Source organism: Oryx dammah, unplaced genomic scaffold (genome assembly GCF_014754425.2).
Source record: "Oryx dammah isolate SB20612 unplaced genomic scaffold, SCBI_Odam_1.1 HiC_scaffold_11210, whole genome shotgun sequence".
Taxonomy (NCBI): Eukaryota; Metazoa; Chordata; class Mammalia; order Artiodactyla; family Bovidae; genus Oryx; species Oryx dammah.
In genome coordinates this window covers 4057451-4345808 of record NW_024080603.1, presented here as the reverse complement: position 1 = coordinate 4345808, position 288358 = coordinate 4057451, and the positions used below count along the sequence as shown (strand labels likewise).

Here is a 288358-nt window from a genome sequence, read left to right as displayed (position 1 = left end):
TATACTACTCTGTTTCAGATAGCATAATTCCTTGGGGCATCCTATACATTCCTTAACGGAAGGTATCAGTTTTTAAACATATTTGTGTTACCCTCAGCAATCAACATTAAGCCTTAAATATAAAGAACTCTGTATTTCTTTGCTAAACACATTCATCAGAGTTTCCTAGCTTGAGATGGAGTGTGTTTAGAAATGATTTCCCAAGGTTCCTTCCAACTCTTAAAATTTAGTCTTTTTATTAACTGAAAGTTTTAAGAATCCATGTCTTTAGGACAGAAGTAATGAGGAAACAGCTGTTACTGCAACTGTTTTGGTTTTTAGTTGAAAGCAGGCTTTAAGAAGTATATATTCAATAACATTGACAGTTTTAAATTTAATTTATTGAGGGATATCTAGGGGTGCAGTTTGGGTACCATTCCTGTACTCTGATAAGAGGCTGAGGTTTGAGTCCAGCAATAATGATTGGACACTGAAGAGTATGAAAACTGTTTAACCATGCCAACCAGTTTCCCTTGCTGCGTTGGATTTCCATTTCTCATTTATTCTCCCTTATGATACAACAGTTTGTATTTACCCTTTAATAGTACAGATTTCCAGTTCTTGCTGTAATAAATGTTTAGATTTGATTGTGCCTCCAACCTGCTGTTCAATGTATGGGGCATATGAAGTCACCCTCAGTTTTCTAAACTGATGTTTTTGGTTCATTCTGCTAGAATCAGACATGTAAGATTTCAAGAGTGGACTCAGAATTCATTCACTTTTGTTTTTCCCTCCTGTATTCTTGAACTGGGCTTCCCAAATGTCACTAGTGATAAAGAACCTACCTGCCAATGAAGGAGATGTAAGAGATGCGGGTTCTATCCCTGGGTCAGGAAGATCCCCTGGAGGAGGGCATGGCAACCCACTCCAGTATTCTTGCCTAGCTAATTCCATGGACAGAGGAACCTGGCAGGCTACAGTCCATAGGGTTGCAAAGAGTCAGACAGGACTGAAGTGACTTAGCATGCAAGCACATCCTTGAACTTGACTGCAGAAATTCAAATGTTTTTCTTGTTTTACTTCTTTAATTGACATTTAGCCACAGCGACTTGGCAACAGTAAACTTCAGTGTTTTAATTTTGCCTGGCAATATTTGTATATTACTATAAATCACTAAAGAGATTTATATTTCATAAGCCGCCAGATATATATTTTATATAGCCATCAACAAGGAAAAAAACCCTTGGGTTATGATTCTCACGTTATTAATGCACCATGGCATATCCTTTGGTGAATATCTATAATAAAATAAAAGTGTTTTCCTTTTATATGAATTATTGTAGTTGTGTCTACAGATTTAAGTAATTGTGTATGTATAAGGGTGTACACAAAGTACAAACAGGAACGTTTTCAGACTATTACGTACATGAATTGTCTCAACATTCTTATAAACGATATCTGATTATTAAGTTGTTTTTCAACCAAATGCAAGCCCTAGATAGAATGCTCGTATTGTTCTTTCCTTTTTTTGAATTTGTTTACATAAAAAATATAAAGTTGATGTACTCCTTTTCCTATTTGGAACCAGTCTGTTGTTCCATGTCCAGTTCTAACTGTTGCTTCCTGACCTGCATACAAGTTTCTCAAGAGGCAGGTCAGGTGGTCTGGTATTTCCATCTCTTTCAGAATTTTACACAGTTTATTGTGATCCACACAGTCAAAGGCTTTGGCATAGTCAATAAAGCAGAAATAGATGTTTTTCTGGAACTCTCTTGCTTTTTCCATGATCCAGCGGATGTTGGCAATTTGATCTCTGGTTCCTCTACCTTTTCTAAAACCAGCTTGAACATCAGGGAGTTCATGGTTCAGGTATTGCTGAAGTCTGGCTTGGAGAATTTTGAGCATTACTTTACTAGCATGTGAGATGAGTGCAATTGTGTGGTAGTTTGAGCATTCTTTGGCATTGCCTTTCTTTGGAATTGGAATGAAAACCGACCTAGGCTGTATATTGTCACCCGGCTTATTTAACTTCTATGCAGAGTACATCATGAGAAACGCTGGACTGGAAGAAACACAAGCTGGAATCAAGATTGCCGGGAGAAATATCAATAACCTCAGATAGGCAGATGACACCACCCTTATGGCAGAAAGTGAAGAGGAACTAAAGAGCCTCTTGATGAAAGTGAAAGAGGAGAGTGAAAAAGTTGGCTTAAAGCTCAACATTCAGAAAACGAAGATCATGGCATCCGGTCCCATCACTTCATGGGAAATAGACGGGGAAACAGTAGAAACAGTGTCAGACTTTATTTTGGGGGGCTCCAAAATCACTGCAGATGGTGACTGCAGCCATGAAATTAAAAGATGCTTACTCCTTGGAAGAAAAGTTATGACCAGCCTAGATAGTATATTCAAGAGCAGAGACATTACTTTGCTGACTAAGGTCCGTCTAGTCAAGGCTATGGTTTTTCCTGTGGTCATGTATGGATGTGAGAGTTGGACTGTGAAGAAGGCTGAGTGCCGAAGAATTGATGCGTTTGAACTGTGGTGTTGGAGAAGACTCTTGAGAGTCCCTTGGAGTGCAGGGAGATCCAACCAGTCCATTCTGACGGAGATCAGCCCTGGGATTTCTTTGGAAGGAATGATGCTAAAGCTGAAACTCCAGTACTTTGGCCACCTCATGCGAAGAGTTGAGTCATTGGAAAAGACTCTGATGCTGGGAGGGATTGGGGGCAGGAGGAGAAGGGGACGACAGAGGATGATATGGCTGGATGGCATCACGGACTCGATGGACGTGAGTCTGAGTGAACTCCGGGAGACGGTGATGGACAGGGAGGCCTGGCGTGCTGAGATTCATCGGGTCGCAGGGAGTCAGACACGACTGAGCGACTGAACTGAACTGAACTGAACTGAACTATTTTTCTTTCAAAAATTTCTTTGAGAAAGATACATTGGTGTTGACTGATGTCTTTTTTTGCAGCTATTAAGACATTGTGGCAAGTGGGATAGTTAAACTTATTTTTATGATTGAGATGTCAACAATTCTAAGTTTAAATTTAGGTATTAACACATATTAACACATAGTGTTTGACTGTTTTGTTAACAAGATAATTCAAAATTGTTTTATTTCCTTCCACTTGAGTTAGGACACTTTTGGCTATACAAATTGAGTTTTATGTAACCCGACTCCAATTTGCTTTAAAAGGAACTTTGTTAGGATACAGAATAGGAAATGCAGACTAATAGACAAACTCCAAAATTATTTGATTCAGCAAATCAATTACTTCACTATAAATCCAGTTTCTTTCTCTTTCTCTGCCCTGCACTTCACGAAGTTGATATCTAAAGGTTGATTTCCTCCTTGAAATCAGTTTTAATTAATAAAATCAACAAGGAGAGAGTGATCTGTTCCTATAATCCTAGACTATGTCTTTCCCTTCAGTCTGGGTTGTTCTACCCATTCTGGTTAGAATAATTGGGATCCACCCTTACAGCTCGGGCTTCCCTTGTGGCTCAGCTGGTAAAGAATCCGCCCGCAATGCGGGAGACCTGGGTTCGATCCCTGGGTTGGGAAGATCCCCGGAGAAGGGAAAGACTACCCACTCCAGTATTCTGGCCTGGAGAATTCTATGGAGTGTATAGTCCATGTGGTTGCAAAGAGTCAGACACGACTGAGTGACTTTCACACTTTCACTTGCAGCTGAGGATAAGGGTGGAAATATGAAGAACACTGGTGTTCTGTTGGAAAGGTAGAAGAGAGGAGTGGATGTGGGTAGGCAAAAAAGTATCCACTATTCCCTCTTCGTTAGCTCATGTTATTTCTTTTGAATAGATATTTTCTTCTTCTCTGTAATTTTATTTTATTTTTTTTTAAGATTTATTTTATTTTTTGGTTGCAGGGTCTTCATTGCCATAGCAGGCTTTCTCTAGTTGTGGCGAGCGGGAGCTTCCCTTTGCTGTAGTGTGCTGGCTGCCCACTGCAGTGGCGTCGCCTGTTGAGGAGCACAGGTGCAGGGCCTTTAGTAGTTGCTGCGAGTGGGCCCAGCAGCTGCGGCTCACGGGCTCTAGAGTGCGGCTCAGTCGCCGTGGCGCGTGGGCTTAGTTGCTGTGCAGCATCTGGGAGCTTCCTGGACTAGGGGGCAAACCCGTGTTCCTTGCATCGCAAAGCAGATTGGGAACCACTGGACCACCAGGGAAGCCCCATTCTCGGTAATTTTAGATTGAGGATGTTACTATCAAGACTGGTTCTTGATACTATGTGGTTCTGAACACACGACACAAAAAATCTTACTTATTACTCAGTTCAAGGTATTCCTTATACCAGTGGAATATTGAAAAATTCAAATTCTAATATAATCACAATTTTTGTAGGAAGTATGCTTAAAGACTTGCTCTTTTAAAAATTAAGATTAATGAACCTATTGCCAATTGTGTTGCAAGGAAGAAATGTTCACCGTCACAGTGATTTTGGGTTTGGGGGAAAAGGTTATAAATAGGAAAATGTTATAGTCCACTCTTCTGCCTTTCAGAACAGAAAAAGGCCTTGTATTGGGTGGCGGTATTATATATCTTTAGTTAAGCTGATTGCTAAATTATTTATTATTTTTTAAATAAATTTATTGTGATTACATGAAAGATATGTAAGTATTAAGATCACTAAGGTCATCCTTGATTTCACCACCCATAGATAACTGTTGCTATTTAATGTACTTCTTCTCTATGTCTTCTTAAATTTTTTCTCTAGAATATCCCAATGAAGAGTATATCCCTTTTAAACACTAATAGCACAAAGAACGCATTGAAGCTGTCATTGGATTTATAGAACACTGTGGCTTTAAGATATCCAAATATTTTAATGTCATGTCACCAAGTTATGTCCACCTCTTTGCAACCCCATGGACTGCAGCGTACCAGGCTTCCTTGTCCTTCACTCTCTCCCAATGTTTGCTCAAATTCATGTTCATTGAGTTGGTGATGCTATCCAATCATCTCATGTCTAGCTGTTTGGTTATTAAATATTTAAAAATGCATAATGTATATTAATTGCATTTTAATAACTTGCATGTATTTTTTTTCTCCATATATATTTTCCTCCCTCCCCCCATGGAATTGAACTTATGTAAGTAACCTGAGTGTTATCAGGGTCCTTCCCTTTTTTTTGATTCTGAAGGGAAATCTTTGATAATTTTTGTGATAAAGTCAAAGGATTCCTTCTTTAGCACTTGAAATTGTCTTTGTACTTTTGGGTTACTGATTTCTTCACTGCTGCTGCTGCTAAGCCAAGGCAGTTCTGGCCCTGTCAGCCTTCCTCTCACCAACTCATCTGAACTGCAGTACAGATATACAGCTTTCTTTGCTAAAGGGTCAGGAAACTCTCAAGATGTGTAGGAGGAGTAAAGGCCAACATTCTACCTATCAGGTGTTAAATTCTTAAGACTCCAAGGGGAGACACTTCCAGGCTCAGTCCTTTGAAAGTAAGAGTGTCCTTTTTGGATACTATCTGACCTGTCCATTGCACTCTCCTTTCTCTCCTCCTCTGCCCATATTCCTTCAACACATATTTGTTTGTTGTTTTGTATGCCCCTGTTCTAAGTTCTGGTAATATTGTAATGAGTAAGACTGATAGCTTCCTGCCCTGTGGGTTTATTAATACTTTGCAGTGACAAGAAATAAACAATAAATGAATTATGTCAAACTGTGATTAGTCTATGAAAAAAAAAATAAACCATATAGGCAGATAAAGAATGATGGGGAGAAGCTATCTTAAATAAAATCATCAAGGAAAGACTCTTTTCAAACCTGACATTGGAGAAGATGAACCGAATGAAGTGAGGGAGTGTTTGAGAAAAACTGAGGAAAGAACGTTTCAGGCAGAAAGAGGTGTAGGATCCCTCAGATGGGTCCACAGTTGGTGTGGAGAAATAGCGAGAAGGCAAGCGGAGTGATCGCAGGGAAGAGTGAGCGGAGATGAAGTCAGAGAGAAAGAGAGGGACTCATGCCTGTGTCAGACCGGGCCTTCTCTTCTTCAAGTCTTTCAGTCAGATGACATCATCCCTGTCGTGCTCTCCACAGGAAGCGGCGTTTCTCCTTGAACCCACTTGTATTTTGCATGGTTGAACACTGCCTCTCACCTCTGCAGGAGAGGCAATGATGTTCTCCTCTGCTCAATTATTTTCTTGGAGAGGTTGGAGAGCTCGCCCAGCAAATGAAGGTAAAAGTGAGCGCTCAATTCTGTGCAGCCTCTATATTAATGAGACCAGTGATCAAGCTGGTTTCGTTTCCTAAGTAACCTGTGAAGTAACACAGCTGAAGAAGAAAAGCCTTTATCTATCTCAGACATCTCACAGCCTTAATTATAGATGAACAAAGTTCATGTGATGCCTACTAGACCAGCTCTGTTATCATGCCAGGAAGCATTTACATCTTTTCTGCTTTGCTTGGAGCCTCCTGATGCAGGAATCCATAGCTGTCAGTCGCTGTTCTCTTTGTTAGCCAGGAGGAAAGGGCTCTTGATCAGTGTGTCAGACCCACTATATTGTTTTGATGACTGTGTGCTAGCCAATTAAGTGGGAAAAATTGCCAGTTCATCCCACCACACATGTATTCTGCCATTACCTGTCACTGATCATTCTTAGTGTGATTGTTATAAAATGATTTTTATGGTGATAAAACATTTGTACCAGACTTACCATTTTAAGTATATAGCTCTGTGGCATTAAGTAAAGTGTTGTGTAACCATCACTACCATCCATCTGGAGAATGTCTTCATCTTCCCCACTTGAAACTTTGTACACTGTTAAACACTTAACCCCCATTGTCCCCTTCCCCCTGGAAAGCCACTGGCAACCCCCGTTCTACTCCCTGTCTCAGTGAATTTGGTTAGGAATCTCATGAAAGGGAAATCACGCACTGTTGGTACTTTCATGACTGGCGTCTTTCACTCAGCAGGCACGTGCTACGCATGCATGCCAAGTCGCTCAGTCGTGCCTGACTCTGTGACCCCGTGGACGGCAGCCACCAGGCTCCTCTGTCCATGGGATTCTCCAGGCAAGAGTACTGGAGTGGGGTGCCATGCTCTCCCCAATGGGATCTTCCTGACCCAGGGACTGAACCTGTGTCTCTTATTTTCCTGCACTGGCAGATGGGCTCTTTATCACTAGTGCCCCCTGGGAAGCCCTTCACGTGGCATGGTGTCTTCAGAGATTTACCAGTACTGTTGCATGTGTCAACTTTTCCCTCTTTTTCAAGGCTGAATAACATGTATATATGCACGTGCCATGCATTATTTGTCCGTTTGTCTGTTAATGGATGCTTGAGTTCCACTTTTTGACTGTTGTGAGTAACGCTGCTGTGAACCTGGGTGTTAGGTTACACTTCCCTGTTAACCAGTGATGTTGAGCATCATTTCGCATGTTTACTGATCGTTTGTTTATCTTCTTTGGAGAAATATCTAAGTACTTTGCCCATTTTATAATCAGGCTATTTGGTTTCTTTGTTGTTGAGTTGCTTCTTATCAGATACACGATTTGCAGATATTTTCTCCCAATCATTGGGTTGCTTATTCACCCAAGGAGTGGTATCCCTTTTCAAAGGATAGTGTCTTTTGATGCACAAAATTTTGATTTTGGTGAGGTCCATCTTTTTTTTTCTCCTGTGCTTTTGGTATCATATCCAGAAAATGATTTTTTAATGACTATATAATAGTTTATTGTATAATACATCATAATTTATTTAACCAGTCTTCTGCTGTGGACTTTTATTTTGAATATGGTTTTTTAAAGTGAATATTGGGTAAGAAAATACTTTCAAAACCTGATGCATAATAAAAACGCAGTACTTGTTACCTAAATTAATAATAACTTTCATTGCTGCTTTTAGTATTACTACTTCTTGTTACTTCCTATCCTTGGTTGGAAAGTTATATAGTTAAGGGACTATACAACAGTCCAGAGATTGTTCTTGGATGTTCTTTCTATTTCCTCAAAATGAATCGTCTCTTTGTAGACCTTGTTTTGGAGTGAACTTCCTTCTTATTACAAAATGCAAAGTTCGACAAGATTCTTCCAGAAAAGAGAGTTTCATTGGGAAATATTTTAAACAAAAAACTAAAAAACTTGCCCTGGCTTTTTTTTTTTTTTTTTAAGAATTACCTAACCTTTAAAAAAATCTTTAAGGTATAATTTATAATTCACATACTATAAAATTTACCCACTTAAAGTATATAATTCAGTGATTAAAAAAATTTTTTATTCATGGCCGTATTAATGCAACTATCAGCATAATGTATATTTAGAACATTTTTATCAAACCAAATGAAACCTCATACCCATTAACAGTCAATCCCTAATCTCTACTCCCCCCAGCCTTTGGCAACTACTAATCTATTTTCTGTGTATCTAGATTTGCCTATTCTAGACATCTCATATAAATGAAATCATGAAATATGTAGTCTTTTGTGGCTGACGTCTTTTCACTTAGCATATTTTCAGGATTCACCCATGTAGTAGCACATATCAGTACTGCATTTTTATGGCCAAATAATATTCCATTGTATAGACATACCACATTTGTTTGTCCCTTTATCAGTTGATGGATGTTTGAACTGTTTCTACTTTTTGACTACTGTGAATAGTGTTGCTCTGAACATTCATGTACAAATTTTTTATGTGGCCATATATTTTCATATCTTTTGGTTATGTATCTAGGAGTGGAATGACTAGGTCATATGGTAACTATGTTTATTAATTGTTTAAAGAACTGCCAGATCATTCTCCAGATTGTCTATTCCTGTTTAAATACCCATCAGCAATGTCTGAAGGCTCCAATTTCTTCATATCTTCATTAACTCTTATTTTATGACATGTCTTTTTTGATTCTAGTTAATGTGGTGGATGTCAGATGGTATCTCATTGTGATTTTCATTTATATTTTCCTAATGACAGTGACAGTGAGCATCTTTTCATGTGCTTATTGGCCATTTGTATACCTTTGGAGAAAAAGTCTATTCAAATCCTTAATCCCTTCTTAAGTTGGGTCATATGTCTTTTGGTTACTGAGTTTGTAAGAGTCCTTGATGTACTCTGGATGCAGACACCTTGCAGACACATGAGTTGTACATCTTTGTTGTTGCTTCCACTTTCCTGCAAGTGTCATTTGCGGCACAGAGGTTTGTGATTTTTAAAGTCTGTATTTATTTGGCCACGTCAGCTCTTTGTTGCGGTGCACAGCCTTTGTTACCCTGTGACATGTGGGAACTTAATTCCCTGACCAGGGATCAAACCCGCATCCCCTGCCCTGGAAGGCGGACTCTTAACCAATGGACCACAGGGGAAGTCCCTAAAGGTTTCTTATTTTGATTTTGTCCAGTTTACCCTTTCCCCCCGCCCCTCTGCCTGTGTTTTTTTTTTTTTTTTTTGGCATATCTAAGAAAACTTTGTCTAATCCAAGATCATAGAGGTTATATTTCCTTTCAGGAGTTTTGTAGTTTTCTTACATTTAGGTCTGTGATGTTTTTTTGAGTTAGCTCTGTTTATGGTTGTGGGCTAAAGGTTAATGTCATTTTTTGCAGGTGGCTATCCAGTTTTCCTCTCACCATTTGTGGAAAAGACTATTCTTTTCCCATTGAATTGTCTAGGTACCTTACTCCAACTTTCCTCCCCAAATTTTACTTTGTTTTTTAGTTCCCAGACCTATCAGCTTCCACCACGGTTCAGGCTCTCTCTTTAAATATTTCAGACTCAGTCTATCACCTTCTCAGCTGTTTGTTATTTAAATTAAATAATAGGGGTTTTGCCACTGAAAGTGGCAAACTTCTTAGTGTGATAGATGTTAATTTTAGAGTGTTGATAATAGCTTTCACATATTGAGTGCTTTCTTGTGCTAAGCATTATTAATACACTTTTATATGTTGTAAGGGGAAACACCATTGAATTCAAAGAAATTTAATAAACTGTCTGGGCAAGTGCTAGTATAATTTCTGTTGCAGGTGCTGTCTTCTCTCTTTGTTGGCTGGGATTTAGGGGTAGCCCAATGGTGATTGCTTGTTCTTTATACACTCAGGCTAAAAGTGAAGCCTACTCACATATACCAAGTTTCCAGGCAGACTTCCAACTTGGGCGAGATCTGGCAAAAAAACCGACGCGCTAACTTAATTTTTTCTGTTGAGGGCTTCTCTTTTTCATGTTTTCTAAATGTTGGAGTGCTCTGTGGCTTAGTTTGCAAACTTCTGTTCCCTTTAGGAAAAAGACAGTCTTTCTCTCCCTTCTGCATCTTAATGCAAAATAAACTAATTATTATTCCTCATATATGCTGCTCACTTTGGTCATGCTTTGGTCCGTACTTTGGCCCAAACTTTTCCTTCTGCCTCCAATATCATGTAGCATCACATTCCTCCTTCTCTGCATTCCTGAATTCTGTCTGTTCTGTAAGTCCATCCCTAGATATATGTCACTTTTCTTTGAAGATAATCTTGCTGCTGAAAATCATGTGTTTCCCTTGGCTTCTTACAGTATTGAATATATTTTTTGTGTTGTTCTTATGTCAGAGGTTACCCCCTTTTATCATAAAGATGTCTATTTCTTTTTTGAACAATAAAATAGGCAAAATATAGAATATGAAATAAAAATACTAAGTAGATATATTCATTTTATTTCTTGTTTTAAGCTCTTTTGGAAAAGAAACTTTCTTTTTGTGTTGGTAATTGTTGATATTCTGACGTTCAGTGGAGTAAATGAATGCACCTTAAGAAAAAATTTTTTTGTGGGAGGCAGGGAAGCAGATAATGATATATTTACTGTCTGATTAGAGGAGAGTTTGGGTTTTAAAGTTGCCTTTTGTTTAGGATATATGTTTAGAATCAAGGAAGGAACATAGAAAAAGGTAAGGTTATATTAGTGGGCTACTGGAAGATTTTTTAAATTTAGTTTTCAGTGTGGATTAAGAAGTATTAAAAATAATAAGCATTGTTGCCTTTATATAATTCTAGTTGTCTTTAGACTGATGTAATCCAGGAGATGTGACTGACTGAAATGTATGTGTATCTTTTGACTTCTGTTATGAGACTGTAGCGTTAGGAAATCTGATCAGCCTGAAGCAACCTCCAGGCTTCTTTATGAAAGCTGTTAAATTAAATTGATTTTTAAAGAATGGGAAATTTTCTTTTGTCAGTAGAGACTTGATTTGTTTAATCTTAACTTAGACTTCGGTTGCTTGAATAAAATTTCAGGGCTTCTTTCTAGTATTGATTTTCTTAGTTGAGTATTGCTTGGTATTTTAAGAAAGATGATTCCAAGTAGCAGTCTTGGAGTTTGTATAAGAAATTCTTTTCACTGTTAAAACAGTGAAATGTAATTAAAGTTTAACATATAATAGCCTGTTATTTGTTTATAAACAATAATGTAATACAAAAAGATAACTTTTCTTGAAACTCCTATAAGACCTTTATCATTAGAATTCTAGAGCTATTTAATGGATGATGACAATGCCTCGAAATGAATATTCTAAAGTCAGTCAATGTTAATCCATGCTTATTATGTGCCAGCTGCTGTTTTTTAGAGCATTATGTGTATTAATTCAATCCTCACAATAACTCTGTGAGGTAAATATTATTATTCTTGCTACCAGAGGAAAACTCAGGCAGATAAAGCAATTTGCTCAAAGTTGCACAGTTAATAAAGACCATATTCAGGAATAAACCCGGTAGTCTGGTTGCAGAATCCATACTCTCTTCCCTCCCTTCTTTATTTTTAGCATGCTTATCAAAGTTGTGTACATAAACATAGGTTATAGAATGTAACTGGATTCCCCACTGGCTCAGCAGTAAAGAATCTGCCTGCAGTGCAGGAGATGGGAATTCCATCCCTGGGTCAGGAAGATTCTTTGGAGGAGGAAATGGCAACCTATTCCATTATTCTTGCTGGGAAAATCCCATGGACAGAGGACCCTAACAGGGTCGTAAAGAGTCATAAAGAGTCAGATATGACTAACCGACTGAACACACACACGCAAAGAACTATTATATAGTTCTATAGAATTTATTATGAAAAATAACATGCTCTTATTCCCCTCTCCTGTAGGTACATACATTTATCTGATAACTTGGTATTTATTACATGTTTATTAAATAACATGCTTGTTTTGTTGCCTGTAGGCAATGGGCATTTTTCACTTGTAGGCATGATCTGTTGACTTCTGCTATTGAAAATGATTGTTTAGCTCTTTTTCCACCCCTCCCACTCAACATCTGTATCCTTCCAATCCTTTTATAGTTATTTCATAATTTTGGTTAGATCAGTATTTGATGTTTACATTAGTTTCTTTTGTGAACACCATCCTCATCTGAACCATATTATAAATCTCTTAGTTTTTCCTGACATTCTCTTTTCCTTGAAGATAGTCATCTTTTCCTTTGATCTAATCTTTTGTTTACTTACCCCTAATTCATGGCTTTGTCAGTTGTCTCAGTTATATATATTTTCCATCAGTTTCTTACTCCTGAAGAAATCTCTCCTGGAGAGATGGATTCAAGATGGCAGAGTAGAAGGACGTGTGCTCATCTCTTCGGGTAAGAGTACTAGAATACAACTAGCTGTTGAACAGCTATCCACAGGGGGACTCTGGAACTCAACAACAACAAAAAAAAAAAGGAAATCTTTCCTGAAATCCTTTGGACCTGCTTTATGGCAGTCATGTTAGAATCTTTGTTATTGTAGGTATTCCTTTATCCTGTTCTGTGCTGGATCTCCTCTTGCTTGGTTTTTTTGGTTTATTACCTTACCATGGTGGAACATATCTTCCAGTAACTTCTTGAAAAAGATCACGGGAGATATTAATAAATTTTTTTTGAGACTTTGCAAGTCTGAAGAGACTGTAACTTTACATTGACCGCCTATAGAATTTTTGCTGGAAATAACTTTTCCTCAGAATTTTGGTGGCATTACTCTATTACCTTTTAGTTTCCAGTATTGTCATCTAAAAGCCTGATGAAATTCTAATTATCTATTCTTTGCGTATTGACCGCCTTTTACTCTCCAGAAAATATGTAGACTCCTGCTTGTCTGCAGTTTCATAAGTTTCACAGACCCTTGCGATGAATCTGTTTTCATTAGTTGTGCTGGGTTCTTGATGGGCCCTTTAATTCTGGAAATTCTTGTTTTCTCTCCTTGAAAAATTTCTCAGTTCTTTTTTTTGAATCTCCTTTTATTCATCATTCCTCTGGATTGTTGTTCTACTTCTGCTATTCTTTCTCACCTATTTTTCTGCCCTTTGGTCCAATTTTTTGAATGGTTTTCTCACTTTATTTTCCAGTCTTTCCCCTGAATTTTAAAATTTCTCCTCGTATTTTTTGTTTACCTGAACTCTTTCTAAAAAATTTTACTGTTACTGTTTTATGTTATGCTGTTCCTTTTCATAGTTGGATTATCTTTTCTTACCTCACTAGTATTAATGACATATACTTTCTTCTCTCTTCTTGGCTTACTTCCTTTTGGTTGCTCTTCACCCCTAGTTTTGTCCTTAGCTTTTATTTAGGGCTTTCATCAGATGTCCACTAATCTTTGGTTGACTTCTTTGTAAAAGTAGGATACGAAAAGCTAACTGGAGATTCTGACTCCATGTTGCTGTTGTTCAGTCACTCAGTCATGTCCGACTCTTTGTGACCCCCAGGACTGCAGCACACCAGGCTTCCCTGTCCTTCACCATCTCCCAGAGTTTGCTCAAACTCATGTCCACTGAGTCGGTGATGACAGCCAGCCATCTCATCCTCTGTCATCCCCTTCTCCTCCTGCCTTCAGTCTTTCCCAGCTTCAGGGTCTTTTCCAATGACTTAGCTCTTTGCATCAGGTAGACAAAGTATTGGAGCTTCAGCTTCAGCATCAGTCCTTCCAATGAATATTCAGGACTGATTTCCTTTAGGATTAACTGGTTGGATCTCCTTGTAGTCCAAGAGACTCTCAAGAGTTTTCTCTAGTACCATAGTTTGAAGGCATTGGTTCTTTGGCACCACTTTTTTATTGTTAAGCTCTCACATCCATAAATGACTACTGAATCCATGAATAGAGGTTGTCTATATGAGCTTTACTTGAGATGGTCAAGCTAAGCAGTTTCACTAGTGTAACAATAGAAACAGCTATAACATCAGTCTCCCCAAGTCTTTGTGCTTAATACAATAAAGATTTATTTTTAACTCACATTAAGTCTAGTATTAGTGTTCCTGATCAGCTAGAACCTTCTTTGTGGGCATTTATTTGTCATTCTTGAGATGGTGTCAAAGGAACTTCTACATCTAGTTACCATGGAAGATAGTATAGGAATTTTTGTGAATGAGGCTTGGATGGTATATTTTTTAAAATTAAAAAAAATTTTATTGACATATAGTTGATTTACAGTGTTATGCCAATTTCTGCTATACAGCAAAGTGACTCAGTAATACACATACATTCTTTTTTAAAAATATTCTTTTCCATTATTGTTTATCACGAGATATTGAGAATAGTTCCCGGTGCTATACAGTAGGAGTTTGTTGTTTATCCATCCTACATGTAATACTTTACCTCTACTAATCCCAAACTCCCAGTAGTTCTCCCCACTGTCCTTTCCCCTTGGCAAGCACAAGTCTGCTCTCTATGTCTATGAGTATGTTTTTGATTTGTAGACAGGTTTATTTGCGCCATATTTTAAATTCCACATATCAGTGGTATCATGCTATTTGTCATTCTCTTTCTGACTTCACTTACTGTAATAATCTTTGTGAAGTGAAAGTTGCTCAGTGGTGTCTGACTCTTTTGTGACCCCATGGACTATACGGTCCTTGAAATTCTCCAGGCCAGAATACCAGAATGGGTAGCCTTATCCTTCTCCAGGGGATCTTCCCAACCCAGGGATCAAACCCAGGTCTCCTGCATTGGAAGCGGATTCTTTACCAACTGAGCTATCAGCCCCATGATAATTTTTAGTCACATCTATGTTTCATTCCTTTTTATGGCTGACTAGTATTCTGTTGTATATATGTACCACATTTTTACCCATTCATCTGTTTGTGTCATAGCTATTGTAAATAGTGCTGCAAAAAGGAAAAGGAGTCCGTCAAGGCTGTATATCGTCACCCTGCTTATTTAACTTCTATGCAGAGTACATCATGAGAAACGCTGGGCTGGAAGAAGCACAAGCTGGAATCAAGACTGCCGGGAGAAATATCAATAACCTCAGATATGCAGATGACACCACCCGTATGGCAGAAAGTGAAGAGGAACTAAAAAGCCGCTTGATGAAAGTGAAAGAGGAGAGTGAAAAAGTTGGCTTAAAGCTTAACGTTCAGAAAACTAAGATCGTGGCATCTGGTCCCATCACTTCATGAAAAATAGATGGGGAAACAGTGGAAACAGTGTCAGTGTCTGGGCTCCAGAATCACTGCAGATGGTGACTGCAGCCATGAAATTAAAAGACACTTACTCCTTGGAAGGAAAGATATGACCAACCTAGATAGTACATTGAAAAGCAGAGATATTTGCCAACAAAGGTCCATCTTGTCAAGGCTATAGTTTTTCCAGTGGTCATGTATGGATGTGAGAGTTGGACTGTGAAGAAAGCTGAGCACCAAAGAATTGATGTTTTTGAACTGTGGTGTTGGAGAAGACTCTTGAGAGTCCCTTGGACTGCAAGGAGATCCCACCAGTCCATCCTAAGGAAATCAGTCCTGAATATTCATTGGAGGGAATGATGCTGAAGCTGCAACTCCAATACTTTGGTCACCTCATGCGAAGAGTTGACTCATTGGAAAAGACCCTGATGCTGGGAGGGATTGGGGGCAGGAGGAGAAGGGGACAACAGAGGATGAGATGGCTGGATGGCATCACGGACTTGGTGGACGTGAGTCTGAGTGAACTCTGGGAGTTGGTGATGGACAGGGAGGCCTGGCGTGCTGCGATTCATGGGGTTGCAAACAGTTGGACACAACTGAGCAACTGAACTGAACTGATGAACATAAGGATGCATGTATCTTTCCAAATTATAGTTTTGTCTGGGTATATACCAGGAGTGAGATTGCTGGATCATATGGTAATTCTGTTTTTAGTTTTCTGAGGAACCTCCCATAAATTGACTGCACCAACTTACATTCCCACCAACAGTGTAGGAAGATTCCCTTTTCTCCATACCCTCTCCAGCATTTATTATTTGTAGACTTTTTAATGGTAGCCGTTCTCACCAGTGTGAAATGATACCTCTTTGAAGTTTTGATTTGCATTTAAGGAAGACATACAGATGGCCAGTGTTTTTTTGTAACCACTGGCTTAGCTGGGAGGACAGAGCCCTATTTTGTGGTATCTGCTGCATGGTATAAGTGCTCCGTTATGTCGGCTTCATGCTCTCAGCGTGGTGTAGTGACATCGTGTGACGGCATGCAGAATTTGAAAGAGATATGCACAGCTGACTTTCAGTTGTGCCACCTCTGGCATGGAATTCTGGGAGCTGACTGAAGTAAAGAACTAGGAATTTCAGCATCTGGCTTGTTGACATTTTCTTTATCCTCCTGTTTTCAGTATGGCCAGGTATTTACTTTTATTGCTGCCCTAAGAAATGACCACAAACTTAGTGACTTAAAAATAACACAGATTTACAGGCACACCTCATTTTATTGCCCTTTGTTTTATCACACTTTAACCCAGATTTTGCATTTTTTACAGATTGAAGGTTTGTGGCAACCCTACCTCGAGCAAGACTGTTGGCGCCAGTTTTTCTAACAGCATTTGCTCACTTGTGTCTCTGTGTCACATTTTGGTAATTCTTGCAATATTTCAAATATTTTCATTATTATTTTCTTTGTTATAATGGTCTGTGAGGGATCATTGATGTCACTGTTGTAAATTTTTGGGGGTGCCGCAAACCACACGCACATACAAGAGTGAACCAAATGTGTGTGTTCTGACTGCCCCACTGACCAGCCAGTCCCCTTCTCTCCCCCACTTCCTGGGCCTCCCTGTTTCCTGAGATACAACAGCTTTGAAATTAGAGCAGTTAATGACCTGATAGTAGTCTGTAAGTTGTTCAAATGAAAGGAGTCCCACATCTCTCACTTTAAATCAAAAGCAAGATGTGGTTAGGCTTAGTGAGGAAGGCATGTTGAAAGCTAAGGTGGGCTAAAAGCTTGGTCTCTTGCACCAAACAGATAGTCAAGCTGTGAGCACAAAGGAAACGTTCTTGAAGGAAATTAACAGTACTATTGCAGTGAGCACACGAATGATAAGAAAGTGAAGTAGCCCAACTGCTGATGTGGAGAAAGTTTCTGTGGTCTGGATAGAAGGTCAAAGCAGCCACAACATTCCCTTAAGCCAAAGCCTAATCCAGAGCATGACTAATTCTTCAGCTCTGTGAAGGCTGACAGAGGTGAGGATGCTGCAGAAGATAAGTTTGAAACTGGCAGAGGTTCATTCATGATGTTTAAGGAAAGAAACCTTAGTAACATGAAAGTGCAAGGTGAAACAGCAAGTGAGTGATTCGGAAAAATCAAGATGATGAACGAAGGTGACTGTACTAAACAGATTTTCCATGTAGACAGAACATCTTTCTATTGGAAGAAGAAGCCATCCAGGATGGGCCTGGCATCAGTGATTCAAAGACTAGGCTGACTCTTGTCAAGGGCTAGTGCAGCTGGTGACTTTCATTTGAAGCTGTTGCTCATTTTCCGTTCCCCAAATCCCAGGGCCCTTAAGAATTATGCTAATATTATGCTAAAATTGTGCTACTCTGCTTGTGCTCTGTAAATGGAACGACAAAGCCAGATGACAGCACATCTATTTACAACATGGTTTACTGAATTTAAGCCCACTGTTAAGACCTCCTGCTCATAAAAAAAAAAAAAAGATTCCTTTCAAAATATTATTGCTCATTGACAATGCAGGTGGTCACCCAAAGCTGTGGTGAAGATGTACGATTCATGTCATTTTCATGCTTGCTTATACAGTATACAGGCCACAGATCAAGAACTCATTTTGACTTTCAAGTCTTCTACTTTAAAAAAGATATTTTGTAAGGCTATAGTGGCCACAGACGGTGATTCCTCTGATGGATGTGGGCAGTCAATTGGAAACCTTTAGGGAAGGGTTCACCATTCTAAATGCTATTAAGAGCATTTATGATTCATGAGAAGAGGTGATAATATCAACATTCACAGGAGTTAGAAGTTGATTCCAACCTTTATGAATGACTTGCAGGGGAGGGATTCAAGACTCCAGTGGAGGAAGTAATTGCAGATGCGGTAGATATAGCAAGAGAGCTAGAATTAGGAGCAGAGCCTGAGGATGTAAATGCAGAGCTCCAAAGAACAGCAAGAGAGATAAGAAAGTCTTCCTAAGTGAACAGTGCAAAGAAATAGGGGAGAACAACAGAATGGGAAAGACTAGAGATCTCTTCAAGAAAATTAGAGATACCAAGGGAACATTTCATACAAAGAGGGAAACAATAAAGGACAGAAATAGTATGGACTTAACAGAAGCAGAACTCTTGCCTAGAGAATCCCATGGACAGAGGAGCCTGGTAGGCTACAGTCCATGGGGTCGCTAAGAGTCAGACACGACTGAGCGACTTCACTTTCACTTTTCACTTTCATGCATTGGAGAAGGAAATGGCAACCCACTCCAGTGTTCTTGCCTGGAGAATCCCAGGGACAGAGGAGCCTGGTGGGCTGTGTCTATGGGATCTCACAGAGTTGGACACAGCTGATGTGACTTAGCAGTAGCAGCAGCAACAGAAGCAGAGCTATTAAGAAGTGGCAAGATTACACAGAACTATACAAAAAAGATCTTGATGACCTGGATTACCATGATGGTGTGATCACTTACCTAGAGCCTGACATCCTGGAATGTGAAGTCGAGAGGGCCTTAGGCAGCTTCACTGTGAACAAAGCTAGTGGAGGCGATAGAATTCCAGCTAAGCTGTTCCAAATCCTGAAAGATGATGCTGTTAAAGTGCTGCACTCAGTATCCTAGCAAATTGGGAAAACTCAACAGTGGACACAAGACTGGAAAAGGTCAGTTTTCATTCCAGTGCCAAAGAATGTTCAAACTACCACACAATTGCAGTCATTTCACATGCTAGCAAAGTAGTGCTCAAAATCCTCCAAGCTAGGCTTCAACAGTACTGGAACCAAGAACTTCCAGATGTACCAACTGGATTTAGAAAAGTCAGAGGAACCAGAGATCAAATTGCCAACATTCGCTGGATCATAGAAAAAGCAAGAGAATTCCAGAAAAACATCTACTTCCACTTCATTGATTGCACTAAAGCCTTTGACTATGTGGATCACAACAAACTGTAGAAAATTCTTAAAGAGATGGGTATACCAGACCACCTTACCTGCCTCTTAAGAAATCTGTATGCAGGTCAAGAAGCAACAGTTAGAACTGGACATGGAACAATAGACTGTTTCCAAATTGGGAAAGGAGTATGTCAAGGCTGCATATTGTCACCCTGCTTATATAACTTATATAACTCAGAGTACATATGCAAAATGCTGGGCTGGGTAAAGCACAAACTGGAATCAAGATTGCCAGGAGAAATATCAACAACCCCAGATAGGCAGATGACACCACCCTTATGGCAGAAAGCAAAGAAGAAATATTTTTACTTCTCGATGAAGGTGAAAGAGGAGAGTGAAAATGCTGGCTTAAAACTCAACATTCAAAAAATGAAGATCATGACATCTGGTCCCATCACTTCATGGCTATTAGATGGGGAAACAATGACAGACTTTATTTTCTTGGGCTCCAAAATCACTGGGGACAGTGACTGCAGCCATGAAATTTAAAAGATGCTTGCCCCTTTGAAGAAAAGCTGTGACAAACCTAGAGAGTATTAAAAGCAGAGACATTGCTTTACCGACAAAGGTCTGTGTAGTCAAAGCTATGGTTTTTACAGTAGTCATGTATGGATGTGAGAGTTGGACGTAAAGAAGGCTGACTACCAAAGAATTGATGCTTTCGAATTGTGGTGTTGGAGAAGACTCTTGAGAGTCCCTTGGACTGCAGGGAGATCAATCGTAAATTAAATCAATCCTGAATATTCATTGGAAGGACTGATGCTGAAGCTGAAACTCCAGTACTTTGGCCACCTGATGTGAAGCGCCGACTCATTGGAAAAGACCCTGATGCTGGGAAAGATTGAAGACAGGAGGAGAAGGGCATAACAGAGGCCTAGATGGTTGGATGGCATCACTGACTCAATGGACATGAGTTTGAGCAAGCTCTGGGTGATGGTAAAGGACAGAAAAGTCTGGAATGCTGCAGTCCATGGGGTTGCAAAGAGTTGGATATGACTGAGCGACTGAACAACAACAATATGATAAAACTTGAACAGATGAGGAGTTGCTTCATAATGATGAGCAAAGAAATGGTATTTTGAGACAGAATCTACTCCTGATGGGGATGCTGTAAAGAGTGTTGTAAGGACAACAAAGGACTTAGAGTAATTCATAAATTTAGTTGATAAAGCAGTTGTAGGCTTTGAGAGGGCTGGCTCCAGTTTTGAAAGAAATTTTCCTGTGGGTAAAATACTGTCAAGCAGCACTACATGATTCCTCCTTTATGAAAGGGAGAGTCCATCGATGTGGCAAACTGCATTGTTGTTTTATATTAAGAAGTTGCTGTAGTCACCCAAACCTTCAGCAACCACCACCCTGATCAGTCAGCAGCCACTGAGGCAAGACCTTCCACCAGTGAAAAGATTATGATTCAGGGAAAGCTCAAATGATGGTTAACATTTTTTTAGCAATAAAGTTTTCTTTAATTAAGGTATGTACTTTTTTTATACATAATCCTGTTGAATCTTAGTAGCCCACATTATAGAATAAACATAACTTTTTAATGAACTGGGCAACCAAAAATTTTGTGTTACTCCTTTTATTGCTGTACTGTGGTCTGGACGCAAACCTTCAGTATTTCCAGGGAATGCCTTTATATGCACCACGTTTATTTTCTTTATCCATGGACACTCAGGTGCCTTCCATATATCGGTTATTGTATATAATGTTCAGATGAACATGAGAATGCTTTTATCTTTTCACATGAGTATTTTCATTTTCTTGAGATAAAAGCTTGGAAGTGAAATTGCTGGATCATGTGGTAGTTCTGTTTTTACCTTTTACTTTTTTGAGGAACCTCCATACTGGTTTTCGTAGCAGCTGCAGCAACTTATGTTCTCATCAGCAGTGCGCCGTGGTTCCCTTCTCTCTACCTGCCCACCAACACTCGAGCATCCTTGTTACAGTCATTCTGACAAGTGTGAAGTGGTACCTCATTGTGGTTTTCCTTTGTATTTCCCTGATGAGTACTGATATTGAGCATCTTTTCATGGACCTTGTGGCCATCTGTATGTCTTCTTTGGAAAAGTCTATTTAGATCTTTGGTCCTAAGGTTTAAAATTAGGATTGTTTGGATTTTTTTATTTTTTATTTTTATTTTTTGCTATTCAGTTGTATGGAGTCTTTATATCTTTGAATATTAACCCTCTGATCAGATATATGGCTTGCAGACATTTTCTTCCATTCAGTGGGTTACCTATTTTGTTGATGGTTTTCGTTGCTATAGAGAAACTTTTTAGTTTGTTGTATTCCAAGTCTTATTTTTACCAAGTTATTTTTCTGTTGGAATTTTTATCTTTTTCTTGCTGGCATTTAAGTATTTTTTGTGTGCTAGATACTACTCCTTTTGTCAGTTTTATGTATTGTAGAAATGCTTGTCATGTTTGTAGCTCTCTTAATTCTTTTTGTGATGTCACTTCAGCATTAAAAATGCCTACTTTTGATGTGATCAAATTTGCGAACCTTTTCCTTTATAGTTATCATTTGTGTCTTGTTTAAAAGTCCAACACTATTACAACGTTATAAAGATAGTCTTCTGTATTATATTTTTAGATTTTTGTAGCTTCATCATTGACATTTTTTTTTTAAACTTTAAACTTTTTATTTTGTATTGGGGTATAGCCAATTAACAATGTTGTGGTAGTTTCAGGTGAACAGCGAAGGGACTCAGCCATACATATACATGTATCTATTCCTTTGAAACCCCCCTTCCATCTATACTGGCATATAACATTGAGCAGAGTTCTATGTGCTATACAGTAGGTCCTTGTTGGTATCCATTTTAAATATAGCAGTGTGTACATGACCTTCCCAAACTCCCTAATTATCCCTTTCCCCCTTCCTTCCTTCCCTTCAACCTTAATTTCATTTTATAAGTTTGTAAGTCTCTTTCTGTTTTGTAAGTAAGTTCATTGGTATCATTTCTTATAGATTCCACATATCAGGGATGTCATACAATATTTTTGCCCTCTGTCTGACTTCACTCAGTATCACACTCTAGGTCCATCCATGCTGCTGCAACGGGCATTTCATTCTTTTTAATGGCTGAGTAATATTCCATTGTGTATATGTACCACATTTTCTTCATCCATTCCTCTGTTGATGAACTTTTAGGTTGCACTGACATTTATTTTTAATCAATCTGGGACTGATTTTTGAGTATAACATGAGAGCTAGAAGTTCATTGTATTAGAACAAAACCAAAAATTTTCATCCTGGGACCATTTATGAAAATGCCCTTCCATCCCTGCTAATCTGCATGTGTATTATGTTTAAGATTAAATTATTATACTTATGTGTGGGTGTGCTTCTGGCTCCATCAGTCATTTTCCCTATTTCTGCACCAATATATTATCTTAATTACTGTGGCTTTATAATAATTCTCGCCTGGTCAGCAGGTCCTCTTGTATTCTACTTGAGTGTCTGGTTATTCTAGCCCTCTGTTCTCATATATAAATCATATTTTGAGTCATAATCAGGTTTTCAAGTTTATCTCCCACACCCATGTTGAAATTTTGATTAGAATTACCTTAAGTCAAACTCCAGTACTTTGGCTGCCTCATGCAAAGAGTTGACTCATTGGAAAAGACTCTGATGCTGGGAAGGATTGGGAGCAGGAGGAGAAGGGGACGACAGCAGATGAGATGGCTGGATGGCATCACTGACTCGATGGACGTGAGTTTGAGTGAACTCCGGGAGTTGGTGATGGACAGGGAGGCCTGACGTGCTGCGATTCATGGGGTCACAAAGAGTCGGACATGATTGAGCAACTGAACTGAACTGAACTGAAGTCTTTGGAGCATTTTGGGGAGTTTGAGCATCTGTGTAATATTGGATCATTCAGTCTATAAACATTATACATATTTTCATTTACTTAGATATTCTTTAACTTTTTCCAGTAAAGTTTTACATTTTTTCTTGCAATTTTTTTGTTTCCTTTAATGCATGATTTTTGATGGTATCTTTTTAAAATTACATTTTGCAACTCATTCTTGCAGAAGTTTAGAATGGCAGTAGGATTTTTATGTAATGTCTTTGTGTTCTTATTTTAACTGTTTATTAATTGTATCACTTCTGTGTAAATGATATTAGATTTTCTGTGTGGAAAATCTTTTTATCTATGAATGACAGTTGTGTTTCTTCCTATGAAAATAGGCCTTTGAAATCTGTTAATCATGTCCATGATTTTCTTTATAGTTTTATTTTTATCACCTCCAAATTTTTGTCAGACACAATGTTTAGTTTTCCATGTGTTTGAATTTTATACTAATGGAGTGATTACATATTATTCTGGTACTTGCTTTTCTCCCGTACTGTAGACTGAATTATGTACCCCCTACATTTACTTGTTGAAGCCCAAACCCTCAATTTGATTTGAGGTTAGGACTTTGGAACTTAATTAGGTTTAGATGAGATGATGACCATGGGGCCCTCATGATGTGATTAGTGCCCTTTCCAGAAGAGATACCAGAGAGCCTATTCTTGCTGTTTCTCCCCATAAGGACGTGTAAGAATGCAGTGAGCAGGTGGTTATCTTCAAGCCAAAAAGATGCCACTCACCAGAAACCAGCTATTCTGGCACCTCAGTCTTGAACCTCTAGCCTCCAGAATTGTGAGAAAATACATTTCTGTTAGTTAAGTCATCCGTTTGTGGTATTTTTTTTTTAATGGCAACTTGAGCTCTGGTAACTCCTTTTTTCCACATTAATTTTTTGAGAATCATTCATATTGGTGGGTATAATTTACTTAATTTTTACTTCTTATAGGATTCCACTATATAAGCATACTGTAACTTACGTGACTGGTGAACATTTGGGTTGTTTTCAGCTTTTTTTGTTGTTATTGTTGGTATGGTGCCTTTATGAACAGTCTTCTGTGTGTTTCTTGGTATACAGGTTAAGAATTTGTTATGTATATGTAGTTGTCAATATTCTACTGTTTTTGACCTTCAGAAACAATGGTTTCATATGGGTTAGCATTGTGCCTAACAGTAGAGTGCTGAATTGTAAAACTTCTTGCCTGAGTGATTTTACCATTTACCTTTCCACTGGTACCACGAGAATTTCTTTGGCTCCATATCTTTGTCAACATTTGATATTGTCATACTTTTATATTTTTGCTCATACGGTAAGTGTTGAGTTATTTCATTGTTACTTTAATTTGTATTTCACTTCATAACTAATGAGGTTTAGCATCTTTTCATTTGTTTATGGACCATCATATATTCTTTCCTGGGAAATTTCTTGTTCATGATTTTGCCCAATTTTATATTGCAGTGTTTGAGAAGCTGATTCTTTTTTTTACTGGGATATGAATTGCTTGGTGAATTTAGTAAATATTTGTTGAGTCAATTCTTGGTTTTAAGCTGTGCTTACATAAAGATAAGTAAGCTGGATAAACTCTTACCTCAGTGTGCACTTAAACTTACTTAATTGAGAGCACCAAACTTCTGTTCTTTCTTTTAAAATATGGATTAGCTCCATGAATTGTTTATAACACTATCTCTTTGTTTCAGTTTACACATTTGTACAATGTACTTTGACTAGTTGATATCTAGTTTCCCTTTTACCAGTGTCTATAATTCATGTTATATTTTTCTTGTTGGTTTTTAAAGCTGAGAAATAAATTTTATTACACTGGAAAATATTAAGTGCTGCTTTTATGTTATGCTTTTGCTTTTTTTTTTAATTTTGAAATGTTGGGGTTTGTTTCTATTAAGATATAATAGGTTAGTTCTCCAAGGACTATTCTCTTAGATGAATTTCCCAGACAGATTACTGTTTTTTATTTTCAAATTTTTATAAAACTGTTAAACCTAAAAATTGGACTCTAACATATATGAATTATTCTTTCTCAGAGTGAAGATACACAACAGCAAATCATCAGGGAGACATTCCATTTGGTATCTAAGAGAGATGAAAATGTTTGTAATTTCCTAGAAGGAGGATTGTAAGTAAAACATTTCATGGGCATTTCTAATCTTTGACTGTATGAGTAGAGTATCACTGTTTAATTGTTTTATTATAAAATTTCCTAATTTGATCAATTGGATTGGGGAATTAATTGCCTCTTATATTAGCTATAAATCTAACTTAAATAATTTTTAAGATACTTAATCTTTTTCTTTTAAAATTTTTATAAAGGCATTTTATATAAAGGTAACATGTTCATATGCAAAAATTCAAACAAATATAAAATGTAAACCAAGTCTTCCTCCTGCAACTTTAGTCCTTCTTCCCAGTTTCTTGTGTATCCTTCTAGAAAATTAGTTTTGCACTAACATATAAAAATGTAAGGCTTCCCCAGTAGTTCAGCTGGTAAAGAATCCACCTGCAGGAGACCCCAGTTGAATTCCTGGGTCGGGAAGATCTCCTAGAGAAGGGATGGGCTACCCACTCCAGTATTCTTTGGCTTCCCTGGTGGCTCAGATGGTAAAGAATCCACCTGCAATGTGAGTGACCTAAGTTCAATCTCTGGGCTGGGAAGATCCCCTGGAGGAGGGAATGGCAACCCACTCCAGTATTCTTGCTTGGAAAATCCCATGGACAGAGGAGCCTGACAGGCTACAATCCATGGGGTCACAAAGAGTTGGACACTACTGAGCGACTAAACACAGCACATAAAAATAGAACATTAAAAATTTTTACTTATGGGATCACACATGTATTTTGCTTATCATGTTGCTTGTTTGTACTTATATTTTGAAAAGCTTTGCATATAAACCCATCTAGAGCAGTCTCATTCATTTTAATGACTACAGAGTACTCCTTAGGGTGAATGAACCTGCTTTCATAAAAATTTAGATAGCCATCTTTTATTTTATATTATGAACAATTCTGAAGTCTACTTTTCAGATATTATATATGTATGTGTCTAGATAAAATAAGTTTAAATTCAGATAACAGACTTTCCTGTTTTTAAAATGAATAAATAAAAATTGCATATAATTAGTTTGCCAGCTGTTATAAATTTAAATTAATGGGTTTCATGAAAACAGTTTGTTCTCAAATGGTTTCATAGATGGTCCCTTCCATGCTTATATCTTTAATTTCTTACCAGGATATTTCCTCACTGACAATTCAAAAAACTCAACTTTAACTGAACTTCATTCACTGTGAATAATTAGAAATTAGTCAGAGAAACCTACACTTTTCTGTATTTTTAAGGTAGATGATGTATATTATAAAGAATAGTTTTCATAATAGAGAATTCATTCATACCTGACCAAAAATTACTTTTTATCATGTAGAAAGTTTACTTGCATTTCTTAAAAGGTTATATCCTGTTGCACTTAAATTTGCAAATACACATATGATTTGTAAATTTTGCTGTTAACTCAAGGCCTCCAATTTCATAGTTGATAGATGTACCTGCTTTCTGTGTTTGTATTTTAATTGTACTTCACTTATGTTGCTTAAACTTCTGTAGTTGACTTGTGTTTGCCAGTACCATCATTTCCCTTTATTCCAGTCTCCTGATCTTCTAATCTCGTAGGAAGTTTATCACCGAGCACAGTGTACTGCCTGGGGTACATGTGCAAGAAATTGATTGATCTAACCAGGGCACTGTTTGAACCAGAAAGTATGGCTTGAATTTGTGATTATTCTTTTCAGCCTTATAAAAAGTAGAAAGCAAGTATTGCATCAGAAATGGGGCTGCACATCTGATTTAATCCTAGTGTTGTTACTAACAAGCTGGTTTTCTTGGTTAGGTCACTAAAATTCTTTGTACCTCAGTTTTCTCCTCTTATGTTAAATGAGATATTTGGACTAAGGATTTCTAGAATTCTGTGCTTTTTATATTGTGTGTTACATTCTATACAAGAATTTGAATCAGTATTGTACTATATATAGCTTAAAGATGAAATTATAATAAAGTGTGTTTATATTAATATTTTTATTTTCTTTCAAAAATTTTAATTGCCATTTTAAAACTTATAGTTTTAAAATATTCGGTCTTCTTTTACAGCAGAGCCAGACAGAAATGTAAGATAAATGACTACACTGCAGATTCAGGAGGAGGGCTGCTCTTTGTGCTCTCTTTGTCCCTTTCAAGGGTCAGGTGCAAGGACAGTGCATAGTAAATACACGCAGGGAACCTTTGAAGTGCTTGTACATATTTTTACATTGCATATCTTGTCTAGATAGTAGGAGTTTTCATTCTTGTCCAAGATAATTTTCATTTTTGGTATTAAAGGATGTAAAATAATAAATGAGTATATACTTAAGGAAGTTGTTTCTACAAACTTGTGAATTTAGTATTACTTTTACTGAGTAAGAAATAGGGACTTCCCTGGAGGTCCATGTGCAGGGGGCATGAGTTTGATCCCTAGTTGGGGAACTGAGACCCCACAAGCCTCAAAGCGAGCCCAAAGAAAAGAAATAGTTGTTATTTTCCTGGGTCATCTTTGAATGTTCAGTTAGCTCTCATTGTGTTTAGCTTTGATTTTTGTAAACTTAACTATGGAATAGCTAAACTATATTTAGAAAAATAAAAGGTGTTTATAATGAATGATTCCATATTTTTAAAATGCTGAAACTCCAATCCGTAAAAAAAAAGTATTTGGCAAAAGAATTGAGTATCTCTTAGCTCAGTTTTCTTGTGCTTCTACTCCAAAACAAAATGTGCTTTTGGAGAAGAACTTGATAGGACGTCTGTCCAAAACTGAAGAAGAAATGTCCTTCTTTTTTTTTCTCCTAGTTGATAATCAGTCTCAAGCTATGTAACTTACTGTGACCTATGGGATTAAATCTAGTAAGCACTTAAAAATGCCCTATGGACTCATTTCTGCCTGCTTCTCTGGCCTAATCATGTACTTATCTTTCCTTGATTGAAACTTTCTTTTTCTTTCTTGAACATAGATATTTCATTCTTGATAAATCTGCTTTTTTATTAGTTTTCCTGTGTCTGAAATGCTCATCTCGAAATTTTTCTTGGCATTAAATGTCAGCTAAACATCAACTCTCTTAACTCCCAATCGAAAGTAGCAAATGTGTCGGTGTGGCATTGTCCTGTTTTGATTCTCTAAGTAGTTCCTTCCACCTAGGCAGTTCACTTTTTCTTGTTTGTTCATTGCTTCTCACCCATGCTCAGCGCCTGACACATAGCAAGTACTCAGTAAATAATTGAGTGAATGAACTAAGATTAAGCACTGGCATCTTTTACTTGACTTCTCTGAAGATAACAGCCATCTAGTTCACTTGAATGCTGTGTCATTGTTAACCTTTCATTTTATAGAAAGTTTTTTAAAAAAATTATCAGTTTGCTTGAGTTAACGAAAATGTTTTCCAGTTTGTTTCTATAACATTCCAATTGTTTTGTTTTGTCATTTAGATTAATCGGAGGATCTGACAACAAACTGATTTATAGACATTATGCAACATTATATTTTGTCTTCTGTGTGGATTCTTCAGAAAGTGAACTTGGCATTTTAGATCTAATTCAAGTAAGTTAACACTTGCCTCTTTTTGTCTTAAACAACAACTTTGGCATTTTTGTTTTATAAAACGTCTATGTTCTTAAATTCTCTATAGTGATGTTCTGTCTGGTAAGAAATAAAGTATCCCATAGTAGATGTTGAGTGGGTTAGAGAGGGGTGAGGGACGTAGAAACACACAGCCTGGTTTAATCTGGTGGGAACTGACAACAGCCAACATCTCTGTGCCTGTTTTCCTGTTCACGTAAGTCACCAGAGGAAGCCCTTTACCACATGTATCCAGATCTAACCCAAACCTGCCCCTTCCTGTCTCCTGCAAGTCTGCCTTAATGTCACTGAAAACTCAAGGTCAGTTATCAGCAAGTTCCTTCAGCCTCGTCTATTAATATTGCCTTCATCTTTTTGCTGTGAGTTAAATCTGGCTTCCCTGATGATAATAGCTGCCCCCTTCTTCTTAAACAGCAGTTTTCTCTCCTCCTTTCTTCACTTCATTGACCCTGAAGGGTGTTCTCTTTGCCTTTCATTACTTTTTCTAGACCTTTTTCTCTTCTGAAACATCTCCAGACTTCATCTCATGTTCTCAGACTTCATCTCATGTTCTCAAACTGTACCACTTTCTACCCGTGCTTTCTACCCATTGAAGTAACCTCTCACTCCCACTCCCTATTCATGGGACATTTTGTCAAAAACTTTCAGTGGTCTGAGACTTTACTCTACCTGCAAGCAAAAACTACCACGGTTTCATGGATGCTAACAAAAGATGGAGGGCGGGGAGTGGTGTTTCTGGTGTAGAAACAAAGGACTTCATTACTAACAGCTAAAGCAGTAGCCAGAGTGACAGCATTTGCTTTCACTAGTTACTCAAGTCCCAGATCCTAAAGTGTGACTCAATAAGGTATCTTTTCATAACAGACACTAGGCATGTCTGCCCATGTTCTAGAGGAAGAGAACGTCTTCCAAGCAAAGGAAACGTACCCTTTGCTTTGGAGGGAAACACTGTCTATTTTCCAAGGCTGTTGGCTATACAAGTTTGCTTGGAAAGTTAATCCACAATAAAGGTAGTTAGTACCTCTGTTCACATGATGTAGAGGAATGGAAGACCCGTGGAGAATTGTCTCCAGCAGATACTAGTTCTTAGTTCCATGACATTCACTCCGTACTACTTGTATTATAATTCTTGGGTATTTCCACATTCATGTGGGTAATTCATTCAGTACACTGGTGTCTTCAAGCTGAAATTCCTCTTCTCCAGTGAATTTTGCCCGTTATCCTGTTGGGACCCTCAGTTCTTTTCTTCGTTTTTTTTTTTTTTTTTTTTTTAGGATAAAAATATTTATTGACAGTTTTCTAGCTATAGTTATATATTCTAAACTATTCAATGTTTGTTAATAAATAAACGGCAATTCTAGAAAAATAGATATTTCTAGGATCCTGTATTCTCTTCCTGTGTTTTTTATCCTTTCAGTTGATCTTTGGGATCTTCTGTCTTTTAAATCTATGTTTTTCTCACTGTCCCTGATCCTCCTGATATCTTACTTTCCTTGGCCAGCTTAAATTCCATGGTCAGTCATGATACTCATAGGCTTACATATACTCAGCTTTTTGCCTATACCCACACATCTGAGAAAAAAAAAGATAACCATACATGCTGGCCTCACTTTAAATTCATGGTCCCAGACCTTAGGGAGTCCTTAATGCTACCCAGTAATCAAATTATATTTCCCCGGTCATTTCACTCTCCCACACTCCTAGACAATGGCTGATACACTCTCCTCCTTTCTCAAACCTCTAGCACTTCTCCAGCATATAGCTTCCCTAGTTTGTTAGGCAACCAGAAGGAAACTTCCACAGACTCTGTATCTACTTTGTTGCACTCTGTCCTTTCTGTAAGAGAAGAGTAAACTTTGTTCCTAGCTAAGGCCAGCTCCCCCACTTACATACTAGCCTCCTCATTGCTCTAGCATTTTTCTCTCTTCTACCTCATTTTTTCTTCTCTTCTAGATTATTCCCACTAGTCTATAATGTGTTAATACGTTCTTCCATCTTAAAAATCCTGTCCCTCCTTCCTTCTCTAGCCACTGCCTTATTTCTTTCCCTCTCCTTATAGCAAAACACTTTAAAAATATTTTCTATATGCAGTGTCTTAAATTTTCCTTCTCTCATTCTTTCTTGAATATGTTCCAATCAGGTTTTTCAGCTCCGCTGTTGCTAAATCTAAAGGTGCTTCTCAGCCTTCCTTTACTTGATCAAGATTATTTATCACTCTTCTTCATGAAATATCTTCTTCACTTGGCTTCTAGGACACCTTGCTTGTCTGGTTTGCATCCTCCTACTTTTAGTTGCTTCATTTTAGTTTCTTGATCTCTCTCATATATTCTTTGGCAAAAACTCTGTTGAGTATACAGAATCCAGTTAGTACCCTCTGCACTGCCTCCAACATGGTCCATGCCACCATCGGCTCTTGCTTGGGTTATTTCAGTAGCTTTCTGACTGGTCTTCCTGCTTCCACTGTCTTTTCCCTTTTGTCTTTTCTTAGTAGAACAGCCAGGGTGATACTGTTCAAATATGTTGTGTTTTACACTCTTCCATATTGAATTCTCCAGTGGCTTCCCCTCTCACTCACAGTAAAAGCCAAATTCCTTATAAATGACCCGTGGGTCACATAATCTGACTCTCCTCCCCGTGCCTTATTACTTACCTCCATTTTCTAGTGTTTTCCCCTTTGCTTCACCCACCCTGGCCTCAGTGTTCCTCAGATACACCAGGTATGCTTTTACCTCACAACCTTTGTACTTGCCGATCTTCCTATCTGTATTGTTCGTCCATCATTGATTACTATTTTGATATTATTGCTGATCTTAATGGATATGACAGCATGGTTGTTACTGCTCAGATGGGAATTTAAAACCAAATATCCTTTGTCATATCTGAAGTCTATCATGTATTTATGAAAAGTGGAAACTATGTCTTGCATTTTGCAAAACTTTTTAGCTATGACTATTTGAAATGTTGGTAATATGTCTTGATCCTAAATAAAATACAGAGAAAAGAATTTCAGGAGAATTGTGTTATCTTTCAATTTCTAATGTAGATGAGCTATTTTTATAAGAAGATCCTATTGAGTTATTACATGTTGATCTATTATGTCACAAAAAAGAAACTTTCTGTAATTTGCCTTACAGAGATGGGTTCTATCAACTCCCTTGAACATGTTGGAAGTTCTGTAGTTACTGTCTTGCCCCTGTGGTTATTACAGATCTTTAAAGAAGAGGGAGTGCTGAGCATGCACAAGTTAGTCATTTTTTAAAAAGTTGGTTGAGTGAACGAAGTGGAAGAGAGTAGCTTATTGTTTCTGCTTCTGTCTCATGAAACAAACAGCTTTTCAGAGCTTATTTAGAACTGATTTACTGGCCTTGTTCATCCTCTAGTTTCGAGAAAGGCAAGTGTAATACAAGTAAAAGTGGAAAATTATATAAATCAAGAAAATAACAACAACAACAAATAAAATCATATACATAAAATATATATATATATATAAATCAAGAGAGTTTAGATCAAAACCTCTTGGTTTTATATTTTTGTTAGAGAATGGGTCAAGAAAACTTAATCACCATCAGTATGTGATGACTAAATACATGTTTCATTGTGGTTTTTTGAATATTAAAAACAATACAATTCAAATGATCATTGGGCACTCATATTAGTACTTTTATGCCAAGATTTTGTGTTTCTAAGGTACCAGTGTGTTGTGTCAGATTTGAGTTTTTATCTTATGTAAAATCTGAAAGGACTTGTTAGTACCTTCCATGTGAGATTTATACCAGCATGCCACCAAGCTGAATAATCAGCTTCTATTTTCTTTTAATTCTTTGTTAGTCAGGGGGAAAAGGTGGCCTTTTTTTCTTTCTTGTGTGTGCTATTTTAGTGTGATAGTGACTGCAGTATAATCCAGTTTCAGAGTTGTAAGCTAGCCTTTTTGAAGTCCTTTCTCTTGTAGCGTATCTTCATTGGAAGTGTTGAAATATTTACACAGAGTGAGACTAGGACTTCATTAAATATTCATGTCGGTTGTTTGAGTTATTTATGAGCAGAGTGTCCTCAATTAATTTAGTATGCCACGCTGGTAATGGAGGCATAAAAGTTTACTCAATAATTTCAAATTTTGTAACAGCTTTCTGCTACATGATGTCACATGTAGTAGTTATTCAGTGTCAATCTTGTTCAGTTATAGTTAGGAAGAAATGGAGAATAAACTGCTAAACTTTTCTCTAAATTTAGAAAGATATGTTTTGACCTTAGTGTTATAATATGAATATAAACTAGAGTTCTCATATATATAGCATCTGTCAGTTCTGTAGTACTGACTGTTACACTGACTTTTGTGAAGTTATTTTACTTATTGCTATTAATGTTAATGTAATATGATAGTGAGCAAGTCATTTAATGCTTACAGACCTTGAGTTTTTTTCAGTTGTAAAGTATGCCTATTTTAGTATACTACCTATAGACCTCATGAGTTGTTAAAAATATCAGTCAATTAAAGCACGCTGCTGCTGCTGCTGGTAAGTCGCTTCAGTCGTGTCCGACTCTGTGCGACCCCGTGGACTGCAGCCTACCGGGCTCCTCAGTCCCTGGGATTCTCCAGGCAAGAGTACTAGTGATTAAAACCATTCAGGCCCTGCGTGTACTTTGGGCAAGTTGTTTAACCTCTGGGGCTTCCCTGGTGGCTTAGAGGTTAAAGCATCTGCCTGCAATGCGGGAGACCTGGGTGCAGTCCCTGGTTGGGAAGATCCCCTGGAGAAGGAAATGGCACCCCACTCCAGTACTCTTGCCTGGAGAATCCCATGGACAGAGGAGCCTGGTGGGCTACAGTCCACGGGGTCGCAAAGAGTAGGACACGACTTCACTTTCACTTTCAACCCTGATTTTGTTTGTCTGCAAAATAGGGGGAATAATAATAATAACAATAGCTCATAGAGTAGGTGAAAGCATTAAAAAATGTATAGTGTACGTGAAGCCTGTTACTAAATGACTCGCTTATAGCAGTCAATTTTTTTAGCTGACATTATCATTAAAGCATGTATTTATGAGGATAGTGTATAAAGTATTATTCATTAATACACAAACTGAATTGGGTAAAGAAGTCTTATTTTTCTTTTTCATTTTTATAAGAATTTGGGCTTCTTTTTATCCTATGTGGTCTTAGCTGAAATCTTAGGAGGAATTCTGCTTTGAGATAGAGTTACATGGTAGGGATAGGCATAACTGAAGAAACTTATAAGCCAAGAACACTCAGCTGAAGATTCTCTGGTCTTTGCACTATCATGTAGGAAGCTGTGCTGATGTAGATACCACTACACATGGAATAGTGTGCCAACGGAGGGCTCACACCTTCCACCACATCATTTTTCTCTTATTACAAAGGTCAGCTTCATTGAAAGCATCCTAGTCCATAGGGTGGCATATACATTACTTAAGCTTTGAGCTGTACATGGTGAGGTGCCACCTGTTTTTAAGAATTGTCTGGGAAACCTAACTGACCAGCTCTTGAGGACTGTGGGAAGTTGCAGCTTCCCTGTGGGGGACTGAGAAGGATAAACCCCTGGTTCCAGAGATGAATTCTTGTGCAGTTCCTCCTGCTGGAGAAAGAGGGAACTGTGGCGCGATTTGTTTCTTTTCTGGGCATTCCAACAGTGATCCAGGCACACCCAGGATCATTTTAGGAAAATTCTATTTTAGGCATTCCAACAGTGATCCAGGCACACCCAGGATCATTTTAGGAAAATTCTATTTTAGGCATTCCACAGTGATCCAGGCACACCCAGGATCATTTTAGGAAAATTCTACTTGTTCCACCAGACTGTGTTACTAGAGTATTAGAAATTTCTGTTTTTAATAAGACTTGTTTTTTATGTATGTAGGAAACCAAAAAATAGTTCTGTAAACAATTTGAATCGACACTGTTAGGGTGATTCAGCATTCCTAAAATCCTTTTCCTATCTTATTTTCATTGTTTAAATATTGAAATTACTTCAGTATAATAATTGAAGTAATACACTTTTCAGTTATTTCCATTGCTGCTTCTTCATGATAAATCCAGGTGTCAAATTTGATGATGCTCCCTAGTCTATGGAGAAGGAAATGGCACCCACTCCAGTACCCTTGCCTGGAAAAGCCCTTGGACAGAGGAGCATGATAGGCTACAGTCCATGGGGTCGCAAAGAGTTGGACACGACTGAGCAACTTCACTTTCCCTTTTCCTATTCTAATTTACATGTTTTATTGACCTCTCAGCAGTCCCCTTGGGAGGCATTATAGTGTCAAGTTGGTGTTTGGAGTTTGATGGTATGGACTTAAGTATTGGTTATGTCATCTAACAGTTTTGTAACTTTGAGTAAATTACTTAGTCTTATCCATCTCAAATTTTCTTGTCTGTAAATGCTAATATCTATACCTGCCTTGCCAGCATTGTGATAAGAATTGGAGATAGTGTATATAAAGTAGTCAGCCCAGGGCCCGGAATGTAGCAGACACATTGTTATTACTTTATAGTGGTGAAGAACTTAAGTATGTAAAGTCAGAATTTTAGAGCTAGAAGTTAAAATTTATTTTTTTTTCCCCTTCACAGTAGGATTGAGAGAGAAAAACTCAGCTTATGTTACTATTTTTCCTTGAAATAATGTGATTTCTTTATTTGTCAGCACAGAATAGTAGATTTCAGGGGGGACTGGATATACAGGAGAAGAGTAGCTTTCCAACTTGGTTTTTCAAAAATTTTTTTCTTTAAAATTGAAAAAAAAAAACTTTTCATGTTGAAATTATTTTAGACTTGAAAGAGTGGTAAATATTAATACAATACAAAGAATTTTCAATACCATATCTTCATCCAGATTCTTCAAATTTAACATGTTCCATAACTTCAAGTAGGTAATTAAAATCAGGAAATTTACATTTATAGAATACTGTTATCTGCAGAGTGTATTCAGAATTTGCCAGTTGTGCCATTAATGTAACTTTTCTCGTTAGGTGCACAGTTAAGGTCATGTATTGTGTTCGTCTCCTGTCTCCTAAGCCTCCTTCGCTCTGTTCGCTCTGTAATAGTTCTTCACCTTTGTCTGCCATTCATCCCATCTCCTTTGTACCTTGATCCTTTGAAGAGTACTAGCCAGTTATTTCGCAGAGGATTCCTCAGTTTGGATTTGATGTTTCTTAATGGTTAAATTTGGGTTATATATTTTTGAATATCACAAGTAATGTTATGTCCTTCTCAAATGCATCATATCAGGATATGCATAATGTCATTCTGTCCCATTACTTGTGATAAAGTGCTTGCCAGGTTCACCTGCGTAAACTTCTCTTGCCCCTTTGTGCTTAGAATTATCTTATGGAGAATAATTTTGATAGTATATACATAATATTTTTTTGAATCATAATTTGGTCATTAGTTTTTAGCATCTTTTGATGATTCCTGCCTGAATTATTGTGGTGTTTGCCAAATGGTGATTTTTTTCATGATTTTTCTATTTATTAGTTGGTATTCTGTAAGGAAAAGCTAAGATTTTTATTCATTTTATTTTAAGTCAGTGCTCAAAATACCAATTGTAGGGACTTCCCTGGTGGTCCAGTGGTTAAGAATTTGCCTTCCAAAGCAGGGGTTACCGATTTGATACCGTACTATTGCCTGGAAAATCCCATGAACAGGGGAGCCTGGTAGGCTACAGTCCATGGGGTCGCAAAGAGTCGGACACGACTGAGCAATTTCACTTCACTTCACTTCAGGGAACTGAAAAGATCCCACATACTGCAAGACAGCTAGGCCCGTGGGCCACAACTAAGTCCTGACGCAGCCAAATAAGTAAATACATATTTTGAAAAATACCAGTTGTGTCCGACTCTTTGCAACCCCATGGGCTGTAGCTGCCAGGTTCCTCTGTCCACGGGACTCTCCAGGGCAGGAATACTGTAGTGGGTTGCCATTTCCTCCTCCAGCAGATCTTCCCAACCCAGGATCAAACCTGCGTTTTGTATCCTCCATTTCCTGCATTGCAGGTGGATTCTTTACCACTGTGTGCTATTATCATCATTAGCCCTTAAATTTTTTTCATTTTTATTTTAAAAAATAGAAATTAATCACACAGTAAGAATCACTGAGTTCTTTAAGAATTCTTAAAGAATCATTATGACATGAATACAGAAAACAGCCCTTTCATCAACTCAGTTTTTTCATATTGAAGTCAAGAATTTAATTTGTTTCAATTAACTGCTACATGGTAAATGCACAATAAATGTCTCATTTTTACTGATAGAAAAAATATCTGTAATCATTGGCACGTTAGTATCTAGCTCAGGTTTACTGGAAGTCCACTCCAGAATCCAGTCATATGCTGACTCAAGTGCTATTTACGTACTTTAAACGTCGTACTTTCTATAGTCTGGATCTTATGTGCAACTGTATTCATAGTTGTTCTTCAAGGGTAATTGGTCAGATTTTAAGTTCAGTCTGTCTTCCCTAGCTTTGTTAGTACATTTTTATTGATGTCTTTTGATTCTTTATTTGTGCTAAGCCAATGTTTCTGTAGAACATCTCGCTGCTGACTAAACAAAATTATTATTTTTTTGATCTCAGCATATTTTTAAACTTATGCCCTCTATTCTTGGGTTTAAGGCATTTCTTGTCTTATGTCAGTTTAACATTTATGTACTTTATTTAATATTATAGATTAGAAACAGTAGGATTGGTTGCTCCTGAAATTTAGCAGAAGTCTGTAAGCCCAGAAATTCTTTATATTTTTATCTAGTCTAAAGAAATACCAGTCTATGTCTGATGCAGGATATGACACGCTTGGGGCTGACGCGCGGGGATGACCCAGAGAGATGTTGTGGGGAGGGGGGTGGGAGGGGGTTCATGTTTGGGAACGCATGTACACCTGTGGTGGATTCATGTCAATCTGTGCCAAAACCAATACAGAATTGTAAAGTAAAAATTAAAAATAAATAAATAAATTTAAAAAATAAAAAAAATAAAGAAGGGCCTGCCAAATCAGTGATATTGCTTAGGGAAATTTTCATGACATTTATTTTATCTAGTGCACATTTTTATTTCTGCATCTAAATATCATATTTTAATCCTTGCTAACATATATTGAATACTTTTTTTGGTGAGGTACTGTTCTAAGCCCTTTATACTTATTCTTTTAATCATTAAAACAACTCTGTGGCATAGGCACCATTATTATGCCCAAATGAGGCTTGGAGTTAAATAACTTGCCCTAGTTTTCATTGTTAGAGGCTAAGCTGTAATTTTAGTAGCCTACTAAGTACTCTTAGGTACTAAGCTTGTGATAGATTCCTGTGACCCAGGCATTATTGTTATTGTTCAGTTACCTAGTCGTGTCCCACTCTTTGCGACCCCATGGACTGCAGCACGCCAGGCCTCTCTCTCCCTCACCATGTTCCTAAATTTGCCCAAGTTCGTGTCCACAGCATCAGTGATGCCATCCAGCCATCTCATCCTCTGACACTCTCTTCGCCTTCTGCCCTCAATCTTTCCTAGCATCAGAGACTTTTCCAATGAGTCAACAGTTTGCATCAGATGACCAAATTACTGGAGCTTCAGCTTTAGCATCAGTCCTTTCAATGAATATTCAGTGTTGATTTCCCTTAAGATTGACTGGTTTGATCTCCTTGCTGTCCATGAGACTCTCAGGAGTCTTCTCCGGAACCATAGTTTGAAAGCATCATTTCTTTGGCTCTCCGTCTTCTTTACTGTCCAGCTGTTACAATTGTTTGTGATTACTGGGAAAACCATAGCCTTGACTATACAGACCTTTGTCTGCAGAGTAACGTCTCTGCTTTCAGGACACTGTCTAGGTTTGTCATAGCTTTCCTACCAAGAAGTAGATGTGTTCTGATTTCATGGCTACAGTCAACATCTGCTGTGATTTTAGAGCCCAAGAAATACAGACCCAGGCATATAACTTTGTAATTAAAGAGAGAGGAGACCCAAGGAAGTTTTGTTGTTAGAAGGGCACTGATAAGGGAGACTCAGTTTACTATTACGTGAATGTGGCATTTTTCTGAATATCTTTATGTTTATATTTATTTTTAGAAAGCTATAAGTATTAAAATGCAGGAAAACCTAAAAAATTATTCTTAGTAAATTAAAAGTAATTTTTCTTCCACCAGCCTTTGAATTTCTAAGGCCAGAGATTAATGAGTAGCTACTTAGAAGATAACAGTTACCTTGAAATTGACTTTAAACTTTTATCATTAAAAATGAAATACAAGAGGGTGCCATTTACCATGCCACTTCTGGTTTTTTACTTTTTATCTTTCTCTTTGTGAAATACAATGCAGCAACAACTGTATTATTTTTTGACTATTCCCAAAGCCTATTAATTTGTTTTTTTTTTAATTTCTTAATTTCTGTTTGTAGATTATTAGTTCTGTATTGACCTTATCCATGTAACAGATTGGTAGTATGTACCTGCCTTGGGGCTTTCGATTCTAATTATAAGTAATTCTTGCTAACCTGAAAGTTAAGAGTTTTCTGAAGCAGGTTTTTAAGTTTTCAACTAAACTTAGCATTTGAACACCTCAAATCTTAAAAATTCTTTTCCTAAGTTAAGAGCATGTACTTATAATGATATTTTGCAAGGCACTTTAAAAAAAATTATTTACATTTTTCATAGGTGGTATTACTCTGGTTTAAATACTGACAACTTTTTTTCTAACTTCCAAAGTTTTGGCAATCACATAATTTCCTTTCTTTTATATCAGTGTTTATTAGCAGAATTGGAATTTTCTATTTTTGTTTTAACTTGTAATCATCATATATGTTAAACAACCAGATAAATAGTAGTGGCTTTGGCTAGTAGATGTGTTTTGGGCAGTGGTAGGTGCTCTATTAGGGGTCAGTCACATAGGCAGATGATACCTCTGTGACTGAACTACTTAAGCTTCAGAACCTGAGAGAAAAAAATGTGTTCATCGTAAATCACATTGTCAGCATAACCTGTCTGGTCACGCTGGTACAGTGTGGCCCAGGTTCTCAGGCATGCAGAAACACTCTTATCAGACAGAACCTTCCAAGGGCTCAGAGTTGGGTTCCCAGGAACTAGTCAGAGAGTAGTCTGTAAGCAGTCCATTTTGGGGAATGGGTAGGGTTGAACAAGCCAGGCTTACTGGGTTACCCTTTTCCCATACAAGGTCATACAAGGAATTCTGGCCAGAGTTTGAGTCCAGGTCAGTCTGATTCTAAAAGCCTGTGCTCTGTCCGTGAGTTTGAATTTTAATGATCTTTTATCCTGCTTTGCTAATTAAGAACTGCTGTCTCTGTTAGATGTGGTTGAGACTTGGACCGTGCCTGTCCAGCTTGACAGACGCTTATGACAGGCTTTCTTTTTTCCTCATGTGAAGAAAGGGAGCCTGATTTGAGTATTTGTCAGTAGTTTTGTAAGTAATGGTGCTAACAATTTCTGGTTCTTAATAATTTTCAGTGAAGTTTATTTTGGTTATTACCATATTGAAAATTAGTTTAGAAGAGTAGTCTATAATTATTCTGTTTGTACTTAATACAGTTTTCAATTTAAAAAAGAGAAATGTGATAGTGGAGTTAGACATCTTAGTTCTCAGTTACAGATTGTCTGCCTTGTAGGTAATAGATTTGAATGAACTTGTATAGTTCTCAAAAGCTTTTAACCTTGTTTCTTTTCTTTAGGTATTTGTGGAAACATTAGACAAGTGTTTTGAAAACGTCTGTGAACTGGATTTAATTTTCCATGTAGACAAGGTACAGCTTCTATGTTATCAAATTTTCTAAGCTTTTTATCTTAGAAAAATGTTAATTTGTATTTGTCAAAGTAAAAATAAATTTAGTGAATAATCCTATTTTTAATCCTTTATTCAGTTAATTAGTTGTGTTTACTATTAGCCAGGCACTGTTTAGTGAAGAAGCTTAAGACCCTGACCTAGAGGAATTCACATCTAGAGGATGAGATGGGAATGGAGGAAATTACATTTAAACTGGATTTTTTTTTTTTTTTAAAGAAAAAAAGGTTAAAGGGTTCATAGATATTTCACAGACAGAAAAGGAGAGGATGACTCTACAGGCAGAGATATAAAATACATGCTTTTTGTGAGGGGAAGATTTGATATTGATCATGAAACCTAATTCTAAAGTACCTTTACTTCCATGGATTTGGGATTTCATTCTGAACCAATTTAATTTCTTAAAACAAGTGTTTTTTGGCATTGTTGTTGCTTTGTTTGTTCATTTTTGGGGGGGGACAAAACAAAATAATTTTCTGCTTTAAGGATGGTGGATTGGTAGGTGAGAGAGTAAAGACAAGGAAATAAATTAGAAGTGTACTGCGGTAGTCCAGGAAGAAATGAACTAAGGCAGTAGAGTTGAGATGAAAGAAGGTAAAACTGATAGGACTTGATGGTCTATTGAAAGGAGGTGAGAGCAAGAAAGAATGACTGAATTCTTTAGCCTGAATGACTGAATTCTTCAGTGTTACTGGCTGTTCGAGATAGGGAATTTAAGAGAGATTCCACTTCTACTATACATGGATTTTTTTCTCTGTTAAGTTGATAAAATGTAACATTGTTCTGAATGGCTAAATCATTGAATAAAATTGTTGGGAAATAATATGAAAATTTTAACAAAAAATTGTGATTTTTAAAAGTCAGCTTCATTGAAATGTAATTCACATACATAAAATTCAGCAGCTTTAAGCATACATTTTACTAAGTTTTGGCAAATGCATACCACAATCAAGACATAACAAAAAGAATGCATTTTATTATTTGTGAACATAGAAGAATACATTTACCATTAGCCAGTCCTTTCGGTCACATTTCTCATCTACTCAGTGATTTAATTTCATATATTGACTCATTTTGCACAAAGAACTTAAGCTTGATATTTTTAAGAGAATCCTTTTTAGTTTTCTGTTGCTTTTTTCTATTATCTATCTTATACTATTTGCACTTACAAAGACAGCTGTTATTTTTAGGCCTTAGGGTTCACAGTATTCTAAAGTATGTTTTGGTACATGGTTAAAATGTTTAAAATTCTATTTTTAAAGTGACTGCTCAAAGATCATTAGCTTATGTAGCAATTTTTTGAGAAAATCAAGGATTCTATTATAAAATGTTGCAGTAAGAGTAAAGTTGTTGCATTTGTAACAGAAAAATTTTCCTTAATGGAAAAATTAAACTCTACCTATATATATACCTTCCATACATGACACACAGTGTTTTTAAAACTTCTATTTTACATTAATATACATTCATTTTAGAAAAATCAGAAAAAAAAATAAGAAAATAAATAGAAGCCATCTCAATTTCAGAGATTGTCTAGTATTGAAAGATAAATTGAGGCACATTAAACATTTTAAGTTTATTTGCATAAAAATGGATTCAGATTGGTCAACACCAAGCCAGAAGTGGTTATGAGCACTCCACTGATGCAAGCTAAATGAAAGACGTTTATAGAGAAGCAGCAGAAGCAAAGCAAGGGAATTATCTGATGAAAGTGAAAAAGTGAAAGTTGCTTGAAAGTAAAAGTGGCTGTTGCGTGAAAGTGAAAGTTGCTCAGTTGTATCCAACTCTTTGTGACCCCGTGGACTATATAGTCCATGGAATTCTCCAGGCCAGAATACTGGAGTGGGTAGCCTTTGCCTTCTCCAGTGGGTCTTTCCAACCCAGGGATCGAATCCAGGTCTCCCGCACTGCAGGCCGGTTCTTTACCAACTGAGCTCTCAGGGAAGCCCTGGCTGTTGCTTAAGCAGTTACATTATTTGGGAAAGCCAGGTTGGCTGTGTATGTTGGTTGTTCTCAGGTTTTCATTTCTTAACCTTGAGGCATTTCAGGCTTAGGTTTTACTTTGCTCATGCAGACTGTTAATATATTAGAACTACCCTGGTCTAATCACCTCCTTGTTTAATTGACACTAGTGTTAGCATTTTAGAGTATGTGTATTTCTAGATTTTGGGGTACAATTAAATACACAAGCAAATATGTCTGTATAGGATCATATATATAGTGTGCATAGCCTGTTCATATCACACAACCATATATCACTGTTTTGGAACCCTGCCAAAATTAGCTGTGCCTCTTCTTTATGGCCTCAAATCTTGTTTTAATTTTTCTTCAATGCAATGAGAACAAAGCTTCAGTTTAACAGAGGTTACAGACCAGTCAGATAGACATTTCTTGTCCCTGTTAGTTGTTGTTGATGTTCAGCTGCTAAGTCATGTCCAACTCTTTGTCGCCCCATGAACTACAGCACTCCAGGCTCCTCTGTCCTCCACTGTCTCCCGAAATTTGCCCAAACTCATGTCCATTGAATCAGTGATGCCATCCAACCATCTCATCCTCTGCCGCCCCCTTCTCCTTTTGTTTACAGTCTTTCCCAGCATCAGGGTCTTTTTTTGTCCCTATACTCTCTATCTAAAACAGTGCTAGTCTTTTTTTACCCCTTCTGTGAAAATAGCCTTGTTTTCAGCTTCCAAGCAACCCTGGACCTTCTAGCAGTCAGCGATCTCCTAAATATCTTAGCTCATTTCTTCTTAGGGGTAAATACGGTTTTCTGCACAACCTTCTGAGTGCTGTTAGACCACACTTTGGTAAAGGAAAGAAGGAAGTTGTAAAGAATACCCCTTCCGTTATCAGTCAAGATGGATTAGTTTATGCTACAGTAACAAATAGCATTCAGTTCGGTTCATTTCAGTCGCTCAGTCGTGTCCGACTCTTTGCAACCCCATGAATCGCAGCACGCCAGGCCTCCCTGTCCATCACCGTCTCCCGGAGTTCACTCAGACTCATGTCCATCGAGTCCGTGATGCCATCCAGCCATCTCATCCTCGGTCGTCCCCTTCTTCTCCTGCCCCCAATCCCTCCCAGCATCAGAGTCTTTTCCAATGAGTCAACTCTTCGCATGAGGTGTTCAAAGTACTGGAGCTTCAGCTTTAGCATCATTCCTTCCAAAGAAATCCCAGGGCTGATCTCCTTCAGAATGGACTGGTTGGATCTCCTTGCAGTCCAAGGGACCCTCAAGAGTCTTCTCCAATACCACAGTTCAAACACATCAATTCTTCGGCACTCAGCCTTCTTCACAGTCCAACTCTCACATCCATACATGACCACTGGAAAAACCATAGCCTTGACTAGACAGACCTTAGTTGGCAAAGTAATGTCTCTGCTTTTGAATATACTATCTAGGTTGGTCATAACTTTTCTTACAAGGAGTAAGTGTCTTTTAATTTCATGGCTGCAGTCACCATCTGCAGTGATTTTGGAGCCCAAAAAAATAAAGTCTGACACTGTCTCTACTGTTTCCCCATCTATTTCCCATGAAGTAATGGGACCAGATGCCATGATCTTCATTTTCTGAATGTTGAGCTTTAAGCCAACTTTTTCACTCTCCTCTTTCACTTTCATCAAGAGGCTCTTTAGTTCCTCTTCACTTTCTGCCATAAGGGTGGTGTCATCTGCATATCTGAGGTTATTGATATTTCTCCCAGCAATCTTGATTCCAGCTTGTGTTTCTTCCAGTCCAGCATTTCTCATGATGTCCTCTGCATATAAGTTAAATAAGCAGGGTGACAATATACAGCCTTGACGTACTCCTTTTCCTATTTGGAACTGATCTGTTGTTCCATGTCCTGTTCTAACTGTTGCTTCCTGACCTGCATACAGGTTTCTCAAGAGGCAGGTCAGGTGGTCTGGTATTCCCATCTCTTTCAGAATTTTCCATAGTTTATTGTGATCCGCACAGTAAAGGCTTTGGCATAGTCAATAAAACAGAAATAGATGTTTTTCTGGAACTCTCTTGCTTTTTTGATGATCCAGCAGATATTGGCAATTTGATCTCTGGTTCCTCTGCCTTTTCTAAAACCAGCTTGAACATCCGGGAGTTCACGGTTCACGTATTGCTGATTTGTTAACAAATAGTAACAAACGGATTATTTCTAATTCATGCAGTATGTTTATCTTGTCCTACATGCTATCTCTTTGGGATCCATGGTAACAAAGCTGATAATATCTGGAAAATCATCAGTTTTTATGTTAAAGAGAAATGAGTTTTCACGGGTAAATTTTTCTGCTTTTTTGCCAATGTTATACCGGTACAAATTTGGATCACTAACTTTCTAATCTCCAATACAATAATGTCCATGTGGCCTACTAACCAACCCCTAAGCCATTGTCTTTTCCTTTATTGTGATTGTTGTTGAGCTTCTCATTACCAGCCTTTAAGTAACAGTTTCTTTATCAGTCACATAAGCTAATATTTGTAGTCACCCTGAAGAATGGAATAGTACCCCCAACCCAAAATTTATTTGGATGTAGAGACTGAAAATACCACACGTACACCAAGAAGGTCTGATATGAGACGTTTTATCAGTCACATAATCAGCATTTGGGGGAGAACAAGAAGAGTGACTATCTTGGGGTTTTATGTGGTTGGGGCTGGAATGAGGGTTTCCACATGTAGCTCAGGTCTTGCATAGTTTGAATTTCCTGGCAGTGTAAAGGAAGGAGCACATGGACTTTCTTATCAGTTCTGCCAGATGTGGGCAGGAGAGGAAGGAAGAACAGTGGGGCTTGCAAGCTGTCAGCAGGCAGACATCAAAAATAGAGTCAAACTCTTTATTACAATTCAGTTATGTTACAGTTGTAAGATCTGAAATATGAGTAACTTGGTTTATTTCTTACTTACATGGCCATTGTGGGTTTACTGGGAAGGTCTGCTTATTTGCTCAGTTGTGTTACCTGCCCATTTCCTGCACACCCTGGCTCTAATTGGGCAGCCCCAGGTTGTTGCTAATACTGCAACACACCATCAAATCCCAGGGCAAAGATGATAGAGCTAAAGATTTATAAAGAGCTTGGTTTGGAGCATATATGACTTTGACATTGACAGCTATAATGTGCTTTATTTTTCCCTGCTTCTTCCCCCACCCCCCCCAAAAACATGATCAGAGTAAGGGATATCTAATTGGAGGCCTCAGTATCTTTCCTACCGTTCAGGCCAGGAGAATGAAGAATTAAGAGCTGAGGTGGTTTCCTCTAGCCCACTCTTGCTTAAAGAGTTTGATAGCCAGTCCTTAAACCACAGGACATAGGGTAAGAGTCTCCTTTACCTTCCACCAACGGAAGAAATGAAACTTTAAGAGATCTCAGCAACCACACCTAAGTACCAGTGAGTAAGCAGAGAAAAAATATATATATATATAGAAATAGTATGTTATAAAAAAATAGGAAACTAACATATGATGCAATTTTATTAACTAAAATACAGATTTTGCTCAAATTTCACAAAATCTTATACTGATGTCCATTGCTTGTTTTCTTTCTTTTTAAAAAAAGCCATCTCAACAAGAGAAATGAAAAATAGGCTGAACAATCAGTACATATGCTCCATGAGAAAGTATATGTAACTACTAGAGGAGTTAGTGGAATTTCTGGAAAAGGAAAAAAATGTCAAAATTAACATTTTCAGGGGATAAATTTAAACAGACATATCTGAGTAAATAGAAAGGTAGAACACATTATCCATATTGTAGCATAAAAAGTCAAGAAAGACTGAAAATGTTATTTGTGGTTAATGTTATATGTTCGTGGTTAAAAGTTATATGTGGTTAATATTAACTGCATACTTATAGAACCAGTTGATTCCTCAGCAAAGACTTTCTTCAGGTTCATGACATTATCAGGTGAAAGTTTTTATTTATATAGGACTTTGGTATGTCAGCTATCCTCCTGAAGAATAATTACACAAAAATTTAATGTATTTTTAGGTTTAATGAAGTTCTAATAAATATATTTTGAGAGATAAAAAGATTAAAATGGAAACATAGTTTACAGGTCAAGGAAAATGGAACAAGAAATGTCTAATATAGAAGAGAGAAAGACTGAGGCATATTCAGCAATTTTAAAAATGTATTAATTATTATTAGTATATTATAGTATATTAAAGTATGTTGTCAAATCAAATCCCTTATGATTATACAATGGAAGTGAGAAATAGATTTAAGGGACTAGATCTGATAGACAGAGTGCCTGATGAACTATGGACCAAGCTTCGTGATATTGTACAGGAGACAGGGATCAAGACCATCTCCAAGAAAAAGAAATGCAAAAAAGCAAAATGGCTGTCTGAGGAGGCCTTACAAATAGCTGTGAAAAGAAGAGAAGCAAAAAGCAAAGGAGAAAAGGAAGATATACCCATTTAAATGCAGAGTTCCAAAGAATAACAAGGAGAGATTAGAAAGCCTTCCTCAGTGATCAATGCAAAGAAAGAGAGGAAAACAATAGAATAGGAAAGACTAGAGATCTCTTCAAGAAAATTAGAGATACCAAGAGAACATTTCATGCAAAGATGGGATCAATAAAGGACAGAAATGGACCTAACAGAAGCAGAAGATATTAAGAGGTGGCAAGAATACACAGAAGAACTGTATGAAAAAAGATCTTCATGACTGAGATAATCACGATGGTATGATCACTCACCTAGAGCCAGACATCCTGGAATGTGAAGTCAAGTGGGCCTTAGGAAGCATCACTACAAACAAAGCTAGTGGAGATGATGGAATTCCAGTTGAGCTATTTCAAATCCTAAAAGATGATGCTGTGAAAGTGCTATACTCAATATGTCAGCAAATTTGAAAACTCAGCAGTGGTCACAGGACTGGAAAAGGTCAATTTTAATTCCATACAAAAGAATGCTCAAACTACCACACAATTGCACTCCATCTCACAGGCTAGAAAAGTAATGCTCAAAATTCTCCAAGCCAGGCTTCAGCAATATGTGAACTGTGAAATTCCAGATGTTCAAGCTGGTTTTAGAAAAGGCAGAGGAACCAGAGATCAAATTGCCAACATCCACTGGATCATCAAAAAAGCAAGAGAGTTCCAGAAAAACATCTATTTCTGCTTTATTGACTACACCAGAGCCTTTGACTGTGTGGATCACAATAAACTGTGGAAAATTCTGAAAGAGATGGGAATACCAGACCACCTGACCTGCCTCTTGAGAAACCTGTATGCAGGTCAGGAAGCAACAGTTAGAACTGGACATGGAACAACAGACTGGTTCCAAATAGGAAAAGGAGTACATCAAGGCTGTATATTGTCACCCTGCTTATTTAACTTCTATGCAGAGTACATCATGAGAAACGCTGGGCTGGATGAAGCAAAAGCTGGAATCAAGATTGCTGGGAGAAATATCAGTAACCTCATATATGCAGATGACACCACCCTTATGGCAGAAAGTGGAGAAGAACTAAAGAGCCTCTTGATGAAAGTGAAAGAGGAGAGTGAAAAAGTTGGCTTAAAGCTCAACACTCAGAAGACAAAGATCATGGCATCCGGTCCCATCACTTCATGGGAAATAGATGGGGAAACAGTGTCAGACTTTATGTTTTTGGGCTCCAAAATCACTGCAGATGGTGACTGCAGCCATGAAATTAAAAGACGCTTACTCCTTGGAAGAAAAGTTATGACCAACCTAGACAGCATATTAAAAAGCAGAGACATTACTTTGTCAACAAAGGTCCATCTAGTCAAGGCTATGGTTTTTCCAGTGGTCATGTATGGATGTGAGAGTTGGACTGTAAAGAAAGCTGAGCACAGAAGAACTGATGCTTTTGAACTGTGTTGTTGAAAAAGACTCTTGAGAGTCCCTTGGACTGCAAGGAGATCCAACCAGTCCATCCTAAAAGAAATCAGTCCTGGGTGTTCATTGGAAGGACTGATGTTGAAGCTGAAGTGAAGTTGCTCAGTCCTGTCTGACTCTTTGTGACCCCATGGACTGTAGCCTACCAGGCTCCTCCATCCCTGGGATTCTCCAGGCAGGAATACTGGAGTGGGTTGCCATTTCCTTCTACTCCAATATTTTGGCCACCTGATGCAAAGAGCTGACTCATTTGAAAAGACCCTGATGTTGGGAAAGATTGAAGTCAGGAGGAGAAGGGGATGACAGAGGATGAGATGGTGAGATGGTATCACCAACTCAATGGATATGTGTTTGGGTAAACTCCGGGAGTTGGTGATGGACAGGGAGGCCTGGCATGCTACGATTCATGGGGTCACAAAGAATGGGATATGACTGAGCGACTGAACTGAAAGTATGTTGTATGCTTTCCCTTTCCATTTTGTCTTGAAAATTTTATCAAAATTTTGATGGACTAGCAAAATATACTCTTAATTCCTTTCAAAATCATTTTCAAAGTTGTCATAGTTTAGACTTTTCTTTCATGATGTAATATTAAAGAACAGAGAAGTTTATGTGGAGATTGTGCTCTGGAGCAGCAGAACCTGCTCAGTTGCATCAATCTCAATGTTAAACACATACCTATAGAACCAGGTACTTCCTTAGCAAATAAGCAAGTACTTTCTTATGTCAGGTTAATGACATTACCAAGTGAAAGCTTTGATTTGTATAACACTTTGACATGTCAGCTAACCCGTTGGAAAATAATTATACAAAAATTTAACATATTTTTAGATTTAATGAAGTTCTGATAAGTACATTTTGAGAAGATATATTTCTGAAGGTAAGCTCTTTTTTTAATGTTGGTGTGACTCCAGTAAAACTCAAAGACATCCATTTTTTTACTTAAAATTTTTCATTATAGCTTTGCTTTTATTTATAAATACCTGTGGAGCTAAAGCATGATAAGAAAATATCATATTTCATTGATTCTAAAATGCTGATTTTCTGTCACATATTTAACATTTTTGAGATCAGTTCAGTTCAGTCACTCAGTTGTGTCCGATTCTTTGCCACCCCATGGACTGCAGCACACCAGGCTTCCCTGTCCATCACCAACTCTCAAAGCTTGCTCAAACTCATGTCCATTGAGTCCATGATGCCATCCATCTCATCTCTGCCATCCCCTTCTCTTCCTGCCTTCAGTCTTTCCCAGCATCAGAGTCTTTTCTAATGAGTCAGTTCTTTCCATCAGGTTGCCAAAGTATTGGAGCTTCAGTTTCAGCATCAGTCCTTCCAATGAATATTCAGGACTGATTTCCTTTAAGATTGATTAGTTTGATATCCTTGCTGTCCAAGGGATGCTCAGGAGTCTTCTCCAGCACCACAGTTCAAAAGCATCAATTCTTCGGCACTCAGCTTTCTTTGTGGTCCAACTCTCACATCCATACATGACTACTGGAAAAACCGTAGCTTTGACTAGACGGACTTTTGTCGGTTAAGTAATGTCTCTGCTTTTTAGTATGCTGTCTAGGTTGGTCATAGCTTTTCTTCCAAGGAGCAAGTGTCTTTTAATTTAGATCAATATACATTTACAATTCTATAGCTCGTCATAATTTAATTGTCAGCATTTTTCCTTTTCAGTGGTTCATAATGATGTTTTTAGTGATCAAATGTAAAGCTAGTGGAGGTGATGGGATTCCAGTTGAGCTATTCCAAATCCTAAAAGAAGATGTCATGAAAGTGCTGCATTCAATATGCCAGCAAACCTGGAAAACTCAACAGTGGCCACAGGACTAGAAAAGGTCAGTTTTCATTCCAATCCCAAAGAAAGACAATGCCAAAGAATGCTCAAATGACTGCACAATTGTACTCATCTTACACACTAACAAAGTAATGCTCAAAATTCTCCAAGCCAAGTTCAGCAGTACATGAGCCATGAACTTCCAGATGTTCAACCTGGATTTTAAAAAGGCAGAGGAACCAGAGATCAAATTGCCAATACCCGCTGGATCATCCGAAAAAACAAGAGTTCCAGAAAAACATCTCCTTTTGGTTTGTTGACTACACCAAAGTTTTGACTGTGTGGATCACAACAAACTGGAAAATTCTGAAAGAGATGGGAATACCAGACCACCTGACCTGTCTCCTGAGAAATATGTATGCAGCTCAAGAAGCAACAGTTAGAACAGGACGTGGAACAACAGACTGATTCCAAATCAGGAAAGGAGTATGTCAAGGCTGTATATTGTCACCCTGCTTATTTAATTTAAATGCAGAGTACATCATATGAAATGCCGGGCTGGGTGAAGCACAAGCTGGAATCAAGATTGCTGGGAGAAGTATCAATAAGCTCAGATATGCAGATGACACCACCCTTATGGCAGAAAGCGAAGAAGAGCTAAAGAGCCTCTTGATGAAAGTGAAAGAGGAGAGTGAAAGCATTAGCTTAAAACTCAACATTCAGAAAACTAAGATCATGGCATCTGGCCCCATCACTTCATGGCAAATAGATGAGGAATCAGTGGCAACAGTGACAGACTTTATTTTGAGGGGCTCCAAATCACTGCAGATGGTGATTGCAGCCATGAAATTAAAAGACATTTGCTCCTAGAAAGAAAAGCTATGGCCAACCTACACAGCGTACTAAAAAGCAGACATTACGAACAAAGGTCCATCTAGCCAAAGCTATGATTTTTCCAGTAGTCACCTATGGATGTGAGAGTTGGACTCTAAAGGAAGCTGAGCACCGCAGAATTGATGCTTTGAACTGTGGTGTTGCAGAAGACTTTTGAGAGTCCCTTGGACTGCAAGGAGATCAAACCAGTCAATCCTAAAGGAAATCAGTCCTAGGTGTTCATTGGAAGGACTGATGCTGAAGCTGATACTCCAACACTTTGGCCACCTGATGCGAAGAACTGACTCATTGAAAAAGACCCTGATGCTGGGAAAGATTGAAGGAGGGAGTAGAAAGGGACGACAGAGGATGAGATGGTTGGATGGAATCACTGACGTGATGGGCGTGAGTTTGGGTGGACTCCAGGAGTTGGTGATGGACAGGGAAGCCTGGCATGCTGCAGACCATGGGGTTGGAAAGAGTTGGACATGACTGAGTGATTGAACTGAGCTGAGCTGTACTTAAATAATATGTCATTTCATCATAATTGGCTTTTCTGTCCTAATAAAAAAATCATATCTTAACAGTACTATAGTTTTTACAGTAGACTTGTAACTCTGCTTTGCCTCCTCTTCACCCCTTTTCAAAACTCCTGCTCTTTTTGCAAGAAGGGAAGAGAAAGGTGTTCTTTGTAAAACGGATTTTACAGAATATTTATGGAGTCCTTCACACTCTGCAGGATTATGTGGGAACTGTCTCCTACCCCAGTCCTCAAGTAGCTCACACTTGTTTTAGGAGGACGTGTGATATCTATGTGCCTCTGTCTTTTTCTCACAGGCACACAGACAGCTATTAACATTGCAATGTTACTCATATGTTTTATTGTTTTAAAATTAAAATAATAATACTTACCTCCTTTAGAAACAAGTCAGATAACACTGAAGGCTATATGATTAAACATGAAAGCTCTTCTTCCCTCATCCCCCTCGGTGCACCAACTCACCCCTACCGCACGGTGCTCCTAGAAGTCATTCCTCTTAATAGTGTGGCTTGGGAGGCTTCTGGACTTTGTGTGTATTTTCAAGGATATGCGTAGTTCTCTTGGTTCAGTGAATTATTATGTTTTTATTTCACATAATGTTCTATGCCTTGCTTTTGTCTTCATCTCCTTTAGATCCTTCCATATCAATATATATGTATCAGCTTCATTCTTAAGTGAAATATTGTATATGCCATGTTTTACTTGACTACCCCTGTAGTAAGATATTAGTGTAGGCAAATTAAAAGTCGTTTGGTGCCAAGGACCTCATTTCTAGCATAAATTACAGCAAAGTAGCTTTTATGTTTTGAAAACAAGTGACAATCCATAGAAAGGACTCTATGTAATTTGACCTCCTTCCATTTGTTTGGTTTTAGATGCTTGTTTCTACCTGGTTGACTTGTAACTGTTAAAAAGTGAAATGTGTTTGATTTAATCTTTGTTTACTCTCCAATGATTATATAGGCTTTACTCAACCAAGATGCTGCTGTCTGTAGCACTATATATAAATATCTAATAAATGTGGTTTATTGATGGGGTAAACTGTTATGTATAAAAAGAATGCCATTTTTTTTAACTTTTTAATTTTAAGATAATTGAGATAAATGATTTTGAAGGAAAAGTGTTGTCATATTGTCATCTAATTCTTATTAGATGCTCTTATTAGAGGCCAACAGTGGACATTATAATGCTGTATAAATAATAATAAAATAATACAGAGACCACATAAACTTTTATGTTACAGTAGTTTTAAGCAGAAGTCTCATGTTCTTCATTGACCCATAAAAAGAGTTATTGTTCAGCAATGTAGAAGATGGCATGCTTGTCTTCTCTTATCACTCACAAACATTCAGCACCTTTGAGTTACCTCTTAAATTACTTAAATACATACGTGGCTGTTGCCTTTAAAATTGTTCCTCTGAACTCTTTTTGGAAGCTTTTTTTTTTCTTTAGCACTATATACTTGTGTTAAAAGTTTTCAAAACGAATGAACAAAAACTATAGAAGAAAGTAATTCTCCTTTCTTCCTCAGTCCCCCAGTCCCATTCCTTAGGTAACTACTATCTATTAGAAAATATTTGTAACCCATTGTACACCTATTGGGATGGCTAAAGTCCAGAGCATCGATAACATCAAATTCTGGTAATGATGTGGAGCAACAGGAATTCTCATTTCCAGTGGGAATGCAAAATGGTAGTCACTGTGGACAACAGTTTGGCAATTTCTCTTTTAAAAAGTAAGCATACTGTTATCATGCAATCCAGCAACTGTGCTCCTTGGTGTTTGCCCAAAAGAGCTGAAAACTTGCATCCATACAATAGCATGCCCATGGATGATTATAGCAGCTCTTTTCACAGTTGCCAAAACTTGAAAGTAACCGAGGTGTCCTTCAGTGGTAAATAGAAAAACAAGCTGTGTTATATCCAATCGGTGGAATTTTATTCAGTGCTAAAAACAAATGATCAAACTATGAAAAGATGCTGATGAACCTTAACATACATATTGCTAAGTATAGGAAACCAATCAGAGAAGACTGAACTGCATGATTCCAAAGGGCTTTAGCCATTCCAATAGGTGTACGATGTGTTACAAATATTTTTTAATAGATAGTAGTTACCTAAGGAATGGGACTGGAGGACTGAGGAAGAAAGAATGCCATTCCAAAGGCATGGCATTATGGAAAAGGCAAAGCTATGCAAATACTGAAAAGGTTAGTAGTTGTCAGCGTTGGGGAAGGAGGGGAAGGGATGAATACATGGACCAAAGCGGGCATTTGGGGTACTCTCTGGGACACAGCAGTGATGGCTGTGCGTCATAGAATGTAGACAGCAGAAGAGAGCTCTGAGAGCGACTATGACTTCGGGTGATCTTGTCTCCGTGCAGGTTCATTGGCTTTAACAAATTTGCCACTCTCAGTAGGCAGTGTGTGTCAGAGGCCAGGGCTGCTTGTGTGGGATAGTCTCTGCACCTTCATCTTAATTTTGTTGTGAACCTAAAACAGCTCTTAAAAGATAAAGTCATATTTTAAAAATTATTTATGTGCCTTTCCAGAATTTTTCTGGGTATATCCAAGTGTGTGAATGTGTGTAATTTGTTTTAGTATACCTCAATGGGACTATATTGTAGATATTGTTCTGCCCCACTCATTTGTTCGTTTAATAACTTACCTATATTCCTAAAGAATCTGTATATTTCTCTCATTTTTAGATGTGTGATAATTAATGTGGTATAGTCACCATTTTAATTTTATATTTTTGTTTGCTCTTACCAACAGTTCCACTGATCGTTTTTGTACATGTATCTGGCTCCAGTAACTTTTATTACTTTATTAACTGACAGGCTCGTTTTCTCTTGCCTGTAACTTTCAATTCAATTTTTATTTTCTTGTAGAACTATGAGAATAGTGTGTACAATGTAATCTCATTTGTGTACATTAGATATGCACACACATATAACAAGCATGTGGGTCAGTTTTCTAGAAGGATATATAAGATACAAGTAACTGTGATTATCTTTGGATAGAGGGACCTAATAACAGAAGCAGAGGGTGGTAGAGACTATTTTTATATATGTTTCTGTTTTTCTTATATGGTGAAGTTTTTAAAAAGTAAAAATGAAATTTAAAAGTTATGGTCTATGTCCAGAAGAAGCTGTGTGGTTGGGTAGATAGGGCATTTTTTTTTTTAAAGCAAAAGTATATCATTAATGTGGTATTTGCCACTTTTTAAACACTTAAAAAAATTCATAAAAGAGAGTGAAAACTTATTGAACTTTTAGGTGAACATCAAAGCAGTTTAGTAGATGAGTTGTATTATAAGCATATTATTACCCTTTTATTTCCATAAAAATCTGTTTTTAGTAAGATTTATAAAACAAAGTACTGAAATATGTCATCCATATGAGTTAGGACTAGGCTAAAAGCAGAGCTTATCCTCTTTCTCTTACTAAGTCTGCCAAAATTCTTCTCAATTCTTGGAACATGAATTTTTCTGTCACTGGACATGTTCACCTTCTAAATTTCCTCCCCTCGTGTGCCATACCTTACTTTGGACATCTGGCGTGCTCAGTCCCCGGGGGGTTGCAAAGAGTCGGACACGACTTAGCAACTGAAGAACAGCAACCTGGGTAGTATTGGAGTAGCCTCCCAGTTGATAGTTCTCTTTCCCACTGTTAATCTCCTTGGATTTCTACATAACTTACGGTGCCTCCTCACTGAGAATACCGTCTTTAGGCATTTATTATCTTTATAATAGTCGACTGAGATTATGTTTAGGAATTTAGCTCATATTTTCTGTCTCTTCAGGATCTAAATTTGCTTTCATAAGGATTTTTTTAACTTTGAGAACAAATTTGCATACATTCTTAGAATTTGTTGCTTACAACTCACACTGGTAGGCTGCTAATATTTTGATACCTCTAAACTTGGCAGACATTTCAGTATTACTGAAATCTACAGTTCTATCAGTCTAGTGCTTGTGTTCTGAGATGTTTCAAAAGGCAGTAGAACAGTGTGTAGGGATGTGTGTGTAGGGATGAAGCCACAAGAAAGCCTGAGCCAAATGGGGCTGGTGGAATTGCTCACATCTATCAGTGTTACAAGTCATGCTATCTCATAAGAATTTGTTTTACAAAGAAGAGAGGAATTTCTACTGCTAAAAGAGAAGTTTTAATGAATCTCTTTCCCCTCAGTTCAGTTCAGTCGCTAAGTCCTGTCCAATTCTTTGCAACCCCATGGACTGCAGCACGCCAGGCTTCTCTGTCCATCACCAACTCCCAGAGCCTACTCAAACTCATATCCGTCACATCAGTGATGCCACCCAACCATCGCTGTCGTCCCCGTCTCCTCCTGCCTTCAATCTTTCCCATCATCAGGGTCTTTTCCAGTGAGTCAGTTCTTAGCATCAGGTGGCCAAAGTGTTGGAGTTTCAGTTTCAGCATCAGTCCTTCCAAAGAATATTCAGGAACTGATTTTCTTTAGGATTGACTGGTTTGATCTCCTTTCAGTCCAAGGGACCCCCAAGAGTCTTCTCCAACACCACAGTTCAAAAGCATCAATTCCTTGGTGCTCAGCTTTCTTTAGAGTCCAACTCTCACATTCATCCATGACCACTGGAAAAACCATAGCTTTGACTAGACGGACTTTTGTTGGTAGAGTAATGTCTCTGCTTTTTAATATGCTATCTGGGTCATAGCTTTTCTTCCAAGGAGCAAGTGTCTTTTAATTTCATGGCTGCACTCACCATCTGCAGTGATTTTGGAGCCAAGAAAATAAAAGTCTGCCACTGTTTGTTTTTTCCCCATCTATTTTCCGTGAAGTGATAGGACCAGATGCCATGATCATTTTTTGAATGTTGAGTTTTAAGCCAGCTTTTTCATTCTTCTCTTTCACTTTCATTAAGAAGCTTTTTAGTTCCTCTTCACTTTCTGCTATAAGGGTGGTGTCATCTGCATATCTGAGGTTATTGATATTTCTCCCTGCCATGACTTTTCTTTCTGAACACTTTTTACACATACAGTTCTTAATAGCTATTATAAGGTAATTTTATCACCTGATTACCTTCTTGACCTTTAACTGGATTTTCATAGATTAAGACTAAAAAATAACTTGCTGTACTTATTATGAATAAATTATTTCATTTACTATTGTTAACAGAAGAAAACAAAGTATTGGACTTGGATCAATCAGATTTAGGTTTGAGTCATTAATTTGCTATGTGTTAGCTTATGTATCTTGAGTAAGCTGGTTTATTCTCTCAGTGTAACAGGTTAATGTGAGAATTAAATCAGATACTATAAGTCCAGCAGCATCAAAACAGAGTTTTAATAAATTTTATCTAGTAACAGAAAGGATATTAGTCAAAGTGATGATATTTAGTACTATTTTTTAAAGCTTCTGTAGCTTCTGATTTTATTTTGTTTGTTAAGGAAGAATAATTTATAGAATTTTTCAGAATTGGAGTGTGAAGTGTCCAAGTTTCCAAAATGAAACATTAGTAAATAATGATAAGATATTTTAAAAATCATGAATATATTTGCATGAAATCCTAAAAGAATAAAAATTGAATAGTTTAATTCTATATTTAACTTTTTAAAAGCTTTTGTTTAAAAAAAAAAACAAACCTGTAAGGTACTGTGCTACAGTACCTTTCATGAATTTGTTTAATTCTTATGATAACTGTATGAGGTACCTATACTGTTCTACCTCTGTTTTACAGATAAGAAACAGAGAGGTCAAGTAACTACTGAAGGGTGTACAACTAATAAGTGATAGAGTCAGCATTTACACCTGTCTAATTTCACAGTCTCCATTCTTAATGCTGCCACATTATTTTAAAAATGCATATTATAGCATAGTATACTGCTCTTTGACACCCACTTCAGCTTTGAATTGGTGATTTTTGATTCAGTAAATTCCTTATGATAAAACACCTGGGTTATAGTTTTTCTCCCCAATGGAAAATGATATTTTTGTCATTGTAATGTTTTTGATCATGAAAAATCTGAGTAATTAGTTATGTAAAGAGAGCTTTGGGGTAAAAGTATTATTAAAAGTGAAAGTCGCTCAGTCTTTCCAACTCTTTGTGACCCCATGGACTGTATATTCTCCTAGGCAGAATACTGAAGTGGGTAGCCTGTTGCTTCTCCAAGGGATCTTCCCAACCCAGAGATCAAACCCAGGTCTCCTGCATTGCAGGAGAATTCTTTACCAGTTAAACTACAAGGGAAGCCCAAGAATACTGGAGTGGGTAGCTTATCCCTTCTCCAGCAGATTTTCCCGACCCAGGAATCGAACCAGGGTCTCCTGCATTGCAGGTGGATTCTTTATCAACTGAGCCCCAAAGTATTATTAAAGTACCTATAATATAAAGAAAGCACCACTTCCTATAATATAACAAAAGCGCCACTTCCCAGGTGGCGCTCTGCTATGCTGGAAAGGAAAGTAAGTGAAGTCGCCCAGTCATGTCAGACTCTTTGTGACCCCATGGACCTACCAGGCTCCTCCATCCGTGGGATTTTCCAGGCAGGAGTACAGGAGTGGGTTGCCATTTCCTTCTCCAGGGGATCTTCCTGACCCAGGGATTGAACCCAGGTCTTTTGCATTGCACAAAGGCGGGAATACTCAGCACTATACTAACAAGGATGCTAAGTCATTTCAGTCTTGTCGGACTCTGTGCACCCCTTTGGACTGTAGCGCGCCAGGCTTCTCTGTCCATGGGATTCTCCAGGCAAGGATACTGGAGTGGGTTACCATGCCCTTCTCCAGAGGAATCTTCCCAATATAGGGATCAAACCTGTGTCACTTGTATCTCCTGCACTGGCAGGCAGGTTCTTTATCACTAACGCCAAAGAATCTGCCCGCCAGTGCAGGAGACAGGAGAGACAGCGGTTTGATACCTGGATCTGGAAGATCCCCTGGAGAAAGAAATGGCACTCCACTTCAGTATTCTTGCCTGGAAAATTCCATGGACGGAGGAGCTGGTGGGCTACAGTCCATGAGATTGCAAAGAGTCAGACATGATGAGCAAATGAGCACAATATGAAAAAAAAATTACTTCATTTTAAATCCAGAGCTAGTAGTAAAGCCACATAGCCTTATTAAGTACCTTGAGCATAAAACAACTTAATAATTATTGATGAAGAATCTGGTATAAAGGGCCCTAATAGGTCATTTTTTTAGCTTTAATTTTGATACTATAATCATGGTAGCTAATGTTTATAGATTATTTATTTTGGGGGTGCTTCCATGGTGGTTGACCTCACTTAATCTTCTCAACACTCTAGGAAGGACATATTATTATTATCATCCCTGTTTTACAGCTCATTAAACTAGGATTTAAAGAGGTTTGTATAATTACCTAAGGCTTCACAGCAGTGACATAAGTGTGTTATGAACTCTCACTCCAAATTATTTTTATTTTACAGCTCATAAAACAAGGCACAGCAGTATTTGAAAGAAAAATTACTGGAATCATGAAACATAGTTTTCTTTATGGATGTGTATTATATTTTCCTTTAGGTTCACAATATTCTTGCAGAAATGGTGATGGGGGGAATGGTATTGGAGACCAACATGAATGAGATTGTTACACAAATTGATGCACAGAATAAACTGGAGAAATCTGAGGTAAGAATGGAAAGTGCTCTAGTTAATGAAGGGAGGAAGCATGGTCATAAATTATGCATGATTTGTAGCTTTCACTGTTTGTCCTTCAGTATCACCCTTTAGTACAGCTGGTAGGCTTATTCAGTTTTGAAAATAAATGGAATATACACATTTTAGTATGTTAAATGTTCTGTGACCACTATCCACCAAATAGTTTTGTGCATTCTTTTAGCCACAGTCATAATTGCTTTGAGTAATAAATAAAATCCCCAATTCTTATTGCTTAAAAAAGAAGTTATTTACTTGAATAGTGGAATCAGTATTTGTTACATTCTTAGTCATTAATTATCCGAGAAATCTTAGAACTGGTTTTCAAAGATACATGAATTTAATGTTTTATAAAACTATTTCTGAAAAAGGAAGGGAGAGAAAATGGAATTCTCATAAGGAAGTAATATTAATAATAGGTGCTTAGTAGGCCTGAATGCACATTGAAGAAAAAGAAATTCAACACTCTAATCTTTTATTTCTGGATCCTTGTCAAAGGTCACTGACACGTTAGCTAAATCATATATACTTCATACAATGACCTATGTATTCATGGCTTTTGTTGCATTCTAGAAGAGCAAAATTTGGTGACATACAGCTGACTTTGTGCTGTTAGGTTGAGTGAATGAGGACCAACCAGCACTTTAGCCTTGTGTAAAACTCTACTTTATAATTGCATGCTTCTTCCCTCAATAACAAGGCTGAATATCAATAACAAAGCTGAATATAACAGGTGCTGAAGCTGAACCACTCATGTGGGCATTATTTTAGTGGTTTCTTATTGCTGTAGAAGAAATTTAGAAAGATAAATAGTCTTGATACCTCATTTAACACTATACATGTTTGAGGATACCCTTACCTTTGATATTTATAGTCATAACTCAGAGTAGGAAACTAATTTTATTTATAATTATTAGTACAGGTATTTGGATAATCTAAAGTAAATATTACTATAAAAGCAGAGAGATATTAAAAATATGCTAGTATTGATTTACAGCAGGTGAGTTGTGAAGAACTTTTATCTTGTTGGCTCTTTAAAGGATCAGCATAACAAAATGCTGTGCTTATTGTAATTAACTGAAATATAGGATGGTGGATAAATCTGAGGGTTAGAAACAGTTGAAGTTTTGTATAAAAGCCTTTTCCAATGTTCTATTTTAAATTAAAATAAGTCCTACATTCCTCCTTACCTCAATCTATTATCCTTCTTGGTTTCCCAAAGGAAGAGCTTGAAATGGGGAAGAACTTAAAATTATGACTCTCTTAAGTAATTGTATAAGTTTAAGTTTTTTAAATACTGGTTTTTGAAAAGGGAAAACAGATTAATAGAGAAAATTTCATTTTAGGACAAGGAAAAGGCTCAGAATATTTAGAATATTTAGAGTTGGCTTGCAATGAATTTTTCAATATGGCAAAAGATTTACTATAAGCTCTAAGCTATAGTTTTTAAGGTCTTAAAATGATAATTTATGTAATCTGTTAAACTTTGCTTTGCAAAACTGTATGGATATAGATTTTAAATGCTAAGACACAGACAGTGATACAGTCCCTTAATAATTAATCCAAAATGAGTGGATATGTGGTAATTTATAAATTCTGTGTAATCATCTGTAAAAACATATCAACCTCTTGTCTGGAATTTTCACCTTTCCAGGTATTTAATTCCTTTCCATTGGTGGTGCCCTTCACCCCTTTTCCTCCTTAGTTTGCTATCTGTAATATTGATAGAAGTCATGAGAGACCTATAATTATTCCATAATGGATATTTGCTTTTTGATTGTCCAGTAAAACTTTGTTAATAAGCCAATTTTTCTTATCTATAAAGAGCAGTAAAATACAGAATTGATGTTTTCAGTGGAAATAGTTATAAGAATATTACAACTTTTAAAATGTCCTTTCTCCGAAACAGTGCTATTTAAATTGGTGTTGAATCCTAGGGAATGAATACTTCCGTTTTTCATCCACTGATCATTTTTTAACATGTATAATCAATTGTTGTCTGTTGCCAAATTAGTTTTCTTTTTCTTCTTTACAGAGAAATATGTTTTAAATCTTATGGGATAAACTAACATTATGTGTTTATCAAGCATTTCCCTATATGTGATGTCTGCTAATATTTTACTCACAAGATAGAATTCTGAGTCATAGTAAAGCCATAATTTAGTTCTGATCACATTTTAAGAAATTGTGTTGAAGCAACATTGACTTTGTGTAATTTTCCAGTAATTATCATATATGTTAAATGTGTTTGGAAGGCTGCCAGCTTTATTCCAGACACAGGGAAATGTTAAGATTTTCATATGGGTTTCATTTCCATATTATTTAAGTTGGTTATATCTACCAAATATATGACTGCAGAATAATCCAAAATTATTTGTGAGCAAACTGTAAGCTTTTATTAATCTTACTCTTACAAAATTTTAGTTAAAATGTATTATGTAAGCAAAAATTTCCAAAGAAAATCTTAAAGTTCAGAAAACCATGATTGATGAAAAGACTTATTTATCGTATTCTTAAAATTAAGTATTGTTTAGAATATCATGTCTTTTAAAAAGCCTGGATGTAGTTACGGTACAGCTTTTAAAATATAAGATGTTTCAAGGTCCCTTTAACTTTGCCAGAAATAAAAAGATTTCATTATTTTAAAAGTAGTGTATTTCCAGTAACAGTCAAAAGTGAGCCAGTTTAATTCCCATTACCTAGACAGGTAGAAGCAAAGATGACTCAGATCTTTTAAAAGATGAGAATCAAAGATAATGCTCTGAATAGATTTTCCTCTATCCTGCTTTAATAGATAAGTGGTTTACTATAAGGTTGGGATCTTGGGAAAGGAGGGTTTAAGCTGGGAGGTTGTTGGGACTTGGGAAGAAGCACTCAGGATCTGCCCAGGTGTGGAGGTGGAGGGGTGGGGCTGGGGAGATATGTTATTTCATGTGATTTTCAAGATGAATAAAATGGGTCTGAATTTAGTCACTACTTTTTAAAAGTCAGTCCTCTTTTTTCCGAACATCCTGATCTTTCTAGCTCTTTCCATTCTTCTCTCTTACAGACCTTTATCTTTCAATCTCCCAGACAGGACAGGTAGACAAGGTATTGCTGACTTTGAGAAAAATGTACTTTAACAAAGGGAAAGCAAAATGATGTCAAAGGCAATTAATTATTTAGGCCAGACTCAAAAATTCTTTGTGTTAATGAGCCCATATAGTCCCTGTAGCTATTTTCCATTCTCGTTTCTCCCTGTAGTTACTCATCTTTTATTGGACTTAGTGTATTTTATTAGTATATCATTGATGTCATCTTTGTTCTGTTTTGTCTGCCTGCATTGTGAAGGAAAGTTTAAATTTTTTGTTCTTTTTTCAAAGACATTGTCATTTAACTGACTAATTACATTTCTAGAAATGACAATTTACTTTGTGCATATAAATTAGTTTATTTTGAGCACCATATGGCAGAACCAATCTTAATTTAACTCTCACAGATACTTTTCCCTCATCTTTCTAAATTAGGATTCTATTAATAACATAAAATTGCCTGCTGGGTTTTAGAAGCTCTGAATTTAAAAACCAAAAGCTGAACCTTTAGAGATCTGGATACAAAGTGGGAACCCACAAAGGCTTAGAATAGTGACTGTTAAATAGTCCCTTTCCTCCCACTTAATGGTTTTCAGTTCCAAAGTCTTAACAGAATTGCTTTTACAGTTTTGACTGACAGATGAATATTGAAAGTGGCCGGCAAGATAAGATCAGAAATTTTCTAAATTGAACTAAATGCTCCTAAAACATGGAATTAAATATACTGACCAAACTAAAATGGATTTCTACTATAGCAAGCTTCTGATATCTAAATATACCATAATATGACTCAATAAGATATTGTAAACCTTGAAAATTTTTGCAAAGCATATTGGCAAAAATTGAAAATGTTTTAAATAGACTCATAGCCCTACAAAACTAAATTTTCTCTGCTATTTCCTGTGAATTTTTCACACCACAAGTTACCTGTGTGAATTACTATTAATAATTTCCATGTAGAGATGATAATGAACAACTTTTTGTATAGAGCCATTTCAGGAAAAATGAAAATGTTTACATACCTCCATTTAAATTTTCAAATGAAAATACTTTCTTGAGTCTCATGCAGGGAAAAATATATAAACTTAGGTTAGGTTAGCCACTTTAGTAATTAGAAAAATGCCACTGAGAATTTGGCACCATTTTTTAGACACTAGATTATTACTTTCTGGATATGTTTAGAAAGCAGCACCATACAGGTGATTTTATAATTTCTTATCCTGAGTTTGTGGGCCTTGTATCATGAAGCTGGGGACACACTTTTGAACCCCAGATCTGTATTACTGTATCCCAGGAACAGAAAATATATAATCGGTTTCATTTATTCCATTAATCTCAAATAACTGCCAGTTTCTACATTCCAGTCTTTAATTTATGTTAAATTGTTTTTTCTAGCGTCAGTAACTTGGGTCTTATAACATCTATCACTAAAACTACTGATTTGCTTTTTTTTTTTTAATCAAGTATCTATTTTCAAAGAATAGAGAACAAGAAAAGTGGCCCTCAGTTATAGATGTTGGAAAGTCAGCTTGTGAGTTGGTTCTGCCCCTCTACCTTGACATGTCCAGTTACTCTCCCCTTCAGAATTATGGTGAAGACCCTGGAGGTCACATGTAATGATCAAAACTATTTATATTAAATCCATAAATGATATCAGCCTGCTATATTTATTTCACACAGGTAAATCCTAATCTTAAATCCATAAATGACACAGTCTGCTATATTTATTTCACACAGGTAAATCCTATGCTAGAAATTAAAACTATAAGATTACATAAAATTACTAAACCTGAAAGGTTTACAATTTTTAAATATTCTCATTTTGATAAAAATTTTCATAAAGTGCCATTGTTCTCGCTCCCTAGAGGACTGTCAGCAGCATTTCTAATCTGTTTATAATTGCAGTTTTAAAACACTGCCTTTAAAGCAAAGAGCAAGCCTGTCCCCAGTTTAAAAATTATTCTGCCTTAAAATCAGAAATTAAAATATTGACATTTTCCATTCTGCTCAAAACATGCTTTCAAAACCTGCCATTATTTTGTTAATGATTTTGAGTCTGAAACCATTTAATACTGTGTTTATTAATGTTGATGTTCTTTCACTTTGCTGTTAGGTCAAAATTATGAATTGTGCATATAGCAACTTCCAGCAGGATGGGCGGGTAAAGGTTTTAGTATGTAAAAATTATTCCACTACCATCTTATTATGGTCTGTTTCAAGCTTGAAAAAATATTTTAAGATGGTAGAATATTTAATGTGTTAGATGAAGTAAATATCTAGGTTATTTCCTTTTCCCTTGGAGAAAGCTAATTGCTTATTGCATGAGGAAAAGGGAGCCTTCAGAGTCTTTGAATGAAATATATTTTATAATGCTGCTTTTTTCAGTTTTGCTTGCACACATTTTGTTTATTTTTGGGTCTGGCAATTAAAAAAAATCAAAAATGAATCATATCCATCCATTACTATCTTTGTGATTCAAGTGCTTGAAATTTCTGAGAGTATGTCTGTATAAGTCTTCTATCTGTTTGGCCTCATTTTGGTATACTTGCAGACTTCATTTTGTTTTCTTTCTCTTAATTCTGTTAATTTATTTAATCTCATGGGAGAGAAAACATGATCATTCTTTTATATACTGTACTTCATTCTTCCATCCGATTCATACTCTTAACTGCTTTGGATTCATGTATTTGTTTTTGTTAGTGAAGTTGCTGCAGTTTACCTGCCATGGTGGTGCTCGAGTATAACAGCTTAGATGGAAACAAGTTATTTCTCCAGTAGGGTTTCATTCTTTTTATTTCTGCTTTATGTCAGCTGTGTAATCTTAAATCTATAAGAACTATGTTGTACTGTCAGAAGTATCTTATTTTGACATTTTAAACTGTACATACTACTAACAAGACAGGTAAACTTAATTTCTGTAAATTTCAGTGTTAAAAAATTGTGTTAGTAAATGTTATCTTGTTTTGAGTATATCTAAAAAAGCTCAACTCAGATAAAAATTCCTTTATACCTTTTTGTTGGCAAACAATGGCAAATTACCTCTTTTACATTTTATTCTTTAATAAAAATGTTTCAGACTTCAGGTTCATGGAAGTCTGCAACTGAAATGTGTTTATAGCAGTTCTGTTGTTAACTATATGAGTGACATGAAGTCTATTATTTTTTAAAGTCTGAATTTTTGTACATTAACATTAACAGCTCATTTAAGCGTCTACTTACTGGTCAACAGTCCTTCTCATGTTTTTCTTTCCATTTTATATTCTACAGAATCTGATTTCTTAAAATGTTAGTTTAATTAAAACTTAAATGAAGTACACATTACAATTTTTAAGTTTTCTATCATTTAAATTTATGACATACTACACAGAAGTATTGAACATGCTTGAGAAATAATTTGCTTCTCTAGATTCATTTGCGTGTTCTGAGTAGTTACCACCCTTTGCATGTCTATGGCTCGCTGCTTATGTTTAGAGGAATTGTAGTTTGTTGACTTAGAAACTTTTTGGTTTTACCTAATATGAATTTGGCACATATATGCTATTTAAATCAATTGCTATATTGACTTTATGTATTCTTATTAGCAGCCAACAGTCAACACCGTCTGTGGTCACAAAGAAACGACTTAATCTAACGAAATTTAACAGGATGCAATTATATTCTCTAGTTTAGCTGCTTGTGGTACAGGGTATTATGGGGAAAGAAAGCTTCTTGACAATGACATTTAATACTACAGAAATGTATTCTTACTGCTTATAAATGTTAAGCATAGCATCCAGTAAGACAGATGGACATGTGCACACACATGCACCCCTACCTTTTCTCTCTCTTTTTCTCAATAATAAAAATCCTCTAATAATCCATGCCTTTTGAAATATTTATAGTTAAATACTTTGTCAGTGCTTTACTATAGCCTACTCATAACTAGCACCTGCTATATAAATTCCAGAGTAGAAATAGGAGCAAGTTGCTTATTTAATTAGAAAAATTATAAAATCTTTTTACCTGGAAAAATGATAACTATTTCCAGGTTGTCTGTAATTTTGTTAAATAATTTTTGTTCCCTCAGAAAACAACATACTTTCTAGTAAAAGGAAGAAAGCCTACAACATGGTAAAGCTCTTTGAATTGGAGTCTCCTCTGATTCTAAACCATTCTAAATTTTGGTAGCTAAACACTGAACTTGAAAATATCCAGTTGGTGTGTGTGCTAAGTCGCTTCAGTCGTGTCCGACTCTGCGACTCTGTGGACGGCAGCCCGCCAGGCTCCTGTGTCCATGGGATTCTCCAGGCAAGAGTACCGGAGTGGGTTGCCATGCCCTCCTCCAGGGGATCTTCCCGACCCAGGGATCAAACCCATGTCTCTTGTATTGGCAGACGGGTTCTTTTCCACTAACGCCACCTGGGAAGCCCAAATAATATTCATCTGTATCTCCAACATCTTTTGGGGGGCAGTTGGAGAGAAGTGGGGTATAACAAAAACTGCATTATTTCAGGTAGGTATAAATGTAGAGGTCAATCAAATTTTTAGTTATACATCAAAAACAACTAACCTCCATTAAATTATAAAAATTGAATTCTCCGGCCCTATTTAGTTTTTAATTGGGTATGGAGTTTTTCATCCATATCACCCTTATCATTGCCTGTGTGGACCATATATATTATTAATACTATTTTGCTGATTTTTCTATTATTTCCAATTCTGATTTGATAATCCATGGCTTTTATTTCATTGCTTAACAATGTTTGTATCCTTTATTCAGCTAATAGTTTACACTGGCCTATTTTGTATCAGTCAAGATTTTTCTCAGGTAACAGCTTTATTATTATTTTTTTTTAATTAACAAAAGAGGTAGGATTACATAAGAGAAAACACAAACTAAATTACAAAAAGGGACATTAAAACTCGTCTTTCTAATAACGTGGACACTGTCTCATATGTGAAATCTAAGCAAAGTGGAAGATTTGTTTGCTTTTGTGCAAGATAATGTATGGTACTGAATTCCCATATGTTTGTTGACTTTTTTTATATAACCTGAAAAAAAATTGATGAAATCTAATTAATATATAAATTAAACCTTAAAAACATAATGATGATTGATGTAGTTTTTGGAGAAAAGTGATGTAAATGCATTTTTCTTATAATTTTAAGCATGTTTTCTCTCAAAATTTCTCTCAAAATTTTTCACAAATTATAAATTGTCCTTCTAAGATGAAAGCCAGAGATTGTACACTAATGGCATAAGAAATTGTTAAATTCATGTATTCATATATATCCTACCTTTTGCATTTATGCTATTTCTTTCTCTGAATTTGTATATTATAAACTGAACGTATGTTGAATCTACTTTATATGACAAAATATTTTTAATCATTATATTTTTACTAATGCATTGAAGGGTTGGATTGATCCTCTTCTTACAGTTTCATTTTTTGACAGAACCATTCTCTTTGGATTGAGGCTTCACTTTAAAAGCCTGATTTTGTTTTTTAACGTTCTGGAGCTTTCCTAGAAAAGTTTAGAAGAACCTCTACAGTTGTAAAAAATTATTTTAAAAAGCTTTATTGTATTGAAATGTTTTAAGGGTTTAGCCCTAAGAAACTAAACATGATTTATTACTTTCAATTTTTATTTCACAGCATATACTAATAATAAATGACAGTTTAAAAACAAAAACCCAAAATCATCTATCACAGCTGTTGCAAGAGGTGTCTAATATGGAAAGTAATATAAAATATGCTTCATGTTTATATCATAAGTCAGTTAAATCAAGATAAAGGTGAAGATCTAGCTATGCAATTTAAATATTTTGTGTGATGTTTCCATAGTACAAGTTAATTTGTATTTAAATCTTTACATTGTTATCATTGCATGTATTCACTGTATTTTTTAATGTGTGGACTGTTTTCTCTTTATAGATTAGTATTTCAAAGTAACCATTCCATACCAATTCAAACTACCATCTGGTCTCTAAGCTTGTTATATGAAAATCTTTTACCATTGTCCTCCAGTTTTAGTGTTTTTTGATGAGCTACACCTGAGTTGTTCATTTTCTTTTTCTTTTATTTGCTTCTGTATACAGGCTGGCTTAGCAGGAGCTCCAGCCCGTGCTGTATCAGCTGTAAAGAATATGAATCTTCCTGAGATCCCAAGAAATATTAACATTGGTGACATCAGTATAAAAGTGCCAAACCTGCCCTCTTTTAAATAAAAAATTAAAAAGGCCACTCCCAGGTAAAATCCAGGGGAAAAAGTCAACTAAGTTTACCATGCAGTTGTTTACCAAAAATAAAGGAGGAGAGTCTTAACTTTTACTCTTGGATTTAAGTCAAGGTACTGTATAGACGTTATATAAAATCAGTATGGAAGTTCAATGTTGCTTTTCTTGCTCAGTGGTTTCGAAGAAATTAAGTAGTTCCAGTGTGACTTTTTTTTTCTTTATTTTCTAAACTGCATTCCTGTGGCCACGTAAGGCATGCCTGTATGTATTGGCTATTACAGTATTTTGAAAAGTGTTCAGGACATTTCTTTAAATTGTGTACAACCCAAAATGTTGGTGTTTTGTATGGATCACAAGTGCAGCATTCCTTAATAATTTCTGTTATTTGTCACAATTGTTATTTAAAGAACGAAGTATGTATTGCATGAAAACATTATGACCTATCTCTCTTAGTTTAAATAAACTTCAAGGTAACCGGACTTACAAAGCACTGTTCTGTTTGCCTGATATCTACTTTAGCAATAAGTTTTTTTACGACCCTCTGACTCAACAAAATAAATAAAAGTATATTTTATCACTGTTAAGCAGCTGTTAATGTTGATTTATTTAATTTATATTTTTAACATTCAGAAGCTCATTATTGTAAAATTAAATTATTTCACAAGTCAAGACCAGTATATCACATAATTTGCCCACATTTTCATATTTAGTCTTACCTTGTGACCCTTAAGTGAGGTCCTCTTCCTGGTAGACTGAGGTTCTCCTGTAGTTCTAGCCCTCTCTCCCCAAAGGCTCTTTTTTGAAACATTTCCTTAGATCTGTGGCATGTGTGAATTTTACTCCAAGGTCTGGGGTATAAGAAAAGTCACTATGTTTTTTTTTTTTTTTAATAAAATTAATCTGACTCGATAAGCCCCATCCAGGAAATTCAGTCTGTGATTATTGGGATTTCCATCAGTTCAGAGGTGTATCAAAGTCCTTGAAGAAAGTTACGCAAAGCAGAACATGCAGGGAAGTGCCTGCTCTTCAGTCATTTGACAGATGTTTTAGTCATTTGACAAATGTGCCAGGTTAGTCCCTGTCCTAATGGGGTACAGTACCACACAAGAGTGCCTGGCAATATGGATGTTTTCTCTTTTTCATTTTTCTTGGGGAGAGGTGTGAATTATGGAAAAATTTAAGTTTTTGTTTGGTTAGAATGTACCAAAATTAGGGAAACTTCCAGGCCAGATTATGCTTTAACCTAAATAGTGGAAAGGGTTTTATCTCTCACTGTATTCTAGTATGAGAAAGAAACCCAGTCATGTGCAAATGACAAAAATAAGCAAGTCATAGAAAACGAAATCTCAGTGATCACTTAATATGTAAAGATGCTTAATCTCATTAGTAACCTAGGAATGCAAGTTTAAAGAACAATTAGATTTTACTTTCACCTGTCATGAGTTTCCCTGGTGGCTCAAACAGTAAAGAATCTGCCTATGATTTAGGAGGCCTGAGTTTGATCCCTAGATCGGGAAGATCCCCTGGAGAAGGGAATGGCAACCCACTCCAGTATTCTTGCCTGGAGAATTCCATGAACAGAGGAGCCTGGCGGCTACAGTCCATGGGGTTGCAAAGAGTTGGACGTGACTGATTGCTGGGAGAAATATCAATAACCTCAGATATGCAGATGACACCATCCTTATGGCAGAAAGTGAAGAGGAACTCAAAAGCCTCTTGATGAAAGTGAAAGAGGAGAGTGAAAAAGTTGGCTTAAAGCTCAACATTCAGAAAACGAAGATCATGGCATCTGGTCCCATCACTTCATGGGAAATAGATGGGGAAACAGTGGAAACAGTGTCAGACTTTATTTTGGGGGGCTCCAAAATCACTGCAGATGGTGACTGCAGCCATGAAATGAAAAGACGCTTACTCCTTGGAAGAAAAGTTACAACCAACCTAGATAGCATGTTGAAAAGCAGAGACATTACTTTGCCAACAAAAGTCTGTCCAGTGGTCATATATGGATGTGAGAGTTGGACTGTGAAGAAGGCTGAGCGCTGAAGATTTGATGCTTTTGAACTGTGGTGTTGGAGAAGACTCTTGAGAGTCCCTTGGACTGCAAGGAGATCCAACCAGTCCATTCTGAAGGAGATCAGCCCGGGATTTTTTTGGAAGGAATGATGCTAAAGCTGAAGCTCCAGTACTTTGGCCACGTCATGCGAAGAGTTGACTCATTGGGAAAGACTCTGATGCTGGGAGGGATTGGGGGCAGGAGGAGAAGGGGACGACCGAGGATGAGATGGCTGGATAGCATCACGGACTTGATGGACGTTGAGTCTGAGTGAACTCTGGGAGTTGGTGATGGACAAGGAGGCCTGGTGTGCTGCGATTCATGGGTCGCAAACAGTCGGAGACGACTGAGCGACTGAACTGAACTGAACTGAGTGAGTAACGCTTTCACTTTCACTTCTTCGGTCATACTAGCAAAAATTAGGAGAAGTGACAATGTCCAGTGCTGGAGAGAATGTGAGGAATGAAAACTGTCATATATTGCTGGCGGGAATGTAATTTACGGTAACTTAAAAAAAATACATGCCAAGGTCTGTGAAAATTTTTAAAACTTAAAAATACACATATCCTGCATACCCTGTGGCTCACTTTGGACATTTTCAAAGTGGAGCAGTTGGAGCAGTCCTGAATGTCTTTATATAGAAAGGGAATAATTTCATCGCCTTTTAAAAATGATTATATAATAGACTGGAAATATCTTCAGTGCCCACCAGTAAGGAAATGGTTGAATAAATAATGGTAACTATCATACCGGTTTTAATAGCAAAAGGCTGGAGTGTCCCAAATGTCCTTTATAAGGAGACTGGTTGAGAAGTTGGACCGCATCCACATTATGGTGTCTTGTGGAGTTATCACAATGAGATATCCCTCTGTAGTGCTAAACACTGATAACATTGATTCCTAGAATGTAATGTTAGGTGAGAAAAATCTAGATAAAAAGAAGGGTATCTGTATTGACGGCATGTCTGTTAGTTAGGGTTCTCTGGAACCGGTAGGATGTGAGTGTGGGTGATAGGACCACACTGTATCAGTAGACTGAGTGAAGCATGTTGCTCTCCGTAATGTGAACAGGCCTTCCCCAGTCAGTTGAAAGCGTGAGTAGAATGAAAATGCTGCCTCTTAATTCCTCCTGCTTACTGCCTTCAGACTGGGACATTGGCTTTTTTCTGCCTTCAGAGTTGAAATAAAACAAGGGTTCATCCTGGATCTCAATCTTGCCAGCTTTTAGACTGGAGTTCCACCTTAGGCTCTCTGGGTCTCCAGCTTATCAACTCACCCTGCAGACCTTGGGACTTACAATGAATGGGACTCATGTAGGCCCGCTCCTTATGATAAATACTTTTAAATGAAATCATCATGTTGGTGATCATTTCTAAATGAGAAAGCAAGGAAAAGAAGGCTGATGTCGTAGCTTGAAGGCAGTCCGACAGGAGCAATGAAAAGGATCAGCCTTTTAAGTTCTGTTGATGCTTTCAGCTGTTTGGGTGAGGCTCATTCACACAAGGGAGGGCAATATACTTCACTCAGTTTACTGATTTAAATGTTAATCTCAACCCAAAACACTCTCACAGAAATACCCAGAATGTTTGACCAAATGTCTGGGAAACCCCATGGCCCAATTAAGTTGACACATAAAATTAACCATCACAGTATGTTATCAGTTACCCAAGAAAAAGGGAGAATGAGTGATGTGTGTGCACTTTTAAATGAAAGGATGCACACACACACACACACACACACAGTGAGAAGGAGAAACGGCAGAGGCCTGGACTTCTTGAAGTGTATCTTGTTTTGAAACCATGTAAATGTTTTATGTAGTTAGTAATCAAACTTAAAATTTTAAACCCCTAAAAATTAAAAGCAAAGCAAATAAATTGAACTGTGTGATGAGTTGGTGGCATACATGCATTGCTCAGTCACTAAGTCGTGTCCAACTCTGCAACTCCACGGACTGTAGCCCATCAGGCTCCTCTGTCCATGGAATTTCCCAGGCAAGAATACCAGAGTGAGTTGCCATTTCCTCCTCCAGGGGATCTTGCTAAGCCAGAGGTCAAAATGCCGTCTCCTGCATCTCTTGTGTCTCCTACTTTGGCAGAAAGATTCTTCACCACTAAACCACCTGTGAAGCCTGACACCAAAGGGCAGCTTTTAAACTCTTAATACCACTAAAGACAAAAAGACCTGCCCTGCCCGCCTCCGAAATTAAATTGTTTTCTTTAACCCTGGTCTGAAGGAGATCAGCCCTGGGATTTCTTTGGAAGGAATGATGCTAAAGCTGAAGCTCCAGTACTTTGAACACCTCATGCGAAGAGTTGACTCATTGGAAAAGACTCTGATGCTGGGAGGGATTGGGGGCAGGAGGAGAAGGGGACGACAGAGGATGAGATGGCTGGATGGCATCACCGACTCGATGGATGTGAGTTTCAGTGAACTCCAGAAGTTGGTGATGGAGAGAGAGGCCTGGCGTGCTGCAATTCATGGGGTCGCAAAGAGTCGGACACTTCTGAGTGACTGAACTGAACTGAACTGATTCACTGGAAGGACTAATGTTGAAGCTGAAGCTCCAATACTTGGCTACCCAATGCGAAGAGCTGACTCATTAGAAAAGACCCTGATGCTGGGAAAGAATGAGGGCAGGAGGAGAAGAGGGACTGAGTAACTGAACAATAACAATGAAGAGCAGAAGGCCTTCTTAACAGCCTATGAAAGTAGTTTCATCTCTTGTTCAGCTGGATGACAGAAAAAGCTAAGCATCAGGCCCAGACTTAGCTGTAAGATAGGCAAAGTCCAAGGGATTCCAGGCTCATCATGTCTGCTAAGCCAAGATCAGGGACAAAAATCTTGGATATAGACCTACAGAGGTAGCCCACTTCTTCCCATTAAGCTGCCACTCACTCGTGTCCTCCTTGTTGAAGAAGATGCAGAAGCATCTACCTCGCAGGGTAAGATGAATCCTCCTTAGGGTTCGCCTCCCTTGCTCTGATCACCAAGCCAATAACTAGGGTCAAGACACAGCATAATCAGGCCAGGGAAGTGCTAGGTCTGCCAAAGTTCTTGCAGAACCTTGCCAAAGTAAACGTGGAGGAGCCAAGAGAGTGTATTAATATATGGACATGGATCACGACGCTTCTGGCTTAAGGCGGAAGGAATGTAAAGTTGGATGAGGGAGAGAGTTTTATATGTCAGCTCTCCAGTGACAGAAGATTTAACTATTTGGTCAGGACCTTGGGAGACAGTGCTGTTACACTGCTAGGGTATTTCTTGAAAGCTTGGAGGAAGGCTGAGCCACGTGTTTGGCCCAGCCAAGTGAAGTATAGCAGAATGTACAGGCAGACAGGTAGAGTCCAGTCGCTCAGGCGTGTCCGACTCTGCGACCCCTCGGACCACAGTGCGCCAGGCCTCCCTGTCCATCATCAGCTGCCGGAGCCTGCTCAAACTCGTGTCCATGGAGTCAGTGATGCCATCCGACCATCTCATCCTCTGTCATCCCCTTCTCCTGCCTTCAATCTTTCCCAGCATCAGGGTCTTTTCCAATGAGTCAGCTCTTCGCATCAGGTGGCCAAAGTATTGGAGTTTCAGCTTCAGCATCAGTCCTTCCAATGAATATTCAGGACTGATCTCCTTTACAAAGGACTGGTTGGATCTCCTTGCAGTCCAAGGGACTCTCAAGAGTCTTCTCCAACTCCACAGTTCAAAAGCATCAATTCTTAGGCACTCAGCTTCCTTTATTGTCCAACTCTCACACCCATACGTGACTACTAGGAAAACCATAGCCTTGACTAGATAAACCTTTGTTGGCAAAGTAATGTCTCTGCTTTTTAATATGCTGTCTAGGTTGGTCATAGCTTTTCTTTGACAGGAGGAGGAAGAAGACATTTAAAACCTTAGAGAAGCATGTGAGCTAAAGTGAATATACTGTGTAAAGCAAGACAGCTCAGAAGTTCCTCCATTAAAGCAATAAGGAATATGCCATCTACAGGGACACTGGCATCATCTAGGAGCTCATTAGTGGCTGTCTTCTGAAGGCCAGGGCTGATGGTAGGAAATGCTGTTAAAGAGCTGGGTACCCTGAAAACAATAGGGATGCTGAGATCCTGAAATAAGGGATTGTGGCGAATGGATTAATTTTGGGGGGGGGGGGGCGGTGCTGTGCTGGGTCTCCGTTGCTGTGCAGGCTTTTCTCTAGTTGTGATAAGTGGGGGCTACTGTAACTGCAGTGGCTGGCTCTGCAGTGGTTCCTCTTGTTGGGGAGCACAGGCTCTGTGGTGCGGGGGCTTCAGCAGTGGTGGCGCGTGGGCTCAGTAGTTGCAGCTCCCGCGCTCCAGAGCACAGACTCAGTAGTTGTGACCCATGGCTTAGTTGCTCCGTGGCATGTGGGATCTTCCTGGATCAGGAATCAAAACCATGTCTCCTGCATTGGCAGCCGGGATTCTTTACCACTGAGCCACTGGGGAAGGCCTGGATTAATCATCTTAATGAAATGGCAGCCAAAGGTCTTGATTCGCAGAGGGCTATAGAGATGGTTAATGGAACAGGGCTTCAGTAGGTACAAGATAGATGGTCAGCCAGTGAGGGCGTTGCCCAATCTGCATAATCAAAAGAAATAAAAAACGGATGATCAGGTTGAGAGTAACCACCACAATGAAAAGGCATGACTCGTGGTCCGGTTTCTGATCCTGAGCCGGTTCTCAGACCCAGAACTCACTGATCCACAGAAAGATCATGTCTCCAGGAGGACAAGCCAGCACACCATGGCAAGGGCATAGAGGAATTCTTTTCCCACGACTTCCTTTAAAGGGACTTACTTGACTAACCAGACACTGGGAAATGGAAAGTACCCAACCTTTTGAGGATTACTGGGCACGGTTCCCAAGCTGACATTGACAGCTAGCAATCTAACCTCACCATGTGCCTCCGTCCCCATTATGGTAGGAGCATACAGGGGCTAGCCAAGGTCCCGGAAGGACACAGATTGGAAGATCAGAGTAAGGAAGCTTGGGGAGGAGGCATGTGGATAGATTTATATCGGAATGAGCATGAAAATGTGAAGATTTTTGAATCGTATGTTACCCATAGAAATCATCTGAAGAGATGCTATCCTGCCAAATACAAACAGAATGACTCAGCAAAGTGTTCCTGTGCTTCTGCCATTGGCCTCAGGGCTGGTACAGTGGAGCTTGAATGGGGTATCCAGGGATTGAGGCCACACGTGGGCGCAGCAGCAGGAACTCCTGCTCATCAAGGCTAACTTAGCCACCGACTGTGTCCGGTGTCCACCAGTGACAGAGACCAATGCTGAGCCCCCGATGCAGCACCTTCCCTTGAGGAAACCCAGCAGCCGCTTGTGGCAAGTAATTTTTGCCCCTGCCGTTTTAGAAAGCAGAGTGAATTAATCCTGACAGAATGGACACGCCTTCTGGATATGGGCTTTTGTTTCCATGTCTTCAACCAGCATCACTATTGAAGGACTTGCAGTTTGATCAGCTCACACGGGAGGGCCCACAGAGCATCACAAAGGACCCAAGCATCTACCTTATCACAAAGGAGGTGCTGCGGTGAATGCAGAACAGTGGATCAAGCTGCTGGATTGCTAGGGCCACGGCGCGGCCTTTTTAAAGCACAGCTGGGGCTCTGGGTGCCTCAGGCGACAGTCATCACTTGCTGCTCCGCTCCCAGCAGGTGAGCCACGGGGCAGAAGTAGGAGCGGCCAAACTCACTCCACTCCCAGTAACCTGCCGGGGGGTGTGTGCTTCCTGCCGCCACAACTCTAGGGTTTATTATGGTCTAGAGGTCTTGGATCCCAGAAACGCTTCCTCCAGGGGTGCAACAATGGTTGTGTTCCTCTTTAATCTACAGCAGCCCTGCATTCATTTCAGGATCCTCATACCAAAACATCTTGTTGGCAAAGAAAAGAGTCCCCATCCTCCATTTCTCCTCAGCTCATTGAAGTCTGACCCCAAAAAAAGCATATTTCAGGGCACCAAAAATAATAGCAATCATGTTTTGTCTAGGGATTCAAAATCACAGCTATTTTGAGGACAAGTTTCATTAGGACTGTGTTGCTAGCGTTGCAGTTGCTGAGTTAACACAGCTCATTCGGTGTGACTCCGAAACCAGATGTTAAACATAGATGAGAGAGAAAACTGAAGAGTAACCAATAAATTCAGAGAAAGCTCTTGACAAAATATAACATCTTTTCATGATAAAAACTTGCAATAGATTGGTATAGAAGGAACATTCTTCAGCAAAATCAAAATGAGAAGTCCACAGGCAACATTATAATAATATACTCAATGGAGAGAAATTGAAAGCTTTTTTCCTAAGATCAGGAGCAAGACATGTAAGTTAACACTTATGTGCAGGTAACACTCTCACCTCTCTTGTTCAGTGTAGTACTGAAAGTCCTAGCTGGAGCAGTTAAGCAAGATAAAGACATAAAATCATCCAAATTTGAGAGGAAGAAATAAAATTGACATTGTTTGCAGAATATATGCTATGATTTTAAATATAGAAAATCCCAGAGACTCAATAAAAAAACTGTTTGAACTAATCAACAAATTCAGCTAAGTTGCAGGACACAAGATTAACATAACAGAAGTCAGGTGCTTTTATACAGAAACAATCAAAAGATCTGAAAAAACTGTCCCTTTCACAATAGCTTCAAAAACAGAAAAATACCTAGAAATAAATTTAATCAAAGAAGTGAAAGATCTCTACAAGACTGTTGAAAGAAACTGAAGAAGGCACAGACAAATGGAAATTTGTGGATTGGAGTAATTAATTCTTTAATTCATTTAAAGAATTCTTTTTTAAATTAAATTTTAAAAATTAATCTTTAAAGAATTGTTTAATTATTTAATAAATTGAATTCATAAATTTTAATTAAAGAATTATAACTTTAAAATGTCATCTATATTCTGTTTATTTTTCACCATTGCTAGAGTATAGCACACTTTGATTTACTTTTATGTCACTAATTAGCATCTTTTCATTTCAACTTGAAGAGCTCCTTTCAGCCTCTCTTGCCAGGCAGGTCTCGTGGAGATGAACTCCCCCAGTTTTTGTTTGTCTGAGAAAGCCTTTATCTTCATATGTGAAGGATAACTGCTGGATAACATGTTCTTGGCTGGCAGTTTTCATCTTTCAGCACTCTGAATATGTATGTCCCTTTCTCCTGTCCTGTAGCGTTTCTGATGAGAAATCTGCTGATAGCCTACTGGATTTCTTTTGTAGGTTACTTCCTTTTTTCCCCTGGCTGCCTTTAAGAGTCTTTCTTTCTTACCAATTCTCAACAATTCCATTATAATGTGTCTTGGGAAGCTCTTTTTTTCATGGAGATAATAGGATGTTCTACTAGTTTCTTGGACTTGTTTGTCTAGTTCCTTCCCCAGGGTTTGCAAATTCTCAGCTATTATTTCTCTAAATACACTCTCTGCTCCCTCTTTCACTCTTCTCCTCCTGGTAGACCAACTATTCTTTTATTTATTTTTCCCTTCATATCTCACAGTTCTCATAGGGTTTCTTTACTTTTTAAACATCTTAGTTTGTCTTTACTCTTCAGAGTCATTTCCGTGTTCTTATCCTCTGGGTCAAATGGGCCTTAGAAAGCATCACTACGAACAAAGCTAGTGGAGGTGATGGAATTCCAGTTGAGCTATTTCAAATTCTGAAAGATGATGCTGTGAAAGTGCTGCACTCAATATGCCAGCAAGTTTGGAAAACTCAGCAGTGGCCATAGGACTGGAAAAGGTCAGTTTTCATTCCAATCCCAAAGAAAGGCAATGCCAAAGAATGCTCAAACTACCACACAATTGCACTCATCTCACATGCTAGTAAAGTAATGCTCAAAATTCTCCAAGCCAGGCTTCAGCAATACGTGAACCATGAGCTCACTGATGTTCAAGCTGGTTTTAGAAAAGGCGGAGGAACCAGAGATCAAATTGCCAACATCCGCTGGATCATGGAAAAAGCAAGAGAGTTCCAGAAAAACATCTATTTCTGCTTTATTGACTATGCCAAAACCTTTGACTGTGTGGATCACAATAAACTGTGGAAAATTCTGAAAGAGATAGGAATACCAGACCACCTAACCTGCCTCTTGAGAAATCTGTATGCAAGCCAGGAAGCAACAGTTAGAACTGGACATGGAACAACAGACTGGTTCCAAATAGGAAAAGAGGTTCATCAAGGCTGTATATTGTCACCCTGCTTATTTAACATATGCAGAGTACATCATGAGAAACGCTGGACTGGAAGAAACACAAGCTGGAATCAAGATTGCTGGGAGAAATATCAATAACCTCAGATAGGCAGATGACACCACCCTTATGGCAGAAAGTGAAAAGGAGCTAAAAAGCCTCTTGATGAAAGAGGAGAGTGAAAAAGTTGGCTTAAAGCTCAACATTCAGAAAACGAAGATCATGGCATCCGGTCCCATCACTTCATGGGAAATAGATGGGGAAACAGTAGAAACAGTATCAGACTTTATTTTGGGGGGCTCCAAAATCACTGCAGATGGTGACTGCAGCCATGAAATTAAAAGACGCTTACTCCTTGGAAGGAAAGTTATGACCAACCTAGATAGCATATTCAAAAGCAGAGACATTACTTTGCCGACTAAGGTCTGTCTAGTCAAGGCTATGGTTTTTCCTGTGGTGATGTATGGATGTGAGAGTTGGACTGTGAAGAAGGCTGAGCACTGAAGAATTGATGTGTTTGAACTGTGGTGTTGGAGAAGACTCTTGAGAGTCCCTTGGACTGCAAGGAGATCCAACCAGTCCATTCTGAAGGAGATCAGCCCTGGGATTTCTTTGGAAGGAATGATGCTAATGCTGAAACTCCACTACTTTGGCCACCTCATGCAAAGAGTTGACTCATTGGAAAAGACTGATGCTGGGAGGGATTGGGGGCAGGAGGAGAAGGGGATGACAGAGGATGAGATGGCTGGATGGCATCACCAATTCGACGGATGTCTGAGTGAACTCCGGGAGTTGGTGATGGACTGGGAGGCCTGGCGTGCTGCGATTCATGGCGTCGCAAAGAGTCGGACAAGACTGAGCGACTGAACTGAACTGATTCTCTGGGTCACTAATTCCTTTTTTATCTTTCTGCCTCTTTTCCTAAGTTCTCTAATGTATTCTCTATCAGAGTCATTGACTTTTTCAGCTCCAGAATTTTTGTCTGTTTCTTTGTTAAAAAAATTTTTTTTAGTCTCTTTGGTAGATAACTTCTTGTATTCATTAAGTTTACTCCTGAGTTCTTTTAATTGTTGTTCTGAGTTTTCTTGTAACTCATTGAATCTCTTCATAACAACTGTTTTGAATTCTTTATCAGATTGCAATATTCTGTACCTGTGGGTTCCGTTGCTACAGAATTATTGTTTTCTTTTTGTTATACCATATTACCATGATTCTTTTTATAGTGTTTAATGAAATGTGCCTGTACTGTTGCTTTTGAAATACCACACACCTTTCTTGTTTCCTTTGTTCTGTTTAGCAGATGGGCAATTAGAAACTCTTGTTTTCCACACGGTGGCGCTATAGGTCAAACTTTCGGCTCCGCGCTGGGGCTGCACTTCGGAGCTCCTGGTAGAATAGAATCTGACATAGAAAAAGCTAGCAGCACACTGTGGACAAGTGTGGGCTCAGCACCTGGGGCTTAGTGGATGCGCATTACACAGTAGGGAGTTCCTTGACTGCGGGTTAGACCTCCTGCTGAAATCCTGAAGCAGATCGCAGGGCACTGGTTCCTGTAAGGCCTTTCCTTATACTTGTCTGCCTCTTTCCTTTTCCTCCCTCACCCACTTTCCCCTCAGTCACAGAGCCTTCCTCAGAAATCCATGCTGCTAGAGAAACAGGTCCATCCTCCTGTGACTGGGGCAGCCCACTGGTTAGCCAGTCACCCTTTTGTTTCCGACTGAGCGACTGAACTGAACTGTGAGGGAATCACCATTGTCAATGCAGGGAAAGCCCAGAGCAGGCGGTGTTACCCCAGGAAGGACGGCTGCCTTTCTGAGATTCTCCTCTGTTTCCAAACTTGACTCTTTCCCGTTCCAGTAGCATGCCTGATTCTCCTGACGGCCTCTCTGTTTTCCTCTGCTTGTCTGCCTCATTTTGCTTTCACCAGTTTCACCTCCCGTCTCCCACCGCACTCTCTGTTTTCTGGTGTAATGTGAAGAGGCCCTTTTGTTTGCTTGTGAATGACCAACCTGCTGCACATAAAAGGGGAGAGGCAAAGGAACAGCTCATGCCGCCCTGATGCTGACAGCAACCCCTCCATTCCCAAAGCCCCCCATGGGTTCAGCATGACCCCTATGAAAGTTCCAGTGACATCTTCCACAGAAAGAGAGTTACCATCTGATCCAGCAATCCCACTCCTGGGATTCCAGAAAGGGTGGAAACTCTCATTCAAAGAGATACTCACACCCCAATGTTCATAGCAGCACTGTTTACAATAGCCAAGACACAGAAGCACCGTACGTGTCCATCAAGAGACGACTGGATGAAGATGTGGCAAACACAGACACACACACTCAGCCGTAAGAGCAATGAAATAGTGCCATCTGCAGCAACAGGGGTGGGCCTAGAGATTATCACACTAAGCGAAGTAAGTCAGAGGCAAGTATCAGATCACTTACTTGTGGAATCTTAAAAAGTGATACAAAGAAATTTATTTACCAAACGAACTCAGACATAGAAAACAATCTTATATTACCAAAGGGAAAGGGATAGGATAAACGAGTTTTGGATTAAAAGGTACACACTACTGTACATAAAATCGATAAGCAACAAGGATCTACTGTGTAGCACAGGGAACTATTAATATATTCAATAGCTCATAATAACCTGTAATGGAAAAGAATGTGAGAAAAATATGTTGGTATATATATGTATATAACAATCACTTGCTGTACATCTAAAACTAATACAACATTGTAAGTTAACTACAATTTTAAAAACGTTAAAAAAAATCACAGTGAGATATCAACTTATATCTGTTAGAATGGCTGTTACGAAGACAAGAGGTATGTGTCAGTGAGGACATGGAAAAAAAAGAAACGCATACACACAAAGTGGAGTGTTACTCATCCATGACAAAGAAGAAAACCCTGCTAGTTACAGCCACGTGGATCTTGAGGCGTTATGCTAAGGATCAAACCCAGATCTCCCGCATTGCAGAAGGATTTTTTACTAGCTGATCCACAAGGGAAGCCCAATACATCAGATAGAGAAAGATAAATAGTAGGTATGATAACACCTGAGTATGGGATCTAAAAAAGCAGAATTCATAAAAACACAGAGTAAAATGGTGGTTACCAGATGCTGGGGGTTGAGAGAATGGGAGATGTTGTTTAAGGGTAAAAAGTCAGGTCCAACTCTTTGTGACCCCATGGACTGTAGCCCACCAAGCTCCTCTGTCCATGGGATTCTCCAGGCAAGAATACTGGAGCAGGTTGCCATGACCTCCTCCAGGGGATTGTCCCAATCCAGGGATTGAACCCCTGCCTCTGGCAGCTCCTGCTTTGCAGGAGAGCCACCGGGGAAAGATTGCAGGTACCACAATGATTAATTTCATGATCTCTAGATTCAAATCACCTGATTTTTATCTATTTATTAATTTAATTTATTTATTTTAATTGGAGGCTAATTGCTTTACAGTATTATAGTGGTTTCTGCCGTACATTGACAAGAATCAGCCATGGGTGTACATGTGTCCCGCATCCTGAGCCCCCCTCCCACTTCCCTCCCCATCCCATCCCCCAGGGTCATCCCAGTGCACCAGCCCTGAGCGCCCTGCCTCATGCATCGAACCTGGACTGGCGATCTGTTTCACAGATGGTAATATACATCAGTTCAGTTCAGTTCAGTCGCTCAGTCGTGTCCAGCTCTTTGCGACCCCATGAATTGCAGCACGCCAGGCCTCCCTGTCCATCACCAATTCCCGGAGTTCACCCAGACTCATGTGCGTCATATTTCAATGCTAGTCTCTCAAATCATCCCGCCCTCGCCTTCTCCCACGGAGTCCAAAAGTTTGTTCTTTACATCTGTGTCTCTTTTGCTGTCTTACATACAGGGTCAACATTACCATCTTTCTAAATTCCATATATATGTGTTAGTATACTGTATTGGTGTTTTTCTTTCTGACTTACTTCACTCTGTATAATAGGCTCCAGTTTCATCCACCTCATTAGAACTGATTCAAATGTATTCTTTTTAATGGCTGAGTAATACTCCATTGTGTATATGTACCACAGCTTTCTTATCCATTCATCTGCTGATGGACATCTAGGTTGTTTCCATGTCCCGGCTATTACAAACAGTTCTTTGATGAACGTTGGGGTACATGTGTCTCTTTCAATTCTGGTTTCCTCGCAAATCACCAGATTTTTAATTCTAGCTTGTCTGTGTTAAACCAAATATACAAGGCAGGTAAGCCTCAGTTTTCTCACACGAAAGTAGAATATGCCAGTGGTACTTATCTCATAGGATTACTGGGATGACTATATAAACTGGACTTACGTGGTAGCTCAGTGGTGTGCCTGACAATGCCGGAGCTACAGAAGACGTGGTTTCAATCTGATCCTGGGTCAGGAAGATCCCCTGGAGAAGGCAATGGCAACCCACTCCAGTATTCTTGCCCAAGATGTCCCATGGAGAGAGGAGCCTGGTGGGCTACCGTCCATGGGGTTGCAAAAGAGTCGGACATGACTTGACTCCACAGCAGAAAACTCCATGAATAATCTACGTAATGGGCCTAGCACAGTGCCAAACAGAAGACTGGCATTTAATGAAATGGTTGCTTTAAAAAAATATATGTTTTTGCTCCGGGGGGGGGAAATACATTCAAGTGCAGAAGGATCCTGGCTGGCTAGTAAAGAATATTTTTCACTTTCAAAGGATTGTTCTGCTTGGAACAGTGCCCTTCTGGAACTTTCCCTTTCAGACACCTTCCTTAACCATTTAAGCTCCTGACGTTTGGTTTGCCAAGACTTCTATTCCAGATTCCCCTGGGGTTGGGGGAGGGCTGCATACCGCAACACAGAAATTAAGGCCGGAGTATTTTCCGCAGTAAAGCTATCTTAGTTTCAGAAGGCAGGAATTCTAATTATTATGTTTAAGCCCTCTTTGTAATGTATCTTCCACTTCCTGGAGTTTATTTTTATAGGTGCTTTCATGTTTGTCTGAAACTAGACGAGACAGTCATACTTAAACCACAGAACCATTCATTCTAGAATTAACAATGCATGTGGTATTTTTTCCCTAACGACCACCCCAAATATGAAGGCTGAAATAGATTATTTTCACAATCCACCCTTTACACTAGGCACCACCACGCCCTCCTCTATGCATGTCACTCCTGACGTCTCCCAAGGATCTGGCCCTGCGATTGTGGCCTGCACCTCCCTTAGAAACTTGTCCCCCGTCAGCTCTAATGAGATGTCACTTCCTAAACATATGGTCTATTTTATACCAGTTATTTGCAGCAACAACAGAAGGTGGTTATTGACTGTTCCCTTCTACTCTTAAACTGCTTTCTAGCGCCCTGCCCATGGAACATACAGAGTTAGGGACACTGTAAAGTTATTTTTAGAGTGAGAAGCCTCTTAAACAGCTTTATAAGATGGAAGTCATTATCTTTTCAGTGTTCAGTGGGCCAGTGCTGCTTGTCTGCCGTTCAGATGGCTTTCAACTCTAAAGTCTGACTGTGTGTGCTCATCGCTCAGTTGTGTCTGACTCTTTGTGACCCCATGGACTGTAGCCTACCAGGCTTCTCTGTGCGTGGGATTTTCCAGGCAAGAATACTGGAGTGGGTTGCCATTGCCTTCTCCTGGGGATCTTCCCAACCCAGGGACTGAACCTGGGTCCCCTGCATTGTAGGCAGATTCTTTACCATCTGAGCCACCAGGGAAACCCCTAAATCTGACTGTAGTAAAATCTGGTAAAGCAAAATGATGGCCAGATGAGCTATTTTGTCGTTTGGCAAGTCTGAAACAGTTTGTAGGTGTGGTGGTGTAATTCACGGAGAGCTGCAGTCTGGAGTAAGCGGCTGTGTGCCAAGAAGAGCTCGTGCACTTTTCACCAGTCCCTGCTTTCCATTTGTAAGCCCTTCTGAAGGCAGCTGCCGTTTATCACAAGCTGTTGTGGTCTGAATGTGTTCCCCCAAAGTTAATATGTTGAAATCTAACCCCCCCAAGGTGATATTATCAGGAGATGGGGCCTTTGAGAGGCACTTAGTCGTGAGGGCGGAGCCTTCCCAAATGGGACCCATGCCTTTATAAAGGTGGCGCCCTGGGGCTTGCTCTCCTCTTCCGCCACCCAGGATTGCTGGAAAGTCTCAAGCCGGAAGAGGACCACCTCCCTCCATAACCCTGGCCCCTCGATTTGGACTCCCAGCCTCCTGAACTGTGAGAAGCACATTTGTGTATAAGCGACCCAGTTTGTGGTGTTCGTTACAGCAGCCCTCATGGACTAAAACACAAACATAATTCCTAAGAGCTTGTGACTGTCTCTGCCAGCTAGAAAAGGCAACATTTTAGACCATAGGGCATAGTAAGGGAGGATGAGCCTGGAAAGGGCTTCTAAAAGGAGACAGACGCAGCTGATTTGGACACCGTAGACTCAGAGAAGGCGCAGGTGGAGCGCGGCTTCTTAACCTCAACATAGACACGAGGCCGGGATAATTCATTGTCGTGGGGGCTGTCATGCGGGTTGTGGAATGATTGGCAGTGTCCGCCCTGGCCTCTACCCACTTTATGCCAATAGCAGTCTTTCTCCTAATTGTCACAACAAAAATGTCTCCAGACATATTTGCCCAGTGTCCCCCGGGCTACAGAATCACCCTCGGTTGAGAACCACTGGAGAAGAGAATTCATTTGGAATTCCAGAGAAAAGCTAAACAAAGTCTGTACTTTGTTTAGGCCCCAGATGTCAGTGGCACCAACTATAAGCATTTGTCCTATGCTGTCAAGAGGTTGACATTTCTTTCTAATTCGACTGTGCCGTGCAGCTTCTGAGATCTTAGTTCTCCAACCTGGGCCCCCTCTAGTGGAAGCGTGGTGTCCTATTCCTTCGACGCCCGAGGAATTCCCAAGAGGTTGACATTTAAAGCCCATCTCAATTAGGTTCTAGTCTATGTTTCCTAAGTGGTAGCCTCTTCCCTAAACAGAAGTGTTTTTCAAGATACTCAGGAGATTATGAAATCTATTTAGTGGCTTCTGGTAAAGAATCCACCTGCAATGCAGGAGACCCTGGTTCAAGTCCAGGGTCAGGAAGATCCTCTGGAGAAGGGACAGGCCACCCACTCCAGTATTCTTGGGCCATTCTGGTGGCTCCAACAGTAAATAGACCACCTGCAATGCAGGAGACCTGGGTTTGATCCCTGGGTTGGGAAGATGCCTAGAGAAGGGAACAGCTACCCTCTCCAGTATTCTGGCCTGGAGAATTCCATGGACTGTAAAGACTTAGACACGACTGAATGACTTTCACTTTCACTTTCACCCAGCATTAAAAAAAAATGAAATAGAATAAAATAGTTCTGAAAATGTCATGGTAATGCTTTGTGGAATAAATGTTGATTTGTAAAACTTTGCATTACGTATTTGTGTCTCACTGGGTATGTTTGCTCATGTTGGGTATAATATAAACTGTATTTCTTGCCACGAGTTGGCCGTCAGAAGAGCTTGAGAACCCCTGTTCTGGTAACGCATCCTCTGGCCATACCCTTCTCTCCTGCTGTGCAGCTTTAGTCTCTCAGTGATGCTGCAACAAAAGACCACAGTTTAGTAGCTTGAAACACACATGTTTATTCTCTTACAATTTGGGCGGTCAGAAATCCAAAATCAGTTTCACAGCACTGAAGTCAAAGTGTTGACAGGGCAAGGACCTCAGTCCTGTAGCTGCAATGCACTGAAGTTCCGCCGGAGGTAAACTTAGAAGAGGGTTGTGAGCCTCAGGTGAGATGGCAACCCAGACTGACATACTGGCTGCAGCCTTGTGGACCCTGAGCGGAGGAATCCACTGTGCCTGGACTCCAGACCCATGGAAACTGTGAGTTAATAAACTGGTGGGGGTTTTTTGTAATATAATTTTATCGGGCTTTTTTTTTTTTTTTTTTAATTTATGATTGCGCTGAGTCTCCGTTGCCTGGCGCAGTCTTTCCCTCACTGCGGTGAGCGGGGACTGCTCTTCGTGGCCGTGCGCAGACTTCTCACTGCTGTGGCTTCCCTCCTTGCTGCGCTTGGGCTCTAGGTAGGCCGCCTTCAGTCTTTGCAGCTGGCGGGCTCTAGAGCTTGGGCTCGCTGCCCCAAGGCATGTGGGATCTTCCTGGACCAGGATCGAGCCTATGTCCCCTGCACTGGCAGGCAGACTCTTATCCACCACACCACCAGGGAAGTCCAAACTGATGTTTAAACTTCCTAAGACTGCACTGATTTGTTATGTAGCAAAAGGAAACTAGAAGAGGTATTCTAGGGTTTCACTAGAGCAAAAATCTAAGCTATGCTGATATAGTACATAGATATTAAAATTATGAGATTTTATGTAATAATGTCAAGGAATCTCAAATGCATTTTTTTGCAAAGTGAAATACCAGATCCAAAAGACTGCATGCTATATGACATTTTGAAGAAGACAAAACTATAGGGCTGTGGTTATTAAATGCTGGAAAGAAGGAAGGAGGTTGACCATGAAGGGAAATAGGGCATTTTAGGGGGTGAATGAGCTGCTCTGTATCATGACTGTTGTGATAGATACACATCTCTGTACATTTGCGAAAAGACATGGAATTGCACATCAAAAACAGTGACTTTTACTCTGCACAAATGTAAGCATATATTTTAAAACTAAGCGAACTACAATTCCTTACTTTAAGTTACTTGCCCTAGAAGAGTTTTTACCCTAGTTGAACAATACAAGAGGCCAAAGAAAAGTCTTCGTGCCAGGAATGGAGCAACCACCGTAGAGCTTAGCCTGGAAGTCGTGGAGAAGGTGCTCTCCTTGTCTTGTCCTCTGAGCACTTCTGTCCCACTCATGGAGCCTGGGTTCAGTTAAAATGGTCAACTCTAATGCAGGGCCTGGTAAAGTTACTGAATGCCAAAGATAAAATTGCTATGAAAAGTGAATTAAATAAAAGCAGAGAAAAAAATCACATTGGCTTTATATTTCTCTACTGTCACAGTATTTTTTTAATGTATGGTAATGGATTAGACTTGCAGACATTAGTATGGACTCATGTTTATCATAATATATAGACGGATGCATAAGGAATATTTATAGATAGGTATATTTTTGTTGATGTTCAGTTGCTAAGTCATGTTCAAATCTTTGTGACCCCATGGACTGCAGCATGCCAGGCTCCTCTGTCCTCCACTGTCTCCTGGAGTTTGCTCAGACTCACGTCCATTGAGTTGGTGATGCTATCTAACCATCTCATCCTTTGCTGTCCCCGTTTCCTTTTGCCTTCAGTCTTTCCCAGCATCAGGGTCTTTTCCAGTGAGTCAGCTCTTCGCATCAGGTGGCCAAATACTGAAGTTTCAGCTTCAGCATCAGTCCTTCCAATGAATATTCAGAGTTGATTTCCTTTAGGGTTGACTAATTTGCTCTCCTTGCCGTCCAAGAGATATGCGTATATATACTGGTTAGTATATACAGAAAAAATTCTCTACTCTGTCAGCTGAGAGGGTCTAGAAGAAACAAAAAGGAAAGACGTGCTAGATTCCAATGACAAAGAGAACACCCAGCACCAGATCTTGGATTCTAAATACCATCTTTCAATAAAGGGGAACAGGACTCACTGGAGAAATGTCTGATCCTAGGGCTGGGACAGGAATATACAAGATGAACCTGGAGCATCTTATGGTGCCAGAAAGTAAAGAAATGCTCAAAAACACAAGACAGCCCATAAGTCTGTTCTCTATGTCTGTTTCTCCATTGTTGCCGTGTAAATAAATTCTTTAGTACCATTTTTCTAGATTCCGTATATATGCATTAGAATACGACATTTATCTTTCTCTTTCTGACTTAGGAGGAAAGATGTATGGAAAGAGTAACATGGAAACTTACATTACCATATGTAAAATAGATAGCCAAAGGGAATTTGCTGTAAGTCTCAGGAAACTCAAACCAGGGCTCTGTATCAACCTAGAGAGGTGGGCTGGGTAGGGAGATGGGAGGGAGGTTCAAAAGGGAGGGGATATATGTGTACTTACGGCTGATTCATGGTGATGTTTGACAGAAAACAACAAAATTCTGTAAAGCAATTATCCTTAAAAAAAAAAAAAAAAAGACAGTGGGTGTATGTCAAAGGGACTCAAGGAGGATCTGAAAGCGCTATCCACGACCAAAGCAGAAACAATTGCAACAGCAAAATAGATAATGTAGTATTGGATTATAACCCAAAGTACAAAATACATACCTTTGAATCCATACTGACACAAATAAATGAGCAGGTAAATAAATAAGAATAGACAAATTTTCTGTACAAAAGAATTTCAAGGAATTCCTTAGCATTCTAGTGCTTAGGGTGCCTCACTTCCACTGCAAAGGGCCTGGGTTCAATTCCTGGCTGAGGAACAAAGATCCCACAAGCTAAGCATTGTGGCAAAAAACAAAAACCAATTTCAAATAATTTATGTAGGGGCTATATTCTGAAATTAATAGAGCATAACTCTCTATCCCTTAAATATGGGCTGCCTAGAGTGACTTCCCTCCAAAGGGTACAGTTTGGAAAGGAGGACAAGGGTGGAAAAAAATCTGGCAAACACCACAAACACTGCCGCAGATGTACAGTCAAGTTTAACATCCTCAGCGATGTTGATAGCATATACCCTGGGGACATGGTGCATGAGAATGGCACTTTATCTTTGCAGTCTTCCTCCCAAGCATGCTAACTCCAATCATGAGAAAAACACCAGACAGACCCAAACGGAGGGCCAAGCTACCCAGGTTCTTCAGAATTCTCAAGTTCGTAAAAAAAAAAAAAAAAGGAAAAAAAGAAAAATCTGAGGGACTGTTACAGACCGGACAAGCCTAGAGAAGTGATGACTTAACGTAACGTGGTGTCCGATCAACAGAGGAGTCCCAGGGGCAGGAAAAGGACATCGAGTGAAAATGAAGGAAGTTTGAATAAAGTATGGAATTTTGTCAGTAATAATGTTCATTAGCCTTGACAAATTAGTTCATTAGTTTTGACAAACGTATAGTTGAGGTCCAGGGCTGTCCCCTGGTAGGTCAGACGGTAAAGAATCCTGCAGTGTAGGAGAAAGTAAAGTCGCTCAGTCGTGTCCAACTCTTGGCGACCCCATGGACACAAGGCTCCTCCATCCATGGGATTTTCTAGGCAAGAGTACTGGAGTGGGGTGCCGTTTCCTTCTCCAGGGAACTTCCCGACCCAGGGATCGAACCCGGGTCTCCCACATTGTAGACAGATGCTTTACCGTCTGAGCCACCACTTGATCTTAGCCAAAAGGCCAAGAAGCGGTGTGCAGGAGACCTGAGTTCAATCCTGGGTCGGGGAGATCCCCTGGAGAAAGGCATGGCAACCCACTCCGGGATTCCTGCCTGGAGAATTCCACGGACAGAGGAGCCTGGCGGGCTACAGTCCAGGGTGTGGCGAAGAGTGGGACACAACTGAGCGCAGTTACCACACAGGGCTGTCCAAAAAATGCCTCGATGGCATATTGACTGCTTTGGACTAAAGTTACTTGAGAAGCTGCTGGTGAAAAAAAAATTTTTTTTTTAAACTGACTCTGACCCTGGTCTTTCCCCCTGAAAACAGGAAATAAATCTCCCAAGTGAAAGTATCCTCCCACCAGGAAGACAGAAAGCATCCTGGTCACCAGTTAGGGAATTCGGGGCTGGGAAAGCTGTGTAAACAAACTGTTGCTTCTTCATTCAGCCTGCTACTCCAAGCACAAGCCGCTTTGTTTTGTCAAGCTTTCACAAATAACTGTTTCTCTGTCTAAATATGATTCATAAACAGTTTGCTTTGGTCACTTGGGGGATTCTAGTTCTATGAGACCTCCATGCATACAAATTAAATTGTTTTTTCCTCCTGTTTTTTTTTTTTTTTCCTGTCTTGTATCAATTTAATTACCAGACCAGCTGAAAGAACTTAAGAAGGATAGGGGGGAAATTCCCCCTCATCCACAGTATCCTACTAATGAGGGATCCTAACGGAGTATGGAGACTAATGGGGACGATTAACAATGGGGATGACTGGAGACAGGATAGCTGGGCATAAGGGAACCCCCTATACAACCCTTGCTTGTTATTTTTGTTTAGTTGCTAAGTTGTGTGCAACTCTGTGCGACCCCATGGACTGCAGCCCACCAGGCTCCTCTGTCCATGGAATTCTCCAGGCAAGAACACTGGAGTGGGGTGCCATTTCCTTCTCCAGGAGATCTTCCTGACCCGGGGATGGAACCCGCGTCTTCTGCATAACAAGCAGCTTCTTGACCACTGAGCCATCAGGGAAGCCCGGTGTATATTGTAGTGTGTATCTGTTTTATCTATAGTAGCTGACCCCAGACTCCTTATTTATCCCTCCCATGCCTTCCCCGTTGGTACTGTACCGTTGTTTGCTACACCTGTGACTTGTTTCTGTCTTGTAAGTTATTCATGTCTTTTTTAGATTCCACAAATAAGTGACATATACCTGTCTTTCTAGGTCCATCCATATTGCTGCACATGGCACTCTTTTGTGTCATTTTTATGGCTGAGTAATATTTTATTGTTTATACATAGCACACCTTCCTTATCCACTCATCTGTCATTGGGCATTTAGGTTGCTTTCCTATCTTGGCTACTGTGAACGGTGCTGCTGTGAACATTGACGTGCGTGTGTCTTTTCAAATTAGAGTTTCCCTTTTTACCAGCTCTCTGCCCAGGTGTGGGACTGCTGGATCATATGGTAACTCTGTTTTTAGTGTCTTAAGGAACCTCCATAATGTTCTCCACCAGTCCCTCACTTTACATTCATACCAACAGTGTAGGAGGAGTCATTTTCTCCACACCCTCTCCAGCATTTATTATCAACTTATTGATTTTGACCATTCTGACCAGTGAATGGCACTTGAAAAACCTGAACTATAGTTGACCATACTACATATGTTTCAGGTATTCACACACTAATTTGATAACTTTATAGATTATATCCCATATAAAAAGTTACTATAAAAGATTGATTATAGTCCCTGTGTTATACATGACATCCTTGTAACAGCTATTTTATAGCTAGCAGTTTGTACCTTTTGATTCCACTCACCATTTTGCCCCTCCCTCCACCCCTCTTCCCTCCGGCAGCCACAGAAGGAAGTTTGTATGAGTTTGTATGTATAATTCTCTGTATCTGTGTGTTTCTGTTTCGTTTAGATATTTAGATTCCCCATATAAGTGAACACACACAGTATCTGTCTTTCTCCGGCCTATTTCACTGAGCATAATAATACCTTCTATGTCCATCCATGTTGCCACAAACGGCAAAATGTCACCCTTTTATATGGTGGAGTAATATTTCATTTTGGTGTGTGTGATCTGTTTTTCTTTATCCATTCATCTGTCGAGGGACACAAGTTGCGTCCATACCTTGCCTATTGTAAACTGAGCCGCTATGAACGGTGGGGGGCGGGGGGGATGCATATATGTACTTTTTTATTTTTTTATTTTTTTATATATATTTTTTATATATGTACTTTTTAAATTAGTGTTTCCATTTTCTCTGGATAAATACCCTGAAGTGGAATTGCTAGATTGTATGGTATTTCTATTTGCAAATTTTGAGGCGCCTCCATACTGGTTTCTATGATGACTGCACCAGTTCACATTCTCTCCAAGAGTGCGCAAGGGTTTGTCCGCCACATTGTAAGGACTACTGTTTCTAACTAACGAAATTTGTGGTGATGTTCTGAACTACTTGAGTTATTTTTAATAACCATGTTATTTTTATCAAAGTATTGAAGTCACGATGTTTTTTAAATAAAGGCATTGGAGAGAGAAGTGCCAATCATCAAGAACCCGATACTATCCTAGTTACGGTAGGAAAGGAACCAACATAGTTTCCTTCTGTAAGGATTTATAGGACACTTGGCTCAAGAGAGAGCTTGCTAAATTATCATAATCCATCGGTACCTTTACACGGTGTTACTTTTTTGTTGTTACTTTCATAATCTAAAAAAACAAAAAGCATTTAAACATTTTTCCCGTGAAAACTCCCTCACACACACACACAAAGGGTCTTAATTGTGTGATTTTTGCATCCAAGATACATGGCCTTTACAGTCAGAAACTATGGGGCAGAGGTGGGGGCGGGGGCGGGGGCGGGGGCGGGGGGTGGAGGTGGGGGTTGGGGGTGGGGGTGGTGTGCTCTGTTGCCGCTTCAATCCGATAGGGTTCGTTTCTTTGGCAGTCAAGAAGTAAAGCGTATCTAAAGGCAAACAATACATTTAATCCAGAGTACAGCTCTGCCTAATAGGACAGGTAGGGCTGATATAATACAAATAATTATTTCAGGAGGATATAATTGCAATAAGGAGTTGATTGTGAATAAAAGAAGACAAAACTTGAGAAAAGTCACTCAATTCTTTTCTCTCTATCCCTCAAAGCAGAAAAGGCAGCCAAAATTCTCAATTTCTGAACTTCAATGTTATTTGAAGGAAGGTTCTAAAACCTTAAAATTTTAGCACTGAAAGAAATATTCAATAAAAAGAAAAATATTGAAAATCATTGAGCCTGATCCCCTTACTTTAGAAATGGAGGAACAGAGTGTTCTGCATGTCAGTTTTAAGGAAACCTGATAAACCCAATTCTGCTTACGAAACAAATCAGAAAGTTATTCTAACTTTACAAAATGGTCTAATGCAGTATGCCTTTAAATGTGTTCCCCATATGTTCTCCCCCTGCATATGTTCTTAAAGTATAACTCAACTTATGAAAGTGGAATTCACTCACAACCTTTAGAATTCATCCCTGAATGTCTCCTTGTGGACACGGCTCTGCGCTAGGGGCTACAAGCATGGCAGGAGCAGACTCCAGCTCCATTGTGAACTAATAGGAGACCCTGGAGAAAACACTGATCCTGCAAACAGATTGATACAATGTCTAGAAATCGTCAGAGTCCATCGACAAGGAACAACCACGAGGATCTGAGTGTCACTTCCACTGCCTGGCGTCCCCATCTTCCTCCCCATAGTGGCTGTCTGTACATCAGGCCAAGAGCCCACAAACGTCTGGCTAGAACAAGTCAAGTGTTTGCTTACGCAGATTTCCAAGGAAATAAACCAACCTACACAGAAATGAATTCGAAAGTAGAATATATTAAAATTCTTCTAAATCTTTTACTTTCCAATTGGCCTTTATTTTTGACTTTTTAGTGAGTGTGAGTCTTGGTGCTTTAATTCACCCAGATTACTGAAACTGATACATTCTGGGTTTAGATATGACTCTGCTGTTTGTCTTCTTAGGAGTATGTTAAGATTTTACTAGCAGAGTGTTAAAGCCCACCTAAGTGTCAGTGAACACTCTTCTGAAGCCTCCACCCTGAGAAGGTATTTGCCTGCAGATGATCCTAGGCTGACACAGTTCCTGGAGAATTTGTGAACCAACAGACCAACTCTAGGGCTAGGACTAAAATGAAAAGATAGTGTAATTTATCCTTTGTTTACAGCAGCAATACACCATGTGCACGTGACTGTGATCATTTGTAAAGGGCTGATAATTGGGGTTGTGATGATGAAAGTAAAGCGTCACTCACACCACCGCAGTGCTACCCCTGGGCCTGTGACGGTGATGGAGAGATCCAGGCAGATCCAACAGGAGTTTTGTGGAGAGTCGATTCAAATGTTTAGAAAACATCCAGGTACGTTTCTAAATAATAGATATTCAAAATGCATTCAGTTCTTTTCCTGAAGCTCCTGTCTCCCAGCCTCACAGAATCTGCAGTGACAGTGTTTTCCTTGTTTAGTAGGTGTCCAAGTTTCAGTTTCAGATTTGAAGTAGTTAACGAGGAAAATCGGACTGGAAGGAAAGCAAAGCCCAAGAACAAAAAGAGGGAAGAAGACTCAAGGTGAGTTCAGATTTCAAAAGATGCTGTGTTTCTGGCCAGAGGAAAGGACACATTTTGCCAGTTGGCTTCACAGAATCCAGACTGGGCCCAGAGACAACGGGAGCAGACGGTGGAGCTTTCTCCTGGATTGTGTGGCCAGGATTATATCCCAGGGAATCTCCAATAACAGTTCTCTGAGAGATGGGAACTCGTCCATATCCTCTCTGTTCCCGCACATTCTCATTCAGAGGGAATGATGCTGAGGCTGTGTGCTCTCCTGGTATAAATGGGGCTAAAAAGGGCGCCGTGTTCCTGGTGGGCCCTGGGTCCCAGGAAGGCCCTTGGCAAATCCTCTTGTTGCTGTTCAGCCTCACCCATCCCCTCCCTCTTCCTATTGGTCAGACCTGCCTTCCTCACTGCACGGAGAATGCTCCCTGGGTTTTTTCTAGAAAGGGTCAGTACACAGCTCTTATCTGTGTGTCTGGCCCACATCCACATGCCCTAAGCAGACTAGAAATCTCAGCAGGCTTGAAGGCAAGTCAGTGAAACACAAGCTAGGCCCCCTAACGTTTCCCAATTCACAACCAGGATGGACCCACAGAAACCAAATGTAAAATGAATTCAAACGTCAAGAACGCGACTATAAAACTTTGTGAGGGGAGCATTGAGATCATATGTGGAAAGCTGATGGATCTGTTCTGGTTTGTTTAGAAAGAGCCCACAGTCTGAGAGAGAAGGTGTGAACCGTTGGCTGGAGCATTTCATAGCCATTCATCTCATGGAAGAGCTCTTAGAGTGACGGGAATCTTTAATTCGGCGTAGTCATCTGAGTGCGTTCTTATAGTAATAGCAACAACGATGTGTATGAGTTATATTGAACTCAAGTTTTGATGGGTTTATATAAGCTTCTTTTTTGAATGACATAATCTTGTCTTTCCAACTAAATGCAAATTATAGGAGATCAGAGGCTGAGTCTTAGCCTCTGTGTCCTCTGTTGGTGCCTGGGCCACGTAAGCAACTGGTGAGAGCATGCTCAGTCGCTCAGCCGTGTCCAGCTCTCTGCGAGCCCATGGACTGTATGCCCCAGGCTCCTCTGTCCATGGGATTCTCCAGGAAGACTACTGGAGTAAGTGGGTTGCCATTTCGTCCTCCAGGAGACCTTCCTCACCCTAGGACCCAACCCATGTCTTGTGCGTTGGCAGGTGGATTCTCTACTCCTGAGCCACCTGGGAAGCATAAGTGACTTGTAGTAGGTGCGTAACCCAGAATGGAGCTGGAGGCACTCACACAGCTAAAATGGACCTGAATAAGCATCTTCTTCTCTAACCCCCATTAAAGCAAGTGTCTTCTCTAACTCTCCTGAAAACATAATTCTCTTTCCTCTTACACATCCTTGGAAGAGACAGACTGCGAGCCCCCACCGCAGAATCTGGCCGGGTAATCAGTTTGTACACAAACTGATACATAGCCGAGCTGATTGCTCAAGTACTGAAATGCTTTCGTACCTGTTGGAAAATACACACCACCATAAGCCTCAGAAGCTTCTCCCTCTGCCATCCAGGCTCTGCCCCAGGACTCCCAGACCCCACTCCCTATCCATGCTGGCTTGCTAGGACTGCTGTAACAGACGACCACACACTGGGTGGCCTCAACGAGAGAAATTTACTGTCTCACGGTGCTGGAGGCTCGATTTGAAATCTGACATCAAGATGCTGGCAGGGTTATACTCCCTCTGAAGATGCCCAATTCAGTTCAGCTCAGTCACTAAGTTGTGTCCGACTCTGCAACCCCATGGACTGCAGCACGCCAGGCCTCCCTGTCCATCACCAACTCCTGGAACTTGCTCAAACTCATGTCTATTGAGTCGGTGATGCCATCCAAGCGTCTCATCCTCTGTTGTCCCCTTCTCCTCCTGCCTTCAATCTTTTGCAGCATCAGGGTCTTTTCCAGTGAGTCAGTTCTTCTCATCAGGTGGCCAAATTATTGGAGTTTCAGCTCAGGGAAGGGTCTATTCCAGACCTCTTCCCCAGTTGCCTGGAGCTTGCTGCCCATCTTTGGTGTCCTTGGCTTATAGACACTGGTCTGATGATCTCTGCCTTCATGTTAGATGGTGTCCTCTCTGTGTGAGTGTCTCTGTTCAAATATCCCCTTTTCATATTGGATTAGGAGCCTGCCATCCTCCAGTATAATCTCATTTTAACTAATTACCTCTATAATGACTCTATTTCCAAATAAGGTCACATTCTGAGGTACTGGGGGTTAGGAATTAAACATATGAATTTTGAGAAGGACACAATTCAACCTATAACATAATTTATCAAATAAAGTCCACACCTGGCCCAACAGGAAATCTCCAAGGCCCACTACATTCTCATCCATTCTCATTTGTCCATTCATGTGATGTAGAACTTGGATCATATTTTCAATATTTCCTTGCTCTCAAGAAGTATATTCAATGCTGATGGATCGATTGACTTCCTAAGAGGTATGTGTACAATTTTTGTTCCACATTTGGAAAACACTGGGAATGCTACAGATCAGTCTATGAGGGCTTCCAAGCCAACTGCAGGCTTAGAATACCACCTTTACTTTATACCAGCTGGTGCATGAGGGGTACCAGGGTCTCTGGAAAACAGACACCCTCAGAAGCTAATGACAGCATACTGGAGATTCTTAGGCTAGAGACATTTGGCATCCAGCCAAGGGCCTCTGAATTCTTGATGAGTTGGCCTGAGCCAGGATGGAACCAGGGTGTCTTTACTGGTAGAAAGGAGGCCTGCAGAGATTGAGGAACTCTCTTGCGGAGCAGGGAAGACTGGTAACCCGCGAAGCCTTGAGTAAACAGGAGCTCAATTCTGGACACATTTATTGGGTCCCCATTTCTTCCCATGCACATTCAGGACCTACCAACCAGGACAAAATTCCTCAGTATGTTTTCTTCTCCAGTTTATGGAGAGTTGTTCCCATTGTGGTTGTATTTACAACTAACTGTCACAGAGTGGGGCCCAGATCATCTTTCATCTTCCCTCTTTTCTGCTAGAACATAATAACAGTTCTGATCTTTGAATATCACTTAGCAACTTTAAGAGTCCCTTAAGGGTTTCTTGCTGCCTGAATGTGGAGGGCAAGACATCATCTGTGTCGGGGGAGGGCGCAGGGCGTGAGGGAGTCGTGCTGGGGAATTTTCAATCCTTGAGACCAGGAATTCTCAGCTGTTTCCTTTCCAAGTTTAACCAGAGCAGTTCCTGAAAAAAATAAAATAAAAAATCTGTTTTGAATAAAGAGTGTTCCGCTTCACAACAAGCTTGAAAATCTCTGATATAGGCGAACAGCCAACCTCCTCAGAGGTGAGACCTCTGTGGTTCCAAGGGGCTAGGGCCCTACTGGGGCACTCATGGACGTCTCTCCTGGGTGGGTGAGGGATGGCAGTCAAGCGGCCTCTTTCTTAGCCCAGAGCTCTTGCTCCCATGCCACACCCTCTCTTATTCCAGCCCCTGACGCTTAATTCAGATGGAGCTAGTTCCCCACCTGTTTGACTTTTTCTACCTGTTCGGGAGCACTGTCCCTTCAAAACCGGGCTCACAGGCTCCTGCACGGATCTGTGGCTGCAGAAGAAGAGAGCGCTGGGAGCGCAGAGGAGAGAGACGGCTGAGGTGTAATGTCTGGACAGCTGTCTCAGCCCTCTGCCTCCTTGCAGTGACGCCCTAAAGTTCAATAAGCTCTCTAGATCACTTATTATTTCTTCCGGGGCTCCTGGTGTATCCTTTGGTGAAGCCTCTGCTTCTGTACTGTTGGAGGACTGGGGGAGGGCGTCACGGAGCTGAAGGCTTGCATAGCTTTGGGGTCCTGACGGGTCCTGCTCTCTGTCCCTCAGGTTCCCAGCTCATCCCTGCAGAACAGGCTCCCCACCTCCAGGGAGGGGAGCCACAGGTTCTGAGCAACGCTCTAGTGTCGAGGTACCTCCTGAGCTCACAGCACCTGCAGGCTGCCGGGGTGTTCTGGGAGTGTAACAAGCAGAGACCCCCGAAGCCTGACCCCACCCTGTTTCTCAACAACAGGACCCTCGCGCTATTCCATCAAGGGCTGCCCCGAGCACCCCCTGCCTCCCCGTCGCGAAGTTGAAGAGGGAAAAATCACAGTAAGTCTCCTATATATGAATGAGTTTCATTCTGAGAGCAAACTCCAGCAAAGTTAGCCTAGGTACTAAGGAATGGAGTCTTTCCTACTGTAACAGGAAACAAGGGTGTCACACTCAGCAATGAGATTGCAGCCCTCCAGTGTGAGCCGGTGAGCGCCAAGGGAACTGGTAAGGAAAAGAGCTACCTAGCAGCCGTCAGACTACAGCTACTCCCCACGGTGAAACTGGAGCAAAGTAAGCTCAGGGTGTGAAAACACGGGAGATTGGCCTCAGACAGCTGAGGTACGTACAAAGGAATGATTCCAGTGAACCCAGACTCTTGCATTTTCCCATACATAGAAAGTGCTAAATTCCTTAACTTGAGTTATCTGGCTTTCTTTAATTAACAACAATATTTTGATGTTCAGACTATCTGCCTTTTGTTGCAAAACTTCTCTATAACCTGGCTCCTCCCCCCACGTCCTCGGAGCACTTCTCTCAGGGTTACTTGAGTTGCTGTTTCCTGGGCTTAAAGTCCTAAAAGTTCCCACCAAATGAAACATCACTCCAGACATAAGGTTGTGAATAATTTTTAAGTCAACAGCACCCAACTAACACTATTAACTATATAATAATGTACTGTGATAGGTTTATAATACTTTTCACACAAATAATATATAAAACAAACACACAAAAAATAGAGAAAACCTTTTTAATCTTACAGTACGGTACCTTAAAAAGGGCAGTAGTACAGTACAACAGCTGGCATACAGGGTGTCAAAAAATATTCACAGCCTAGACAGCAGGCAAGAAGAGCTACCGACCAGAGGAGGGAGGGGGTATGGGAGATGGGGAGAGCCGAAGAGTCATCAGCAGTAGGAGATGGAGGGCAAGCTGCAATTTCACTCATGCCTGATGTTGACGACACGGGTTCTGGTTTCCTGCTGGGTTGGATTCTATCTGTTGCAGCAGGCAGGTAGCTAGGTGTGAGCAAAGAAATGGAGGCAGGGGCAGGAAATCATGCATCTGGTAAGTACGGGGGTCCACAGCCTGACATGCTGAAGCTGAAGCTCCAGTACTTTGGCCACCTGATGCAAAAAGCCAACTCACTGGAAAAGACCCCAATGCTGGGAAAGATTGAAGGCAGGAGGAGAAGGGGACGACAGAGGATGAAATGGTTGGATGGCATCACCAACTCAATGGACATGAGTCTGGCCAAACTCTGGGCGACAGTGAAGAACAGGGCAGCCTGGTGTGCTGCAGTCCACGGGGTCGCTAAGAGTCAGACACAAATTAATTACAGAACAGCAACATAGGCAGACAAAGGAAAGCAGGAATCTTCGTGCTGATGGGACACCAAACATTTTGGGTGTGACGGGTTCAAGTAGCAAAGAAAGGTAGGGAAAGGTGAGACTCTCCCCTCCTGCATCCCAATGAAAACTTTTGCTCATTGTGCTCTCATTACCGGAAGGTTAGCCTTAAAGATCTTACTCATCTTGTACCAACAACATGACCTTCTGATCTAAGCTGAGTAGCAACAGAAATCCCTCCTCCTCTTGAGAAAATGGAGCTGGGATGAAAGTCACGGAAGTCAACCCCCAGACTCCTACTTCCCCAGTGAATATTCTGCCCCTTCATTTTTATGCCCCTCATAACTGACTTGCCAGAGAGTCCAAGTGGCAGCTCTTCCCTGTCTGCCTGCTCTCCCTCTGAGGGTGGTGTTGTTCAGTTGCGACCCCGTGGACCGCAGCACACCAGGCTTCCCTGTCCTTCACTGTCTCCTGGAGTTTGCTCAAACTCTGCCTGATGAGTCGGTGATGCCACCCAACCCTCTCATCCTCTGTCGCCCCCTTCTCCTCCTGCCCTCAGTCTTTCCAAGCGTCAGGGTCTTTTCCAATGAGTCAGCTCTTTGCATCAGGTGGCCTAAGTATTGGAGCTTCAGCTTCCATCCTTCCAATAAGGGTGTATTCTTACTTAAGTAAACTTTCACTTTACTTTCTTAACCTCTCTGCTTCATCTCCAAATTCTTTTACTATGAAGAAAAAACCTCAAATTCACCAGCAACATGTCTTGAAGAAATGATTTTGAAGAAATGATCCAGTGATGTCTGGGTAGTAGCTCTTTTAGATAACACGGCAGCCCTGGATTGCATTCTGGATGGCTGCTAGGGCCTTCGTGTGCCATTCTATGCTCAGATCCTGTGCCTCAAAAAGCTAAAAGTGCCTCCGCAAATAAGGAAAACCCCCTTGCTATTCCCTGGGCTGCGAATCTCTTCAGTGCTTCAGTGAGCTCTTCCTCTTGGCTCTCTTCGTCCTTTCTCTGGGCCTCCGATTCCATCAGGTCCTCACTGGTAAGCGTCTCATGTTGCACCACAAGGAGCTCAGTGAGATCGTCCCTTTGCAGATCCACCTCTAGATTCGCGCTGAGGGTCAGTAAGTTGCTTTTTGGACGCCTCATCTGCCTTCTCAAATCCACAGACATCACAAGCAACTGCCCAGTAAAATGCAACTCCCTGTAGAGGATGCACACAAGTGACAATGTATGCCAGACACGTGAACTAACTCGTGTGATTGGACATGCGAGCACGTGTTTGCACTTTGAAATTCACAGCTTGAAGGCTCCTATGCAGGGAGCTCAGTGTAGTTCATCTCCAGCAGGTGTTTCTGCCACATTATTGTATTTTTAGGTGCAAGTCAGCTGGGAACTATGAGTGACACCTGAACTTAAGTCCCATTGCCGAGAGGATTCAGTTGATGTACCACATTAGTCTGGTGATACTTTCTTTGGAAATTACAAATGGTACTGCTTGGTATAACGCACTGCAGTTTTTCTTTGCCCCTGTTCCACTATGGCCCTAAGGAATGCCTCATAAAGGCGCATCTGAAAATGTGTCTCTTGTAAGTGTGTCAGAGGCCGGGCATGTGTCTTGGACACCAGATACCAGAGGGAGGTTCAGGTCATAGAAATGTTTCTGACTCTATCTTCTTGATTTGCGTTCCCTACCTTCAAAGACTCAGGGTGATCCCCTGGAGAAGGAAATGGCAGCCCACTCCAGCCCTCTTGCCTGGAAAATCCCATGGACAGAGGAGCCTGGTGGGCTACAGTCCACGGAGTCGCACAGAGTTGGACACGACTGAGCAACTTCACTTTCACTTTTCACCTTCAAAGAAGAAATACAAGTACACTCAAGAGTCCCAGCCTTCTAAGCTGGGGGAAAAAAAGATATAAGCACTTCCCTGAATTTTTGGTCATAGTGAAAGGCAAGAGATTGGGGCAAACTTGCATGCATTAAAGCTCTAATTATAAGGGGATGTGGGGAAGGGGCAAAGTTAGAATGTAGATTTTTTTTTTCCTTTGATGGGTGATGGGGTGGGGAGCGGAAATTGTTTTAAATTTTAGTGACGTACAGTTGATTGACAATGCTGTGTTAATTTCTGCTATACAGCAATGTGATTCAGTTATATATGTATGTATAAATATATATATATATTCTTTTTCATAATCTTTTCCATTATGCCTTATTACAGTCTATTGAATACAGTTCCATGTGCTGTGGAGTAGGACCTGGCTGTTTATCCATTCTATATATAATAGTTTACATCTGCTAATCACAAACTCACAGTCCTTTCCTCCACCATCCCTCCTCCCCACTGGAAACCACAAGTCAGTTTTCTATGCTGCGAGTCTGTTTCTGTTTCATAGATATGTTCATTTGCGTCATATTTTTAGGTTCCACATGTAAGTGATATCATATGGTATCTGCCTTTCTTCTTCTGACTTACTTCACTTAGTATGGTAATCTCGAAGTCCGTCCCTGTTGCCGCAAGTGGCATGATTTGATTCTTTTTTATGGTTAATGTTACATTGTATATTTGTACCACGTTTATCCATTCATCTGGCGATGGACATGTAGGTTGCTTCCATATCTTGGCTGTTAGGAATAGTGCTGCAATGAACATTTGGGTGCATGTTTCTTTTTTAGTTACAGTTTTGTTCGGATATATTGAGAGTCCTTTGGACAGCAAGAAGATCCAACCAGTCCATCCTAAAGGAAATTAGTCCTGAATATTCATTGAAAGCACTGATGCTGAAGCTGAAACTCCAATACTTGGGCCACCTGATGTGAAAAGCTGACTCATTTGAAAAGACCCTGATGCTGGGAAAGATTGAAGGCAGGAGAAGAGGACGACAGAGGATGAGATGGTTGGATGGCATCACCGACTCAGTGGACATGAGTTTGAGTGAACTCCATGAGTTTGTGATGGACAGGGAGGCCTGGCGTGCTGCAGTCCATCGGGGTGGAAAGAGTCGGTCATGATTGAGCAACTGAACTGAACTGGATATATACCCAGGAGTGAGACTGCTTCACTGACTCTATGCTAAAGACTTTGACTGTGTGAATCACAAAAAACTGGAAAATTCAATTTCTATGCAGAGTATACATCATGCGAAGTGCCAGACTGGATGAAGCACAAGCTGGAATCAAGATTGCAGTGAGAAATATCAATAGCCTCAGATATGCAGATGACTCCACCCTACTGGCAGAAAGCAAAAAGGAACTAAAGAGCCTCTTGATGAAGGTGAAAGAGGAGAGTGAAAAACTAGCTTAAAACTCAACATTCAAAAGACGAAGATCATGGCATCTGGTGCCATCACTTCATGACAAATAGATGGGGAAACAGTGAGAAAGTTTATTTTCTTGGGCTCCAAAATCACTGTGGATGGTGACTGCAGCCATGAAATTAAAAGGCGCTTGAAAAGCAAGAACAAACCTAGACAGTGTATTAAAAACAGAGACATTACTCTGCTGACAAAGATCTGTGTAGTCAAAGCTATGGTTTTTCCAGTAGTCATGTATGGATGTGAGAGCTCAACAATAAAAAAGGCTGAGCACTCAAGAACTGATGCCTTTGAACTGTGGTGCTGGAGAAGACTCTTGAGAGTCCCTTGGACTGCAAGGAGATCTAACCAGTCAATCCTAAAGGAAATCAACCCTGAATACTCATCGGAAGGACTGATGTTGAAGATGAAGCTCCAATACTTTGAAACCTTATGTGAAAAAACCAACTCATTAGAAAAGATCCTGATGCTGGGAAAGATTGAAGGCAGGAGGAGAAGGGGACGACAGAGAACGAGATGGCTGGATGGCATCACTGACTCAATGGACATAAGTTTGACAAACTCTGGGAAATGGTGATGGACAGGGAGGCCTGGCGTGCTACAGTCCATGGGGTCACAAAGAGTCGGACACGACTGAGCAACTGAACAACAACAGCAATGGCAAATCTATTTTCATTTTTTTTGAACAGCCTCCATACTGTTTTCCCTAGTGGCTGTACTAACTTACATTCCCACCAGCAGAATAAGAGGGTTGGGGTGGGGAATTTCTACCCAGCAACAGTCTTGAGGTCCTGGACCAGCCGTGTCATTTGCACATGATTGATTGTTTTGCTGCATGATAACTTTTGATACTGAGACGTTTTTGCCCTAACCTAAGAAACAAATCATCTTAGCCTGCATTCTTCAATGAGTGGAGGCTGAGGTAGAAACCTATGTGCTTTATTATTTTGTGCAATCCTGGGAAAGGAGTTGACTTCCCTGGTGGCTCAGATGGTAAAGCGTCTGCCTACAATACGGGAGACCCAGGTTCGATCCCTGGGTTGGGAAGATCTCCTGGAGAAGGAAATGGCAACCCACTCCAGTATTCCTGCCTGGAGAATCCCAGGGACGGAGGAGCCTGGTAGGCTACAGTCCATGGGGTCGCAAAGAGTCGGACATGACTGAGCAACTTCACTTCAGGAAAGGAGTTAGGGAATGGGCTGAGGTGGGGAGGTACAAGATCCAATATAATAGTGTATTACCAGCTCCACGCTGGTGCCAAATACAACTGATTGCTCAGTCTCACAGAACTGAAGAGAAGGTCAAGAATTTATATTCTGCCTCCTACCTAGTCAGAGTTATGTTTTTTTCAGTAGTCATGTATGGATGTGACTATAAAGAAAGCTGAGCACTGAAGAATTGATCCTTTTGAACTGTGGTGTTGGAATGTAAGTTGGTACAGCCACTAGAGAAAACAGTATGGAGGCTGTTCAAAAAAAATGAAAATAGATTTGCCATTGCTGTTGTTGTTGTTCAGTTGCTCAGTTGTGTCTGACTCTTTGTGACCCCATGGTCTGCAGCACGCCAGGCTTCCCTGTCCATCACCAACTCCCAGAGCCCACTCAAACTCATGTCCATCAAGTCAGGGAAGCCAACCATCTCATCCTCTGCTGCCCCCTTCTCCTTTTACCTTCAGTCTTTCCCAGCATCAGAGTCTTCTCAAATGAGTCAGTTCTTCGCATCAGGTGGCCAAAATATTGGAGTTTCAGCTTCAGCATCAGTCCTTCCAATGAATATTCAGGACAGATTTCCTTTAGGATGGACTGGTTGGATTTCTTTGCACTCCAAGAGACTCTCAAGGATCTTCTCCAACACCACAGTTCAAAGGGGGTCACAAAGAGTTGGACACAACTGATAAGAGTTGTCGCAAAGAGTCGGACACGACTGAGCGACTGAACAGATCTTTTCATCTCTTTTCCCTCCTCCCTAGTTTGGACTAACCCATCTGTATGGTAGACAGTGATAGGCACCATGGAGATCTCTCTTCAAGAAAGCATTTGCTAACCAGCAGTGAGACGTGCAATCAGCAAACCTCCTCTAGCCATCATCTGCTTTAGACTCCACCTCACCTGCAGAAAACTTGCTTTTGCCCAAGGCCACGTCCATTCTAGGGCAGTAGTTTACGTCTGGTAACTGAACATGGGCTGGCCATTTATTTCAGGGGTATAAATTCTCAGATCTTTGCTTTGGGTAAGTTTTGAAGGGCTGTTTTCAGCCCAGATTTCCGCACTGGTTTGGCCTATGCCACAGCTTGACTTCTCCCTCAGCTCATTCCTGCTTTATCCTGCTTCCTGTCACAGGTTTTGATTCCTAGTAAATATCTCATATCCCAAACTTCATCTCAGCATCTGCTTCTGGAGGACCTGCCCACCCAGCTTCCAATACTGCACGCCCAGAATGTGTCAAATGTGTGTAATGAACTGGAAAAGTTGGGCCATTCAAGAATGTGGGACTTGTCTTCTACATCTGGCCGCCACTGGTCTCAAGGGGCCTAATCCTAATCTCTTCCAAGAGCAGCGGTATGGTGACGGCAGTAAATTTCCAGTTCTTATTGGTGACACCATATGAAGCTGTCAGGGCCCAAAAAACTCTTGGACAGAAAGCGCTGCAGGGGCAGTACCATACATGTGACCTCATTTGTATCTAAAGATTGGCTCTATCCAAAGGTCAGGACATATAGGTACATTTATATTCATTATTTGATGGTTGCAGAACACCTGTGCCCTTGTATTTCCTGTCTGAGTTACTTACCGATGCTGTGGCTTCCATATGTATCAGGCCAGGTAGGAGGCAGAGAGCTCCATATCCTTCTTTCTGCCCCCATCTTTGCTTCTTCAGTGTAGCCCCATTTAGCATTACAGTAGCTTAGGGAGTAGGTTTCCCTGGTGGCTCAATGGTAAAGAATCTGCCTATAATGCAGGAAACATGGGTTTGATCCCTGGGCCAGGAAGATCCCTTGGAGAAGAAAATGACAACCTGCTCCAGCATTCATGCCTCGTGGCAAGAAATCTCATGGACAGAGGAGCCTGGTGGGCTATAGTCCATGGGGTCGCAAAGAATCAGACATGACTGAGCATGTAAACAACTACAACAGTTTAGGGAGTCGTGGGAGGTTTTAGGGTAAAGGCTGAGGAGCTCGGCAGCAATAGAATATTTTTCCTGATGATTCCAAATTCTGTTGCTCATGTTGGCCACAGTAGGGCGGCATCAGAGGAGGTTGGTCTATGCAGTGTCACGGCCTGCCTTCTTCCACGAATGAGACACACAGGACATGTAGGGTGTGCACAGATGCCCTGGGACCTTCTCCTTAGGAAGTTCAGTCTTCCTTCCATCCAGTTTACCTGGAGCCTCTTTACAAGTCTTCTTTCCTAATCAATATATTATTTCCTTCTTTCAAGAGAAGTGGTGATGGAGAATTTAGTGTCGGTGAGAACCATCTCCTTTCAATTTCTGTGTTGCTTGATCCAGAAACAGGGCAAATGATGCGGAGACGCTGACAGGAAGCTAGCTCCCCATTCGCTCCGTATGAGAGCTCAGACCTGATGGGGTGTGTGTACTTCCAGTGCTGAAAATTCCTTCCATGTCCTACCCTAACTGTTGGCTCCTTTTGTGGAATTGAGGACTGTTAGGAGCTCATTTGGAGAAGGCAATGGCACCCCACTCCAGTACTCTTGCCTGGCAAATCCCATGGATGGAGGAGCCTGGTGGGCTGCAGTCCATGGGGTCGCTAAGAGTCAGACACGACTGAGCGACTTCACTTTCACTTTTCACTTTCATGTATTGGAGAAGGAAATGCAACCCACTCCAGCGTTCTTGCCTGGAGAATCCCAGGGACAGGGGAGCCTGGTGGGCTGCCGTCTCTGGGGTCGCACAGATTCGGACACGACTGAAGCGACTTAGCAGCAGCAGCAGCAGCAGGAGCTCATTGTCTTAACTCCATGAGTAGACAAGAAACTAGGCCAAGGAGACCCAAAGGGAGACTTGGTGCAGGTGTGGGTAGGACGGCTACTCATGGCAGAAGAGTTGGAGCTTGTCAGTGTGGACTTTGTCTGTGAGACTGTCATTTCACATTCTCCTGTGCTCCCTACTTCTCTGTGAAGCCCATGATGTCATGGGAGAAACCCGTCATGCCTTTTTTTAAATCATTACTTCCATCGCTAGTCCTTTAGCTAGGAATCATGTAATTTTAATTTTCTCCAAGAAAATTCCCATCTGGTCAGATTTCATATAGCCCTCAGTCTTCGTTTTCTATTATCTACAATTAATAATAGAAAATATTTACATTTCAACAATTTTAGGAAGAATTTATTTATTCTTTTCTTTTCAAGCCAGTCAATTTTATTTTTTAAAGAAATAGTGCTTTAAAAAAAATTATAGATTGACTTTTTTCTGCGCTGGGTCTTTGCTGCTATGTGCAGGCTTTCCCTAGTTGCGGGGAGCAGAGGCTACTCTTTGTTGCCATGCGTGGGCTTCCCATTGCAGTGGCTTCTCTTGCTGTGGCGCAGAGGTGCCCTGGCTTCAGGAGTTGCAGCATGCAAGATCAGTAGTTGTGGCTCTCGGGCCTAGTTGCCCCGAAGCGTATGGAATCTTCCCAGACCAGAGATCGAATCTGTGTCCCCTGCATTGGCAGGCAGATTGTTTTCCACTATACCACCAGGGAAGTCCCAAGCTAGTCAAATTTTATTTCCATTTTGTGATGTTCATCACAATTGAGAAAATCCTTGGTCCTATCTAAATCAAGGTAAAAAGAAACACATAATAAGGCACTGCAGTGTATAGAGCTCATCAAGAGAGTTACTGTTTAATCCACAGACTGAAAAGTTAGCTTTCCATACTTTTTTTACCTGTAATGCAGCAGAAAGAGAGACCCCTTCCTATGACATTTGAACAAATAGGGGCCTCAGAGCCCAGCCATGGATTTTTCAGCTTTATGTAAAATACAGATCCAAGTACTCACTCTGTTTTCGACCCTGATTCCCTTGTGGCCTGGTGTGTTCTCCTGGCTGCTGCTGCCACTGCTGATTTCATAACAGGAACATCAGCAGTACAAGCACACAGTGTCTTCTGGATCCGTCCAAGCACCCTGCCCTGGCCTGGCTTCCTGAGGGCATCCACATCGGTCATTGTCCTCTCCCCTTACTGCACCTCACCTCCCTTTTCCAGATGTTCATGTATTAATACTTGCCAGATCCTTGCTATTATTGCTCTTTAGAGCCCTTTCAGAGTACAAAGTGGGCAAGTTTACAATTTAAACCTTATGGGTTTGAATTTTCAAGTTGTGAACTTAAACCTTTCGGTGATTACTCTTGTCCAAAATACAGCTTCCCGCCCTCGTGATTAAAAAAAAAAAAAAAGTCTCCAAAGACATTTGGACATGAAGTAGCCATTGCAAAAGCATATATTGTTAGTGACTTGAATGTAAAGGCACTAGAAACATATGGATTACATTTCCTTTTAAATGAGCGTGGTCTTTAAAATGAAGGGTGGGAATGAATTATTTGGTAATACTTAGTTGAGAGGTGGTCAGTATCAAAGTGTCTGAACAATGAGGCAGAACACCAGGCCTGCTTTAGGCTCCTCCAACCCTGAGCAGCCGGGAGCTTCTGTGTTTGGTTCTGCTGAGGCCAGTCCCAGCTGGGAGACCCAACTGGGTTGGAGTTGAGAGGCCGCCACTATCCAAAGGCATTATTGAATGGTGGGCATTAAACATTCCAAGCCATTGTAGTATATTAGCTACCAGCCAGTCTTGGTAAACAGAAATCCTGCCTAAGTGATTGAGGGCAAATCCCTTTGCTTTTCTGGGCCTGTTTTCTCATCTCAGTGAACATCAAAAAAGACATTGTCCACGAAGTGCCAAGTTCAGACCTGAAATATTCATGACCAGAGATTTATTTGATTCCTCAGTAGAGAGAAAAGTCAATTTTCATCACTGCAAGAGAGAGACCCTAGCCTTTCTTGTATTAGGCCCAAGCTGACATGGGTGTGTTTTTTCACGGTGTGTAGAGATTGGTCAGTTTGACACAATGTGTAGAGACTGGTCAGTGATCTGATTTTAAAAACATCTTCAGATCAGCAGGTGGGGCTTACCACCATTCTCTCCAGGTATCATCCATTACTGGTTTTCCTTGGATTTTTGTAAACCAGAAACAAGGAGGGAAGAAATGCCAGAAATAGGATGAAGTCATCTGCAGTGTGTGATATCGTTTCACTCATGTCTTAGAATCAACAAGAACAGTCTTACAGAGGGTACAGAATCACAGAAAGGCAATCAAAATATCTGCGGAGTTGTAGGAGGATGCAGATGGAGCTGGGGCGTGGCGGTATGGGCTGATCATATGGATTATCTTTGTATCTCCAATGTTGGGTAGATTAGTGAAAGTGAAAATCTAAAACTGAGATTACTAAGAATTATTGAGCAGTCCTTAAGTGCAGGTCAGTGAACTAGCTGGGGAGGGGCACATTGAGGTGAGCCAGCCAGGATCTGAAGTCAACACACAGAATTGAAGACAGTATTGTAGTTAACAGAAACACTGTATTGTTTAATAACTTGCCACCTAGCCCTGTGAAGAAAATGAACGTCTTTCTTCTACATCTAAACTTGTACAACCTTTTTGACATCTGATCTGATGCATTCCTCTGTCATTATAAAACAAGCCCGTGTCTCCAGGAAGAGGAACTTTAGCTGACCCAAGAGCATTCTCTCATCTTTTGTTTCTTGGTCACTTGTAAAACTTTTCTGTTATTGTTCAGTCACAAAGTCGTGTCTAACTCTTTGCAACCCCATGGACTATAGCACACCAGGCTTCCCTGTCCTTCACTATCTTCTGGGGTTTGCTCAAACTCGTGTCCATTGAGTCAAAGATGCCATTCAGTCATCTCATCCTGTGCTGCCCTCTTCTCCTTTTGCCTTCAATCTTTCCCAGCATCAGGGTTTTTTCCAATGAGTCAGCTTTTCACATCATGATGTTGGTCAAAATATTGGAGATTCAGCTTCAGCATCAGTCCTTTCAGTGAATATTCAGGGTTGATTTCCTTTAGGATAGACTGGATCTCCTTGTAGTCCAAGGGGCTCTCAAGAGTCAGCACCACAGTTAGAAGGCATCAGTTCTTCAGCACTCAGCACGGCTCTTTCACTGCCTGTGTATCAGGTACACAGGTGCACCTGTGTATATTTCTTTCTGCCACCTAGTCAGGTTCCTTCTGTCTACCTTCTTTTTGTCATTATACTGTAGTCTCCCACTGACCCAAGTAGTTTGCATTATGACTATCATAGATTCATTCCTCTGCTTCATTCCCTGTTATCCTAAGTTGCCACATCCTGATGGCTTTTTTCAAAGCATTTTATTGAGATATAGGTCACATATCATGCCATTTTTCCCATTTAAATTGTACAGGTCAATGGGTTTTTAGGACAGTTGTATATGTGTGTGACCATCATCACAGTCAATTTTAGAGCACTTGCAACACCTCAGAAAGAAAATGTGCTCTCTCAAGCTATCCCCCCGTACTCTGCCCCCTCCCATACTAGTCCTTCTCGCCTCCAGCCCTAAGAAACCTCTACTCTACTTTGTGTCTCTATAGATTTACCTGTTCTGGACTTTCATATGAATAAATCATGCAGTCTCCTTTCACTTGGCTTAATGCTTTCAAGCTCCATATGTGCTGTAGTTTATATCAGTGCTTCATTCCTTTTTTGGAGAAGGCAATGGCAACCCACTCCAGCCCTCTTGCCTGGAAAATCCCATGGACGGAGGAGCCTGGTGGGCTGCAGTCCATGAGGTTGCGAAGAGTCAGACACGACTGAGCAACTTCACTTTCACTTTTCACTTTCATGCACTGGAGAAGGAAATGGCAACCCACTCCAGTGTTCTTGCCTGGAGAATCCCAGGGACGGGGAACCTGGTGGGCTGCCGTCTATGGGGTCTCGCAGAGTCAGACATGACTGAAGTGACTTAGCAGCAGCAGTATTCCTTTTTATGGTCAAATAATATTCCATTGTCTAGATATGCCATGTTTTGTTTATCCCTTCATAAGCTGGTGGACATCTCGATTTTTCCACTTTTTGGTTACCATGAATAAGGATGTTATGGACATTCATGCACAGCTGCTTATGTGTACATATGTTTTAATTTTACTTAGGTGCATACCAAGGAATAGAATTCCTGGGCCATATAGTAACCCTGAGATGGATCATTTGAGAAATGCTCAGACTGTTTTTCAAAGAATAAAAATTGTACCACTTTCCATTTCCACTAGTAAGGTATGAGGGTACCACTTTCTTTACAGACTCTCTAACTCTTGTTCTTATCTGACATTTCAATGTTAGCTATCCTGCTGACTTTTGAAAAATTCTTTTTTTCGAAAAAAAAGCAACATCTTTCTTGTCTAGACCTTTTTTGTCCTTTCCCAATATCCCCATCTAGTTCAATACAGAAATGGAGAATTATACAGTGTTCTGGAGTTGAAACTGCTTTCTTTCTCCCCTTTCCAAATTATACTACCCAACCCTGCCAAACTCTATATGTGAAACATACATTAATCTATGTTTAATCTATGTTTAATCCCTTCAGTGCCTCCTAAATTCCTAACACACCAACTCTGAACCCCTCTTCCTGGCCTTCCAGAAACTCCTGGAAAGTCTGGCCCTCCCTATACGCATCACCACAATCTTCCCTCTCCCTGACCACACCGGCAGATTTCACCCTCCTACCAGTAGTGACACTACTGCTTGGCCTTAGACTTCTCACTGTGAACATCCCCTTTTCTCTTCCCCTTGACCAAAAAATGCCACAGCTTCTAAGGAGTTTTCTCTGCATCTTTATCTTTCCAAGAGGTGGATGGGCTAATCATGGGTCCAACATGTAAGCCAATCACCTACTTTCTCCCTGGAATGTAAGTCTGAGCCCAGTGATATTCAGAGTGAAAAACAGACAGTAGTCCCCGACAAAGACTCTTCCTGCTGTTATGCAGATGCCTGATTTCCGTCCCTTCCACGATCTAATTCTTTACCTCTGAAGTCTCTAAGCTATCCCCTTAAATTACCATGTTCCTTTTTATCTGCCTATATTAGCCAAAGCCATACTTTATTGATTAAGCCTGATCATCCTGATGGATACATCAAGCACAATAGTACTAGTATGAATATGTCTTCAGCACTTGCCCTGGACAAGGTGCTGTGCCCATTTCTTCACCTGGGTGACTTCAGTTAAGCTTTGCTACCACCCTCTGAAGTAAGTAGCATCTTGTCTCCTTTTTATGCATGGGGAAATTGTATCTTTAATAAGGCAGGAAACCATCCCACATGACAAGCTAACTAATGGAGGAACTAGGTTGATACTTGGTTCTGAGTATGTGCCCTTAGCTATTAGGCAGTAAGGCCTCTCTAGGAGAAGATGATGGACAAGGAGGCCTGGCGTGCTGTGATTCATGGGGTTGCAAGGAGTTGGACACTGAAGGCCTCTCATGGCAGCTGTCTGGCAGCCCATGAGGACTCTGCTCCACTGAGGGCCTTAGACATCTGTACATTCTTTGGTTAGAGAACAGGTCACGTTTTCTGATGGCACTTAATCACCTTCTTGTGATTATTTGTGTATATGTTTGTGTTAATTTCCTTAGCCCAGGATATAGTATATATAAGAAATAAACAGTAAGTATTCCTGAATGGATAAATGAATGTATGAAGTGAAGTTGCTCAGTCGGGTCCAACTCTTTCTACCCCATGGACTGACTGTAGCCTACCAGGCTCCTCTGTCCCTGGGATTCTCCAGGCAGGAATACTGGAGTGGGTTGCCATTTCCTTCTCCAGGAGATCTTCCCACCCCAGGGTCTCCCGTATTGCAGGCAGACGCTTTACCATCTGAGCCAGCAGGGAAGTCAAATGAATGTATAGTTGCATCTAAAGAAGATCAAGTGAAATTTCCGATGCTTAAAAAAGAAGGAAAACACTTTAACAGAGTTAGTAGAGGAACCTCACCCTGGTAGAGATGGCAGCAACTACCCTTCCCCCATATTTTTAATTTCCTCTTTACAAAGTATGTTACTGTAAAATACTGATCTCCTTTCCAGTACTTTACACACAAACCTTTAACAGTAAGTTGTGGTTTTGGTCACCAAGGTTATTTTAATTAAATTCAATAATTAGTGAATACTTGTGGCAAAATTCCTCTCAAGCTATACTGCTGGCCAGTGGAGCAAACTGCTTTTTACCAGGGCCTCTCCCCTGAGATATTTTCTCCTTCTTTTCTTTAAAATTTTTCAAAAATTTTCTTTATTTTCATCTTGCTTCTCCTAGACTTTCATTATGGCCCAGCTGACCCAGCTGACCCTCACCTTGTAAACTTCATGTTAAATCCTGGAGGGAACTGGAAGAGAATCAGTTTTTCACATAGCAGCTGTTGGCAGGGGGCTTGGTAGGAACAGAGGGAGGGGAGCAGCCTTGCTGGGACAGAAAGATGCCAGGCTGGCTGACTGATCCTGGGCAGAGTTAAGCAGGATGGCAAAGACCAGCGCCAAGGACATCAGTGATAACACTGTCATGTCTCCACAAACTGCATGAGTTGTCTTAGTGAGGCAATTTTTTAAAGCTTCCATAGAAAAGATGCAAAATCTAACTTTTATTTTAAATATCATCAGATACTACTATTTGCTATCCAAGGGTCAGTGGTTTAAGACTACCGTCCCCCTTACAAGGGCTATTGAACACAACATTTGTGGGCCTCTTTGGTAATATAGACTATTTTAAGCTGCCCTTATCCTATGAACTTTGTGGCAGAAAACCAACTAGACCCCTGCAGATACGGGAAAGTGGAGCTGTTACTGTGACTGGAGACAAGGGAGAAAGACTGAGACAGACCACGCAATCACGTTACTTCAAGGAAGGATGAGATGAGCTTAAGAAGATCAATACGTAGAACGACAGAATTGAAAATAGCAAGAAGTCACCTTCATTTCTAAAAGTGAATATATTCTACACACTTGAAAAGATTTTGTTTCATTGAAATGTTCTTTCACAACATTAATAAATAAGCAGAATGGTTCTGAAGAGAAGCATGCTAAACAACGCATTCAGGGCACAGACCTGGATTTGAATCCCAGCTCTGCCGCTTCTCAGCTCTGTGTTCTTGAGAAACCACTGAAGCTCACTGAGCCTCAGCCTCCACGTTTATACAGTGGAGATAAAACAACTGCCTGCAGGCTATCGTAAAGGGTAAATGAGATATGTGTGTATAAAGTACTTGCTATAGTGAGCAAGGGGGCTTCCTTTGTGGCTTAGTGGTAAAGAACTCACCTGCCAATAGCTTCAGTTCCTGGGTGGAGAAGGTCTCCTGGAGGAGAGGGCAACCCACTAAGGTATTTTTGCCTGAGAAATCTCATGGACAGAGGAGCCTGGTGGGCTAAAGTCCATGGAATTGAAGAGTCAGACATGACTCAGCGACTAAACAACATCAACATAGCAAGTGATACACAGTGGTTCAGTTCAGTTCAGTCGCTCAGTTGTGTCCTACTCTTTGTGACCCCATGGACTGCAACACGCCGGGCCTCCCTGTCCATCACCAACTCCCGGAGTTCACTTTAACTCATGTCCATTGAGTCGGTGATGCCATCCAACAATCTCATCCTCTGTCATCCCCTTCTACTCCCGCCTTCAATCTTTCCCAGCATCAGGGTCTTTTCAAATGAATCAGCTCTTCCTATCAGGTGGACAAAGTATTGGAGTTTCACCTTCAATATCACTCCCTCCAATGAACATTCAGGACTGATTTGCTTTCAGATGGACTGGTTGGATCTCCTTGCAGTCCAAGGGGCTCTCAAGAGTCTTCTCCAACACCACAGTTCAAAAGCATCAATTCTTCGGTGCTCAGCTTTCCTTATAGTCCAACTCTCACATCCATACATGACCACTGGAAAAACCATAGCCTTGACTAGATGGACCTTTGTTGGCAAAGTAATGTCTCTGCTTTTTAATATGATGTCTGCTGCTGCTGCTGCTGCTAAGTTGCTTTAGTCGTGTCTGACTCTGTGCAACCCCATAGACGTCAGCCCACCAGGCTCCTCCGTCCCTGGTTTCTACAGGCAAGAATACTGGAGTGGGTTGTCATTTCCTTCTCCAATATGCTGTCTAGGTTGGTCATAACTTTTCTTCCAAGGAGTAAACGTCTTTTTATTTCACGGCTGCAGTCACCATGTGCAGTGATTTTGCTGCTGCTTCTGCTGCTGCTGCTAAGTCGCTTCAGTCGTGTCCGACTTTGTGCGACCCCATAGATGGCAGCCCACCAGGCTCCTCCATCCCTGGGATTCTCCAGGCAAGAATAGCGGTGATTTTGGAGCCCCCCAAAATAAAGCCTGCCACTGTTTTCACTGTTTCTCCATCAATTTGCCATGAAGTGATGGGACCAGATGCCATGATCTTAGTTTTTTGAATGTTGAGCTTTAAGCCAACTTTTTCACTCTCTTCTTTCACTTTCATCAAGAGGTTCTTTAGTTCTTCACTTTCTGCCATAAGGGTGGTGTCATCTGCATATCTGAGGTTATTGATATTTCTCACAGCAATCTTGATTCCAGCTTGTGCTTCATCCAGTCTAGCATTTCTCATTATGTACTCTGCCTATAAGTTAAATAAGCAGGGTGACAATATACAGCCTTGATGTACTCCTTTTCCTATTTGGAACCAGTCTGTTGTTCCATGTTGTTATAACTGTTGCTTCCTGACCTGCATACAGTTTTCTCAAGAGGCATATCAGGTGGTCTGGTATTCCCATCTCTTTCAGAATTTTCCACAGTTTGCTGTGATCCACACAGTCAAAGGCTTTAGCATAGTCAATGAAGCAGAAGTTGATGTCTTTCTGGAACTCTCTTGCTTTTTCCATGATCCAGAGCATGTTGGCAATTTGATGTCTGGTTCCTCTGCCTTTTCTAAAACTAGCTTGAACATCTGAAAGTTAATGGTTTGTGTATTGTTGAAGCCTGGCTTGGAAAATTTTGAGCATTACTTTGCTAGCATGTGAGGTGAGTGCAATGGTGCAGTAGTTTGAGCATTCTTTGGCATTGCCTTTCTTAGGGAATGGAATGAAAATTGACCTTTTCCAGTCCTGTGGCCACTGCTGAGTTTTCCAAATTTGCTGGCATATTGAGTGCAGCACTTTCACAGCATCATCTTTGAGGATTTAAAATAGCTCAACTGGAATTCCATCACCTCCACTAGCTTTGTTCATCATAATTATCTGAATTGTGAAGATCTTTTTTGTACAGTTCTTCTGTGTATTCTTGCCACTTCTTAATATCTTCAGCTTCGTTTAGGTCCATACCATTTCTGTCCTTTATCAAGCCCATCTTTGCATGAAATGTTCCTTTGGTATCCCTAATTTTCTTGAAGAGATCTCTAGTCTTTCCCATTCTGTTGTTTGCCTCTATTTCTTTGCATTGATCACTGAGGAAGGCTTTCTTATCTATCCTTGCTATTCTTTGGAACTCTGCATTAAATGGGTATATCTTTCCTTTTTTCTTTTGCTTTTCACTTCTCTTCTTTTCACAGCTATTTGTAAGGCCTCCCCAGATAGCCATTTTGCTTTTTTGCATTTTTTTTCCATGGGGATAGTCTTGATCCCTGTCTCCTGTACAATATCATGAACCTCAGTCCACAGTTCATCGGGCACTCTGTCTATCAGATCTAGTCCCTTAAATCTATTTCTCACTTCCACTGTATAATCAAAAGGGATTTGATTTAGGTCATACCTGAATGGTCTAGTGGTTTTCCCTACTTTCTTCATTTAAGTCTGAATTTGGCAATAAGGAGTTCATGATCTGAGCCACAGTCAGCTCCTGGTCTTGTTTTTGCTGACTGTATAGAGCTTCTCTACTTTGGCTGCAAAGAATATAATCAATCTGATTTCGGTGTTGACCATCTGGTGATGTCCATGCGTAGAGTCTTCTCTTGTGTTGTTGGAAGAGGGTGTTTGCTATGACCAGTGCGTTCTCTTGGCAAAACTCTATTAGTCTTTGCCCTGCTTCATTCCGTATTCCAAGGCCAAATTTGCCTGTTACTCCAGGAGTTTCTTGACCTCCTACTTTCACATTCTAGTCCCCTATAATGAAAAGAACATCTCTTGGGGAGTTAATTCTAAAAGGTCTTGTAGGTCTTCATGGAACTGTTCAACTTGAGCTTCTTCAGCCTTACTGATTGGGGCATAGACTTGGATTACTGTGATATTGAATGGTTTGCCTTGGAAATGAACAGAGATCATTCTGTCATTTTTGAGACTGCATCCAAGTACTGCGTTTCGGACTCTTTTGTTGACTATGATGGCTACTCCATTTCTTCTAAGGGATTCTTGCCCACAGTAGTAGATATAATGGTCATCTGAGTTAAATTCACCCATTCCAGTCCATTTTAGTTTGCTGATTCCTAAAATGTTGACGTTCACTCTTGCCATCTCCTGTTTGATCACATAGTGGTTACTTCAACATATGATAAGCAGTATATGTGCTCGTCCACCACCCAGTGTGTTTACCTGATCAATAACCTTCTTTTTCATGACCAGTGAAGTGAATAAGAGCGCGGGCAGCTGCGACGGCACTCAGAGCATGACCAAGAGGAGCTACCCCACGTCCGAGGTCAGGGGCAGAAGCCAGGAGTACCCCATGCCTGAGGGGCGGCGACCAAGAGGAGTTACCCCACGTCCAAGGAGCGGTGGCTGTGTGTGCACAGGAGGGCCTAGAGGAGCTATTCCACGTTCAAGGTCAAGAGGCAGGGTGGTGAAGAGGTACCCCTAGTTCAAGGTAAGGAGCAGCAGCTGCGCTTTGTTGTAGCAGCCATGAAGAGATACCCTACATCCAAGGTAAGAGAAACCCAAGTAAGACAGTATGTGTTGCAAGAGGGTATCAGAGGGCAGACACACTGAAACCATACTCACAGAAAAGTAGTCAATCTAATCACACTAGGACCACAGCCTTGTCTAACTCAATGAAACTAAGCCATGCCATATGGGGCCACCCAAGATGGGCAGGTCATGGTGGAGAGGGCTGACAGAATGTGGTCCACTGGAGAGGGGAATGGCAAACCACTTCAGTATTCTTGCCTTGAGAACCCCATGAACAGTATGAAAAGGCAAAATGATAGGATACTGAAAGAGGAACTCCCCAAGTCAGGAGTCCAATATGCTACTGGAGATCAGTGGAGAAGTAACTCCAGAAAGAATGAAGGGATGGAGCCAAAGCAAAAACAATACCCAGTTGTGGATGTGACTGGTGATAGAAGCAAGGTCCGATGCTATAAAGAGCAATATTGCATAGGAACCTGGAATGTCAGGTCCATGAATCAAGGCAAATTGGAAGTGGTCAAACAGGAGATGGCAAGAGTGAACGTCGAAATTCTAGGAATCAGCGAACTAAAATGGACTGGAATGGGTGAATTTAACTCAAATGACCATTATATCTACTACTGTGGGAAGGAATCCCTTAGAAGAAATGGAGTAGCCATCATAGTCAACAAAAGAGTCCGAAATGCAGTACTTGGATGCAATCTCAAAAACAACAGAATGATCTCTGTTCATTTCCAAGGCAAACCATTCAATATCACAGTAATCCAAGTCTATGCCCCAACCAGTAACGCTGAAGAAGCTGAAGTTGAACAGTTCTATGAAGACCTACAAGACCTTTTAGAACTAACACCCCAGAAAGATGTCTTTTTCATTATAGGGGATTGGAATGCAAAAGTAGGAAGTCAAGAAACACCTGGAGTAACAGGCAAATTTGGCCTTGGAATGCGGAATGAAGCAGGGCAAAGACTAATAGAGTTTTGCCAAGAAAATGCACTGCTCATAGCAAACACCCTCTTCCAACAACACAAGAGAAGACTCTATGCATGGACATCACCAGATGGTCAACACCGAAATCAGATTGATTATATTCTTTGCAGCCAAAGTAGAGAAGCTCTATACAGTCAACAAAAACAAGACCAGGAGCTGACTATGGCTCAGATCATGAACTCCTTATTGCCAAATTCAGACTTAAATGAAGAAAGTAGGGAAAACCACTAGACCATTCAGGTATGACCTAAATCAAATCCCTTATGATTATACAGTGGAAGTGAGAAATAGATTTAGGGACTAGATCTGATAGAGTGCCTGATGAACTATGGAATGAGGTTTGTGACATTGTACAGAGACAGGGATCAAGACCATCCCCATGGAAAAGAAATGCAAAAAAAACAAAATGGCTGTCTGGGGAGGCCTTGCAAACAGCTGTGAAAAGAAGAAAAGTGAAAAGCAAAGAAGAAAAGGAAAGATATAAGCATCTGAATGCAGAGTTCCAAAGAATAGCAAGAAGAAATAAGAAAGCCTTCCTCAGTGATCAATGCAAAGAAATAGAGGCAAACAACAGAATGGGAAAGACTAGAGATCTCTTCAAGAAAATTAGAGATACCAAGGGAACATTTCATGCAAAGATGGGCTTGATAAAGGACAGAAATGTTATGGACCTAACAAAAGCAGAAGATATTAAGAAGAAGTGGCAAGAATACACAGAAGAACTGTACAAAAAAGATCTTCATGACCCAGATAATCATGATGGTGTGATCACTCACCTAGAGCCAGACACCCTGGAATGAGAAGTCAAGTGGGTCTTAGAAAGCATCACTATGAACAAAGCTAGTGGAGGTGATGGAATTCTAGCTGAGCTCTTTCAAATCCTGAAAGATGATGCTGTGAAAGTGTTGCACTCAATATGCCAGCAAATTTGGAAAACTCAGCAGTGGCCACAGGACTGGAGAAGTTCAGTTTTCATTCCAATCCCAAAGAAAGGCAATGCCAAAGAATGCTCAAACTACCATACAATTGCACTCATCTCACATGCTAGCAAATTAATGCTCAAAATTCTCCAAGCCAAGCTTCAGCAATTCGTGAACAATGAACTTCCAGATGTTCAAGCTGGTTTTAGAAAAGGCAGATGAACCAGACATCAAATTGCCAACATCTGGTGGATCATGGGAAAAGCAAGAGAGTTCCAGAAAAAAATCTATTTCTGCTTTATTGACTATGCCAAAGCCTTTGACTATGTGGATCACAACAAACTGTTGAAAATTCTGAAAGATATGGGAATACCAGACCACCTGACCTGCCTCTTGAGAAATCTGTATGCAGGTCAGGAAGCAACAGTTAGAACAGGACATGGAACAACAGACTGGTTCCAAATAAGAAAAGGAGTACGTCAAGGCTGTATATTGTCACCCTGCTTATTTAACTTATATTCAGAGTACATCATGAGAAACGCTGGGCTGGAAGAAGCACAAGCTGGAATCAAGATTGCCGGGAGAAATATCAATAACCACAGATATGCAGATGACACCACTCTTATGGCAGAAAGTGAAGAGGAACTAAAAAGCCTCTTGATGAAAGTGAAAGAGAAGAGTGAAAAAGTTGGCTTAAAGCTCAACATTCAGAAAACAAAGATCATGGCATCTGGTCCCATCACTTCATGGGAAATAGATGGGGAAACAGTGGAAACAGTGTCAGACTTTATTTTTTTGGGCTCCAAAATCACTGCAGATGGTGACTGCAGCCATGAAATTAAAAGATGCTTACTACTTGGAAGAAAAGTTATGACCAATCTAGACAGCATGTTGAAAAGCAGAGACATTACCTTGCCAACAAAGGTCCGTCTAGTCAAGGCTATGGTTTTTCCAGTGGTCATGTATGGATGTGAGAGTTGGACTGTGAAGAAAGCTGAGTGCCGAAGAATTGATGCTTTTGAACTGTGGTGTTGGAGAAGTCTCTTGAGAGTCCCTTGGACTGCAAGGAGATCCAACCAGTCCATTCTGAAGGAGATCAGCCCTGGGATTTCTTTGGAAGGAATGATGCTAAAGCTGAAACTCCAGTACTTTGGCCACGTCATGCGAAGAGTTGACTCATTAGAAAAGACTCTGATGCTGGGAGGGATTGGGAGCAGGAGGAGAAGAGGACGACAGAGGATGAGATGGCTGGATGGCATCACTGACTCGATGGACATGAGTCTGAGTGAACTCCGGGAGTTGGTGATGGACAGGCAGGCCTCGCATGCTGCGATTTATGAGGTCGCAAAGAGTCGGACTTGAGTGAGTGACCGAACTGAACTGAAGTGAATAAGACAGATTTAGTATGTCTGATGCAAAGAGAGATTGTAAAGGAAGTTAAAAGATTAGGGAGAAGGGCTTCTATGACAAAAAACATTTTTAAAGGTAGCATCTTTTTTTTAAATAAAGTGTTCATGGCAGTGCAGAAGCATCTTTTGTAAGATTGGCTGCAGCTGCCACTTTCAAAGAGAATTGCAGTCTAAGTACATCAAGTAAAGTAAAGACTGCCCAGACTGTAGGTACTATATGACCTCAATACAGTTCTAACAGTTTTAATTCTGGCTAACTCAAGCCTATCTGAAGTCAGGAAAGCTAACTGTCCCAGAAAGCAAAAAACTGTTTGAAGCAATGGTGAATTTATATTATGCTGAAAATAAAAGAGATGGGGTAAAATGAACCCTGTGATCTAAACCAACAAGCTTTAATAGCCTGCAATAAAAATCAACAGCCAGTTGTATAATGTTAGTATAAAGCCACTGGATAAGAGTTGGAAAACTGGTTACGTAGCCCTAGTCAAAATACACCGGAAATCATAGACCATTGATTTCATCTTGAAAGGCAGATTTAGTTTGGATTAGAATGTTTAAATTATATGCAATAATTTCATCCTCCACAGCTTTCTAGTTTTTGCAAATTATTCTTGGCCTTAGTAGTAACATCCTTGATGCTAATTCTGTGCTAGTGGATGTAACTTCCATGGAAACAGTGTAGAACATAGAAGGAAAATCAGAACTGTTTAAAATTGTTCATCAAATTTGCAACTTTTTTCTTTAAACAATAACTTGTAATTTATCAGGTATTTCCAGAGAACAAGCTGCAATACCTAAATAGATTCTGTAGGCAAGAACCAAGAAAACTTAAAAAAAAAAAACTTTATTTCTGTGAGGCAGTCTTACATTTTCAGCTTCCAGGCAATGGCACGCCACTCCAGTACTCTTGCTTGGAAAATTCCATGGGTAGAGGAGCCTGGTAGGCTGCAGTCCATGAGATCGAGGAGGGTCGGACAGAACTGAGTGACTTCACTTTCACTTTTCACTTTCATGCATTGGAGAAGGAAATGGCAACCCACTCCAGTGTTCTTGCCTGGAGAATCCCAGGGACAGGGGAGCCTGGTGGGCTGCCATCTATGGGGTCACACAGAGTCGGACATGACTGAAGCGACTTAGCAGCAGTAGTAGCAGTAAGCAAAGTAAATAGAATATAGCTAAACCTTTTTTGACTTGGATATGGGTAACTCAGGGTGATCATTTAGAATATCTGGAAAGTAGAGCAGTGATATATTAGAAAAAACACAGGATCAGGAGATCTATTTATAACTAATTCTAGTACTTGGACAAATCACTTTATCCAAGTCTATTTTCTCACATTTAAAATTAGGGATGGGTTTCTAAGGTTCTTCAAGAAATGAAATCCTTTAGTTCTAGTCAACTACGGGATTCTGCTCAAAACCTTGTGCTATAGCTAAATCCATGTCCTCACCTGCCTTAACTCTTTAGCACATTCAACACAACTGATCACTCTCTCCTCAAAACATGTCATTACTTGGGTTCCAAGATTTTGCACTCATCTTGCTTTTCCCTTCACCGGCATCCTCGTTTCTGTGTCCTTTGTCCTTCCTCATTGTACTGAAATCTAAATATTGGCATGTACAATATCCTCTCCATGCATTCATGTTTCCTATATTACTTCACTTAATCATATGGCCAAAGCCATAAAAAGATCCCAACTATTGATAACTTCCAGATTTACATGTACAGTCCTCATGTTTCTCCTAGATTCCAGGCAGCCTACTTATTATCTCCATTTGAATATCCAACAGACATGTAAAAATCAATGATTTAAACAGAACTTTGATTTTCCACCACAAGCCTAATCCTTGCCAAAAATTCTAGATGTCAATAAATGACACCTCCACTTATCCTGTTTCTCACAGGAGTCAAAGCTTTGGAGTCAGTCTTGGCTTGGCTCTTTCACTCATATTCCATGTGTTTTCCATTAGCAGATTCTTTTTGACTCTACTTTCAAAATATAACCAAAATCTAAGCACTTCTCAACACTTTCAACTTGATACTATCAAGGTCCAAGACACCATCATGTGTTGCCTTGAGATTGTCTCCTAACTGGTCTCCATCAGCAGCAGGGTCATCCTGGTTGTATTCCTCCCCTGCTCGCAATCTTGCACTGGCTTCCCATCACACAGAGAAGGAAAGCCTGAGTCCTCACTTGGCCCTGGATGGTCCAGCCCTGGCCTCACCTGCCCTCACTGTTCACGCCGTGCCAGCCACATCCCTTGCTGTTTCTGAAACTCGGCACACGCTCGCCTCAGGGTCCTTACTGCTCCTTCCTGGAGCACTTTCTTCCCAGGTCTTTGTGTGGTTTGCTCTCTCACTTGTTTAAATGTCCCTTCTTCAGAGAGATCTCTAGCTGTTCTGTCTAAAATGGCAGTTGCTCCCACTTCCATGACTCTCTTCCTTTACTGACTTTCTATTTCTCTAAAACATTTATTTCACCCCAATATTATTGATCTGTTTTCTTGTTTACTGTTTCCCCGACTCGAATATCATCTTCTTGAGGGCAGGACTTTGACCGTTCTGTTCACTGCCACATCCCTAGCAACTATAACAATGCCTGGCATGCAGTAAGAGCTAACTGTTTGTCAAATGAATTATGAAAGTATTGGACTGTTTGCATGTAACTTCCAGAATATTAGTGGGCACAATGTTTGATGGCTCTGTAATCTCCTTACTTCTCAGGGTGTGAACTTACATTTCCACTCCTAGCATTTTATAATCAGCTGCTCCTTATGAACTATGGTTATAACCTACAAAAATTCCAAGGTTTCCAAGGGAAGCTAGATAAGTAAACGTTAGGGCAGTGAGATTAATTTTTATGTATGAGGCTGCCTTAATAGGTCTTGACTGTGGCCATGTGAAGCTAGAATGGGAGCCAGAAGCTGGGAGCTGTAGTTTACTACTTACTACTTAGTAAGTAAATAAGTAGTAGGTTATTTAGTAGTAGCAGCTTACTACTCCTCTACCACCCAGCTGTGTGGTGAGGGTGAGGCACATGGATTCCCATCCCCCCTCTGTCTCTAGGTCTTGAAGATATTGTCCTAGGGCTGCTGGTGAGCAGAGTACCTGAATTTGTGACATCTATTTCTATCACAGCTGGGAGGATATTTTTCTTACATTTGGATTTTGGGCTGAGTGAAAGATGTTTGCTCAAAGTGATATAGTAGTTGATTGGAATTCAAGAATCTTATATTTCTTCAGTAGTTTTTATAGATTTCTTAGGCTTATACTATGCCAAATAGTAAAATAGGAATTATAAACAAAGTGGTGCGTGAGACAGGCCTTATCTTTGCCTGTATGGAGTAAACAGTCCAGTAGACACAACAGACCTCAAGCAAGCAGCTGCACACCAAGTGACCACTAAAAAGCTTTTGCAATTCTTCAGGTCAAGCGTGATGTCAGCCTGGAAGTGTATAGAGAGAAAACTAGAGAGATGTTTTGGAGGCAACTTGGCAATTTTTTGGATGTAAGTAGTAGAGACGAAGGGGAAACATCGATTACTTCCTAAATCTGCTGATTGATTGAATGCAAGAAGTGAGGAAGAAGGAGGAAGTGTGGCTAACTCCCGATTTTCTGGCTTCAACAACTAGGGCTGGGAGTGGTGATATCATTTCCCAGAGGGAAACTCTGGAAGAGGAGCAGATGTGGGACAAGACGGTGGGAGAAAGGATGAGTCCAGTTCAGCCTGAGGGGCCTGTGAGACAGTGAAGATGGAGCAGATGGGGACATGGGTCAAGACCACAGACACTGCACACAGATGTAGGGTCCATCAGCAGAGTCAGAAAATAGGACCCAGAACCAAGCCTTGGGGAAACTGCTATATTTAATATCTGGAGGGAAGAGAAGGTTGGGTAAAGGTATCACGAAGGGCCAGACAAGAAGAAACCAAGGAGAGCCGCCTAGGTCCCAGAGGTCAAAGAGAAGAGGGTGGCTGACTGTGACCCCTGCTGCAGAGACGCCAAGTGAGGTCAGGACTTTCGGTTCAGCGCTATGCACAGACTAGCGACCGCAGAGTGGGCAGTTCCAGCAGATGAGTTTGGAATTCCAAATGCGGTTATTTGGAGAGTTGAGTAACAGGAGAGAAAATAGAGTGCCTCACTTTTTAAAGTATCTTGGCTCTAAAAAAGTGGTAGAACTGAGGACCCAGCAGAGGCTGGTCACCATGGGTTTATACTGTCACCAGCCTGCCCGGTATGTTACCTTCTCCTGTTTTGCTTTGGCTAACAGCAAAAGTAAAATAGAGAAAAGTATGAAGAAGAAAATACGAATCAGCCATGAGTGTTGGGGTGTTTCTTTTACCGTCCATCACCCTGGGTACACTCCTGAGTTCCCACTATCATAAATTTATCCATTAGCTGTCTCTGTGCCTGGGGGGGCCAGGGAAAGAGGCCCTCCTGGGAGACAGAAAGGCTGAAACTACTGCTGCCATCTTGCAACCATGATGAAGAACCAATTAAAAGCTCACTAAGTGAGCAAATGTTGTTGAGGATGGAGAGCAAGAGAGGTCTTCCTGGCAATGTTGTTTGATCCCTGGACCCAGCAATGTCTGGAATGATACCCTGCCCTTTCCAGTTCCATAAGCCAGTAAGTTTCCCTTTTTCCTTGAGGGTGTTTGGACTGAGTTTTCAAAAGGGCTTTTCCCTGATGCAAGATTTCAGTTTTTAAAAGGAGGCCCCTACTTCCTCAGTCCTCTCTTCTTTGGAGATCCTTTGCATGTGAGGACAAAGAATCAAAAGAGAGGCAGATCAGGGGAATGTTTGTCAAATGGTTGACAAAAATGCTTTGGAATGATATAAAGTTTTTTAAAAAACACAGGATTTAAATTATATAAAAGTTTTAGTTACAATACCATTTTTATAAAATCAACAGTATTTGATTTGGGTTATGAAACTGGTTGATTCCTCTGCCCCCCTTTTTTGTTGTTATTTTCTAAATTTTTCTTTTTTAAACTACTTTTTAAAAATTTATTTTTTATTTTTGGCTGTGCTGGGTCTTCGCTGCGGTGAGCAGGGGCTGCTCTCTCGTTGTGGGGTGCGGGCTTCTCATTGCAGTGGCCTCTCTTGTTGCAGAGCATGGGCTCCAGGGCTCGCAGGCCCATGGGCGCAGTCATTCCACAACAAGTGGGATTTTCCTGGATCGGGGATCGGACCCATGTCCCCTGCACTGGCAGCTGATTCTTAACCACTAAGACCGTAAGAGAGGCCCCTTTATGTATTTTTCTTAATGATCATGTGTCATTTATATGTGTTCATCTGCTTACTTACTTCTGAAATGAATTTATATTTTCATCAGAGTAATATGTACACATTTAAATGAAAACCAAACAATGCTAAAAAATTTATAATAAAATATAGCAATCTATTACCACACCCCTCTCCACACATCCCTGTACCCGCTTCAATTTTTCCTTGACTATATACTTCCATATTTCAAAATACTATGCACAAACAGATATTTTTCACTGTCATTTTTAGAAAGTATCTTTTGACACTTTAATAGAAATCTTTTGATTTCTATTAAATCAAAATTATGAATTAAGCTATCTTCTATAGCATCACCTTTCAATCTCTTTCTTCCCATCCTCCTAATAGTTTTGTCACAGTTTAATTCATATCAATAATGACTGAAATGCCCATAATTCACTGATAAACCAATAATGTAGCTGTGAGTATATTTCTGTTCTGAGATAATTTTTTCCTTCTTCTTGGAGTTAGTAATTATCTTGTTTTTTCACTTGTTCAGTTCAGTTCAGTCGCTTAGTTGTGTCCGACTCTTTGTGACCCCATGAATCGCAGCACGCCAGGCCTCCCTGTCCATCTCCAATTCCCAGAGTCCACCCAAATCCATGTCCATTGAGTCAGTGATGCCATCCAGCCATCTCATCCTGTCATCTCCTTCTCTTCCTGCCCTCAATATTTCCCAGCATCAGGGTCTTTTCAAATGACTCAGCTCTTCGCATCAGGTGGCCGAAGTATTGGAATTTCAGCTTCAACATCAGTCCTTCCAATGAACACCCAGGACTCATCTCCTTTAGGATGGACTGGTTGGATCTCCCTGCAGTCCAAGGGACTTCACTTGTTCGTATCCATTTATTTCCACGTATGCACTGCAGTTTTCTGTAAAGGGTCCAATGATCAGTCAAACTTTCGGCAAAAAAGTTTCTCAAAAACAGAACATCTCAGATCATCTCACCATCACTCCCACACCTCCTCTGACCTGGAAATAATATGGCCCTTCACCCTCTTAGACAGATTCTTTCTAGGTCTGTCACATGGCTTCCATCCCCAGGGATGATGGACGACTGAGCCCCACGTCATCATCTGTCTTCAGTGTGTGGAGAAGCACATCTTTCACTGGCTTCCTAAGAAAGAGAATGCTGTTCAGTTGCTGAGTCTCTGTGACTCCAGAGACTGCACCACACCAGTCTTCCCTGTCCATCACCATCTCATGGAGCTTGCTCAAACTCATGTCCATTGAGTCAATGATACCATCCAACCATCTTATCCTCTGTCACCCCCTTCTCCTCCTGATTTCAATCTTTCCCAGCATCAGGGTTTCTTCTAATGAGTCAGTTCTTCACATCAGGTGGCCAGATTATTGGAGTTTCAGCTTCTGCATCAGTCCTTCCAAAGAATATTCAGAGTTGATTTCCTTTAAGATTGACTGATTAGATCTCTTTGCAGTCCAAGGGACTCTCAAGAGTCTTCTCTAACACCACATTTGGAAAACATCAGTTCTTTGGTGCTCAGCCTTCTTTATGGTCCAGCTGTCACATCCATACATGACTACTAGAGAAACCATAGCTTTGACTAGATGGACCTTTGTTGGTAAACTAATGACTCTGCTTTTTAATATGCTGTCTAGGTTGGTCATAGCTTTTTTTCCTAGGAGCAAGCATCTTTTAATTTCATGGCTACAGTCACCATCTGCAGTGATTTTTGGAGCCCAAGAAAATAAAGTCTGTCACTGTTTCCATTGTTTCCCCCTCTATTTGCCATGAAGTGGCAGTAGACTGGATGCCATGATTTTAGTTTTCTGAGCGTTGAGCTTTAAGCCAACTTTTTAACTCTCCTCTTTTACTTTCATCAAGAGGCTCTTTAGTTCCTCCTCACATTCTGCCATTAGGTTAGGGTCATCCATATATCTGAGGTTATTGATATTTCTCCCAGCAATCTTGATTCCAGCCTGTGCTTCATCCAGCCCAGCATTTCACATGATGTATTCTGCATAGAAGTTAAATAAGCAGAATGAAAATATACAGCCTTGATGTACTCCTTTCCCAAGTTGAAACCAGTTCATTGTTCCATGTTTCTTGACCTGTATACAGATTTCTCAGGAGGCAGGTAAGGTAGTCTGGTATTCCCATTTCTTTCAGAATTTTCCAAAGTTTGATGTGATCCACACAGTCAAAGGCTTAAGCATAGTCAGTGGAGAAGAAGTAGTTCTTTTTATGGAATTCCCTTGCTTTCTCTATGATCCAATCAGTTCAGTTCAGTCACTCAGTCATGTTTGACTCTTTGTAACCCCATGGACTGCAGCACACCAGGCTTCCCTGTCCATTGCCAACTCCCAGAGATCACCCAAACTCATGTCCATTGAGTTGGTGATGCTATCCAACCATCTCATCCTCTGTCGGTCCCTGCTCCTCCTGCCTTCAATCTTTCTCAGCGTCAGGGTTTTTCCAATCAGTCAGTTCTTCGTATCAGGTGGCCAAAGTATTGGAGTTTCAGCTTCAGCATCAGTGCTTTCAATGAATATTCAGGACTGATTTCCTTTAGGATGGATTGGTTGGATCTCCTTGCAGTCCAAGGGACTCTCAAGAGTCTTCTCCAATACCACAGCTAAAAAGCATCAATTCTTTGGCACTCAGCTTTCTTTATAGTCCAAATCTCACATCCATACATGACTACTAGAGAAACTATAGCTTTGACTAGATGGACCTTTGATGGTAAAGTAATGACTCTGCTTTTTAATATGCTATCTAGGTTGGTCATAACTTTTCTTCCAAGGAGCAAGCGTTTTTAAATTTCATGGCTGCAGTCACCATCTGCAGTGATTTTAGAGCCCCAAAATAAAGTCTGTCCCTGTTCCCCCATCTATTTGCTATGGAGTGATGGGACCAGATGCCATGATCTTCGTTTTCTGAATGTTGAGCTTTAAGCCAACTTTTTCTCTCTCCTCTTTCATTTTCATCAAGAGGCTTTTTAGTTCTTCTTCACTTTCTGTCATAGTGGTGGTGTCATCTGCATATCGGAGGTTATTGATATTTCTCCCGGCATTCTTGATTCCAGCTTGTGCTTCTTCCAGCCTAGCGTTTCTCATGATGTACTCTGCATATAAGTTAAATAAGCAGGGTGACAATATACAGGCTTGATGTACTCCTTTTCCTATTTGGAACCAGTCTGTTGTTCCATGTCCTGTTCTGTTGCTTCCTGACCTGCATACAGATTTCTCAAGAGGCAGGTCAGGTGGTCTGGTATTCCCATCTCTTTCAGAATTTTGTGGAGTTTTGTGGAAAATTTCAGAGTTTGTTGTGGTCCACATAGTCAAAGGCTTTGGCATACTCAATAAAGCAGAAATAGATGTTTTTCTGGAACTCTCTTGCTTTTTCGATGGTCCAATAGATTTTGGCAATTTGATCTCTGGTTCCTCTGCCTTTTCCGAGTCCAACTTGTACATCTGGAAGTTCTTGGTTCAGGTACTGTTGAAGCCTAGCTTGAAGGATTTTGAGTAGTACCTTGCTATGATATGAGCGCAATTGCTCATATGATATGAGCACAGTTGTGCAGTACTTTACACACTAGTACTTTACTAGTGTGTGAGATGAGTGCCATTGTGCTGTAGTCTGAATATTCTTTGGCATTGCCTTTCTTTGAGATTGGAATGAAAACTGAACTTCTCCAGTCCTGTGGCCACTGCTGAGTTTTCCAAATTTGCTGGCATATTGAGTGCAGCACTTTCACAGCATCATCTTTCAGGATTTGAAATAGCTCCGCTGGAATTCCATCACCTCCACTAGCTTTGTTCATAGTGATGCTTCCTAAGGCCCACTTGACTTCACATTCCAGGGTGTCTGGCTCTAGGTGAGTGATCACACCATCATGGTTATCTGGGTCATGAAAATCTTTTTTGTACAGTTCTTCTGTGTATTCTTGCCACGTCTTCTTAAAATCTTCTGCTTCTGTTAGGTCCAGACCATTTCTGTCCTTTATCCAGCCCATCTTTGCATGCAGTGTTCCCTTGGTATCTCTAATTTTCTTGAAGAGATCTCTAGTCTTTCCCATTCTGTTGTTTGCCTCTATTTCTTTGCATTGTTCACTTAAGAAGTCTTTCTTATCTATCCTTGCTATTCTTTGGAACTCTGCATTCAAATGGGTATAGCTTTCCTTTTCTCCTTTGCCTTTCACTTCTCTTCTGTTCTCAGCTATTTGTAATGCCTCCTCAGACAGCCATTTTGCTCTGTTACATTTATTTTTCTCAGTCCATCTTAGTCTTCTGGAAATATACGATGGAGGTACAAAATAAGCCTACTGCTCTAGACACACGTGAGGCGAAGGGCTCATCAGTGTTTCTTCAGAATCTCTTCAGCATGTCCAAGTACAATCAGTGGAAAATAAATAGCACCCCCTTGTGAGACATAGTACAAAACACTGGTTTTCCAGTAATGTGGTTTGTGATGCTCAGCACCTCAGCAGGTAATGGCAACAGTGGTTTGTTATCTGGGTTTGGATTCTGTGACGTGATGACCCGCCAATCTAATGATGCTGAGTTGTGTGTGGGCGGGATGCGGCCTTAGCACTCCAGTCACAGGGACTCCATGTCCCTCAGCATGGGCTTCAGGGAAGACAGCTTTCTTTTCTGCCTCTTCCTTTCTATTCAAGGCCCCAAAATAGGGAGAAATAGTTAAGTAGGAATTTCAGAGGAGATGACTCTTGGCCTGTTTATAGTTGGGTTTCATTAATTATGTCCTAGATGTTCTTTTTCTATTCTGCTTTTATATTATATTAAGGTCATGACATCCAGTCCCATCACTTCAAGGCAAATAGATGGGGAAACAATGGAAACAGTGACAGACTTTATTTGGGGGGGCTCCAAAATCACTGCAGATGATGACTGCAGCCATAAAATTAAAACATGCTTACTTCTTAGAAGAAAAGCTATATGATGAATCTAGACAGCATATTAAAAAGCAGAGACATTACTTTGCCGATAAAGTCTAGTCAAAATTTCCAGTAGTCATGTATGAATGTGAAAGTTGGGCTATAAAGAAGGCTGAGCACTGAAGAATTGATGCTTTTGAACTGTGGTGTTGGAGAAGACTCTTGAGAGTCCCTTGGACTGCAAGGAGATCCAACCAGTCCATCCTAAAGGAAATCAGTCCTGAATATTCATTGGAAGGACTGATGCTGAAGCTGAAACTCCAATACTTTGGCCACCTGATGCAAAGAACTGACTGATTGGAAAAACCCTGATGCTGAGAAAGATTGAAGGCAGGAGGAGCAGGGACCGACAGAGGATGAGATGGTTGGATGGCATCACTGACTCGAAGGACATGAGTTTGAGTAAGCTCCAGGAGTTGGTGATGGACAGGGAAGCCTGGCATCCTACAGTCCATGGGGTTGGGAAGAGTTGGACACAACTGAGCAACTGAACTGAACTGAACTGAAGGGCTTACATTATATTATATTCTTATATTAAGGCCTTATCTGGTGTGTGTTGTGTATCTCAATATCTCATTTCATTAATGGAATGGATATTCTGTCAAGGCACCTGAATATGGATTCAACTCATGCTTTAGTTACCTCTTCTCTGGAGAAATAAATGCCCAAACATCAGCCATCCTCTGGAAGGATGTGTGTGGCATTTTGGAATCAAGCAGAGTGGTCTTCTTTAGAAGACGTGTGGCATGGCTCCCTGGAGTCACTGGTTATGCTTGACCCAGTGCTATTGGGGTGCTTGAGGGTGCCTTGTGTGGGAGGAGAGAGAGCTGACCCCTGAGAGTTGCAGTCTTGAGATTCCCAGCATGGGGCCTGGCCGAGCTCCTCCACTCTTCAAGAACCAGAGAGGCCTGTGCAAGGATCTAAATAAATAGGACATCTTGGGAGAATGGGCAGTATATACACCAGGAGCAGTTTTTATTTTTATTTTTTTTTAATTTTTATTTTTACTTTATTTTACTTTATAATACTGTATTGGTTTTGCCATACATTGACATGAATCCACCACAGGTGTACATGAGTTCCCAAACATGAACCCCTCTCCCACCTCCCACCCCACACCATCCCTCTGGATCATCCCGTGCACCAGCCCCAAGCATCCTGTATCTTGCATCAAACATAGACTAGCGATTCGTTTCTTACATGATAGTATACATGTTTCAATGCCATTCTCCCAAATCATCCCACCCTCTCCCTCTCCCACAGGGCCCAAAAGTCCACTCTACACATCTCTGTCTCCTTTGCTGTCTCACATACAGGGTCATCATTACCATCTTTCTAAATTCCATATATATGTGTTAGTATACTGTATTGGTGTTTTTCTTTCTGGCTTACTTCACTCTGTATAATTGGCTCCAGTTTCATCCATCTCATTAGAACTGATTCAAATGTATTCTTTTTAATGGCTGAGTAATATTCCATTGTGTATATGTACCACAACTTTTTTATCCATTCATCTGCTGATGGACATCTAGATTGTTTCCATGTCCTGGCTATTATAAACAGTGCTGCGATGAACATTGGGGTACATGTGTCTCTTTCAATTCTGGTTTCCTCAGTGTGTATGCCCAGCAGTGGGATTGCTGGGTCATAAGGCAGTTCTATTTGCAATTTTTTAAGGAATCTCCACACTGTTCTCCATAGTGGCTGTACTAGTTTGCATTCCCACCAACAGTGTAAGAGGGTTCCCTTTTCTCCACACCCTCTCCAGCATTTATTGCTTGCAGACTTTTGGATTGCAGCCATTCTGACTGGTGTGAAGTGGTACCTCATTGTGGTCTTGATTTGCATTTCTCTAATCATGAGTGATGTTGAGCATCTTTTCATGTGTTTGTTAGCCATCTGTATGTCTTCTTTGGAGAAATGTCTATTTAGTTCTTTGGCCCATTTTTTGATTGGGTCGTTTATTTTTCTGGAATTGAGCTGCATAAGTTGCTTGTATATTTTTGAGATTAGTTGTTTGTCAGTTGCTTCATTTGCTATTATTTTCTCCCATTCAGAAGGCTGTCTTTTCACCTTGCTTATATTTTCCTTTGTTGTGCAGAAGCTTTTAATTTTAATTAGATCCCATTTGTTTATTTTTGCTTTTATTTCCAGAATTCTGGGAGGTGGATCATAGAGGATCCTGCTGTGATTTATGTCGGAGAGTGTTTTGCCTATGTTCTCCTCTAGGAGTTTTATAGTTTCTGGTCTTACGTTTAGATCTTTAATCCATTTTGAGTTTATTTTTGTGTGTGATGTTAGAAAGAAAGTAGAAAAAGAAATTAAGGAAACAATTCCTTTCACTATTGCAACGAAAAGAATAAAATACTTAGGAATATATCTCCTAAAGAAACTAAAGACCTATATGTAGAAAACTATAAAACACTGATGAAAGAAATCAAAGAGTACACGAATAGATGGAGAAACATACCATGTTCATGGATCGGAAGAATCAATATAGTGAAAATGAGTATACTACCCAAAGCAATCTACAGATTCAATGCAATCCCTATCAAGGTACCAGCGGTATTTTTCACAGAACTAGAACAAATAATTTCAAGATTTGTATGGAAATACGAAAAAACCTCGAATAGGCAAAGCAATCTTGAGGAAGAAGAATGGAACTGGAGGAATCAACTTGCCTGACTTCAGGCTCTACTACAAAGCCACAATCATTAAGACAGTATGGTACTGGCACAAAGACAGAAATATAGATCAATGGAACAAAATAGAAAGTCCAGAGATAAATCCACACACATATGGACACCTTATCTTTGACAAATGAGGCAAGAATATACAATGGAGTAAAGACAATCTCTTTAACAAGTGGTGCTGGGAAAACTGGTCAACCACTTGTAAAAGAATGAAACTAGATCACTTTCTAACACCACACACAAAAATAAACAGGAGCAGTTTTTAAAAGCAGCTTCATATGACAGTGAAAGCAATGCTAGTCGTAGAATTAATTAGACCTGTCTCTCTTCTCTTGGGGTGTGACCTCCCTACCTACCTGCCATCACTGAGAATTTTCAGAAAAAGGTGGCTGGAGATAGAGTCATTTGACACAATTTTTAAACAAGTTACCACTCCTGTATTCTTTGGGAGTGGGGGACAGTTTGGGCAGTGCCACGTAGAGGAAAGCTTTATTATGGAGATAACAGGTTACCTGCTATCAAGGCAACTAGCGAAGACTATATCTGTACAGCTTCTGGAGGTTTTGTGGTAGTTCATACGAGTCATCCTTTGCTCCATTTATTCCTAATTTAATAGGAATCTTTGTCTTTAATCTTTGTCTTCCTGTTTCTGCCTTGTTTTCCTTTATTTTTGTATACTTAATCTTTACGTTTAAACTCTTGTATTTTTTTAATTGAAGTGTAGTTGATTTACAATGTTTCATTAGTTTCAGGTATAAGACAAAGTGTTTCAGTTAAACATATCTGTGTGTGGGCATATAAACATATAAATTTATATGTTTAATAATTATATTAATTTATAAATTTATATTTATAAATATATAAATATATTTATATTTTCCAGTCCTGTGGAAAATACGTACACACACATATATAAATATATTCCTTTTCAGATTATTTTCCTTTATAGGTTAAAATTCTTATATTCTTAAATCTATTTTTATTTCTATCTTACTAATGACAGTTTTAAATGTTTATTCATGATCTCATCATTTATTTTTCCAAATCCTTCTATTTTTCTAATCTTTTGTGTTTAAGAATCTTATGATTTATTTTTGTTTTAAATTTCCATTATTTTATATTCTTAATTTAAACTGACAAGATTCTTTTCTTTGGTTAGAATTTTATCTTTTTTCCTTTTTCTTTTAAATTTCTTTTTATTCTGAATTTTGAGTCAATCACTTCTTAAATGTTGATTCCGTATTAACTTTAGATCTTTTCTCTTTTTTACTTATCCTTTAAATTTTGTTTGACTTCACGGTTTGTTTTTCTGGAACTTGGATCGAAGCTTGGCTACTTAGGAGCTGCCCCTGCAACCACCCTTCTGAGTTCCACTTGCCCTTTCAACCCTTCTAAAGAGAGCTCTTCTAGAAACCTTACTATTGATGACTCCACCTGAGTCTCCCTAGGGCTTTGCTTACTGTTTGTAGATGAGAGGGCTTAACCCACCAGCAGTTGTGTGTGCGTGCATGTGCTAAGTCGCTTCAGTTGTGTGTTACTTTTTACAACCCTATGGACTGTAGCCCACCAGGCTCCTCTGTGCATGGGATTCTCCAGGCAAGAACACTGGAGAAGGGTTGCCATACCCTCCTCCAGGGGATCTTCCAGACCCAGGGATCGAACTTGTGTCTCATGTCTCCTGCATTTGCAAGTGGGTTCTTACCACTGGTGCCGCCTGGGAAGCCCCAGGAGTTATAGAGACAGTTATGAGAATATAGTGTCTCTAGGATCAAAGTATCCTGGCAGCCAGTAGGGCTGCTCCTTCACATCTATTAAACAGCAAGTTAAAATTGAAGACCAGGAGGCTTAGGGTGGTCATCCCAATGAAAAGTCACAAGTCTTTGTTCTATTTCCAGGCTCAAGCCAGTTTTAGATCTGAAGCACACTGACTGGAGAAGTAATTATAGAAGGGGTACCATGATGTTCACTAGTGTCTACTGACAGGATGCTTCCTGTCCTGCAAAGAGATATGCGACCCTTTACTTCGGTGACTTTACATTGGGAAAAGGGAAATAACCAATTTTGAAGGGTACTGGACACAGAATCTGAGCTGACAAAATACGAGAGACCTAAAGTGTCTTCATGGGTGGTTGTTAGACTGGAGCCATGGAGTCTAATAAATGGAGTCCTGGCTAAAGTCTGGTTCACAGTCCTTGAGTGCACACAGCTGGCATGGTTACACTTGGTAGTTGGAATAACCCTAATATTGAGACCCTTGTCTGTGAAGTAAAGAGCATCACAGGGGGAAAGACCAAACGGGAGCCTCTGAATCTGTACCTCCCTCCCCAGTTAGATAGTAAATCAGAACAATCCTGTACCCCAAGGAGAATGGCAGGGAATAATACTACTGCTAAAGACCTGAGAGATGCAGGGATGGTGGTTCCTATCATATCGTCATGTAATTCCAGTCTGGCTCCTACAGAAACCAGATGAACCCTAGAGAATGACTAGACTACTGCAGATTTGACCAAGTAGCACCAATGGCATTCGTGAACGATTATTTTGAAAAGGCCAGTGGCCCATTCTCACAAGGATAGGTAACCTGTTTGAAGTATGGATTTGCCTTTGCTGCACAAAGCCTTGGCTAGAACCATTAGCAAGGGGCTGTGGGAACGCTTGATCCATAGACACAGAATCCCATACAGTGTAGCATCTAATGTGGGGACCCACTTTACAGTAACAAGATCGTGGCAGATGCCTCTGCCTATGGGATTCACTGGTTGTAGCACATATTGCAATATCCAGAGGCAGCTGACCTTATTTTAGAATATATAATATCCTGACCTTGCATTAGGATACATAATATCCCTTATAATAAGATGTGGAAAAGGCCATCTAAGGTGTAATTCAGCTGCTGCCTTGAAGGAAACTTTGAAAGAATGGGGTCTCACCCTTCAGAATGCAGTTGAGTTATTAAATCAGAGACCCTCTAATGTGCTGCTTCCCCAGTTGGAAGGGTTCAGTATGGAAAACAACAAAACCAGGATGGCCCTACCTACTATTCCTTCCAGGATCTTATAGGGAAATTTGTGTTTCTCATCTCTGCAATCTGGGTTCTATGTGTGGTTGGAAGTTCCAGTGCCTTAAGTGGGTGTATTCTTCCTAGAGGACCCAGCAAGGGTACTGTTGAGCCATTGCTATGGCGACTACAGAGCACTTTGGACTCACTGTGCTCGGGGACTAGCCAGCAAACAGAGGCGTTACAGTGCTGGCAGGGCTAGCTGACCCTGATCGGTGGGGAGAGGCAGATGCTTTTATGCAGTGAGAACAGTGTCATGATCCAGTTGGGCACCTTGAGGTACTTCCTTGCCCCGTTGTAACTGTGAGTGGACATGCACACCAACCCGAGACTGAGAAAGGTGTGGCAATCGAGTGATCATCACATGATCAACCTTGGGAATGAAGGTTTGGTTCCTGCTATCAGATAAGCCACTAGACCTGCTGAGAGTGAAGGGAATTCAGCAGAAATGGTGGAGGAGGGAGGGGCTGAGTTTCAGCTGTGGCCTTGAGATCAACTGCCAGGTCAGGAACTACAGGACATCCCACTAACCTACTTGCTCTTAGTTTCCCTGCAGAAAGAGAGGCCAATAGGAAATGGCAGAGGTGTGGTTCCTGGAGAGAAGCAGCGCCTCTGTGCAAGGGATGTCGCAGGCAAGAATACTGGAGTGGGCTGCCATTTCCTTCTGCACGGTATCTTCCTAGACCAGGGATCGAAACTGTGTCTTCTGTCCTGGCACACAGACTCTTTACCACTGAGTCAGCAAAACCATTTCCTCTTGTCCTTTCAGCACAGGACTCCCTTGGTCAACTGCCGCATACTTAGCTGCACGTGCATAGGCTAAAATGCCATGAAGCTAGCCAGAAAACAAAACAAAGCAAAAAACAGGAAGCTGTAAGAAGATTAATTCCAGAGTTTATAAAACTCTGGAGGATATTCAGGTTCCAGCCAGAGTGAAGAGTCCTTGCTGTACTTTGAGGCACTTAATCAGAAACCCCAGAAAGTAAACTCCTTGGCTTTAGGGCTGACTAACCTTAGAAGAAAAGGCTATTTGAGACCTGGCCCACCTAAGCCTAAAAACAAGCCTCAGATGTTCCAGCTGACTTGACAAGTAAGTTATCTGTCTGTCAGAACAAAGTCACAGCTCTGTGTTCAGTCTGCATCCTTCAAGAGCAAACACCAAATGCCAAGATGAGATGAAATGTGCCAGGGTTTTATTAGGGGAAATGCCTGTGGGGAAGAAAATAGGAGGGGAGTTGGGGGGAAAATGGGAGAGTCATCAGCTGCTGCTGCTAAGTCACTTCAGTCGTGTCCAACTCTGTGCGACCCCAGAGACGGCAGCCCATCAGGCTCGCAGTCCCTGGGATTCTCCAGGCAAGAACACTGGAGTGGGTTGCCATTTCCTTCTCCAATGCATGAAAGTGAAAAGTGAAAGGGAAGTTGCTCAGTCGTGTCATCAGACCTCAACGTAAATTTGACCTTGAGTGAAGGAGAGAGGGAAAGAAAGTTGGGTACAGGTTTCCTGGACTGCCCTGTGGCTGGTGGAAGTGTTGATAAGGCTGTTGGGAGTCCCAGAGCCACCCTGTAAGCCCAGGCCCCAGTTGCTTTGCCTAAAAGCTGTCACCAAGGGAGGCCGCACCTCCCGCTGCAGGCTCTCCTCACTGGGTCAGATAGACACAGAGCTCCGACCACAGCCTGTGGGCCCTGGGACACTACCTAATGACTGAACAGCAAGGATGATGACAGATGGGATGCTCCCAGGATGTGGGAATTAAAAAAAAACAATTCCTGATCTTACTTTGATACTGTCAGTCCATGGGAAAGCTTCTCAGTGAGGCAGAAGTAGAAACAGGAAAGGAAGTGGAATTTTCCAGCTCCTACCTGCTGTTCAGCTCTGTACCTGAACTTCAGAACTTCCCCCGTCTTCCTTTTGCGTGGTGATTTACACAGAGGCTGAGCTTCACTGGATGCCAGTGAGAGGACTGTGGCCTCTGAGCAGGCTGAGCAAGATGCCAGTAACAGGGCGGGGCTCAGGGAAGCCCCCACCTCCTCAAGGCGCAGGAAATGGTGCTGTCCTTTTAGAGGGAACCCTGGAAAATTAAAGGTGCTCTTGGCAGGTCTGAGGCCCATTTTCAGGTGAGCCTCATTGGCTCAGAAGTGGTGTGACAAATAATAACTACCCTGAGAGAACCTTCTGTGCAACCTTAAGTATTAACGTTTGGCAATACACAACATTCTCCCTGAGGTTTAGCTTTGTGGTAGCTTCCTTCTTATTTCATTTTTTTTCAAGAATGGAAAAGACTAGTAATTGTCTCCCAACGTCCATTCTTTTTTCCTTTTAGTACTAGAAATCACCACATAGCATATTAGAAACAAATCTAGTTTTCCTTAGAGCCAGATATGGCCACATGACTTCCTTACCACTGGAATATGGACAAAAAATACATGTGCAACACATCTGTATCATTTTCCTAGATAGAAACAATTGCCCTCCACTTTCTGCCTTTTCCTTGGTCAGGGCCAGGGTGCAGTTGTGGAGCTGGTGAGGCCGTGAGAGCAAGTGGACAAAGGCCACCCCTCAGGGGACGGATGACGCTATGGGAGAGAACCACCTGCCCACCTAGGGTCCTAAGGGTCCCAGCCTTACCACTGGCTCTCATGTGAAGAAATAAATCTCTGCCTTGCTGAGCCACTGTGTTTTTGAATTCCCTTGTTATTAGCAGTTTAGCCTGAACCTTAAGTGATGATACATCAGGGTTTTTCCGAAAGTTACCCATGACAATGGGCTGTTCTGTGCAAACTTGTCTGAGAAACTCTCCTGTAAGCCCTAGCTTCCCATCTAAATGAACAGGTGACCAAACAGAATATTTTATCGACAAGGAGGTTTTGTATTAGTTTTACGTGCTTAAATGGATAGCTGAAAACAGAAATGAACATTTATTTTAATGTGTGTTTTTTAGTATTATTTCTAGGACAGTTTTCTTATTCATGTGTTTTTTCATTCATGTGTTTTTTTCCTCTCCTTTGAAAAAATCACTATTTTCCATATGTATGGTTCCCACACTATGTTGTGTGCAAGAGACTACAGAGAAGAAAACACACATCTTTATCCGCCTCTTCTTAGTGGTTCTCAGCTACTCTACGTGAACTGTCAAAGTCAGGAAGTGTATTTTCTTTTTTTTTTAGTGTTTATTATTATTTTTTTAATATAAACTTATTTATTTTAACTGGAGGCTAATTACTTTACAATATTGTATTGGTTTTGCCATACATCAACATGAATCCACCATGGGTATACACATGTGGTGTGTACACCTCCCCATAGGCAAGAGGGTTGGTTTACATACAGTTGATTTTCATTTTAAACACATTAGCTTAGTGAAAGTGACTAAAATATAATATTTGATATGACAGAGTAGAAGAAATAAAATGCTTGGGAACTGATAATTTGACCATTCTCATTCCACAAACATTTTATTGACTATGTTGTGCTGTGAGGGTACTGGACTCAATGTTTCTTTAACACTCGAGCCATAGTTTCTATGAGAAAGGCCTTTAATATATAGAAGGGAAGAGAGCTCTTTGCACTTGTCTTATGTAAAGCTATGAATAATGGAGTTAAGGCTTCTTTAAACCAGCCTCTCAGGAGAGCTTTAAAAAGGTTAAATATAGCACCACCAAAAACTGGGAGTAACGACTACTGATAGCATTTGGAGGAGTTTCTAGTGACTAGTTCCATGATGTCAGAAACAGGGCAACTTTCATTGCCTGGAAACACACCAGAAGCCCTCTGCTCTGCCTAGAGATCCACGTGCAAACAGGACAAAATGAGACTCTTACCTGACAACATATATCCGAAAAAAAAAAAAAAACCCTCAAAATGCATCAAAGACATAAACAGAAGAAAAATGAAACTCATTCATTTCATAAACTCATCTTATTTCATAAAAATATGAAACTCATTCAAGAAAACCTTGGAGAAAGTCTTTATGACATTGGATTTAACGAGTTGAGGAAGGTATGCAGGCAATGAATGACATGTTGCATCTGAGGTAGTATTATTGCCACAGATAACGCTTTTCAAGTGGGAACAGAGACAAGCGGCAGTGAAGCCTTTGGGCATTAGAGTTTCCTGAGCTGATACGCAGCGATGGAGAAGATAGCGGGGCCACTGGTAGGGGAGGCAGAGAGTGGAGACCTCACTTCAGCCCCGTGGATCCCTGCATTACAGCCACCCTCATCATCATGGTGTGTGGGACTCTCGGGCAAATGACTTCCTCAGGGCTCAGCTGGCAGCTTGTCCAAGTCCCAAGAGTGGATCAATTTTTCCTTTTGTGCATCTTTATCGTGAGGAGGAAATACTTGATAGATTCTCCAAGAACTCAAGAGAAAAATGACTTAAAATAAAGAGAAAGAGCATAATAGTTAAAGAAGAAAAATATAACAGAGATTCAATGCAAGAATTATGGATGTATCCGATAAAGGAGAAAAAAATGAAACAGAAGAAGCAATAATTAAAAACAGAAGTCTATGAAACGTTATTAAAGTAAAAAAAAAGCTGATTACAAATCTCAAAAGAGGTTACGTTTAAGTTATAGCAATCCAATTTGAATTTATACCAACTTAATTTCAAAAGCATACAAAGACTCTCTTCTTACACAGCTTGATTCTCTTCCCCCTACCTTCCTGTTATTGATGTCACATCTTTATATACTGTGTGGCCATAATCACATAGGAAATAAAAAGTGGAGGTACGAGCCAAAATTACAATAATATCAGCTTTTGTAATTGCCCATGTGTTCACTTTTTTGAGAGATCTTGATTTCTTCAAATGGCTTTGAGTCACTGCCTGCTGTTCTTTCATTTTAACTCGGGCTCCTGTTAGCATTTCTTACAGGCACATATAATGGCAGCAGACTCCTTCAGCTTCTGTTTATCTGGGAATGTTTAATTTCTTCTTCAGTTTTGACGGACAGTTTTTGTTGATATAGACAGTTTCTTTGTCTATATCAAAAGTTTTTATTGATATCGATAGTTTTTGTTGTCTACAGCAACAGTTTTTGTTGCCTATATCCACAAAAACATTTTTTTTTTCCCCCAGTACTTTGAATATGTCAACCTACTGTTTTCTAGTCTCCAAGATTTCTGATGAGAAGTCAGGTGAGAATCCTATTGGAAATCCTTTGTATGTGACGAAGCACTTCTTTCTTGTAGTTTGCAAGGTTCTCTCTTTGTCCTTGGCTGTTGACAGTTTGATTATAATACATGTTAATGTGAGTTTCTTTGAGTTTATCCTATTTGGACTCTGCTGAGCATGTTAAATTTATAGAGATATATCTTGTAAAAATTTGGGGCAGTTTTTATATATTATCTTCAAGTAATTTCTTTGTCCCTTCCCCCCTCTTTTCTTTTTGGTATTTCACAGTCTGTATGCTGACCTTCTTGATGGTATCCCACAAGGCTCTTAGGCCCTGTTTGTTTTTCTTCTTTTTTTATTCAGACTGGATAATCTAATTTGACCTATCTTTAATTTCACTGATTCTTTCTCCTTCCTGGTTAAAAACTGCTCTTGAACTCCTCCAGTGAAGTTTTTATTATTTTAGTTATTGTACTTCTAACTTCAAAGTTTCTATTTTGTGTTTTTTAATAATTTCTATCACATTTTTGACATTCTCTATCTGATGAGATATCATTTCCATACTTTCCTCTAGTTTTTCAAACATGGTTTCCTTTGGTTCTTTTAACATATTTAAAATAGCTAATTTAAAGTATTTGTCTCTTAAGGCCAAAGTTTAAAAGTCCTTAGGAACATTTTCTATTGACCATTTTCACCCCTGTGTATGGGCATATTTTCTTGTTTCTTTGGATTTCTCATAACTTTTTTGTCGGAAATATATTTTAAATAATGTGAAAGCTCTGAAAAAAATATTTTCTCGCTTCTTCAGGGTTTGCTGCTGCTGTTGTCATTTGTTTGCTTAAAGACTTTTCTAAACTAATTCAGTAAAGTCTGTATTCTTTGTTAAAGTAGCCACTGACATCTATGTTCAGTAAGCTTTTTGGTCAGCTGATAGCTGGACAGAGGTTTCCTTGAAAAGCTAGAATTGGTGCGCTCCCCAGTTTTTGCCAACGGGTTCTCTGTGTGTGTCGAGGCATCCCTTTAACACTCCGGCACAGCCGTCACAACTGCCGAGAGCAGTGCCTCCAGCTTAGCCAGATGTGAGTGTTCAGGGCCTTTCCATTTCCTGTCTGAACGTGGTCATGTGCACAGCTGAATACGCGCATGTGCCCTCTAGATTTTCAGGAATATGCTGGAGCTTTCAGAGCCCCCTGTAGGTGCCTAATTCTTGAATTTTTCTTTTAGGCTTTCTATTGAGCTTAATGTTTGCCTCAATTGTTTGCCCACCCAGGCAGTTGCAATGTTAAACAATCGCCTATTTTTATTGTCAACCACTGCCCCTGGGGAAAGGCTGTTTGCACTGAATCAGCCCCAAGTCAGGTCAATAAAGACAGCCGCGACAGTAGAGTCTTCCAGGGAATCACCACCAGATGATTCAAATAAATGACAATTCTCTCAGAATGAGGCTTTAAAGGAATTTAACATTGATGGCTGCCAGACTGCTGGTTTTCACCCCGATACCAGGTTGTTGATTTTTAAGTCTACTGCAGAACTGAGGAGAGGAAAATGAGAATAAAGCAAGTTAAAATGCCATAAAGCTCACTGATTTTTTTTTTTTAACTGAAATTCAGCAGTTTTTCTTGAACAAACCCTCTCTTAATGGCTGCAAGCTTTTGGCTACTTTCTTGAGTTCTGAAATAGTTAATTCTGACCTTGTTTCCAGTGTTCACATTGGTTTCATGGAGGAGACTTTCAGCGATCCTGGCCCTGCCTTCTTTCTGGATATCTGATTTTTGACTCTTGATCAATTTATGATGTGTTGATTAAGGTCTAAAATTTTCCCGGGAGACCCTTAGGGTGAGTTTCTTTACTGACAGTTTACAACTGGATTTATGGTCTGACTAACCTAGCTTGATTATCTCAAGAGCCTCCCAAAGAGTTTCTCCTTTGAGCCCTCTGTAAACAAGATTCCTTTCACAGACCTTAGTGGTTCTAGCTGGTGACATGGCATGGCCCACGTAGGCAAATAAGGGCCCTGGAGGAGCTTGCATATGGGAGGTCTATCAGAATTCCAATGCTTGCCTCTCTTCTCTTTTTCTTCCTGCACCATATTATTTTTCATTTAAATAAAAGCTTAAATGAAAGTACTCTGTGAAAGCTGGTGAATCCTTTCAAATGACCAAACTGGGAGATATCGGCAATGGTATGTACATACAGTATAATAGCGTGCAGCTATAGAAAGGAACATGAAAGATATCTGTGGACTGATATGAAAAGACATCCAGGATATACTGTTAAATGAAAATGCAAGGTGCAGAACTGTATATTTGGTATACTATCTTTTTTATGTAGTAAAGAGGAGACATACAAGGGTATATAACTGTATTTGCTTGATTTGCATAAGGAAATAATGAAAGAATACAAAAAACCTATTTAAATGATTAACTATGGAAGTAATGGAAGCAAGATACAATTTTCATATTGTTTCGATTTTGAAACTTATGAATATTCCCATTCAAAAAATTAAAATTTCAAAGTAAATAAAGAAAAAAGGAAAATAAAAACTAGGTCAGGAATGATGCTGAAGCTGAAACTCCAGTACTTTGGCCACCTCATGAGAAGGGGCAGGAGAAGGGGACGACAGAGGGTGAGATGGTTGGATGGCATCACGGACTCGATGGACATGAGTCTGAGTGAACTCCGGGAGTTGGTGATGGACAGGGAGGCCTGGTGTGCTGTGATTCATGGGGTCCCAAAGAGTCAGACACGACTGAGAGACTGAACTGAACTGAACTGAACATGTGACCCAAGGGGAATAATAAAGTATTACGGAGGCCTATAATAAATACCAAGAAAAAAAAAGATGGAAAAATAATTGACATGCCAAACAATAAACATAAATAACGAAAGTAAACGGAGACACAGATACAAGGGAGAAGTTTCACTTGGGTGGCATAGAAAAGGCTTGGATTCTTGCTTAGCTTGGGATTTCTGAAAGGCAGCACTGACAATATTTTGGGTGGAGTATTTCTTCATTGGAGGAGACTGTCCTGTGCCTAGGAAGTTTAGCAGAATCACTGGCCTCTACCCACTAGTTACCAGTAGCACCACCCCTGAAACATTGTGACAACCAAATATGTCTCTAAACATTGCCAAATGTCCAGGGAAGGGGGACACCAGAAGCACCCCCAGTTATGAATGACTGCTTTAGCTGATCTGATTTAGCTGATTTTCTGAGCAACTCATTACAACTTTTTTTTTTTAATTTTCTAGTAACTGTTTTCCCAGCAGTTGATCTGTGTCCCAAAACTGCTCTTTCATGGAAATGTCAAATATTGCATATAATAGTATTTTCCAGTCCTTTAAAAATTAACATAAGCATGACTCAATCAGTATGTTATTTTGCAACTTCTTTTTAGTGACATTAATGGTTTATCAGAACCATTTTCCCTTTAATAAGATATTTAAATTGCTCAACCACCTGACATGATTTTATCACTTTTAAGCTTTTTGTGTGGTAGCCAATCTATTTCTTCAATGATATTAGAGAAGTGGAATTAAATAATTAGATCCAGGTAGACACTTTTCAGTAGGGTTTTTAATTTAAAAATGAGGGGAGGGACAGCTCTAATGTTAAGTAGTTCTGTTACTGACTCTTTTTCTTTTTCTTTCTACTCTTTCCATTTCCTTTCTTCTCTTTTCTATCCTTGGTTTCTTAATCTTTCCTTGGAAGTCTGGAATCCATCAAAATACTTCAAGAAATTGTCCAGTGAGTGGTAAGGCCAGTAATTAATCAGCTCCATATCTGTGGCGATCCTCATCTGGCCATGACCTACACCCAGAGGGCCTTCCTAGCTCAGTTCAGTTCAGTTCAGTTCAGTCGCTCAGTCGTGTCCGACTCTTTGCGACCCCATGAATTGCAGCACGCCAGGCCTCCCTGTCCATCACCAACTCCCGGAGTTCACTCAAACTAACGTCCATCATGAGAAACACTGGACTGGAAGAAGCACAAGCTGGAATCAAGATTGCCGGGAGAAATATCAATAACCTCAGATATGCAGATGACACCGCCCTTATGGCAGAAAGTTAAGAGGAACTAAAAAGCCTCTTGATGAAAGTGAAAGAGGAGAGTGAAAAAGTTGGCTTAAAGCTCAACATGCAGAAAACGAATATCATAGCATCTGGTCCCATCACTTCCTAGCTCAGTAGCTCGCAATTCTGACAGCCTGATGGCAGTAGGTCCTGCCCAGGATAAGGAACGGAGCTTCTCCTCCCTCACCGCTTCCCAGAATCTTCTGAGAGTGGTGTGCGTGATACTAATTAATTTTAAATATGATTATTCCCTTTCTGAAGAAAGCAAACCCCACTTGTAATCACAGCACAACCATTGCAGAAGCTTGGTGTTAAGTCCCCCGTCTTGTTCCAGAGGTCTTTTTGTTAATGTGATTAATTTCATTTCGAGGAACTGTGAAGATCACAAGGCCCAGGAGAATCACTTCGGGTTACCCCGACTCTGACCTCTGGTGAAAGGGCTTCCTCATTGGAATGGAGATACGGTTCCAAGCAGAAAAGCGAAGACTTTTTAATGGCTGCGAAGAAAAAAAAATCTCTTCATTCTGAAAACACAAAAACACTGAAGGAGTCTAAAGATGGGGTATGTCCGGAGCAGAATCTTCACCCACCTCTCCCCACTCTTCCCCAGCGCCTCCTGGGTCTTCCCAGTTCACTCGAGTGCGGCACGTAGGTGGGAATCCGGCTAACAGCACGCGAACTCCCCCGGAAGCATCTGGTAAATAGCAAACAGATGCCCAGGACGCCAAAGACCTCACTGACCAAAGCACCGCCTGGAAACGAGTTCCAGCCGGCTGCTTTCAAGTGGAAAGGCTAACCGCTGGACTGTGCCGTTCCCTGTACTTGAAACCAGTGGGTTTTGAAAGCAGGGCGCCCTCTTGCCCCAGGCAGGGTGTGAGGAGCCAGTCCGAGCTCCAGTACTGAAAGCCCATCACTGGCAGTTGCAGAGCCAAGACACAGCTTTACGCCTGGTTTCTTCCCGAAGGAAAGCAGCCTTCACCTGGAGACGCAGACGCCACGCTCGTTCGTCTGTTTGTTGTCCCCTCTTCCCGCCCCACTTCCCAAGCTGGGAAGAGGCTCCGGGACACCCTGGACTTTGTTTCCAACCTCGCACTTGTTGCCTGGACCGCGTGAGTCCCGAACTTATCTAGAAAGCTAATTTAGGGCCAAAAATTTGGTTCCGGAAGTTAGTTCAGACTGAGGGACTGTCTCTTGGAGGATCATCTCAGAGCGTATCCTCCAAAGTCCCGGTCCTTAAGTCGCTACCTCGGCGCCTAGCTCTAGAATCCCCAGGTGGGGGGCGGCAGGTGTGCAGCCCGAAGCGCATCACTACTGTCAGGGAACTGAGGACCCTCTGTAACTGTCTCTTTTGCGACAGCACTCGGTACCACACCGGGGCAGCCTCAACAAATCCCATGAATCCAGATACCCCCGTCAGAGATGCCCCCTTTCCAATCTGGTCCGACCGCGCGGATTCTAAAAGCCTCTTCTGCGGCGTCTTTCGCTGCGGACTCCAAGAGGCGCGCGCGCTTCTTTGCGCGCGTCCGCCTCCTCCCCCGGCCCTGGCAGGGGGCGGAGGGTGGGTGGGCAGAGGACCTGGATCCGATTAGCTGGGAGGGGAAGCTGTGGTCCCAACCACTCTCTCGTGTGTCCTCGAGGAGGAGGGAGGGACGGTGCTCGAGAGGAGGGGCAGGGGTCCCATCACTGAGCGCTCGGGCCCGGGGGTCTGAACGCTCACGTCTCCCCAACCCTGGGCCGCGGCCATGGGACCCCCTTCCAGGTCCGGCTTCTACGTGAGCCGCGCCGTAGCCCTGCTGCTGGCGGGGCTGGCCGCCGCGCTCCTGCTGGCGCTGGCCGTGCTCGCCTCGCTGTACGGCCACTGCGCGCGCGTCCCGCCGTCGGAGCTTCGGGACCGTGGGGCTCCGGCTGCCGCGCCCTCCCTCCCCGGCAAGCAGGAGCCGACCTCGCAGCCCGGCCCCACTCCGGAGCCCGACGCGGCGGCCACCCAGCCCAACTGGCGACCTCCGGGCCCCTGGGACCAGCTGCGCCTGCCGCCCTGGCTCGTTCCGCTGCACTACGAGCTGGAGCTGTGGCCCCGGCTGCGGCCGGACGACTTCTCGGCGTCGGCGTTGCGCTTCACTGGCCGCGTGAACATCACGGTGCGCTGCACCGCGGCCACCGCGCGGCTGCTACTACACAGCCTCTTCCTGGACTGTGAGAGCGCGGAGGTGCACGGACCCCTGTCCCCGGACGCTGGAGACGCCACCGCGGGCCGGTTATCTGTAGTGGAGATGTGGTTCGCGGTGGACATGCAGTACCTGGTGCTGGAGCTCGGAGAAGCCCTGCAGCCCGGGAGCCTCTATGAGCTGCGGCTCCGCTTCTCCGGCCCAGTGAGCCAGGACACCAGGGAGGGCCTCTTCCTTAACCTCTACACGGACCAGGGTGAGCGCAGGTAAGGGCAGACCGGCCTAGGCCTCTTCGATCCCTGGCTCGAGGGCCCCCGCGCAGGCTGCGGGTCTAGCTGCCTCGGGGCGCATCTCTTGGCCCTTCGCAAAGATCGCCAGCCCAGCCCTCGCGACGTTTTCTTCTAGAGTCAGAGGGTGAGCGCCTCCTTCCTCCCATCCCTCCAGAAACTGCTCGGAATAAAAGGCTTTGGAGACGGTGGTGCTTCTTCCGGCCAGGTTTCAGCCCCCATCCTTGCCCATCCAGATTGTTCCTATCGTTGTCCCTTTTAATTTTCTTGTTCTCTTCAGAGAACCCCTTTACCTCTAATTCAGGACGTTCTCTAACCCAGATTATGCTCACGGCAATGAGTAAACCCCTTGCTACTCAAAGTTTGGTCCACGGACCAGCGATAGGTGTACAGACTGGGAGCTTGTCAGAAACGCAGACGCGTGGGCCCAACATCGCCCAAGGGGATCCGAATATGCATTTTAACGGAGGTCCTCGGGTGATCCGCCGGCGTTAGAGTTGAAGCTCGGAGCTTCAACTTCAACTTGAGGCTCTTCCTCTTTAGCGTCCTTCTACGCTTTTCCTGCTCTGCCTCTGTTAACTGGAGGCGCCCTAACTGCTGCTCTTGCAACAGAGACACACGTCCGGGCTGTTTGTGTCATCGCTTTTTCTTTTTTTTGCCAAGGTTCTCCCAGAACTTCAGAATCACCTTTCATTCCTGCCCTCCCACCCCTGCCCGGCCGTGCGAGTCGTTTTGCTGGTGAGCAGCGGACATCGCCTGCTCTTTGACCGGCTCTGTGCCAGCGTTCAAGAAAAGTAAAAGCAATTACGGGGACTTCCCCTCTGCGCCTGCAAGCCCACAGAGTGTACATGTGTTCTCTTACACTCTTCTGCGATAGTGTCTCCCACACGGAATGTTTCCAGCTCAAGAATTGCCTCTTGCCACGCTCTGGGACCACATCACTGACCTCAAGCAAGCACCAGGGAAACTGATTTTTTTCAAACTTGTGAGCTCCTGCTTCACTCACGTACTCGTGGAGCATTTGCGGTTTATACAACTGCATGTACTTTCCCTTTTATTATTAAAGAAAATGTTCTCAGATGTTCTCTGAGGGAAAGAAACCCGCTAAATTACCCCCTAAATCTTCTGAACTATTTTCAAAACTTCGAGGGTTTAAAATAAGTTTAACAAGCTGGCCTAGGTGGGTGTGTAATCTGTAAATTTTGTTTTTTAGGACAGCATGCTTGATTTTTCCTTAAAAATGCATCAGTGCTCGAGGAAAAGTTTTGAAGTTTCTCCTGAGGGTCATGCGTTCCCGTACTTACGGGGGCTCTGGAAACCTTTTGAAATAACTGAAAAGGGGTTGCTTTTTACACACCTATCTGCCAGTATTTTCTGCTGTCAGTAAATTTTCAGCTGTTCACCACTCTCTTCCTTCCTCCTGTCTTCATGAGGCTATGGCCAGGACAAACGACCCTAGCAGACACAGGAAAGGAAAGCCCCTTTTCATTTTTCTCTTGTGCTGCCAGCTCTAGCAGTAACTAGAAACCGTATTTTGAGAGCATTCAAATTCAAATAAGCAGAAAATTTAATGAAGTCCTACAGATGTTCATAGACCTATAGGTGGGGCTCCGGGACTCTGGCATCTGGGAGGAGCAGTTGCCTGGAAGTTGTTCTTGAGTCTCTGCCTCTGAAACCAGGAAGAAAAGAAACCTGCAGTTGCGCTTGAAGCGAAGGTCACAAAGAACCTGAACAAAACGATGACTTGTGATGGGGCAGAGTTTGGAAGCCCAGCAGGCTTGAGTCTTAACTGTGTGACTTGAGCTAGTCTCTTCACCTCTCTGAGTTGCCTCATTCGTGGAATAGACATAATAACTGTCAGCCTTTAGAATGTGAGAGTTGAATGGAAAAGGGGGATCCTGACTGGTATATAAGCTATGTAGTGGTGGCCACTATCATTAGCTCGGGTGTTATTATTAGGCACAGGCTCCTGTTATCTAAGCATGAAACCTGCCACGTTACTGGTGGATAAAATTCTAAGACTATTTCTACATGTGAAGAAGTTGCCTACTGTCTTCACATTTTTCTTGGGTGTCTCTAATTCCAGTCACAGTGGTTGGGACATGCTTACTTCTGCTCCTAGATGGTCTCTTATCACAGTCCAGACAGGCTAATGTTTTTAAATAATTTTACTCAACTCTAAGGGAAGAGAGATGCAGCTTCTTTCCCTAGGTCAGGAAAACCCCTGGGAGGAGGGCATGGCAAGCCACTCCAGTGTTCTTGCTTGGAGAATCCCATGAACAGAGGAGCCTGGTGGACTACAGTCCATGGGGTCACAAAGAGTCTGACTCGACTGAAGCAGCTTAGTGAACACACACACACACAAACACAAGGAAAGACAGAAAGTCAATCCAGGAAATACAGAGAGCATCACTATTTGACACTTGTAAAGTTTAGGGAACGATTTTCTAGCTTCAGAAGTTGCTGGGGATGCCTTCTCCTCATTCTCAGCCTTTATTTGACAGGTGACTTTGCGTCTGTGCCATAGGATCCATCTACTGGATGCCTTGGACAGGTGTGTCTTCCACGTGTGGAAGGTTGAGAGCAAAATCCAAACGTTAACGTCCCTCTAAGCAGTATTTCCCAAGCTTCATTGGCTGGCATCTGATGTGTTCAGATTTTGCTGTATTCACATAACTCTGGCGGTGTGTGCTGTCACTTCAGTCATAGCTGACTCTTTGTGACCCCATGGACGGTAGCCCACCAGGCTCCGCAGTCTATGAGATTTCCCAGGCAAGAATACTGGAGTGGGTTTGCCTTGCCTTCCTCCTCCAGGCGATCTTCCCCACCCAGGGATCCAACCTGTATCTCCTGCTGCATTGCAGGCAGATTCTTTACTGCTGAGCCACCAGGGAAGCCCATCTCTGGCCGTATTATTTGCTTAAAAAGTTTCTTGATTTAAGCATAAATGTTAAATAGATTTATTGAAGCCACTCTGTATCATTATTATAGATGAAAACCCACTTGAAATTTACAGAAAGAATAGGCACATATACAACAAAACAGAACATTGTTAATATGTTCAACCTATTATTATTGCCTGCTGAAGGATCTGAAGGCTTGGAATAGGAAGACTGTTGTCTCTTTGTTAGAAAGGGAAATTAGAATTAGTTGTTCAAGACAAATAACACCAAGCCAATGCTTTCTCTTGACCAAATCAGAATGATTCGTAAAACTGAAAAAGGACTGACTTTATCATGTGTGAGCCTGATCTATGTAATAATGTGTCTGAGGGTTACCAAAAAATTTTCTCCTTCTATGCTTTGGGAAATCTTGCATTGCAGTGTGGTTCACACTTCCAGGTGCATCAGAAGCCCCAGAGGAGCTTGTTAAACATGCAGATTCCAGGGGTACACCCTCAAAAATGCCAGACCAGTACGATGATGTTCATAGCAACTGTTTTCACAGGAGCTATATAAGGTAGAAGGAACCCAAGTATCAATTTATGGATGAAGGGAAGAAACAAAATGTGGTATATACTCACAATGAAATATTTTTCAGCCTTAAAAAGGAAGGAAATTCTGACCCATGCTACTACACAGATGAATCCTGAGGACATTATATAAGGACCTAGAACAGTCAGATTTATACAATCATAAAGTAGAATGGTAGTTGCTAGGGGCTGGTGGCATGGAGAGTTTTTGTTTGATGAATATAGAATCTTAGTTTTGCAAGATGAGAATTCTGGAGACTGGTTGTACGACAATGTGAATGTACTTAACACCACTCAGTGCTATACTTTAAAATGGTTAAGATGGTGAATTTTATGTTATGTGTATTTTTGACCATTTAAAAATTTCAAAAGCAAAAATTTCTAGAGCAGTGAGTTTTGAGTGAGGGTCTGGAAATTTGTATTTTTTAGCAATTGCTGCAGATAATCATCTTTTCATGCTTATTTGCCATCTTTACATCATTTCAGTGAAATGGCTTTTTGCATCTTTTGTCCATTTTCTAATTGAATTTTGTTTCTTTACTGTTGAGTTCTGTTATTTCTTTATATATTCTACATCTGAGTCCAATGTGAGATATATGGCTTACAAATATCATTCTCCTAGTCTGTAGCTTGTCTCTTAATCTTCTTAGCAAGGTCTTTCAGAGAGCAAAAAGTTTTAATTTTAAAGAAGTCCAGTTTATCAAAAATGTTTAATAGAACATGCTTTTGGTGTCATGTCTAAGAATTCTTTTTTTTTAAGAGAGATACTTTTTTTTTTAAGAGAAGTTTTAGGTTTAGAACAAAATTTAGAGGGAAGTATAGAAATTCTTCATCTATCCCCTGCCCCAACACATGCATAGCCTCCCCCCATGATCTGCTGCTGCTGCTAAGTCACTTCAGTGGTGGCTGACTCTGTGCCCATAGACGGCAGCCCACCAGGCTCCCCCGTCCCTGGGATTCTCCAGGCAAGAGTACTGGAGTGGGTTGCCATTGCCTTCTCCCCGCCCTCCCCTTGGGGAGGGGAGATTGCCATGATCAGGCAATCATTAAAGTGACACTTTTTTTTTAAACTAAGGTTGCATCTATAGAAATGCATAGTTTACCTTGGGGTTCACTTTCGGTGGTGTGCATGCTATATGTCTGATCTAATATATGACATATCCATCATTATATTATCATACAGAGTGTTTTCACTGCTCTGAAAATCCTGTTCTCTGCCTGTTCATCTGCCCACCATCCACTCTGCCCAGCAACCACAGATCTTCTCATTGCCTTCATAGTCCTGCCTTTTCCATATGTCACATAGTTGGAATCCTACAATATCAGCTTTTCAGCATAGCTTCTTTCACTTAGCAGGATGCATTTAAGGTTCCTCCATGTCTTTTCATGCCTCAGTAGCTCCTTTCTTTTTAGTGCTGAATAATATTCTGTTGTCTGGATGTACCACAGTTTATTTATCCATTGACTTACAGAAGGACATCTTGTCTGCTTCCAAGTTTGGCAATCACGAAAAAGAAACTCTTATGAACTCTATGGCCAGGTTTTTGTGTAGACATACATTTTCAACTCCTTTAAGTAAATACCAAGGTGCATAATTGTTGGGTCATATGGTAAGCATGCGGAGAAGGCAACGGCACCCCACTCCAGCACTCTTGCCTGGAAAATCCCACGGAGGAGGAGCCTGGTGGGCCGAAGTCCATGGGGTCGCTAAGAGTCGGACACGACTGAGCGACTTCACTTTCACTTTTCACTTTCATGCATTGGAGAAGGAAATGGCAACCCACTCCAGTGTTCTTGCCTAAAGAATCCCAGGGACGGGGGAGCCTGGTGGGCTGCCGTCTATGGGGTCGCACAGAGTCGGACATGACTGATGCGGCTTAGCAGCAGCAGCAGCAGCAGCATGGTAAGCATGTGTTTAATTTTGTAAGACACTGCCAAACTGTCTTCCAGAGTGGAGGTAGCAGTCTGTATTCCCAACAGCAGTGAGAGTTTCTTTTGCCCCATATTCTTGTCAGCCTCTGATGCACCAGTGTTCTGGATTTTGGCCTATTTTCTAGTATCTCGTTGTTTTCATTTACGTTTCCCTGATGGCATATGAGGTAAAGCACCCTTTCCTATGCTTCTCTGTAGACTTTCTTTGGTGAGTTATCTGTTGAAGTCTTTGGCTCATTTTTTAACTGAGTTTTTTGTTTCCTTTCTAAAATTTATTTTATTCAAGTATAGTTTATTTACAATGCTGTATTAATTTCTGCAGTACAGCAAAGTGATTCAGTTACACAGACATAGAATGGAATTGTTTTCTTTTTCTTCCTTGGGTGTGGGAGGGACTTCGCTGAGAAGCTTGCAGGACCTTAGTTCCCCAACCAGGAATGGAAACGAGGCCAAGTCAGTGCAAGTGAGTCCTAAGCATTTGGACCATCAGGGAATTCCCCCTTGTTTTTTTATTGTTGAATTTTCAGGAGTTCTATGTAGATTTTGGATAACAGTCCTTTTTCAGATGTGTCTTTTGCAAATACTGCCAGTCTGTGACTTGTCCTCTTATTCTCTTTATATTGCCTTTCACAGAACAGAAGTTTTTTACTTTTAGTGAAAGGTGAAAGGTGAAGTCGCTCAGTCATGTCCGACTCTTTGTGACCCGGTGGACTGTAACCTACTAGGCTTCTCCGTCCATGGGATTCTCCAGGCAAGAATACTGGAGTGGATTGCCATTTCCTTCTCCAGGGGATCTTCCCGACCCAGGGATCGAACCCAGGTCTCCCGCATTGGAGGCAGATACTTTAACCTCTGAGCCACCAGGAGAAGTCCAGCTTATCAGTTATTTCTTTCATGGATCTTGTACTTGGTGTAGTATCTTAAAAGTCATCACCATACCCAGGGTCATTTAGATTTTCTTCGGTGTTACCTTCTAGGAGTTTTATAATTTTACATTTTACATCTAGATCTATGAACACTGTGAGTCAGTTTTTATGAAGGGTGTAAGGCCTGAGTCTAGATTCTCTTTTTTGGAGTGTGGTTGTCTAGTAAGAGGTTTTCTTTGCTCCGTGGTTTTATCTTTGCTCTTTGCCAAAGGTTAGTTGACTATATTTATGTGGGTCTATTTCTGGGCTCTCTATTTTAGAAAGCCCAGAAATATTTAGAAGTATTTTTGTTTCTACTTCTGGGCTATTTTATGCCCTTGGCCTATTTGTCTGTTCTTTTGTCAGTACCACACTGTCTTGATTATTGTAGCTTTAAAGTAAGTCTTAATATCAGGTAGTATAAATTTTACAACTTTGTTATTTTCCTTCAGCATTGTGTTGAGTATTCTGAGGTTTTGTTTGTTTTTGCATCTCACTGTAAACCTTAGAATCAGTTTGTTCTTAACTTGCTAGGATTTGAGTTGGGATTGCATTGAATGTATAGATCAAGTTGGGAAGAACTGATATGCTGATAATATTGTCTTCAAATCTGTGAATATGAATTTGTTTAATTTGTTTAGTTCTTTTTAAAATTTCACACATCAGAGGTTTCCATTTTTTTCTCTACCTAGATCTTATACATATTTTGTTAGATTTATACCTAAGTATTTCATTTTTAGGAGCACTAATGTAAATAGCTGGGCTTCCCTGGTGACTCACACAATAAAGAATCTGCCTGCAATGCTGGAGACCCAGGTTCAGTCCCTGGGTCAAAAAGATCCCTTGGAGAAGGGAATGGCTACTCACTCCACTATTCTTGCTTGGAAAATTCCATGGACAAAGGAGCCTGATGGGCTACAGTCCATAGGGACTGAGTGACTTAACACTTTTACTTTTTCAGTGTAAGTGGTATTGTGTTTTTAATTTCACATTCCATTTTTTTTTATTGTTGGTATATAGGAAACAAATTGACTTTTGTGTATTAACCTTGTATCCTGCAAATTTTCTATAACTGCTTATTAGTTACAGGAGGATTTTGTAAATTCTTTTGGATTTGTAGAAAACCCAGATTATGATGTAATCTGCAAATAAGAGTGTTTTATTTCTTCCTTCCCAATGAATACACCTTTTATGTCCTTTCCTTGACTCATTGCACTTGTAATGACCTCCTGTACAGTGTTGAAAAGTGGCAAAACATCCATGTCTTGTCCCTGATCTTAGTGGAAAACTTCAAATTCTCACCATTAATTGTGCTCTTAGCTGTAGATTTTTAGGACTGAGTAACTAACACTTTGACTTCATCAAATTAGGCAGTCCCCCTCTATTCCTACTTTACTGAGAAATTTAGTTATAAATGGGTGTTGGAATTCAGCAAATGCTTTCTTTGCCTCTATAAAGTGGTGATCATGTGATTTTTCTGTCTGTTGATGTGATGCATTATACCAATAGATTTTTTTAATGTTGAAAGCAGTCTTGCATACCTGGGATAAATCTCACTTGATTGTGGAGCATAAGTCTTTGTATGCCTTGCTGGATTTGGTTTGCTAATATTTTGTTGAGGAGTTTTTGCATCTGTGTTCAGGAGGGCTGTTGGCCTGTAGTTTTCTTTTCTTATAATGTTTTGTTCTAATTTTGGTGTTAGGGAGAGGCTGGCCTCATAGAATGAGCTAAGAAGTATTCCTTCTGTTTCTGTCCTCTGAAAATGATTGTAAAAGAATTGATATTCCTTAGATGTTGGTAGAATTCACCAGTGAATCCATCTGGGCCTGGTGATTTCTGTTTTGTAAGGTTATTAATTATTGATTCAATTTCTTTAATAGATATAGGCTTTCTCAGATTGTTTCTTCTTGTATGAGTTTTGGTAGCTTGGTTCTTTCTAGGAATTGGTCCATTTCATCTAGATTATCAAATTTATGGGCATAAATCAGTTCATTCCTTATTATCCATTTAACGTCCATAGGCTCTGCAGTGATGTCTCCTCTTTCATTTCTGATACTGGTATCGATATAATGGGATGAATATATACCATAAGTGTTACTTTTTTCTATTTTTTGCCCATGTTCTTTATACTTATTTTTGTCTTCCTCTATTTTTCTGCTTTTCTTTACTATGTTGGGTTTTCCAATCTGTGAACATGAAATAACTGTTCATTTATTTAAATCTTTAATTTATTTCATCAGCATTTTATTTTCAGCATATAAATCTTATACCTGTTTTGTTAGAGTTTTGCCTAAGTATTTATTTTTACTTGAACAATTATAAACAGTATTGTACATTTAATTTTAGTTTTCATGTATCTGTTTCTCCTACATAGAAGTGCTGAGTTTTGTGTACTTATCTTATATCAGAGGACTTGGGGATCTCACTTGAAATATCTAGGAAGGTTTTTTTTTTTTTAATAGATTTCTTAGGATTTTCTGTATAGATCATCATGTCATCTGCTTATAGAGGCAGTTTTATTTCTACCATTCCAATACATATGCCATTTCTTTTCCATTCTTATCTTACTTTGCTGGCTGAAATTTCCAGCACTATGTTGAATAAAAGTGGAAAGACTGGAGATTCTTTCCCAGTTTTTAGCCTTTTACCATTAAGTATGATTTTAGGTGGAACTTTTTGTATGTGCCAGAGAAGGCAATGGCACCCCACTCCAGTACTCTTCCCTGAAAAATCTCATGGACGGAGGAACCTGGAAGGCTGCAGTCCATGGGGTCACTGAGGGTCGGACATGACTGAGCAACTTCACTTCCACTTTTCACTTTCATGCATTGGAGAAGGAAATGGCAACCCACTCCAGTGTTCTTGCCTGGAGAATCCCAGGGATGGCGGAGCCTGGTGGGCTGCCGTCTATGGGGTTGCAGAGTCGGACACGACTGACGTGACTTAGCCTTAGCCTTTTGTATGTGCTTTTCATTAAGATGAAAAAGTTCCTGTTGAGTCATAGTATTTCTGGGTTGCTTTTTTTTTTTTTAATCGTGAACAGGTGTTGGATTTTGTCACACATTATCATTAGCTGTCACAGGACAGAACCTAATGGATAATGGAGCATCCAGCAAAATCAGCAAAAGGGCACCTGAGGAAGATCTCAGAGCAAGACCCTTCTTCCTCCCTTTATGGTGAGCATGGTTGGCAGTCGATGTGGCATCTAATTTCTATACTAGAAATGGCTTAGGCCAATGGGCCCTGGATTGTGCAAGTTATCTTTGCAATTTATTTGAGACCTGAGGGGATGTAGAATTTTTTACATGGGATAAGGATATTGACTAGGGAGCTAAAGAGGGGCCACCATGCCAGGGATCAAAGTAACTGTGTTGCAGTGAATGCTGTGGAGTGGTTGTGCAAGGTATGCACAAGCTTCTAGAGGGAGCTGCAGCCAGGCTCAGAGGACTAGCCTTGTGAGCAAGAGCCCAAATGAGCACCATGCTATCAGTGAGAACTACTGGACCTTGACTGTCCTGAAGGAATTGTTTACAAGTCATACCAGTCAAGAGAATACAGTTAAACCGGTACGGTAAATCCAAGAAGTCCTCTCCTTTCAAGAGATCTCCTCTTTCTCTGCTGACATTCGGGTGTAGGAGAAAGCATCTTAGTTCTCATGTACTTAGGAAATAAAAGATCCCTGGAAGGTAATTAGGATTTTGAATGACTGTCCCTGCAAACAAGACTGTTTTAAAATCAGTAACAATGAGTGACCTCTAATTGGCAAACTTGCATTTTTTGCCTCTACCAACTTTGAGTATAGGGGTCCCAGAGTATGAAGTCATAGGACAAGATTGCTGTACATATCTTAGTTTTGGTAAGTAAATTTTAACAGTTAGTTCCCTTCGTGTAAAATAAAGGTTTCCTCCAACATGAATAAGTAGAGCTTATAACGTTTGGACTCATCCAAGCTTTCTAAACCATTCTTCTCCATAAAACAATATTTCATACCAGTTTCTTCTGACCTTTGGAACCTATTGCAGAGAATACTTAGGCTAAATGCCAGTTTCTCAGCTCATGAAGCTTTACTTAGCCATCTGATAACAGGCATATTATGAAAATTAAAATAAAAAACATATTCTTTTCTTTCCTGGTAAGTATGAGTCACTCAAATGGCCTTGGACTACAGAATGGCTAACAGGTTGTGTTTGGCTGTTTTAAAGATGTAAACTGGTCTTTTCTAAAATGTCTTTCTGAGGGTAAAATTGGCTACAGCAGTATTGAGAATATTAGGGGACCATGTTCCACTTATACCTCTTGAAGATGAACTTGGTCTTCCCTGAGATGCTTGCCCATAATCACTAATTCCAATTAATAAATATACACCCTTTGCCATTACTAGTTATGAGAATTATAAATATGCATCTCTTCATTTACTGTGTGCAAGATTTATGTTAGGATAGGGTGGACATGAGAAGCATGGAATCTAACTCCATGAAAAGCAGTTTAAAACCATGACAGTACAAGAGCCATCTCCTTATTAGCATAAGTAGATTGAGAGGGCTTAAATGTGTTTAAAGAGCATAATTCAACTACATAAATGTAAAGATGTTAGTGGCTTTATTCAGTGATGCATAAATCAGGCAGTATCCCATCTGGCAGACAGAGAAGTGCCCGCAGGAGCGCTAAAGAATGAAAGGTGTACTGGCAGAAGTGGGCAGCACAGAGAAGTGATACTGGCAAAGAGCTGACTGTTTACGGCAAGGTCATCTTTCTCCAGGTATCAGCTAGGGTCTATCAGACGCATAACCTCACTAGTGATAACTAGGGTAATTCCAGGCTGAATGGTTTAAAATTCCATTCCTGGGAGAGGCTGAGACTATAATTAAGTATTCAAGTCTTGGTTTGGTAATGTGGGCATAGGACAGTGACTCCATTTGGGGCCTGTTCAGTTCAGTTCAGTTCAGTTCAGTTCAGTCGCTCAGTTGTCCCACTCTTTGCTACCCCATGAATCGAAGCACACCAGGCCTCCCTGTCCATCACCAACTCCCGGAGTTCACTCAGACTCATGTCCATCGAGTCCGTGATGCCATCCAGCCATCTCATCCTCTGTCGTCCCCTTCTCCTCCTGCCCCCAATCCCTCCCAGCATCAGAGTCTTTTCCAATGAATCAACTCTTCGCATGAGGTGGCCAAAGTACTGGAGTTTCAGCTTTAGCATCATTCCTTCCAAAGAAATCCGAGGGCTGATCTCCTTCAGAATGGACTGGTTGGATCTCCTTGCAGTCCAAGGGACTCCCAGGAGTCTTCTCCAACACCACAGTTCAAAAGCATCAATTCTTCGGCGCTCAGCCTTCTTCACAGTCCAACTCTCACATCCATACATGACCACAGGAAAAACCATAGCCTGGACTAGACGGACCTTAGTCGGCAAAGTAATGTCTCTGCTTTTGAATATACTATCTAGGTGTGTCATAACTTTTCTTCCAAGGAGTAAGCGTCTTTTAATTTCATGGCTACGGTCACCATCTGCAGTGATTTTGGAGCCCCCCCAAAATAAAGTCTGACACTGTTTCCACTGTTTCCGCATCTGTTATCTTGTTTTTAACAAATAAAATCTTTTAAGTTTACTGTGAAGAAAATAGCCCCCTTTTGTTTGAAAAAAATCTGAAGGTCAAATCTACGTTAGAAATGACAACCCTTGCTTAACCTGCTCATGGCACTTTTGAGAGAATGTGCCCTACATGGGCCATATACCAATGATCTTCTCCCTGTATTCCCGTTCCAGCTTTCTTTACTATTTACATGATACATCTTTTTCTAAAGTTTTACTTTTAACCTATATGTGTCTTAATAATAAAAATGAATTTATTATCAAAACCTAGTATTGGGTCCTTTTTTTGTTTTTTTTTTAATTCTACCACTTTGTTGTTACCAACCCCTCTCCCTCCACCCTCTGCACGCATGCTCAGTCATGTAACCCCATGGACTGCAGCCCGCCAGGCTCCTCTCTCCATGGACTTTTCCAGGCAAGAATACTGGAGTGGATTGCCATTTCCTTCTCCTGGGTCTTAAAGTCTGACAATCTCTGCCCTATAATTGGGGTGTTTAGACTGTTTGCATTTGATGTAGTTATTGAGTTGATTGGACTTAAATCAACTATCTTGCTATTTGCTCTTTATTGTCTAAACTGTTTTTTAATTCTGTTTTTCTCTTTTTTTTGCATTCAGCAGTTTTTAGTATTCCATTTAATATTAACTCAGCTGATTAGTTATGTCCTTTTGTATGTGGTTGAGGTGGGAATTAGGGAAAGAGGATTGCTCTAAGGTTTATAATATGTGTCCCGAACTTAACACAGGCTAAAGTCAAATAAAATTACTTCTCATATTATGTATCAATCTTAGAAGCATATCCTTTCATTTTACCCATCCTCTACTTTGGGATATAGCTGCTACACATTTTACTTTTACATAGGTTATAAACCCCACCATATACTGTTACTGCTTTTCCTTTAAACAGTAAATTGCTTTAAGATAAATTTTTACAAAAGAAAAACATTCTTTTTATTTACTTACATATATACCATCTCCAGGGCTCTTCATTCCTTTGTGTACATTTCAGTTTCCATGTTGTATTATTTTGCTTCCACCCAGAAGGCTTTAATATTTCTTCAAGTTTAGGTGTACTGGTGATAAATTCTCTTGGTTTGTGTCTGTCTGAAAATGTCTTATTTTTCCCTCATTTTTGAAAGATATTTTTGCTCAGTATAGAATTCTAAATTGGCAGGTTTTTGTTTTTAATTTCAGCAGTTTAAGGATGTTACTTCATTGACTTATGAATAATTTCTGAAGAGAAGTCTAGAAACTTTAATTTTTATTCCTCTGTATAAGATTTGCTCACTGAGATAATCATATGATTTTTCTTTTTAAATTTGTTAATATGGTAAATTACGCTGACTGATTGACTTTCTAATATTAAACTAACTTTCTACTGCTGTGACAAATCCCACTTGGTCTTGATGTATTATCCTTTGTATGCTTTGTTGCAGTTTATTAAACTTCTGCTTATGATTTTTGTCTTTGCTCATGAGACATGTAGATTTGTGGTTTTTATGTTGCCTTACTTTTTTCCTTGCAATGTCTTTGTCTGGTTTTGGCATCAGAGTAACACTGGCTTCAAATAATAAATTTGGAGGTATTCCTTTAATTTTCTGGAAAAATTTATGTAGGATTGGTATTATTTCTTTGTTAAATGCTTCATTGCTTTTCACCAATGAAGCCACCTGGGCCTGGAGCTTCTTTGTGGGATGGTTTTTAACTACAAATGTGTTGTTGTTCAGTTGCTTAGTCATGTCCAACTCTTCCTGATCCCATGGACTGCAACACGCCAGGCTTCCCTGTCCTTCACCGTCTCCCGAAGTTTGCTCAAACTCATGTGCATTGAGTCGGTGATGCCATCCAACCATCTCTTCCTCTGCTGTCCCTTTCTCCTGCCTTCAGTCTTTCCCAGCATCAGGGCCTTTTCAAATGAGTCAGTTCTTCACATCAGGTGGCCAAAGTATTGGAGTTTCAGCTTCAGCTTCAGTCCTTCCAATGAATATCCAGGACTGATTTCCTTTAGAATTAACTGATTTGATCTCCTTGCAGTCCAAAGGACTGTCAAGAGTCTTCTCCAGCACCACAGTTAGAAGGCATGGATTCTTCGGTGCTCAGTCTTTTTTATTGCCTAGCTCTCATATCCATACAACTGAAAAAACCATAGCTTGACTCTACAGACCTTTGTAGGCAAAGTAATGTCTGTACTTTTTAATATGCTGTCTAGTTTTGTCATTGCTTTTCTTCCAAGGAGCAAGCAAGCATCTTTTAATTTCATGGCTGCCTTCACAATAGAAAATTAAGATCTTTATTTGGACAAATTAAGATGAGGATAGCATGATCAAAATCCATCATTTTGTGCAGGTGTCTTATTAAAGAGTGAACAGTGAATTGAAAAAGACTCCAGTTGCTTTTTATGCTAAGAAATCTGGCACAGTCCTCAGGGTGTGACACACAAGAGAGAAACTGAGTAATATTAGGGAAGAATTTAAAAGTCTCAAGACAAGTGCCAGGCACATGATACCGTTGGTGTCACAGAGAAAAGAGGTCAGTTCATTATCTTATAGAGGTGTTAAACCCATGTATTTTCTGTGGCTGAGTTGTTTTCTCTGGGAGATGGTTTACTCTGCAGGGTTTTAGAGCTTGTATTTTTGAAAACAAGTGTAACTAGCATATTGAAAAAGCATACCTCATATTTCAGCAAAAATGCAGTCATTTTTCTCTCACTTTCTCTTTACAGTTTTATCTCCTGCCTGAATCCTCTAGTATTATATATATGAAAATGCAGGTATCCTCAATCATTTCTGACTTTTTGTGACCCCGTGAACTGTAGCCCCGCCAGGCTCCTCTATCCATGGAATTTTCCTGGCAAGAATACTTGAGTGGGTTGCTGTTTCCTTTTCCAGGGGATCTTCCTGACCCAGGGATCGAACCCACATCTTTTGTGCCTCCTGTATTACAGGTGGATTCTTTCCCACTGAGCCGTGGGGGAAGCCCCGCATGAATGCTCTGCTGCTGCTGCTGCGGCTGCTGCTGCTAAGTCGCCTCAGTCGTGTCCGACTCTGTGCGACCCCATGGACTGCAGCCTACCAAGGCCCCGCCGTCCCTGGGATTCTCCAGGCAAGAACACTGGAGTGGGTTGCCATTTCCTTCTCCAATGCATGAAAGTGAAAAGTGAAAGTAAAGTTGCTCAGTCATGTCTGACTCAGCGACCCTACGGACTGTGGCCCACCAGGCTCCTCCGCCCATGGGATTTTCCTGGCAAGAGTACTGGAGTGGGGTGCCATTGCCTCCTCTGATGAATGCTCTAGCAACCCATAATTGTCTACTAATTCTTAAGTAACAGAAGATCTATGTTCACTAAGTTACAGTCATTATCCAGATGCAAAAAACTTAGAAAATCCAGTCTTGGATGATACTCAAAATGCTGAACTTTAGTTACTATTAAATCTCCCTTTTTCTCTCTCCAACCTTACTTCTCGGAGCCTGGGCTGACTTCAGGATGGAAGCCTGCGGTGAGATAGAGAGCGGTGGTCCTTCCTTCCCTCCACCTCCTATTTTGAGTCCCCCATCTCTGTCCTGAGAGCTGTTGTTTCAACCCCACCAGGTCCTGGGAGGAAGACGGAAAGAGGCAACGCATGGAGCAGCTCTCACTCAAACCAGGCCTCTCCTTTTTTGCTCTCACTCTGGTCTAGCAGATGCTTTTTTCCCTTGAGATGTCATGTTCCCAGACTCTTCAGAGCTTTCTCACTGTTTCTTTTTCTCCTACAGTTCTCCTGTCCCTGCAGCATGCTTTTCTTATTTCTCTGTTCTGATGGTCACTTGGCACTCCTTCCTCAGGCCCTAGACACACAGTAATGCCTCTTCAAACTCCTCCAAGTGGCTCTATTGGACAGAACCCAGGCAGTTTTCATACTGGCTCACTGTGTGTGTCAGGGACCACAGCTCTTCCAAGGAACACTCATACATCCCTTTTCCGAGGCTGATGTGGGTGGCAGACAACAACACTCTCCTGGGTTTGCCTCCAAAACAGTCGGTATAGATTCCTACCTGATAGGAGTTTGACTCCAGCCAGTGTCAATCTCAGCTTTCTCAAGAGTGAATTAGTCCCTCTCTCAGGGCTTTCCTGGGGGGTAAAGAATCCACCTGCAATGCAGGAGACCTGGGTTCAATCCCTGGGTTGGGAACATCCCCTGGAAAAGGGAATAGCAACCCACTCTAGTATTCTTGCTTGGAGAATTCCATGGACAGAGGGGCCTGGTGGGCTGCAGTTCATGGGGTTCCAAAGAGTTGGACATGACTGAGAAACTCCACACACACACACACACACTCACACACACACTCTAAGTCTCTCAGCCTTGGGAAGCACTTTCTCTGCTCTCTGAGGGATTTTTTTCTGCCTAGCTCAGGCTTAGAGAGTAGCTGCCTGAATGCAGGACGACTTGGCAACACAATGTCCCTCCCCATCAAGGAATCTTTTCTCTGATCACTCTTGTCTGTTCCCTGACCCTTCTTCTGTGTCCTCAGTGTAGCTGAGAATCCCAAGATTGGCTCGGAGGTTCTTGAGGCCATTTACTTTCAAAATCTTCATAACATGGTTTGGCACCTTTCTTTGGAATTTTACATCTATTATGTTTTGTCGTCTGGTGGAACCTTCAGTTTTAAGATCGTATTACATAAGTAATAAACAAACATGATTCATGGGCCAATCCTTCAACCACAGTCCAGTGGTGTACCATCTGTCTTTACTAAACATTCTGGTTTCTGAATGTTGTTACTGTGTTAAAAAAAAAAAAAAATTAGGGCTGGGGGAAAATGCTCCAGAGCATCTTATTTAATCTTTAACCAGCCATGTTATTTAGCACTTCTTAACTAGAGCTGTAGGCAGACAGCGTTCATGAAATAATTTGGAGTGAAATACTGTACTGAATGGGTGTGTTTTCTATGAGAGTAGATGAATCCCCAAGGGCATTGCGTGTCTTGCCTGCTAAGACTTTTTCCAGCATAAGAACACAATTGTGAGTCCACAATTCTCTGGCTATACAAGAGGGCAGGAGAGTGGCTTTGCAATACTGAGCCACTGGGAGACAAATTCCAAAATTAACTCTCTCCCCAGCTGACCACTCTAAACCCAGACTTCACAGGCACCATAATAACATGGTTCAGTAACGTTTGCAGGGAGGAGAGGGTGGTGGAGGTTCTATTTTCTGAGACCAGGATATCTTCACAGGGTTGCTTGAATCTGAAGCAGAGAGAGAAGGGAAATAAATATCAACCTTGGGTCCTAATGCGGCATAACCACACACCTAAGATTGTGTGTGGTGCTGGCTGGCACTGACCTTTGCAGTTAAGAATTAGCCAGAATGGCTCTATGTTGTAGGGTTTTCCCCCTTTTTGTTTGTTTGTATGAAACCAGGGAGGGAAATAATTGAGTAAAACCCAAGTGTTTTTCTTTTATTTCACTTCTCTGGAGACCTTAATCACGGAATTGGAAGGACTCGCTTGATGGATTTGTTAATGCAGTGACTCCCTAAACTTGTGTCTCCTAGTCTTTTTGAACCTGCAGCTCCTTTGGGTGAGCATGAAATTTTCCCACCTCCTTGAAGAGTCTGAGTTTCTCCCTCCTCCCCACCTTGCCACCTCCTTGAGATTTGAGTGTTTTGGGAAGTCATGGCAGCAGAAAAGATGTTACCAAGCTGTATTTTCTATTTGTAGTTTCCATTACAAAAACTACAGGCATGTGTTGGCTTTCCAAATATATAAGCATGTATTACATAATTGAATGTGCTTTTTCACCTTACATTGACTCTTCATGCTGACAGATCACCATTTGTACAAAGTATCCTGCTATTTCAGAAGGCTCATAGATCTTCTGAAGGTCATGTGTGAAAACTCCCGAGGGGACTGTTTGTCACCACCCCAGATGGCTCAGTCACGGCCACCTCATGGGCTCTTTTTTCTCTCCTTTTGGAGTCTTTATCTCTGTTGGAATCAGTTTTAGAGCTGTAAGTGGACTTACAGACTCATCTAGTCCCATCCCCCGCATTTTACAGAAATGGATGTTCAGAGAGTGTAAGCAGCTTTTCCAACATTACACCACTATGTTTACACGGCAGGTCCTGAGCCATGACTCAGGTTGCTGAATCCTCTGCTCATTTTTTTCTTTTTACTGTATTGTTCGTTACTCGAATATCTCCCATCCTCTTTAAAGTTTATCCCATCCCCTTTACAGATACCAGCCAATACTACAAAGCAAATAAATGCCAGTGTGGCATGTGGCGAACTCTACCAAAATATTTCATATTCTTCTGTATATACTTATATCAAGCTTCCTTTATAGTAACTCCAAGGCTGAGAAAATAGTTGCTGTGAACCCATATTTTTGCCAAGTTTTAAAAAATCATACAAAAGAAAAATAATCCCTAATTTCTGGTAGTTTAAAATTAACTGGGGAGACAAACATGGTTTATATTCAGCTTCTGGCCACCTATGATCTCTGGAACCCTTTTTTTTTTAAATTTATAATGTTATGTTTAATTTCTGCTGTATGGGAAAATGATGGAACCTTTTTAGACACATTTGTAATTAGTGATTTCCAACTCTTCACCCCTAATCTGTAATTTATCCCTCCTTGAATTCTTCTGTAGTTCATTTATATCAAGAACAGTTTGTGAGAGTAGAAGGAATAGAGGAGAAGTCACAGATCATTTATTGCTAAATTCAGTTACTAATAATATAAAGCCTCAATTAATAATGAAACAGAGCTAGTGGAATTATTTTCTAGAAGGGGAAACTGAGACTCAGCAAGGGCACATAACTAGTTCAGGGTTATCATTACATAGAGCAGAGTCTTGGAACCGAAGTGGCTGCTGTCAGAGCCTCAAATCCTTTCAGCCCATGAAAGTAAGAGTGTAGTAAAGTTGGAAAAAGCAAATAAAGCAAAATAGGCCTGTTGAAAATTACAGTTTTGTCACTGTGACGTTGGGAGCCCATCAAACCAGCTGATGTGAAACGTTTGAACATGCCCCTGTTCTGTGTGCTCTTCCGAAAATTGTGTGAAGTTTCATGTGAACAGGGCCCTTGTCATGGTGGAGGAGGGATTTACAGAGGCGGATGATGGGTGGGCTGTGCTTTCAAGCTATCTGTTTTGAATTCACCTTTTATTTATCTAAAAATTGGTCTGGAACTTCCCCAGTGGGTCCATTGGTTGAAACTTTGTCCTCCAAGGCAGGGAGTGTGGGTTCCATCTCTGATTGGGGAACTAAGACCCCCCATGCCTAATGCCCTAAAAACCAAAACACAAAGACCGTATCATAATGTCGACTTAAAAATGCACAACTGAAGAGTTGCAAGTTAAGTTTTATTGGGGGCAAAATGAGGACTACAGCTCAGGAGACAGCACATCAGAGAGCTCTGAGAGACTGCTCCAAAGAGGCAATGGTGGAAGGTCAGTATATAAGATTTTAGTGAAGGAAGAGTTCAATACAATCAAGCACTTACTTTACAAAAGGCTTTGCTAGTCGTGAGGAGCTGATGTCACTATGAAGGGATTTAGTTATTTTCTAGATACAAAGAGATGCAAGGATTTGGATCATGAAATCAGTTCCCGAAAATATCTAACTAAAGATCTAAACTATCATAACTAAAGCTATGACCAAATTAGCATACTAAAAAGTGGAGACATTACTTTGCCAACAAAGGTCTGTCTAGTCAAAACTATGGTTTTTCCAGTAGTCATGTATAGATGTGAGAGTTGGACTATAAAGAAAGCTGAATGCTGAAAAATTGATGCTTTTAAACTGTGGTGTTAGAGAAGACTCTGGAGAGTCCCTTGGACTGCAAGGAGATCCAACCAGTTCATCCTGAAGGAAATCAGTCCTGAATATTCATTGGAAGGACTGATGCTGAAGCTGAAACTCCAATACCTTGGCCACCTGATATGAAGAACTGACTCATTAGAAAAGATCCTGATGCTGGGAAAGATTGAAGGTGGGAAGAGAAGGGGGCGACAGAGGATGAGATGGTTGAATGGCATCATCATTTTGATGGACATGAGTTTGAGCAAGCTCTGGGAGTTGATGATGGACAGGGAGGCCTGGCATGCTGCAGCCCACGGGGTCGCAAAGAGTCGGACATGACTGAGTGACTGAACTGAACTGAACTGAAAGATCTGTTCCACCAGATTCCCTGGAGCACAGAGTGCCTCACCCCGCCCTGAACTCCCTTAGCAGTTGCTGAAGGTCAGCAGCTGCAGCTGCACAGGGTTCAGTCTCCACAGAGGCGTTTGGCAAATCCTCTTGTTGTTCACTAGCTAGGAGGTGCTCTTGGGAAGTGCCAATTTGTAGTTGACAGTAACAAATTCCTTAAAGACTTTAAAAATGGTCCACATTTAAAAGAAGAAGAAGAAGTGGGCCTGAAGCTAGAGTGACATTAGAATGAGAGACATTAAGTCTCAGCACCTTAGGAGGAAAAAGGGAATTTAGCATCCGTAATTGTCACCTAAAAGCAATCCCCAGGTCACAGAGTCTTGGAAATGGGCTAATGAGACTGCAGGTTTCTTTGGAGGAGAAAGCACCCATGGTTTTGTCTCCAGCAGTGTTTACAGAGGGAGAAACTGGCAACCTCCATATTTCCTCAGGGTACTCTTGTTCCTAAGCTTTTCCCTGTAAATCACCAATCCATTGTGGGATAATGTCACTTTGGAATTTTTCCGTGAAGATGTAGGAAGGAGCAGTAAGGATCCGATTGTTACTCTTGTTTAGTCGCTAAGTCGTGTCTGACTCTTTGCGACCCCATGGACTGCAGCACGCCAGGCTTCCCTTCCTTCACCATCTCCCAGAGTTACCTCAGATTCATGTCCACTGAGTCAGTGACACTATCTACCCATGGCATCCTCTGACTGATGGAGACTGATGCTGAAGCTGAAAGTCCAGTGGTTTTGTCACCTGATGGGAAGAGCCGACTGATTGGAAAAAGCCCTAATGCTGGGAAAGATTGAAGGTAGAAGAAGAAGAAGGCAGCAGAGGATGAGGGATTCGATAAATCCACCCACATGCAAATGAAAGTTGTTTTGTTCAGTTGGGATATGTCTATATTGTTTAGCACCAAGGGTATGCAAAATAAAACCTTTTAAAATTTCCAACCAGGAAGAAGAAGGAACATGTGAGAAAAACATAAAAATATAGACATTCTTCTTCTGACTTGCACTTTGGTGGGGAATGAAAGCAATAGGCCATCCCCAAAGAATTAATCCTAGCTTAAAAAATCTTTGGTTCTCAAAAGCCTGGCATTGCATATTTGTTCCTATTTTGTTTGTGAAAGGGTTTAAAGGCCTATGATGTAATGAAGTAAATGTTATTTTGTGGCTGAAAATTAAAGAGTTCTTTTGTATTTTAGGTCTTACAGGAAATCTCAGGGGTAGTGAGAACTGGAATTTGTGTATATAATGGGAAAGGGAATAAGGAAGATGAGGGGAAAACATTCCAGCTCCTTTCTTCAGATAATTTTAAGCCATAATCCATCTCTCTCTCTCTCTCTGTATATATACATATGTATATATACACATTTGCTTCCACTGGTTTAAGATAAAAATAAGTAGATTTGTCCCCCAAATGTGTTTCAGGGCCCTGTTAGCATCTCAGATGGAACCAACATTTGCCAGGAATGTTTTTCCTTGTTTTGATGAGCCAGCTCTGAAGGCAACTTTTAATATTACTGTCATTCATCATCCACGTTATGTGGCCCTTTCTAACATGCCAAAGCTAAGTAAGTAATGTTTTCTATCATCTTGTATCTATATGTTTATTTATATATTATATATTTTTAATGTGCACATATATTTGTGTATTACATGTTTTATATATGTGTGTGTGTGTTTAACTCTGTAATAGATTTTACAACAGTAGATTTTCTTGGCAGTGTATTGAGAATGTATTTTAATTACGGTATATTATAACCAGAGAGGGTGGTCACCTAGGATACATATCAGCACCCACATGTCAGCACCCACATCTTGGTGATGGTAAATCCTGATCCTTTTTGTATTAGGAGCTGGGAACATTGTTCTATTTTCATACATTGGTATCCTGTCTGCCCATTAATTTGGGTTTCAGTCTCGTAATCATTAACAATAGCAAGCTAGTGGATTTAGTCTAAATCTGGTACATAGATATGGGTTTTTTTGTTCGTTTCAGGTTTTTTTTTTTTCTTGTTTCAAGGTTTTTTTTTTTTTTGTTGTTGTTGTTGTTTTGTTGTTAGCTCACAGCACTTTTTTTTTTCCTTTTGGTTGAATTAGTATGCAACTTAAAAAAATTCTGATATTTCTCATAAAAGTTAAAATTCTTGTTTTTTTGCGGAAACTCAGACCACCTAACAGCCCTGGCCCTGCACTTCCTACCTGCCAGTTTGGGTGCAGGTGAGAAGAGGCTGTCCCCTGTGGTCCCCACCCCGCCCGTTATGGACATCAGCCCGTTCACACTGAGCACCTGGCCCATACAGGCCTTCAAGTTTGTGATTTCAGGTTCAGAGGCCCCAGCGGGACTCCACTGAGGACCTGCCCAAACCTGAGAATGGCAGAATTGTACCTTGTTGACCTGCCATGGGTCTGGGAAACTCTAGATTAAGTGCTGAGAGAGACGGGCTGGAGTAGGAAACAGCAGTGGCTGGAAAGAGAAAGCAGCTCACGGGCCTGACTGACAGCTGCTCGTGGATTTGCCCTCCACCCAGACCACATTATTCATGGTGCTAGTTCAGAACCAGGAATCCAGTCCTTGGTTCGGTGATGGTTTAGTCCCTGAGTTGTATGCGACTCTTGCGACCCCATGGACAGTAGTCTACCAGGCTGCTCTGTCCATGGGATTCTCCAAGCAAGAATACTGGAATGGATTGCCATTTCCTTCTCCAGGGGATCTTCCTGATCCAGGAATTGAATCTGAGTCTCCTGCATTGCAGGCAGATTCTTTACTGATGGAGCTAGGAGAGAAGCCCGACACTGTCCTTAGGCCTTCCTAATAGATAGCTCGAAGGTAGAGAAATCCAAGCCACTGAATCGTGGGGCGTAGTTGGGAAGACCATAGTTGAATGGTCGTCAAACTTGGCAAATTGTTTCAAAGGTAGATAATTGTGTTCCTTATTGCTTATTTACAATGATTTGGACTAAAATCAATTTCTTTAGGTCAGTCTGAGAAAGAAGATGTGAACGGAAGCAAGTGGACTGTTACCACCTTTCACACCACGCCCCACATGCCCACTTACTTAGCTGCCTTTGTCATTTGTGACTATGAACACATCAGCAGGATCGAGAGGGGCAAGGAGGTGAGTGAGGGAAACTCTCCAGGTGCGGGGACGTTTGTGCTGGCTGCGGACTGTTCGCGTACTCCTTCGCCTCAGGGGCTGGGCCTGCACCCCTCACGGACCTCTCCTGGTTCTTCCCCGAGCCCTGTCACTGCTCTGAGCGAAACGCTGCAGAGCCGAGCGCAGCCCTTCCCGCTGGGGCTCTGCGGCAGGATTTCTATGAAAAGGTTGCACCTCACGTCCCCTAGAGGCCGGTTCTGAGCCCCCTCTTCCGGGGCCCTCGCTGCCTTTCAGAGCACAGAGAGAAGAGGGAAAGGGGCCATGCTAGCTTCTTGAAGCTCAGGTTATGTGTTGTGTACCCTGCCTACATGCTTCTGATGCCAGCTGAGGCAGCTGCTCTGGCTGAAATGCAGGCAGGTTAAGCACCGTCCCTATGAAGGACCGGGCCCGCTGGGAATGAACACTTCCCCCGAGTTGTGGAAATAGGTGCTCTGTCCTGGAACACCTAGTTTTCACCCAGTTGTACACTTGTTATATAACAATCCTTTGGGAAAATATCAAGGTGATTGTAACAGTATTTTATGGGCTGGTTCACTCCCTATGCTAGAAAGTGGGGGTAAGGGCCAGTGCCTTAGGCCCAGTTCTTTCTAATCAAATGGACCTCATCAGGCTAAGGCTGTCTCCTGGGCCTGTGAACTTGTGCCTTTGGCTTGTGCAGATAAGCAAGCTGTGGATGAACCAGCTCTTATCACCAGGGGAGAATTGCTCAGAGTTCCTCCTCCGAAGGATGAATGCACCAGATGCAAAGGACAGCTCATTATCACCCTCAGCTGTTGGCTCCAGCCTGATTTCCCTTATTGAGTAATCACCGGTAGATCCTTGATATTCACAGACAGAGCTTGGGCCAAGTCAAACATCCATGACATGTGTTGATAAATCCACTCAGACACGGTGTGGAAGCCTATGCTTTGTACCTGGTATGAAGGAGTGACTTGGAGCTCGCGAGCGATGGAGATGGCTGCCAGCATCCTCATCTCCGTTGGCTTGTTGCTCTCAATGCTGCTGCTGCACGGTGAATAATTCTTATAAACGGATTGTATCTGTTTCTTCATGAAAGGTCACCGTGAAAAGAAAGCTGCCATGGAAGCAAAGAGAAAATGAAACATGCCTAAGAAAGTAATGGTCTTAGCCAGAAAATTGAAATTTGGGATGAGTTTATCAGTGGAATGTTGTGTTTGGCTATGACTCAGTTCTGGAAAGCTAAAGAATTCACCATATACTCTACAGGGAACCAGACTGTACTCTTGGAATAGCACCCAGACTCTACAAAAAGGACTCCCTAAATAAGAGAAAAAATTTAGCAAAGTTGAAAATGTGGTTCATGCGTGGCATGAGGATAAATATAAGACACGCATAACTAAGGTTGGAAATGAGAAATGGAATATTTTCTGCTATATCAATAGAGAAGGATGTCATAGTCATCAGCGATTGCAGCCTTCCAGTGTGAGCTGGTGAGCCCTGAGGGAACTCAGGAAGGAAAAGAATAGCTGTCATCTAGCAGCCATTAGATGACAATCACTCCCTAGGGTGAGCCCCAAGGAAGCTCAGGACTCACTCCTCCCCTCGCCTCCTCAGAGCAGTTCTCTCTGGTTGCTTGAGATGCTGTCTCCCGGGCTTGAAGCCCTAAAAATTTCTGCCATAACTCTCAACTCTTAGGTTGCTCTATTTTTTTACTCGACAGTTATGGCAGCCATGAAGGGACGGGAACCCTCAGCTATCTGGGACCGGTACCCTGTGGTTTTCACACCTTAAGCTTCCTTGGGGCTGCTCACCATGGGGAGTGATTATAGTCTGATGGCTGCTAGTGGCCAGGTGCTCTTTACCTTGCTGTGTACTCTCGGGGCTCCTCGGCTCGTGCGGGAGGGCTGCAATCATTGACGACTGTAACATCTTCGTTTCCTGATACAGCAGGAAATATTCTGTTTCTCAGAAATAACATTTTGAGTAGAATTTATCACACACGTGTACGTGTAAAGATATTTTTCCTTTAGAGGTTGAGGTCTGCTGGGTCTAAGCAGGACCACAGGGACACACTGGTGGGCTAGGTGTGATTTGGAAGGAACTTTCTTCAACGTGTTCCGCACATATTTGTGATCCTCACTGCCCTGCCCCTCCCCCACAGCTTGAAGTCATCATTTGCCTCCACCGTGGCTTAGAGTGGTCATTTGTGGGAGGAGCCTTATAAACTGGAAATTTATATACACACTTTATTACTGCCTTCCCTCCCAAAAGGCTGCAGTTAATATGCGCGTATTATCCTGAACATGGTGACTGTTGCTTCCGCTCAGCAGTGTGGGCTCTGGCTTAGATGTCCTCCTGACCTTGCCTTGGAGGTGAGGGCTTGAGACGGGGCAGGTACTGGGAGTGCAGGGGCAGGACTGAGGCCTTGGGGTGGGAGGAGGCTGGAAGAAAGGAGAGGATCCAGGCAGGAGGCTTCTTAAACAGGTGGTTGCATTTTGTGAAAGGGAAGCATTCCGAAGACCTCATGTCATTCAAAAGTCACAAAACGCAAGACAAACTTTCCAGCAGAAATAAAAGCAAAGACAAGTGAGCGTTTGGTTGGGGGCAGCAATCTGCAGATATTGTGATGCTTTTGGTTTTCTTCACGTTGTCTCTTGTGTTTTGTAGGGAGCTTTTTCTCAAATTAACTGCATTCACAATCAGGACAATTATCTTAGTTCCCTCCTCACTAACTTTCATTCTAGAGTTAGGTGTTTCAGACGTGTTTTTAAGCACTGACACCAGCAATTCCATTTAAAAGTGCTCAGATGGTGGTGTTGAAGGAGGACCATGATTTCAAAATAAAATGCCAGTGGATGGTAAAACAACATCAAATTAGTCACCCAAATAACACAAACAAGTTCAAGCACCCAAACAACAATACAGTCACGCCAAACTAATGAAACGTGGCAGAGCTTTCTTTCCATCTACTACTAACATGGAAGTGTCATATCCAGAGGATATAATTTGCTTACTTCAATAATGTAGAAGTCATGAGACTTTTGATGAACTTTTTAAAATTAAGGAAATTAACCTTATTTCAAATTTTGAAAATAAGATGGGACTATTCATGTTTTGGGAGCTTTCCTTGTGGCACAGTGGTAAAGAATCCACCTGCCGGTGCAGGAGATGCTGGTTCAGTCCCTGGGTCGGGAAGATCCCCTGGAGTGGGAAACGGCAACCCACTCCAGTATTCTTGCCTGGGAAATCCCATGGACAGAGGAGCCTTGGTGGGCTATAGCTCATGAGGTTGCAAAGAGTTGGACATGACTGAGCACACTTGCGTTCGTGTTTTTTATTAACAAATCATTTTAAATTTGCATGATTCACATGTGTTTCCTATGTTCTATACTGTGTAACCCCTACTAACTGCACAACTCTGTTTTGAATCACTGGAAATATGTCCTGAAAAGGGAAGCTAGCATCCCAAGAGCCCTTTGACTCTAATATAGAATCCATGTTTTCTGTGGGGGTAGATACCACTCCCCAGGATTTTTTTTTTAAATTTATTTTCTATGTATTTTTGGCTGTGCTGGGTCTCCGTTGCTATGCAGGCTTTGCTCTAGCTGCTGCTAGCGGGGACTGCTCTCTCGCTGTGGTGTGCGGGCTTCTTATCGCTGTGGCCTCTCTCGTTACGGAGCACGGCCTCTAGTGTGGCTCGCGGGCTCCAGAGCACAGGCTCGGTGGCTGTGGCACACGGGCTTAGTTGCTCAACAGCCTGTGGGCTCTCCCTGAATCAGGGATCAAACCTCCATTGGCAGGCTGACCCTTTACCATTGAGCCACCAGGGAAGACCCCCACCCCCACCCCCCGCAACCAGGATTATTTTTGAATTATAGAAGTTTTACACATTATTGCAAAAGATTGAAATAACCCACTTTCTGGAGAGTCACTGTTCCCAACTTAATGAATAGCCTCCAGGGCTTTTCTCTTCGCATGGACACATGTAAACATTTTGTCATGCAACTTCTTCTGAAAAGATAACCTTTGGCTCCAGAGCATCAGGAAATCGGAGCAAGCAGGCTGCCACTTTCAAACATCACTGTACATATTGCTTTTCCTAATCACTGCTTAATTGTTTCTGTCTAGATACGCATCTGGGCCCGGAAAGACGCCATCGCAGAGGGAAACGCAGACTTTGCTTTGAACATCACAGGTCCCATCTTCTCTTTTCTGGAGGATTTATTTAATATCAGTTACCCTCTTCCAAAAACAGGTGAGGTATCTTCCCTTACAATGGGTTTGATTTCCTATTATGGGTGCTCCAGGTTGAGATCAAAAGATACCTAGATGGGCCTCCAAGGACCCGTTGGCATTTTGCTGTTTTGGAGTCAGCCCCGCTGGCTTCCTATCATTGTGTCCTACACATTCCTAAACACGCAGAGGCCTGTCTGCTCCTTCTCTGCATGGTGCCGCGTGACTAGCTGGTGCTCAGAGGGCTCCCGGCTTCAGATTCCTCCTGGGTGCTCACTGGCGGCTTACCTCCTCCAGACCTTGCCTTCTCCCTGGCTTTCTGTCCTTTCATCTCATACTGCAAGCATGCAATGCAATGTTCTGGATCCTTCTAACCGCTTGCATGAATTACTCCAGTTCCCTTTAGGAAGGTTTTGTTGTTTTTTTCAACATATGTTCTTTAGCTGTGAGTCGTTGGATTAGAACTTGGGGGTCCCATCAGTGAATTTTTATTGTATAAAATTGGAATCATGTGTGAACAGAATACGATCCTCGAGGGACTATGTAAACATTTTATTTCTCGTAGATCTGTATGGAATGCCCTTAAAATTATGTGAGCCGCTCAGCTCAGAAAGTTGTTCCATGTTTTTTCTCTCTCGCTTGAGGGTATCCTGTCAGTGTGTTTTGTTCCTCTGAAAGGTTATTTAGTCGAAGTCTTTGGGGGAAAGTATGCTTGGCCTTTACTGGCAGACAGGAAGAAGGTGGGGAGTAAAAATTAGGGCGCTCCAGGCTCCCGAATACTGCGTAGCCAGGGCCTCTGCCGCTCAAGCCTTCTGGCTGAGGAGGGACAGGGAGTGAAGGAACGGGGGCCAGCCGTGGCCTGCTTGTGAATCCCAGAGGTTATACCTGTCACTTAGAGAGTTGGAGGCAGGGACTTCCCTGCAGGCCAGTGGTTAAGGCTCTGAGTTTCTGCTGCAGGGGGCACAGGTTCAATCCCTGGCCAGGGAACTAAGATCCTCGATCCCACTTGCCACGCAGCACGGCCAAAAAAAAAAACTAGAAAAAGAAGGAAAGAAGCAAAGAAAGTTGGCAGCAACAGGAATCTGAGCATGGAAACCAAGTTTCTGGCACTTCTGTGGCCGGAAGATCTCAAGATGACCCTTGTCTAGTCAAGAAAATTTCTCTTTATCTTTATTTAGATAAGGAGAAGTCCAGAGTTATTCTTGATATCCTCGTCTGTCAAAACATCTCCTCCATCCAGTTAGTCACCTCCTTATTATCTCCACCTCCACCCACTTCTTCCCCATCCCTCTCATTCTCCCTAGTTCATATCACCAAAGTCTCGACCACAACTGACCTTGCTTAGTTTGACCACCGTCCCTCTTGTCTCCTCCAGTTCATCTTCCACATTGAGGCCTGAGGGATCTTTCCAAAGCAAAATCTGATCGTGTTACTGCCCTGTTTAAAACTCTTCAGTGGCTTCCCAATGCCCTGGGGATAAAGTCCAAAGTTTACACCCTATCTTTAACAGTGCATCTCTTGACAACCTCTCGGGGCTTTTGACTGTTTCTCAGAGTAGAAGGGCTGCTCTAGCAGCATCTCTGTCCTCTTCTACACTTTCTTCTTCTTCTCCTCTTGGTCAGGCTCTTGCATGTTCAGTTTGCACATCCTGCCATTCCTTTTACCCAACTTGTTGATTCTTATATTTCTCAATGCAGTGCCTCCTCCTCCAGGAAGTCTTCCCTGACTCTCTCTCTCCCAAGCTTCCCCAGCATCCTGTGCATCCCTGTATTCAAGTTCTTGAGCTGCTAGATCCTAATCATTTCTGGATTAGGTCAAGGGCAAGTTGAGGGTCAGGGTCTGGACTGTCCTTTTTTAAGTACCTTCTGAGCCTGTGATGCTGCTTTTCTCAGAGTTTTTGTTTAGTTGCTAAGTCATGCCTGACTCTTTTGCAACCCCAGGTTCCTCTGTCCATGGGATTCTCTAGGCAAGAATGCTGGAGTGGGTTGCCATTTCTTTCTCCAAGGGATCTTTCCAACCCAGGGATCAAACCCACGTTTCCTGCATTGGCAGATAGATTCTTTACCACTGAGCCACAAGGGAAGGCCCTCTCTCAAACTAGTAAACAGTAAACATTTTTTTTTTTTAGTGGGGGGAAAAATATGTTCAATAAGTTCCGTAATTCCATGTAAATTCTGTCTAGATTACCAGCTCCTGGAAGTCAAGGTTATGTTGGCACTTTTTTTTTTTTCTGTATCTTTCATAGCATCTGAGCCAGTGTTGCTTTATGAGTACGTGTAGGTGGTGCTTAGTCAAAACTGCCTTTTGATGGATAGATGATTACAATAGAGTTCCTCTGTTACTGGATCTTTAAGAGAAAGATGAACTAATGTCTCCTAATTACTTTGACTTTTGGTTGAGTCATTTAAAAACAAAACAAAAAAACTATTATAGCCGCTGGTGGAGTTGGCTGTTTAGGTTGTTATAAGCTTTAAAAGAAAAAGTGACATCTTGATGCTTTTAGGAGTAAGTATGGGCAATGGCACCCCACTCCAGTACTCTTGCCTGGAAAATCCCATGGATGGAGGAGCCTGGTAGGCTGCAGTCTATGGGGTCTCGAAGAGTCGGACACAACTGAGCGACTTCATTTCACTCACATGGGTGTTTAAGATTTGCAGACTTTTAAAATAGCAACTTCCCTTTTAAGTTCTCATTTTTATTAACTTGTAACCATAGCAGGCTAATGATGTATATGGTACATCTCAGCAAAGTTTGAATTTTTGAAGCAATAAAACTCAAGTACTCTATAAATCATAAAGCGGTGACATAATTACCATAATTAGTGAGAATCTCCTGAGTAAATGAGAACCACCTACTACTTTTCTAGGTGCTCTCTGAATGCAGAAGCAGTAGATGGCAGAGGCTCTGTTCAGGTAGCTGAGTTTGGCAGATAGCTGCTGCTGCTAAGTTGCTTCAGTCGTGTCCAACTCTGTGCAACCCCTTAGACAGCAGCCCACCAGGCTCCCCCATCCCTGGGATTCTCCAGGCAAGAACACTGGAGTGGGTTGCCAAAATTTCCTTCTCCAATGCGTGAAAGGGAAAAGTGAAAGCGAAGTCGCTCAGTCGTGTCCAACTCTTTGCGACCCCGTGGACTGCAGCCTACCAGGCTCCTCCATCCATGGGATTTTCCAGGCAAGAGTACTGGAGTGGGGTGCCATCGCCTTCTCCGTTGGCAGATAGCATCTACATGTTAAAAACAGAAGCAAACAAATTGTGAAGGAGGAGATAGCACTGACTCATAAAGTCAGCATGAAGTCTCAGCAGAAAGAGGACTGTGTGGCAGAAACCAACACAGTATTGTAAAGCAGTTGTCCTTCAATTACAAATAAATAAATTTTAAAGAAACAGTTAAGCAAAAAAGAAAAGACAATAAGTGGTAATGGGAGTACCCCAAATATATAAAGAACACCTACAGATAAATAAGAAAAATACAATAGGAAAAAAACAAGTAAAAGATATATGAATAGATGTTATACAGAAAAGGAAACACATGTGGCTAACAAACTTATGAAGAAATATTTAAGCTTATTAAGCAGTCTGAGAAATGAGTATCCAAGGTCACAGTGACAACCTACTCTGTTGTCAAAGAGTAGGCATTCTCACAAATACAAGTGTTAGAAAATGACACTGTTGAAAGGAGTATCAATTGTTACAACTTAAAAAGCTGTTTGTTGTCTTATAATGTTGATCATCAGAATACCTTAGAACCCGGAAATTCCATTCCTAGATATATCTTCAAGAGGAATTTGAGCACATACATGCCAGAAGAAATGTGCAAGAATGCTTAAAGCTACAGTTTTCACACTAGTGCTAAACTAACAGCAACCAAAGTGGTCACTGATAGAATGGATATGGGTCATTCACACAGCGAAAACTATCCAGTAGAATGGGAAACTCAGGCTAAGGCAACTAAGTATGTCGAAAGATAATGGAGCATTACCTGTTGAGGCTCTGTAATGACCTGAATATTTCTAACTATACACTGTCAGCTTCAACCAAGTGTAAAGTCAACTAAATTACTGAGCATAGCATAGCTAAAGCATTCATGAGGCAAATGTATCATGGACTATAGCGATGATATTTCTTTCACTAGCAAAGGAAAATTTTAAAACTCGTATCATTCTAGTTTTAGAAATAACAAATGATCACACTGTAAAAAATTTGGAAAGATAAGGAAAGCACAAAAAAGAGAAGCAAAATCTCTTGGAATGCTGCCATGCAGAGATGACCATGGGTAACATTTTGATGTCTAGTTTTCCCGGTATCTGTCTTTGTCTCAATTTCCATCTTTCTCTGTATTTGCTTCTTTGTTTTTAACAAAAATGACACCATGGAATTGATACTATTCATTGATTTTTAAAAAAAAAAAAAGAACAATGTAAAGCAATATGATCCAGGTAACTGTTCTTTTTTTATTGTCATTTTAACTCATAGGCTGCCTACATATCAATTTGACAAAATAATTTTTTAAATCTTCAGTGGTTGAAAATTTGGACTGATTTTTCTTTCTTGATGGGGAGGGGGCTGCTTTTAAAACACGAAAGAAACGTGTTTACAAATATCCATGCTATTTGCCTTAGTAGAAATTGCAAAATTTGAAAGGCTAGGAACATTTTTAAAAGTTACGAAGCATTTTGCTGGTCTGCTCCAGAAAAACTACTAGTTCACACCCTCACCAATAGGCTATGTGTCAGTTTTCCCATACCTAATTATAAATTCTAGCCAATACTAATTATTATATTTGAAAATGTATTTCATACATTTGAAAGTTATATCATTGTTTTAATTTTTGTTTTTGATACTAATGAAGCTGAAAATTTTAAATAAGATTTTTGGGTGTTTGAATTATTTCTTTATTGAATTGTTCACATTTTTCCTTTATGATTCATCAAAGTTCTTTAAGTATTGAAAAAATAGTATCTAGTTGTGATATAGGCTGCAGATATTTACCCCAGTCTGTGTTTTGCCTTTCAAATTTGTTTGTGGTGTTTCTTGGTGCACTAAAACATTTAATTTTAAATAGAGTTAATTTTTTTAGAACAGTTTACAAAAAAAAGTGTGCCCAGAGTGTGAAGAGTCCTCATATATCTTCTCTCCCTCCCCTTGCCCCCACCTCTCTCTAGTTTCTCCTCTTGTTAACATCGTACATTGGTGTGGATTTTTAAAAACTACAGTTGATGAATCAGTACTGATATATTTTTGTAACTAAAGTCCATAGCTTACATTAGGGTTCACGGTTTTTGTTGTACAGCTCTGTGAATTTCAACAAATGCATACAGTGCTGAGGGCTTCCCCGGTGACTGGGCAGTAAAGAATCCTCTTGCAGTGCGGGAGACACAGGGGACATGGGATTGTTTGATCCCTGGGTCGGGAAGATTTCCCTGGAGGAGGGCGGCAACCCACTCCAGTGTTCTTACCTGAAGAATCCGTGGACAGAGGAGCCTGGTGGGCTACAGTCCAGAGGGTCGCAAAGAGTCGGACTCAACTGATTTGACCGAGTACACAGTAATGACGTGTCTACCATCACAGTATCAGACGATAGTTTCACTGTCTTAAAAATCCCCTGTGCTCTACCTGCTCATCCCCTCTTTTCCCTCAGTCCCTGACAGCCACTGATCTTTGTACTGTCTATATAATTCTGCCTTTTCCATAATGTTAGGTACTAATGGAATCATACCATGTGTAACTTTTTCTTACCGGCTTCTTTCACTTAGTGGGATTCCCTGGTAGCTCAGCTGGTAAAGAATCCACCTGCAATGCAGGAGACATGGATTAGATTCCTGGGTTGGGAAGATCTCCTGGAGAAGGGATAGGCTACCTGCTCCAGTATTCTTGGGCTTTCCTGGTGGCTCAGCTGGTAAAGAATCTGTCTGCAATGCAGAAGACCTGGATTAGATTCCTGGGTTGGGAAGATCCACTGGAGAAGGGATAGGCTACCTACTCCTGCATTCTTGGACTTCCCTGGTGGCTCAGCTGGTAAAGAATCTGTCTGCAACGCAGGAGACCTGAATTTGACCCCGGGTTGGGAAGATCGCCTGAAAGGGGGCATGGCAACTCACTCCAGTGTTCTTGCCTGGAGAATCCCCATGGACTGTGAGGTCTCAAAGAGTCGGAGACCACTGAGTGACTTTCACTTTTCTTTCACTTAGTAACATTCACTTAAGTTTTATCCATGTCCTTTCATAACTTAATAGCTCATTTCTTTTTATCACTAAATAGTACTCTGTTGTTGGAGAAGGCAATGGCACCCCACTCCAGCACTCTTGCCTGGAAAATCCCATGGATGGAGGAGCCTGGTAGGCTGCAGTCCATGGGGTCTCGAAGAGTCGGACACGACTGAGCGACTTCACTTTCACTTTTCACTTTCATGCATTGGAGAAGGAAATGGCAACACACTCCAGTGTTCTTGCCTGGAGAATCCCAGGGACGGGGGAGCCTGGTGGGCTGCTGTCTATGGAGTCACACAGAGTCGGACACGACTGAGTGACTGAACTGAACTGAACTGAATGACATATGGTGTTGAGCATATCTTTATCTGTTCATTTGCCGTTTGTGTGTCTCTTTAGTGAAGTGTCTCTTTAGTGAAGTGTCTCTTTAGATCTTTTGCTAATTCTGTAAAGTTGTTCTCTTATTTTTGAGTTTCAAGTGTTCTTTGTATATTTTGGATATAGGTCCTTAATCAAAAGTATTTAATTTTCATATAGTCAAAACAATTTGTTCTCTGACCCTGTCTTCTCTATGTCTTTAATGCCTTTCTCCTGCCCCTTAAGTTATAGATATTCACTTGCATTTTCTTTCAGTAATTTTATGATTTCATTTTGAGATGTTGTATCTGGAACTCTCAAATCTTTTTTTTCCCTCCATTTAAATCCACTTAGATATAATTGCTTTGCCTACTTTTGACAACCGTGCAATGGAAAACTGGGGACTATTGATATTTGACGAGTCATTATTGTTGCTGCAACCAAATGATAAACTAACAGAAAAAAAGATTGTGGTCTCCTTTACTGTCTCCCACGAAATCGGACATCAGGCATGTGGTAAAATGTTCTTTCTTATTTCACACGAAAATATTCTCCAGCTTCTGTACCAAAAGCAGCAAAAACTCCTCAAACTCTACCATACAGCAAATTTTAAAAAATAGCTTGAAAAGTGGTCCAGTGAGTGAAAAAACAAGGAAGGATCTATGTAATCAGATCCTGGGTGGGTTTGAACTTTTGGTGATAGATCATAGTGATGAGAAATCTCAGAACATTAGCAGGTCGTATATTCAAAGAGGAATTGTGTGGCACAAAGTTCTCTTCAGGAAAAGTAAACCAAGCAGACCTATGATTATCTGCTTTTCATTCCATCTTAAAATAGAGATATTCAAAAGAGTAACCAGGAGATATTCCATTTCATCAGTAGACTGTCACAAACTTTTCTTTCTTTTGCGAGAAGTTACAAGTTAAAGGATTATAGTCAATTTACTAGTATCACTGAGGTGACAACCATCTAAACTGTGAAATTATCTTCTTGTTATATGGACCCCTAAGAAGTTTTGGAGAGGAATGATTTACTGTGATTAAATTATACCCTGTTACACAGTCAACACATACTTTCACAAGTCTTGATCATCACCCAAAGTGTCATTTTTTATTACAGCCTAAGTGACACATTGTTTTGGAAAATAGGGTGCTAACTCTTAGTACATCACAGCTATTATAAGAAGTTGGTTAAAAACCAGGGTGTGGATTTGTTGGTTTTGGAAAATATTGTGTTTTTCTTTCCTGATTCTATTCATCATCATGTGCCATTTTCCTTCTGTTAAGCTCAAATAGAAAATAATTATAACTGGACCACTTTGCAGAAACGAATACTTGAGTGATTCTTACATGGTGCAGATCAAATTATGTCCCTAAAACATAATCAACTGCTTACAGCAAAATTCTGATGTAGTCTGTTTAGAGTATAAGATGCTGTCATTAGTAGGTGTTAAGTGGACATTCAGGCCTTCTCCTTTAACTTAACTTTGGAGTAAAGTGGACAATTTAAGAAATGCTATTCTAGCTTACTTTATTTCTGAGCATCACAGTTTTAAAGCAAAAATTGCTTCCAGTCATTGGATGTGAAATTTTACAGAAAAAAATAAATGACTTCATGTTATTAATAAAACAACAACATGACTTTGGAGTCCTGTTTTCAAGTTTTATCACTGATAGCAAATTACATTTAATTTTATCTTTGACCTTACATTTCTTTAACATGTAATCATAATAAATATTACTTAAATTGAAGTTAAGATTGTTCTTTTTATCCCCAACTCCAAAAGTGGTTTGGAAACTTGGTTACCATGAATTGGTGGAATAATATCTGGCTCAATGAAGGTTTTGCATCTTATTTTGAATTTGGGATAATTAACCACTTCATTCCTAAATTCCCAAGGGTAAGTATGTCTGTTTAATTAATTTATAATTTTTCTTCTAATTATAATAGTAGTTAATTTTCATTGTTGAAAGTGTATAAAATACAGAAAAATATAGAGATAATAAATTATCTGTAATATCAGAGATGATCAATGTTGTCTTTTTGATTTGTTTTCTTTTGTCAGGCTTTTATTATTGTAAATATTCCTAGAAGTGAAAATTACACAGAAATGTGTAATGTCCTTTCTACTTCATACTATATCAAGAGCTTTTCCACAGGTCATTAGATCATCCTTGAAAATAAGATTTTTAAGGGTTGCCTAGTATTTTATCATATAACTTTATAAGATGTGTGTATATGTGTGTGTGTATATATATATATATATATATAATATTTTCCCTACTGTTAGATTTTAGGTTATTTTCATTTATTTCTACCTAGACTGAATTTTAAAGCACTTGCAATCAGTAATCTACAACTTTAATGATAAGTAATATGCTATGTTATATTACCCATAATGTAGCTGATATTGCATATGATACTCATAGCTGACATTGCATCTATTATAGCTGATAATCTTTTGCTATGTTGAGTAAATAGTAACATGGAAAATTATGTGTATGCAAATCTGAATTGAAGGTTATATTTCCAATATTTTATTTAGAGTAGTTAGGTAATGCTTTCAGAATGGCATGATAAAGCTAAATTGATTTAAGTGTTTAAATATTTAGATTTAACATGATCTTTTGACACAGACCTCATTTCTTCACAGCAAGTCAAGGTTTCTTCCTTCCTCTCTGTTCCTGCCTCCTGCCATCCTTCTGATGCTCAGAGCTGCTCTTTCTGCTGCTTTTTGCAGATCTTTTTCTCCTCTCCCCTCCCAAGTGTTTCCAAGGCTCTACTTCTAGCCTCTTTTCTCCTTTCCATACCCTTGCTCATTAGAGTGTGTTGACGTTTGACATGCTGATTTCCACTGGTCAAATATTCACAGGCTAAATTTATTCACTTTGAAGGAGAATCTAAGATCGTTCTTTCTATTATTATGAAAGTGAAAGTCCCTCATTCGTGTCCAACTCTTTGCGACCCCATGGACTATGTAGCCTGCCAGGCTTCTCTGTCCATGGAATTCTCCAGTCAAGAATACTGGAGTGGGTTGCCATTTCCTTCTCCAGGGGATCTTCCCAACCCAGGCATCGAACCAGGGTCTCCCTCATTGCAGGCAGATTCTTTACTGTCTGAGCCATCAGGGAAGCCCATTAATATATTGTTTGTAAATTTTTCCCTCTTTTATGAAAGGAAGAAGATAGTAAGTAGATGATATTTATCTTTTGTTTATTAAAAAGTTGGCAGAAAAAAAAAATTGACAGACCTCTCTTGGCCACACAGAAACTTAAAAAAAAAAAAAGCTTTTTTTACCTGTCTGTGAAATTGTAGCTTCTGAGGAGCACTGATGTAGCAGTCTTTTACTGCCCCAGTTCCATGCCACTTTGCAAGTTCAGTTCAGTCGCTCAGTTGTGTCTGACTCTGCGACCCCATGAATGACAGCACGCCAGGCCTCCCTGTCCATCACCAACTCCTAGAGTCCACTAAAACCCATGTCCATTGAGTTGGTGATGCCATCCAACCGTCTCTTCTTCTGTCGTCCCCTTCTCCTCCTGCCCTCAATCTTTCCCAGCATCAGGGTCTTTCCAAATGACTCAGCTCTTCACATCAGGTGGCCAAAGATTTGGAGTTTCAGCTTCAGCATCAGTCCTTCCAATGAACACCCAGGACTGATCTGCTTTAGGATGGACTGGTTGGATCTCCTTGCAGTCCAAGGGACTCTCAAGAGTCTTCTCCAACACCACAGTTCAAAAGCATCAATTCTTCAGCACTCAGATTTCTTTATAGTCCAATTCTCACATCCATACATGACCACTGGAAAAACCATAGCCTTGTCTAGACGGATCTTTGTGGACAAAGCGATGTCTCTGCTTTTGAATATACTGTCTAGGTTGGTCATAACTTTCCTTCCAAGGAGTAAGCATCTTTTAATTTAATGGCTGCAATCACCATCTGCAGTGATTTTGGAGCTCCAAAAAATAAAGTCTGACACTGTTTCCCCATCTATTTGCCATGAAATGATGGGACCGGATGCCATGATCTTCGTTTTCTGAATGTTGAGCTTTAAGCCAACTTTTTCACTCTCCTCTTTCACTTTCATCAAGAGGCTTTTTAGCTCCTCTTCACTTTCTGCCATAAGGGTGGTGTCATCTGCATATCTGAGGTTATTGATATTTTTCCCGGCAATCTTGATTCCAGCTTGTGCCTCTTCCAGCCCAGCGTTTCTCATGATGTACTCTGCATATAAGTTAAATAAGCAGGGTGACAATATACAGCCTTGATGTACTCCTTTTTCCTATTTGGACCCAGTCTGTTGTTCCATGTCCAGTTCTAATTGTTGCTTCCTGACCTGCATACAGGTTTCTCAAGAGGCAGGTCAGGTGGTCTGGTATTCCGTCTCTTTAAGAATTTTCCTCCAAAAAAAAAAAAAAAAAAGAATTTTCCTCCTGCCCTCTGTGAGCATCCTATAAAATGCCCACCGTCACACAGTCCAGCCACCCTACGGTACCTCTGCTCTTCCTCCCCTGGGCTAGACATCATTATATAGATCTGCAGAATGAAGTGCTGAAAGGTTAATTGACTTGCCCAAGGTCATTTGCCTGGTTGAGGCGAAACTGTGATTACATTGCAGTGATCTGGGTCTAGGCTGAAGATGAGGATAATGATGATAATAAATATTAATAGATAATCAAAAATATTATTTAATACCATTCACTGAGCACTTGAGACTTAACTGCCTGGTAGTGTGAGTCTTATATATCATCTTAATCAATCTTCAAAATAATCCTATGAGTATAGTTATTATTTTTTCTATCTTCTATTGAGGAAACTGAGGGTATAAGTACTAGGTAAGTTGTTCAAGATCTCATAGTCGTTAAAGGTCAGAGATGAGATTCAGTCCCAAGTTTCTCTAGCTGCAAAATCTGTGCCTTTAACCCTAGGGAGAAAACACTTGGTAGTGTGCTCGTTCTCAAGGGGCTTATGGTGTGTGTGAGCGTGTTCATTGTGACGCTTTTCATATATGCGAACTATATATGTACATAGTAAGTCTTAGTCCTTCCATATATGCTACATCTACAAAATTGTTCATATCTCTCTTTTATAAAGTAGCATCTACACATGGTTGGTGTTATCTATAACTATTTTTGAAAGCATTTGGTTGTACCCCAAATTACCCCTGTGCTGAGAGTCAATATGGAAAGACATTCCAGTCCTTGAAACAATTAGATTCACCTGTATGTCCTTTATAGACTATACTAAAAATATCCATCAGTTCAGTTCAGTCGCTCAGTCGTGTCCGACTCTTTGTGACCCCATGAACCGCAGCACGCCGGGCCTCCCTGTCCATCACCAACTCCCAGAGTTCACTCATATTCATGTCCTTCAAGTCAGTGATGCTATCCAGCCATCTCATCCTCTGTCGTCCCCTTCTCCTCCTGCCCCCAATCCCTCCCAGCATCAAAGTCTTTGCCAATTAGTCAACTTTTAATGCAACAAAAATGGCTAAGGTATTATCATTTCTGGGAAATAGCGATGAAAACATGTTAACAATGTTTTTGAAGCTAAAATGGTAAGATTATTGTCTCATACCATTTAGTTTTATTTTTTTATCATTGGTTCTTAATCACTGTTTTCTTAGTGTACATTTCTCAATCACTTGTAGAGCTGAGTGAACCATAACCCTTGCCAGAAGAGTATCAGATCTTGGAGCTTGAAAAAATTGCCATGAGCTTTGTTTTTGAAAAGCTTAAGGCTTTGTTTCAATGGTCTTTAAGAAATCAGAACTTTAGCTTCCTTTGAATCAGTCGTTAGATTGAAATTAAGTAAAGAGCATCACAGAAACATATGCAGAAACAGATTTCCATTTTTTCTAATTCTGGTCTAATTTCAGCTGAAAGTTATTAACATAGAAGATGAATGGGTCATGGTCAAAGATTCAGAACATTCCAATTGGTTTCTTGACCCCTGAAGCTCCAGCTTTAACATTGCTACTCACTGACTTTTCTGCATCCCTCTTCTGACTGGTCTAAGGAGGCAACAGATCTCATGAAGGGAAAGGGCATGTAGGGGCCTTGCAACCAGTCAGGTCTCGCTATGTTTTTATGATCACTGTAAGCTGAGGCAAGTAGTCAAACACATAGGAGCATTCATTCCTCACCTGTAAGATAAAGTTTCATGCAGTCATTCAATAGGTTGAGTATTTAGTGGGCACTATTGTGACAGCCATCATTTACTAAGCATTCATTATGTGCTTAGAGTGTATTATGTACAATATCTGGTTCACCCTTCTGAAGAGCTAATGATGATGATATGATTACAGAAGTGGTTAACCCTTATTGAGCATATTCTATTTGCCAGTCACAGTGCTAAAAATTCTATGTAAATTAATTTAGACCTCATAATAATCCAGTGAGGACAGTGTTCATCCCATTTTCAGAGGTGAAACTGAATTCCAGAGTGATGAAGTTAGTTGCCTTTTGTGAGTCAAACAATCCCTAGGAGGCTGCACTAGGATTCAGACCCAGGTAGCTCGACTCCAGACCCTGTGCTTTCAACTTCAGTGATAGTCCATACAAATTTCATAATAAATACTGTTACATTTCTTAGGATAATCATAGATTTGATAGAAATAGGTTTGTTTTCTGGGATCTCACAGCTTACATGAAGAAAGAAATGGAAAGTATACGGATTCACTTTATCCAATCATTATATGCAGTAGCTAGATAATGTTTTTTTAAAAGCTGATATTGCTTTTTACGTAGAGTTTCCCTTCCACAAGACCGGAACAGACTGGGACGAGCATCACCTTATGGAAGGCCCAGAGTAGAAAAACCGAGGAATGTTGAGTAAGAGGTGTTTGCCTCATTCATCACGGTTATCTTGTGTGATTGGGAAGAAACCAAGAAGATTATATAAACCTTATGCTAGGCAGGCGCAAGAGAGACAGACAATCCATTCTGAAAGAAAAATATGGAAAAGGTTATGTGTACAAAGGTATTCATTAATACATTGTCTATAACAGAAAAAAAAAACAAAAACTGGAAACAACTTAAACACCTACCCAGTAGGGCAATGACTAAGTCAGTTATAGTCCATCAACCTGAAGGGGTATTATGCAGCTGTACATTTGTTTATTTTAGTGTTTTGCTTTTGCAAAAGTTATATCCCTGTGAGAATCATGATTAAGTTTGGGGTTATTTCTTTCCAATTTGTATTTGTTTCATTTATAATACAGCAGCCATTATTAGGAATAGTTATGAAGATAAGATAGCAAAATTTCTAAATGAATGTGATAATAAGTAAATGAACAAGACAAAAAGATTTTACAACTGTAAGAATGAATAAATGGGGGAAAAGATTAGAAAGAGCTGGATTAACAGCATTCTAATGGGAGTTATTGCAGGGTGTGTACTTACGAGTGTTTTTTATTTTTGCTATTTTCTTCATTGTGTTTATATGAACACAGGGGTTGACAGTGCACACTCTCAAGAGCTCTTAGGTGTTAAATTAATAAAACCTATACTTAACGAGTAAGGTGTGACTTTATGCAGATGTCTCTTGTAAATCTTTGCTACTCAAAGTGTGGTTCTTGAGCTATATACCAACATCAGCATCACCTGTTCATTGAGTAGAAATACAGACCCCAGACTTCCTGGTGGTCCAGTGGTTGAGTGTCCACGCTTCCACTGGAGCGGGCATGAGTTTCCATCCCTGGTCGGGGGAGCTTTTAAGATCCTGCATGTCTCAAGGTGTTGCCAAAAAAAAAAAAGCCCAACCCCACCACAGACCAACTGAATTAGAATACAATTTGACAAGGTCCCCAGGGGATCCTTATGGACAGTGAAGTTTGACCTGCATTTCTCTAAATGACAGGCTTTCTCATTTTGAGAAAAGCTCAGTTTGATGATAACGTAACCAAAGTATTCATAAATCTAAACATAATATGCTAACTAGAGAGGGTTGGTTGAAACATTGGCAGATGGCAGTGGGGCAGAGTTTGAAAGCTTGTCTGACACTGTTGAGGGTGAGGGAGTCAACCTGGGGCCACAGTGAGAATGCCCTGCGAGCTGAGACTTCCCATGGTTTCCAGACGCTCGCCAGGGTATGCCTCTGCTACCCCTGCGGCGTCTCCACGGCCCTTTCTTTGGCTCTGTCTTTGCACGCACCTCTCAATTCTTTGGTCTTCCTTCTAGCTTTCCTTCAGAAAGAAATGGCCCTTGTCATGTTTTTAAGAGAGATCGAATCTTTTGGACAGTTCTAGACCTTATTAAAATATAAATAACTGCCAGTTTCTCTGGTGGCTCGGAGGGTAAAGAATCTGCCTACAGTGCAGGAAACTGGGGTTTGATCCCTTGATAGCAAAGATCCCCTGAAGAAGGGTATGGCTGCTCACTCCAGTATTCTTGCCTGGAGAATTCCATGGACAGCGGAGCCTGGCAGGCTGAAGTTCCATGGGGTTGCAAAGAGTCAGACATGACTGAGCAACTAACATTTTTACAGTAAAAAAAAAATCCTAATGCATGAGCTATAAATTACAGCATCCAGTTAGTAGATTTATTTTGATTTATTTCTAATAACTAATATCACTACATCATCATCACTGTGAATTTGTAAATTTGGCATTGCTTTTGGTTTATAAATGTCCATATAAGAGACTGATACATTTTAAGGGATTACTAATAAAGTTACCAATAAAACTCTAGAGGATTAAAACCACCTAGAAATGCTGTTCCCTAGAGGACCTGTCAGGGACCTCCTTGTGTAAGGAATGTGTTGGGTTGGCCAAGAAGTTTGTTCCATCTTATGGAAAAGTCAGACTTCTTGGCCAATCCAATAGATGGCTGTCTTGGAAACCACATTAACTTTTGTAATTGATTTTTCAAATTGAAATAAAAAAGGAAAACAAATGGGAAGGAAAGTTTCACAGAGTTTTGTTATTCAAGGACTCCTGACTTATTTGGCACATTGTAGCCCAAAGTGAAAGTGAAGTCGCTCAGTCGTGTCCCACTCTTTGCGACCCCATGGACTGCAGCCTACCAGGCTTCTCCGTCCATGGGATTTTCCAAGCAAGAGTACTGGAGTGCGTTGCCATTTAAGGGCTACTTCTCAATTATTGATTTCTTCCCCTCTTCAATGATAGTTTCTGAAAATATTGTAGGAACATTGAACTTCCTGTTTCTGTGATGCCTCAGAAGTTAGTGTGTCTCAATGTTTTCCTTTTAGAATGAGATCTTCTTTTTTAACATTTTACATGGTGCGCTCAGAGAAGATCATGCCCTGGTGTCTAGAGCCGTCTCCGTGAATGTGGAAAGTTTTGCAGAAACCAATGAAATAAATGAGCTCTTTGACTTATTTACTTACAGCAAGGTAAAACAGTTTCACATTTATATTCGTGCTGCACTCTTGCGGAAAGCTACATAAAACGGGTTCTTTGGGTTCTAGACTAATGTGCTACTACACAATTTTGGTACAAAGACCTTAGATGGATTTCAGAAAACGTGGTTAAATCCGTTCTTATCTAGTAAATGTTAATCTATAACAGGTGCTCAATACCATCTACCTTTTTTAATATAGACAGACAGCTGGACACTTTTAAGGTGAACCCCTCTGCCTGGTGGAAATTGGTCCTGTGTCCCTGAAAGAAAAGCACACACCATGAAAGCTGTGTTATTCAGGAGCCTGACTGAGGACTCTAGCCCAGGAGACAGCCTCTCAGAGTATTCCGAGAAACTGTTCCAAAGAGATAAGGGAGGAGCCAGGATATAGCGGAAGGTTTGGTTTTGTGTTGTTCCTGGGAAAAACATCCAGTCCGGTATAAAGAGACGACTGCTAGTGCCAAGGAACATCCCAAGTGAATACTTTCAGTGCTTTTCTGTGTATGGAAGGATGCGAGAATCTGGGGTCATTGAAAATTTTCTTTAGATATGTATCTGAACTATCTTGGCATTCGTATATTCAAAACAAAGAATGCTTCCTAGTTTTCTCCATCCTGAATCGCCCCTGCCCGCCCCCTACACCCACCCAGGGACGTCGTCAGTAGGCAACCACAGTGGCTAATTGCTGATCCTTGTAGAACTGGAACAACAGGCAACATGTATTTATTTATACCTGTCATGTGAGTATCTCAATTTAAAAAGTTTTCTGTACCCTGAATTCTTATACGTAGGACATTTTCTCATCTTTTATCTATTAATTAGTGACAGTTTATTTTATTAACACATTTTGGGTTAACCCAGACATTCAACTGAGGTATACAATGCAATGAGGAGCCCAGCCCCAAATCTTGAGTGCCAAAATGGAATGTGTCAGTATTTAGATAGTGAATTTTGTTCAAATAATGGACAATTTCTTATGTCTTAGGGAGCGTCTCTGGCCCGGATGCTTTCTAGTTTCTTGAATGAGAAAATATTTATCAGGGCACTTAAGGTGAGTTTACAAAATTGTTGTTACCTAAAGACAGTAAACATGAATTGCTTGGGCAGGTTATTCATCTTAACCTTACCTTTTCTATTTTAACAGTCATATTTGGAGACTTTTTCTTACTCAAATGCTGAGCAAGACGATCTATGGAGACATTTTCAAATGGTAATTCTCCCTCTCTGCCGTGTGTTTGCTGTGTTGTGCTGTAAGATCGTGAGGCCACGTGTGTATGCTGATGCCACAGGAAAACCCCCTTCCCTTGTCTGTGACACTCCTTTAAGTCAGAGGTTACTTCTTTAGTCTTCACCACTGCACTCCCAGGCTTCTCTGGTGGCTCAGAAGGTCAAGAATCTGCTTGCCGTGCAGGAGACCTGGGTTCAGTCTCTGGGTTGGGAAGGTCCCCTGGAGAAGGGAATGGACATCCACTCTAGTATTCTTACCTGGAAGATCCCACGGATGGAGGAGCCTGCTGGGCTACAGTCCACGGCATTTTGAACACAACTGAGCGACTACTAACACACACACTATGTTTCCAGTGCCCAGAATAGAGCCTGCATGTATTAGATCCATAAAAATTGTGTTCAGTGATTGAATGGATGAGTGAAAGGATGAACTAAGGAACCACTCATATATACAGAGATGAACAGAATTAACTTTGGTCCAGAAATTCCCCACTGAGTTTTACTCTGTAAATGAGAAATACAATTGCTATGTATTGATAGTTTCTTTTAGGAGTTGGCTACCTCAAAAGATTTGGATGGTAAATAACCGCTTTTGTGATTTTTTTTTTTTTTTTTTAAAAAAAAACAGGCCATAGATGACCAGAGTAAAATTCTTTTGCCAGCAACAGTAAAAAGCATCATGGACAGTTGGACACACCAGAGTGGTTTTCCAGTTATCACCTTAAATGTATCCACGGGCGTCATGAAACAGGAGCCATTTTATCTCGGAAAGGTTAAAAATCAGACTCTTCTAACCCACAAGTAGGTAGATTTGCTCCTGTCTTCACCTTCCCTGGGGTTGAGCTCTGATCAAAAGGAAACCAGCCTATGGATGAGGAAGCGTGACCCCCACTGGATACACACCCCTCCATGAGATGACTTGGGGATGGTGACGCAGTGCTCCATGCCGGATGCCGCTGTGTGCTAGGATGGGGCAGAGCCCCTGAGGCCCTGAGCAAGGCCAGAGACCTGCCCTAGGGAATTCTTGCAGTGTCCCTCCCCTGGGATTTAGGGCCACACCCTCAACCAGAGTGTGAGTGCTAGGCATTCTTTTTTGTCATTTAGACAGAGGTAGTGAATTACTCAGAATTGTGTGTGAAAGCCAGTGAAATAGAATCTGAATGGCCTTATGTTAATTAAGAAAAAAAAAGGGATCTGGTTGCCAGGTCGTCTTCCCTTCTCTAGAAATGGAACTGTATGGTGACCATATCCTTGAGGAATAATTCCATGCGTGTGTGCCCACACATGAATGTGTGCTTTTGTAACCATACATAAAATATTAGAGTTATAGATCCCAAATTCAAACCTTAATCTTATTTAAAATCTCTGAGTTTCAGTTTCCTTGTCTATAAAGCAAAATGTAATAATACAAACCCCAGGGGACTGTTGTAGAAGTGAAATGAGATAGTAAGTATACCGTGGCTTAGCATGCATCACTTTCTCCTTCCGTTTCCTTTTCTTCCTTAACTTGTTAGATAGTTTTCAACTGCTTTTGATAAAGGGGTTGATTCTCAGATCACATTGTATTAAGTATAAGCACAAATGAGTAATTTATTTTCCATGTACCAACACCAAAAGTTTCAGGTCGTCCCACTCTTTCTTTAAAACTCCAGGGGAGGAAATAGACCTGCAGGTCCCTTCTCCCTGTGATATTTCATGACTTTTGAGAAGAGGTGGCCTTAGCTATCATATGAACAAAGACTCTCAGTTCAAAGTCTGAGAAGCCAGACGTGCGAGCACTTGAGCAAGATTGGAAATACTGTCTAAATTCCGAGGAATGTGTGTCTTCAGATGACTAATGTCCCCCTCGTGGTCAATGACTTCATCCAGGTCACATCCACCAACAGGGGAAGTTCCAGCATTCAGTGAATATGAATAATCTGGCTGATTGCTGTTGAACACTTTTCAAACTGGGAGAAAACTTGAGGTGGAAAAGCATTTTGAAATGTTTGTCATGCTTTTTCTTCTTAAATGATTATTCAGTTTTCTTGGCACAGATAGCTTGGGTATGTCTGCAGCATTTGAATGACCCCTGAGTAAGGCCAGATGGCTATAATTGAATATAAACAGGCCTTGAAAGTTTCAGATACAGGAGAACCTTAGAAGCTACCCTGAGTTGCAAGAAGAAGCAAATCTGTGAGGCACAAGAGAATAAATAAATAGCCAAAGCTGGCTTGTAAAACAACAGTGGATAATTCTAGAGCAACGTCCTGTATATCCACAAGGAATGACCGAAGAATTTGAGTTCTTTTATTTTATCATCTTATTTAATATTGGCTCAAAGCTTTTATTCTTATGTGTGAACAATAACTGAAGTTTCCACTTTTTTTCCAAAAAGTAACACATGGATTATACCTGTTCTTTGGATAAAGAATGGAACTACACAGTCTTTAGTCTGGCTAGATAAAAGCAGCAGTAAGTAACAAATTTTTAAAAATACCTTCACATATATATGCAAATATATGTGTACGTATATATATATATATACACCCCCACACACATATATATAAAAGCAGAGAATAAAATATTAAAATGTCTAGCTTTTGAACAGCTTATTTAAAACTAAAATATTATATCATTCTTGTTGAACATAGAGCTTTAAAGAAACATTTCTAATCAAAAGTCATTGTATGTGAAAAAATATATGGTAAGATCAATACATATTTTGGAATATCTTTACTTTTTGTTTTACTGGATTGCTGTTTAGAATTAAGAGGGCAAAGTAAAACATGTAGTGAAATATTTTTAAAATGCACCAGTTCAAACTGTTCATGTATTTCTTTGTAGAAGTATTTCCTGAAATGCAAATTTCAGATTCTGATCATGACTGGGTGATATTAAATTTGAATATGACCGGATACTATAGAGTTAACTATGATGAATTAGGTTGGAAGAAATTAAATCAACAGCTTGAAAAAGATCCTAAGGTAAGTTTTATTTTTATACCTTTTATTGACTGTCATTAATACTGTACTCTCTAGAATTTATAGGCTGAGCTTTTATTAACCTGACTGGTGGAAACCTGACCCCTTTACCACCCCTCATGCCAAGGCATGCTGGATTTTTTTTTTTTCCTTAGAAAAAAGAGGTTTTGGTTGAATGTATTGTGTTTTTGAACATTTCTCTCACTTTTCCACAATAATTTTGCCTTTCTAAATGAAAATCAAAAGAATTTCCAATTAACTGTTAACTTTGTGATCTTAGGCAAGTTTCTTAAATGTTCTGCTTCAATTTCTTCACTTTAAAATGGGAATAATATCATATCTTTCTTATTCCTTATGAGAATTAGTGATAATGTAAGTAAACAAATTGTCTAGGGACTTTCCCAGTAGTCCAATGGTTAAGACACTCTACTCCCAATGCAGGGGACACAGGTTCAATTCCTGGTCAGGGACTAAGATGCCCCCATGCCACCTGGTGTGGCCAAAACAAAAAACTTTCTAAGCCCATAATAGGTGCCAGTACATAAATGCTAGAAAGTGTTAATTTTCTAAAAATTGTATTTTCATGTTCTGGCCAAGGAGATAATTTAATTCACAAGATATCAATAATAATCCAATATCACTTTAAATTATCAAATAACTAAATTATTATACAATATATAAAAATTAAAATATTGGCTAGCCCTTATCAGTCAGACTTGACTTGGTTGAATTAAACCAAATCTCCATGAGTGGAGATGGATGCTGGCTTAGAAGTCTGTAGAGTTGGCTCTGCTGTGGAATCTGGGGCAGCTCATTTAGACTCCATTTGTAAAACTAGTGTGTTGAACTAAAAGATATCTTAGGCGTCTCTGTCATCAGAATTTCTGTGAGCCGCCCAGTGAGTCTGGCAAAAAGAGGCAGTGCACAGAGCTGGCCGAGCTTGGCTTCTGGGTCAGATCAACTTGTGTTCATATTTTTGATCATCATTTACCAGATGTGTGACCTTGGGCCTCTTATTTAGCCAGTCATGCCTTGGATTCCTTGTCTGTATAATAATGGGTATAATGGACCAATGTTAAAAGCTTGTTGTGAAGATTAAATAAGATGATGTATGTATGATGTTTAACAGAAGCCTAACCCAATTCAGGCATTCAGAACATGATCAGTAATTTTAAAAGATTTATCATTGGGCTTTTGAATAAAGGTACAAAAACCAGCTGTAGTAATACTTTATTTAAAAATCTTTTTCAGAGTAGCTAAATTTTTTAAAATTTCTAAGGGCAGTCTTAGCTGTGGAAACACTAGGTCATGCCATTATAGCAATGATTTCTTGAAGCCCTTGTAGATTTTACTTATTGAAAAAGTGAAATCAGTTATTCCTACAACATAATTGCTGAGCAAACAAAACATTTCTACTATTAATATTAATCTAGAAAATGTAAGTATTATTATTACCGCCAGAAAAGATATGTGACTACTGCCAAGGAAAGAATTAAGCTTGGCTTGTTCAGATGCTCAGAGGGATGTTGTGAAGATAAATCTTCTGGGACCACATATATGAATATACTTGGCGGGGGTGGGGGGGTGGGGTGCTGCTGTTGAAGGAATGCTGTAGGAAACTTCGGGACCCTTGGGACACAAGCTGAGACAGTCCTGTGGCCTGGCAGTGCCGGGGAGCTCAAACAGGAGCGTGAGAAGCTAAGCTGGCAGTTGACTCCTTTTCAGGATTCAGAGGGCTGTGTTGGTGGTACTGTGTTGAATTACTAAACTCTTGAGAAGAGAGATACCACTGAAAAGAGCACCTCAGCAGTGCCAAAATAGTGCTAAGTAATATTTATTTAAGGCTTTCTATGCCAAAAAGTCCCCTGACAACAATTTGGACGTTGTGATACAATTAATGTATACTTTTTGTTTTGGAGAGGCCCTTTAAACTTGGCTTCCTGTTTTATTTTTTAACATGCTGTTTTTCACAGAGTATTTTGGCAGAACTCTCAGCCATATTGAAGCCATATGATTGATGTCCAAAGGGATCGCTTATCAAAAGCAGATGTATAATAAATAAATTATGGACATTATCCTTAGAAATGATCATTTTTCTGTACATGAGATAATGCGCATGAAAGTGCTTTGTAAGCAGCAATGATCTTGAAATGTTGTTATTATTTTGAAAGTTATTTTTCTACTAAAAATGTTCTCATCTTTTCCTGAGCATTTTTGGATCTCATCTGCAGGCTATTCCTGTTATTCATAGACTTCAGCTGGTTGATGATGCCTTTTCCTTGTCTAAGTGAGTGTATTTTCTTCTCTCGTCATTTAACAGTGTAGCTTGAGAAATTTACAAAAATAATAACCTCATCCCTATGAAGCTGGCTCTTTAGTTTATACAAGCCCTAACTTATTAAGATTAGGGTCAAATTCTGTGGTTATTATGAAATTTTATGATATAAAAGTTGCTGGACAACATGAATGGATCTAGAGAGTGTAATATTGAGTCAAGTAAGTCAGACTGAGAAGAAATATCATATTACATCCCTTACATGTGGAATCTAAAAAGAAATGATACAAATGAACTTACTTACAAAACAGGAAGAGACTCACCGACCTAGAGAAAGAACTTAACGGTTGCCAGGAGGAAGGATGAGGGGAAGAGATATGGCGTTTGGCACACACATGTACACATTGCTATATTTAAAATAGGTAACCAACAAGGTCCTACTGCATAGCACATGGAACTCTGATCAGTGTAATGTGGCAGCCTGGATGGGATGGAGTTTTGAGGACCTAGGATACATGTATATTTATGGCTGAATCCCTTTGCTGTCCACCTGGAACTATCACAACGTTGTTAACTGGCTATACATCAATACAAAAGAAAAGGTTTAAAATTTTTTTTTAAGTTAATGGAATATGCAACAACATGGATGTACCTTGAGGACATTATGTTATATGAAATAAACCAGTCACAGAAAGACAAACACTGTATGTTTCCATTTATATGAGCTACTTAGAGTGGTGAGAATCCCAGACAGAAAGAGTGGTGATTGCCGAGGACTGGGGCGGGAAAATCCCAGACAGAAAGAGTGGTGATTGCCGAGGACTGGGGCGGGAGAATCCCAGACAGAAAGAGTGGTGATTGCCGAGGACTGGGGCGGGAGAATCCCAGACAGAAAGAGTGGTGATTGCCGAGGGCTGGGGTGGGAGGGCGGGGGGCATGGGGAGACACTGTTTAAGGGGTGCAGAGTTTCAGTTTCACAAGATGAGAAGAGTTCTCTAGATGGCTAGTGAAGATAGTTGTACATTATGAATGTACTTTTAGAAAATTTTATTGGAGAACAGTTGACTTACAGTGTTAGTTTCTGCTGTGCAGCAAAATAAATCAGTTATACATATGAATGTATTTAATACCAGGGAACTGTACACTTTAAAATGGTTAGGAAGACAAACTTTATGTTATGTGTATTTTGCAACAATAAAAAATTTAAAAAAAGACAATTCAAAAAGGTCATCATCAGGAAAGAGCAATAACATCTACTACTAATAAAAATGAAAGCCACAGGACACAATATTTTTTATAACAATTTGCCAAGAAGGAATATATGTTCTTTGTCAAGTCAAAATTTGGTGGTTAATTATATGAAAGTCCCATGTATTTTTGATTAAATTAACTTTGGTAAAATAAGATTTAAACTGATCATGGAGAAATTTTGAAAGGCTCTTGAAGGAGCAGCAAAGAAAATTTAATGTTTTAAAGGGAACTCCTGAGCGGAAGGGAGGGATAGACTGGAGTTTGAGATTGACATGTACACACTAATATATTTAAAATAAAATAAAATGCTTTTCCATGATAAAAAAAAAAGGGGGGGGGTGGAAGCCCTTAAAGGAAAACCTTTAGAAGGAGGCAGTAGAGATGATGTAAACAGGAAAAAGTAATAGTGTTTAAATATTTATAGGATTATTACAAAAGGTACAAGAATCATCATTTTAAAATCTAGATCAAGAGTGAAAACTTAGGTAACATACACGAAGTTCAGACTTGCATTTGTAAAGACTGTTAATGTTCAAATGGATAAATTTAGGAAGATTATGAAAGATATTTTCATATCATTCTAAGATATTGGAAGTTAAGGAAATAAAGTAACTGATTTATCCAAAATAAAGAGTTTATGGAAATAAATAGACTATCAATTAGGCCTTTGAGTGATTTTTGTTACCCAAAGGTAATGCCTGTATGTATAATTTTAATGAGCCTATATTCTAATGTATTATAGAATTATTGATTTCATTGATAGTGGATTTACTCTACTGCTAAGTTTCTAACCAGGGAAATGAATGTATGTTTAGAATTTAAATTTTTAGACAATAAAGTTAAGGAGTACACATAATAAATTATCCAGTGTATTCTCTTTCCTTCACCTGTTGTATTTCTTGAATGAATGTCTGCGTATTTTATCCCTCCTTTTTTTTCCTACTTTTCCCCTCTTGACGTAGAGCACATTTCCCCACCCACTGCTTCACTGAAATATTTCTCTGAGATTACCATGAGTTTAGTATTGTTAACCACATCCTCCTGCAAACTTCTCTTTTGACTTCCTGAGACTACAGTGTGCAAATGTGGTTCTCCTCCAGTATCTGACTTCTTTTTCCAGCTGCCCTGAGCATCTTTAAGACCAGTCATGCTTATGTTATTTTCTTCTATCTTTCCTCTGAGTAATTCTTGCTTTCTTATGGTTTCAGTGGTCATTTTATTATGTATATGGACAGTGCCCACCAGATATAAGGTATTCAATAAATGTTTATAAAGGATATGTTGATGACTTCTAAATCTATGTATTTACTTGTCTCCTCCTGTCTTCTGTTCATCCTGAGGTTATTTAAATTCAGTACCCAAAGCACTGAACTTTATTTCGGCCTCTAAATTGCTACTATCACTCTCTCTTTGTCAAAGGTACTACTATTCTTCCCATCTCCCCCACTTGAAACATTAGAGATATCCTTGACCCTCCTGTCTCTCTCCATCTCTCATCCAGTCACTGTGTCTTATCTATTCATTCTGGGGATCTGGGGAATGTCTTTTGGATTCTCACCTCACTCATCACCTTCATTGTTTCCTTGCTAAGTCAAATTTGCATCACCCTTTGCCTGGCCTGTCACCTTAGCTTCTAGCTGTTAGTCCTTTAAGAATTCTATTCTGTCTTCTACAGCACAAACTGAAACAAAATTTTAAGGCATCAGTTTCATGATGTTACCCTGATTGTTTAAATACCTTCCCACCAAATGTAAATTCTTTATTCCGATAGTCAACCCTCTCCACACTTTTGATTATCTGTTAGTCCCCATCTCTCAGTACACACAGAAGAAATTCCCTGCCTTGGTTCAGTTGGTCTGCCACGAACCCCCTCTTTGTCCTAACTGCCTTCCTCTATCTTTCTGCTTATTCCAGTCCTATTCTTGCTTCATTCTTTTTTCAAGTTCCTCCTCCAGAAAGCCTTCCCTGACCCTCTCATCACATACCTATATTTTTCTTCTTTGCTGCTTTATTGTATTCATTGACCTTGAATCTATCAAATTGAAATGGAGAGCCTGTCAACATCGCTTGGGTTCCACCTTATCAACGAGATGGGACCTTTGCCCTCTAGCTTCTTGATTTCATATACCTTCTTGAAATCAGGCACTGAATCATGTAACAAACATGGAAAGTGTGCAGATCATTTAGCAAAGAAAGGCTTTTTTGAATCTCTGTTGTTTTTTTAAAAACCAAACAGAAATGATTATATCGAAATTGAAACAGCACTTGATTTAACCAAGTACCTTGCTGAAGAAGATGAAATCATAGTGTGGCATGCAGTTTTGATGAACCTAGTAACCAGGGATCTTGTTTCTGATGGGAACAACCACGATATATATCCATTGTTAAAGGTAAATTCATTCTTTGTGAGATGGTTTTTTTTAAAAATAATTCTTTTGTTTCATCTTCCTTCCATATTTTAGGTAGCACCTGTGAAACTAGTCTTTCCCAAAATAAGAGCCTGTTAGTTCTGTATATATTCATTTTCTTAGGAACAGTTGCTTATTCTTAAAAGAAAACACCTTGGTCATAGATCTGCCCTAGGAGATGTATGTGAGAGAAGGTACTGTGTTCTTGCTGAGGTGTCAGTGTGTCTTAAGAAACCAGAAGTGGATGGAAGCGATATACTTTTCTTTTTTATATAAAGAAAGGATAGTGTCTATTAACAACTGTTTTCCTAAAAGATTGTTGGTAAACAGAATAACTTTTCACAGTTCTATATCCACAATTTATATACTCTGATTTATAGGGCCAGCACTTGAAACCAGAGAGCCACGTTCTAGAAAAGTAGATATTTTGAAGCTGCTTTTGATATTGGGAAGAGAGATGTGGAAATTAGAGTTAATGAATGAAGAAATGACTGTGCCATCTTGTCCTTATAAAAGGGGAAAATAGCATCAATAAAACAGGAAGTTTCCATTATTAGGTCTTTAACAGTGATCCGGTGATCATAAGATAGATGGCATAGGAAAAGCCTAAGTTTGGGTGCAGCCCCTCGGAGATTTGGGGACCACAAACAAAACAGCAGATGTGTTAGCTAAGGATTTCAAGTGAGTTTCCAGGGCCATCTGAGAGCAAAATCACAAGCACCTTGGAGTTCCAGAGTTTCTTTTATCTAATGTGTAAAGTGCTGATGTAAATGTACTTGAATGTGGACATAGTGACCAATAGAAGGCGCTTGGATGTCTGTGGGGTTGAGGTGGCTCACTGATGACATCTGATCTTGGCCCATGAGTAAAGAAGTAAAAGCTCACACTTATTTCTTTTTTTAAAGAATTTCAATGAATAATACTGTTCTGAGGTATGTATTGGTAAATATATGACTGTAAAAATGCTGTTATTTACCAGCCAATAGCTCAGTTGAAGAAATCTTATTTTGGATCCAGGGTTTACATTTGTCCAAGGCATAAATCAGTGTTCCTTGTTTTCAAATATATGTATATATATACATATATATATGTGTGTGTGTGTATATATATATATATATATATATGCATGAAAGTTTAAAAGTTTCAAGGTAGAACGTTTGCCTAATATTTTTTCCCTTTTTTCCCTCTCTTTTAAAGACAACTAAAATTTTTGGGGTGATAGTAAGCGATAAGAGTGGCTAATACTGATTAAGCCCCTACTCTGTGCCAGGCACTGTGCTTACACACATCATGTTGTTTACATATCACTTTCATATGAAGAAAGTGAACCTAAAATATTTTAAAAAATCAATTAAACATTTAGTAACAAATGAAGTTTATTTCTGAAGAAATATCTGTCACCTCTCTGTTAGTGTCTTTTCAGACAAGGGAAAAGCAGGGCAAATTGAGTGTTGTGAGCAGAACTAACTAATATTCTCTTTATTGTTTATAGAAGTATCTGTTGAAGAGACTTATCTCAATATGGAATACTTACTCAACTATGATTCGTGAAAATGTGACAGCCTTGCAGGAGGACTATTTAGCCCTGTATGTACTTTCTGAACAGTGACAATTGAATTAAATGATTCTTATTAATGGATAGGTTTCCAGATTCATAAAATAAGATCCTAATAGTTAACGATTCACTGAGAGATTTGTGTGCAATTTGAGAACAGTAGCTTTGAGATTGGTGAGCTACATACATCTTAATGGGAAATAGTAGTTAGGGATCTTAATTTACCTGCAAAGCACATACGTGTACACACAGGAGTTTATAGCTTTATATTCTCAACTATTATGCTACTGGTTGAAATCTTAAGTAAGTTGTACTTTTGGTGAAAAGTTGTGCTAAGCAAAACCAGCTAGTACAAATGAAGGGTATCGGAAGGTCACAGAAGAAAACATTCCACTCTGTGTATTATTGATGAAACAGGGAAAAGTTCCATTATGTATGTCAAACAGAAATTCTAACATTATGTAAATATGATGAGGGAGGTTGATGACTAGTGATCAAATCATCAAACATCTTACAGTGACCTGTATCAATCATCGGTGTGTGAGCATGAGCAAGTATTGTGAATGACATTGGTTTGGTGGGGGAGTAAGCCATAATGCTAGTCTGGGAAGGGGGTGAAAGGCAAGACAGGGCTGCAGGAGCCTGTGACAGAAGGTAGGCTGGGCTTCCAGATTTGGAGAGGGGATTTGTGATCAACGGTGAACAGTGCAGGAATTCCATCTATAGCTCTAGTCAATATCAGGCTGAAGTCAGTTAAACCAAGCAAAAAATACAAACTATACAAAAGGTGATTATTCTCTCTCATGAGTTCCCTTCTAAAAGGGGAGAGATTTTAGCCTCGAGAGTGTGACTAGAAGGACATGGCGTTGGATTTACAGATGGATGGAAGACAGGGGGAGGAGCTGGAATGGAAAGTGGATAGGCGAGCAGAAAGGCCCAACCAGGCAGCACCTTTGTTAACCATCTGTGGCCTTGGCTCTCCTACACTGGCCTGAAACGACCTGTTTTTTGTAGCATCCTGGGGCCAACCTCGGGAGTTAGATTGTGCTTCCAGAGAATTCCTTCTTGCTGCTGCCAGCTTGGGAAGGGTGGAGAGAGGAGTGAATGTGTAGTGAGTGGTCAGAGCTGTCTCTCAGAAGCCTTCCACCCCTGGTCTTACTACTACTGCTTATCAGAAGGTCAGGCCAGGCAGAGAGCAAACCAGAGGGAGGGTGGAACAAAGGAGATTTGGCTCTTGTATTTTCTGGAAAACTTCTGACCATTCTGAGTTCCTTTACCTCTGACTCCAAACTGCAGAGTGTGAGGAGTCACATGTCACACTTACCTGGATTTATCATTGTTCCTCTCCATGTTCTTTTGAACCTACTTTCTTTGCAATCATAACACATATGCTGCTCATAACACACACCTCTGCTCAACTATAAAAACAAAACAGAAACCTCCGTTCCTTTTCTGGGGATGACATTAATAGCCAGGAGGAGCAGAGGGAAAAATGGAAGCTGAAGTGAGGGAAGGCATAGCGTCAGAGGAGAGAAATAAACCATTCCCTCTGTTTTCATGTGTAGAGAAAGAACTTTATTTTTAAGTGTATTATATCAGATACTCTAAAGTCATTTTTTAAAATCTGTAAGCCAGTTGTTGTATGAGAGAGAAAAAATAAATTGATAACAGATGTGGTGTGTGTGTACACCCGTGTGTGTTTGAGGGAGATGAAGGATGGCAGTAATTTATTTCTTACCTTCAAAAAAATACCAGTCTGAGAGCTTATTTGGTGCCTGAGAGCGTCTCAGCAAATATTTCCCTGAACCTTAAATATAGTTGCCATCCACAAAGGCTATTTTTTAACAAACCTGATATTATTGGAAGGATGTTTTTAAAATACCCATCTTTTTATGAAACACATATTTTTGGAAGCAGAAAAATATAAATGTAGTGATGAAAAATAAATGTTCTTTGACTTTTCCTTCAAGAATATCACTGGAAAAAGTTTTTGGAACTGCATGTTGGTTGGGTCTTGAGGACTGTCTTCAGCTGTCCAGAGAACTCTTCAGAAACTGGATGAACCATCCAGAGAATGAGTAAGAGTCATATTGTAATTGCCCTTCTTTTTGCCCTCTTTCAGCACCAACAGTGTCTCTCAATGTCTGATGCTTTTACTCTGGAAAGGAACATTTTGTTTTTACTTACATAATCTCTTTCTCTTTTTATTTTTTTTCAAATATCCTTTAAAAACAGATACACACACACAGAATTGTCTTATGAAGGTCTGTGCATAACAATCAATTCAGTCCAGTCACTCAGTCATGTCTGACTCTTTGCGACCCTGTGGACTGTAGCATGCCAGGCCTCCCTGTTCTTCACCAACTCCCGGAGCTTGCTCAAACTCATGTCCATTGAGTCGGTGATGCCATCCAACCATCTCATCCTCTGTCGGCCCCTTCTCCTCCTGCCCCCAATCCCTCACAGCATCAGGGTCTTTTCAAATGAGTCAGTTCTTCCCATCAGGTGGCCAAAGTATTGGAGTTTCAGCTTCAGCATCAGTCCTTCCAATGAATATTCAGGACTGATTTCCTTTAGGATAGACTGGTTGGATCTCCTTGCAGTCCAAGGGACTCTCCAGAGTCTTCTCTAACACCACAGTTCAAAATAGATCAGAATTTATACACTGAATTCTCACCCAGGACCTCTCATTACCAGTGCATTCCCTAATAAGCACCTGTGCTTATTTAGGTTGTTCTTTATGGTTATTTATTCATACACATAAAAGTGCATCAGCACATCTCTAAGTTTTCAGCTTCATTGACAGCTGAGACCAATACTCTCTGTCATTTTGGTGTTATTATATTACCTTGAATATATGCCCTCAGATGGACTCTTAGAAAATGTGATAATAATTTATGAAATCAAACAGAATTATCAACATACACTGTACTATTCTAATTTGTTTCTCCCTCAAATCTCCTTAGTTTCTAAACTAATTTGATGACTTCAAGATATTAGTGTGAATGACAGTTTTCACAGTTGCTTTTCTAGATTCCAGCTTTTGATACTCATATCTGAGATCGCAGACATTTTTTCTAGATTTATACTTCAGTGTTCTTGCCTGGAGAATCCCGAGGACGGCGGAGCCTGGTGGGCTGCCATCTGTGGGGTTGCACAGAGTCGAACATGACTGAAGTGACTTAGCAGCAGCAGCATACTTCTAAATATGTGACAACCTGGATTAACATATAACTTAACTACTATGAAAAATATCATTGCATGTTGTATCTTACAGAATACCTAATCCAATTAAAAATGTTATTTTATGTTATGGCATTGCCTTGGGAAATGATAAAGAGTGGGATTTTTTGTTAAAAATCTACAATAATAACACAAAGGAAGAAGAAAGGATTCAACTTGCTTATGCAATGAGCTGCAGTAAAGATCCATGGATACTTAACAGGTGATTATTGTAACTTAACTTGAAAAGGTTCTTGGTGGAGGAATGCAATTAATAAACTAAAAGGAGAAAAACAGACATGAGCTAATGTGAGAATTAATATGAAACATTTATGCACCACTAACTTAGAACCATATGGGATTTTTAACTCCACTTATATTCTTTCTATTGAATAATTTTTACATATTTATTTTCTGCCAAATGCGCTTTTGCAGATATATGGATTATGCCATCACTGTGTCTCCTTTCACTTTTAATGAAACAAATGTCATCGAAGCTGTTGCAGCATCTGAAGTTGGCCGATACGTTGCAAAGGACTTTTTAATCAACAATTGGCAAGCTGTGAGCGAAAGGTGAGGAGCAAATGTGAAACCACCCTTTTCTTCGTGTCATCCAGCTGGTGAATGGCTCAGGTTTAATCTGGCTAGGTCCCTAAAGGCCTTCACGTTGCCTAGAAAAGTGGTTATTTTTCCTGCATTTAGTCTTACCACACACCAGCTCCGTGGAAGATAAGATCACTTATCCTTGGTTTTGGCTTTCTTTGTGAATGTAGTTTTGCATGAGATATTTATCTACCTCGGTTTCCCCATTTTGCCCACTAAGAATCTTGTCTTCAGAGACACAGATTAGAGTAAGTCGTGTTTTTCGATATGAGTGTACATTTTCCATTTTGTTTTGTGAAATACATCGCTGTATCTTTAAGAAACACCATATGCAACATATTACTACATATGCTTGGATGCTGAGCTTGCGTCTTTTGTTAGATTCCCTTTATATATTTGGGTTCCACATTATTGAACATTTTATGTTTTTCACCTTTTAAGATTAAATATGCTTGCTTCATAGCCTGTCAGGTAAAATAGACATTGAAATGCACAAATCAAATAGCTTGCCTTTAATAATTGCTTTTTTTAGAACATGACTTAACTGTACATTCTTTTTTGGAGGGGGAGGGAATGAAGCTATTTTACTGATGGTCTGCGGCGACGGTCAAAGGGCAGGAAGACAATGAGATTCAACAGCCTTCTCCGGGCTGAGATCTCCCCAGCTTCACAGTCACTGAAAGCCTTAATTAACCATGCCTTCTTAAAAGCCCAGAATTAAGACCCAGCTTCACATTACTTCCCAGGCTCAGTGCTTCCTAGTGCCAGGCACTTGTGTGTATTTGTAAGTGTTAAGGGTCTTTCATATTGTGTCTGAAGGTGACATGGTGCCTGTCAGTCCAGGGTCATATCCACACTCAGACAGGAGAGCACAAGTACAAACCTGACCCTTTCTACTGTTGCGTGCCTAGTCTTGTCTGACTCTTTGCAACCCCAGGGACTGTAGCCCTCCAGGATCCTCTGTCCATGGAGTTTTCCAGGCAGGAATACTAGAATGGATTGCCATTTCCTTCTCCAGGGGATCTTCCCAACCCAGAGATCAAACTCAGGCCTCCTGTATCGCCTGCGCTGGCAGGCAGATTCTTTACCACTGACTCACCCCCCGCCCCTGCCCCCGGGAGGCAGAGCTTTGTAATTACCTGGAGAGTCTGATACATCTAAAGGCTTCCAAGCCCACCTACTCCTCTAAAAATCAGAATCTGTCAGAATAGGTGCAAAATCTATACCTTTCGACAGTCCCCTGAGTGACCCAGGTGTAGTTTAACAAGGAACCAACTGGCACCAGATTAAAAAATTAACTAAGGCTGCATTGCTCAGTACACTGGCTACTAGCTAACATATGGCTGTTTAAATGTAAATTAACTGCAATTAAATACATTTAAAATTCAGTTCCGCAGTTGTACTAGCCTTGTTTTAAGTGCTCAGTGTGGCCAGTAGCTACCGTAATAGACCAGAGAGCGTTTCCATTCTGGAGAGAATTCGATTGCACAGCACTGCTCTATGGGGTAAAACAGCCCCTCGGTTCGTTTTCCCTCTCTTTCTATACCATACAAAGCACATCTAACTAGTGAAGCTCTTGCAACTGGCTTGATCAACCTATGGGAAAGATTGCTCTTAATTTAAATGTGTTTTAATTTTTATCCCTCAGAAGAATTTTTTCTGCATTTGGAGAACAGAAGCATGTTTGCAATACTCTAAAAAGTCCATTGTCTTGTAATTTATTTAAATGATCTAACTGTATTAAACACGAGTATAGAAGGACTTCCTTTGTTTAAAAGAACAACTCTAAATGGATATTTCATCATCCCTGAGAAGTTCTTAGAATTATAAATGCATTCACTTTTAACCATGGCTTAAATTTTTTTATCTTTTAACAAAATGCTATGCTCATAAAATAGATGCTTTTCTTTTCTATTTATGATAAATTAATCTCAGTTTACTTGCCCATTCTGCTACAAAACTTCTTTGAGACTCAAGTAAATTTGCCTTCTACATCTAAAAGATTTATTTTTAGGATTCAATTTATAGTCACCAATCTTGCTGAATTTTGAAAATGATTTTGAATAGTAATAATGTATGTGGATTATAAGAGGACATAAAAGTTCAAATTAATATTCAAATGTTTTCTACATTAAAATGGCACCAGGATGCTTACCTTATTCTTTGTATAGCAGAATATTTACTTCTCACTTATTAAACAGTTATATTTGACACAAATAGTTGTATGTCACCAGTCTTCATAAAATGATATGACACAAGTAAACAAATGCTATGACAAATTTAACATTTATCATATTTAAGTGAACAGGATTTATTCTGAATTTGCTAAAATGTGACTGATCACTTGTGAGTTAGCTTTGAAACTTGTGTTTCTCCAGAGTGTTTCAGTTCAGTTCAGTTTAGTCGCTCAGTCGTGTCCGACTCTCTGGGACCCCATGAATCGCAGCACGCCAGGCCTCCCTGTCCATCACCAACTCCCAGAGTTCACTCAAACTCATGTCCATTGAGTCGGTAATGCCATCCAGCCATCTCATCCTCTGTCATCCCCTTCTCCTCCTGCCCCCAATCCCTCCCAGCATCAGAGTCTTTTCCAATGAGTCAACTCTTCGCATGAGGTGGTCAAAGTATTGGAGCTTCAGCTTTAGCATCAGTCCTTCCAATGAACACCCAGGACTGATCTCCTTTAGGATGGACTGGTTGGATCTCCTTGCAGTCCAAGGGACTCTCAAGAGTCTTCTCCAACACCATAGTTCAAAAGCATCAATTCTTTGGTGCTCAGCTTTCTTTATAGTCCAACTCTCACATCCAGACACGACCACTGGAAAAACCATAGCCTTGACTAGATGGATTGTTGGCAAAGTAATATCTATGCTTTTTAATATGCTATCTAGGTTGGTCATAACTTTCCTTCCAAGGAGTAAGCATCTTTTAATTTCATGGCTGCAATCACCATCTGCAGTGAGTTTGGAGCCTGAAAAGATAAAGTCTGACACTGTTTCCACTGTTTCCCCATCTATTTCCCATGAAGTGATGGGACCAGATGCCATGATCTTAGTTTTCTGAAAGTCACTGAGCATTATTCATGGAAGATACTGACAAGCCTTCTGTAAACAAGGGAGGCAATAGCCGAATCAGTTTGGGAACTACTTTAACTCTCTCAAATTCACAGTATATGTTAGCATCACAAAGCTCCTAGAAGCCCTTCAGAAGGAAATCTAGCATCTAGCCCAGAGTCTTGTCACTGTGATCCTGCTTTGTACTGTCTGTGCTGACATAAACTGTCATTCTGCCAGTACATCAGTTGTTCCAAAACAAAAACAGATGAGAAACTAAATTCTCTAACTCTCTTATTTGGAACTGAAACTAGACCAACCTTTATTTACTGATGGCCCACTAGTTAACTTTAGGCCTTGGTTAAAAAGTTGTATAAAATGGAAGAAGTTGTATGTGATCAACTGTAAGGTTTTTCTGGTAATAAATGTCCTAGTTTTTTTATGCCAAGGCACAGTTAGTTCAAGCTGTTGTAGGGGTTGTAAAGTGATGAAGACATGGTGTCTGATAAATGTTACAGAGGACAGATGGAAAGGGCTCTGGGGATTGAGAGAAGAAGGGGGCTTGAGTTGGAAGAAATCCCCTTCTGTGTGGAGAGGAGGACACCAGTAAACGCTGGGAGGGCAGGGCTGAGAGTCTGACTGGGGACAGGCCTGCATAACTGGCTGGAGCGTAAGGCCCTGGAAAGTAGCAGGTAGGGCTGGCCAAGTGAAACAGTTGAGACACTGCCAGTAGCAGTCCAGGAACGTCTGTTCCCAACTCAGCCCAGGGAGCCTGATCTGAAAGTGTATGTAGGACTATTTGCTTGAGCAAAATGGTTTGCTCTTGCTTCTCTCACTCCCCTGTTCAGGGCTCTGCACCGGCAGTCATGGGGCATTTAGTTCATTGTTAGAGAGAGATCTTTGGGGTCCTGATCCCAGTGAAGGAGCTTCCATTAAGCATAAAGACATCTTTCAGGTTATAGAGAAGTCACTATATATACCAGTAGCTGTGGACAGACCTATGAAAGAACGTGTAAATAGCTGTAAAGCAACACGATTTTTTGTGATGTTTCGTTGGATGCAGTAGAAACGTTATCTGTATTATCCTTGTTACCTTGCTTTTGGCTTTTATAAAACAATGTAGACTTTGTGGCCTATAGGAAAACCCTAGTTTTACGTGAATATAGAATACAAAGTGTCATCTGCTTCAAACTGAAGAAATCTTACCCTCTTCTTCACCAAATGCTTAATTTCTTCTCCAGATAAGTTTTTTAACTTCCCAAAACTTTGTGCCATTTTATTTACTTATTTAATTTTTTTGTGCCATTTTAATTGGCAGCACTTTTCTCTTTCTTTTTTTGATTGCTCCAGTTTATTTCTTTAAATTTATTGTTTATTATATATAACAAATATGTTTAATAATAATATATGAATTATAATAATATAAATTATATATATGTTGGCTGAGCCACACAGCCTGCAGGATCTTTGTTCCCCCACCAGGGATTGAACCTGTATCCCCTGCAGTGGGAGCATGGAAACCTAACCACCAGACCACCAGGGAATTCTCTCCAAATGTGTTATACTGGCTGAAGTCTTAAGCTTAAAAACTTACACTCATTTTCACTTTACTCTGTTCTATTTCATGATGGGGAACGTGGAGCTGAAAGGGTTAGATTGGAACAACCAAGAGAATTAAGATGTTATCAGAGTGGCATGCTGAGGCACGGGAGGGCCCATTCCCATCGCCTGTCACTGGATCAGGCTAGATGCCTGGGTGCCTCCATGCTTGTTGCAGGAAGCCAGATGTGACAGGAGAAGGGATGGGAGGGGAGGATGGATGCAAGAAAGGAGGGAAGGGGAAGGTGCAAGGTGAGATGGACTAACGTTCCAAATCACCCTGGCTACCCCTGAATGTTGGAGAAGGCAATGGCACCCCACTCCAGTACTCTTGCCTGGAAAATGCTACGGATGGAGGAGCCTGGAAGGCTGCAGTCCATGGGGTCGCTGAGAGTTGGATACGACTGAGCGACTTCACTTTCCCTTTTCACTTTCACGCATTGGAGAAGGAAATGGCAACCCACTCCAGTGTTCTTGCCTGGAGCATCCCAGGGACGGGGGAGCCTGGTGGGCTGCCCTCTACGGGGTTGCACAGAGTCGGACACAACTGAAGCGACTCGGCAGCAGCAGCCCTGAATGTTATCAGTTTCTTGAAGGGGCAACCATACTGAGAAACACTGGCTCCTGCCTTCACATTAACACACTCCTGGCAGGATAAACTACTTGTAACGTATATATTTTTTTGCTGAGTACTATTTCACAGAGATTACCCTTTCAACAGGAGTAAGAAATCACCTGTCTCAAAAATATCTCCTCTTTCAAGAATAGGAAGGAATGAAGAGCGCCACGTACCCTGATAGGTGCTTCAACACACATCATCACATTTAATGTCCACACCAATGCTTTTAACTATATGTGATTCCCCATTTTGACAATTTGTAAGTTGCCCCATAGGTGTCTTCAAACCCAACTTAGCTCTTAGCATAGCTTTTCTCTTTATTTGGTAGAAAAATCACACATTTAGCAACGTAAGTAGTTTTCTTCCATTTCCTACCTTTTTTTTAAAACTCAGTTTCTTCGCAAATTTCGTCAGATTTCTTGAGTCATTTCACAGGTTTTTTAATACGTGGCCAGCAAAACTGAAGAGCTAAGAAACATTTCTTCTTTCCCCATAGAAACAGGTTTGCTTGCCTGAATTATATGTAGACTGTTGCTTGTTCTCCACTGTGCTGAAGTAGATTCAGTTTACCTTACAGCTGGGAACTTAAAAAAGGACGAAAGCACTGTTCTTTTCTACCTTCATCACACAGATGCCAATGTTAATTCTCACAAATTTTAGTTTCAAGTATACATTTTGGGAGTAAGTCAGTTGTGTGAATCAACTATGAATAAGACAATGGTAGTTCAATCCTTTCTTGTCCATTCCATTATATTAACCTATTCTAATTTTCTTTCTTTTTTAACGCATCCAAAAGTCTTTCTTTACTTTTCTAACCACAGCAGCACTCTGAGCAGGTATGTATCTGCTGTCTTTCCACAGCAATGCTTCGTGGCTGTTTGTCAGGCAGTTCTTGTCAGGCATTCAGGGTCATTAAACTAAAAGGGAAGTTTCAGTGGCCAGGCCTCTTGAGGGAGCTCAAGGAAACCCAGGGTACTTAGCCATCAGGGAGCACCAGCATTTTGAGAATCTCTGAAGATATGGATCCTCTTTTGAAAAGGCACAAATATGAAAGTTTCAATAAGCTTTCATGGTATTTAAGTCAGAGCTTCTGAAACTGATTCTATATTAACTACATTTTTAAGGAATGTACTTTGAATATTTCCTTGTTCTCTTTTAAATTTTCTTAATTTGGGGTGTGTGACATCTATTCTAACCACTTCATTTTAAAAGATAAATGCAGTTGCTGTTACTGTTTTTAAGGAGAGCTTTTTACATTTATATGAAACTTTTAAAACCATGTGTTACATAAATCAGTATTTAACTGTAATTACTTCTTTGTGCTAATAGACTTTTCTACAGCATGAATTTTCTATTAAAAGATGAAGCTAAACTACTTTATATATGTTTTGCTTAGATTTGGGAGATAGGGATTAATAGGGACTGTATACTTAGCATTTACCTGCTGTATAGCTTTGTCTTACAAAACATTTTCCACTCCTGATTGGTTTGTTGCTTTGTAGGTATGGAACGCAATCATTGGTTACCCTACTATATGTAATCGGGAGAACCATAAGTACAGATTTACAGATCTTAGAGGTAAGTAGTATAGATAGTGTGAATTATGATAATGTAGAAGCCATTTTTATGTAATTTGGAGTTGCTAAAATTAAAAACAATAAGTTTATCTGAATTGTTACCTCCTGTGCCGTATCGGTGCTGTTATCGCTGTGCAGGAAATGTCTTTTAATTCCGCCTTGCTCCTGAAATAGAGACCGTTCTTATTCATACTGCTGCTAAGTCGCTTCAGTCGTGCCCGACTCTGTGCGACCCCATAGACAGCAGCCCACCAGGCTCCCCCGTCCCTGGGATTCTCCAGGCAAGAACACTGGAGTGGGTTGCCATTTCCTTCTCCAATGCATGAAAGTGAAAAGTGAAAGTGAAGTCGCTCAGTTGTGCCCGACTCTAGCGACCCCATGGACTGCAGCCTACCAGGCTCCTCCGTCCATGGGATTTTCCAGGCAAGAGTACTGGAGTGGGGTGCCATTGCCTTCTCCGATTCTTATTCATGGAGGGTTGGATTTCACCATTTCGTATCTGAGTCATTGCAACAGACTGCGGCCTCAGCACCCTGGTCCTGTCTTCCCTGCGTCCCATCCGTCACAGTGTTGCTACTCATTGCCCTGCTCATCATAGTTCTCACAAAAAATTTAGAAGCCTTTTCACCAGCTCACAAGATCCTTCATAATCTGGCTGCCTTACTCTCCGTCTTAATTTTTGCCTTCTTCACGAACCGTTTCAGAGAATAAGAACATGGGCACCTCTGCACACATTTGCTTTAGTTACACCATTCCACTTATAAAATTTCTTAAATTATGTCACTGCACATTACCTAGATTTCAGAAACACTCTACCTCTGTCTCATGGCTTCTTCATGCCTGTCTTTGGCTGGATAATTCCTAATCATCGTTTTAGACCCTGCTCCAAACACATACTCTGGGACATTTCTAATTAACCGATTGACACCCTCTCCTCCACGCACCCAAATCATCCTATGTAGTTGTTACTGTGAGAGAGGAAAAACTGATAATTCCTGGAGGAATGGTCTTTGCTTGAGTTTCGGCCTGCCTGAGACTGAGCTGTCAGGACTTAATTTATCAGGGATTCCCCAGACAAGAGAGTGAGGGGCACACCCAAAAATGCTGAAATGGCAGCTCCTACAAGCAAAACTGAGTTTGTGTGTTGATCTCTTCAAAAGTGCCTCAGTTCAACTTTATCTCTACAGAAGTCAGAAAAGTGTTCCCGTTGTTATTGAATGAGTGAGTGAAGTTTGTATAACTTCAGCACTGCTCAAAGTTCCAAAAGTCTACAATCACTGATGGTTCATTTTTTTTAAAAATGCAGAAATGGATTTAGTAGTGGTTCAATTATTGCAATTTTGAAAACAAGTAAGTTAGCTCCCATGAATATCCGTATCAAAAAGCTGTTAATGCCCAACAGTCCTGTTTGTATCAGTTCACATGGTAATTATCGAAAATAATTACTAAAAAAGGAAAATGAAAGTCACATGAATCCCTTTTCCCTCCGTACCAGCAGATTTTATCCACTCTCACATCTCTTGATCTGGTCTTTCTTCTCTACCCTGCTGGAGCCTGGCCTCTCTCATGCTCTCAAGCACCTATGAAGCGCCCCCCAGTCCCCAGACCCACACTCCCCTCCCGCCCCCTGCAGACTTCCAGTCTGGGGCAGTGCTGCTGGTGTGTGGCTTCCACTGCCTGGCAGGAATGCCCAGGTGTGGGGGAGAGAGAGAGAGGTTTGCTTTTGTCCCCTTAATCTACTTTTTCCTAGAACCTTACTTTTCTTCTGCATTATATAGTTAGGCATGACAACTCTATTGTTACTTAATTTCAAATATATTAAAAGTTTAAGTGACCTTTTGTGAAGTGTGTTGGCTCAGTGGTAAAGAATCTCCCTGCCAATGCAGGAGATTGGAGTTTGATTCCTGGGTCAGGAAGATCCCCTGAAGAAGGAAATGGCAACCCACGCCAGTATTCTTGCCTGGAGAATCCCATGGACAGAGGAGCCTGATGGACTTTAGTCCGTGGGGTCACAAAAGAGTCAGACAAGACTTAGTGACTAAAAAACAGGATCAGATCAGTTCAGTCGCTCAGTCCTGTCTGACTCTTTGCGACCCCGAGGACTGCAGCACGCCAGGCTTCCCTGTCCACCACCAACTCCCAGAATTTGCTCAAACTCATGTCCATTGAGTCAGTGATGCCATCCAACCATCTCATCCTCTGCCGTACCCTTCCCCTCCTGCCAGGAGGAGAAACAACAGGGTACACTATCATTTTATGGTAAGGTGTGTTCTGAGTTCTTATCCAATGACACAGAAACAGACTTTTGACATATATCTTATCCGTCACTTGGCATCTGGCTTGTATGTAATATTGGAACAAATGTTCTTATAACTGAATGCTTGACCTGACTCAGTGAAGGAGTTTAGCCAATGTATGATCCACTATAAGTACTCTTAAGGATGACATTTGTAAGGAAACAGATGCTGTGTACTGGGTTTGCGCTTTGGAAATTACGTTATTTTTGAGAAGAGGGAAGGTCTCTCTGTCCACAAATCTGGTCTAATATCCAACACGAATCAGGAAATCTTTGTTGAACACCTACTGTGTGCTGCTGGGAGAATAGAGCAGCAAATAAAGTAGACAAATTTTCTACTTCCTGGAACTTCCTCTCTACATCGGCTTCTTCAGGACAGGCGTATTCTTCATCATATTTTCTCAGTTGCAGTCTCCTCAGGGACACACATTTCTACTCATTCCAACTGCCATTCATCCGTTTGCAAGATCACGCTACTACCTAACATGAACTGTGTCTTGCTGTGTCTAAGTGAGAAGTTCAGCTACAGTGATGGACTGACCATCTATTTTGTTCTTTCAGCTGCAGCAGTTTTGCAGTAACATGTTGGAGGAGCACCAGAGACTCACAGTTCAGGCCAAATTACAGACAATAAAGAACGAGAATCTGAAAAACAAAGAGCGAAGTGCCAGGATAGTGGCGTGGCTGCGGAAAAACACATAATTTACTGGTGACTTTCAGGCTTTCACTTGCATATTATAATGTGCTCACAGTTTTGTCTTCCAATATTCTCTGAGTCTGGAAAACCCCACGTTTTGTTGTTTGTATTTCAATCACATTTGCTGCTCAGAGTCCTGTTCCTCCCATGTTGTCGCATTTGGCTCTGTGGCTCAGCGACTGTTGGGGATTTGGCCAACCATGCTGCATTTCTGGGGAAGATTTTGCTTCATGTCAGGCTACAAACCACACAATTTACTTTAAATGCCTTGGAAAAACAAATTTACCTTGCAAAATTTCGCTTATTCTGTTGTGAAGGCCAGTGGAATATTACATCATTAGGTAAATGAGAGCATTCTTTTCTGAGGGAAACACAAATTTGCAATTCTAGGGTTTATTTAGTTCAATACTGAAAAGAGTAATAAGCAAATGACACAACGGTGTAATGAAACAGAAACCAGAAAAATAATATTCACTGGCAGACAGAAAAAGCCAACGAAATGCAACTTTTTAAAAGAACAATTTTATGAGCCATGTTAAGTGCCCCAGAGGCAAGAAACGAGTCTCCTCCTGCCCCTGTCTCTCTCCCCAGTGTCTGCTGCGTCGCCTCACACTTTACTGGCTACTGAACCTCCTGGTGTCACAAAGAGACCAGGGTCATAGCACCCAGGAAGTCCCTGCAGGATCGCTGTAGTGGAGACCAGATGGAGACCAAGGCTCTGCTGAAGCTCTGGACTGTATACTTCACCTGTGGGATGGACTGTCTTTCAGCCAAAGTGTAGCCACAAAAACAGTGATGTCAACAGACAAATAGCGATTATGGGCTCATCTCTGGTGCAAAGGAAAATGGTCAAATAAAGAGAAATAGAACTAACGGTTTAACCAGAGCGTCATCATCTTTACAGCTTTGCACTCAGGGGGATTAAGTTCGAAATGGGGTTTCAATTGGCCAAATTGAACTTATTTGTAGTCTGGAGAACTTTAAATGTTGTCATCAGTCCCCATGTACAGAATTAGCTCAGTTTTGTTACCTCTGATTTAATCAGGACCGCTAAGGCAAGTCACCCTACTCTAGACTTTGTGTGTTTACTGTTTTAATTCTTGTTTAATTTTGATTTTGTTTTTACAGAATGGGGGTAAAACTACACATCTCCTATCTACCTCAGAGTGATGCTGTAAAGACTAAGGATTATGTCAATGAAAAGCCTCTATTTTTTAAAATTTAAAAGAAATTGGAATATAATTGCTTTACAATGTTGTGTTGGTTTCTGCTTGCCACATGAATCCGCTGTATGTATGCATATGTCTCATTTCTCTTGAGCTGCCCTCCCGCCCCTCTAGGTCATCACGGAGCACCGAGCTGAGCTCCCTGTGTTATATAGCAGCTGCCCTTTAGAAAAAGCCTTTAAATATGTCATATAAGCTCAAGGCAATGTGATCTAAGGGTTTTTTTTAGCTCACTTTCATATTCACCTTACAGGAAGATTCTCCCTGCAAGGGAGTGGGAAACTATGGGGCCTGAGAACAAGCCAAAGCCGTCTGCGCAGACTTGATGGATTGTGGGTCCAGAAGACTGTTCTTTAAGTTCGGCAATTTAAAATGTAAGCAATAAACCGCCTCCATGGCTTCGAATTATCACTGTGCACTATCTCCCTGTGTTTTTTTAAATGTGCATTCTCTATTTCCTGTGTCTCTTCCAACCGTCCGGCACATCTCTCCATCACCGTGTCACGTATCCTCCCCACTGCTCTCTCCTCCTCTCCTCTCCTCCACTTCCACCCGCTCTCTCCCCGTGGGTTCCCCTGTCCTTCTCCCTTTCCCGTCATCTCGGCTGTCCTTCCACCTGCCTGTCCCCGTCCCCTCTCCTTGATCTTCCTCCCGTCCTGTGCTCTCACTCCACCAAGTGTACTTGGACGCTGGTGCCCGGGGGTCCGAGTGGGCCCTGACACCTGTCAGTAGGTGATGCCAAGCCCACCGGAGGAGCACACCTGGTTCTTCAGACCATTTGTTGACCAAGTCCTATTATAGTATAGCTTCTGTAGTCATTACACAGCACTGAAAGCGCTTATTCAAACCAAATGCCCAAATATTTTGCTGATAGTCCTTCCTCTAAATATGAACAAGAGTTTTGAACAATATACACTTTCTTGTACTTGGATGAAGCCAGTTACTCCAGACAAGCATTTTATTACATTTTATTAAATCGTACCTTATATTTAGTATAAAAAGAAGTAATTATTGGTTACTGTGATAGCAGTAAGTCAGGGAGTGACACTGTGGCAGATTTGTCTAAATGATAGAAATACTTTAATGACCAATGAGCCAGCTTATCTACTAGCACAACTGTAACACAATTTTTTGACCCATCCACTTTGCTTTGTACTGTTCATCCTAAAACAGGTTCATAAGATATGCAATGTATTCATGATTATTTTCAATTTGACAATCAGAAATTAAAGTTTTCCTTACAATCTTATCCTTTTTTGCTCCTCAGACCCATTTGGTGACTTTCCATTGTTGACCTTAAGTGAAAGAACAAATGCCTTGGTCTTGAGGACTCTGGATGCTCTGTAACTTAGAGCTCTGGGGCCAGTTTGTACAGCAGTTTATTCTGAAGAAGGAAGAAGCAAAACGGGCTTTTAAAAGCTCTGCTTGATTACTTTTCCCGTTTACTCCAGTAAATGCTATCTTTTTTTTCCATCCAGACTCTAGCAGGATTATCTCAAGCTTTAAGAGAGGCTTAAAAATAAATATAACTGCTCCTTTGTATAAACGAATTATATAGAGTAGTCAGCTTTAGAAACTATACGTATATTGCCTCCAGCTCGATCTTCTGTCCAATTACACAACATTCAGCAAAGACGTTCTTCACTGTACATGTGTTGAAGAGTTATTTGGACTCTTCCTTTCCCCTTTCTTTCATAAACAGGTCAGTCCTAACAGTGAGGCATCAACATCACTGGGAGCTAAGGGGCAGCTGGAACAGGGTGTAAGAGCTTGAGTAGGTGAAGAGGGAATCCAGCCAGCAGGAAGCAGCTTGAAGGGTGAGTAGAGTGGTCACACGGTGCAAGGAGCTAGCTTATGACACAGACCGTCAGAGCCCAAACAGGGTGAGAGTCGGGGAGTCCCACTGTGGGGTGGAGAGGACGTTCAGATTGGAGCGAGGTTCAGCATAAGGTATCAGTGCCTGAGGAGAAAGAGGAAGGCATTCTATGGGATGGGGGGCAGGCAGAGATGGAAGCATGGTTACCACGGGGGTATGGATCAAATAAGACAATTTACAAATGACAGTAGGATGCAGATTTCTCATTGCTGGAGAAGGGAGTTGCCGATATGCAAAATGAAAAACTAGAATGAACCCTTTTTTGTTGGATTGAAACTGAAGGTATTGATGTTAGCAGTTCTCAGTAAATGGATAGATTTACACATACGGCTTTCCAGGTGGTGCTAGTGGTAAAGAACCCACCTGCCAATGCAGGAGATATAAGAGATGTGGGTTTGATCCCTGGGTTGGGAAGATCCCCTGGAGCGGGGCCTGGCAACCTACTCCAGTATTCTTGGCTGGAGAATCCCATGGACAGAGGAACCTGGCAGGCTACAGTCCATGGGGTTGTAAACATCCATGGTCTCACATAGACACAAAATTAAACAAGTAGAAAAAAATTTTTTTCTTGAGATGAGAATTCTCCATTTACTCTCTTAACTTTCAAATATGATACATATAAAGCAGTGTTAATTATATTTATCATATTATACATTATAGCCTTCAGTTCAGTTCAGTTCAGTCGCTCAGTCGTGTCCGACTCTTAGTGACCCCATGAATCGTAGCACGCCAGGCTTCCCTGTCCATCATCAACTCCTGGAGTTCACTCAGATTCACGTCCATCGAGTCCATGATGCCATCCAGCCATCTCATCCTCTGTCGTCCCCTTCTCCTCCTGCCCCCAATCCCTCCCAGCTTCAGAGTCTTTTCCAATGAGTCAACTCTTCTCGTGAGGTGGCCAAAGTACTGGAGTTTCAGCTTTAGCATCATTCCTTCCAAAGAAATCCCAGGGCTGATCTCCTTCAGAATGGACTGGTTGGATCTCCTTGCAGTCCAAGGGACTCTCAGGAGTCTTCTCCAACACCACAGTTCAAAAGCATCAATTCTTCGGTGCTCAGCCTTCTTCACAGTCCAACTCTCACATCCATACATGGCTACTGGAAAAACCATAGCCTTGACTAGATGGACCTTAGTCGGCAAAGTAATGTCTCTGCTTTTGAATATGCTCTCTAGGTTGGTCATAACTTTTCTTCCAAGGAGTAAGCGTCTTTTAATTTCATGGCTGCAGTCACCATCTGCAGTGATTTTGGAGCCCCCCAAAATAAAGTCTGACACTGTTTCCACTGTTTCCCCATCCATTTCCCATGAAATAGCCTTAGTATTTATTATCTCTGAAAGTTGAGATAATTTATCTTTTAATCATATCTTTTGAATACCTTCAGGTAACCCCTCCATCCATGCCACTCTCCCCCATCCCCTCCCTTTGGTAATCATAAAAATCTGATCTCTTTTCCAGGAGTTGGTTAGTTTGTTTTTGAACTGTATGCTTAGTCGCTCAGTTGAGTCAGACACTTTTCGACCCCATGACTATAGCCTGCCAGGCTCCTTTGTCCATGGGGATTCTCCAAGCAAGAATACTGGAGTGGGTTGCCATGCCCTCCTCCAGGGGATCTTCCCAACCCAGGGACAGAATCCAGGTCTCCCACATTGCGGGCAGATTCTTTACTGTCTGAGCTACCAGGGAAGCCCATGAATACTGGAGTGGGGAGCCTATCCCTGCTCTAGGGAATCTTCCTGATGCAGATATCGAACCAGGGTCTCCTGCATTGCAGGCAGATTCTTTACCAGCTGAACTACTGGGGGAAGCTAGGTTTTTAAAGTATAATTGACTTACAACACTATGGGAGTTCCTGGTTCAGAACATAGTGATTTTATATTTCTGTACATTACAAAATGGCCACTACCATAAGTCCAGTTATGATGTCACCATATGAAGATATTATAGAATTATTGACTATGTTCCCCACGCTGTGCACTTCCTACCTGTTACATTTATTTACTAGCTGGTAGCTTGTACTTCTTCATCACCCTTACCTATTATTCTCCTCTCCAGTATTTCCTTCCCTCTGGCAACAACGACCTGTTTGTTCTCTTTATCAGTGACCTTGTTTCTGTTTCCTTATGTGGGTTCATTTGTCCTGTTTTTTAAGATTCTCGATCTAAACTAAATCATACATTATTTGTTTCTCTTTGACTTCCTTCTCTTAGCATAATACCCTCTGAGTACACCCATGTTGTTGCAAAATGCAAGTTTTCATTTTTTTTTGTAGCTGAGTAATATTCCATTATATGTATATACACCACATATTCTTTATCCATTCATTCAATAATGGGCACTTGGATGTGTGCGAGCTCAGTCGTGCCCCACTCTTTGTGACCCCATAGACTGTAGCCGGCCAGCATCCTCCATGGGATTTTCCAGGCAAGAATACAAGAGTGGGTTGCCATTTTCTACTCCAGGGGTTCTTCCCTACCCAGGGATTGAACCTGTGTCTCTTGAATCTCCTGCATTGGCAGGCAGATTCTTTACCACTGCGCAGTTGCTTCCGTATTTTAGCTATTGTAAAAAATGCCGCTATAAAGGTAGCTCAGCTGGTAAAGAATCCGCCTGCAATTCAGGATACCCCCAGTTTTATCCCTGGGTCGGGAAGAATCCCTGGAGGAAGGCACGGTAACCCACTCCTGAATTCTTGCCTGGAGAACCCCCATGGACAGAGGAGCCTGGCGGGCAAAAGTTCACGGGGTCACAAAGAATCGGACATGAGTGAGCCGGTAAGCACAGCACACTAACATAGGGAGCATGTATCTTTTCTAATGAGCGGTTTTTACTAATTAGAAAAGGGAGGGGCCAGGGATAGTGCCAGTCCACGGATGGACACATTGTGGGGTGGGGGTCGCTGGCTGTGGTGCCCCGGGGTAGTGGGGGCTAGTGCCGGCCCTCGGGTGGGCGGGGCTGTGTCCTGACCTTGCTGTGACCCCCCCGGGAGTTCAGGGGGTCCTTCAGCAGCCGGCCTGCTAATGGGTGGGGCTGCGTCCCTTCCCAGCTGGCTGCTCAGCCCCAGGCCGTCAGATCCAGTGCAAACTGGCTGGTGGGTGGGGCCTGCACCGGCACTAATAAGCTGGAGGCAGGATTCTGAAACGGGGTTTACCACCTCCAGCGTCCTCGTGGGGGGACGAGCTCCCACAAGTGGCTGCTGACAGTGCTTGTGTCCCCAGGGTGAGTCCCAGCTGCCTTCTGCCTCTCCAGGAGGCTCTCCCGAGATCAGCAAGTGCGTCTGGCCCAGGCTGCTTTCCCGTTACTGTCTGTGCCCGGGGTCCCCGAGAGTGCCCCTTCTGTTCGCGCCCTTTGAGTGGAGTCTGTGACCCACGGCCTTCCGGCCTTCCTGAAAGTAAGGCCCGCTGGCCTTCGAGACTCGTTTCCCCGGGGGCCCCCCTTCCCGTGACGTGGCCCCTGGCTGACGAGCCCAGCGTGAGGCCTGGCTCCTCAGCCTCGGGGAGAGCCCGGGACAGCTGGTGCTGGTGGTTCTGCGGGGACACGTGAGGCTGGGCCTCGGGGACGGAGGCGGGGGGTTCCTGAGAACTGGAACCCGACAGCCCCTGCGGCGAGGAGAACGCGTTGCTGCAGAAACAGGAAACAGCCGGAGGCGCACGCGCACTCGCCCCGCCGGCCTCCGGTCGCCCGCCGGCGCCCCCTGTCGGCAGAGTCAAAGTGTGGCCTGCAGAGCCGGGTGCTAACGTCTCCTCGCGGGGGCAAGACGGTGGATCTGGAGCTGAGAGACAACGCTCAGACACCCGCTCAGGTCAGTCTAGCTGTTCTGATGTGAGCACCCGGGGAAGCAGAGGCTGAAGGCCCCAGTGCCGGGAGAGGCGGGCGTGTGTGCTCAGCCGCTTCAGCCGTGGCTTAGACTCTTCAGTCTAAACGCTGAGACTGAACTCTTCAGTGCCGTCTTCAGAACTCCGTGCGAGCCCACGGACTGCCGGCCGCCAGGCTGCCTCTGTCCACGGGACTCCAAGAACCCTGGGGTGGGTAGCCATTCCCTTCCCGACCCAGGGCTCGAACTCGAGGCTCTTCCGTGTCTCCTGCGTGGGGAACGCGGGTTCTTTACCACCTGTGCCACCGAGAGCAGAAGGCAGTGCGGTTTTGTGGTGTTTTTTTTAAGGCCCACCGGCGTCCCGGGCCGTACCGGGACTGGACCTAACACCTGCCGGTTCTGAGGCAAGCCTCGGCCTTGCTTGCCTAACCACTCCACGCGCGGCCGACGCGGTGGCTGCCCTGTTTGTCAGGGAAGCACCCCTCCCCAGAAGTCAGAATTTAAGACCAGCTCATTTACTGCCAAACCCTGTTTACTTCGGTATTTTTGTTGTGACTGTCCGCTTGAAAGTGAAGGTCGCTCAGTCGTGTCCGACTCTGCGACCCCAGTCCATGGAATTCTCCAGGCCAGAATCCTGGAGTGGGTAGCCTTTCCTTTCTCCAGGGCATCTTCCCAACCCAGGGACTGAACCCAGGTCTCGCGCATTGCAGGCGGGTTCTTTACCAGCTGAGGTATCAGGAAAGTCCCCGATATCAGCTTGGAATATGGTTAATATGCTGAGAAGCCCCAGGTGAAACCTTTGAATCCATGCCGTCCTCCAAGGGGTCTTCCCTAATCAGGTATCAAACCTGTGCCTCTTGTGTCTCCTGCATTGGCATGGGAGTTCTTGACCGCTAGTGCAACCTGGGAAGCGCTAATCCACAATCTTACCGAAAACCAGACAGCGTGGCTCAGACGGTCAAGAATCCACCTGCAATGCTGGAGACCTGGGTTGGGAAGATCCCTTGGAGGAGGCCATGGCAACCCACTCCACTATTCTTGCCAGAGAATCCCCATGGAGAGAGGAGCCTGGGGGGCTGCAGTCATGGGGTCACAGAGAGGACAAGATTGAGCTACTAAGCCAGCTAACCAGCCAGGCAACTCTTAGAAATAACAAGCAGTGCTTCAGGTAGATATGTTGTTCAAAACAAAGGGGAACTTTCTAAAAATACTTTCTTAAAGCCAAATTTAGACTTGCAGTGAAAAGAAACTTTAGGCGAATGCATTTAAATAGGTTATTTCTACTTTGTAAACATTTAGTCAGATTTTTATGGAATTCCAAAAGTTCTAAAAAAAAAAACCCTAGTTTCTTGCTGTCAAATCACTTTTTGTTATGGTTTATAATTGCATTTTGCAATATAGATGGTATAGAGAGTACAGCTTAAGAATATTTTATTGATACTAGTAAACTTTACTGATACAAATGAATGTGCTTATCCAAGAATATGGTTGTATTTCTCAGGAAAGCTTGCTTTAGCTGAAATGCTGACTTCCTGTAGGTTGCATAAACCATGGAAAGGATTGAAAAGGATTTTAAATCATAAAAAGGATTTAAGTGAATCCAAAGTTAATTCAACATAAATTTTAATTGCAGATGTCAAATGTGTGGAATGTATGAGTATTGAATTTATTGATGCATTTTGAATGTCCTTAGTGATTTTTTCTTTTAAAAGCAATTAGTGACTTTTTTTGGCTTGTTTTTATGCATGTTTCCATTTCAAAGTGGAAACTCCCCTCCTCTGAGGAGGAGAGTAGTAAAGTGAAAGTATTGCATTGCCCTTAGGGGGTTTCTCTAGGGCTTCTTAGAAGTATTTTATGGATTGCATAGCTATTGATTAAGTATAGCCAATGCTTGATTATGGCAGCTCCGGGTTCGGGGTGGGGAAACTTGGATAAAGAGTAGGCTCAGGATGGCTCTTGTCCCTAACCCCCACTTCAATTAGAATAGCTAGAGTTTTATTGGCTCAATATATTGGGGTTTACTCTGAGAAAAATATAAATAACAATGTGTGAAAACTGATGGGACTCTACAACCTGCAAAACCGTTTGCAGGTGTGACATCACGTTGACACTCTATAAATCATCTTATGTTGCAGCCTCTGGAAGTTCCATACGCCCCCTCTTTATAGTCTTCTTCCTTTCCTTTCCTTCTTCTTGCCTTTGGCTGTAGAAGAGGTCAAACAGATTCCTTTCGAGGAGCACAAATTCTAGAGCCAGCGCGCACGTTGGCTGATCTGTGGTTGCCAGGAAGCGTCCCCTCCGCACCCGCTTTCTTGAAGCAGTAGGGTTATCATTTTTTATTCATCTATTTTAATTCTGCATTGAGGTTTTGCTCCATCTGCTGGACATATTTTGACACACTACAAGAGAACATTTATTCTCAGAAGTGTTTTTTGAAATATTAATACTTTAAAAAATTGTAAAAGGCATGTTTGTTACAGGAAATGGGTAAGTGTAGGAAATAATATAGCGTAAGACAAAGATCCAGAGATGATTACTACTAATATCTAGCAGTTTTTTTTTTTTTTTTTTTAATACACATGAGAATATGTCCCTGGAGTAGGAGATGGCAACCCACTCCAGCTCTAGTATTCTTACAGGGAAAACTCCATGGACAGAGGAGTTTTGATGGGCTACAGTCCATGGGATTGCAAAGAGTTGGAAACGACTAAGCACACAGCGCACAAATATGTCATCATTAGGTTTGATTTGTGTTTTCACGAGTTTTGTTTTGTTTTTATTGAAGTATAGTTGGTTTACAGTGCTGCGTTAGTTCCAGGTGTACAGCGTATACATATACACACACATATATATTGTTTTTCAGATTCCTTTCCATTATAGGTTAGCACAAGCTTCTGAAATAGTTCTCTGTGTTATACAGCAGGTGGTACTTATTTATCTATTTTCTGTACAATAGTATATGTCTGTTAATCCTAAAGTCCCAATTATCCCTCCCTCTTCCCCTTTGGTAACCATAAATTGTATTTCTATGTCTGTGAGTCTGTTTCTGTTTTAAATAAGAAAAAAATTTAAGTTTGAGATCCGCACTCTGCTCATTTGGGTTGCAGCTGTAGTAAAAGGAGAGGGCACTTTGCAGATACGAGGTTCATGGGATGGGAGTGCTCTTGGGTTCTATTGTGTGTGAACCTTAAGGTTTGCTTTGCGAGTTATGCGAGACAGGGATCTTATTACCTTTGAACTTACCTGGGCAGCGTGGGAGGGGGGCACGGGTGGAGGTGTGGGTTAGACCCTGGGGAAAGTGTCTTTTATTGCTTGGATTCCCAGGAAACAGCTCCCTGAGTTACTAGTCCAGTGCGGCACTGCCCCTTTATGGCAGTGATCATGTACTGAGCCCCAGTGTGCTCATAACTATGACATATGCTGCAGAACTGAAGAAGTCTTACTCTCTCCTTGCTTCCAACAGTTCTTGTATTATGTCAATATTATGTTATTTATTTACATAAAGCTCCGTTATCATCATAGCTATATTGGGACTATATATCTTTCATAAATATAAAAAAAATGATGCTCTTCTGTCCTTCCTAATTCTTTTCATCTTAAAAGTTTGAAATTAAGATTGCCAACTGTATGTTTTTTGTTTGAATGTTTCCATATATTTTTGTTTATTCTTTTGTTTTTAGCCTTTTGATATATAATTTAGAATATTATGCTAGCAGATACAAGAGTTTTTTTTTTTTAATTAAATTTGTCAGTATATTAAAAAGGAAAATAAATGAAGAAATCTGTTGCTTTGAAATGAGATAAGTCCAGTACCAGAGACCAGTGTATAGACAACTAACCATGACACAGGGCTTCCTTGGTAGCTCGGGGATAGAGAATCTGCCTGCCAGTGTAGAAGACCCAGGTTTGATCCCTGGATCTGGAAGGTCCCCTAAGGAAATGGCCACCCACTCCAGTATTCTTGCCTGGAGAATCCCATGGACAGAGAAACCTGGCAAGTTATAGTCCATGGGGTCACAAAGAGTCGAACTCACTTTAGCAACTAAACAACAACTACAACACAAGCTTGGAAACATAGAAGCGGGGTGCTGACTCTTAATTGCGCAGCAGGACTGAGGAAAGGATAGTGACATTCAATGCCAGGTTAACGGTGACTGTGAGGCTGGGAGAGCAGACTTAGGTCACGTATCAAAGGCTGAGGATCACAAAACCCCACCGCCGTGGCGGAAGGAAGTGACACGGTGTAAGGCGATTTTAGGAAGGTGACCCTGGTAGTCTTGTGTGGAGATATTAGAATTGAAGGCAGATAAACTAGGCTAGGGCCCCAAGCTGGCCTGTTAACTGTGTGGAGTATGAAACAGAGATGAAAATGCCTTATTCAATGAACTTAGGAATCAGAGTAAAGTAGAAAATCACATCCCATGACCAATTACTGCTAAATAAAGTAAAATTCGGACCCAATTGTGAAAGAAATCTGAGAGCAGATATATGTTCTGTGAATCTGGCTTCCCCAGTGGCTTCGGGGTAGAGAATCTGCCTGCAGTGCAGGAGACCTGGGTTTGATCCCTGGTTCAGCAAGATCCTCTGGAGGAGGAAATGGCAACCCGCTCCAGTGTTCTTGCCTGGAGAACTCCATGGCCAGAGGAGCCTGGTGGGCTACAGTCCATGGGGGCACAGAGAGTCAGACATGATGGAAGGGACTGAGCACACAGCACTGTTGGATCCTTAACAATATGTGGAGCCTTCCAATACGAAGTAGCAGACCCTAGGGGAAACTGGAAACCCTTCCCTTAGAATTGAAAGCCTTCAATAGTCTTCCAGTACATCCTTGGCACCTGAGCGACCAGGAAGATGGGGCAGAGTGTGGAGATGCGCGGAAGCAATGCTTGCTGTTGGAGTGGTAGGATGGGGGAGGCAGGGTGGCAGTCAGCCGTACAGTTCCTAGGCTTGATCAGTAAAAGGACCAGGGACATTCCAAGTCAGGGGAATTGCAAGCCAGGAGCACATGCGAAGCCAGAAAGAATGGCCTCCATGCTATGACCAGAGATAATCAGAAATGATTAGAATGGACCTCTGCAAAGGCAGTGGGGGGAAAAAAGCAAATTAACTGGTGAAGAATACACAGCAGAACAAATACACCATGAAGAAGCAGAAAATATGAGCAAATTTCTCCATGGAATAAAAATAAAAAATTGGAAGCATTCCTCTTTGAAATGAGAGGTCAAATCGGAGATAGGACTCTCTTAAAGAGATAAATCACGTCTTATTTGTCTTTTCGTCTTTCACAGGGTGCCTTGCCAGTAAGGTATTTAATCAATGCTTGCTATGTGAGTGATTCAAAGAGCAGTCATAATAGATCCCGGTGAGCACCTCCAGTGCTCAAGCCACTGGTCCTAGTTCAGGTTATCCGCTTCATTCACTTCTGAACCTTCATGTTGATTCCCGCTAGGAAGTCTGTCCTTTCAAAAGTACGACTCATAAGAGTTTCACAACGGAACAGTACCTTAATCAAACGATAACCTGCAATAATGGTACCAGACAGCAAGGATTCATCTCATTGGGATCCTTCCAGTAGAGGCTTAGATAAACCTACTGAAAGCCTGTTCAGTGGCTGCTGAGAAAGATTCTAATGCATTTAGGAAGTTAAACTAGAGAGTTTCCTACTGTAGCCCCTTCCTCGATGCTCCTGACTCTCAAAATCAGTGACTGTTTAATTACTTTATAAGCCACATCCTGTATCACATTGGGTTTATTCAAATTATTTGGCTGCAAGTAACAAATTTTCTTATATACCCTTCTTTCTTACATGAAGGTAGTATACTTTCTTACATGAAGGGTAAATACTCATTTGTGCTATGTTATTTTCAGTTAATAGAATATTCTGGAAATTACATCATAAAGATCTTCCTCATTTTTCACAGCTGCATAGTAGTCTGTGTTTACAGTACATGTGGCTACATCATACTTTGTTCAACCACTCCTATGTGTATGGGCATTCCAGTATTTCCCAGTTTAAGAAATACTACAATAAATAAGTTTGTGAGTGGTGTTATTTTTAAAGTAACAGTTGAACTCTTGAACAGTGTGGGGATTGAAGTGCTGACCTTCTACAGTGGCAAAATTCCGATCATAACTTGTAGCCAGACTTGCATATCCAGAATTCCTCTGTGTCCAAAGTTTCTCAGAATCCATGGATTCAACCTCCAGCAGATTTAGCTATCCGTGAATCTGTGTGCCTGCATTCTAAGTCGCTTCAGTCGTGTCTGACGCTTCATGACCCTATAAGCTGAAGCCCAGCAGACTTCTTTGTCCATGGGATTCTCCAAGCAAGAATACTGGAGTGGGTTGCCTTGCCTTCCTCTAAGGGATCTTTCCAACCTAGGGATCGAACCCTCGTTTCTTACGTCTGCTGGATTGGCAGGCAGGTTCTTTACCACTAGTATCACCTGGGGAGTCCGTGGATCAGGAATATAACTTAGGAACATAAAGGAGTTTACACTCCAGGAATTAACAGGTAACTGAGAAATGTTTTACTGTGTGAATTCTTAATTTTAAAAAAGCAGCCAATTTTGAATTACCTCCATTTAAGCTCTAAAAAACTTGAGAACATCTGAAGAGAGAAAATTATTTTCTTAGTCAAAGTCATGTCAAAGTGCAATATGTTCAGGACTAGGAACTTTAGCAAGGTATAATTAACTTTACAAAATATTATCTTCCATCTTTTAAAATCACATTGTTATCTGTTTAAAAAATGATGTAAAGTTCCTCTGAAACTTTGCTCGCTACATGATTAGTTTGCAGTGCTTTAGATTTTTTTTAAGCAGGTCTTGCTTTTTTTATTAATTGAGATGTGGTTAATTTACAATGCTGTGTTAATTCAAGTGCACAGTGATTCCGTTATGCACATAAATATTCTTTTTCAGATTTTTTTCATTATAAGCTATTGTAAGATATATAGTTCCCTCTGCTATTAAAAATATCATCAGATTTTGCTTGAGAAACTTGAAAATTATACAGGAAAATTATTTTGTGTAATTTATATCTTTTTAAAATTGAAGAAATAAGAGGAAGCAATTACTTTTGAACTTGTGGCACACATTTCTTAGCACTTAAATTTTTAAAAAAGATTTTCAGTTGGGACTTTTCTTGGTTGACCATAATCCATATCCTTTAGAGGATTTTCCTTCAGTTTTAGAGGATAATCCCTTGTATTTGGCCCTTGATGTATGTTCTTTCTGTGGCGTCTTGTGTGGTCAGATCAGTGAAGAGTACATTCTCCTGTTATGCATGTAAGAACAAAGCCAAACATTGACCAAAGACGTATTTTTGTAAGGTGTGATTGCCTGTGAAAAAATCTGGTAGGATTTTTACCTGATTTGAGGATTGTTAATCCTTAACTGGCAAGACGGAATTGGCAGTTCTTTCGTGACAAGATGACGTATTTTTGATGGGCAAAATTTACTATGTAATCTCAAAAATGCAGCCTTTGCCTTATGGTTATAAAATTCAGGTCAAACATACCTAATTCTGGTACCACCTTAAGGTTTTACATCACTGCCAAAGGGATTGCAAGCTCTTATAACTAAGATTTTGTTTCCCTTTTCCTTGTTTTTGTGGCAAAAGTTATTAGGAGTAAAATGATGGTTTTTAGCATGTAATTCAGAAATGAACGAGGCAGGTGTTAATCTCTCTGGAAAGTGGTTTTAATGACTCACATCACAACATCTGAGTCCTGGTGACGGAGGAGAATGATTAGAGGACTGTAATTTAGAGATTAATGTATGTCTTAGGCACAGCTTATAAACATGGGTTAGTTTCTCATTGAGAAGTAGGCACTCAGAACACAAGTTTTTTACTAAATGGTTTTTAGCTTAAATGTGTATATATACATTTATATGCAATACTTACTGTGAAATCTCAAGAATATAGCAGTTACTTAATGGATGTAAAGTCCAGGTCAAATATACTTAATTCTGACACCACCTTCAGGTCTTGTATCCCTGCAAGATACAAGATGGGTTGGAAGCTCCTGTAACTGACAGTTTTGTTTCCCTCCTTTGTTCTTTGCAAGATTACTCTGTGTGTGTTGCATGAGTCACTCAGTCACAGTCCGACTCCACAGTCCCATGGACTGCAGCCCACCAGGCCCCTCTGTCCATGGAGTTCTCCAGGCAAGAATACTGGTGTGGGTAGCCATTCCCTTCTCCAGGGGATCTTCCCCACCCAGGAATGGAACCTGGGTCTCCTGCATTGCAGGCAGATTCTTTGACCATCTGAGCCATCAGGGAAGCCTTTATTACATATATGTGTCTATAATATATATATATTGGGCTGTTTACACTGAAGTATAAAAATAGCTAGGAAACAATTTACTGTTAACATTAGTTGAATATCTGAAGTCGAGATATAACATTGAGCAGTAGAGTTAAATTGTGGATTCTAGATTCATTGCTTATTGCAGATTGAAGATGGGTGAGCAAATGAAATGGTCATTGCCTGATTTTACATGATTTTAGATAGACTCGTGGTGGAAGAGATAGGTAACAATTACACCAACCCTCCAGCCCCTCCGTTTTTCCACCTCTCCTCTCAGCCACTCTGACAAAGTGTTAAATTGTGGAAACACCTTAGGGGCCTTCTGACTTTTCCCCCAGAGGGTTCTGCGGTTTCTCAGCAAAACAAAGGAAACCAGGAAGTAGTTTCTCTTTGTCCGCTATTCTTCTCTTCTTTATCATCCAAACATAAAGGTATGTGTGCTTTCTCTCTCCCACTGCTTTGGCTTGGCAAGGCAACTCTCATTGCGAAGTAGGCACTCACAACATTGTGAAAATCATCACTGGAAAGACCCTCCTTTTCAAATGATGCTCTTGAGTCCCTCTGAGGCTGGCGGAGGAGAGGTAAAAGCAAGCCACAGGATGTCGATTCTGAATAGATATCACCACAGTCAATGTGGTGTAGGTAAGAGCAGAAGAAAATTGGGGTGCTTCTGTTGCAGAGCATCGTAAAACAAAAGCGAAAACTAAGAAATGAGCGTACAAGGGCCTTAGGAAAAAGGACCTCCACACTTGAAATTTGGGATGAGTGGTTCTGAAGTATGTTTACCAGAACACATTTGAAAGTATGCTTAAGCAGCATCAGGCTAAAATGGCCCAAGCTGCTGGTCTCATAAACCAATTTTCTTCTTTCTTTGCTTTCCATTGACGGGGCAGAGTCATCAGGCAGACATCTTTTTTTTTTTTTTTTTTTAATAATCCTTAAAATCGCAAGGAGGAGTATAAATGTATAACTCAAGAAATCCAGATAATGAGTGAGGTGTGAACCCTTTATGGGCTTTGGTTTCATTCAGAATGACCACAGAATGCAGCCTTCCTGGCACTAACAAAAAATAGAATAAAAGCAACAGTATGGTCGCACAGCTTATCATATTCTCTTCTGAGTGCATTTCACATTACTTTATGATAGCTGTTTTCACATTATTTTATACTGGGCCATTTTGCATGTGTATGTGTGGCAAATCCAACAATAAAAATGTTCCTAGGAATCATTATACATTGCAAGTAAAGTTGTTTCTAAAGCATTAATGTTGTTTTAAAAACACTCTGAAAGACTTGGATCAAGATAACTTTTAATTCTTATGGACAAAGGGCAATGGAGATTTTGTTGGAGATATTGAGCGATTTTGTGGCTTTGAATACAACTGAGTCAAGCCAGGAGGGAGCAGCAAGGGAATGGCCTAAATTGATCACCAGCACCAAAGTTGTTTCTTTTCCCAAATAGGTCCCAGGTGGAATTTGGCTCAGTTGTCAATTATCTCAGTGATCTGTCATTTTCACCAAGAATGGGAATTGAGGCTAGAGACAGAATGAGATTAAGATAACTTGACTCTCTTCTTCAAGGGCATTGAATGAAAATGTGTGTGTCTTTTACTTCTAAATGTTTCCTGAGGAGTGTCTGACCGAGAGTGTCTCTGAATAAACCCCTTTATCTGCTACTGAGTAAAAGTAGAGACCAACTTTTGAGCTAGAGCTTAAACTGAAGACTTTTCCTGCCTTGAAAATGTGAAAATATCCTTAGGGATAAAAGTAGAAAAAGCACTTTACCTTGTGCAAAATACCATCAGCTGACTTCAACCATACCGTGTTGGAGGCAACCCGAAGAGAGAGTTAAGTGCTTATGGTGTGAGTCATTTCACTGCATTTCCCTCAATGATGGGTGCCTGAGAGTGAGCAGAAATGCGGGGCTCAGGGCCCAGCACTGTTTCTGGGGTGACCTAGCTCTGGAGGCCTCCACAGGGTGAGAAACTTGCCCAGGGTGTATGGATCTGGAGTTTTTTTTTTTTTTTTTAATTTGGTTTTGCCATACATTGACATGAATCCACCACGGGTGTACATGTGTTCCCAAACATGAACCCCCCCTCCCACCCCCCTCCCCACAACATCTCTCTGGGTCATTCCCGTGTACTAGCCCCAAGCATGCCATATCCTGCATAGGACATAGACTGGCGATTCAATTCTTACATGATATTATACATGTTTCAATGCCATTCTCCCAAATCATCTCACCCTCTCCCTCTCCCTCTGAGTTCAAAAGTCCGCTATACACATCTGTGTCTTTTTTGCTGTCCTGCATACAGGGTCGTCATTGCCATCTTTCTAAATTCCATATATATGTGTTAGTATACTGTATTGGTGTTTTTTTTCTGGCTTACTTCACTCTGTATAATCCGCTCCAGTTTCATCCATCTCATCAGAACTGATTCAAGTGTATTCTTTTTAACGGCTGAGTAATACTCCATTGTGTATATGTACCACAGCTTTCTTAATGGATCTGGAGTTTAAAGGTAAACATAATTCCATCATGCTGGCTCCTGTGTACGTAGAGTAGTACTAGTGTGTGTGCTCAGTCGTGGCCGACTCTTGCGACCCCACTGCAGCCCGCCAGCCTCCTCTGTCCATGGGATTCTCCAGGCAAGAACACTGGAGGAGGTTGCCACTTCCTCCTTCAGGGATCTTCCCAACCCAGGGATCAAAGCCCTCTTGCTCTGCGTTGGCAGGCAGATTCTTTACCACTGGTGCCACCTGTACATATGAGTCAGCTGTTAATACCTCATCTGATTCCTAACCTGAGAAGCTGGAGGGGAGCCTGTCTGTCCAGGGCTCTTCCCCGGCAGCATTCTGAAAGGATGCTTAAGAGGAATCTTACCTGCATGCAACTTTCTTCTTTTCAGCTGACTTCTGAATCTAATCCTGAGGTCAGTTACGGCTCATGTGTCTGAGATGGGACTCCTTTCCCAGCACATCTTGGAGGTGTGTGCTGGGACAGAGAGGTGGAAGGAGGCGGACTTGAGTTGATCTAAAAAATGCATCTTCCCCGGTTCCTAGTCCAGCTTTCGTTGAAAAGGCTCCGTGTGGCTCAGGTTGATTATATCCCACCCCTAAATGATACCCTGTGGTCGTCATAAAAACAAAGCTTGAAGCAGTGTAACTTCCTGAAAAGGGCTTAGTTTAGGGAGTCAGACAAATCTGGATTTTAAATCCATGTGGCCTACATGATCTTTCTGGGCCTTAGTTTCCTCATCTGTAGAACAGGGATAGCAGTATCTAGTTCAGAGTGCAGTAGTGGAATTAAATAATATATGTAGAATGGTGGTTAACAAAGTGCTTGGCACATAGTAGGAGCCTAATAAGTAGCATTATTAGCATGATATTTATGAAATATTTATTGAGTACTAGCTATGTACTGGAGAAGGTAGTGGCACCCCACTCCAGTACTCTTGCCTGGAAAATCCCATGGATGGAGGAGCCTAGTAGGCTGCAGTCCATGGGGTCGCTAAGAGTCAGACACGACTGAGCAACTTCACTTTCACTTTTCACTTTCATGCATTGGAGAAGGAAATGGCAACCCACTCTAGTGTTCTTGCCTGGAGAATCCCAGGAACAGGGGAGCCTGGTGGGCTGCCGTCTCTGGGGTCGCACAGAGTCAGACACAACTGAAGCGACTTAGCAGCAGCAGCTATGTACTGGGCTTACCATGTGGCTAAGTGGTAAAGAATCTGCCTTTCATTAAAGATTCAGAAGATGCAGGTTCAATCCCTGAGTCGAGAATATACCCTGAAAAAGAAAATAGCAACCCTCTCCAGTATTCTTAATCTTATTTGTGTCGTGGATGCCTTTGGCCAGCTGTTGTATCTGTGGACCATTTCTCAGAATTTTTTTTTTTTCCAGAATGATGTTTTTAATCATACAGAAAAAAAATTTATAAGGTTACAAAGAAAACCAATTATATTGAAATACACTTACCAAAATGTTAAAAAAAACAATTTATGTTGGTGATATGTTGGTTTTATTGGGGCTTCCCAGGTGGTGCCTAGTGGTAAAGAACCCTCCTGGCAATGCAGGAGACACAGGAGACATGGGTTTGATCTCTGGTTTGGGAAGATCCCCAGGAGGAGGGCATGGCAACCCGCTCTGGTATTCTTGCCTGGAGAATCCTATAGACAGAGGAACCTGGTGGGCTACAGTCTGTAGGGTTGCAAAGAACTGGACAAGACTCAGGTGACTTACCATGCATATGTTTTGTTATTAATGTGTCAAATGAGATCTACCATCATTTTGAAGAGATGAGGAGTCTCACTAACATTTTGACATATTCTCAACTATAATGAGTTATAAAAAACTTCTGTCAAAAATGTGATTAACACTATTGTGGTTTGTTGGTTGCCTTATAATAAAAGGAAATATCAGAATTTCACTTAAAGGTGAGTAAAAATAAATAGATATTCTTTATTCATCCCAAGTTCAAGGGCCCCTTGCTTTCCTTCTCTGGTTAGGAATCCCTGCATGGGAAATGCCAAGCAGAGGAATAAATGGAGTTCTGAGCCATTTTATTACTTTTCCTGGGGCAGGTATTTTGGATTCCAACTAAAATCCAATTACAGTTTTAGGACCTGGTGGAATTCTACTAAAAATTCCTTTTGCTTTATTCAGAGTAAGAAGGAGTAAGTTTTACCCTAATCTAATCTATTTGTGAGACCTACATTTCTGTTGGAGAAGACTCTTGAGAGTCCCTTGGACTGCAAGGAGATCCAACCAGTCCATTCTAAAGGAGATCAGTCCTGGGTGTTCACTGGAAGGACTGATGCTGAAGCTGAAACTCCCAATACTTTGGCCAACTCATGTGAAAAGTTGACTCATTGAGAAGACCCTGATGCTAGGAGGGATTGTGGGCAGGAGGAGAAGGGGATGACAGAGCATGAAATGGCTGGATGGCATCACCAACTCAATGGACATGAGTTTGAGTAAACTCCAGGAGTTGGTGATGGACAGGGAGGCCTGGAGTGCTGCAATTCATGGGGTCGCAAAGAGTCGGACACGACTGAGCGACTGAACTGAGCTAAACATTTCATGAAGGACTTAAAGGCATGTTGGGTTGAGGATTTGCATAAAATACTCATTTCTCCCAATGCAGTTAAATGGATGCTCTTTCAGAAGATGTTCTTGCTTGCAAAGATGATCATAAAGTCACGACTTTTCCCATATAGAAGAAAATTTGTTACATGAAGAAGCTAGAAGGTTTAGGACCCCTCTGGGGGCAACTTTCTTGAGGAAGCTTCTAACTGAGCCCAAGAAAGAAAGTATTCTTTGAGGATGAGAGTGATGGGGAGGCTTCTTGGAATAAAGAGATAAACCAGAGTTCAAAGGGGAAGGCTGGAATTAGGTAAGCGATGGGAGGGGTATTAACAGGAGTGCGTAGCTCAGTAGCTTTGGCCCAAGGGAAGGAATGTGGGGAGGTGAGCCTAGATAGGTCACCAGAGTCCATTTCGATGAACCTTCACTGATACGCCGGGGATGTGGGATGTTATTGGTAGAGAGGAGTCACTGAAGTCTTCATAGGAATCAGATAAAGACGTTTCTGATCTAAGAATATCAACATGGCCACAATGTTCTGGGTAAATTTAGGGTAGGAAGAAATTGTGGGCAGTCGTTATAGGATGAGATGGCAAAACTGAGTGAAGAAAATTATACCTATCCTGACCGCCTGTAATTTCCTAAGGATGATTCATCTGGAGAACTTATTAATTATTGCTGATCATCACGATTTTCCTCCACAAATGGTCACCCCAGTAGGGCTGGCATCTGATAAGGAATTGATCATTTAAAAAATAGCTCCGTATGGTTTTATGTCCAGATAGCTTGAGAAATGCTCCCTGGGAATGTCTGGCTGATGAGATGTGAAATTGCATTGGATAGTGTCAAAGCAAAAGCTGCACGTGACCAAGTGAAGCAGGCAAAGTGGAGTATATACCATGCTGTCACAGAGAAGAAGAGCCAGAACTCAGCCTGAACGCAACTCCACTGAAATAGATGTGGGAGTGAAATATTAGAGGATTTTAGGGGCGAGATCCATGGGATGTGTTGAGCACATTGAGTAATTCCAAAGCTTGCAAATCTTCTCTATGATTAGGCCACCTGTGTTAGCTAACTGGCACTCACTACTCTGCCAATGAGTGAGTTAGGCTTCTACTTTCTCTCAGAGACTGGCAAATGGGTGCCTGGTCTTTTCTGGAGCTGATAACATTTCAAAGGGATAGTTCATAGTCCTTGAGAAAGACCTTCTGGGCTTGTAAAACTGGCTTTAGGAGGCTGGGAAAAGATTTACATCTCAATGGAGTAGAGAAAGAATTCACAATGACACACTTTCTGAAAAAGGATGTAAGAAAAGGGATGTCAGGACATAGAGTCAGAAGAAGGCGGAAGTTTAGTCAGACTGAGGTGAACATTATGCTTATCTTGGTTGTTACTGCTATTACTATTGCTGTCTTTCGGGTAGTGTCTACCTGACTCACTGGAAAAAACCCTGATGCTGGGAAAAAATTGAAGGCAGAAGAAGAGGGCTCAGAGGATGAGATGGTTGGATGGCATCACTGATTCAATGGGCATGAACTTGGGCAAGCTCCGGGAGGTGGCGAGGGACAGACAAACCTGGCGTGCTGCAGTCCATGGGGTTGCAAAGAGTTGGACACGACCTGGTGACTAAACAGCAATAACTGCCTGATACAGAATGGAAAGAAAGAGTCAATGTTAGGAATGTTAGGAAAGAAAGTCAGCGTGACTTCTAACCTACCTTGGGAACTGGAGAGGGGATACAAAAGAGTGGACAGTCCACGTCTAGTGGCCCTAGGCATGGGAGAAGCAGAGGTGTTGGTGGCATTGGGATTTCTCGTTGGCAGGCAGAGTGGTGGTGCGGATGGACCGGTCATAACTGAGCATAACCTCAGGTCCTTTGTTAGAAACAGCGCCCTGCTCCCAGCATGGGTGGTTGATGAGAGAGGCGGGAGCTGCACGGTCCTTTCTGGCAGAACACCGCAGAGAGGCTCAGGGTGCATTTGTCGTTGGTACTGTGTGTTAGGGTCACCTAAGACGCACGCGTGCGCACACACACACACACGTGTGCCTGCAGAGACGTCTTGTACATATATTGAAGTATTTCAAAGTAAATTACAGGCATGTAAACAGCTGAGTTGTATGGAAAACTGATTGCTTCCGTTTACCACAATTTGTGTTAGAAATTTGTCAGAAAACTTGAGTGAGAAAGTTGGGGCTTTTGGAGGCGACCCGGGCAACGATTTCAGAAGATGTGATCATGAAACCATGGGAGCAGAGATGTTCGCAAAGTTACTGAGGGTGTGTGTATGATATTAACACACCTTACTGTTTTTCAAGGAAGTAAGTGTAAGTGAGGGAAGAACCCAGGTCTAAGAATTTCTAGTCCTCTTGAGCAGGAGTGGATGGCCCCAGGGTTGTCTGCTCCTGCAAGGTCTGCGATGCTAAGAACTGTCAAAGGTACTTTGCTCATTGAACACCAGGCCAGGAAGATATCAGTAAAGCATTCTGGAGAAGTCAGATGCAGGATTTAAGAATGAGTGGTAAATAAAAATTAAGAGCCAGGAAAGCAATGGTTTTTCCAGTAAGTCTGGCTTTGAGAAGAGAGTAAGATGGTAGGGAGAGAGCAGGAAAGTCACAGGGTTAAGTTACTTGGAATATATGATAATGTGTTTTTATTTTCTCCAATTACTTCTCTGCAGTGATCAGAAATGAGTGAACAATTAGGAAAAACCAATTCCATGCAAGAGAGACCTGCAGGTCAAAGTTCTCCTGAGAAAAACTGTCAGATCGGACAGAAGCAACTGGTATGGCACATGGATACTATGATTCCATGGTATCTGGGGAGTTCTCACCGTCTGGAGTCTCTGAGTTGCCTTGGATTTGGGTGGGAAGGTGGCCCCATGAAGATTCCATGGGCAACATCTCTGCTCCCTCATCTACATCCTGCTCACTGCCAGGCTGCTCTCATCTCACCTGTCCCCTCTGGGCCTCTCAGTTCCCCGTGTCCTGTGCAGTAAAGTCCTACCCTTGGAATAGAATAATTGTAGAGGATATGGTCAAGTATTTTCATTTAACAAATCCTTGTGTTTTTCCCCCATGATGTGCTATCCTGGCTCTAAAACTTGGCCCATGTTAACACACCTAACCCTTAACACAAGATACTATTAATCCATTCTGTGGGAGAAGGCAATGGCAACCCACTCCAGTGTTCTTGCCTGGAGAATCCCAGGGACGGGGGAGCCTGGTGGGCTGCCGTCTGTGGGGTTGCAAAAAAAAAAAAAAAAAAATCCATTCTGTGAAAGGAGAAACTTGAGTCTTAGAAGTAGGAATGTTCTTAAAGCACCCCAGTAAGAGTGGCAGAGAGTGGCAGAGCCAGGGTTTGAGCAGAGACATCTAATTCCTTGTTGTGCTACAGAGAATAATAGATCATGCTAAGCTGTGTTTATTGCACACCTAACCTAAATAAGAAGGCAGGGGCACCCCACTCCAGTACTCTTGCCTGGAAAATCCCATGGATGGAGGAGCCTGGTAGGCTGTGGCCCATGGGGTCGCTAAGAGTTGGACACAACTGAGCGACTTCACTTGCACTTTGCACTTTCATGCATTGGAGAAGGAAATGGCAACCTACTCCAGTGTTCTTGCCTGGAGAATCCCAGGGACAGGGGAGCCTGGTGGGCCGCCATCTATGGGGTCACACAGAGTCGGACACGACTGAAGCTACTTAGCAGCAGCAGCAGCAGCATCATACCTAAATATAGAATTGTTTCCGAAGGTTGTTTGTAAAAGAAAGCCATACACACCAACCAAAATGAAATTTAAAGAAACATGCCCATATTATTTTAGAGTGACTAGACTATTTCTAAAAAAAGCCTGAGGTTCTGTTACTAATTTGTTACATTGAAAGTTTCCCCTTGGTTTAGAAATGTCCTTTCATATGTGTGTTAGCCTGAGTGTTTTGGGGCAACTCAGATTACTTTCTTCTAACAACTTTTGAAAGAGCATTGCCTTCCCTCCTGATAATGTGTGCTGCATGATCAGAACTAGTTCTCAGGATTGATTGAAGCATATTTATTACTTGCCTTTCCAGTTCGTTGTTGTTTAGTCAGTAAGTCGTGTCTGACTTTGATCCATGGACTGTAGCCTGCCAGGCTCCTCTGTCCATGGGATTCTGCAGGCAAGAATGCTGGAATAGGTATCTGTCCCCTTCTCCGGGGGATCTTCCCAACCCAAGGATCAAACCCATGTTTTCTTCATTGCAGGCAGATTCTGTTCCCGCTGAGCCACCAGGGAAGCCTCAATTTCAAATTACGTGTTTGTGTTAGTCACTCAGTCATGTCTGACTCTTTGTGACTCCGTGAACTGTAGCCTCCCAGGCTTCTCTGTCCATGGGATTTCCCAGGCAAGAATACTAGAGTGGGTTCCCATTTCCTTCTCCAATTCAAATTATAAATATCCCCAAACAGGTATTTTGAAAATTTCCACTAACACGCTAGAAAGTCATTCAAGCAAGAGTTTTCTTCTTGCAACCTGGCTTTGACTGAGAGAGGATCCCTCAGGTGGCTGTATTCTACTTCGGTGTCCTGGGCAGTGAGTTTGGAGACATCCCTATAGCAGCAGTCCCCAACCCTTTTGGTACTCAGGACTGATTTCATGGAAGACAATTTATCCATGGACTGAGGCGGGGGGAGGGACTGGTTACAGGGTGATTCGAGTGCATTACACTTATTGTGTACTTTATTTCTGTTATTAACGACATCAGCTTCACTTCAGATCATCGGGTATTAGACCCCAAAGGCTGGGTGCCCCTCTGCTGAGCTTGGGGATGGAGGGCTCTGGTTGCTGTGCTCTCACAATGTTCTGGACACTTTGCCTGGAGGAAGGGCTTTTACTTCATCCCCACCAGTTTTGTGACGCCAAGGGGTGTTTTCCAGGTTTAAATGAAATTCTTCTGTTCCCCCTTCTTTTTTATTTTTCAGTTATATGTAGTTTTACACTATGTATTTGTTTATTCAGAAAGAATGACCTAATATGAAAAATTTTACATCATCTTTTGAAACTAATCAGATTAAACTGTTTATTTCTCTAGGTAAAAGAGCTGAACTGTCATGCTGTTAGGTAAAAGTTACAGAAACTTCATCTTGATGCAATGTAAAACAGATAAAACTATCAGATTCTTACTACTAATACATTTTATTTGTTTCATAGCAACAGATAGAGCGGCAGTTAAAATGCTTGGCATTTCAAAATCCTGGACCACAGGTGGCTGACTTTAATCCTGAAACAAGGCAGCAAAAAAAGAAAGCACGAATGTCGAAGATGAATGAGTATTTTTCTGTAAACTCCAAGTAAGATCAAGATTTATTATATTTGATCTGTGGGATTATAAAATGTGTGAGTTCTCCTTGACAAAGTAATTACAGGTTGTCTCTTTTTTATGATTTAAAAATGTATTTTCCTTGTTCACTTCAGTAGCATGTATACTAAAAATGTATTTTCTAAAGTACAATATCACCCCATATGTCTGGAAGTTAGCAATTTCAAGAAATAGCCTGTAATCCCCAATTAGGCATCAATTTTTTAAAAACATGCTTCAGAATTCCTTGCACCGGAGTAATAGATGTAGTATGAAAGATGATTAAAGTTAAGACAGTTATATAATTATGAAGGGCTTCCCAGGTGGTGCTGTTGGTAGAGAACCTGCTTGCCCGTGCAGAAGTCATAAGAGACCTGGGTTCAACCCCTGAGTCGGGAAGGTCCCCTGGAGCAGGGCATGGCAACCTACTCCAGTGTTCTCGCCTGGAGAATCCCACGGACAGAGGAGCCTGGTGGGCTGCCGTCTACAGGGTTGCAGAGAGCTGGGCGTGACTGAAGTGGCAAGCACACACATGTCATTATGCAGCCTCTAGGTGGTGGTTCAGGGGCTCCAAAGAACTCTGGTCCTTTGTGTCTCAGAGCAGGAAGAATTCAGTGAGAGGCAAAGTGATAGGTAAGAAGTGATGCATTAGAATAGGATGCTTGGAAGGGTGTGGGCAGGCGAGAGGGTGCCAGGCCCCGAGAACTTGGTGGGCTACCGTTTTATCATCAAAGGAAAAGTGAAGAGGTAAGACCACCTTCTTCCTCTTTCTTAGCTGTCTCATCAGCTCCTCCTCCAGGTTGGGGCAGGGGAGTTTTCTTGTCCCTGCAGAATCAAGCCAGGGCTGTCATGGCACTACGGAAAAGTCATTTCCGGTCTCAGTGCAGTGAGGGCCTTTCATTTGGAAATGCCATCTTTCCATAACTCACTGTTTGCTGTGTGTCCAGAGAGCACGTCCTAGGGATCATTAGCCTCCCGGGCTCCCTGGGCAGGGTGTGGGTCTCGACCACCACTGTTTATTGTTCGGGGGCATGCCTCATGGTCTTGTTACACGGTGCTGTTGCTAAGCAAGCCTGCTCGGTTTTGTGGGGAAGCCAGCCTGCTTTCTTCAGTGATCATTAACTTACAGGGGTCTTCCATACTTCTTTCTTCATTACAGTCCTCTAGTGAGGCTGACAGTTTAATCACCTACTTTGTCCTTTTACTCTGTCCCTTTCAAATAGGAGAAATAATAAACCCATAGGAATGAATTCAAGTATCAGAAGGGCACAGAAGTATCATAAATTCAATTATTGCTAGCACATCAGAGGCATAAATTAAGACCATAAAGAAAAAGGTTGATATATTTGACTACATTAAAATTAAGAGTTAATGCCCTTTGCAAGATACCCTAAAAATAATGAGAGAGATATCACACAGTAGAATAAAGTTATTTCTGAAGGAAAAGATAACCACCCTAAGAGAAAAATGAACCAAACAGTGTATAGGTATTTATTTCATAGAAGAAAAGGCTTTCTCAGCCATTAAAGGATCTGCCTGCAATGCAGGAGACCCCAGTTCGATTCCTGGGTCAGAAAGATCCCCTGGAGAAGGGATAGGTTACCCACTGCTGTATTCTTGGGCTTCCTGGTGGTTCAGCTGATAAAGAATCTGCCTGTGATGCGGGAGACCTCGGTTTGATCCCTGGGTTGGGAAGGTCCCCTGGAGGAGGGCATGGCAACCCATTCCAATATTCTTGCCTGGAGAATTCCCATGGCACAGGAGATTGGTGGGCTACAGCCCGTAGGGTCACAAAGAGTCCAACATGACTGAGCAACTAGACACACACACACACACACGAAAAGGCTAGTGAACACTCAGGATGCTGAAGCCTCTTTATTGGTACTGTATGGGAAGCGCTGCACTGCCCAGGTGGGTAAAGAGTTTAGTCTTCTGATATCACTGCTGATGAAGCCATGAGACATGAAAAAGTGTAAAATAGGACAGCCACTATTTTAAAACAGCTTGCATTGCTGCCTGTGTACCTTATGACCTAACACCTTCACTCCTGGGTGTATATCCTGGAAAAACCCATACATGCACAACAGGATACATGTTCAACAAACTCATCTCTGCAATGCTGCTGCTGCTGTAGCAAAGAAAATAAAGCAGTAATAGTCCAAATGCCTATCCATTATGGAAAAGATAAGTAGCCGGTATAGTTGTACAGTGGAATACATATAGATGTAGAAATACTTGAATATAGCTGCAGGTGCTACCATGGATGAATCTTAAATCATGATATAGAATTCCAAAAGAATGTTACAGAAGGGAAAATGCAGAGTGCTTGGAGATGCATACACATATGGCATCAATCTATCAGTCAGTTCAGTCACTCAGTCGTGTCCAACTCTGCACCCCCATGGACTGCAGCACGCCAGGCCTCCCTGTCCATCACCAACGCCCAGAGCTTACTCAAGCTCATGTCCATTCAGTCGGTGATGCCATTCGACCATCTCATCACCCTCTGTTGTCCCCTTCTCCTCCTGCCTTCAACCTTTGCCAGCATCAGGGTATCTTCCAATGAGTCAGTTCTTCGCATGGCCAAAGTATTGGAGTTTCAGCTTCAGCATCAGTCCTTCCAATGAATATTCAGGACCGATTTCCTTTAGGATGGACTGGTTGGATCTCCTTGCAGTCCAAGGAACTCTCAAGAGTCTTCTCCTACACCATAGTTCAAAAGCATCAATTCTTCTGCACTCAGCCTTCTTTGTAGTCCAACGCTCACATCCATACATGACTGCTGGAAAAACCATAGTTTTGACTGGATGGACCTTTGTTGGCAAAGTAATGTCTTTGCTATTTAATATACTATCTAGGTTGGTCATAACTTTTCTTCCAAGGAGCAAGCGTCTTTTAATTTCATGGCTGCAGTCACCATCAGCAGTGATTTTGGAGCCCAGAAAAATAAAATCAGCCACTGTTTCCCCATCTATTTGCCATGAAGTGATGGGACCGGATGCCATGATCTTAGTTTTCTGAATGTTGCCTCTGAATGATGCGTATGGCATCAGAAAAAGTAAAACAAGGAGATGAGATTCCTTTTGGCCAAGTGGAGGGATGCAGCCGGTGGGGCATGAAGATGTCGAAGACGCAACACTCCTTCATTAAGCTGGGCAGTGGGCACGTGTGTTTTATTGATCTACGCATGTGTGTCTTGTACAATTCTGTACCTATGATAGCTTTGACTCTTACAGTGGATAGCATCGGTGGGCAGGCAACTAGGATCCGTCTTGATGTCTGAGTTGTGGTGGGGAGTATTTGGGTGAAGGCACAGGGAGGACAGAGGCTGAGCTGGCCTCTCTGCTGGCTGCGTGGCTCCCCATCCCTGTTGTTCCCATAATAGTGTCTCCATCTCCTTGGCTGCTGACATCTGTGTTTCCTGTTGGGGGTAGGCGCTTTCATTCCTCAGATGAAATGCTTCCAGTGTAAGTCCTCATTGGAAGGTGTCCTGCTAAATTGAGATGATCAGGCAAATCTGTGTAGTGACCCTTGACCTTCTCCACTAACAGGAAGGGGAGGTAATGCTTGGGGACCATGGGTGCAGAAGGTCAGAGTTTCACAGCCTTGTCTGACTTCAGCTGGGAATAATGGATACAGGCCCTACATAGGTACTTCTGTCATTCTCAGAGTTTCAAGCAGCTCCGTATTGAAGGATTTATTTCAGAACGGTTTGGTTTTGAGAGGGTGGCAGAGTCCTGGTGGAAGACTTTTGCTTCCTGGACTTGTTGTAGAGGCTGAAGCCATCAAGCAGATGCAAATCGCGAGGTAGATCTCTAGTGTTCTCCGCTCATATAGAATTTCCTGCCTCCATACTGGGTGAAAAACGGGACGAGACAGGGACAGAAGCCATGGCCTCAGAGATGGTTAGCAGAGGAGTCTTCAGTTTGCCTGTTTTTGTTCTTTGTGATGTCAGAATAGTAACTAACAGTTCTGATGCTTATCTTGAGTCATTTGAAATGTGAGTGTGTTCCCTACAGTGCTTTTTCTTTTTTTCTGCTGCTGCTAAGGTCACTTCAGTTGTGTCCAACTCTGTGCGACCCCATAGACAGCAGCCCACCAGGCTCCCCCGTCCCTGGGATTCTCCAGGCAAGAACACTGGAGTGGGTTGCCATTTCCTTCTCCAATGCATGAAAGTGAAAGGTGACAGTGAAGTCGCTGAGTCGTGTCCGACTCTTCGAGACCCCGTGGATTGCAGTCCACCAGGCTCCTCCATCCATGGGATTTTCCAGGCAAGAGTACTGGAGTGGGGTGCCATTGCCTTCTATTTATTTCTGGCTGCACCGGGCCTTTGCCGCAACACACGGGCTTTCTCTGGTCGCAGCGAGCGGGGGCTGCTCTCCAGCTGCGGTGCATGGGCCTCTCACGGCAGTGCCTTCTCTCGTTGCGGAGCACAGGCGCTACAGTGCTCAGGCCTCGGTCGTTGTGACTGCCAGGCTTTGTCACCCCACAGTGTGTAGGATCTTAGTTCCTAGACCAGAGATCAAACCTGTGTCCCCTGCACTGGCAGGCAGATTCTTAACTACTGGACCACCAGGGAAGTCCTTCTTCCTTTTTTGTAAAAGTTGACCACTATTTTAAAAATCTTTTATTTGATGTATTTATTTATTTGGGGCTATATTGGGCCTTGGTTGCTGTGTGGACTTTGTCTAGTTGTGGCACTCGGGCTCTGTAGCTGCGGCTCACAGGCTCGAGAGCACAGGCTCAATGACCGTGGCACACCGTCTTAGTTCCATGATGGGGAATCTTCCCGCATCAGGGAAGGAACCGTGTCTCCCGCGTTGGCAGGCAGATTCTTTACCACTGAGCCACCAGGTGAAGCCCAGTTTTAGGTGTATGGAATGCTTCTTGTTAAGAAAGAAAAAAAAGGAATGTAATGTAGTAGAAAAAAATCCCAACAAGAATGGTTATATTTCTAAGTGAAATTTTGTAGAAGGAAGCTTTCAGTGGCTTTCAATCAGCTATTCCTCACAATTGGCTTCAGTTGGCTGTCACGCCCTCCAGCATGCTGGAAGGATGGAGCATCACTCTCAGTGACAGCCTGACTGTGTTGGTCAGGGAATGTATGGACTGGATTTCCCAGGACATACTGCCTGAGTTGGTGATGGACAGGGAAGCCTGGCATGCTGCGATTCATGGGGTCGCAAAGAGTCGGACATGACTGAGCAACTAAACTGAACTGAAAGTTCTGAAATGTGGCTGGGTCATCTTTAGGGTTCTGCTTCTTCAGAACAAAGGGAGTTTATTTGGGCAGATGGCTAGCGGCATTCTGTTCCTCTGCAGAGTCGTGAAGAAGTACGACAAAAGCGGCAGGCTGGTCTGCAACGACGCGGACCTGTGCGACTGCCTGGAGAAGAACTGCCTGGGCTGCTTCTACCCGTGCCCCAAGTGCAACTCCAACAAGTGCGGGCCCGAGTGCCGCTGCAACCGCCGCTGGGTCTACGACGCCATCGTCACCGAGACCGGGGAGGTCATCAGCGCGCAGCCGTTTGACATCCCCGACTAGGACGCAGCCCTGCAGGCCGATTGCTTTTCTCTTCTTTGCATTTAAGCCAGCTTCTGTCTCCTGGGTGAATTTTAGGACTGGGGGAAACAGTGTTTAAAAATGTAACTTAAGACTTCTGTTCAGCTGAAGCCAGAGAGCTCTGTGGAACCGCCCCCCTTCTCCAACCTTCCTGCTCTGATGTCTCAGATTCCTCCCCTGTAACCCACGAGGGAGGCCCGGGGTGGTTATCAGTACCAGCACCTCCATCACTACTCTGCTCTCAGATTAAAAGTCCCTTTCCCCTTTGCTGGGACCTTAGAAGATGGAGTGTGAGGATTTTCGGAATTCTGTAGCTGAGAGCTTGTCTTAACATAGAACGTAGAGTCATACATTCATAATAGTTACTCTTAGGCTCTTAGACGTCGTCAGTTCTAGATCAGAACTGCTCTTTGGATTGATGTGGCACTGCACACCCATAGTCTCATTTTTGTTGTTACTGTTTTAATAAGATTAAAATTTGTCAATACTTGGCAATGTTTGTATTAAAAATTTGTATTTTACATGGAAACAGGACTTGAATATCCTAAAAGTCAGTAGTTTACATTGTTTTTTCTTTTCAGGATCAGTATTTCAGAATATTTTTTCAAACGCAGAAAAGTTATTCGACGAAAGCATGTTGTTGTGTGTTGGCTAACTGAGTGGTTGATACCTGACTGACTAGATACATGATGTGGGTTTTTTCAGTTCTGATGCATGGTAGGAGGTTTAGAGAGACTTGGACTCAGCTTGCTTTGAATTTGTCTTTCTGAAGCCTGTTTACTGACTCAGTGGTTCTCATCCTCAGTGTGGATCCGAATCGCCTGGAAGCCGGGTTATATGGTAGAGCTTTCTGCCCCAGCCCGAGTTTCTCATTTGTCAGGTCTGGGGCAGAGCTCAGGAATTTGCATTCCAAGGTGAGGTTGATGCTGCTCCTGTAACCTGAAATGTTACTTTTCAGGTTTTTGTTTTTTTCTTGCATAATCAAAAGTAGTTATTACTGCACAGACCACATGCCTGGGAAGGTTCATGATAGTTCTGAACTTGTTACTTAAAAGTACGTTTTGGGACTGAAGTAACAAAAATCCTGCAGGTCAGGCTGTGATGCCAATATTCCTGTATATGTAGCAGGAAAACTGACTCTCTCTCACAGAATTTACTGGGTTTTCCAGACTCAACTTTTGTGCTTTATGCTTCCAGCCATCCAGGCATATAGCCAGAGGAATTCTCCCTTTTAGGGTGCCTCCCTAATATGCCCACACCTCCCCAGATAGCAGGTGATCAGTTTGCCTTTCAGTTCTTCAGTTTGGACCCAGCCATTCTGGGGGCTCACCTAGGGACTGTTCCTGGAACAAGCACAGAGAGGTGGAGTGGGAGACGTGCACAGCTCTCCCTCTCCTGTGCGCCCCCAGTTTCCCATTTCCAGGGGGTGGGGGCTCCAGGCCACATCCTGGAGTGATCTCCCACCCACTGTGGCTCTTCTCTCCGTGTATGCCATCAGGGCTGGAGTCCTGGGTGAAACACTAGTAGTCTAGACGGCTACAGGTCAGAATTCAAGAGAACTATTTTTTGCTAAAATACAAAATTGGAAGGGGAAGGGGAAGTGCTGCTAGCGTGGCCGGATGGCAAAAGAGTGGTGCAAGGGAGGCTAGGATGGGAGGGTGGGCCAGGGAGCAGGAAGACGGAAGGCCTGCGTTCCTGAAAGAGGATAGGGTCGGGGGTCGGAGAGCCAAGAGCACCGGAGCCGAGAAGCCGAAGCCTGGGTCCCAGAGAGCAAAACTCGAGCCCACCTGGATTCCTCCACCTCATCCCATACTCCAGGTGGGCAGGACGACAAACCGAGGCAGGACATCCACTCGCACCCGGAACGATCCCCTCCCACACACCGCCCTCCCCGCCGGCCGTCGCTCCACTCTGGGCTGCGCGTGGACGGAGGGTCTCGGAGACAGGCGACCCCCGCCGCCTCCGTCCGCCTGCAGGGCCCCCTCGCGAGTTCCCTGCGGCAGTGATTCGGACCCCTGAGATCGCGACCCGCGCGCTCCCCCTGGCTCCGGACGGTCCCGCCGCCCCCTAGTCACCTCCCTCTGGCCCTACAAATGGGCCCACTCCCCCGCCGCTTCTCCCAGCCGCTCTTCGGAGGCCTGCTCGCCCACCCGCCCAGGTAAGTGAGGTTATTTCTATGACATCACATACGTCCCTAATTGGCCTGATTGTAATCTCATGCGGTGCTTTTACTAGTGTGCCTTCCTGAGCGCCCTCCATCCGGGAGGAGGCTTGGGAATCCACACGTTAAAACGAGCGCCCCCAAGTAGGCCTCATGATCAGGTGAGTCTGAGAAACATTGCTTTACCATGTATATATATACACACACACATATATATATTTAATTTTAAAAATACTTTTTATTAATAGACACGTTATTTGGTAAGGTCAGATTTAGAACACTTAGAGTCAGCATGAACAAGGTAAACTACTGTTCAATGATAAAGATTTGAAATGGGGAAATAAATACTGAACTGGTTCATATTAACCTCCCTGTTCAATTTGTATCTGTATCTTGTCCAGTGACAACTCATTTTCATATTAAAAAATAATCAGGCAAATTGACATTAAACTGTCTTTCCCTTTTATCTCTCTTGTCCTATCAATTGTCTTAAACATTAGATGAGAGAATCTGATGTAAAACATGTTGGCAGATTACGTTGGCAAATTTTCCAAATAAAGCAAAAAATAAATGCACATATTTATTAAGCAGATATCTCACACTGCTCTTATGGAAGCCTAGTAAAATCTTTGATGAAGTCCCTTTTTTGTAAAGCAGTAAAGCAGCTTACTTCATCTTGATCTAATGCCAAGTCAATATATTTTTAAAAAGCCTTTTGCAATCGATTATTGCAAAAATAAATTGACGTGAATTGTCAGAAACTTATTTTGTAAGTGTCTAGTTCTATCACAGACTGAACAAAGTTCTTTAGTTATCTGAACTATATTCAGATTAACAAGGAATAGAGATCTGATTAAGGAAACTGTCTTGTCAGTGTAATAGGATTTTTTCTCTTCTTGGTGATCCTTCATTGTTGACCAGTGTGTCTTCATGAATATGTATAGAAATTGTAAGGAAAGCTATTTCATAGGTTGTTTAAAATATAAACTGAAGGATTTAAAGTCACTCATTACTCCTTTACACAAGGATTTATTCCATGCAAGTAGAATGTCATATCACATCAATTTGCATAATAGTTTATCTGAGTTTAATTTGTAAAAGAAAGAGTCCGTACCTCCCCTCACCCCGCAATACAAATCCTGGATGCAGACTCTCAGAAAAATCACTTAAGCTCTCCTTTATACATTTATTTACTTGTTGTGGAAAGTGAACAGTGCCAGCTTGGATATTCTGTGGTTATCGTGGATTGTTCTCTAATGCCTTGGAAACATAAACACATAGGCAGGACTGCAGTGTTTGGCCATGCAGGCTATTACACGGGGGTGCTTTTCATGGGGACTATACTATATATACTAGACTTCCCTGGTGGCTTAGACGGTAAAGCATCTGTCTACAATGCGGGAGACCTGGGTTCGATCCCTGGGTCGGGAGGATCCCCTGGAGAAGGAAATGGCAACCCACTCCAGTATTCTTGCCTGGAGAATCCCATGGACGGAAGAGCCTGGTAGGCTACAGTCCGTGGGGTCGCAAAGAATTGGACACAACTGAGCGACTTAACTCACTCATACTATATCTACTATATTATAATACATGCTATACTATACTGCCACCACTCCCCCGGGAGCACAGCACAGGGGCTCTTCTATTATAGCAGGTGCCCTGATGTGTGAATTTATCTTGTATAAAATAATTAAAAGAATAGCCCTACATCGTGCTTTTTCCCCTTGTACTGTCTCTCCTACCTTCATTCTCTGTGGTGTCTTAACAGCAGACTAGTTTGCAGGTTATTTTGAACAGTACTCCAAATATATTATCTGGTCAAACCAGTTTCCATACTTCGTTTCTCATGGTCGAAATTTTAGTCCTAGATTTGGATTATTCTTTTTCATATTCACACATTTCCTACAATTTTGCTTTTTCCGTAATCTTTGTCACTCTTACCACCACTGTCTACGTATGTTTAACAAGTAGTTCATTTTTTATTTATGGTTTGTAGTTTCAGCAGAATTTCCCTCCTCACTTTGTATGGTTCTTTTAAAGTTGGCCAATGCTTAAATCAGATATAATAAATTCAGAGAGATTAGGGACTGGTTTTAATTGTTATTCCTTGGATAGTGAATTCAATAGCCTTGGATAGCATATTCAAAAGCAGAGACATTACTTTGCCGACTAAGGTCCATCTAGTCAAGGCTATGGTTTTTCCTGTGGTCATGTATGGATGTGAGAGTTGGACTGTGAAGAAAGCTGAGCACCGAAGAATTGATGTGTTTGAACTGTGGTGTTGGAGAAGACTCTTGAGGGTCCCTTGGACTGCAAGGAGATCCAACCAGTCCATTCTGAAGGAGATCAGCCCGGGATTTCTTTGGAAGGAATGATGCTAAAGTTGATACTCCAATACTTTGGCCACCTCATGAGAAGAGTTGACTCATTCGAAAAGACTGATGCTGGGAGGGATTGGGGGCGGGAGGAGAAGTGGACAACAGAGGATGAGATGGCTGGATGGCATCACTGACTCGATGGACGAGAGTCTGAGTGAACTCCGGGAGTTGGTGAGGACAGGGAGGCCTGGCGTGCTGCGATTCATGGGGTCATTAAGAGTCGGACACGACTGAGCGACTGAACTGAACTGAATGTTTAATAGATATACTACTTAGTGACCATTCATTCATACGTTCGAGTACATCCTGTCTACCCAGCTACTTTACTGGGTGCTAAGGATACAGTAGGTAAGAAAAAAAATTCATAAACCTGGGATATATGAAGTAGAAAGAAAACACAGGCTGCTTAAACTGTGTCATTCCTCAGATCCAAGGTCTCTATCCAGTCTGCGTTCCTCTCAGTTTTTCAGAGTCCTCCTGTATGTGTGTTTCTAACTTTTTCACCTGTACTTCCTCAGAGAAATAGGAAAATGTCTGTCCACCCCATCTTTTTGGAGGTGGGAATCTCTTGTGGTCTTTGATACAGAGATAATGCTCATCTCACAAAAGGAGTTGTGGATTCCTCTCTGTCTTTTCCTTCTCTGGGAGGCTTTGTTTCAGATGACTGTGGTTTCCTTAAATGTTTGCTGGAACTTGCCAGTGATACCACTGAATCTGAGGTTGGTTGGTTGGTTTTTATAAGAAGGTGTTTAATAATATATACATTTGTAAAAACAGTTATAGTCTATCCTAATGTCAATTTTGGAATTATTCATTAAATCTGAATTTTCACATTTGTGAGCATAAGTTTGTTCAAAATGAACTCTTATCATTTTTCACTATAAAATATTTCCTCAAATTTTAATTATAAACTGTTCAAAGGGTGGTACAGACCAATATCTTTCAATCAATTCCTATCTCCTAAGTTAGTCTAAGTTGGATTATAAATATTCTAACGCACATAGCTATGATGCAGAAAACGGAAACTGTCTATTTAGTGGCAGCAATTAAAAAAAAAAAAACAAAAAAAAAACCTGCCACCAGAAATGTTTCCCATCTCTTTCCTAAGTTTTATCTGAAGCCTGACCTAAGAGGTCTGAGCTAGACCCGTTTCTCTCTGTTTCTTCACCTATAACCAGTATGCTCCCTGCGGCAGTAGCTTAAAAAAGTGTTGATACAGCTCACAGAATGTCTCCACTGAAATAGAATACAAATGAGCTAGCTTTGGGGAGTTACTACAAACGAGCCCCAGAGAAGAGGGAGAAGGAGGAAGGGAGGGAGGGATGCTGCTTTTTTGAACTAATTGAGATTCAGAATCCTTCTAGCTTTGAAAGTTCTCTAGTGTACTTGGCATCAGAGTAGCATTACATTACAGGATTTCTACAACTTTTGCATATATTCTTGGAAGGTGAGGTTCATTTGCATTTTGCAGTTTTTAATAGTCCTCTTTCCTAAAAGCTTTGTAAAGTTATATGCTTGGTTTTGGCTCCCTCTGCTGGCCAGTCCTATTGGTCTTTGTAAGTTTTACACAGAGAACAAAAACCAAGGCACCACTGCCGAAACAGATTTGGGTTTTTCCCCTGCAAAGTTTATCGCAATTTTTCCGTTTAATGCTTCCAAATCTATGACAGTCTTTCAATTTTGTAACCACATTTTTATTCTGGTGCTTTCTTTTCCTTCAAAGTTATAATTGAAAACAGGCTACCTTTAGCAAAAACATAAAGTTTAGAAAGTATTTCAAATAAAAATGTGTGACTCTGCTTATCGTGACTTTTTCTCAAGCTGTCTGTGGTGAAGTTACCAGTTATGCAGACTGATGCCATTGCATGTACCCATGGCAGCGCGAACAGGTCCAACAAGCTCCTGAGCTGCTTGCCATTTGAACTCACCACCTCTTCATCATCTGAGCAATGTTTCCCTCTCTTAGAAAGGATAGAGGTCTCCCAACACAGATAACTTTAACAGTCTGACTATGTCGCCTACCCCAAATCTTCATTACAACTTCTTTTCTTGCCTCCATGCCTCTAGCTTCTCTCCTGCCAAAGGTGTGACCTCTGGACCCCATCTCCCCTGATTCTTCTGGAGCCCCACTGTATTAATTGTTGTTATTTCTCTTTCTTTTCTGTATCTCTGCACTCTTATTCTTTGTTAGCTTTTCGTGATCAGCATATAGACATGCTTATATCTGTTACGGTTTTTGAACTGCAAACAGTCTGGCTACTTTAAGCCGAAAAAGGATCCACCACGTGTGAGGTAATGTATAAGAGCCCACTTTGGAAAGAGCAGGTTCTTTGTGGAGCTGGGGAGCAGTACACAGAGGAAAGTAGCCTCAGGACCAATTGGCAGGAGCTCGCTAAGCTGGGAGAAACAGCAGAGTTGTCAGGAGTTATAGCAGCCAGTAAAGGGGACAAAAAGGAAAGAATTAAGTCTTTAATCACTTACTGAGATGGTAGTATGCAAGGGGCTAAAACCAAGCAAAGTACCACCCCCCGTCACCCTGTTCTCTTTTCTCCATAGTGGAGGGTCATGTAGACTGGGCAGTCATTGGAGGGCATCTTACTGTCCACAAGTCCTGAACAAAAGGTTCCTGAAGTTTTACGGGCCCTGGGATGGGGTGTGAGAGGACTAGGAGTGGATGAATACTGGATATTGAGTCAGAGTGGAGAAGATGTCTTCAGTTCAGTACAGTCAGTCGTGTCTGACTCTTTGTGCCACCATTGACTGCAGCATGCCAGGCCTCCGTGTCCATCACCAACTCCCGGAGTTTACTCGAAGTCATGTCCATTGATGATGTCCATCGGTGTTCATCATGTCCACTCATGTCCATCGGTGATGCCATCCAGCCATCTCATCCTCTGTTGTCCCCTTCTCCTCTCGACTTCCATCTTTCCCAGCATTAGGGTCTTTTCCAGTGAGTCAGCTCTTTGGATGAGGTGGCCAAAGTATTGGAGTTTCAGCTTTAGCATCAGACCTTCCAATGAACATTCAGAACTGATCTCTTTTAGGATGAACTGGTTGGATCTCCTTGCAGTCCAAGGGACTCTCAAGAGTCTTCTCCAACACTACAGTTCAAAAGCATCAATTCTTGGCGCTCAGCTTTCTTTATAGTCCACTTCTCACATCCACACAAGACCACTGGAAAAACCATAGCCTTGACTAGATGGACCTTTGTTGGCAAAGTAATTTCTCTACGTTTTAATATGCTGTCTAGGTTGGTTATAACTTTTTTTCCAAGGAATAAGCATCTTTTTATTTTATGGCTGCAGTCACCATCTGCAGTGATTTTGGAGCCCCCCAAAATAAAGTCCTTCACTGTTTCCACTGTTTCTCCATCTATTTGCCATGAAGTGATGGGACCAGATGCCATGATCTTAGTTTTCTGAATGTTGAGCTTTAAGCCAACTTCTTCACTCTCCTCTTTCACTTTCATCAAGAGGCTCTTTAGTTCTTCACTTTCTGCCATAAGGGTGGTGTCATCTGCATATCTGAGGTTATTGATATTTCTCCCAGTAGTCTTGATTCTAGATTGTGCTTCCTCCAGCCCAGCGTTTTTCATGATGTACTCTGCATATAAGTTAAATAAGCAGGGTGACAATATACAGCCTTGACGTACTGCTTTCCCTATTTGGAACCAGTCTGTTGTTCCATGTCCAGTTTTAACTGTTGCTTCCTGACCTGCAAACAGATTTCTCAAGAGGCAGGTCAGGTGGTCTGGTATTTCCATCTCTTTCAGAATTTTCCACAGTTTATTGTGATCCACACAGTCAAAGGCTTTTGCATAGTCAGTAAAGCAGAAATAGATGTTTTTCTGGGACTCTCTTACTTTTTCGATGATCCAGCAGATGTTGGCAATTTGATCTCTGGTTCCTCTACCTTTTCTAAATCCAGCTTAAACACCTGGAAGTTCTCTGTTCACGTATTCTTGAAGCCTGGCTTGGAGAATTTTGAGTGTTACTTTGCCAGTGTGTGAGATGAGTGCAATTGTGTGGTACTTTGAGTATTCTTGGGATTGGAATGAAAACTGACCTTTTCCAGTCCTGTGGCCACTGCTGAGTTTTCCAAATTTGCTGACATATTGAGTGCAGCACTTTAACAGCATCATCTTTTAGGATTTGAAATAGCTCAATTGGAATTCCATCACCTCCACTAGCTTTGTTCGTAGTGATGCTTCCTAAGACCCACTTGACTTCACTTTCCAGGATGTCTGGCTCTAGGTGAGTGATCACACCATCATGATTATCTTGGTCATGAAGATCTTTTTTGTACAGTTCTGTGTATTCTTGCCACCTCTTCTTAATATCTTCTGCTTCTGTTAGGTCCAGACCATTTCTGTCCTTTATCGAGCCCATCTTTGCATGAAATGTTCCCTTGATATCTCTAATTTTCTTGAAGAGATCTCTAGTCTTTCCCATTTTATTGTTTCCTTCTATTTCTTTGCACTGATCGCTGAGGAAGGCTTTCTTTTCTCTCCTCGCTATTCTTTGGAACTCTGCATTCAAATGGGTATATCTTTCCTTTTCTTCTTTGCTTTTCCCTTCTCTTTTTTTCACGGCTATTTGTAAGGCCTTCTCAAACAGCCATTTTGCTTTTTTGCATTTATTTCTCTTGGGTCATGGTGTAGAGTTCTGACAAAATATGGTCCACTGGAGAAGGGAATGGCAAACCACTTCAGTATTGCCTTGAGAACCCCATGAACAATATGAAGAGGCAAAAAGATAGGACACTGAAAGATGAAGTCCCCAGGTCAGTAGGTGCCCAATATGCTACTGGAGAAGAGTGGAGAAATAACTCCAGAAAGAATGCAGGGATGGAACCAATGCAAAAACAACACCCAGTTGTGGATGTAACTCGTGATGGAAGCAAGGTCCAATGCTGTAAAGAACAATATTACATAGGAACTTGGAATGTTAGGTCCATGAATCAAGGCAGATTAGAAGTGATCAAACAAGAGATGGCAAGAGTGAACATCGACATTTTAGGAATCAGTGAACTAAAATGGACTGGAATAGGTGAATTTAACTCAGATGACCATTATATCTACTACTGTGGGCAGGAATCCCTCAGAAGAAATGGAGTAGCCATCATGGTCAACAGAAGAGTCCGAAATGCAATACTTGGATGCAGTCTCAAAAATGACAGAATGATCTCTGTTCATTTCCAAGGCAAACCATTCAATATCACAGTAATCCAAGTCTATGCCCTGACAAGTAATGCTGAAGAAGCTGAAGTTGAGTGGTTCTATGAAGACCTACAAGACCTTTTAGAATTAACACCCAAAAAAGATGTCCTTTTCATTATAGGGGACTGGAGTGCAAAAGTGGGAAGTTAAGAAACACCTGGAGTAACAGGCAAATTTGGCCTTGGAGTACAGAATGAAGCAGGGCAACGGCTAATAGAGTTCTGCCAAGAGAACACACTGGTCATAGCAAACACCCTCTTCCAACAACACGAGAGAAGACTCTACACATGGACATCACCAGATGGTCAATACTGAAATCAGATTGCTTATATTCTTTGCAGCCAAAGATGGAAAAGCTCTATACAGTCAGCAAAAACAAGACCGGGAGCTGACTGTGGCTCATATCATGAACTCCTTATTGCCAAATTCAGACTTAAATTGAAGAAAGTAGGGAAAATCACTAGACCATTCAGGTATGACCTAAATCAAATTCCTTATGATTATACAGTAAAAGTGAGAAATAGGTTTAAGGGACTAGATTTGATAGACAGAGTCCCTGATGGACTATGGATGGAGGTTCGTGACCTTGTATAGGAGACAGGGATCAAGACCATCCTCAAGAAAAAGAAATGTAAAAAAGCAAAATGGTTGTCTGAGGAGGCCTTACAAATAGCTGTGAAAAGAATAGAAGTCGAAAGATGTCTTCAGGATTCCCTAAATGCTGGATGAAGCACAAGCTGGAATCAAGATTGCCTGCAGAAATATCAATAACGTCAGATATGCAGATGACATCACCCTTATGGTAGAAATCAAAGCGGAACCAAAGAACCTCTTGATGAAGGTAAAAGAAGAGACTGAAAAAGCTGGCTTAAAACTCAGCATTCAGAAAACTCAGATCATGGCATTCAGTCCCATCACTTCATGGCATATAGATGGGGAAACAATGGAAACAGTGACAGACTTTATTTTCTTGGTCTCCAAAATCACTGCAGATGGTGACTGCAGCCATGAAATTAAAAGACACTTGCTCCTTGGAAGGAAAGCTATGACAAACCTAGACAGCATATTAAAAAGCAGATACATTACTTTGCCAACAAAGGTTCACCAGTCAAAGCTATGGTTTTTCCAGTGGTCATGTATGAATGTGAGAGTTCGACCGTAAAGAAGACTCAAAGAACTGATGCTTTTGAACTGTGGTGTTGGAGAAGACTCTTGAGAGTCCCTTGGGCTGCAAGGAGATCCAACCAGTCAAACCTAAAGGAAATCAGTCCTGAATATTCACTGGAAGAACTGATGCTGAAGCTGAAGCTTCAATACTTTGGCCGCCTGATGTGAAGAGCTGACTCACTGGAAAAGATCCTGATGCTGGAAAAGATTGAGGGCAGGAGGAGAAGGGAACAACAGAAGATGAGATAGTTGGATGGCATCACCGACTCAATGGACATGAGTTGGAACAAGCTCTGGGCAATGGTGAAGGACAGGGAAGCCTGGTGTGCTGCAGTCCATAGGGTGGTAAAGAGTTGGACACGACTAGACTGAACTGAACTGAGTACTGAACAATAACAACAACTGCCCAAGACCTCAGATAAAGAGTATAAGGATTGAAGAAGGTCCTGGAGCTAGGAATGCAAGTGTGCGGAGCACGGGGGTCTGAGAGTTCTTGACTGCCATACCCTCAGAGATTGCAGTGCACTGACTGTCTTCCAAGGTGCAGAGGGCGACCTTCCCCTGAGGCATCCATGGAGAGTTCTCGTAATTGCCCATCAGTTCAGTTTAGTTCAGTTGCTCAGTTGTGTCCGACTCTTTCTGACCCAATAGACTGCATCATGCCATGCTTCCCTGTCTCCAAGGGACTGTCAAGAGTTCTCCAATGCCACAGTTCAAAAGCATCAGTTCTTCGGTGCTCAGCTTTCTTTATAGTCCAACTCTCACATCCGTACATGACTACTGGAAAAACCATAGCTTTGACTAGATGGACCTTTGTCGGCAAAGTAATGTCTCTTCTTTTGAATATGCTATCTAGGTTGGTTGTAACTTTTCTTCTAAGGAGCAAGCATCTTTTAATTTCATGGCCTCAGTCCCTAGTCATTGCCCATAGTCAGGCCTGAAAGGTCAACATAGATTTTTTAACCAGGAGCTGGACATCTCATCACTGTGCAGATGAATCAACTCTTAAGCATTTTTTTTTTCAATCCCTGAGGAAAGTGTTGAACTGTCCATGCTGCTAAGTCGCTTCAGTCGTGTCCGACTCCGTGTGACCCCATAGACAGCAGCCCACCAGGCTCCCCCATCCCTGGGATTCTCCAGGCAAGAACACTGGAGTGGGTTGCCATTTCCTTCTCCAATGCATGAAAGTGAAAAGTGAAAGTGAAGTTGCTCAGTTGTGTCCGACTCCTAGCGACCCCACGGACTGCAGCCCACCAGGCTCCTCCATCCATGGGATTCTCCAGGCAAGAGCACTGGAGTTGGGTGTCACTGCCTTTTCCGACATATAATTTAGTACCATATAATTTTGGTACATATTACGTAAATGAAGAATATAAATATCTCGGTGTTAGTCGCTCAGTCGTGTCCGACTCCCTGTGACCCCATAGACTATAGCCCGCCAGATTTCCCCGTCCACGGCATTCTCCAGGCAAGAATACTGGAGTGGGCCGCCACCTCCCTCTCCAGGGGATCCTCCCGACCCAGGGATCAAACCTGGGTCTCCTGCATTGCAGGCAGACTCCCTACCATCTGAGCCACCAGAAGTGAAGTGAAGTCGTTCAGTCGTGTCCAACTCCCTGCGACCCCATGGACTACAGCCCACCAGGCTCCTCCGTCCATGGGGTTTTCTAGGCAAGAATACTGGAGTGGGTGCCAGTAGATCAGAAGCCCACCCAGTGTAGCAGCCCCAACAAAACAGCATAGAATGGGAGAAGGGAGTTGGCTCAGATAAAATCGGGGGCTGTTGCAAAAAAAGATATAAGGGAAGCCAAGCATGTTAACTCAGCATCCATGCACTACCCATGCTCAGATGTCTCCCTTCTTAGAAAAACCAAAGCAGAAACCTATTATAGAAAAGTCTCTCTTTCATCCTGTCTGTTTACCCCTCCCCTTTTTGCCAAAACTGAGCTTCTAGCAATAATATTCAACACTTCGGCTATTTCTTGGTTATTTATTGTTATGCCCAGTGTCCGAGTCCCCAAAACTGAGAGAATAAGACGTCCACAGCAATGCAAAAGCATAAAGGGGTTTATTGCTAGCTCGAGCTAGGGCTCAAGTCTCATCCAGCGCAGTGGAGTCTTGATGAGAGCCCCGAGCTCTGAATCACATCTACTTTTATACCGATGGTTCTTTGTTCCTGTAACAGCATAGCTGATTGGTTAAACTGTACGCGTGCACGGGACTTTTAACCTCGCATCCCTATCCGGATTGGCTCAGGTCTGGCGTGGGCGGGGGGCTACGGGGATTTTTTCTGATTGGTCGAGCTACACTGCCTGTGAGAGTTCCCAGTGCCTCAGCTTTCCTAGAGACTAAACCTCAGGCCTAGCCTGCCCCTTAAAGCCTGTCCTGACTTCAGTTTGGTCCTAACATTTATTTACTCATTTCTCAACTTGCTGCTATCTGTTATCAGCTCCGCCTTCCCCCTAGTCAGCCAAAACTTCCCTTGGCAAGATCCCCAAGGACCGCACTATGGTTAAAGCACAGGGACCTTTACATCTTTATTTTGGTATTTGACTCTGCTGGCTCTGGTCTGCTTTTTGAAACCATCTCTACCCTTGTTTCTTTCCCCTTCCTTCCTTTCCATTTTTACCCAGTCTCTTTTGTGGTCTTTTTCTTGTTCTTCCATCACAGAGTCTTCAGCCCACTTGCACAGTCCTTGTTAGATGCAGTCATTCTCCACCTCTCAGCAGGACCAAGGTTGGGAGTCCCAGGTCTTGAGTTAGCACGTGTGGTCCAAATCCTGGCTCTACCTGCAGCTCACTGAGTCACTGTGGGAGAGCCACTCCTGAGTTTCCTTATCGGTGACAGTGGACCTGCCAACAGGGTTGTTGTTGGTTTTAATGAAACAATGCTCGCAAAGCATTCAAAACAACACTGGGAACACAGTAAGAGTCGCTTGATAAATGGTGGCTGTCATTGTGTCACCTTTTTGCTTTGTATTTTCTTTTATGAGATCTCACATTAGTTACATCAGTTTGTAACTTCCTTATCAGGAAGGCTGTGCTTTTTGGACAGCAGATCCTTAGTACAGCACCTGGCACATAGAAGATACTGGATAAATGCAGGTTGGGTGAAGGTGATAGAGGTGGGTTACATGCTAAGGGGAATATGAAGGTAAAGTTGGCATGCTTCTGAAAGGTCCTCTGAGTTTCCTAGATAGTAACATAAATTTTTTTCATGTATGGCTATCATTTTTATTTTTTTGGTCCCATCTGACAAATATCCCGAACACTTGTTTTCAAATAAAATTCAAGAATCTATCAGATAAGAACTTTTCCTTTCCTTTGTCTTCCTATCACCACGACCTTCACTATCATCATCATTACCATCAGAATTGTCTTCAAGTACCTGATGTAATCACTGAATAATAATCTTGAAAATTTGTCCAATAAGAATCCCTGCTGCAATGGTGAGATGTATGGAAAGAGTAACATGGAAACTTACATTACCATGTGTAAAATAGAGAGCCAATGGGAATTTGCTGTATGGCTCAGGAAACTCAAACAGGGGCTCTGTATCAACCTAGAGGGGTGGGGTGGGGAGGGAGATGGGAGGGAGGGGACATATGTATACCTATGGCTGATTCATGTTGAGGTTTGACAGAAAACAACAAAATTCTGTAAAGCAATTACCCTTCAATAAAAAATAAATTGAAAAAAAAAAAAAAAAAGAATCCCTGCTGCAACTTAGATTCCCCAGGAAGTAGAATCTGATCTTCAGTTAGCATGCAGGAAGTTGGTTAAGAAAGATTCTTGAATTCAACACTTAGAATGGGGTGGGAAGAAAGCAGGATTAGCTGGAGGGAGAGGGTGGACTGCGATGCAGACAGACCACGCACTCAGCTGGCCCCAAGAAGCTCTGCAGCTGGAATGGTTCTTTGACGTTGTCCCTGTTTGACCTCAGGGAGGCACAGTGGTGTGTGGAGCTGGCTCCGACTAGCTCCAGAGAGGAGAGCTTGCATGCATCTCTGCCCAAATATGCATTCACTGACAAAACTTTGATTTGAAACAGGCCATGATAGGAGTATTTACCTTGCCAACCAGAGCAAGACCCTGTTTTACTCACAGCTATTCCCTCCCATCAGGAAGCTTCCACAAGCCTCTTATCCTCATCTATCAGAGGGCAGGCAGAATGAAAACCACAATCACAGGAAACTAACCAAACTGATCACACGGACCACAGCCTTGTGTAACTCAATGAAACTATTTGAGTCATACTGCGTAGGGCCAACCAAGACGGATGGGTCATGGTGCAGAGGTCTGACAAAACATGGCCCACTGGAGAAGGGAATGGCAAACCACTTCTGCATTCTTGCCTTAAGAACCCCATGAACAATATGAAAAGGCAAAAAGATAGGACACTGAAAGATGAACTCCTCAGGTCAGTAGGTGCCCAATATGCTACTGGAGATCAGTGGAGAAATAACTCCAGAAAGAATGAAGGAATGGAGCCAAAGCAAAAACAACACCCAGTTGTGGATGTGTCTGGTAGTGAAAGTCTGTTGCTGTAAAGAACAATATTGCGTAGGAACCTGGAATATTATGTCCATGAATCAAGATAAATTGGAAGTGGTCGAACAGGAGATGGCAAGACTGAACTTTGACGTTTTAGGAATCAGTGAACTAAAATGGACTGGAATGGGTGAATTTAACTCAGATGATTATATCTACTACTGTTGGCAAGAATCCCTTAGAAGAAACAGAGTAGCCCTCCTAGTCAACAAAAGAGTCTGAAATGCAGTACTTGGATGCAGTCTCAAAAATGACAGAATGATCTCTGTTCATTTCCAAGGCAAACCATTCAATATCACAGTAATCCAAGTCTATGCCCTAACCAGTAATGCTGAAGAAGCTGAAGTTGAACAGCTTTATGAAGATCTACAAGACCTTCTAGAACTAACAACCAAAAAAGATATCCTTTTCATCACAGGGGACTGGAATGCAAAAGTAGGAACCCAAGTGATACCTGGACTAACAGGCAAGTTTGGCCTTGAAGTACAAAATGAAGCAGGGCAAAGGCTAACAGAGTTCTGCCAAGAGAACACTCTGGTCATAGCAAACACCCTCTTCCAACAACACAGGAGAAGACTCTACACATGGACATCACCAGATGGTCAATACTGAAATCAGATTGCTTGTATTCTTTGCAGCCAAAGATGGAAAAGCTCTATACAGTCAGCAAAAACAAGACCGGGAGCTGACTGTGGCTCATATCATGAACACCTTATTGCCAAATTCAGACTTAAATTGAAGAAAGTAGGGAAAACCATTAGGCCATTCAGGTATGATCTAAATCAAATCCTTTATGATTATACAGTAGAAGTGAGAAATATATTCAAGGGATTAGGTTTGATAGAGTGCCTGATGAACTATGGACAGAGGTTCATAACATTGTACAGAAAGTGGTGATGAAAACTATCCCCAAGGGGAAAAAAAATGCAAAAAGGCAAAATGATTGTCTGAGGAGGCCATACAAATAGCTGAGAAAAGAAGAGAATTTAAAGGCAAAGAAGGAAAAAAAAGATATATCCATTTGAATGCAGAGTTCCAAAGAATAGTTCACTCACTTTTTGAGTGAACAATGCAAAGAAACAGAGGAAAACAATAGAAAGAGAAAGACTAGAGATCTTTACAAGAGTAGTAAAGATCCAAGGGAGTATTTCATGCAAAGATGGGCACAATAAAGGGCAGAAATGGTATGGACCTACCAGAAGCAGAAGATGTTAAGAAGAGGTACCAAGATTACACAGAAGAACTATACAAAAAAGATCTTAATGACTGAGATAACCACGATGGTGTGATCACTCACCTAGAGCCAGACATCTTGGAGTGAAGTCAAGTGGGCCTTAGGAAGCATCACTGCAAAGAAACCTAGTGGAGGTGATGAAATTCCAGCTGAGCTATTTTAAATCATAAAAGCTGATGCTGTGAAAGTGCTGCACTCAACATGCCAGCAAATTTGGAAAACTCAGCAGTGGCCACAGGACTGGAAAGGGTCAGTTTTCATTCTAGTCCCAAAGAAATGCAGTGCCAGAAATGTTCAAACTACCGCACAATCGCATTCATTTCATATGCTAGCAAAGTAATACTAAAAATTCTCCAAGTGAGGCTCCAACAGTACCTGAAATGAGAACTTCCAGATGTTCAAGCCGTATTTAGAAAAAGGCAGAGGAAACAGAGATCAAGTTGCCAACATCCGTTGGATCATAGACAACATGAGAGAGTTCCAGAAAAACTTTCCTTCTGCTTCACTGACTGTGCCAAAGCCTTTGACTGTGTAGATCACAGCAAACTGTGAAATTCTTAAAGAGATGTGAATACCAGACCACCTTACCTGCCTTCTGTGAAACCTGTATGCAGTTCAAGAAGCAACAGGTAGAACTGGACATGGAACGACGTACTGGGTACAAATTGGGAAAAGAGTATGTCAAGGCTGCATATTGTCATCCTGTTACTTACCTTATATGCAGAGTACATCATGTGAAATGCTGGGCTGGAAGAAGCACAATCTGGAATCAAGATTGCCGGGAGAAATATCAATAACCTCAGATATGCTGATGACACCACCCTTATGGCAGAAAGTGAAGAATTAAATAACCTCTTGATGAAGGTGAAAGTGGAGAGAGAAAAAGTTGGCTTAAAGCTCAACATTCAGAAAACTTAGATCATGACATTGGGTTTCATCATTTCATGGCAAATAGATGGGAAAACAACAGAAACCGTGACAGGCTTTTTTGGGGGGGGGGCTCCAAAACCACTGCAGATGGTAACTGCAGCCATGAAATTAAAAGACGCTTGCTCCTTGGAAGAAAAGCTATGACCAGCTTAGCATACTAAAAAGCAGAGACATTACTTTGCCCACAAAGGTCCATCTAGTCAAAGCTATGGTTTTTCTGGTAGTCAAGTATAGATGTGAGAGTTGGACCATACAGAAGGCTGAGCACTAAAGAATTGATGCTTTTGAACTGTGGTGTTGGAAAAGACTCTTGAGAGTCCCTTGGACAGCAAGGAGATCAAAGCAGTCAATCCTAAAGGAAATTAGGCCTGAATATTCATTGGAAGGACTGATGGTAAGCTGAAGCTTCAATACTTTGTCACCTGATGCAAAGAGCAGACACATTAGAAAAGACCCTGATGCTGGGAAAGATTGAAGGCAGGAGGAGAAGGGGATGACAGAGGATGAGATGGTTGGATGGCATCACTGACTCAATGGACATGGGTTTGAGCAAGCTCTGGGAGATGGTGAAGGACAGGGAAGCCTGGCGTGCTGCTGTCCATGGGATCGCAAATGGTCGGACACAACTACACGACTGAACAAAACAGCAGGGACATTTACATTATAGAAGTTGGAGACAGGTTGCCCTGAGAATTGGAAGTGACCTCTAGCTGTTTAGGTAAGGAGATCCATGGAGAAGCCTGGCAAGCTTCCCAATAGCTGAGAGAATATCACTCTCCTATGTGGGGAGGAAATGGGCTACACAGCACAGAATTCCCCCTGCCCCGCCCCGCCCCCATGATCTAGAGATGCTGATCTGAGAAAGCCCAAGGAGATGATGATTTTTCTAAGTTTTATAACTGTCATTTTAACAGCAATACTTCCTTTATAATTCAGAATGTTGCAAATAGTTAATTGATTTTTTTAAAAAATAAACCTAGAACAGTTTTAGAAAGCAGAAAAATTGCAGATACTGTGCAGAGAGTACCCCACACCCAATCTCCCCAGTTATTAACATCTTAGGTTAATACAGCATATTTGTTACAATTAATGAACAAACTAATGTTACAATTAATGTACCAATACTGATACATCAATATTAACGAAAACCCATACTTTTTCAGATTGCAAGGGAGAAACTACTCAATTCTAGATATAGAACTGAGAATGGGCAGATTAGATTTGATTGGATTGTCCTATATGAATACAACAATGAGGAACCTGGGTAAAGAATCAGACGAACCCGTGTTGTTTTCCGAGGCTCTAAGGAGGCAGCTTAGGGCCCCTCTGGCTATTTGGCTGATTAGAAGCACTGCTTTGTCTTGGTAATACTACTCTGACTGTTCCTGGAGGATAATAACTGTGCCGTCTGGTCAATTTATTAATCTAAACACACAGTATAGAGAAAGCCTTTAAAAATCTTGTGTAAACAACAGGGAGTTACACTGAAGAGACATATGATTGCATTCGCTTCAAATGCAGTTAGTATTCATAAGTTATTTTGGACTTTTCCTTGAACACAAAAATATCTTAAGTACATTTGATAATTAATAAATTAATATTACAAATTACCATGAGAATGATGTTTATACTTGGATCAAAGTATTTTTATTGATATGTGACTCTTTCAGTAATATATTAAAAAAATAACTTGAATGTGTAACCAATTCACTTTGTTCTCATATTTTGAATAATAACTTTATTGTTTTTATATTATTAGAAATTCAAGCAGTACAGAGAAGTACAAAGTAGAGGGTAAAAAATTATAGAAAACCTTACCAACCTGAAATAATACTGTAAACATTAGCCAAACCAAATTCCAGTAACCTCTAGATGGATGTTTTTCTAGATCTCAGTCTATATGCAGTTTTTGAAAGCTATATATGGCTATATAGAAATAGTTTTATCAAAGTGGATAAGGAAGGAAGAGAAATGGAAGAAATTTCAGGTTGGAAAAGTTGTTTCTTTAACAAAGTCGAATCTTCCTCTAAGGCAGAGGTCACAAACTCAAGCAGCTTTAGGACCAATGAACCAATGACAACATGACTTGTGAAGTAAGCTATGAATAGTAAATTGTTGGTGTTATTTTCAAAATAAAAAATATCTCTGATTACATTGGCAATTCACCACTGAGTAGGTCAAAGAAAATGAAGAAGTAAAATATTTCCGTAGTCCACTAGCCATAAGCAGCCGACAGCTCTCTAGGCTGTTACCCTTGCAAAGATTATTGAAGGCAGGAGGAGAAGGGGATGACAGAGGATGAGATGGTTGGATGGCATCACCGACTCGATGGACATGAGTTTGAGCAAGTTGGTGATGGACAGGGAAGCCTGGCGTACTACAGACCATGGGGTTGCAAAGAATAGGACATGACTGAGCAACTGAACTGAAGAAGTTACAGTCAATTTATTTTTTAAGTAACGTATTTCACTTAAAGTAGAATTGACTGATACCATGCCATAGAAGATTAGGAAACCAGTACTCTTAAAACTTTATTTCATTTATTTTGTGCATTATATAAATTAGCTCTTTTATCTGTAGATTAAATTTATGCTTTCAAACATTAAAATATTTAGATTTAATTTCATAAACATAATTCCCACTTTAACTCTTGGTTCTAAATGGACTTAATGTTCACTGCATGTTATCGCATTTTCATTCCTGTACTCTTTATTTTGATAATCTCTTGGTTGGCTTGTTTTTAACTATCAGGTTTCCCAAAAAGAACTCATGAAAACTACAAATACGATTATATTTGAGAATATCTGACTTTTGCTTTAATAGCCAAATAGCATTGTGGCTGAAAATTATAAGCTTTTCTCAAAATTTGCAGACATTGCTGTGGCAAAGTCTGAGACTTGTTGACTTCTTTCCTCTTGTAACTTAGTTTTTTCACCTAGATTCCTGAAGCAAATATTCTTTATCCTTGGAGTTTGATAATTTCAGCAGAATTTTTCCCAGCATCATCATTCTATATCAGGTTCTTCCAAAATACAATTTTACTTTTCCATCAAAGTACAGACTCAGTTTCCCCCACATTATAGGAGTATATATTCACTGTGATCATCTCATAGAGGGGAGATGGGCTCCCCAACCCAAATTTGGTTTTCTGTTGAGACTGATGGTATCACACATATACTCCAAGACGACAGGAAAAGGCTTATTACTCACAACATGAGGCTTTCTGGGGTGAGCAGGACACGCTCCCAACAGGTCCAGAAATGGAGATAGCAGGGGAGGTGGCTGGCTTGGGGCTTGATGGTGTTTAGGGAGGGGGGACCAGGAGGAGAGTTCTACACAGTTAGGGGCTTGTGCAGTTTGAACGTCCTGCCAGTGCCAACGGAGGGAGGGGTGGGCCTTCCTCATCAGTTTGCCTGAATGTGGGTCAGAAGGGAAGGGGGAGAAACGGGGCTTGAAAACTGTCAGCAGTTACAGAAAAAATGGAGTCAGACTATTACAGAGGCCGAATGTCTCTGCGTCTGTCTTTATTGGGTTCTTGCTTTGGGGACACAGGTATCCTCAGGCTGACTTTTCTTTGTTCTCAGCATCCACTTTGTGTTTGCCTCTTCTTTGCATTTGCTATGAATAGCCCTTCCTTTCTGTCACTAATTCAATTTGCAATTGTATCTAGTCTGTCTCTTCCAGTTTCTGATTTACATTTTAGGAAACGATGTGCTTTTAGTCCTCCATTTCTTTCTTTGATTTTGCAATGCCTTTTACACCTAAGTTTGTTGTTTCATCAGGTTATTTTTTAGCTCTTGTTCCACTGAATTTATTTTTGTGTTAAGTTCTGTCTTGAGCAAGCACATGGCAGCTGGCATTTTCTTCTATTAGGTTATAGTTTATCCTAGATTGAACTTTTCATCTCTTCCTTGTATGCAGTATACCCGTTTTCCCTGCTTTATTGGCCTACTTTTCCCCTCCCCGAGGGTCACTCGAAGACTACTTCCTGGGGGTTCCTCCATCCCCCGTGGAGCCCTGCCTCTGCCTTCACAGATGTATATTCTCTAAGGATGTCCCATGATTCCCCCGGCTGACAGTTGGCACAGTCCCCACATCCTCTGCTCCTCCCCAGGTTGGAGACTATAAAGAGAATTCTGGCTTGTGGATGCCTTCTTTTCCCAGCACTGTTTCAGCAGTTTGGGGATCACCTCTAAGATGCATGTTAGGCAGTACAGATGCTCCTTCTTGTCTTGGCAGATGCTTATTTCAAGTGGATTATTAAATACTGCGTGGTGCTTCCCTGCTTGCTTGCTCTTGATGGGTGGATTTTTTTTTTCCTGTCTCCTATTTGTGGTATTTGCTGTTTTAATATCCTTTACTAATCATTGAGTAAAGGGAAGTCGGCAATTGTGCCTCTGTGGGTGTGTCTATAAGGGAAGCAACATCCAATTCTTTTCAAATTGTGCTCACTGATGAAAATTACTGAAGAAACCACTCAATGTTTCACACATCCTATGTGTAAATATCTGTCCTGTTAATGGCACAGGTCTCTGAGAGGTTGAGTGGAGGAAATTAGGTGCAAATGAAAATGGAGAGGTGATAATTTGAAATGGTTTTCAACTTTAAGTTTGAGAATAGACCAGAAAGGGGATCTATTCATATATCACAAAGTATATATATATATAAAGTTTTAATAAAGATTTCCCTCCCATTCCCTTCCCCACTCTCCATTCAGTTAAAGGTGGGTGAACATAAATACCGTTTGTGGGAACAAATGTGGCCTGCGCCCTTGACACTATTCCTTCTTTTTTTAAAAAATCTAATTAATGAATTTATTTTTGGCTGCACTGAGTCTTTGCTGCTGTGTGTGGGCCTTTGGGTTGCAGCAAGTGGAGGCCACTCTGTCGCAGTGTGCGGGCTTCTCATTGCGGGATCGTCTCTTGCTGTGGAGCACGGGTTCTAGGCGTGGGGCCTTCAGTGGCTGTGGGACCTGAGCTCAGCAGCTGTGGCGCACGGGCTTGGTTGCTTTGCAGCATGTGGAATCTTCCCAGGCCAGGGATCGAACCTGTGTCCCTGGCACTGGCAGGCAGAGTCGGTTCCACCGTACTACAAGGAAGTCCAACACTTTTCCTTCTTTTCTTTTTTTCCCTAAGCTTCCTGCTTGCTTTTCACCTCACATCCTGGTATGCAAATACTCAAGGAATAGTTTACATTTATGCTCTCTTGATTCCTAATGTATCTCACATTAAATAGGAACATGCACAAAACCAACTCATAAATTAAAATATGTGACTTTAATACTTCATTCCCCTGAGAGTCTGGGAGAAAATGTGGAAACGTTACTTGTTTACCATCTAGAAGGTTGTTCTTCCCTGACACCCAACCGATTCACTTTCACTTGTCAGGCAAATGCTGACGACAGAGCTAAAAACAGGTCTAGAAAGTGTGACTGAGGCTGGTGTGGAAATGAGGAGGTGGCGGGAAGGAGGAAAACTGGGCCAGTGGCTTCTACAAGTGACTGTTCCAAGCAGCTGAATGTGGCTTTTGTGTTTGCTCATCGTCTGGGGATGGGGCATGGGTGGCGGGCAGTTCTCGTCCTCTGCCAGGATGTGACTCTAAACAACCTTTGATCATGAGTTGTAGGACTACAGGCTTTCACACTGTTAAGGACCTGGGCCAAATCCTTAGCTAACCCATAGCCAGAATGACTTGGGTTGTAACAAAATGCTTGTACCCTTCAATTTGATGATCTATATCAAGAGCTTATTTAAACGGTCATTTCAGCTAGACTGGGCTCCTCGGGCTCAGATACTGTTCTAATGGCTGAGTAGGTATTATCCCTCCTCCAAAGATAACCGTTCACGTCTGTGGCTGGAATGGATTTGGACTGGATTCCTTGATGTAGCCAAGGTTGACTAAAGTGTTGGAGGAGACTTCTTGGGGGGAGAAAAGGCCCACACTTTGGCTCTACTTCACTGAGTGATGAAGATATACATCATGCCCAGTGGGGAATAGGCAGTTGCAGAGTAAGGCTACACTGCAGGACACTGCCATGGGGACCTTAAGAAGGAGGGGCTCCGAGGTCTTCCCTGGAGGTCCAGTGGTTAAGACTCTGTGCTGCCTTTGCAGGGGACGCAGGTTCGATCCCTGGTCAGGCAACTAAGATCATACGTGCTGTGCAGCCTGGCCATGCCACCTCCCGCCCGCCTCCTCCCACCCCCCGCCAAAAAAAATGGAGGGGCTACTAGGACAAAGGTCATACTGAGTTCTCAGGACACAGGGCAGGGCTGTAACCGATCTCACTCCAACCTGTGCTCTGATACATTTTGGTAAAACAACTAAGCACACACGAATAGAAAAGTTGCATCTATCAAAATGAAAAATCAAAAGAGCTGAAGCACTCAAGGCCAAGCAGCTCTTGTGCTGAGATTCCGCTCTAAGAGTAAAACTGTCTTCAAGTTGTATTGTATACCTCCAGAGAAGGAAGGCTTAGCCCACTGAGTCCCAGGCTTCAGCCTGCTGCTGATTTTCTCAATAATGTGACCCAAGAAATGCTGAATTATTCCTGTGATCTTAAAGCCCCTGCAACTTGCTGCCAGGCTTGGCAGGGCAGGGATTGGAAAGATCTCTGAAGTGAGTGTGGGCAGGCTTTGGGCCGTAGGCTCTTTCGTACAGCTCCAGGACTCACTTTATTCTACCCAACTGGTGGGAGCTCTGGATTTTCCAGTGGCTGCCTAGACGTTCCAGGTGACATATCTTAGGGTTCAAGGGAGGTGTGAACCATTGGATAAATCTGGACCAAAATAAGACAGCAGATTGGAGAGAGTTTGCAGACAAATTTTCCCTCCACTGCAATCTCTTGGCTATTGCAATATACAGTACCTTGGTTCGGACGGTGAAGAAACTGCCTGCAATGCAGGAGACCCAGGTTCAATCCCTGGGTCAGGAAGATTCCCTGGAGAAGGAAATGGCAACCCACTCCAGTATTCTTGCCTGGAGAATCCCATGGACAGAGGAGCCTAGTGGGCTACATGGAGTTGCAAAGAGTCGGACACTACTGAGCAACTAATATTTTCAACTTTTTAACTTTCAAGACAGCAAACTGGAAAGAGTTTGCACAGAGAAAATTTTGCCGCCACTGCAATCTCTTGGCTATTGCAACATACAGTGCCTTAAAATAGTTTCTCTCAGAAATAAGCCAAGTTTTATCCAAGTCACGACATCAAAAAAGAAAGAAACAAAGAAGCTAGGTTTTGAAGCTGTGATAAGCTGGATAACATGCCACCTTGTATTTGCTTGCTTCCTTCCTTTCTTTGCCCTCATTCCTAGTTCCCTACAGGTACAGCCCCCAATGAAACACCAGCATGTAACTCAGGTTGCTTTCTAGAGAACCCAGACTAACACAGAATGCAAAAAAGAGGTGAGTTTGGCAGAAGTTTGCAATAGAACCAAGAGTATGGAAGCAAATTTGGGGCACTGAGCAGGTTTAATAGACATAATAGATCAGGGGCAGCAGATCTAGACTCTGGGTCCATCATAAAGACGAGTCGACAAGTTGTGGGGTCAGGAATAAAGTGTGGTTATGGAGTTATGCCTCCAAGAGGTACATTTCACGTTCTCCAGCAGGTGGCAACAGGAAGATAACTACCAGGACTTTCCCATGTAGTTTTGGATATGTATGCCTGTACTCCAGAGATTACAGAAATATTGGCTGACAGTCTCATTTTGGGGGTGGAATTATTCACTGCATTAAGTCTTTATAGGAAAAAGAAGTAACAAGAAGTGATCACTCCATCAGTGAATATGAAGAGAAATAATATCAGAGTGTCCACTGGACACTCTTTTGCTAAAACCTTGGAAGTCTGTGCTTCGTTTTATACGGGAAACTAGAGCAATTCTCGCACATAGAAATCAGGCTGTTTAATCCCCACCACAGCCCGGGCCGCCGAGGTTTTTCTCACCTCCCTTTTGCAGATCGGGAACTGGAAACTTGGTACAGTAAAGTGCTGTTTCAGGTCATACAGCTTCAGGGCTCAAGCTACCCTGAGGCTCTTTGGCTCAAAACCCCCACTATGGTTTCGAAGGGAACTGAGAAGGAGATTAACCTCTCCTTCTCCTAGAGATTCAACATAGTTTTAGCTGGTTAGCGGCTCAACTGCAGGCAATGAATTAAGACATAGGGGAAATGATTCACAAGTTGAGGGAATTGGGACTCTATTAAAATGGTGTTAGGTAAGGTAATGTGTGTTTGTGTCAGAGACCTATAATTTATGTAGATTCACATGCACTTTTTTTTGCAGATACTGCATAAATTGGGAAATGTGTGGAGTATTGAGGAACCAAATATATTTGTATGTGTTCAACACACTGTACCATTGACTCAATTATCCATGTGGGGATTGGTGGTGTTATTTGCTCAGTCGTGTCCAACTCTTTGCAACCCCATGGACTAGAGTCCGCCAGGTTCCTCTGTCCGTGGGGATTCTCCAGGCAAGAATGCTGGAGTGGGTAGCCATGCCCTTCTCCAGGGGAATCTTCCCGACCCAGGGGTCGAACCCAGGTCCCCGGCATTGCAGGCGGATTCTTTACTGTCTGAGCCACCAGGGAAGCCATGTGGGGATTACTCACTTTTTAAAAATGGATTAATTAATTTTAATTGGAGGCTAATTACCTTACAATATTGTAGTGGTTTTGCCATACATTGACATGAATCAGCCATGGGTGTACATGTATTCCCCATCCTGAGCCCCCCTCCCACCTCCCTCCCCACCCCATCCCTCAGGGTCATCCCAGTGCACCAGCCCTGAGCGCCCTGCCTCATGCATCGAACCTGGACTGGTGATCTGTTTCACAGATGATAATATACATGTTTCAATGCTAGTCTCTCAAATCATCCCACCCTCGCCTTCTCCCACAGAGTCCAAAAGTCTGTTCTTTACATCTGTGTCTCTTTTGCTGTCTCGCATATAGGGTTATCATTACCATCTTTCTAAATTCCATATATATGTGTTAATATACTGTATTGGTGTTTTTCTTTCTGGCTTACTTCACGCTGTATAATTGGCTCCAGTTTCATCCACCTCATTAGAACTGGTTCAAATGCATTCTTTTTAATGGCTGAGTAATACTCCATTGTGTATATATACCACAGCTTTCTTATCCATTCATCTGCCAATGGATATCTAGGTTGCTTCCATGTCCTGGCTATTGTAAACAGTGCTGCGATGAACATTGGGGTACACGTCTCTTTCAATTCTGGTTTCCTTGGTGTGTTTGCCCAGCAGTGGGATTGCTGGGTCGTATGGCAGTTCTATTTCCAGTTTTTAAGGAATCTCCACACTGTTCTCCATAGTGGCTGTACTAGTTTGCATTCCCACCAACAGTGTAAGAGGGTTCCCTTTTCTCCACACCCTCTCCAGCATTTATTGCTTGTAGACTTTTGGATCACAGCCATTCTGACCAGCATGAGATGGTACCTCGTTGTGGTTTTGATTTGCAATTCTCTGATAATGAGTGATGTTGAGCATCTTTTCATGTGTTTGTTAGCTATCTGTATGTCTTCAGGGAGAAATGTCTATTTAGTTCCTTGGCCCATTTTTTGATTGGGTAGTTTATTTTTCTGGTATTGAGCTGCATGAACTGCTTGTATATTTTTGAGATTAATTCTTTGTCAGTTGCTTCATTTGCTATTATTTTCTCCCATTCTGAAGGCTGTCTTTTCACTTTGCTTATAGTTCCTTCATTGTGCAAAAGCTTTTAAGTTTAATTAGGTCCCATTTGTTTATTTTTGCTTTCATTTCCATTATTCTGGGAGGTGGGTCATAGAGGATCCTGCTGTGATTTATGTCAGAGAGTGTTTTGCCTGTGTTTTCCTCTGGGAGTTTTAGATTATTCATTTTTAATTTGCAATCTGGCTTTTCCTTTCAGTTAGGATGTTTCAGGGCTGCTCTTGGAATGCCAACTAATTAAAATAATTTAAGTAAAACATAATTAGGTACAAAAATAAAATCCAATCTTTTCTCAGCTCCTGAGGATTCTGCAGCTGAAATGTAACTGTAATTCATCCACTATCTTTTCATTCTCCAGCACCATTTTATTGCAGAGAACTTTATTGCTTTCCATGCATTATCATAGTAGTTCCCTATCTGGCTTTCCTGCTTACCTCTTCCCCATCCAATAATCATTCTGCTGACAGTAATCTTCAACAAATAAACACACCTCTCAACACAAAATTTTCTTTGCTTGAATACACTTAGTGACTCATCAGACTGAATGTACATACCAAACTGATGATTTAAGGCTTCTTCGTGCCGCCTGCCCCAGGAAGCTTACCTGATCAAAGCCCCATGTCTTATCACTCTTCCCAGCTCTGAATCCTCTTAATGCACTCGATGTTTTTCTCTAAGGGAGACTAAGGTATTCCTGAACTCGTGTTGTCTTTCTGCTGTCCTGTCCTTTTATTTTATTTAAAATATTTTTTATTTTTATTGAAGTTTAGTTGTTTTACAATGTTGTATTGCTTTCTGCTATACAGCAGAGTGAATCCGACACACACACACACACACACGTGTGCCCCCTTTGCCAGCACAGAGCACTGAGCAGTGTTCCCTGTGCTGCACAGCAGGTTCTCCTTTGTTTCCTATATTCTTACAGAATGCTGCTGCTGCTAAGCCGCTTCAGCCGTGTCCGACTCTGTGCGACCCCGTAGACAGCAGCCTACGAGGCTCCTCTGTCTTACATAATAGTATATATCTATCTATGTCAGTCTCCCAGGCCATCCCAGCCCTCACCCACTTTCCCCCTTGCTGTCCATACATTTGTCCTCTACCTCTGTGTTTCTATTTCTGCTTTGTAAATAGGTTCATCCGGACCATTTTTCTAGATTCCACATATACGCATTTATATTAATTAGGGTCTCCACAGGAATTCATCTCAGCTACTATGCAGTACAGTAGCAAAGAGATGGGGAAACAGTGGAAACAGTGTCAGACTTTATTTGGGGGGGCTCCAAAATCACTGCAGATGGTGACTGCAGCCATGAAATTAAAAGAGGCTTGCTCCTTGGAAGGAAAGCTATGCCCAACCTAGACAGCTTACTGAAAAGCACAGAGATTACTTTGCTACAACGGTCTGTCTGGTCAAAGGAAATCTACTCTGAATTCTTGGAAGGACTGATGCTGAAGCTGAAGCTCCAGTACTTTGGCCACCTGATGTGAAAAGCTGACTCATTGGAAAAGACCCTGATGCTGGAAAGACTGAAAGCAGGAGGAGAAGGGGAAGACAGAGGATGAGATGGTTGGATGGCATCACCAACTCAGGGGTCATGAGTTTGAACAAACTCTGGAAGTTGGTGATGGACAAGGAAGTCTGGTGTGCTGCAGTCCATGGGGTCACAAAGAGTCGGACATGACTGAGGGACTAAACTGAACTATGCAGTACCTAGCTTGGGGACTGACCCCAAAGAGGTGCAACTTGCCTACTTAACTAACGGCTCTAGGTGTCTCACCACCTAGAGCCAGACATCCTGGAATGCGAAGTCAAGTGGGCCTTAGGAAGCATCATTACGAACAAAACTAGTGGAGGTGATGGAATTCCAGTTGAGCTATTGTAAATCCTAAAAGATGATGCTGTGAAAGTGCTGCACTCAATATGCCAGCAAATTTGGAAAACTCAGCAGTGGACACAAGACTGGAAAAGGTCAGTTTTCATGCCAGGGCCAAAAATGTTCAAACTGCCACACAGTTGCACTCATCTCACATGCTAGTAAAGTAATGCTCAAAATTTTGCAAGCCAGGCTTCAACAGTATGTGAACCATGAACTTCCAGATGTTCAAGCTGGATTTAGAAAAGGCAGAGGGAACCAGAGATCAAATTGCCAACATCCACTGGATCATTGAAAAAGCGAGTTCCAGAAAAACATCTATTTCTGCTTTATTGACTATGCCAAAGCCTTTGACTGTGTGGATCACAACAAACTGTGGAAAATTCTGAAAGAGATGGGAATACCAGACCACCTGACCTGCCTCCTGAGAAATCTGTATGCAGGTAAGAAGCAACAGTTAGAACTGGAGATGGAACAACAGACTGGTTCCAGATCTGGAAAGGAAGACGTCAAAGCTGTATATTGTCACCCTGCTTATTTAACTTATATGCAGAGTACATCATGCAAAATGCCAGGCTGGATGAGGCACAAGCTGGAATCAAGATTGCCGGGAGAAATATCAATAACCTCAGATATGCAGATGACACCACCCTTATGGAAGAAAGCAAAGAAGAACTAAAGAGCCTCTTGATGAAAGTGAAAGAGGAGAGTGAAGAAGTTGGCTTAAAGCTCAACATTCAGAAAATGAAGATCATGGCATCCGGTCCCATCACTTCATGGCAAATAGATGGGGAAACAGTGGAAACAGTGTCAGACTTTATTTTGGGGGGCTCCAAAATCACTGCGGATGGTGATTGCAGCCATGAAATTAAAAGACACTTACTCCTTGGAAGGAAAGTTATGACCAACCTAGACAGCATATTCAAAAGTAGAGAAATTACTTTGCCAACAAAGGTCCATCTAGTCAAGGCTATGGTTTTTCCTGTGGTCATGTATGGATGTGAGAGTTGGACCATAAAGAAAGCTGAGCACCAAAGAATTGATGCTTTTGAACTGTGGTGTTGGAGAAGACTCTTGAGAGTCCCTTGGACTGCAAGGAGGTCCAACCAGTCCATCCTAAAGGAAATCAGTCCTGAATATTCATTGGAAGGACTGATGCTGAAGCTGAAACTCCAATACTTTGGCCACCTGATGCGATGAACTGACTCATTGGAAGACCCTGATGCTGGGAGAGATTGAAGGCAGGAGGAGAAGGGGCGACAGAGGATGAGATGGTTGGATGGCATCACTGACTCTATGGTCATGAGTTTGAGCAAGCTCTGGGAGTTGGTGATGGACAGGGAAGCCTGGTGTGCTGCAGTCCGTGGGGTTGCAAAGAGTCAAACAAGACTGCATGACTGAACTGAACTAACTGATGACAAATCCCACGGTCAGGAATTTTGGTCTTTTATCCCCTGAGTGTCTAGCATAGTGCCTGGCACACAGTAGGTGCTCAGCGAACACTACTGAATGAATAAAGTACCAAGAGCACAGGCTCTGCACCCACGACAGAGCTCCAGGGATGCAAACACAGGAAGAGCAGTGGCAGCAGGACACGGGATGGAGCTGTCCTGGGCCCCTTGAGGGAGCGATCCCCAGCCCTCCCAGCTGTGCAGGCAGTGCGTAAGACTTTTCCTCAAAGAAAAATCCATGTGTATGTGTACGTACTCCTAAATATTTGTTTATACACACACTATCTACATAATACATAAAAATATCCTCACTCCGTATGTGTATGCATACATATGGAGTGTATACATATAATATCAGTTCAGTTCAGTTCAGTCACTCAGTCGTGTCCAACTCTTTGTGACCCCATGGGCTGCAGCACGCCAGGCCTCCCTGTCCTTCACCAACTCCCGGATCTTACTCAAACTCATGTCCATTGGGTCGGTGATGCCATTCAACCGTCTCATCCTCTGTCGTCCTCTTCTCCTCCCGCCTTCAGTCTTTCCCAGCATCAGGGTCTTTTCAAATGAGTCAGCTCTTCTCATCAGGTGGCCAAAGTATTGGAGTTTCAGTTTCAACATCAGTCCTTCTGATGAATATTCAGGACTGATTTCCTTTAGGATGGACTAGTTGGATATTCTTGTAGTCCAAGGGACTCTCAAGAGTCTTCTCCAACACCACAGTTCAAAAGCATCAATTCTTTGGTGCTTGGCTTTCTTTATGGTCCATCTCTCACATCCATACACGACCACTGGAAAAACCATACCCTTGACTAGACGGACCTCTGTTGGCAAAGTAATGTCTCTGCTTTTGAATATGCTGTCTAGGTTGGTCATAACTTTTCTTCCAAGGAGTAAGTGTCTTTTAATTTCATGGCTGCAGTCACCATCTGCAGTGATTTTGGAGCCCCCCAAAATCTATTTGCCATCAAGTGATGGGACCAGATGCCATGATCTTAATTTTCTGAATGTTGAGCTTTAAGCCAACTTTTTCACTCTCCTCTTTCACTTTCATCAAGAAGCTCTTTAGTTCTTTTTCACTTTCTGCCATAAGGGTGGTGTCATCTGCATATCTGAAGTTATTGATATTTTTCCTGGAAATCTTGATTCCAGCTTGTGCTTCTTCCAGCCCAGCGTTTCTCATGATGTACTCTGCATAGAAGTTAAATAAGCAGGGTGACAATATACAGCCTTGATGTATGAACCAGTCTGTTGTTCCATGTCCACTTCTAACTGTTGCTTCCTGACCTGCATACAGATATCTCAAGAAGCAGGTCAGGTGGTCTGGTATTCCCATCTCTTTCAGAATTTTCCAGTTTATTGTGATCCACACAGTCAAAGGCTTTGCCATAGTCAATAAAGCAGAAGGAGATGTTTTTCTAGAACTTTCTTGCTTTTCGATGATCCAGTGGATGTTGGCAATTTGATCTCTGGTTCCTCTGTCTTTTCTAAACCCAGCTGGAACATCTGGAAGTTCACATATAAAATAGGTAAATATATAAAAATGTGTGTGTGTGTGTATACATATATAATAGGTTAAAAAGTACATGTAAGTAAATTAATTCGTGTGCAGCTTTGACTCGGAATGGCGAGAGATGGGTCAGGACAGCCGGGGCCGCCCCCTGGCCCCTCGGGGACCGCCAGAGTGCTAGGGCGCGGCCGCAGCGCGGTGGGCGTTTGTGGCTTGCTGTCCGCCGCGCCGCCGTTGGGTGGGCTCCGGGCGGCTGATCCGGGCTGCGCGGTCCGGGAGCCGGGAGGCTGGCGGCGGCCGCAGCGCCCATCCTGCAGGAGAGCCCCAGGTCGCCCGGCTGCGCGCGGGGCCCCCGTCCCAGAGCGGCGCGGGCAGGGCCGGCCCGCGGATGCTCCTGCTTCTGTCCCCGGGCGGAGGCGGGGCGCCGGCCGGCGGAGGCGCAGCGCGGGAGTGCGGACGCGCGGGCGCCGCCCCTGCGCGCTGGCTCTCACTTGCGCGGGCTTACAGTGAGTCTGGAGGCTGCGGTCGGTGCGACGGGGTCTTGTCACTGTCGCTGTTCCCCGAGGCTGGTAGCACAGGTACCCAAGCCATCCTGGAGTTGTACTGAAATCACGTGAAAAAGTGATCCGTTTCTATTTTCAGTCCCTTCAGACTGAGTATGAGAGAGTCCCATTGGTCCTTGGATGGTCTTTAATACCTAACACGTGTTAATAAATACACCTTTCAATCAAGATAGAATAGGCCCCAGGTCAGGAGTTTGGGGCTGGTAACAGCATCTGACCAGAATTTGATAACATTGCTTTTGTTTTCACTTTCTTTTTGTTCATATATATATATATATAGTTAATTTCTATTCATGGTAGGTAAGGTCGGCTGTCGATGGTGGTGATACAAAGTTCTGTTTTAAAATAAAATTAAGTAAAAATGACTCCATTTATTGAAAGATAAGTAATAGTGTAGTTGGTTTGTGGATGCAGAAAAGTGTGGAAGTATAACAGGCTGGAGAATGACTTCCTTGTGTCTAGACTGGACAAGGGTCTTTTTGAAGAGACTTGTCATTTTGAAGTTTTTCCGTATTTGATTGAGCTCTGAGAGCTAATTCCTTTTCTCACACGTGTCCTGGGTGACACACTACATCGGTGAACCATATCCAACGTGGTGCAATAGAATTGTTTTTATCACATAATTTGAAGCTGATTACGGTTTAGGCAGGGTTTTATTTTTAATTAGTTAATTTTAATTGGAGAGTAATTACATTATTGTGATAGTTTTTGCTACGCATCAAAATGAGTTGGCCACAGGTATACATGTGTCCCTCCCATCCTGAACACACCTCCCACCTCCCTTCCAACCCTATCCCTCGGGGTTGTCTGAGAGCAGCAGCTTTGGATGCCCTTAAGCAGGGTTTTAAAACAACTGTGTACTTAGTGACCCCAAATGATATTGCACATTAGTGTTTGTTTTTATTCCATTATCTGCTATGTAGGGTGTTTTTTTTTTCTTCCTTTTTTTCTATTTTTGGTGTAATTGCCACTTCCCTCCTCTCACTCTTTTCAGAGTTCTGAGTTAAGGGGTACATAAACATCCACTTCTAAATTGATACAGTTCCCCACCAAGTGCAGGCTTTCCTAAATAGAGTCCCTGGCCCAAGAAGAAAGAGAAAATTTGCCAAATAGACATTTTCAATAGAAGTACTTCTGGGGGTATATTTTGGAAATGTCCTGTCTTCTTTGCTGGCCGTCATCCGTTTTTCTTAATTTCACTTTATAGCAGTCAGTTGTTGAAAACTTAACAGTCAACTGTACTTACAGCAATGACAGTACCACTTGGGGAAAACTCACTTTAAAACTTTGTTTTGTGAATTTCTTTAGCATGAAAAAGCAGTGTCCCTGATAAATGAAATAGATATAGGAAGATTTCCATGACTGCTCACCCGAATTCTTCAAAAGCCTCACCTGAAGGTTTGTATGTTTGAATTTCTATAGCTTATAATTTGTTCTTATGATTCTACTGCAACTCTAGGTTTCTACTTGAAGAACTTTTTGCAAGGTGTTGTTCTGCAGCAATACTGGAGAATACTGGGTCTTAATGGCAACCCACTCCAGTATTCTTGCCTGGAAAATCCCATGGACGGACGGGCTTGGTGGGCTACAGTCCAGTCCATAGAGTCATGAAGAGTCGGACACGACTGAGTGACTTCACTTTCACTTTTCACTTTCATGCATTGGAGAAGGAAATGGCAACCCACTCCAGTGTTCTTGCCTGGAGAATCCCAGGGACGGGGGAGCCTGGTGGGCTGCCGTCTGTGGGGTCGCACAGAGTCGGACACGACTGAAGTGACTTAGCAGCAGCAGCAGAAAGTTTGATGATAGTCCATGATCAAAAGTTTGGGAAATTCTGTCTTCATTCAAAATACTGTTTTTAAAAAAAGTTATGGAACTTTTCAGAGTATATTTTATGGTAGTGTTAATAATAAATATTTAAGGGTGAATATTGTGTGCAGAATTTTCCATACGTATTTGACCATGGAACTGTTTTATCTGTTTTGGGACAAAAGCTTTGTGGAACTTGCTTTGGGAAAATTCTGATATCATGATTTCATTTTTCCTCTTAATAATAATTCTGTGGTTTTGCTATCAACCAGTATATAATCTTTCTCTTCTACTTTTATTTCAAGAGTGTGGTTATCTTGAAAGTATTGATAGTTGGTAATTCACTACTTGGTCACTAAACTTATTTCTTTATTGGGTTATAGAAGAATTATGAAAATCAGACACAAGAAATACCCAACTCATTACCAGAAACTAGTGTAATCCAATATACTTTGTTTACAGAAGTCTAGAATGGGTACCATACATTTCAGAAAGATTGATTTTAAAACTTTAAGTTATCTCATAGATTGACTTGTGGGTACCACATTTCCCTATTATGATAATTAGGTCTTAGTATATTAACATAAAGGACAATCACAGGTGTAAACCCCAGCATATAGAAATGTGTGAGGATTTTGGTTGTTGTTGTTACAGTGTGTTTAGGGTGCTGCTGGCATTTCTCTATATAGAAAAATTAATATCCACTTTCCATTTAAAATTTAAGTTTCTTGGACACTTGATTTCTAATTTTATAACATGGGCCTTAAATTTTTTCTCCCATTGAGAGGATAAAAATGAATGTATCTCTTTAACTTTCTCTTTAATGCCCATTTATGTGTGGATTACTTTTGGTACAGAGGGAGAAGTTAAGCTGCTGTTGGAAGCAAACAATATGACTTACATTTAATATTTATCTGCCCAGGGATGTTGTTGGATTAAGATGTTGAAGAGTGTTTGGAACTTTGTTTTAGAGCTGTGTTCTCCATTTGTTGTTCTGCTCACATATTTTAATATTTTAAGCTCCACCTTCTTTTAAGGGTGCGTGTGTCATGTATCAGTTAACGGGGGGAGATAAATGTTTCCTTGTCCCCCTTCACTCCAAACCACTTTATTAATAAAATGCTTTTGAAGATCTTAAGAATGTTCTTTTGTTTTTACTCTCTCTCTTTTTTTTTTTAAAATCTCACTTTCTTATACATTTTGAGGACATTGAAGTTTGTTTTTCTATGTGCTCAATCACTATTTTTATTTTGTCAAAAAAGCACCTCATTTGGCGTATGTTAAAAGGAATCAGTTGACAAACTTGGGTGTTAGATTGTACATATTCATCGAATTCAATGCAACACGTGGCTCAGTGATTATACATTAGTAATACTGTTATTCTGCTCCTCATATTGACAAACTCTGGTACTGTAAGTCATTATTTCAAGAAGGTATATGGTAGTCACAGAAAATTACATTAAGCGTTTCATAATTCAGGTTGACCCAAGTCTTTATGTTCAAAGACTGCCTTTATTAACCCACATAGTTGTCCCTAATCCTCATTTCTGCCAGCTCCTCCCATAAGCTTCCTGCACATTCATGTTAGAAAGAGTGATGGATGGTTTCTTTTTTTTTCTTTTATGTATAAGGAATCTCATGGAGAGATGGGTTTTAGGGTCTCTAAGGTCAATGCAGAAGGTGACGATCTCATAGAGACGAGACTGTTTCAGGGAGGGAGAGAATTCCTTAGGAAAGCACCGCGCTGGATCCTAACATGACACTTCTTCATAAGTCAGTTTCAGTTGTATTATTTCTCTTCTGAAGTTTGTTGGAGCTGTTTGCTCTTTCTGTAGTGGAACACTTAGATTTGGGGTGCATGTTTGTCTTTTAGCCCTAGAATCACCCTAGTACACGTGAGATCTCAGTACACACTGACCGAGGAAGCAGAAGACACATTCTGCATCTCACACTCACACTGACTTCAGGACTTAACTCGTTCAGGGAATGGTGGCCCTCATTGTTTAGTCTGGAGAAGGAAATGGCAACCCACTCCAGTATTTTTGCCTGGAGAATCCCATGGACTGAGGAACCTTGTGGGCTACAGTCTATGGGGTCGCAAAGAGCTGGGGACGACTGAGTGAGTAAGCAACAACAATTATTTAGTTAGTATTCTATCTCTGTTTGCAAAGTGTATAGTTGAAGTCATATAAGTGAATCCTGTTTGAATTCACATAAATTAAAATGTCACTCTGTTGTATTAACTGATGGCTTATTTACGCTTTGTCCCTTTTGTGTCTTTGCAACTTATGCCTTCAGAATCTTCAGGTTCTCTTGTCTTAAAATTTAAAAGTACGACTATATCTATTAAAGAAAGGCTCTAACCTATCACCAGTCTCTTACTGATTTATAGGATTAGAGCCTGTGAGGAGAGAGAAAAGTTTCTTAAACATAAACTCACTGGTATTCTGTCTTTGTCAGGTAAGTATATTCTTATAAAAATCTTGTAGGTAAACAAATATTCTGTGTGTCCTAGTGAAAAAAAGGAGGGGATAAGATAGTATAGATTTAGGTGTTAACTTTTAAAGTGGGAGGAATGTGAGTATCTTCACCTAGTTGGTGCCAATTTGAGGAATTTTAATATGATTCCCTGTTTTCCTTCAAACTGTATTGAGTTGGGTTCTGTTGCTGCAAGCCAAGTTATTTTAATTGAATTTAGATTCAGACATGACTGTTTCCCATGGCTTCCATTCCTGTAGGCTCTAGTTATACTGCTTTGTACAGTAAGGGTTTGCCTTTATTTATATTCACAGCATTAATCACCTATTAATTTTTCATTTTAGGTTATTAAAACATCACATTCATTAGTATAATAATTAGAGAGTCTTATCCTCCTAAGGACCAAAACATTTGAGAACAACTGTGATATTTAATTTCTTATATTTTAAAAGGTCTGGCTGAAGATTTTGATTTGAGTTTTGTCCCCATGTTAATATTGTTGTAGGGAGGTTTAGACTTATTAAATAGGTGTGTGTCCTGGAACAAGACATTTCTCTGGATCCTAGTGATTTCTACCATCCGGCTAAAAACTAACCGTATTACATTTGGTGGATAGTGGAGAATAAGGCGAAGGATTTGAAGGTGGCATTGATATGTACTAAACACAACACAGGCTTTGGGATCACACTGTTTACCTCTTGGGGACTAGCTAAAGAATCTCGAGCAGGTTACTTACCTAGTTGAGACTTAAATTCTAGTCTGAAAGTTTGGACAATAATAGCAACCTTTCGAGGTTTTTCTGGAATTAAATCAGTCGTGTATGACTCTCTTGCAGCTCTGTGGACTGTAGCCTGCCAGGCTCCTCTGTCCATGGGATTTCCCAGACAAGAACACTGGAGTGGGTTGCCATTTCCTCCTCCAGGGGATCTTCCCGACCCAGGGATCCAACTGTGTCTTTTGTGTCTCCTGCATGGGTAGGTGGATTCTTTACCAGTGCACCACCTCAGAAGCCCTTAAATATGGTCAGAAATGTTAAAGCATCTATTACAGTACAGCACATTCATATCTTAATTTTTTTAAAAAGTCTTTCCAGTTTAGGGCAGGAGACTAGAAATGCCTGGCTCCTTATAAGGCCGTTGTTAAGTTTTGCCAAAAGTGAAACTAGTTGTGAAAGTAGAAGGCATAAAGAAGATAATTCCTTCCTCTTCTTTTTTTTTAAAAAATAGTCTCTCTATTATCTTTAGGATAAATTTAGGAAGAAAATGTTTAAGGGAAGATTCAGTTCAGTTGCTCAGTCATGTCCGACTCTTTGTGACCCCATGAATTGCAGCACGCCAGGCCTCCCTGTCCATCACCAACTCCTGGAGTTCACCCAGACTCACGTCCATCGAGTCAGTGATGCCATCCAGCTATCTCATCCTCTGTCGTCCCCTTCTCCTCCTGCCCCCAATCCCTCCCAGCATCAGAGTCTTTGCCAATGAGTCAACTCTTCACATGAGGTGGCCAAAGTATTGAAGTTTCAGCCTCAGCATCAGTCCTTCCAATGAACACTCAGGACTGATCTCCTTTAGGATGGACTGGTTGGATCTCCTTGCAGTCCAAGGGACTCTCAAGAGTCTTCTCCAACACCACAGTTCAAAAGCATCAATTCTTTAGCACTCAGCCTTCTTCACAGTCCAACTCTCACATCCATACATGACCACTGGAAAAACCATAGCCTTGACTAGGCGGACTTTTGTTGGCAAAATAATGTCTCTGCTTTTTAATATGCTATCTAGGTTGGTCATAACTTTCTTTCCAAGGAGTAAGCGTCTTTTAATTTCATGGCTGCAGTCACCATCTGCAGTGATTTTGGAGCCCCCAAAATAAAGTCTGACACTGTTTCCACTGTTTCCCCATCTATTTGCCATGAAGTGATGGGACCACATGCCATGATCTTCGTTTTCTGAATGTTGAGCTTTAAGCCAACTTTTTCACTCTCCTCTTTCACTTTCATCAAGAGGCTTTTTAGTTCCTCTTCACTTTCTGCCATAAGGGTGGTGTCATCTGCATATCTGAGGTTATTGGTATTTCTCCTGGCAATCTTGATTCCGGCTTGTGCTTCTTCCGGCCCAGCGTTTCTCATGATGTACTCTGCATATAAGTTAAATAAGCAGGGTGACATAGATCTATTAAATGTCCTTACTGAATATTGTTCTTTGGTGCTAGTGACCTTTCCCTACCTGTTTGAACCAAGTGAAAAAGGTTAATAAA

At 41.2% G+C, this 288358-nt stretch overlaps 3 protein-coding genes across 7 annotated transcripts in view; all 3 read left to right on the top strand.

The window, feature by feature from the left end:
* LOC120860981 (AP-3 complex subunit sigma-1) overlaps positions 1-69161 on the top strand; it is a 72173-nt gene extending 3012 nt beyond the window's left edge. The window contains exons 2-8 of one of the 4 annotated variants that reach the window (XR_005720471.1): positions 25182-25273; positions 28658-28769; positions 40480-40551; positions 59155-59262; positions 62339-62379; positions 67120-67167; positions 68440-69161. Coding sequence is in view for 3 of the 4 variants with exons in the window: in XM_040236693.1 (XP_040092627.1) it covers positions 25182-25273; positions 28658-28769; positions 40480-40551; positions 59155-59262; positions 67120-67167; positions 68440-68568 (561 nt within the window). In the remaining variant the exon portion in view is untranslated. The remainder of the gene's footprint in view (positions 1-25181; positions 25274-28657; positions 28770-40479; positions 40552-59154; positions 59263-62338; positions 62380-67119; positions 67168-68439) is intronic. The other 3 variants (XM_040236693.1, XM_040236692.1, XM_040236691.1) reach the window with 3 other exon arrangements.
* A 79294-nt stretch (positions 69162-148455) lies between these two features.
* LOC120860980 (aminopeptidase Q-like) lies at positions 148456-218741 on the top strand. The gene is made up of 20 exons (XM_040236690.1): positions 148456-149144; positions 170669-170811; positions 172220-172359; positions 176488-176614; positions 183510-183664; positions 184943-185056; positions 192364-192507; positions 193501-193566; positions 193660-193725; positions 194371-194543; positions 196120-196196; positions 196569-196708; positions 198937-198992; positions 202468-202621; positions 204132-204226; positions 206165-206272; positions 207472-207639; positions 207852-207989; positions 214793-214868; positions 217725-218741. The coding sequence occupies exons 1-20, from the start codon at positions 148456-148458 to the stop codon at positions 217863-217865; spliced, it is 2970 nt and encodes a 989-aa protein (XP_040092624.1). The 3' UTR covers positions 217866-218741.
* A 171-nt stretch (positions 218742-218912) lies between these two features.
* On the top strand, positions 218913-249703 carry LOC120860979 (ARL14 effector protein-like). Of its 2 annotated transcripts, XM_040236688.1 has the most exons (6): positions 218913-219149; positions 219340-219460; positions 220789-220903; positions 240859-240963; positions 243365-243504; positions 248835-249703. In XM_040236688.1, exons 4-6 carry the CDS (start codon positions 240868-240870, stop codon positions 249055-249057), a joined length of 459 nt encoding a protein of 152 aa, XP_040092622.1. In that variant the 5' UTR covers positions 218913-219149; positions 219340-219460; positions 220789-220903; positions 240859-240867; the 3' UTR covers positions 249058-249703. The 2 variants fall into 2 exon arrangements, with proteins under 2 accessions (XP_040092622.1, XP_040092623.1); XM_040236689.1 differs by lacking the exons at positions 218913-219149; positions 219340-219460; positions 220789-220903 and having other exon boundaries at positions 239749-240963.
* The last annotated feature ends 38655 nt before the right edge of the window (positions 249704-288358 follow it).

Excerpts from the sequence above, each read along its gene's own strand:
- LOC120860980 (XM_040236690.1), top strand. The coding sequence starts at position 148,456 with ATGGGACCCCCTTCCAGGTCCGGCTTCTACGTGAGCCGCGCCGTAGCC. Across the intron at positions 204,227-206,164 it reads CAGGAGGACTATTTAGCCCT|AATATCACTGGAAAAAGTTT; the intron begins GTATGTACTTTC and ends TTTTCCTTCAAG. Across the intron at positions 207,990-214,792 it reads TGGCAAGCTGTGAGCGAAAG|GTATGGAACGCAATCATTGG; the intron begins GTGAGGAGCAAA and ends GTTGCTTTGTAG.
- LOC120860979 (XM_040236688.1), top strand. The coding sequence starts at position 240,868 with ATGAGTGAACAATTAGGAAAAACCAATTCCATGCAAGAGAGACCTGCA. Across the intron at positions 240,964-243,364 it reads AGATCGGACAGAAGCAACTG|CAACAGATAGAGCGGCAGTT; the intron begins GTATGGCACATG and ends TTTGTTTCATAG. Across the intron at positions 243,505-248,834 it reads TATTTTTCTGTAAACTCCAA|AGTCGTGAAGAAGTACGACA; the intron begins GTAAGATCAAGA and ends GTTCCTCTGCAG.